Raw genomic sequence first — 288,358 nt, forward strand, 5'->3', positions numbered from 1 at the left:
AAGGACTTGCCACTTCACGTCCATGCCAGAAAGCTGGCTCCAAGGTTCGTGGGTCCATTTCCCATTTCGAAAGTCATTAACCCTGTTTCGGTCCGTCTACAACTCCCCAGGTCATTAAGGGTTCACCCTACATTCCACGTCAGCAAAATAAAACCGGTCAAGGAAAGTGCACTCGTGCCCGCCTCCAAGCCCCCTCCACCCCCCCGGCTCGTCGACGGTGGTCCGGTCTACACAGTTAAGGCACTTCTTGCAGTCCGCAAGAGAGGTCGCGGTCGCCAGTTTCTGGTCGACTGGGAAGGCTACGGTCCTGAGGAGAGGTGCTGGATTCCTGCCAGCTTCATTTTGGACAAAACATTGATCAACGACTTTGACAAGACTCATCCTGACCAGCCTGGACCGTCAGGAGTCGGTCCTAAAGGGGGGGGTACTGTAATGTCCCGTCAGATCTGTTAGTCTTGTGTCATGTTCTGTGTTTAGATTCTCATTTCAGGTCCTTTGACTTCCTGCCATTGTAATTGTTAGCCCCGCCTTGATTGTTTCCACCTGTGTGCCCTTACCTCATGTATATATAGTCCACGCCTCCCTTTGTCCTGTGCCAGTTCGTATTGTGATTCATGTGCTCTCAGTCGTAGTATAGCTAGTAAGTAATTTTTGTAACTAATGTTTTTGTAGCTGAGTAAGTTTAGAGTTTTTGGTTCGAATCGCAGTGTTCTTTAATGTGAAAATTAAAGAACGCCTTTATTTTCTCCAAATTGACTCTTATGTGTGAGTCGTGCGTTTGAGTCCAGTTCCTGTGTGCCCCAGAGCATAACAGATGTAATAAAATGACTTTTCATGCAAAGTCCATTTCCACACATTCTGACATAAATTTGAAGCTGAAAGATGGAACCTGCCGCTTTGTCACAAAATGATCACACTTTGCTAAAATTGCCTACAAGATGAAAATTATAATCACAGTTAAGCGTTTAATATTTTTATCAAACAGCTGCAAGATTTGTGACAATATTTTTGAAACTATTTTCCTTTGCTACCTCATTGTTTGTGTTTTTTAAATGGTATGTACGACAGAGGGCTTGCTGCCTTCTCTGTCTCCAAGATCATACCGCACCTCTGGCGGCCTGGGGTCACTAATGATATAGGGCTCCCCATCAGGGCATTAGATCGCACAGAAGAGGGGTGGGGGAGGGGGATTGACCACACACGTTGATGATCGTTTTGTTCTGTTTCTTTACTTTCCCGGCAGGCTTTTTTAGCAAATTGTCCACGAATGCCACGAGGATTTGTCATTTGATGTGCCCATCTCGGCAAAGACATGGTAGTACTGTAGATCGCTGAATATTCACGGCAGCTCCGAGGGAATGTGGACATCCCGTTGTGGGGCAGGTTTAACCTGCTTTTAGCCTCTCTTTGGTCATTTTTATGAATTGTGTGGGGAAACCATTAGATTTCAGCGTTAATAGCAACAACGGCGCTGCGCAACAAAAATCTAGAAACCTAACTTAAAGACATATATGTGCAGTTACACAGTGTTGTGCCGTTAAGCAGTATTGCTTTGCACCAATCCAAAGTGTTATTTCCCTCTAATGCCCTACTCTTGCCTTAAATTGTATTGGATAAACCCGTTTTCGCAATGTGTGAATGCGCTGCAAAAGATAACCTGGCAAATGTTTTCATTAAATTGTTAAAATTGCGTCAGGACAGAAAAACAAGCTATTTTATTTAATCGTGTCCGAATTTCTAGCACGGTGAAAGCAAGCTTGAGTTACACGTCAATGAAGCTTCACAGGCAGGACGTAGTGATTTGATATTCTAGCTAAGTCTTAAGAGTGTGACAACCTGTCCATTTAAGGTAGCAATTTAATGCTATAAGTTTTAGTTGTGCAATTTAACTACTAATTTTTAAAAATCTACTTTTTCAGATGGCCAGTCAGAACCGGGGCAAGCTCGAATTCCAAAGGAATGACGCAAACTCAGTTTACTGTAACTGGATTAGAAAAATAATCAACACGAAGTACTAGCTGGAATTAACAATTCACTTGTGCATGGTCACGAATACATTGTAATCAGTTGTATATTGGAAAAAAATACTTTCACTGTGCTTTTCATGCTGTTTAAAATGGTCAAATGGCATTTAAATAATTTATTTTAGACTATTTTCACATTTGAAGAATATTCACACATTAACGTTAATCGAGACTGGAATATTTAAATGATCCTCTAATTTTGAATTTCAAGTCATTTTTCAACTGTTTAAAGACCAAGTTTTAGATTTTAAGACGTTATAAGACAGGTCGAGATGATAAACCGTAGATAACTATCTTGACAGTTTTTCTGAACAATAGGACGTGTCTCTCTCTCCCATCGAGCAAACATTTCTGAACTTCAGTGTTGCAGCTAGAGGGCGATCGTGGTTTTGTTAACATTGCATGTTCTGTGCAGAAAGAGTTTTAATACGATCAAAGAACCAAACAGCCTTTAAGCTATTTTGATGCATCTTCCAAAATAAACACAAAACACTTGATAGATGAAGTTACGCAACTGGTGGAGTAACTCGTATGTTTCGTGGAGCATTACCAGCCAGGATAACTTTTTTTTAAACGACTAAAATAACTAAAACCGGGAGTTTTTGTCTCGATGTCAAACATGATGCAAATGCTGCATCAAACATCCCGCCCCAGAAAATAAACAGCGAAAAAAAAGAACTTAGAAAGCAGGAGTTAAGTCTTGCAAAGTTCAATTTGAATCGAAACTGCTTAAAGTATTAAAGAACCCCATTGGGGAAATTGCATCTGCATTAAAAAAAAAAATAAAGCCGACAAATAAAACACTACCAATGTATCGATTTCAATTGGAAAAGTTGAAATAATCAGTAACGTTCTTTCATGAGCAATGAAAGAAGCCTCCTCCTCCTCCTCCTCCTCCTCCTCCTCCTCCTCCACCGCGAGCAACTGTGAACAACTCCGGAGCCCGGCCCGGGGATGGTGACTGGTGGGAGGTGACGTCAATCACAAAGAGCAGCTGGGTTTGCAGGCTTCCTCGCGCTCACGTTCACGCTCACACGAGAGAGCACAAGGCAGCAAGCAGAGTAGGTGGAGGCAGTGTCAGCTCCCAGCACACCAAACTTCATCCTTTTAATCATTGCAATTATAGCCAAGTATCTGTAAAACATTTGCATATTTAACTTGGCAATCGCATCAATTCATGGGGCAGTCTCCTTTTTTTAAAATTAAAGCTGTGGGTTGCTTTGCGAAGTGGGTTGTACTTTGACAGCTGGAGGGAGGCAGGCAGGCATGGAAGTCTCGCCTATCAACGTTGCTGCTGGAAGACTTTGTTGAGAGTAGAACAATTACCTGCAGCAGTTTTTCCTTTCTATTTCTTATAATTTATGTACAAAATGGCGGAAGGTCGGAAGGAAAGTGGACTTTATATTCAAGAGGTGCCGGGCGAACCCGAACCAGTTGGAGATTCCAACAAAGGTTGGGGCACCAATGAAGAAGGCGACTTGGAAAGTGTTGGCGTGGTTGCAAGCGGGAAGACGAGCAGGAGAAGGGCCCTTTCTGCGGCTGGGGATCGCTTTAGTCCTGGAGGATCAGCAGCAGCAGCAGCAACAGGAGACGTTGAAGCTTCCCTTATCGAGGCTGCCAAAACTACACCTCGAAGGAGCAGCATCATTAAGGTATGTCATTTCTATTCCAAGAGCTTTGGCCCCTAACAACAATTAATATACTCTACTGCAAAGTTAACGCGGTGTGAATTGTTGAGCGAAACGCAAGATGTAAATGCATTTTTTAAATTTCTATTGCACTTTTAAGTAGTGTCTGATTAATGGAATATTTTGTTGGAAACCATCCCTAATGCAACTGAGCGGAGCGGCAAGCAGTTCCCTTGGTACTGCTGGAAATATGTCTGGGAAAAGTGAATAGATCGCAATCATCTCTCCAGCCACAATCTTTTCTCTGACTTTGCCAAGATGCCATGTCAAAGGTTTGAGATCTTGAAGCCTTATGATAAAGCACATGGAATGTTGGTGCAGTTACACTTGATTGCTCCTGCATATTTGTTATGTTGAAAGGGATGCAATGATTTAAGCTCCTTTGAACCTAGTGAGTTAATTCCTCATTCATTTTTATCAACAGAAATGTTTATTTTCCTTAACAAGAATTATACAGGTATCTATCATGATCATTCGTGGCATTTAAAACAAAATTATGTGGACAGCTTTTCTAGACTCCTTACAATATGTTCTGAAGTTCTTTAAGCTTGCATTCTAAATCAAAGACTTCATTCAGATATGCTGGAGTAAATTATTATGATGCTTGCATTCTCTCCTTTATATTTTATAACTCCGTACTCAATACATTGTTATTTTGGATCCATGAGGTATGTTAAAATAAAGTTGAAGTTTTGTGTGTTGTGTGCTAACAATACTTAAACACTGCAGTTTTATTTAAAATGCTTTTCATAGTGTGTATCGTAGCTGTGTAATTTTCCATTACTTAAAATTATTTTGGTCGTGCATTTCTTGGACCTAACATTAAGATTAGATTCATAGTGATGTCCCAACATTACTTGAAGTTATCGTTCATATTGGTATTACAGATATCTATTAAGTGAGTGACGAATGGAGTAGAATATGGAATGGGGAACAAAAAGTATAATCGTAAAAGCTATACAAAGGAATTTAGTGGTCCTCGTAGAGAGAAAAACACTGAAAGCTAAAACACAACTTTCGTAAGTAAATAGAATGTTGGGCCTTTTTTAAAAAGATTGAAATATGGAAGGCTTTCTGTTAGTGTAAAAAAATCTAATCAGACCACGTCTAGAGTGTTGCAAACCCTTTGGTCCCCCAATCAATTTATTTAATTGAAGGCAGTTCAGAGAAGTTTCATTAGCATAACCTCAAGTGTGGAAAGATTGTCCTTCCAATAAAAGTTTAACTATGCTGAGACTGCACTCAACGGAGTTTGGAACAATGGGATGTGTTCTTATTGAGACAAACAAGAGTTTTGGGGATCTTGAAAGGGTAAATGCAGAGGGGATGTTTCCCCTCATGGTAGATTCCAGAATTGGAGCGCACGGTCAGAATAAAGGGGTGCCTATTTAAGACTAGTAATATGAAGAAGAATTTCTTTTCTCAAGCTTGCCTTTGGATTTTACCACATAGAGTGGAGGCTGTGATGAGAGTTCTGATCAGCAAGAGAATCCACAATTATGAGGAAAGTAAAGAAAATAGATTTGAGGAATGCTAGATCAGTGTGATGGATGTTTCTTTTTTTGTGTTTTGTGTTGGTTGGGGTTGTGTAATTTGCTTATTTTATTGTTCTTATTGTTGGACTGTGGGTGACGAAATCTCGTCAAAAAAGCGTGTTTTTTGGATGACAAATAAAGATATCCTGAATCCTGAATCAGTCGTGAGCTTAGTGAATGACAGAGAATCCAGGGTCTGAATAGCCTGCTCATGTTCCTACATATTATTGCTAATTGTTGGTTCAATTTCTTTGTCTATTTTCCCTATCCGTCAAGAAGGTTTCATCTTTACCTGATAATGATAACATGCAATAACCCGTTGAAATGGTAATTATTTACTTGCAAATGTTGACAGTGAAACTTGGTGGGAGATGGGCACAAAAAGCTGGAGTAACTCAGTGGGACAGGCAGCATCTCTGGAGAGTAGGAATGGGTGACGTTTCAAGTCGAGTCTCGCTGAGTTACTCCAGCTTTTTGTGTCTATCTTCAGTTTAAACCAGCATCTGTAGTTCCTTCCTAAACATTGGTATGAGGTTCGACCAGAAAGATTATTATTGTGGTACACATTATATCTACTTAAGGCATCCATGGTACTTCCAATTAAGGTTTTTTTAGATATGGGGAAATTCTGACTGAGCAATTTTCTAAGATAGAGGTTTAAGACACAAAGTACTGGCCGAATGAATATCTTCAGTGATATAATTCAGAACCAGCATCTGCAGTTCCTTCCTGCACAATTCAGATTATGTTGTCCCTTGTACTGTTCATTGTTCGTATTCATTGATTGGAAAAACAAATTCAATATTTTTTTATACAGGGCATTTTGGGAATAAGATGACACAGCTTCAGTTTTCGATTACTGCTCCACATCTCCATCTATTGAGTGGAGAGGCTAGTAGGGCATTTTACTATAGAATTGCCAGATCAGGATTCTGTGCATGTTCCACATAGAGCAAATCAGCTTTTTTTTTAGAAACAAGGAACTGCAGATGCTGGTTTACAAAAAAAGGACACAAAGTGCTGGAGTAATTAAGTGGGTTGGGCAGCATCTCTCGATAACATGGAGTGGGACATTTCAGGTCGGGACTCGAAACAACACCTATCATTGTTCTCCAAAGATGCTGCCTGATCCACTGAGTTACTCCAGCATTTTGTGTCTTTTTGTTTTGCTGCTAGGTTGTTATTTACCAACACAAAAATGAAATAATAAAAGCACAAGTAGTTCTTCAGATTGGGATTAATAGTAGTTGGGAGTAGAGAAAAGTGGATAAACTATGATTTGGCAGATTACTTAATAAAGATTGTAGCTGCAGAGATTTGTTTTCAAGACCAGATTTTCATTTTTATTAATATTCTCATTTGATTGCAAGGATAATGGTACAAATCTTAACATTGCCATTCATTTAATAGTTACATTTTCCCTTTTCTTCCATCTCTTTTCAATATTTTCTATTTACAGTTTCATTTTGACTGCATTTTATCATCAATTTGTTTATTTTCCTCCAAATAACACCCCATTCTTAATTGTGCTCAATCGTTCATGGTGGGCTGGGGAAAGTTAATTAATAAAAATTGGGCAATATTTGGCTGTAGCCAGAGAGCTTTACATGGATGTGTTAACCACTGTCTCCCGGATTAAAATAATATTGAAGAGCATGAGAACTGATGTGCAGAGCTGCTGGCATTTTTGTGCAAACTTCTGAGATTGACTGATATCACTGCAGCATCGCGCCAGCTTTTTTTCTGTTCTTCGTATCGAGGAAAACACACTTGTGTGGTGCCTCTGTCATAATTTTGTTCGGAAGACAGAATCTCCCACATAATATTGAGATTTTCATCAAAAGGGTGAACAGAAACAAAATTCCCATTTAAATCTATTGATTTGCTGGCCAAGAGATTAGATTTTAGATGTTGATAACCGTGCCAACTTTGAAACCTCACTGGTTGGCTGCTTGGAATAGACTATTCTCATAAAATTTGTCCCTTGGGACCATGTTGAACTCAACGGCATGTTACTTTCACTGTCTGAGCAGTAGTAGTATTTATTATCAAATCATTGTTGTAGATAAAATGGGTGAGATAACTCCAGTTTGTTTTGGTCCCATGACCTAGTTACAGTTCTAATGTGTGTCGACTTGAACAGTTAGGAAGTCTCAAACGACCAACTGTCATAAGTGGTACAAAAATCAATTCACAAAATAATGTTTACAATGAATAATTTTATGGAATCTTTCTGAGTAACAAGTATTAATGATCATTCCTATAATCTGTCAACCATAACTACCCACATTGTACAACGGTTAAGTATTTTAATGTTTTTAACCTTTGATCTCTGCTCACTTCTCAAATTAAATTCTTTTCATTGAAGGGCACTTTAAAAATAAATACACTCAAACCATCTCAATCGTTGAAGGATGCTGCTTTGACGTTTGGTTTAGTTTAGAGATACAGTGCGGAAATAGGCCCTTCGGCCTGCCGAGACTGCACCGATTAGCGATCCACGCACATTAACACAAGCAAACGCACACTAGGGACAAATTACACTTATACCAAGTATACAAACCCAAGCTAGTTAACCTACAAACCTGTGCGTCTTTGGACTGTGGGAGGAAACCGAAGATCTCGGGGGGGAAAAAAACCCACTCGGTCACGGGGAGAACGTACAAACTCAGCACAGACAGCACCCATAGTTGGGATCGAACCCGGGTCTCCGGCACGGCATGTGCTGTGAGGCAGCAACTCTACTGCTGCGCCACCGTGCCGCAGACTAGTTAAAGAACCAGTCCATTCCTAACACTGAAAGTGTCATAAGTTCTCATTTAATTGGGGAGTATACACACAGTAAGTGAAGGAATATTTCAGGAATGAGAAAGAATGTCTAGATTTTAAAACGGAGGGGGGGAATCTCGAAATGTGATGGATTTCAAACAAGTGGAGAGGAGAGCTCAGGGCAAAAATCAGGATCAATGAAAGACTCAAGATCAAACTAATGGCACAGTAATGGAGCAGTTGGTTTGTTGCTTCAATGAATTCAATGCTGAATTCTGGTGCTGTCTATGTGGAGTTTGCATATTCTCCTTGTGACGATGTTGGTTTCCCTGCGAGGCACTGTGACAAGCAGACACTTCCTTTCTAAAATGGCCTTCAAAAAAGGACACAAAGTGTTGGAGTAATTCTGTGGGTCAGACAGCAGCTCAAGAGAACATGGACAGGCGACGTTTCTGGTCGGAACCCTTCATCAGACTTATGTGGGTGAGGGAGAAAGCTGGAAGAGGGGGTGAGACGGAAGAAAGTGTGGCAAGTGATACAGGCGGGGAGCGGTGTTTAACTGGCAGATGATTGGACAAAAATGAAGAGGTTGGCAGATAGAAGAGGCATGAATTGTGATGCCAGATGGGTTATAGGTGGAAGGAGAAAGGGAGAAATAGGCGCTCATCCTGGAGAGGCGCAGGGAAGATAAGTGGGAAAAGGGGGGGGGGGGGGGGGGGAGAAACGACGACGGAGTTGTAGGTTAGTTACTTAAAAACGGAGAATTAAATGTTCATATTGTTAGTTTATAAGCTATCCAAGTGGAATATGAGGTGCTGTTCATCCGGTTTGCACGTGGCCTCACTCATGCAATGGAGGAGGCCCAGCACAGAAAGGTCGGTATGGGTAGGAGGAAATGCAGATGCTGGTTTACACCGAAGATAGACATAAAATGCTGGAGTAAGTCAGCGGGACAGGCAGCACCTCTGGAGAGAAGGAGTGGGTGACGTGTCGGGTCAAGGCCCTTCTTCAGATTGAGAGTCAGGGGTGAGGGAGCCTAGAGTTGGGGAGGGAACGTTCGGTCCCAGGATCGAATGTGTATAGCGATTCCTCTATCAGCAATTCCTTGTGCCTTGTACATCTCTTGTTTCCCTTTCCTCTGACTCAGTCTGCAGATGGGTCTCAACCCAAAGCATCACCTATTCCTTTTCTCCAGAGATGTCGCCTGACCAGCTGAGTTACTCCAGCTTTGGGTTTGTAGGTTAATTGGCTTCTGTAAATCGCCCCTTGTATGTAGGGAGTGGATGAGAACGTGCATAACATAGAACTAATGAGAACCGGTGATATATGGTCGGCGTGGGCTGAAGGGCCTGTTTCTGTGCTGTATTTCTAAACCAAACTAAGAAGCCTATTGTTATTGATGCGCTCTATCTTAAATACACCAAATAGATGTTCACTTCGATGCAGGTAATAATGACTGCATTAGTAAAGTGAAAATGGTGTTTGACACTTGCTAGTTTTTTTGTCCCCTCGTGTCATCATTCATTACAGGAGGCAATAAAAGATTAGAATTATATTTAGATGTGCTTTTGTGAACTACCAAAACGCAAGTTTAAATTTACATATTCGGTGGGATGTTCTGGGCTATCGCTAGTCGCAGAAATCTCCATCATTGGCATCCCATGAAGGACCCTTGATGAGAAAATTAACCGGAGCTTGCACATAAAAACTGTATAACACAGCAAGATACTCATGTAAAACCTTTCCACAATCTTTAAGGTTCATCACAAATATTATGAAAAAGGTAAATGCATGAATGAATGAAGTTCCATCAACTTGAAGAAGCAGTTTGATTTAAGTGCATCTTGTTCAGCATTCTAAGCTTTTGTTAGCATTCTAATCTTTAGTCTGTTGAGTATTGTCTAAAAAGTGCAGTACAACTAATTCTTTGACAGTAACTTTTTAAAACTCGTGATTTTATCACCTCATGAAAACAGTAGTACCTGTAAGTTCCCTGAAAGGTACACGTTGTACTAACTTGGAATGTTATCAAGAGTCAAAGGAGAGTTTAATTGTCATATATACTGACAATGGAACGATGAAATTCTTACTTGCAGTGTGACCGACCTGTAAATACAAAACAGATAGATAATACAGTGCCCTCCATAATGTTTGGGACTAAGACCCACCATTATTTCTTTGCCTCTGTACTCCACAATATGGGGACTATGTATAAACACTGCTGTAATTTCTACATGGTGAAACCAAAATGTATAAAAATGCCCTTTATTAAAATCTGACAATGTGCACTTTAACCACATGTGATTTTTTCTATTACAAATCTCAAATCTCAAAGAAATAAATGATGGGTCTTTGTCCCAAACATTATGGAAGGCACTGTATATAATAAGCAAAAATCCAATATCAGTGTAAAAAAAATCCAAAGTTTGTTGTGCAACCCAAGAAAGTTCATAGTTGAGGTTAGCATTGGTTGGTTGTTGGGAAGAAACTATTCTTGAACCTGAGGATCAGACACCTATATCTTCTTCCTGATGGTAGGAGAGAAATGAGAGAATTGTCGGGGTGGTGTAGATATTTGATACAGCAAGTCCTTGCAATAACAGACCTCTTTAAAATGATTTTGGTTTTAGCAGACTGATCCTGTTGTAGTTTGTTGTTTCATGGAATGACCACGAGGTGAATGGAGCAATTCTTGCTTTAGTTTTAGAGATGCAGGCACTGTACATTGATGTTGCTCCGTTTCTTCTCCTGTCCTTGCTACTGCACTAATAAAAGCATTTTGAATACTTTGGAGAATTACACATTTAAATACAGTTTTCGAACCATTTTAGCTTGGTTTAGTTTAGTTTTGACATACAGCGTAGAAACACAGCGCCGACCAGCAGTCACCCAGACATTAGTTCTATCCTGCACACTAGGGACATTTCAGTGTAGAGGATAGAATTACTGCAGTGGTTCTATCTTTCCTCCCACATTGCAAAGCCAAAGACATTCAGATCTTTGTGTTCTTTACTGTTTATTGTGTAGTGTATGTTTATTGGCTGTTTTTCCATCAGCACTGTATTTGTTTACCCCTTGAATCGGTTATTGCTGACAATTGGTAATATTGGACACCATCCCGCCACCCCCCCCCCCCCCCCCCCCCGGTAGTCTATTATAGCGAGGGTTTACTGTATAGGCTGCCTTTTTGAGGCAGTGCCTCCTATAGATACCTTTAATGGAGGGGATGTCGGTACCCGTGATGGACTGGGCAGTGTTTACTATTCTTTGTAATCTCGTTCCTGGGGGTTTATTGTTGCCAGGTTACTGTTCTGGAACTCGCTATCTTTTAGCATATTGGGAATTATAATAACTACACACTGCACTAGAACAATTCAAGAAGATAGTCCATCACTGAACTATTCTTCCATAAGCGAGCGTACTATCCAATTCATCTTTACTCCATTGCGGACATTGGACTTTGTTTCAGAGACTGTTGCGCTAAAAATGCTGAGAACTATATTCTGCACTCTGTATCTTTTCCTTTGCTCTACCTATTGTACTTGAGCTTGACATGATTGTATTTATGTACAGTATATCTGTTCTGATTGGATAGCATGCAAAATATAAAGCTTTTCAGTGCAGGAAGGAACTGCAGATGCTGGTTTAAACTGAAGATAGACACAAAAAGCTGGAATAACTCAGCGGGTCAAACAGCATCTCTGGAGAAAAGGAATAGGTGATGTTTCGGTTTATTCACAAAATGCTGGAGTAACTCAGCAGGTCAGGCAGCATTTCGGGTCAGACTGATAGGGGAAATGGAAACGAAAGATATAGGCGGTGATATAGAGAGATATAGAACAAATGAATGAAATAAATGCCAAAAGTAATGATGATTAAGGAAAGGTGGAGCCCTCAAAGGTCCATTGTTGGCTGTGGGCTAGGTCATGATGAGTTATGCAGACAATGAAACTAAACAGGATGACAGTGAAACTAGTATAACAACCAGGCTGGGAAGGAACGGAGAGATAGAGGATGCAAAGGTTACTTGAAGTTGGAGAAATCAATATTCATACCGCTGGGTTGTAAGCTGCCAATTTCCCTGCACCAATGTCGTGGTTTTGGAGTGATTGCCTTTATTCGTTACCATTTACCACTCTGCAATGTAATCCTGAAAAATGTGAGGTGATGCATTTTGGGAGGATGGATAATGCAAGGATGTTTTGTTAGTGTTTTGTTTAGACCTTAGAAAGGACCGAGGAACATGGGACTCTTTGTGTACATGGGCAAGGATCCAAGAAGGTGGTGAAGAAAGGATATGAGACGCATACAATTGCTTATTAGATCTATTTTGGAGTACTATGTGCATTTGTGGTTGCCAGTATAGGAGAGACTGGAGAAGCTTCAGAGGAGATTTATAAGGATATTTTTTGGAAGATTGCATTTCAGCAGGATAAGTAATGTTTATATTCATTGGAATGGAGAAAGTTGAGAACATCTGACTGAAATTACAAAATTATGAGGGACATGGATAAGATGGCTAGTGAGAAACCTTTCTCTTTCACAGAGGCGTCGAAAGACCAGTCAAGTTGACTTTACTGTCATATGAACAAGTACGATGCCATGAAAATCTTGCTTGCTGCAGCATCACAGGCACATATCATCATCATATCATATATATACAGCCGGAAACAGGCCTTTTCGGCCCACCAAGTCCGTGCCGCCCAGCGATCCCCATACATTAACACTATCCTACACCCACTAGGGACAATTTTTTTACATTTTTACCCAGCCAATTAACCTACATACCTGTACGTCTTTGGAGTGTGGGAGGAAACCGAAGATCTCGGAGAAAACCCACGCAGGTCACGGGGAGAACGTACAAACTCCTTACAGTGCAGCACCCGTAGTCAGGATCGAACCTGAGTCTCCGGCGCTGCATTCGCTGTAAAGCAGCAACTCTACCGCTACGCTACCGTGCCGCCCACATAAACTCAGACAAACAACAATTAGTTTCTTGGTCTTTTAAAAAAAGATTTAGAGATACAGCGCGGAAACAGGCCCTTCGGCCCACCGAGTCCGTGCCGCCCAGCGATCCCCGCACATTAACGCCATCCTACACACACAATTTTTTACATATTACCCAGTCAATTAACCTACATACCTGTAAGTCTTTGGAGTGTGGGAGGAAACCGAAGATCTCGGCGAAAACCCACGCAGGTCACGGGGAGAACGTACAAACTCCGTACAGACGGAGACTTGTTCTGAGAGGTTGTGGTTGTAGCATCACTAAATCAGGTGTTCTATCTCCCTCCTGTGCTCTATAATTCATCATTGCCTGTGATTCGGCTGACAACAGCTCATAGGTTTAAGATAAAGGATAGAAGATTTAGACTCCATTTGACGGATATTTTTTATCCAGACTGATTTTTGAAATCTAAATTGCTCTGTGAGTGAGATGGAGGCAGATATTCTCATAATATTTAAGAAGTATTTATATTACTTGAAACACCATGGCACAGAGGCTAAGAGCTGAGTGTTGGAAACTGGGATAGTAAAAGTGAATACTTTGACCAACACGGATTCAGTGAGCTGAAGTATGAATCTCCAATCTCCAATATAGCTAAGGAGACAAAGAGGAAGATGTTAGAACAGGTGGCTAAAGCCTTCATGAAATTGGTAAATTTTAAGGAATAATTTAAAAGAGAGCAATGTATACATGGTGAGTTATGGTAATATAATTCACCAGCTTGGTGCTTAGATGACTGAAGATATGATGTGGTGATGAGATTGGGTGATGCAGATCTCGGGAAGAGGAGGAAAACTAACTTCTGTGAAGTCCTGTTCCTGAATTGTCTTGTCCTACCCAATCTCAGTTTCTTCAGAAAGGCAAACACAACTCTTCATGACAGCATTCTTGATCTGGCAACTGGTACTTATTAGGTTACATTATTTGCTGAATAAGAAACTTTTCGAATGTCCACAGTGTGCTCATGATTGCTGGACTGACCACTGCCTGGTCTGCTCTGTCAGTTCATTAAAGCCTCAACACAATAGTGGCAACAGAAACACTGCTGCAAGAGAATGTGATAACTTTCAAACAATAGGAGATGCAAAGCACTTGCAGCATATAGATTGTACTGAAGTTTACCATAGAAGACATGTTCCTTAACTTAAAGAAACCGGGCCTATTTTGATCAGAATGATCAGCACGTCTAGGTGCAAATCAACTATATATGCAGTTGTAAAAATGATCTAGCCTCAAAGGAATTTAAAAAGTAACAGCTCCACGCGCCAAATTTCAACAAAACCCCGTATTCTAATGACCAATTGGTGGGTAGTTTGCAAGAAATCTAGTAACTAGGTGATGCATAGATTCTTCACACACACACACAGTCAAAAACATTTATATCCAAAACACCCAATAGACAAAACAGCTGAGATTCAAGAATAAAGACTCAAGGACAGAAAGGCAGTTAACACCTATTGGAAACAGCATTTCGATGAAGTCTTCAACTAGGACCCTGTCCTTGATGTAAGTGTCCTTGACTCCATTCCACAGTACACTATCTGATCTATTGATGCAACTACTACAGACCGACAAGAGTCGGAAGAGGCCATTTGCCAACCAAAAATAACACCACCTCTGGAGCAGGTATTATTCCTGTTGCAGTTCTAAAACTTGCTGTACTTCTGGCACTAAATCATAACCGCAACTCCTAAACTAGGGAAAAGAGATTATCCCAGGGTACTTTAGAGATGCTGCAACAATAACGACATTCAAGAAAGGACAAATCTAATTGTGGTAATTATTTTGTTCCTCATTATTCTGATGTGTAAAACATCCAAGAATGTACTTGTAGACTGATAAATACAAGCCTTTCATGAAGAGCAGTATTGACAAGAATATTGAATTTCAGATAATCGTCAATCTTTCTGTACCATTTATTGCCTTGAAGATAACCTAGTGACACTGTGACAAAAGAAAAATAGGTTAATTTCTCCTGTCCTTTTGCTTGGTTAGCACAATAATTATTTGAAAAGTAATTACACTGTCGCATATTTGAAATGCTTTCCACAAATGAGATGGGTATCAAAATTGCCTTCAGAATAGATGCATTATTGAACGGTGTTGTCTCTTTTAGCAGCATGGTACTTTGAGGCATCTGAGCCCAGTTATATTTGAAATTTGGTGACAGGACGTGAGCACAGCATGAAAAGCAAATCCACCATTATTAAACCAAGCTGGGTTCCTGGTTAGGTGTATGCAACATGATATTTGTCTTAAACGTTTGCTGCAACTTAAATGAGTACTTGTAGTCTGCAAAGATTTAAAAGCAGGACAACAATGCAAAAGAGCAGTTGTGAGTCAGAATATTTACCAACAGGGTAGTGAAAATTTAATTGTAACTGTGGCACTAGTGGAAGAATATTATTTTTGTAGGAATGATTGATTGTCATTCTCTTGATTGCCGAGACGAGACACCAATTTAAATCATTTTTAGAATGAAGGCTTTGCGTTTCAATTCTAAAAAATATGTTGTGGGAGAATTCGTCAAATAAGTTTTTTTCAGACATTTCTGTGACAATGATAAATTTTGTAATCGTTCTGAAACCTGTTTTTTATTCTCTGCTATATGTTACACATAATATAATAGTTATGATCAGAGATTTAATTGCTCAAATTTAATTGCTCTGTTCCCTGCAACTTAAATATTTCTTTGTTTTCTCCTATAAATTGCATCCTAAGCACTATAAGAAATAAATGCTCGAGTCAGAATTGTGGTCCATTAAGTCTTTCTGCCACTATGTAAAATCACAGTGGATTTCATCTTTGATCTCAATTCCATTTTTCTTCTCAATCCACATAACCCTTGATCACTGTTTTAGTCTAAACATCTATTCATCTTTGGTATGAATATACTTACTGAATGAGAATCCTTGTTCGATTCTGACTTCAGATGCTGTCTGTGCGGAGGTTACATGTTCTTCCTGTGACCGTGAAGGTTTTCTCCGATTGCTCCGGTTTCCTCCCACATTCCAAAGATATGCAGGTTTGTAGGTTGTGTAAGAAAATAACTGCAGATGCTGGTACAAACCTGCGGTATTTATTCACAAAATGCTGGATTGACTCAGCAGGTCAGGCAGCATCTCAGGAGAGAAGGAATGGGTGATGTTTCGGGTCGAGACCCTTCTTCAGACTGATGTCAGGGGGGCGGGGACCCGCCCCCCTGACATCAGTCTGAAGAAGGGTCTCGACCCGAAACGTCACCCATTCCTTCTCTCCTGAGATGCTGCCTGACCTGCTGAGTTACTCCAGCATTTTGTGAATAAATACCGCAGGTTTGTAGGTTAATCGGCTTCTGCAAATTGTCCCTAGTGTGTCAGATGGAAGCAGTGTATGGGTCATCACTGGCCAGCGTGAAGCTGGTGGGCCGATGGGCCTGTTCCCGTGCAGTATCTCTAACCGAAACTTAACATGTATCTCTCATTGAAGCCATGGAAGAAAAGGAGATGAAATGTCCACCTCAACAACTTACTTCCAGAATTTATTTCAATAAGTAAAAGTAACTAAGTCATACTCAGTAAGTGCTTTCCAGAAATTCGGAAGTGATATGAAATGTAAAAAGTTCATTTTCAATTGAGTAAGCAGTACCAGATGACTGAGTTTCTAGTGATTAGTATTTATTTGTACTTTCAGGCTCTTTAATAAGGGCAATCAATGAAAGGAATCTCCACAAACTGGTTTGGAGGCTCCTTAATTTTAAAGTTAATTTCAATTTTAAAATAGCATTTAAATTCCAAACACATTTTAAACACTGATGTATTTAGATTTACAGTAAAGTACATTTGTAAAGCTATAAAAAAAGTCACTTACCACAGAGTTGTCTTTTACATTTATTTTAATAGTCTTACTCTTTCTGAAAGCTAAAACAGTCCCTTGTACCAACTATTTCTACTACTTAACCTACAAAAGATAAACTCTTGGAGGAACTCAGCTGGTCAAACAACATCTGTGAGGCAAAGGAATTATCAACTTTTTGGATGGACATCTTGCATTGACGGAAGATGGCCGGTACCTACAAGTGAGAGGGAGGAGTGTGTGACAGCGGTCCATAGATGATAAAAGAAACTAAGTATAATGAACAGATGAAGCCAGGTGGAGGAGGGATGGAGTTTAGAGACAGAGGCTGGAAGGTGATAAATGAAACCAGATAAGGGACCAATGGCGGGTAGATAGTGCCAAAGGGGGATGTTTAGAGATGGAGGTTGGTGGCTGATGGGTCGAAACGGATAAGAAAAAGAAAAACTAGGGAGAAGGAGGATACTGGCCATCTTCCCTCTACACTCTCACAGTTTAGTTTAGTTTGGAGATACAGCATGGAACCAGGCCCTTCGGCCCACTGAGTCCGCACTGACCAGCGATCCCCGCACATTAATATTACCTTATAAACACAAGGGACAATTTTTACATTTATGCCAAGCCAATTAAATTACAAACCTGTACGTCTGGAGTGTGGGAGGAAACCGAAGATCTCAGAGAAAACCCACTTAGGTCACGGGGAGAACGTACAAACTCAGTGCAGACAAGCACCCGTAGTCAGGAACGAACCCGGGTCCCTGGCGCTGTAAGGTACTAGCTCTACTGCTATACCACCGTGCCATTATGATGCACGATCTTGACCCGAAATGTTGACCATCCCTTTGCCTTTACAGATGCTGCTTGACATGCCTAATTTCTTCAGCAGTTTGTTTTTCGCTCCAGATTCCAGTATCTGCATTCTCTTGTGTCTCTTTAGAAGCAGCACGATGCTGCCTAATTGATGTAGTGGTCTGTGTATTGCTTTAGTCAGCACCCCACACCACATCAATACTCTCCTCCTCAGCTACTCCTGTGAAAGTTGCTCAATAAATGGAGGAGTGAATTTTTACTTTGGACAATGAGACTAGCAAAAGCTTTCGGGTGACGTTCATGTGATCATTTGACATTTGAAATCTAGCTGCCAGCTGAGAATAGGATATGCTAATATAGTACTGGATGAAATTGACTCCTTTGTCATTTAAAATGTAATTATTTTCTTTTGGAGTAGATAAAATACAGTGGTACATATCAGTGTGCTTGTGCTTGACGTAATGTTTAATTTCAGTCAATGTATTTTTTAGTGAAGAGGAAGTAAATAATTTCACTTGTTTACTTTTGGCAATAGTGCCTTGTTAGGCATTAGAATTTCATTATTATGTCTGGTTTGGGAAATCAATGATATAGTCTAAGTAAAGGGAGAACTGAAATGACTATGAATGATATGGAAACCAGTTTTTAGAGTGTAGAAGGATAATGATTAATATGTAAGTGTTAAAAGAAACGGCATCAGGAACGGAGATAACATTTTAGTCACTGGCATTCCTTTGGGTCAAATGGCAAATACTGGAATGTATAAGGATCGGCTGCCAAAATGTTTCAATGCAGAAGTGACATTTTTTTTTAAACTGCTTTGGACGGGTTGGGAAAATAAAACAACCCAAAAATAGCTGACAATTGCATAAATGTAATGTGTAGAAATTAAAGTAACAAGACATTAAGTAGTCATAGACAGGTTGTTCCCCAAATTATTCACCCTATCTCTTAAAACAAAGAATTTTATTTAAAAAATGACATGTAATACAGAATATGGGAAATAAACTCATGAAACTGGAAGCTGATATTTTACAGGAATATTTGGAATATTAATAATTATGGTTCTGATTTTCTCACACCATTCATTCCCACCCCTTCAATCTTCCCAATGCCTCTCCACTGCAGTCTGTGACAAAACAGATTGCAGTAGAGATCAGTATATATTTTAAAGAAACCATGAACTGCACATGCTGAAATCTTGAGTAAAACACAAAGTGCTTGAGTAACTCAGAAGGCAACGGATAGACGACACTTTGGCTCGGTAACTTCTTCACACAGATTGTTGTAGGGGAAAAAAGATGGATAAAGTGAGGGGTTTTAGATTGTCAAGATGGTTGAACAAAGGCTAGATATGAGAAAGCATATTGCATAAGGAGAGAAGAGGTGTCAAATGTAAAGCCAAAGGGAGATATATGTGTGGAAGGGGACAGGATGTGAGGTAGGGGGCAGGATAGTGGGAGCAATGGGTGTGCATTGGAATGGGGAGAATGGTTGTGGATGTGCCATCTCAAATTGAAATATTCAATGTTCATATTGTTGGGTCGTATGCTACGCAAGTAAAATATGAGGATGTAGGAGATAAAATAGATGTACACACTCGTAAATCAACACGAGTAATCCGTAGGTTTAGACTAATGACATGGTGACATAAGTGTTAAATCTCCCTTTGGCAGCTGTGGAATTTAAATCAGGAAATTAAAGAAATGTGTAATGAATGTCAAGTGTAAATAACGGTGATCACAACAGCAGCATATGGTTTACCACAGCCTTCTAGTGAAGATAATCTGCCTTCCTTGCCCAATCAGGCTCATTTATGCCTCTGAACCCAGATCTCTTAATCTACCTCTGAAATAGTCTAACAACCACTCAGTTGCCAATAAGCTACCTGAACAACAATATCTCGAGGACAATTCATGATCACCACTTCGTGCCAAACCTATCACAGATGGCCACCTTGTAAATGAACAAGTAAAGACAGCGTGAAAAGAAAACTGCTAACAATTTTAGGATTTTATGGATAAATAAAGGGGTTAGATACAATTGTAAATATGACAGACTATTCTGATATTGAAAAGCAAACAAAAACAAAAGGTTATGAGCAACCCAAGAGGAATTTGGTGAAATATCCAAGAAGAGTAAGCTATTTTTAAATATGTGTTGGTAATATAATAAATATAATAAGCTATCATCAAGGGGAAAGAATGATCAATTTATCAAGCAGTTTAAAAAAATGAAGATATTTAATGTATTTATTCATTATTAAAGGGGAGTTGATTCGTGAAGTGGTATTATGATGTAAAAGAAAAATGGTACTTAAATGATATAAGATGAGGGAAGATTAAATATGAGGATCTAACATCCTTAAGGCCTGAAACATTTGAATGATGTAATTGTGGAGGCCCCAGTAATTGTAATACAGAATCTTTTCTGGAGCTCAGGGAAACTCATTTAAATTTTTTAAAAAAATTTGAGTTAAGACCGTTAATAAGAACTGTTATTCTTTCAAATATTTTTATATTTAAGTAGGAGTTATCTTTTAATTATTTTATGGGATATAGGTATCACTGACAAAGCCAACATTGTCAGCATTGTACTTCGTAGAAACAAGGAACTGCAGATGCTAGTTTACAAAGGACACAAAGTGATGAAGTAACTCGGCAAGTCAGGCAGCATCCCTGGAGAACATGGATAGGTGATGTTTTGGGTCAGGACCCTTCGTCAGACTTTAGACTTCAGACTGAAGAGGAGTCCCAACCTGAAACATCACCTATCCATGTTCTCCAGGGATGTTGCCTGACCTGCTGAGGTAATCCAGCACTTTGTGTCCTTAATTGCACATCTGTGAATTCCCTATTGAAAATGAGACATCTTCTGGAATCAATGTAGAATGTTTATGAAAGTACTTATGCAATGCCATTGCTTTGGGAGTTTAACATTTTTGCTTTGAGAATTTAAACCCAGCTCTGAAGTAGGAGCTTGATGTGTTTCCAAGTCAAGATTGTATGTGACATGTGGGTGAATTTACAGGTGTTGTGTGGGTCCATCTTTGGTACTCAAGGCCCCTGATTTGAAAGGTACTGTCAAGAGACTAATTGATACAGTTTATTTTGTAGAAGATATTCTTTCAGCTAGAAGACTGGTGGTCAAGAATGTTGTGTTTAGGTTGATGTATTTATTTTATTTCACTGAGATCATCTCTCATTCTTCTAAAACCAAAAATGTTCTGCTTAATATCTCTCATTTGGAAAAATCCACTATCCCAGGAATCAGTCCAGTGATTCTTTGCTGCACTTTCTATCATAAATACAATAAAACTGATAATCTGGCATGCTCAGGTCTTTGGTGGTGCCAGACTAACAATTGTTCCAGCCTATTAGATGTTATTCCCTCTGAATGAAACACATTTTTAGTTCATTTTTTTTAGATGTTACACAGTACTCGTCATCCACCGCCTCCAAATGCCTGCCTTGCCCACATCCTGTACATACGAACGAGCATTTGGGAGACTGGCATTTCAATGTATGAACATTTTGAAAGTAATTTATTAATGTTTTAATGCTGAGAAATTAGAAATTGTCAATACAATAATCTCATCCTTAAGGTTATTTTATAATGTTCTTGTTAATCTGTTTGTGGGAATTACAAAATAAAGTGGCCTATTTGTATTAGGGATAGTTTGCTAAACATATTGGGCGTAGCGGTAGAGCTATTACCTTACCGCGCCAGATACCCGGGTTCGATCCTGACTACGGGTGCTTGTCTGTATGGAGTTTGTACGTTCTCCCCGTGACTTGTGTGGGTTTTCTCTGAGATCTTCGGTTTCCTCCCACACTCCAAAGATGCACAGGTTTGTAGATCAATTGGCTTGGTATAAATGTAATGTTGTCCCTAGTGTGTGTAGGTTAGTGTCAATGTGCGGTGATCGCTGGTCGGTGCGGACTCTGTGAGCCAAAGGGCCTGTTTCCACATTGTTTCTCTAAACTAAATTAAACAATTGGCTCACATTATTTACATTTATGGTGCCTATTTGGCAAGTCAGATTTTATTTCTTTTATGAAGACACTTTATTTTGAATTATGACATCATTAACATTATTATTATGCACGGTATTTCTATAATTAAATTATGAGATCAAAAGGTTATTTTTCTTTCTTGCCTGAAAGGGTTTTGAGCTGATACACTAAAGGAGTTTTTTTTGCCTAATGCAATTTGTATTATGTTATTTTGTTACCAAAACCTCCTCAATTTTCTCTTGCCTCACAACAGTTCAACCGACAACAGCAATTTGGTGCTACCTCACCCAGAAGCCATTCTTTATATTTTATTTCTGGTATTTAGCTTGAGGGCACTGTGATCCTGTTCGAACCTGCCATCTATGTGCGTACATTCCAGCACAAGTTACTATGCAACAACTTAGAATAATCACAGCAAGAATCTTTTTGTAAACGCGCGTGCACACACGCACACACACACACACTCTCTTCTCAGGGCCTTACCAGTTACTGTGCAAATGCTGCATGGTTTGTCCTACCAAAGTGCCAAACCTCTCATTGATCTGAATTAATGAGAATACTGCACCAATTATTGCAGTCTTCTTGCCAAAAGCATGAGAAGGGAGAGATAATTTGACCCATTTGAATTGAATTGAACAACCAGCACAACATACAACATTTTATTGTGTCATCTGTTTAATAGAAACAAATGTATGGGTTGTGAGACCATGGTACCATTGTTTAAACATTGACTGCACATATTTGATAGGAATCGTAAGGGCGGCACAGTGGTGCAGCTGATAGAGCACCAGAGATCTGGGTTCGATCTGTGTGGAGTCGCATGTCTTTTACATTCTCCCTGTGGCCACATGAGTTTTCTCCGGTTTCCTCTCTCATTCCAAACACGTGGGTTTCTGTAAATTGCCCCCAGTGTATAAGGCGTGGATGAAAAAGTGGGGTAACATAGTGTGAATGGGTGATCGATGATCAGCGTGGACTCGATGTGCTACATGGTTCCATGCTGTATTTCTAAACTAAACTAAACTGGATAGATGCCTGCTCTGATTGTTCTGATCTGTGTAATAATGGAGTGCAGTAACTGTTTAGCCTGTTTTTGTTCTTTGAACACATTTTCTAGGATTACTTCTAACTGGAGAATTAATAATCAACAATGATGTGGATTAAAATGACGAGAAAAATGCCCCTATTGTTCACGTCTTTGCTTGCAGAGAACAGACCAGGGATACAATTTGCTTCTGAAATTGACAACACCGGCCAGCACTAAACATGAACAGAAAAGCTAGTTGTCTTGTATAAATGTTCAGATATTAACTGTACTTAGCATTAAGTTTGACCATATGTAGTCATTTGTGCAAAAATGTGACCTATATGTGCTTAGCTGAAATCATGTTTGTATTAATTAATGTTTAAAATTTCTTAGTACAGTTGTAATTCCATAGAAGTTTATCAATAATTTTACACAAATTTAACAGCGAACATTTTCTGCTGAGTGAGCTATTCCAGTGCTTTAAAAACCCCAATCAGAACTTAATTTCATTTAGGCTAAGATGTTTTGTCTTCATCTTAGCAGATAAAATGTCTGCATGTTTCCAACTCCAACAGTAGAAATGTAGAAACATTTATGTTTAAATAACTCTGAATGCTAAAAAGTAAATGATGCAAGGAAACATATAGACAATAGGTGCAGGAGTAGGCCATTCAGCCCTTCGAGCCAGCACTGCCATTCAATGTGATCATGGCTGATCATCCACAATCAGTAACCCATTCCTGCCCTCTCCCCATACCCTCTCTCCGCTATCCTTAATATATATTTTTTCAAGATGGAAACTACTGAAGGAAGAAAGAAAAATTAAAGTCAAGGATCTTTGGTTTCCTGCCAGAGGAAGTATCTGACAAAAAAAAGATTTTATGTGATTGAAAAGCTAAGAGACATTCATTCTTCTCATTTAACCTGCATGAACTGAAATATATATTTTGGTGCCATCTGATGGCCATAGAGAAGAACACATGAAGTCTGAAATATAAACATAATTATATATACACAAATATATATAGATTTGTCTGAATATTTACATGCTAAAGATAACTTGGAAAAATTGTGTTGATTTGTTCATGATCTTTGAGAAAAACCATTGTAATATTATTTTGTCCTGGAATTGGATGATTTATATATAATATGGCTTACAAACCCCAGCAGGCAAGACATCTCAGATGGGGGAGTAGTTTTTTGATTATCCGTAAAGTGAGAGTTGACTTTGCAATATCATGGTAGGCAGGTGCTTTGTTCTAAAATCGTGTCTTGTTCAGTAGCTAGAAGAAGCGATACAGTTATGACATCCAAAGGACATATGGACAATTATTTGTTAGTAAAGGTTTAGAGGGGTTTGTATGGATTAAATGCAGGTAAATGGGACTAGCACAGAATATGTATAAGAAAATAACTGCAGATGCTGGGACAAATCGATTTATTCACCAAATGCTGGAGTAACTCAGCAGGTCAGGCAGCATCTCGGGAGAGAAGGAATGGGTGACGTTTCGGGTCGAGACCCTTCTTCAGACTATGCACAGAATATGCATGGACAAGGTCATCCGAAGGGCCTGTTTCTATACTGTTTGAATAAACTGAATTAATATTTCAGATTGAAACATCAGAATCATAAGAAATGGGAAAATGAGGAAACAAATTAGTCTTAGGTTGCAGAGAATTTGGGGAGGAGTGTTTAGGATAAAGGGAAAATCTGCTTGCGTGCAGTCAGGATTGTAAACATTTACAAAGCAGCCTGGTTTATACATTAATGAGGGGGTTAGAGAGAGAAACAAATTAAATGATGTATTGGAATCATCCATGTTTATTCACAAAATGCTGGAGTAACTCAGCAGGTCAGGCAGCATCTCAGGAGAGAAGGAATGGGTGACGTTTCAGGTCAAGACCCTTCTTCAGACTGAAGAAGGCTCTCGACCCGAAACGTCACCCATTCCTTCTCTCCTGAGATGCTGCCTGACCTGCCGAGTTACTCCAGCATTTTGTGAATAAACACCTTCGATTTGTACCAGCATCTGCAGTTATTTTCTTATACTATTGGAATCATCCAGTTGTATAGTACAGAAACTGGTCCTTCAATCCACCATATTCCATGTACACTAATCCTATTTTCCAGAGTCTGTTCCAGAGCCTTCAGTGTCTTGGCAATTAAAGTATTTGATTAAATAAATACTTATTAAATGATATGCAAGCATTTGCATCTACTCCTTTTTTAGACAGTGCTTTCCAAATACCAAGCACTCTCTGGATGAAAACAAATTGTCCTCGAATCCTCTCTAAAACACCTCTTACCTTGAACATATGATCACTAATGTTACACAATTCTGCTAAGTTACACTCTACCCTTTCAATGGTCCTCATAATTTTGTATACTTTAGTTAGATCCCTCTGACCACTCTAGCATTTACATGATTTCCCTGTAACAGTGTGGGTTTCATCTGGGTCATTCAGTTTTCTCCCATATCCCAACAATGTGCAGGGTGGTAGGTTAATTGGTCACTGTAAATTGCTCCCAGTTTCTAGGCGAGTGATATAATCTAAGAGGAATTGATGGGAATATGCGGGAAATAAAGTAGGATTAATATAGGGTTAGTATAAATGAGCGGTTAATAGTTGGTGTGGACATGGTGTTCCCAAAGGTCTCTGTCTTTGCTGTCTGTGTCTATCATCCTGGTAAATTTCCTCAGCACCCTCTCCAGTGCAACCATGAATTTGCTATTGTGTGGCAATCAGAGCAATATTCCAACTGCCCTAACCAATGTTTTATAAAGTTGTACCATCACTGCTTCTCTGGGTTGTATTTTATAACCCAGATAATGAGGCAAGAACCCATTTATCTATTTGTGCTGCCACGTTCAGGAATCTTTGGGCTTGTATACCAAGGTTCTTCGGTTCCTCCGTATGCTCTAGCCACCCACCATTCATTCACCATCAATTTTTGTGTAATTTGTGAACTTAATGATCATACCTCCTACATTTACATCCAGACTGTTAACATATATAATAGTGAGGGTTGCAGCAACAGTCACTGTGGTACAACACTAATCACAGTCTACCAATCAAAAAAATGACCATCATTCCCTCTCGACAATTCCCAAGTTAATTTTGGATTTAATTTGCCAACGTGTGATAGTTCCCCTGTGGGCTCTAGCCCTTTCGACCTGTATCCCATGTGGAACCTTACTAAAATTTCTTCATGGAATGCAGATGAGAAGTATTCACTTATGACTTCACCTTTGCTCTCTAGCTCCACCTGAGATTGCCCTTTGGTCCCTAATGAGCACCACTTTTTCCCTGAGATTTGCCTCAATCTTGACCTCCGATGATATTTCATGCTCACTCTTTGCCCATCTAATTTTCTACCCGACAAGGCTCTCCCATTTTTTTGTTCTCTTTACCTACCATGTGTTCTCTTTTTACTCCAACCATTAATGTCCTGTAACCCTCAGGGTTTCACACATTTCTTCTTATCTTTTTGAACACATTATCCTTAAATTCTCACCACTTCACTTTTGAATGACTCCCAGGTGTCCCAATGTTGGGGGAGTCCAGAATCAGGGGCCACAGTTTAAGAATAAGGGGTAGGCCATTTAGAACGGAGATGAGGAAAAACGTTTTCACTCAGAGAGTTGTAAATCTGTGGAATTCACTGCCTCTGAAGGCAGTGGAGGCCAATTATTTGGATGCTTTCAAGAGAGAGTTCGATAGAGCTCTTAATGATAGCAGAGTCAGGGGGCATGGGGAGAGGGCAGGAACAGGGTACTGATTGTAGATGATCAGCCACGATCACATTGAATGGCCGTGCTGGCTCGAAGGGCCGTATGGCTTACTCCTGCACCTATTGTCTATTGTGCTAGGTATAGATGTACCTACAGGTATCTGCTCCCCATCTACTTTGCCATTCCCTGCTTTGCGAAATCGATGTCAGCTGTATCCCAATTCAAGAGTTCAATTTCTATTGCATTCATATCCTTTTCAATAATGACCTTGAAATTTACAGAACTATGGCTATTATTCCCAAAATGCTTGGGAGAAGCAGTGGGCTATGAGACTGTCCAGGTAAGGGATGGAAGTGTAGAAAGATTACCATTGTTTAATGTGTCGATGAGCTGGTTGTGACCAAGGAAGTATGAAAGTAGTGGAGAATATCAGAGATGACCGAGTTCTAAGTAGGAAGGGTCTGAACTGGGGGACTAAGGATAAGGTGAAGGTCGTAATAAATAAGTTTGGTGAGACAAGAGCAGGACGAAAAAAATGGGGCTATTCAGACAGTTTTGCTTGTAAATCTCAGGGAGGTGATAGAAACAGTTTGCACATTGTTGAGGAGTGTGAGGCCAGAAGTTATGGAGGGAAGATCTCCCAAGGATGTGAGGGCATTAGAGAGACAATGGTCTCAGATTTGGCCTGTTTTGGGATCCCATTCAGTTTGCCAAGATACAACAGCACAATCCTAATTAGTAGATGATCAGTCTGAAGAAGGGTCTCGACCCGAAACGTCACCCATTCCTTCTCTCCCGAGATGCTGCCTGACCTGCTGAGTTACTCCAGCATTTTGTGAATAAAAACCTTCGATTTGTACCAGCATCTGCAGTTATCTTCTTATGATCCTAATTAGTGTGTTTGGTGAGGATGTCAGAGTTTATTCTTAGGGGTCAGAGTGCTGCAAGTTCATAAGAGGGTTACAGTGAGAAAAGGAAATGGAAAAATTGAGGTGGTCAACGTTGCATTAGCAGTTAGCTACAAAAAGATCTAGTGAGGGGAGAGATCTAGTTGGACTGGGCTTATGGATAGAAACAGAAACATAGAAACATAGAAAATAGGTGCAGGAGTAGGCCATTCGGCCCTTCGAGCCTGCACCGCCATTCAATATGATCATGGCTGATCATCCAGCTCAGTAGCCTGTACCTGCCTTCTCTCCATACCCCCTGATCCCTTTAGCAAAAAGGGCCACATCTAACTCCCTCTTAAATATAGCCAATGAACTGGCCTCAACTACCTTCTGTGGCAGAGAATTCCACAGACTCACCACTCTCTGTGTGAAGAAATGTTTTCTCATCTCGGTCCTAAAAGACTTCCCCCTTATACTTAAGCTGTGACCCCTGGTTCTGGACTCCCCCAACATCGGGAACAATCTTCCCGCATCTAGCCTCTCCAACCCCTTAAGAATTTTATATGTTTCTATAAGATCCCACCTCAGTCTTCTAAATTCCAGCGAGTACAAGCCCAGTCTATCTAGTCTTTCCTCATATGTAAGTCCCGCCATCCCAGGGATCAATCTGGTGAACCTTCTCTGTACTCCCTCTAAGGCAAGAACGTCTTTCCTCAGGTTAGGAGACCAGAACTGCACACAATACTCCAGGTGTGGTCTCACCAAGGCCCTGTACAACTGCAGCAGAACCTCCCTGCTCCTAAACTCAAATCCTCTTGCTATGAATGCCAACATACCATTCGCTTTCTTCACTGCCTGCTGCACCTGCATGCTTGCTTTCAATGACTGGTGCACCATGACACCCAGGTCACGGATATGGGAGAAACAGTCAACAATTTGTGATAAATACTCTTGCCCAAGACATGGTTGCAAAGGAGGAGCAATGAGAGACAATTTATTAAAATACACCTCTCCTCCTGTTGGTGAGGGTGTTCACCTTCATTGAATGCATGGCCATGAATATTACAAAATGTTTAAAAATAATTCTCCTCTTCAATTTGCACTTCCCTTTATCCTATAATCTCTGTTGATTACAAATTTGAGATTGTTTCAACAGGAACTCTGTCACTTGATATGATGCGTGCAGCCATCCACCCCAATATTGATATAATTTAATGTTGACATTAGTGTTGAGAATATGAGGGCCAGCAACCAAGGCAGAGGAAAGGGTTCCTTAGCTTTCAGTTCCCCCAAAGGTTGAGATTACAAACATGTTCTTATGCCTAGGGATCAAATGAGAACGTAAATGGGGCAATTGTGTTGGCTGCTAAGTACGTATAATGAGATGTTTGATACATTAAAAGACCTTCTGAAATGAAAAAAGGTAGAGTCTTGGTCCACAATTACACATGAGTTTATGAAAAACAGAGACTATTAATTGTAGTATGGAAATGGTAGTAAAACCTATTTCAACACTTGTTGAAATACAGGATCAGATGGCCATAATGCAGGGTCAGGCGGCCCCACCAGATCTTCCATTGCAGCAGTAGGCTTCTTATGTGTGGACTACTTCAGTGAAAGCTCAAATGTCTGCTAATGTGCAAGCTTAAACAGCTCTTGTGTAAAGTTCATCTTGCAGTCATGCAAGTTCAGATTGCAGTCATTGTGCAAAGGTTTAGGGTGTTGCATAATTCCAGTAATGCACCTTGTAATAAGCTTGCTGAGATGTTGTCCCTGGCAAATGAAAATAGGTCCAAGAACCATGTATCTCCTGCCATCCATCACAAATCCATCAGTGCCCAAGGTGTACATTAGCATCTTTCTGCCATTCTTGCTGCAGCAAAAGCTGCACTGTCCAAAAGCACAAAGGATTGACCACACCATGTAGAAAATAAGCGATGTGGGTATATAGAAGTGATTAATTAATATTTATGCAGTTTTTGCCAGGTTTTTAAAAAAAATGTTTGTAATTGGAAACTATCTAGAAACATTGAGGTAAATTTGAATAGATTTCTTTACAACTGTTCTGTGACTATTGAATTGATTTTGCATTTTGGGAAGAGGAATCATATCACAGGAGTGTGAGGTGTCTTGGTATAACTCGTTACTTTAATCTATAATTATTTTATCCATGAGCCATCTTTATTTTCGCAGTAGTTTACAGCATGACTAAGTGTCGTGGGCTTACACAAAATTAAGAGGTGTCTGATTGTTAATCATCTGTAATGTCTTATAATTTTAAGTTTTAAAATCAAATATAATTTATAGCCTTCACTTTTCAAATACTCATGAATTTAAGATTTTAAAATATGCAATAATTTATTGATGGCCAATAGTCTGGACTTGCGTATGAATAATTAGTGCATTTGCAGTTGAACGCTCCAGAAACACTTAGTGAAGCTCAATGTGTTCCCACTGTTTGAGGTGATGAATCTAAACGCCCTACCGGCACACCAAAATTGTGTATAAATGATGGGAATCCATAACAATGACTTCATTGCAATTTACTTCATTGCAATATTGGATACAAAGAGCATATTAGACAATAGACAATAGGTGCAGGAGTAGGCCATTCGGCCCTTTGAGCCAGCACCGCCATTCAATGTGATCATGGCTGATCATTCTCAATCAGTACCCCGTTCCTGCCTTCTCCCCATACCCCCTGACTCCGCTATCCTTAAGAGCTCTATCCAGCTCTCTCTTGAATGCATTCAGATAATTGGCCTCCATTGCCTTCTGAGGCAGAGAATTCCACAGATTCACAACTCTCTGACTGAAAAGGTTTTTCCTCATCTCAGTTCTAAATGGCCTACCCCTTATTCTTAAACTGTGGCCCCTTGTTCCGGACTCCACCAACATTGGGAACATGTTTCCTGCCTCTAACGTGTCCAACCCCTTAATAATCTGAGGGTAGCATTATCCTTACAAGTTCACATTGACTGATGCATGGAAAATTCCAATAAAACAAGTAATATTGTCATATATTACTATATGAAGTTATATAAGTAATATTTTCAGTCACTAATTGACACTAATTTAGATTTAGAGATACAAGGCAGAAACAGGCCCTTCGGCCCACCGGGTCCGTGCCGCCCAGCGATCCCCGCACACTAACACTATCCTACACACACGAGGGACAATGTTTACATTTGCCCAGCCAATTAACCTACATACCTGTACGTCTCTGGAGCGTGGGAGGAAACCGAAGATCTCGGAAAAAACCCAGGCAGATCACGGGGAGAACGTACAAACTTCGTACAGACGGCGCCCGTAGTCAGGATCGAACCTGAGTCTCCGGCGCTGCATTCACTGTAATGGCAGCAACTCTACCGCTGCGCCACCGTGTCGCCCAGACATTCTCACAAACATTCTAATCATGGCGAGGTATGTTTGGATTACACTCGGGTACTTTAACTAGTTGGCCAGTGGGGAATCAGTATCCTGGCAGGCAGGTTTGCAAGGACTACTAGGGAGGGTTTAAAGTACATTTGCAGAGGGATATGATCCAAAGAAGTAGAGAGGCAGGTGAGAGGCTGGAGGTTGATACAGAAGTCAATGACAGCATGTTCAATAGGCAGGCCAGGCAGTAGCACGGCAGGGAATGAGGAAAGATGTTTGGATTAAACTGAATTTATTTCATTGCAAGAAGCTTGACGAGTAAGGCGAAAGAGCTCGGGCCTGGTTAGTTACGTGTGACGGACTCTTTCGCCATTGCAGAAAGCTGGCTAAAGGAGGGACAGGACTGGCAGCTTAATGTTCCAAGATACAGGTTTTACAATCAAGGATTTACATGGTACGATGGTATGAGATGATAAAAGAGGAGTTGGTATATAGATCAAGTAGAACCACACGGCAGTAGTCAAGATTACATTACTGAGGGATCATCTAACGAGCCTAGATGGGTGGAACTGAGAAATAAAAAGGGGATGATCGTATTGTTGGGGTTGTAATGTGGGCTCCCAAATAGTAAATGAAAATATGCCGGGAGATTGCAGACAGCTGCAAGACTAATGAAGTTGTCACAATAGGGCTTTTACCTTTCCCAATATAAATCAGGACAGCCATATTGCCAAGGGCTTAAATGCTCAATCCAAACCTAGAGTTGCAGCACTTAAAAATTGAAAGAGGCAGTGTGTATAGGAATTATGATTTTTGAGGCTATTGATCCCTGTGGCCTTTACAGAGGTGGAGTTTTTCTTCTGTCAGATTCTTCTAATTAATGATTGCAAAGAAAGAATATCAGTGTTAATATACCTTGTACCTCACAGGTTCCTTGCATGAATGTTTTTTGATGTTTTGGAGCACTATGATCATAATATGAAAATCTTATGGGAATCCACACTTGTATGCAGCACACTTCCGCATGTTAATTGAAAAATGTGTATGCCTGCACTACACAATACAGGGCAAGTGGTGTCGTGAAAGGGAGCACATGCAAGTGGGCTGGTTGAATTAGACAGCTCTGAGAGATGTAGGAACAGCATGCAACCAACAAGGTTGTTGCTTTATGCGTAGGAAGGAACTGCAGATGCTGGTTTGCACCAAAGATAGACACAAATGCTGGAGTAACTCAGTGGGCCAGGCAGCATCTCTGGAGAGAAGGAATGGGTGACGTTTTGGGTCGGAATCCTTCTTCAGACTTTGTCTTTGAGGTGACAATACAAGGGAGCAGTGTGCAGCAGCGATAGATCGTTGCTGCTTTTTGAAGAAATATGGACCATTGATATGAATAGCACATCCAAAGTACAGAGGAAGAACATGCATGGCTGTTGTCATTGTTGCAGGAGTGAGAAAGTGTGAGGGAGCAGCTTGTGAAGGACATTCTCGGGTGCATTGTGCTACCACATGTTACCAATGAGTTTACTTTATTAGGATGTTAAACTATAAAAAGTTGGTGGTTGACCTCATCTAAAAATTGCTTTATGAATTATAGCCATTTTTCTTATGTGGAAATAGTTGGAAAGCACTTCAATAATATTTATATCCTTAATTATTTATGTATAAATTTATTAGCATTAAGCATCTATTAAATATTTTAGAAGGAGTAAAAATAAATATTAATGATACCAATTGCTGGTATTGCCATACTGATTTTGTTTAGTTGTGTTAAATGGGACTGAAAGTTTGACATGTCTCTTGAAAGAAGTACTGTTCATTTTTCATCAATAAAAGCATCCGATTATGCAGAATACTAATTGAAACCATCAAACTTTCTTTGACTGAACCAAAATAAAAACCATATATTCAGACGTAGATAACAAGATGTTTGACAGTACATCAGTACAGTGCTTATAAATTGTCATTAACTGCTCCTGTGCAGTTAGGTTGAGAGTTGAAAGATTGATATGAAAATTGGTGAGTTTAACTTTATGTTTTGTACTCTTGTTTTATTTTTTTTAATTGACTTTCCAATGAACACTCCTAAGAAAGATAATCCTAAAATGCATCTTACTCTTGCATCTTATGCATGTTACGTGGTCACTCTTGTAGCATTTGTTACATTTAGCTAGTCTCAAGAGTGGCTTGTGGAGTGGTGCTGTGGTATGTCAGGACAAATGTCTCTTGTATTCGGAATCTCATTGGTGTTTTTTGCCAAGCATCGATAGTTGCTTGATCCTGTAAAAAGAATCGCTACATCAATGTTTGCATTCATGCAAAATTGTTATGTAGGTTTATGATTGAATGTATCACACCCAAGCATGTTGGAAACTGAAAACTTAACAATTTATTGAGGATTTAGAATATAAAATTTATAAACGGAGTCTGATATGTTTTGATATTTCTGGCTTCAATTTGTTTAAACTGAGGTAAAAATTACACTGGGGTGAATCAGCATATTGGTAGATTTTATAAGCTGACACAATTATTGTGAGAATATATTGAGTAAACTGCGTTGTTTAAGCATGAAAATAAGTTATAATCATTTTTAAATTTATCTCCACCAAAAAGATCTGTTGCTTTTGTCTGGTTCTCCTGCACTGCAACAGTTTACCATTCCAAAATAATTAACTGTACTTGAACTAGATTTACATACTTAAAATGTAATAAAGAACTTTTAGATAATTTATTTATCCATTTAAGGAAAAGGGGTTGGCCATATTTTCCAATAGTAGTCTAAAGTGTGAATAATTCCCAAGGCCAATCACACCATATTTATGTAGCTAAATTGAAATAATATTTTGATCAATATGTTTATCAGTTTCTTGTAGCTATTTTACGTTCATTACAATTGAGATCAGAACAGGAATTCCCTTTTCGAAAAATCACAAAGTAGTTCAGATATCCAATGATGGAAGCTTTTCTTTATTTTGATGCCATTATCATCAAACTTTCTATGGTGCACTTCGAGCCATTGTATTTTAAATGCAGAGCACGTTGTTTTCTCAAGCACAGTATCTTAAACATTCAGTAATAACTCAGCTCACTTAAAAAATATATATTCTGTGCAAATTTATATCAATTAAAGTAATTTTGACTCATCAGCAGAGGATGAAGTGCACTCCAGGTTTATAATTAGCAACCTGGTTGATAGCAATGATATGGAGATATATTGAGATGAGGCAGCACTGGGAGAAAGGGCATCAATGATAGGAATGTGGTCACAAGTTCATAGAGTCATATGGCATGGAAGCAGGCCCATCAGCCCAACTTGCACATGACGATCAAGATGCCCCATATCTACACTAGTACCGTATCGCATATGACCCATATCCCTCTAAAACAATCCTATCCATGAACTTGTCCAAATGTCTTTTAAATGTTGGTATAGTACCTGCCTCAACTACCTCCTCTGGCAGCACGCTCCATATACCCACCTGTGTGGAAAAGTTGCACCTCAGGTTTCTATTAATCTTTCCCCGTATCACCTTAAACCTATGACCTCTGGTTCTTGGTTCCCCAACTCTGAGTAAAAGACTCTGTGCATTCACTTTGTCTATTCCCCTCATGATCTTGTACACCTCTACAAGATCACCCCTCAATATCCTGCGTACCCAGGAATAAAGTTCTAGCCTGCCTGACCTCTCCCTATATAGCTCAGGCCCTCAAGTCCTGGCAACATCCTCATAAATCTTCTCTGCACTCTTTCCAGCTTAACAACATCTTCTCTTGGAACTGAACACAACACTCCAAATGCGGCCTCTCCAAAGTCTTGTACAATTGTAACATAACATCCCAACTTCTGTTCCCAATACCCTGACTGATGAAGGCCAATGTGCCCAAAGCTGGCACTCATTTGGTCAATATTAGTATTGTACTCCCCAAGAGTCTTTAGATAAATCAGGATTGCAATGCTCATATATATCCTTGACATTACTGCTGTAGCACACATGCACATGTACATCTTTTATGACAATGGCCATTTCCTGTCAACATTGTCAAGGCAATGTAAAAGATGATAAAGGTCACATTATCCATAGCCCTGTGAAATGATGCTTCTAGCAACTAAATTTTCTTTATCAGATAGGATGGGAAGCATCCCTATTCTAAGGAATGACAAGGTTGGTTTCAGAATATGGGTTTCAATACAACAGTCCCAATAATCTATGCAAGAGCCAAAGAATGAGGGTGTGCAAGGAGCTAAACTATCTTTTGAGGTGCCCCCTCACCTCAACAACATTCTGCCCCTGACCATGTTGAACATTTGATGCACACTGTTCCTTTTCTGTTACCATTGCAGATCCATCTGCCCAGCAAAGCCCACCTCATCAAGTTGGCAGACACTAGTGGGGAAATGGAAGAAAAAGAGGAGATACTGCATAATTGTATCCTTACATATCCTAGAACCATGTCAGATCTTGGCATCACACAGATTTTAGAAGCTAGACTGGAGTTACTTATTTCTTGAGGTGGCCATGGGGATTGGATGACATCTGGAACTAGTGGTCTTGAGATAAGGCAAAAGGGGTAAGGGAAGCCAAAAGGTCAACTCCCTGAAAGGTAAAGTTGTATGTGTATGGCCTTGACTGTATGATGAAGGAGAGCTTTTTATAATCATCTGCTTTACAGCTGTAAATGTGTGTGCAAAAGAAAATGCAGCATTAGCGAGAAAGTTCCTTATCTAAGCACAAATTTGCACGTTTCAATGTGATGGAGGTCACTTTCTTACGGTAACTATCATCTATTGTGCTTCTGGTATCTCCTTACTCCCACTTTAAAATTGATAATGTAGTTGACTTTTCTTGAGCATTTGAGAACCCCATGAAGATTTGGAAAATAAATTATTGTAATTAATTTATTAGCCAAGTATGTAAAAACATCCAAGGAATTTGATTTGCCATACAGTCATACCAAAAAAGCAACAAGACACACAACTACATAAAAAGTAACACAAACATTCACCACAGCGCACTGTGATGGAAGGCAATAACGTATTATCATCTTCTCTCCTTTTCTCCCGCGGTCGGGGCAGTCGAACCATCCGCAACAATCAAAGCTCCTGCAGCCAGCGATCGAAGCTCCCGCGTAGGGGCAATCGAAGCTCCTCCCACGATCGGGGCGGTCGAAGCTCCAGCGGATTGGAGCTCCCAAAGTTGGTCCCTAACCAAGGGACCACGAGCTCCACGATGTTAAGACCGCAGGCTGCCACGGTTGGAGCTCTTGAAGTCGATTCCTGACAAAGGGATCGCAGGCTCCACGATGGTAAGTCCACAGGCTCTCGAGGTTGGAGCTCCCAAAGCCGCTCCCCAGCAAGAGGTCGCCAGCTCCTCGATGTTAGGCCACAGTGCGGACGGAGATACGACAAGGAAAAGTCGCATCTCCATCGAGGAAAGAGATAAAAAAGTTTCCCCCACCCCACACCCCCACATAACTCAAAACTAAAGATACACTAAAACATACATTTAAAAACAGACTAAAAACAACAAAAGAAGAAAAGGACGAGACAGACCGTTGCCATCGTACGGCGCCACCTAGTGATAATAATATATTACAAGCAGGGTCTATCGGTCTTATTAAATGTCTCTAATGGTCATGTCAGCATTAGTGCTACTTGAGAAACAGAGGTGCATGTTATAAGGGTAATAGAATACTCATTAGGGCTTTAAATGACAGATAAAACAAATTAGCGGCAATAGTTTGGATATATGTTTATTGTAAACTATGCATCCTCTCAATATTTGCATTAAAATACAATATTCAACAATAAAAGTGGTTCACTCATGGCCGGGGATGTTAAAAAGCATATTAGATCAAATGAAAAAAATATATAATGTTGCCAAACTGAAACAGTAAGCCTGAGGATTGAAAAAATTCAAGATTATGGAAAGGAGGACCAGGAAATGAACAAAGAAAGGAAAAGTAAAATAGAAGAAACATAAAAACAGATCATAAAAGCTTCTGTGGATAAGCACAAGGGAAATTGTTTGTAAAAGTTAATGTAAATCCACATGAGTCTAAGACAGAAGAAGTAATAAGGAAATGGCAGTGAAAATAAGCAAATTTTTAATGTCTATTTTCATACAAATTGCTTCACAGATCTAATTGTTAACAGCTATGGAGATAAAGAATGCACTGGTTGTGCTAACTAGTACATAGATATTAGAATGGTTCCCACAGATTGGAGGTTAATAAATACAAATATATAATTTAAGTAACGAAGCAGAGAGAAAATGGGAACTATGGACAAATTAGCATGACGTCAGTATTAGGAAAAATGCTAAAATGTCATTAATAAAATAGTAAAAAGGACCACTTGGACGACTAAGATTGCGGATGGGAAATTCTGTCTGACAAATCTGTTACAATTTCTTAAAATTGTAACTTGTAGTTAATGTGTATATAGAATTTTAAACGATCTGCAATATAATGCCACCCAAGGGGATTGTTGGGAATTATTCAGGGGCTGTAAAATTTTGTGGAACGAGCAGCCATTAATTTATAAAAAAGAGAATCAGTCTTCAGAATATTTGTTCTAATGTACATTGAAAACAGTAATCAGCTTGAAATTAAAAGGACACATTTGCAAAAATCTGTCTACTAAAACAATTAAACATGTTAATTGGGCATGCATCAAACCAGAAATCCTCATCTTAAGTTATTACACTCCATTGTGAGAGATGAAGGAAGCTTCCTGACCAAACTTATTTGTGCCATTTGTCATTTCAAGCATGGGCATTGATATATTTGTCCATCTGTCGATAATTTGAATATCTGTATCCTCGAGAGTTGGCCCTCACACCACTTATTTTGGGTGTTCAGGTTGTGTTCTCAGAAACGTTTAACGATCTATATGAATTACTTTGTCCCAGCAAAGGTGTTTGCTGTCAGTGGTGTTGTTCCAGCTACAATATACTCCCGTTGTAATATATAATTCTGCAAAGCTTTTTACTTATACTCAATTTTAATTGAAGCTTGGTAGATAATTATAGCCATCTAAACTGTAGTTAATCATTTTATGTGTCCCATTGACAGAGTAATTAATCATTTATTGCTCTTTGTATTTAAAACTCGATGAACTTTGAGTTTAGAGATTCTACCAGGAGGGTCTCCAAGAGAATGTCTGTTTCTCTTTAAGGATAAAGAGTTCGATATCTACCAGTTTCAGACTCCAATTGACTCAGTTTAAAGGTTACAACAGGGTTATCAGACAAAATTAGAGTCCCCAGTATTTTGGGTGACATATGGGCATGATCTGTGGATTCATTTAAGAACAGAAAACAGAGTCGGAATAAATGTGTCACTCGTTGATTGTGAGGCTGTGGTCAGTGAGTCGCCTCGGGATAGGTCCTGGGGCCACAACTCTTCACAGTCTATATAGGTGATTTGAATATAAAGTTGAGTGGCAGTATGGGATGTGAGGAAGATTCCGAGAGGCTGCAGATGGATATAGACCAGTTAAGTGAATGGGCAAGGACATGACAGATGGAATATCGAAAAAGTAAGAAGACTGAAAATATTTCAAGAAATTAGATAATGAAAGGTGTTGGTATTCCGAGGGACCTGGATGTTCTTGTGTATAAATCATGAAAGTTAACATGCAAGTTCAGCGAACAGAAAGGAAAGCAAACGAGTACTGGCTTGTATTGTAAGGCTGTGACTGGAATAGTGTCCATTTGTAATGAAGGGGGTGCAGTAGAGATTCACCATATTGATTGCAGGGGTGGTAAGTTTTTCGCACAAAGAGAAATTAGCAAGAAGAGAAATTAAGCAGACTGGGATATACTCTTTCGAGTTTAAAAGAATAAAAGATGATCTTGTTGTACAGAATTTTTTAGTGTCTTGAACAAGTAGATTTAGGGATGAGGTTTCCCCTGGCACAGGTGTCCAGAACAAGAGCTCGCGTCTAAAATTAAATGATTGGCCATTTATACACTGATGAAAAGATTTCTTCACTCGGTGGGTAGTGAACCTTTGGAGACACAAGGAACTGCAGATACTGGAATCTGGTGTGGAACACAAAGTGCTGGAGTAACTCAGCAGGTCAGGCAGCATCTGCGAAGAACATGGCAACGTGTTAAGTCGGTGACTCCAGCATTTAATGAGCCTTTAGAATTCACCATGCAAGGCGACTGGATGCTCCTTCAATGGTCCTTTATGATTACTAGGTACAGTGAAATTCCTTTTTTTGCATACAGTTCATTCAATAAAAAAATCTTATGATACATAGACTGGGGCAATCATACTCGAGTACAAGAGTGCAAGAATTGTAGATTACACTGAGACAGTTCACAAGAGTCGTCGAGTACATTCAAAGCCGATTAAAACATTTTTAGATATTAAGGGAATCAAACAATGTGAGGTTAAAGCAGTAAAGTGCCTCTGAGGTGAAAGTTAAGCAATGATCTTAATGAACGATGGGAGCAGGCATAAGGAACTGAATAGCCAGCTCCTGCAACTGTGTTCCTATCTTCCTGTTTACTGCACTGTGTTCTCGGACTGGTGCTGGCACAAAATCTCACCTTGACACCCGATATTATGCTACTGTTGGTCCATTTATTCTTATAATGGAAGATAGACACAAAAAGCTGGAGAGACTGGTGAACTCACAAGTGAGGAAGTGGCTTGGGCTACCAAGATGCCTCAGCAGCATAGTGCTCTGTGGGAATGGAGCCCTCTCACTGCCAGTCTCAAGCCTGGTGGAGGAATACAAATGCGCCAAAACAAGGCTGGACATGACATCAACAGAATCCCGGGACCCAATAGTAAGAGGTGTCGCTCCAACCCTAGTAGCAGGGAAGAAATGGACTCCAGCAGCAGTGGTACTGGACGCAAAATCCGCCCTCCGACACTGGGACATAGTGGGCCATATCCAATAAGGCCGAGGGGGCTTTGGCCTGGGAGCAATGAAACCTACCTGGCAAAAGGTTACTCCAGCTGAACGTCGGCATCTGGTGGTAAAGGAGGTGCACCGCCAAGAAGATGCAGCCAGGTGTGCCAAAGCCATATCGCAAGCCAAGCAAGGCCGCTGGATGAGGTGGGATGGCGTTGAGAGGAGGATGATCACATGGAGTGAGCTGTGGAGCATGGAGTCAAGTATGTTGAGCTTTATTATCAGAGCCACATATGACGTCCTTCTACAAACCTAAATCTTTGGCTGGGAGAGGATCCAGCCTGCCTCCTGTGTGCAGTTCCAGCAAACCTCACGCACATCCTGGTCGGTTGTAAGAACAGCCTAACACAAGGCAGATACACCTGGCGACACAACCAGGTGCTGAGGTGTTTGGCAGCTGAACTCGAGTGCAAGAGAGTTACCACCAACGCCATGCCTATCAATGCCCAGATAACATTCCCGCAAATCCCATCCTTCATCCGGGAAGCAGAGCAAAGGAGGACTAACCCCTTGCCTCTCAACTCATGCCCACTAAACGCAGCCAGGGACTGGGAAATGCGGGTTGACCTAAGCCAGAGGCTTTCCTTCCTAGTTGAAATCGCAGCTACCAACCTGCGACCAGACCTCGTCCTCTGGTCCAACTCCTGTCGGCGTGTTTTCATCATTCAGCTGACGGTGCCCTGGGAGGAGGCTGTGGATGAGGCATATGAAAGGAAAAAGCTGAGTTATTCCAACCTTGCGTAGAGGCAGAGGAGCGAGGTTGGAGTGTAAGGGTGTGTCCAGTGAAGGTGGGGTGCAAGCGCTTTATAGCCAGTTCCACCGCAAGGCTCCTGAGGGAAGTTGGAGTCAGAGGGCAGGCCCAAAGGAGGGCAATCAAAGAACGTGCCAATGCCGCCGAACGGAGCAGTCACTGGCTGTGGCTGAAAAGAAGAGATACTGTCTGGGCTGCCACGTGACCATCTAGAGGCTAACCATGTCTGATCACCCTGCGGTGGGCCTGCCTCGACTGAGGGTGTCTTGTGATAAAAGGCCGAAACACCCAGTGATGTTGAGGTACATAACTGAAGTTGTGTCTGAATGGTAGCAACATCACCTAGTGGTCATCACCAAGAACAACACCAGTCAATTGTAGTGCAAAACCTTACGGATTGGATTGTAACATCCAGTCCTACTAATCAATCGGGTCAGGCAGCATTTCTGGAGAAAAGGAATAAGTGATGTTTCGGGTCGAGACCCTTCTTCAGACTTGATCCGAAACATCACCAATTCCTTTTCTCCAGAGATGCTGTCTAACCCGCTGAGTTACTCTAGCTTTTTGTGTCTATCTTCGGTTAAAATCAGCATCTGCAGTTCCTTCCTACACTGTTCTTTGCACAAACGCTAACAGGGGCCCAGAGTGGCATTCAGGTGCCAAGGGAGATAGTTGAGTTATGGTGGACACAGTGGATTGCCTATGAATAAAGGAGTCTTACATTCATGTGGAGCTCTGGATTTTGTAAGGAGTCTAAAGCACTCGAGTGCAATCTAGCCATTTTATGAGCTAATCGCAAGTCCACAATCTAATAGACCGGGGGCCAAGGTGCCTTTTCGTTTCATGTCGTGACCCACATCCCATATCTACCTGTATTTATAACATATTGTGTAAAAATATTATAGAAATTATATCTGAAACTCGTCAAGAACAAAACCTGCACATATTTTTAAAATATGGAAAAAATCTCCCAAATCTTGTCAATTTTCCGAGCAGTAATTATCCAATCAAAGCACGTTTGTCATTGAGTCGGATGCCAATTGACCAATCAAGCGCTTTGTTTCAGGCTAGCTAGGCAGGGGGCCCACTGGGATCATGGCGGAGAGTATTTTGTCCATCTTCGGTTTAAACCAGCATCTGCAGTTCCTTCCTACACACTAGCACAAAAGGAAGATGGTTGTGGTGACTGGAGGTCATTTCAGCCACTGGACATCTCTGCAGGAGTTCCTCAGCTTCGTGTCCAGGGCTCAGCCACATTCAGCTGCTTCATCAATTACCTTCAGTCATGTCAGAAGGAGGGATGTGCGCTGATGATTGCACAATGTTCAGCACCATTTATGACTCCACAGATAATGAAGCCAGTCTATGTCCAAATGCCGAAAGACCTGAACCATGTCTAACAATAGGCTGATAGGCGGCAGGTAAGATTCACCCGCACAAGTGCCAGGCTGTGACAATAACAAACGAGAAAATCCAACTATCATCTCCTGACATTAACTGGGATTTACTTAACCGAATCCACAAAATAGATATCTGGGGATTATTATTAACCAGAAACTGAACTAGATTAGCTATTTACACAAAGTGGCTAAAAGAGCATGTGAGGGGTGAGTAATCTTGCAGCAAGCAGGGTGACATGGTGGCACAGCAGTAGAGTTGCTACCTTACAGCACTTGCACTGCCAGAGACCCAGGTTCAATCCTGACTAAGGGCACTGTCTGTACAGGGTTTGTATGTTCTCCCCGTGACCTGCGTAGGTTTTCTCCGAGATCTTTGGTTCCTTCCCACACATCCAAAGATGTACAGGTTTGTAGGTTAATTGGCTTGGTATAAATGTAAATTGTCCCCAGTGTGTGTAAGATGGTGTTGAGGAGCGGGGATCGCCGGTGCAGACTCAGTGGGCCGAAGAGCCTGTTTCCACACTGTATATCTAAACTAAAGCAAACAACTCCCATCCTAACTCCCCAAAACCCGTTCCCCATCGACAAAGCTCAAGTCAAACCTTCAACTCTGACTTAATGTATACTCAAGAGCCTTGATACCAAACAGGACACAGTGGTTCTCTTGACACCCATTCACATTCATCCACTCACCCCACCCCGACACAGAGTGGCAGCAGTTTGCACCTTCTGCAGGATGCTCGAGCAAGTCATTGAAACTCTTGAGAAGGCACCTTTCAAATCTATAAGAAGGACTAGGACACCACCTCCTGGAGGTTGCCCTGCTAGCCACACACCATCCCCACTTGGAAACGTGTCACTGTTCCTTCACTGTTGATGGGTCATATTCCTGGAACTCACTCACTCACTCACTCACGAACACAAGGATTGCAGCGATTCAAGAAGGCAGCTCACCTGCACCTTCTCAAGAGCATCCAGAGATGAGTAATTCAATGCTGGCACAGCCTGTGATGCTCACATCCCTTGAATGAATGTATTAAATAAAGAGTGCATTCACAGATACCAATTTAAGAATGCGAATTCACAGATTAAGAAGTTCTCTGTCCAATTTAGTTTTCATATCAACATAAATAGAATATCTCTGCAGCGAATCCTGGCAAAACCCTGCAGTGCGTGTTCAGAATTCTCTCTCTGAGCTCCCGGAAAACCACGGAGAGGCCGGGGCCGGAGCAGGCCAGAGCAGGGATCGACAGAGCTTGCGGCTGACTTTTTCTAATTAGCTTAATTAATTAGTGCGCAACTTTTTGCACTGACGAGTTATGAATTCCTTCTCGATGATTTTTTAATCTAAATCTGTGCCAAATTTCAAGTAGATACCAGAGATGGGTCACAAAAGTCAAAATCTAGACACATTTTCGATGTTCGTAAATCCACATACATTAGCAACTGATGGTTTCTACTCAAGGAGAATATAGTGAAGTCTGATGGTCACTACTCAAAGGCAATGAAGATCCTTTTCTTTGAATTAGGAGTATCAATGCGGTATTGAGCTGGGTTAAAGGCTCCAGTGATCTAGAAATTTAAGATAACCTTCAACTCTGCAGACAGAGCATGATGTGTGACTGAAGGTTACAGTCAGCAGAATGTTACAGATTGTTCTAATAGATCTTTGAAAACCCGAAGCTCAGGATACATTGCTTCAGAGAATGTGAGTTCACAATTTTGTGCCCTGCATGGTCTTGAGGGAATACACTCTAGGAGCATGAGCCATTCTACCTTTGATGGTTTGATATTTTTGTCATGTCAATTAACCCATCCCTTGAATGTCCACCCATTTTGTGCAACACAATTAGCAGACCGGTCAGCTCATTCACAGTGGCTTTTGCAACTTGGAGTCTACTTTTGGATCACTCAAAATCCCTGTGGAACTTGCTTTGCACCAATGTACTTGAGTAACCTTTTGTCAGAGTGAGGCTAAAGGCAAATTGGAGGAATAGCATCTCATATTTCGCTTGGGCAGCTTACAGCCCAGTGGTGTGAATCTTGTTTTCTCCCACTTCAGATAGCCCCAGCATTCCCTCTCTCTATCCCTTCCCCCACCCAAGTCGCACTAGCTTCTCATTTTCACCCTACAAACAGCTTACAATGGCCTGTTTCCTTTATCATTGTTACTTTTTTGCATATCTTTCATTCATTGTTCATTATCTCTCCACATCACCGTCTATATCTCTGATTTCCCTAATCCCTAACCAGCCTGAAGAGGGGTCTTGATCCGAAACGTCACCCATTCCTTCTCTCCAGAGATGCTGCCTGTCCCGCTGAGTTACTCCAGCTTTTTGTGTCTATCTTCCCTTTAAATAGTATAGCTGCTGTGCAAAGGACTGACTGGTTCACTGTGCTGCTTAACTGAACAAACATGATGCAGTTTCATTGGGGAAATCTTTACGGCTACTGTTGCACAGGCTTGACCACTCATTTTCTGCATACTCTAGTTTTAAAGGTGCAAAAAAACACCTTATTTTATGAGCTGGTGTGCGCTCACATCGACTGCATGAATGTGGGGTTTTTTACACTCACAGAAAAATGCATTGCATACAAAAATGTTATTCTTTCCAACTCTTATGTTTTGTTATTTTAGACAATAGACAATAGACAATAGACAATAGGTGCAGGAGGAGGCCATTCAGCCCTTCGAGCCAGCACCGCCATTCAATGCGATCATGGCTGATCACTCTCAATCAGTACCCCGTTCCTGCCTTCTCCCCATACCCCCTCACTCCGCTATCCTTAAGAGCTCTATCCAGCTCTCTCTTGAAAGCATCCAACGAACTGGCCTCCACTGCCTTCTGAGGCAGAGAATTCCACACCTTCACCACTATCCGTACAAAAATAATTTTACTCAGGAGATGGATATAGTTTTATTCACAAAATGCTGGAGTAACTCAGCAGGTCAGGCAGCATCTCGGGAGAGAAGGAATGGGTGACGTTTCGGGTCGAGACCCTTCTTCAGACTAATGTCAGGGGGGCGGGACAAAGGAAGTATATAGGTGGAGACAGGAAGATAGAGGGAGATCTGGGAAGGAGGAGGGGAAGGGAGGGACAGAGGAACTATCTAAAGTTGGAGAAGTCGATGTTCATACCACTGGGCTGCAAACTGCCCAGGCGAAATATGAGGTGCTGTTCCTCCAATTTCTGGTGGGCCTCACTATGGCACTGGAGGAGGCCCATGACAGAAAGATGGATATAGTTGTTTTCTTTCAGAAATAAAAATACAAAAGTGCTGGAAGTACTCAGCAGGCCAGGCAGCACTGATGAAAAGAGTTAACAGTTAACTCGAGGAACTGCAGATGCTGGTTTACAAAAAAAGACACAATGAGCTGGAGTTACTCAGCAGTTTAGACAGCATCTCTGGAGAACATAGAGAGGTGAAGTTTCGGGTCAGGACCCTTCTTCAGACATAAGAGTCTGAAGACTTGTCCCGATCCAAAACGTCACCTGTCTATGTTCTGCAGAGATGCTGTCTGTCCCAATGAGTTACTCTAACAAATTGTGTCTTTCATTTTTATAGTTAGCGTTTATTTTGATTGAAACAAATTTCAAATTTCCTGTACATGCAGCTTGTTTTTCAGGATCCAGCGACCTTGCTGCATATTTTCAACGGTCCTTAGTTCCATTGATTCCTGGGTTCCATTGTCTTGTTTTATGCATACTTTCAGCATTCAATATTCAAGTTGGAGAAATCATTTAAAGTTCCAAAAACACTTTTTTAAAAAAAAAAAGAGAGGACCATTATGGGTCACCTGATACATGTACATGCTAATGTGGCATTGAGCCATTCAGACAGAATATCATAGCAGAGCCTAAAGCTGGAGTGGCTCAGTGGGACAGGCAGGATCTCTGGAGAGAGGGAATGGGTGATGCTTTGGGTCGAGACCCTTCTTCAGACCCGACCAGCCTCAACCCGAAACGTCACCCATTCCTCTCCAGAGATGCTGCCTGTCCCACTGAGTTACTCCAGCTTTTTGTGTCTATCTTCGGGTTAAACCAGCAATTATAGTCCCTTCCGACACATAGCAGAGTCTAATCTCATTGGCAGCCATGCTTGCAGTGCCCTCCATAATGTTTGGGACAAAGACTCATCATTTATTTATTTGCCTCTGTACTCCACAATTTGAGATTTGTCATTTCTACATGGTGAAACTAAAATGCATAATAATGCCCTTTAATAAAATCTGACAATGTGCACCTTAACCCCATGTGATTTTTTCCATTACAAATCTCAAATTGTGGAGTACAGAGGCAAATAAATAAATTACGGGTCTTTGTCCCAAATATTATGGAGGGCACTGGAAATAGTTTTCTTCAGAAATGAATCGCTGTCACAAGGGTGACAGTGGCTTTTTTCCCCCTTTCAGAATAGGCGCAATGACAAAGACATTTTGGCTGACATAGCATGCTTATAAAGTTGAACTCAAATGCACGTATTCCACATACATTTAAAAACTAAATTATTTGGAAAAAGGAAAAGCTCTTGCCTGCAGCTGCATGATGGTTGTCATGGTGCATAATGATGTACTCTTTATGCTGTGTCTCAACGATATGCTAATGTCATGGTTACTAAAAGCATTAATGATTATGATGTAATCAATTAAAACTTTCATAATCATGTATCAATAACTTCAGAGTGCGCATAAGACCAACACCTTGTGTTCTACATGGGAACCAGAATATTCTATTGCTTAGATTACATTACACAAGAGTATTTTGATGTTAATTTCCTTTGGTTGTGTTGTCCTTCCTTCGCTGTGGTGAGTATAATATGGTATGTGCTTTGTATTCCCTACAATTGCTACCTTTTCCTTTTTACTTAAACTGGAGCCATTAAATCTCCATTGGTAATAATTCCATGGCACAGATTAAACGTCGCTTGTCATTTGAATAGGATAGTCAGTGAGCGAAATCAGGACTAGAAACAATGATTAATAATTTTTGATTCGTGCTCTTTCCCAAAACTGGAATAATTTGAGACCAAAAACAGTGTCTGCTGAAATATAGAGTATTTCAGCTGAGGCATTGACGTACCCTAAATTCGAGCAGCATGTTTATGGCCATTCACACCCTCACGATATGAACTTTTTTTCTCCACTTTTTCCCGCTGAAAATCTTGATTCCAATTACATTTTAAATTAATCGGAGCCAGCAGTTTTGATTTCTTGCCCAATGGTTGTACTGCACCACTGAATAATCAAATAGGCACTTCTGGTGTGGATAATGTGGTCTTTCAACGATGCCATGGTTTCACTTGCATCCCTTTTACCAGCTGATGAGCCCTGGATTTACAGTGTTTTAGGGAAGATAATTAATAAAGTATTTGCATGATTCTTGGCCGAATCGGTGCGGTTTGGGGATGATCTTAGAGAAAAATAATTTGGGAAGGAACTTCTAGAACACAGGAAACTGGTAGCTGAAGGCATGCGAGAGGAAAATTTGGAATCTGAGAAAGTCATGATAGGAAAAGGTTAAGATTGGTCTGATCCTTAAATCCACTTAAATCCTTAAGTGGAAATTAGCTACCAGCCAGTCACTTGGAACAGGTCTCAAGCATGGATCATTTTCTATTGGAAGGGGAATACAGAACATAATTGAAAAATCAAATCAAATACCCCAAACTATGTGTATAGAAACCAGAATTAGCAATTTCATTTGAAGATTGGGATTATTTTAAAAAAATAATAATTGTGCTGCCTGAATGTAGAGCTGTCATTTCAGTTCCATCAGCTGTTATGTGAAATAGAAAATGCTGGCAATAGTATGGCAAATAACTGGAGATAAGAAATCAGAGTAAAAAATTCAGATTATTTTGAAAGTTTAATGTTTTTATTTCAGATTTCTGAGACATCTGCAGTATTTTGCATTCATGTTGATGTTATATTGGAGAAATACTATAACAATAAAACTCCAAAGTCTGCTATTTGACTATTCAGAAATCCCAGTAGATCAGAATCTGTCACACCAGGTATGTTTGCCCCTCCCGACCAACACACTCACGCCCAATCCCATGCTCTCTTATCACTCACCACAGGGCCCCAGTTCCTATACACCCTCTAACATGTCAGGCCCTCTGTTTCTGTGCTCCCTTGTAGTCATTGCAGCCCAGTTTTCTGTACTCCTTCTGACTCACTGGGCCCCCAGTTCCTGTGCTGTGCTGCCTTCTGACTCGCTGGAGGTCCAGTTCCCTTGCATCCTTCAACTCAGGGGCCTTAGTTTCCGTGTGCTCCCATCCTCATTGGGCCTTAGTTCCCATGCTTTTTTCCGACTCATTGGAGCATTATTTCCCATGCTGTCTTCCAAATCAAGGTGCCCTGGTTCCCATGTTCCCTTTCAACCTACCTTGTTCACTGGCAAATTTGATCATAATGTATCATTGAAAATAAATTGTATTAAAAGAAATAACCTACGTGATCCGGAAAATCTGCTAGTCTTCACCAAAGTCCTGAGCAATTTTGATTATTGTTTTACTGTGATAGCGCCACCGATATAGGAAATTTACAGTCTTGTGAATTACTACTAGGAAGCTATTGTTAATGCTACAATGTCTTGGATTTATGGAAGTCTTTTAAACAGGATGTCTTAATATTGATAAACATATTCTGTTTTTTTTTTCCAGTGTAATGATTGAACTGTGCCTGCAATATGTTTTCCAAGCTTACCAATTATTTTTTCCAAACTAAACCATCAAATAATTTGGAGGTAATCTTGATATACTTCATACATAAATTTAAGATACATGTCCACCACCAATTTTCCGACAACTGGTGGTCTGGCACCTCCTGTAATCCAAACAAAATTACGAGAGCACACTTGAAATCTCCTCCGGTAGTCCCCCTGAAATTGTGGCGCCTGGGCCCGGGTGCGGAAGCAGATCCTGACCTCATTGGGACTTCCACATCCGATCAACGGGTCAAATTTTCCCCCTGCAGCCTGGCTGGAGCCAGCAGATCCATTCCCATAGCCAGGTTCTGTGGCTGATCGGCCGGGTGAATTTGCCCCCTGCGGCCAGGACTCTGGAACTCTGGTCTGGCCGGAGCTGGTAGATCCGTTCCCATTGCTAACTTCAGAGGCAGATTCTGTGGGCTGGTATCTTGGAGCCCCGGCCTAGGCAGACCATTCTGTTCCTGTTTGACTCCTCTTGGAAGCTATGACCTCTGTTGGTCCAGCAAAACGGATAATCCAGCTAGGCTCTGGAACCAAGGGTGCTGGAAAATTGGTGGTGACCTGAAAAAAGTGTAATTCTAAGGAAGATTAAAGTCAGGAAGATTAAAGTTTAGGAAAAGTAACTAGTTGTGAAGCTAATTTTGAAGTGAAAAGAAAAGACAAAGTGAGTATTAACAATGCAGCATAAATTGTTGAATTGCTGAATGATTATTGTTCAACAGGTTCACTGATGCCTTTCAAATCCAAGGGATAGAATTTGGTAATAATAGAAATGGAAATGAAACTTAGAAGTGGAATTTAAATCATTTTGTACCTACCACGTAGTGTTTTTATGCTGCTGACACATTTAACTTTAAAGTAGACATGAGAGCATACAAAATAGGAGTAGATGAAGGCAATCCTACCCTTTGAAATGATCTACTATTTCAAGTACTATCACCTTTTCTCATGATTCCCTTGATCTTGAGAAATCTAGTAATCGGTGTTTTGAATCAACGTAACACCTAGACCTTCTTGGCTTTCTAGGGACGGAAATTCCAATAGTTCACCATCCTCTAAGTGAAGAGCTTTCTCTTCACAGCCCTGACAGAAAACTCCTTATTCTGAGCCTGTGGCTCCTGGTCCTCGACATCATTCAGCAGAGATTTCCAAGCATCAAGTCAAGTCAAGTCAAATTTATTTGTCACATACACATACACGATGTGCAGTGAAATGAAAGTGGCAATGCCTGCGGGTTGTGCACAAAAAGAATTACAGTTACAGCATATAATAAAGTTAATAAGTTACTATTATTGTCGACAAAAATTTAGTCTCTGGGGTTATAAAAGTTGACAGTCCTGATGGCCTGTGGGAAGAAGCTCCGTCTCATCCTCTCCGTTTTCACAGCGTGACAGCGGAGGCGTTTGCCTGATCGTAGCATCTGGAACAGTCCGTTACTGGGGTGGCAGGGGTCCCTCATGATCTTGCTTGCTCTGGATCTGCACCTCCTGATGTATAGGTCCTGCAGGGGGACGAGTGTAGTTCCCATGGTACGTTCTGCCGAACGCACTACTCTCTGCAGGGCTATCCTGTCCTGGGCAGAGCTGTTCCCAAACCAGACTGTAATTTTGCCGGACAGGATGCTCTCTACAGCCCCAGAGTAGAAGCAATGAAGGATCCTCTGAGACACTCTGAATTTCCTCAGTTGTCTAAGGTGGTAAAGGCGCTGCTTAGCCTTACCCACCAGTGCGGCAATGTGCGTTGCCCACGTCAGATCCTCTGCGATGCGGACTCCCAAGTATTTGAAACTGCTCACCCTATCCACAATAGACCCATTTATCTCGAGTGGCGTGTACGTCCTTGGATGTTTAGCCCTTCTGAAGTCCACAATCAGCTCCTTTGTTTTAGTGACATTCAAGAGGAGGCTATTGTCCTGACACCAGAGTGCCAGATCAGCCACCTCCTCCCGGTAGGCCTTCTCATCGTTGTTGGAGATCCGGCCCATATTCATGATACTAATCTCCAGCATCTAGTCTGTCAAGACCTTTATTCATTATTTTAAGAATTCTAAAGAATGCAATTCCAGTCGATCTTTCTTACTGTGGCAAACCTGCCATCTCTAAAGTAAATCTCGATGCACTATTCCATACCCCCTCACTCCACACTATAATATCCTTCACTGTGGAGACCACACTTTACTAAATTCCAAGCATGGTCTTGCCAATTATCCTATAAAATTGTAATGAAGTTAGTACAGTTATCAAAACCTATTAATAAAGCCTAAAATAATATCTGTCCCCCCCCCAATTGTTTGTTGCAGCTGAATTTTGGCTTTCAATGGTTCATGTATAAAAGCACCTACCTCCTTTGAGTATAAACATTACCCAATACCTCGCCATTTAATAAATACTGGTATTTCTTCACATTATTTTCTATCTGCCTTGTTCTTGCCCATTCACTCAACTTGTTCATCCATATCCCTTTGAAGTCTCTTTATATTTCCACGAGCTTAGTATCATCCGCGTGCTTGGAAATATGGCATTTGATCCCCTCAAACAATAGATCGTGAATAGCTGGGACCAAAGCACTGAACTCTGTGCTAACCCACTTGTCATAGTCTTCCAACCTGTGAAGGATCTGCTTATTCCCAGGCTTTGTTATCTGATCAATAAGCAATTCTCAATCCATATCAGTATGTTACCTACATTTCCATGTTCTCCAATTTGGGTGATCAAAGTAATGTGTGGGTTCATACGAAAGCCTTCCAAAAATCCAGTTACACCTCTTCCACTGATTCCACTTATTAAGTCCTTGAGGAACTCTATGTTAATTAATGATTTGTGAATGTGACAGCAAAAGTAGTGATATTTTGCCGGTGACACTGACGTGTACAGGTTGGAAAGTTAGCCATGGTTTTGATGTGTTGGTTTTTACCAAGACACAATTTGGGGATGCATTGAATCAGGAATTCTAAGATTTGAGAAGTTTTCCCTCATTCTGAAAGCAACACCAAACCAAAGAGCTGCAGTTTGGACATTTTAAACGGGAGACTGGGGCTAATAGCGGAGAAAGGCTGCGGTCAGTTTACCAAGGGATGTCACAATCTGTGGGTCCTAAAATGGCCGCAGGACCTCGTGACCAGCCACAAGTGCAAAAACCTTACAGCCCAGTCTCTAGGTTTCTGCAAAGCCACGGCCAGAACAATGGATGGGTATTGGCCATGCAGAAACCTGCGAAACCAGGTCGAAGTCCAGACACTGGGGCGCTGACATCAGCATACTCACAATGCCCCAAGCCGACCTACACAGTTAATCTCGTTAAGGGGGCACAATAGCCCATAGAAAACTACCTGGTAGGTGATGGGAAACCAGTTAAACCCATCACCTCGCAACGAAATACCAATTAACACCGTCTGGCCATCCCCGGTACCCCCGGACATAAGCGCAGATCAGAGAGAAAACTCATACATATCTTTTAAACAAAGAGATCCCAAGATCTGGCGGGAGATAGGACGGGTCAGAATAGTATAACTGGCCACGATTTTTGGGTTTTAAACTCATGCAAGGCAGAAGTCGGAAACAAGTCAAACGGATGCAGGAGGAAGAAAAGACAGGCAAGAAGAAGCGAAGTGCAAGAGAGAGGAACCGGCACGCAACTCGAGAAGAAATACTGCAAGAAAACCTGCAAGGAACGCAAGAAACGGAAGGAAGAAACTCAGCGGACAAGCACGACCCTCACGGAAAGCAGCGGAGAAGCAGCACGAACAGCCAGTAACCCCAGTAATAGCCCCATGGTGAGCATGTACCCCGATCCTGCATATCATATCATATATCATATCATATATATACAGCGCGGAAACAGGCCTTTTCGGCCCACCAAGTCCGCGCCGCCCAGCGATCCCCGCACATTAACACTATCCTACACCCACTAGGGACAATTTTTTACATTTACCCAGTCAATTAACCTATATACCTGTACGTCTTTGGAGTGTGGGAGGAAACCGAAGATCTCGGAGAAAACCCACGCAGGTCACGGGGAGAACGTACAAACTCCTTACAGTGCAGCACCCGTAGTCAGGATCGAACCTGAGTCTCCGGCGCTGCATTCGCTGTAAAGCAGCAACTCTACCGCTGCGCTACCGTGCCGCCCTGGACATAGTTTAGTGTAGAGGGGAGGGTGGTTTGAATAAACGTGGGTGTGTAAAGGAATATGTGTTGGTCAATTTTGCGATGTGTCGTACGTTCCCCATCTTACAGTCGTGTATATGTCTTGTAGAACTGTGCGTTTTAGAATTCATAGTCAAAAGTATTCATGTAATTCGGTATGTGTCTTATAGATATGTCTTATAGAACTGTATAAGTATTCATGGACAATAGTCCCAAGCGCTCAATAAAAGCCTTTTCCATTTAAACCCTGGTCTTCAAATCTGGTCTAGTTGAATTTTCTGCACTATAAACGCTCCTGCATCTAAGTCCATTGTCTAGAACCGTAAGGGGTGAGTGGGTCGAACCACTCACTGGGAACCAGTGTGCGCGGCCTGGTCAAGGGATCAGAGCAAGGCACGGGGACCTTAGGTCGGGCGAAAGCTCGGCGCAGAAACCCCTTACACTTAGTATCATCCGCGTGCTTGGAAATATGGCATTTGATCCCCTCAAACAATAGATCGTGAATAGCTGGGACCAAAGCACTGAACTCTGTGCTAACCCACTTGTCATAGTCTTCCAACCTGTGAAGGATCTGCTTATTCCCAGGCTTTGTTATCTGATCAATAAGCAATTCTCAATCCATATCAGTATGTTACCTACATTTCCATGTTCTCCAATTTGGGTGATCAAAGTAATGTGTGGGTTCATACGAAAGCCTTCCAAAAATCCAGTTACACCTCTTCCACTGATTCCACTTATTAAGTCCTTGAGGAACTCTATGTTAATTTATGATTTGTGAATGTGACAGCAAAAGTAGTGATATTTTGCCAGTGACACTGACGTGTACAGGTTGGAAAGTTAGCCATGGTTTTGATGTGTTGGTTTTTACCAAGACACAATTTGGGGATGCATTGAATCAGGAATTCCAGAATTTGCCACTGGGTATCTCTATCACGATGACACCATTCATTTTGATTGCCAAGTCAAAAGACCAATTTAATCAATAGAAAATATGTGGTCTCCTTTGTAAATTGAGGTTCAATCTCAATGTGCACATTATACATAGCAAATAAGTTTTAGGATTCTGTGGGCAATCTTTAAACACAAGAGTGCTGTTATTTTGGTCAAACTGTGAGGTTTCTATTAGCATTGAATAACTTCCAACTCAAGTCAACTAAATTTTTCTTTGTCATATGCACAATCATCGGGAGGGACAGGTACAGTGAAAGTCTTGATTGTTGCAGCATCACACGCATGGAGACTTAGAAAAGACACAAAAGCATAAATTATACATAAATTGTGCAATACAATGAAAAGGAAATTATGGTATAAAACGCAATTAGAAAACAAGTCCATGGTGGTGCTCGAGGTGGTCCAGAATGTTTGTTGCTGAGGTAGGATCAGGGTTGTGCAGTTCGGTGTATTTTGCAAATTAGTTGAAGAACCTTCCTGAACCTGATAGAGTGGAACTTAAGGCTTCCGTATCTCCTGCCTGATGGTAGCAGTGAGGAATAGGTATAGCGGAGATGGCGGAGATGCTTGATGTAGATCTTTTTGATGTTGGGGAGGGCTGTGCTGTGATAGACAATAGACAATAGGTGCAGGAGTAGGCCGTTCGGCCCTTCAAGCCAGCACCGCCATTCACTGTGATCATGGCTGATCATCCACAATCAGTACCCCGTTCCTGCCTTCTCCCCATATCCCTTGACTCCGTTATCTTTGAGAGCTCTATTTAACTCTCTCTTGAAAGTATCCTGAGAATTGGCCTCCACTGTCTTCTGAGGCAGAGAATTCCACAGATTAAACAATTCTCTGAGTGAAAAGGTTTTTCCTCATCTCCATTCTAAATGGCCTACCCCTTATTCTTAAACTGTGGCCCCTGGTTGTGGACTCCCCAACATCAGGAATATGTTTTCTGCCTCTAGCGTGTCCAATCCCTTAATCTTATATGTTTCTATAAAATCCCCTCTCATCCTTCTAAATTCCAGTGAATACAAGCCCAGTCACTCCATTCTTTCAACATACAACAGTCCCGCCATCCCGGGAATTAACCTTGTGAACGTACGTTGCACTCCCTCAATAGCAAGAATGTCCTTCCTCAAATTTAGAGACCAAAACTGCACACAATATGGCAATTTAAACATACAGGAGCCTAGGCATAAGACCACGCTTATGCTCCCATTTGCTGGAATTGCCATGCCAGGCCATGATGCAACCAGTCAGGATACTATCTACAGTGCCTCTGTTGAATTTTGTTAGCTTATTCGGTGACATGCTGAATCTCTTTAGACTTCTCAGAAAGTATAAGTGTTGGCGTGTCTTCTTCATGATTACATCTGTGTTTTCAGTCCAGGACAGGTGATCTGAGCCGCAGGGCCTTCCATCCCCTTGCGGGGACTGTGCGTGTCGGTCGCCTCGATAGGGGTCGAGCTGCCTGTCCGTGGGCGCGGGGGGAAGAGAGTGGAAGTTTTGTTGCCTTCCATCACAGTGAGGGGGTGTTTGGACTCACTGTGATGGATGTTTGTCTTGGGGTCGTGTATCCTGTGTACTTTTTTTTGTTGTGTTTTGTGACTGCTGTAATTTTGTTCGTTACTTGTACCGAATGACAATAAAGTTCTATACTTAATACCCATGAATTTGAAGCTGCTAACTCTCTTTCCACTGTTGAACCACCAATAAAAACTGCTGTGTTGTATCCCGACTTTCCCGTTTCTGAAGTGATCGATTAGTTGGTTCTGTTCATGTTGCATGAGAGGTGGTTGTTGCGCCACAACTCAACCAGGTATGCAATTCTCCCCTATATGCTGACTCATCACCACTTGTAATTCACCAAGAACTGTTTCTTTTTCCATCGTTTTTGTGCTCTTCAATTTGCTAAGATTCAAATTGATGAAGTCCGAAATTACCACAGTGGAAGATTGCAGTTTCCCATTGCACCCAGATGGACCCGGAGAAATAATGCACAGCTGCAAATTATGAATAATTCAATATTGCTTCCAATAGAGCTGTTTGACTTCTTAAACTTATAAAAGCACATTCACAGGGCTCTTGTTACTTTAATAGAAGCCCCAACCCAGCAACAAACAAAGAAATGCCACAGGCATACTGTCGCTTGTAAGTCCATGGACATACTATGTTACCTCATGAAATTCCTCAACACAATAGTGAGAGCACAATTATTACAAAGACATTGGCTCAAGGGGAAAGCACATCACCAATTTCTTGGCAGCTGATATTGGATTAGAAAACTAGCTTTGCCTGCGTTACCTACTAAATAAAATAATCAATTGAATGGAATGTATTTGGAGCACGTTACATTGGCTGCCAGAAAAGAAAAACTTTTATGCAGCCCTTTGTATCAACAGGGCTGAGGTTTACATGGATTTCTGGTTCTATTTGCATTTTTATCCAGCTTGTATGATTATTCTTTAATCATATTTTGGAATCTGGGCATTGTTGGCAAAACCATTTATTATGCATCCTTGTTGCCTTTGAGAAGATGGTGAGAGGTATATTTTTGAACTACCGCAGTTCCTTTGGCAAAGGTACTCCCACATTGGTATTGGGCAAGGTTTTCCGGATTAGAGCAATGGTGATGAAGGAATGGCGAATTGTCAGCACTGTAGGTGGCTGCTATTTGTATACATGGTGTACGCAAGCAAAGAATCTCACTGTGCCTAGTCACATGTGACAATAAAGTATTCCTTCCTATTGTATGTAGACACAAAATGCTGGAGTACCTCAGCGGGTCAGGCAGCTTCTCTGGAGAGTAGGAATGGGTGTCGTTTTGGGTCGAGACCCTTCAGACTGATGTCAGGAGAGGGGGCAGGACAAAGATAGGATGTTGTAGGAGACAGGAAGACTAGTGGGAGAACTGGGAAGGGGGAGGGGAAAGAGAGGGACAGAGGAACTATCCGAAGTTAGAGAAGTTAATGTTCATACCGCTGGGGTGTAAACTGCCGAAGCGAAATATGAGATGCTGTTCCACCAATTTACGCTGGGCCTCGTTATGACAATGGAGGGGACCCAAGACAGAAAGGTCAGATTGGGATAGTGTATATATATGGAGATGAACTTGCAGGTGGTAGTGTTTCCATGCACCTGTTGCAAAAGTGTTTCTTGGTACAGGGAGCAAATGTGATGCATTGTAAAGATGATACACACTGTAGCCATTATTTGTTGATTGTGGAGGGGATTATTTTCTTTTTCAGACAAGTGTGCTAAAGGGTGCCAAGCTTTCTGAGTGTAACTGGAGTTTCATGCCACTGTAAATCGTAGGTTAAATAGTTATGGTATTTCTACACTTTTGGAATTAAACCTTATTAACATTAAAATTATGCTCCTTATTAATTTTGAGCATTGTGCATACTTGGGGGTAACTGATTTCCATATAGATGAAATATTTAATATATTGCAATTTACATATTGTTTAAAAAAAGCTAATGTTTCTAGAAGATTCACAATGTTAAATAGTCAAGGGATTATTAGCATGACTGTTCAACTCTATATTGGAGGGGCATAAAACTAGGGGAAGCATTTGGAGAAATCAGTAAAGATGTACATAAATAATTTAGTTTCTCAGGGCTTTGTTTTATGCTTTGGCATCTGTTACCTCCCTTGTCCTGAAGAAGACTCATTTTGATTTATAATTTCATTGATGTCAGTTCCTTGTCCTGATGATTGATATGGGTGATAATGTTTCAAGTCTGACAGAACACTTCATCTCCTGTCCAAACCTGGGGGTTGTTTAAGCCAATTTTAGCATCCCCTGGAGTTAAAACATCTAAAATTGGATTATTTGGCACAGACCAAGCATCAACGACCTCATTGATCTATTTGTTTTACTGAACAACTTTTGTCTGATTACATTTGAACAATTTTTCTTTATTAATGATTCTTGGTTCAAGAAGGCCCGCATTTATGGGTGGGCAATAAATGTCTTGCTGGCGATATCCAGATCCTGAAAAATGTATAAATGAATAAAAAATCTCAAGAAGGAATTTATCAGAATTGGCAGTTATTCTGCAGTTTGGAGCTATTGCTGTGGTTAGTGATGTACTTGCTTGTATTTGTTGGATTGCTGTAAATTGCACTTTTCTCCTTCCACATTTATCATTGGTTAGTTATTATATTAAAACAATAATTTTCTTATTATTTGCATGTTTGCATACAAAGATGCAAATATTACATGCAATTGAAGTCTAAAATTAACCTTCAAGTCTCTATGAAACTGATTGCCATTCCAATTTGGCAATCATATTTCTTTACCTCACACGCATCATGGTTGCTGCGCAATCTTATAGATGTAATTAAAATAAAGCAGGATAACTAAGGGGAAAAATTGCTTTGGAAAATTATTCCAACATTCTGACACCACTTCAGGAGATCACATTGACTCGCTGCTCACTGAAAAGGAGTGTATGCATAAAACAATGCATTTTCTGCCCTTAAAGAGATGAAGAAGCAGTATCTATCACATCTAATGCAATATATTTCAAAGTCGTATCTCTCTGAAATGAAACTTCCTACCAGCTGCTTTTACATTTAGATTTAAACTAGTGTCGTCGGGTGGTCCCAATCTTTTCTGATGGAATAATCAGCCAGCTCAGAATCCTTGTGTCTACCTTGGAGCTAAGGTTAAAACTTGGAATTGATATTGTTGTTCTCATCTGTGCTGTTTCCTAGGCCACTCTGCCAGGTCGCAAAATAGTGTCCTCTAATTTATACTGAATGGCTCCACTAATAAAATCAAATAACATTTTGTGATCTATGCACACTAATATCTAAGATTTGTCCCTGCGTGAATTTCTTTAATTACTTTTGGTGCTTTTATTGTCACATGTGTGAAGTGCTAACCCTAGAGCCACGATCTTCCGTTCAGCGCGGGGGACCGGCTTGGTGGGCTCCCCCCTGAAGCCATGATCCACCGGTCCGGGTCTTGAGTTCAGCCACACAAGGGCCGCCGCGGGCTCCTGGGAGCCTTCAGCCACGCCACATCCTCCTGGGATCCATGGCTACATATAGACAATAGACAATAGGTGGAGGAGTAGGCCATTCGGCCCTTCGAGCCAGCACCGCCATTCAATGCGATCATGGCTGATCATTCTCAATCAGTACCCCGTTCCTGCCTTCTCCCCATACCCCCTGACTCTGTCATCCTTAAGAGCTCTATCTAGCTCTCTCTTGAATGCATTCAGAGAATTAGCCTCCACTGCCTTCTGAGGCAGAGAATTCCACAGATTCGCAACTCTCTGACTGAAAAAGTTTTTCCTCATCTCAGTTCTAAATGGCCTACCCCTTATTCTTAAACTGTGGCCCCTTGTTCTGGACTCCCCCAACATTGGGAACATGTTTCCTGCCTCTAACGTGTCCAACCCCTTAATAATCTTGTACGTTTTGATAAGATCTCCTCTCATCCTTCTAAATTCCAGTGTAAACAAGCCTTGCATCTTGCATATATAAATTCTTTCGAACTTGATTACAATTCTTCTTTCCGAATCTGAGCACAGATAATCTGCTTAGAATATTCCTGACATTTTGCCGAAGATTACAAATTCTTGTGACGCATCAGTAATTTGTCTCCAAAATGTCTCCACGTCAGCCAACTACAGATTTTTAACTGGAGCCCATGCCTAAACTTGGTTTAAATTACTACTGAAAACATGGTTCCTTCTCATCAAATAACCCATTGTGACGTGACTTTCTAGAAGTCCCTCCCTTTTTTTCTCTCTAATTAGATTAAACCACTGTTTAGGAAGCTATATTGTGATTTTCTAATAGATTAGATTTATGTTGTGATTATCTTTTCTGGTGATTTTTCTTTGATCCATTCTGGCATCTGCCTAATAATATATTTCATACAGGGGCCTGTAGTTCTCGGTATCTAACCTTCATTTGAAAATAGCAACAATGTGAACTAGCTTCCAGACTAATGGAGCTATCCCTGACTCTTGATCTATTCAAGAAATGGTGAGAGACTCTCAAAGCACATGGCCCATCTATTTTGCTTATGTTATTGTTTGAAGGCAGCTAATTTTGCAGCATAATGACCTATTTTCATAGCAGAATTGCTTAAATTATTGCGACTCATGAATAGAAAGATTAATTCAAGTTGTGTTGGAAGTGACCTCTTGCTCTATTTTATGACTTTCTCATTCTCATTATCTGTTCATTGACATTTTAAAATTATTTTTGCTCAGGACATTATTTTGACTGCCCGTTGAATGATGGAACACAGGCTAGAACAATGGCAGGGTCATAGTACATCGGCTATGTTTAATTGAGAATAGTTGATCTATCCATTACATGAGGTTACAACTGTGCAGATTCAAGAAAAAGCATCATAAAGAGAATAAGCACACAAACTGGCCCTTCGACACAATGAGTCTGCACCAGCCACCAACCACCCATTTTTAATAATACTACATCAATTCCATTTTTTACTCTCCTCGCATTCAACTCCCCCAGATTTAACCACTGACCCATGCAAATAGGGGCAATTTAGAGTGGACAATTAACCTACCAACCTGCACGTTTATGGATAGTGGGAGGAAACTAGAGCACCCAGAGGAAACATGAGTTTCCTCTGGGTGAAACATGAGAAAACATGGGTCACAGGGTGAATGTGCAAACTCCACACAGACAGCACCCTAGATCAAGATTAGCCCGGGTCTCTGATGTTTTGAGGCATCAGGCTCAATCATCTGTACCACTGTACGACCATGTGGGATTTTTTACACACCTGTGGTTTGTAAACTCTCCCATAAGAATGATTTGAAGCTGGGAACACCGTATATTAAAGAAGCTGAAATAAATTATTTCGAATCGAGAAGCAATTTACTACATTGTCTGCCATGAGGATATACATCTTTATGTGATGTGAAAGATACATCTTCTGGATGCGCTGGGACGCGTCCTCAGTGATGTGACCTGGGGTCATGGGGTGTTTCGGGTCTCACAACATCAGACACCCTCGCCCAGCCGACCCAGCCGGGGTTGATCAGGCCCCGACTTGCGTCCCAGCAGCAACCGCCCACGGATCAGCCCTCTTAATAACTACTCTGCAGGGGTTGGGAGACCATGGTGCGTGGAGGGACTGGGCTCTGTGGGGTGAGTCCTGGCCAGGCTCCTCCTGCGTTTCACCAAGTTCAAGGCCTGTGCGCTGCACCTTTTTCTCCTTCTCCGAGCATTTCATTCTTGCCTGATGGCATAAGGGCCTTCCGTGGCTTATTGGGTTGCTTTCTCACGAAAGACACAGACTGGGGTGCCAACCCATCCTGTCCCGGGTGCCGTCTTTCCGTGCCGTCAACTGTCTCTCCAGTAATACAATATCCCTGTTTAATTCATCCTGCTCCCCCGACTTGCTGCAAATAGGCTAGAAGGTAGAAATGAGATGGATTGTGACTTAGGAAAACCGAATTGTGTAATTTGCTGTACCTGACCAAAGAATAGAGCATGCGAGACAAAAAGTAAAAAATATGTGATAAATTTCTTAGCATAAATTGTATTGGGCTATAAAAAAATGTTTCTCGCATTTTGTGTTGTGATTTCCTGGGTTCTTTGAGGTGCTTCCTTCAGGTTGCTTATTTGATCTTTCTGGAGCTCAGCATACTAAAATAATTGTCTAATTCTATTCAGCCTGACCTGAGCCTTGGCTGGAGCCTTGCCTTTCTCAATTAATCTGTGCTTTCTCTGTGCACCTCACAAAGCCAGTTTCCAATTGCACTTCAATCCCATATCACAAAAATGCCCATATTTAAATGGAAGAAATGGCAGAATCATAAAAAAATTATAACTTGGGAGAAGGCACATGCTGCCAATGGCCTGACAGTTCCAGATAAAATCAACATGGACGTTTCCTTTGCTCTCTTGATTTCCCTGGCTTAATCACAAACATCTAGTCTTAGTCCTAAACGGAGTGGACCCAGTCTGAGACATGGTTTGTGTTGGAGTCACCAGACAGACATAATTGACAAGACTTTGCAATCACTAGCAAGAGCTGGACAGCTAACTAAGCCTTGTCCTTAATCTAGCCAGATGTCAAGCTGTCAACTATACTGAACGGGTCTACTTGGACTGGAATGCACACAAGACTGGAAACTATATTTAAGTTTAGGTTTCTGTTATTTTATTGCAGTTTTATTTTGAAAAAAGGCGCATTTGGGCTGCATTTACCTCAATCTACTGGAACGCCATCAGAAGTAACAACAGCTACCTGGGTGTTATTCGTTGATATACATTGTTGGCAAACTAAATCCGAACACATTGAACAATTAGCTGGTCTGCCAGCCAGATGGATATCTTGCATGAAAAGAGCACTGACCTTCCTTTAAGCAAAAGCTGAAGAAAGGTGCTGGAGGATGTTCCCCCTGGCAGCGAGAATCTAGAACAAGGTTTCAGAATAAGAAATTGCCCTTATTAAGGCAGAGATGAGGAAGAATTGTTTTGTCAGAAGGCCCTGAAACTTTGGAATCTTCAGAGAATTGTGGTAGCTGAGTCCTTGAAATATATTTAAGGCCAGGGTAGATACATTTTTGACAAGATTTATAGGGAATAGCAAGGACAATGGATTCCAGGACAACAGTGGATGGCCACAGTATTACTGAATGGTTAAATGGGGATGTTTATAGTTTATTCCTGATCCTATTTCTCTGGCCTTACAAGGAGGGGAGCATAATAAAACACTTGAAAAGGAGAAGTATCGAAACAGTTGGAAATGGATTAGAATAATGGGTCCTGTGTGGAGTTACCCAAGTGATCACTTCCTGTACTGTTTAATGATTCCATATTAAGGGGTTGAACTGACTTGCATTCAAGACCAAATAAATTTGTGAATGTTTTCTTGAATTTAATATCATCAGTGGTTCATCAAGGCACAAAGGTAGGTGGGAACTTGGAGGTGACATTACATTCTGAGATTAAGGTACAAACGACTACATTTAAATCACTGTATTATTGATGCTATAATTTTATCGGATACTGTATGTAGCATTAAGAAATACATCTGAATTTTAATCTGCAAAGCATGGTGTTTATATATTCTGGATTCGGGTTCATATTGTTATTGACTTCTGGATTAACAGTGAATTATAGTTCAGCTATAGTACCCTTAGTAACTTTCTGCCATAACCTGAGTTATGAGCATGTAAAAAGTCACATGGAAGCAGCAATCAAATCTGCCCTGCCCTCCCATCATTAATATGCATTCTCTTCTTAGACAGTTCCTCAGGAATTGCTTCCACCCCAATTCTATGGATTCTGGGGTGACATAGGACAATAGATTTTCCTGCAGATGGGGGGAAAGTTGCCTAACTGAATGGGTGGGCAGTTTGAGATGGTGCACTCCTCCTTTTTACAGGGGCCTTGTGAGTGCTCGCAGTGCTCGCAATGCATACTCGCCGTGCCATTTCAAATAGACAATAGGTGCAGGAGGCAATAGACAATAGACAAATAGACAATAGGTGCAGGAGGAGGCCATTCGGCCCTTCGAGCCAGCACCACCATTCAATGTGATCATGGCTGATCATTCTCAATCAGTCCCCCTTCCTGCCTTCTCCCCATACCCCCTGACTCCGCTATCCTTAAGAGCTCTATCCAGCTCTCTCTTGAATGCATTCAGAGAATTGGCCTCCACTGCCTTCTGAGGCAGAGAATTCCACAGATTCACAACTCTCTGACTGAAAAAGTTTTTCCTCATCTCAGTTCTAAATGGTCTACCCCTTATTCTTAAACTGTGGCCCCTTGTTCTGGACTCCCCCAACAATGTTTCTTTCTTCTCTTTTGGTCACGGGCCAAGATTCAGTGGTATTCTTTCATGGAAGGATTGGAAGCATCCTTGAATCTTTTCTTCCGTCGTACTAACTGCAGGCACAAGAAACTGCAGATGCTGGAATCTTGAACAAAAGCAAATCTGCTGGAGGAGCTTGGCAGGTCAGGCAGCATCAGTGGAGTGGAATGGACAGACAATATGTTGGCCCAGGACCCTTCAGTCCCGAACTGAAACATCTGTCCATTTCTGTCCGCAGATGCTGCTGTCCCAGCAGCTTTTTTTTCCTCCTCTGCTAACATGACCATTTCCTTTAGCTCAGGAGCTAACCCTCAACGAATGCAAACATTGGTGATGAAATTCACCATAGCCTTCAATGCACCAACAAGTCTTTAGCCATCTGAGCAAAATGGTGTTTGAAGCTCATGAACTCAAAGTCAGACAAAACTCATGGTCTACGAGACAGTAATGATTCACTCCCTCCAATTTGCTTATGAGACTTATACTGCCACAACAGGCATCTCTTAGCACTGGAGAGATACCAGCACTGTCTGCCATATGTACGTACTATCATTCTCATTCCACCACAATGTTCTGCCGTTTGACAAAAGTCTAAAAAAGCAAAAGTACATCAGATATTACTACTTAAAAATATTTATATGAATATAAACATTTAAAAAACATGCTTTCTGATGCATTATTCAAGCCCATTTATGACATTTAATGTAATTCATTAAGGCATAACATCTGTGTACAAGCTGAATTAAATATTGGGCAAGGGGAAAACTGAAAGCTGATGACATTATTTGGCATCTTCTGCAGCTGTGGAGAATTGCCATTTATGGAAAAATGTAAGAGTATTTTTCCAATTGCAATGTAATTGTTTTGCTTCTGTGATATCAGAGCAAAATGTTTGCATAAATGAACACCAACGTCCAAAAACTTAAAGGACCCTATTTGGGCAGTGAGCAAGGAAGGTTGCATGATGGTGATTGGTGTACGTATTATACTGATAGGCAAGGAGATATTGGATGAGAGTATAGACAATAGACAATAGACAATAGGTGCAGGAGTAGGCCATTCAGCCCTTCGAGCCAGCACCGCCATTCAATGCGATCATGGCTGATCACTATCAATCAGTACCCCGTTCCTGCCTTCTCCCCATACCCCCTCACTCCGCTATCCTTAAGAGCTCTATCCAGCTCTCTCTTGAAAGCATCCAACGAACTGGCCTCCACTGCCTTCTGAGGCAGAGAATTCCACACCTTCACCACCCTCTGACTGAAAAAGTTCTTCCTCATCTCCGTTCTAAATGGCCTACCCCTTATTCTCAAACTGTGGCCCCTTGTTCTGGACTCCCCCAACATTGGGAACATGTTATCTGCCTCTAATGTGTCCAATCCCCTAATTATCTTATATGTTTCAATAAGATCCCCCCTCATCCTTCTAAATTCCAGTGTATACAAGCCCAATCGCTCCAGCCTTTCAACATACGACAGTCCCTCCATTCCGGGAATTAATCTAGTGAACCTACGCTGCACGCCCTCCATAGCAAGAATATCCTTCCTCAAATTTGGAGACCAAAACTGCACACAGTACTCCAGGTGCGGTCTCACCAGGGCCCGGTACAACTGTAGAAGGACCTCTTTGCTCCTATACTCAACTCCTCTTGTTACGAAGGCCAACATTCCATTGGAGTAATGAGCTTTAAGTTGCAGAACTTGCTGTCAGGGTGAGGCGAGGTTAGGGTGATGCAGGAAAGTGGAGAGTGAGTGGGGACTTGCAGGAGAACTAAGTAAGAAGCATATTACAGACACAATAGATTGCACATGCTGTAGCCATCATAAAAAAAATGAACTGATGGAGGAACTCTGTGGGTTGAGCAACATCTATGAAGACCCGGGCTGAGAACCTGCATCAGGACTGCATATAGTGACTGCATATAGTGACTGCTCAAGCAGGTTTCCTTCAATGCTAAAGCAGGCCTCATCATTATTGGAAAGACCTGCTTCTGACAGGACGATGAGTGTCCAGAACAAATTTAAGCTTTGAAAATAAAGAACCTCTTTTGTTTGGATTGTGTAACTTATTATCATCTGCAGTATTTTACCTTGTTCAGTTTGTGTCCTCCTTTCATTTTATTGATTGAGTTACTCTTTGTTGAGTTACTCTTCTGGAGAATACACATACGTTTCTATTGCTTTCCTCTGTGATTAATAAAAGAACAAATTGTGCCACTTAAAGCTACAGACTTGTTATCAAGTGTTCTATTATAAATGTAGACGGAGGAAATCAAATTAATTATGGGGAAACGAAAAGGCACTTAATGTTGCTTTTATAATGTTTTCCTATTATGTTTATCATTAAAGTATTTGTGTTTATATTTGAGAAAAAAAATTAGAATAATCATGCGCTGCAACATCGTGAAATTTCAAGCAATTCCATTAACATTTCAAAGGCCAGTTGTTTTTGTCATAAACAGTGACAGAGTACTTGTATTGACCTGTGTGCTGAACATTTTGCATTTTGCATGTGAAATCAGAGAATGCTGAAAAAAACTCGCCTGGACAGGCAGTACCTGCGCAAAAAGAAACATTCTTCGACCTGAAACATTAACTCAGCTTCTCTCCAGAGATGCTGTCTGGCCTACTAAATGTTTCCAGCAATTTCTGTTTTTGCTGTAGATTTCCAGCATCTGCAATTTTATTTTGTTGATTTTTCAACTTTTTGGAATGGTGCAGCTTAAATCTTATTTTACAAAGCTGCTTTTGAGAGTTAATTTGACAGATAATTTAGTTTACATAATATTACCACAGATTCCAAGACGTACATTTCTAACATCCACTCTGATAAACATCTAAACCGACAAAATTTGGTGTGCTGAACTATCGTTTCTCAAAGGAAGTCATACCCCTGTTTTGTGTGCAGTCTTATGGTAACAAAATTCTGTAGAACATTAAGCTCTAGGCATCATGCATTCTCACCTGTATTCATCAGAGTTTAGAAAATGAGGAGATTTCACTGAAATGACCAGGGCTAGACAGTTGGAATACAAGAAGGATGTTTGCTGTAGCTGCGATGTCTACAACATGCAGTTGTAATTGCAGGATACTGGACAAGATATTTTGGGCTGAGGTGAGAAAGATTTTCATTCAGTGGGTGGTGAATCCTTGGAATTATCTACCACAGAAGGTAGTGGAGGCCAGTTTGCTAAATGTATTTAAGAAGCACTTATTAAGCGGCGTGAGAGAGAACATGGTAATAAAACAGATAATCAGCAACAACCGTATTGAATGGCAACACAAGCTGAAAGTGCCAAATAGGCTAGTCTTGTTCTGTTTCCATGATTGAATTGGCATTGCATGTAACAGCAAAATGAAGGAAATAGGTTGGTTGTAAATCTCAGAGGAATCTGAGGGAAATAGGTTGGTTGGAAATTGTGGAAACAGGAACTGCAGATGCTGGACGACAAAAAAAACAACAGAGTGCTGGAATAACTCAGCGGATTTTACACAGCACATAAAAAGGTTGTATTATGCAAAAGTATTTCTGGACCCATATTTCTTTATGTTAATGGTATTGAACGAAATACTGTGGACGATAAAAGTACAGAAAATTGAAGCACCAATAAACTATACGGTCCTTCCAGTATGATCTGTCTTTTCACAAGATCGGGGTCCTCTTCTCCACTTTGTTTAGACCCATGTCTATGTGGCAAAGCACAGCTCTAGTGCCCTCTGTAGGTTCGGCGACAACAACACTTGTTGGCTGAATCATGGGTGGTGGTGAGTCAACGTAAAGATATAGTGGTTGAAGCAAACTCTTACTCAACAGAAACAAAACTAAGGGACTAATTGTTGACTTCAGAAAAGATAAGACAACAGACCACGTGGCAGTTTTCATTGGTGACTCAGTCAGCAGTGGAGAGAGTTAGCAATTTCAAATTCCTGGGTGTTAACATCTCAGATGACCTGTCCTGGGCCCAGCACATAAATGTAATTGCGAAGAAGACATTCTACTTGTCATTCTAGCCAGTCATTCTACTTTCTGAGAACATTAAAGAGATTTGGCATGTCACTGAATGGGCTACCAAACCTCTGCAAATGCACTATAGAAAGTATCCTGATTAATTGCTTTGTGATGTTATAGGCCAATTCCAATGCACAGGAATGCAAGAGGTTGATTCAGCTCGATCAAACCATGGACATAGCCCTCCCCACCATTGAAATCATTTGTATTGCACAAAAGCAGCAGCATCACCAATTCCCCACCATCTTGGCTATGCCCTATAGAAGCCTGAAGCCCATGCCACCAGGTTCAGAAACAATTACTTTCCTAAAACCTTCGGGTTCTTGAACTGACCTGCACAAACCTAATCCTACCCCAGCAATGGAACACTGCAGATCACCTTTTGCACTACAATGGATTTGTTTTCTAATTGTGTTTTTGCAAATTAGTATAAATTATACCTTGGATTGTTGTCTGAGTCGCTGTGCCTGTGATGTTGTCACAAACAACAGGACTTTCATTGTTCCTGTACCTTACCGTAGTTATACATTTGACAATTAACTCAATTTGATTTGAACCAGTGTCCTAAGTCTAATTTCCTGCCTGACCCCCACCCTTCTGATTCTCTTGGAATTCCCTCAAAAAGAATCATTCTTAGCCTTGAACGTACCCAACTAAACCCCCAGAAAAACTGAGGTGCAAAAATCCTAAGATGTATCACCCTCCGAGTAAAATAAATCCTTCAGTCCAAATTGACTGACTGATCCAGTGTCCTTTTCCTGTTTGCAAATGATGCAAGCTGAATTTACTTAGCCAAGATTATGTGTATTTTAAAGTATTCTTCAGGCAGTATACATTAAGCCAATGTAAGGTAATTGAACATTAAATTAATTATGAAATATCTGACAGGAGGAGACAGATCTTGCAGTCAAACCACATGAGCTATTAGTTATATTAAAAGACGCTCATTACCATTTTGCAGAACAAATATCTATCAGTTTGATGCAGAAGGACCGGACATAGTTTTCATGACATCATACAAGTGATGCAAGGGGTATTTTCAAGGGTAAGCAAGATCTTGGAGCTAAATTTTTTATCTTAAAACCCCCCAAAAAAGTGTTCAAGCTTATTAATGGATAGTTTAAAGTCTCAGCCAGATAAGATTGAATTTGTAGTGAGTGGCAATATTTATTATTTGCACTTGTATATAATCATTTTGTGGGCTTTGGCCAAGTATTCATAAAACGTGTGGTGCTATGTGCAGGACACATGGAATCTATTTCATGCATTTCCTTAGCTAAACAGATTGTAGAAGTAGCAATGAGCAACTATGTCCCTCCTTACTTTGTTGATTAAAGAGGAGGCAGAGTATTAGACTTGAAATTTGCTATAGCCCAAATACTCCCTATTATTCGTTGATTTGATGATATTACAACTATGACTGCTAATTGAACAGTATGTTAATAGTATTGAACTTGAGGGAAGAAATTTTAATTCGCTGCACTTGGAACAAGATTTTATTAAATGCTAAGCAAATACAGATTTCCTGCCAATGAAATAAAGTTAGATTGTGGCAACCAGAATGGTCTTCAAAAATCACTGTAGTTATAAATTAGTTGAAGAATAATGAATGTTGTGAAATTAGTTTCCACTCATCAGTCAGATTACCGATGAATTATAATTTGGGTAACACCAATTAGTCTAATTTAGTAAATTTGCTGATGACACAAACATTGGTGAAGTTGTACTGTAGAAAGCAAAAAAGGTTGTCTAAGGATACGGAGAGACACAGATCAGCTGGAAAGTTGAGGCGGAGAAGTGACGATTGATTTTTTTCCCGGAGAAGTGTAAGGTCATAGAACATAGAACAGTACGGTATAGCACAGGAACAGGCCCGTCGGCCCACATTGTCCACACAGGACATTATGCCAAGAAACATTAATCCCATCTGCCTGTACAGAATCCATATCCCTCCATTTCCTACAAATGCATGCGCCTAACGAAAAGTATCTTAAACGCCACTATGGTATCTGCCTCCACCACCACCCCTGGCATTGCATTCAAAGCACCCAACATCTTCTGTGTGACAAAAACAACTTGCCCTGCATATCTCCTTTAAACTGTGCCCCTCTCACCTTAAAGCTCTGCCTTCTAGTCATTGATATTTTCACCCTGGGGAAAAAAGATTCTGACTTTCTCCTATTTATGTCTCTCATAATTTTATATACTACCAGTCTCTCCTTAACCTCCGGTGTTTCAGGGAAAACAATTTAAGTTTGTCCAACCACTCCTTTATAGCTAATATCCCCCTAAGCCAGTCAGCATTCTAATAACTTCTTCTGCACCCCCTCCAAAGCTTCCCCATCCTTCCTGTAATGGGGCAACGAGAACTGCAAGCAATTCTCCAAATATGGCATATCCAGAGTCTTATTGAGCTGCATTATTACTCCCTGACTCGTATACTGAATGTCTCAACCAATGAAGACGAGCACACCATAAACCGCCTTTAGCATTATATCTACTTGTGTTGCTACTTTCAGAGTGCTAAGAACCTGACCCCGAGATTCCTCTGCACATCAATGCTCTTAAAGGTCTTGCCATTAACTGTATACCTTCCCCTTACATTTGAGTATACTTGCCCCCTGCATTCGAGTGCAATGCATTTTGAGATATCAAATACTGGCAGGAAAGCAGGAAATATACAGCAAATGGCAAGACCTTGAGAGCATTATTGTGCAGAGACACTGAGTCATAATTCCCTGAAAATGCTGTCACAAGTAGACAGAGTAGTAAAAATGAATTTGGAAGCCTGGTCTTCATAGGGCAAAGTATTAAGTATAAGTGTTGGGACATCATGTTGCAACTGTACAAAACATGAGTTAGCATCCTGGGGGTGTTGTGTACAGCTCTGCTGCCACACTACAGGAACAATTTGATGGTATTAGAAAGTGTGAAGAAGAAATTCACTGGGATGTTGCCTGTAATGGAGGGCTTTGGTACAAGGAGAGATTGGATACGTGGATTTATTTTCGTAGGATTGTAGGAGGCAACAGGGTGATCTTGTAGAGGTTCATAATATTGTGAGGGACATAGATAAAGGTAGAGAGTCTGAGTCTTTTTCCCAGTGTAGGGAAGTCTAAAACTAGAGGGGACAAGTGAGAGGAGAAATCAAAAGGAAATCATAAGAATTATTTCACGCAGAGGATGGTGATTATATTGAGTGACCTGCCAGAGGAGAAGATAGAGTTGGATACTATTACAATGTTTAAAAGGCATATGGACAGGTACTTCGATGGGAAAGGAGCAGAAGGATATAGGTTTAAAGCATGCAACTAGGATTAATATAGTTGGGCATTATGGTCAGCACAGAGGATTTTATCTAAAGGCCCTGTTTCTGTGCTCTGCAGCTCTATGATTCTCATTCAATGGTGTAACATTCAAGAATTTGAATGATATTGTTACTTTATATTACATTTTGTGTATTTTTTTAAAGTAATGGAGCTTGAAAAGAAAGTAGAAGATAGACTCAAAATGCTGGAGTAACTCAGCAGGCCAGGCAGCATCTCTGGAAAGAAGGAATGGTGACGTTTCGGGTCAAGACCCTTCTTCAGACTGATGTCAAGGGAGTGGACGGGACAGAGATAAAATGTAGTCTGAGACAGTAAGACTGGTCGGAGAACTGGGAAGGGAGAGGGGATGGAGAGAGGGAAAGCAAGGGCTACTTGAAGAATACATAGACTTGCAAAGAAGGTAAATGGTTCTTCTTGATTGAGAGCGATCTATGAAAAAAAAAAGTTTTTAAAACAATCAACTTACTACATTACATATGTCTTTTTTTAACCTGTGCGTGCATAGAATGGAATGGTAATAATATAAGAGACAAAGAGGGGAAGAAATTTTAGAAGTGTATGAAGGAAAACTTTCATGACCAGAACATTTCAGTACCCAGTGAAGGAGAAAGTGTTATTAAACCTGTTTCTGGGAATTAGGTAGGCCAAGTGGAGCATATATTGATAAAGCTGACATTTACGAAATAGCAGTTACAGTCTTATAAGATTTATAACCATGATGGAAAAGCCAATTGGAATTTGTCTAATTTAAATGGATGAGAGCAGACACAGCTGTAACTGAATTGTAATTGAATAACAAGCAGTCTTTGAGCTGATGATTCAGATACCGTCTGGGTGCATTTTCATGAGGGAAAACAAGTCAGAAGATAAAACGTAGGGGACGCTGGATGATCAAAGAATAGAGTTGAAAATAAAGCAGAAAAGATCAGTAAAGCAGGACAAAAAGGCCAAGGTTAATGACACGAGTGAGAACCATGCAGGTTATAGGAAACTCAGAGGGGAAATAAAAATTGAAGCAAGAGGATCAGGTCAAAAAGAATGAGGAAAAATTGGTGGCAAAATAAAAATGAATCCAAAAGCCTTCCAAACCTATGCAAATAATAAATGGCTATAAGATGGCTGATTGGGGCAATCAGGGATATGTACTTCTGGTTGCAGAGGGCAAAACTGATACTGAGTACTTTTGTTTTAACCAGAGAAAAATATAGTGCTAGAGTGTCAGTGACTAAGGATGTAATTGAGATAGTGCATGCGCTATAACCTAGGATAGGTACGACAAAGATAAACTAGTTAGAGTGGATAAATCACTTGAGGGTCCAGTTGAGATGCATCCTTGGTTACTGAGCAAAGTAAGGGTGAAAATAAGAGATGATGGCCATAATCTTGCAAATAGAAAGTAGTGGAGCAGTATATAAGGAGTGTGAAATTGCAGATTTACACTTTGTTATAATGTTAAACTCAGTGTGACTGTAGGCCAGTCAGTTAATGGTAGTTAGAATCAAACAGCATGAAACAGGCCCTTCGGCTCACCAAGTCCATGCCGACCAGCAATCATCCATCTACACTAATTCTACATTTTATTCTCGCAACACTCTTCAGATTCTATCACACACCCACGCATGAGATAATTTTCAGCGACCAATTAACCTACCGACTCGCATGTCTTTCAGATGTTTGAGGAAACCGGAGCACCCAGGGGAAACCACACAGTCACAGAGAGAACATGCAAGCTCCACACAGTCAGCAGCTGCGGTCAGGATAGAACCCGAGTCTCCAGCCCTGTGAGGCAGCAACTCTGCTTGCTGTGCCACTGTGGTGCTGCCCATGTTGGTGCTGGGGAAACATCTAGAAATTGCAATCTGGGTAAAAGGTTAGCCTATATTTGCACCAGTCCTAAATGATTGGGAAAAGACAGCATGAATATATATTAATTATATTTTTGACTCCATTGAAGCTTTTGAAACAACTAGAAGGGTTGACGAAGGGAGTTGTGTTCCATGTGATTTACACACACGTATAAAAGGCATTTGACAAACTAGCCTTGCCATCCTGTTTGAAGCTGATGAAATAAAAAGGGGACGGTAGTTGAACTATCAGAGGAGGTCTAAAAGCGTGACCACAATTCCAACAGCTCATCACAGCAGGGCCAACGTCTAGATCCAGGACACTAGCCAACTTCAACCAGAGTTTTGTGATCATTTAGAGGCATCATACTTTAGAAAAGGTGTGAAGGCCTCCGAGAAAGTGCAGAAGAAATCTACTAGATTAAGTCCAAGCATAAGGGACTTTAGTTAAGTGGATGGATTCAGAAAGTTAGCATTATTCACTTTAGATCAGAGGATCTGATACATATATTGAAAATCATGAAAGATCTAGACACTGAAGGTAGAGAGAAACAGTTACCACTGATTGAAGGGGTCTAGAACTAGTGGTAACAATTTGCACAGAATGAAGATCACTGGCAAAAAAAAACTAAAAATGACGTGAAGGATAAACTTCCTTGTAGCAGGCAAAATGTGTAGGAAAGAACTGCAGATGCTGGTTTAAATCAAAGGTAGACACAAAATGCTGGAGTAACCTAGCGGGAATTCCTTCTCTCCAGAGGTGCTGCCTGTCCCGGCTGAGTTACTCCAGCATTTTGTGTCTACCTTCCTTGTAGCAAGTGGTTAGGTAGTGGAAAGGGTTCGCAAATAATGAAGACTGAACCATGGATTTCAAAGAAAACTGGAAAAGTACTTGCAACTGAAAGAAAATAGTCAAAAAAGGGAGAGGATGGGGAATGGAATGAGCTTGATTGGTTCAGCAGTGTTTGTTGGCATGGATTCAATGGGTTGAATGAGTTCTTTCTAGGCTGTAAGCTTTTTTTGTGATTTTATAGTTTTGAGTGGTTAATTCTGGATGACTGCATTCAGTTGGTATTAGTTTCATACTATGTTGTGACACACTGACAAAGTCTGGAAATAGTTCTGGACCATTTGATTTATCCAAGTGATCCTGAACTATTTCCAAAGTTTGTCACTCTCATGGAGCTTATTTGTAAGACGATTTCAGGAAATTTTAGTTCAAAGGCTCACCTGAGTACTAATATGATTTTTGCTTCTTCATATTTTGAGATCCATATTACAAAATTATTGCAACTGAAAGTACCGGTACATTTGTGTATCAGTGGATTGTGTTTAAAAAAAATAAACCCTTGATCTGATATTCTGAAATGTTCTTTCAATCTTTTCCCAAAGATACGGTAATGATCCTGAAAGCTGTAATCTGGCCCATTTTCTTTGGCGAGTCTAAACATTGAATATGAGCAGAATGCTTCATAACATCCTTATCAACAAAGCTGAGACTTTTATGATCTGTTTAGCTCTTTTCTAAGCTCTGTCATGTGAAAATGATGGATTTGGGTTACCATGTTCTTCTTACGACATTGTTATTTCTTTGCCCATTTGATTACACTGACGTACAAGGAGCTCACTAGCAATTTTCTACCTAAGCCATTAATGAGATGAGAATTAGAATTTTAAAAAGGTTTTATTATAGTACTCAGTTGAGTACAATTCTGTAGTAATCTTTGTGTGCTTGAGTACTATTTGTCTGCTTATCCCAAATGCAAACATACATCATATCTAGCAGCACAATTGGTAGTCAAATATGGTAAAGTGAGAACATTAGTTAAACACTGTTGGGGATTGTTTGCTGAACTGCAGGATAAATTTGCTGGCTAAGGTTGAAACTGCCAGTTTTCAGCTGTTGACACTTCAATAGGTCTTTGTATTTCTATATTCTCAGCATACCGTGTAGATGTCTCGGGCTTCTCAATGATACATGGTGCTACCGTACATTTTTGCTGGACTCCATGTGGAATTGAATGGCTGTATCCAATTATGTTGGAATACCTCCATGGAGGAGAACTGCCACAAAGATCCAATGCTGAGTCAGTTCATTTAGTCATAGGTTTATACAGCTTAGAAACAGGCTCCTCAGTCCACCATGTCCACACTGGCCAGTGGGTACCTATCTGTATTAGTCCCATTTTCCAGCACTTGGCCCAGAACCTTCTATAGCGAGGCAATTTAAGTGCTTTTCTGGACAATTGTTAAAAGATGTTTGGGACTCTGCTTCCACTACTCTCTCAGGCAATGCAATCTAATTCTGGCAGTGGATCTAAGACTCCGTTGATTTTGGATCAGGTGCCAAAGGGACTGATAAGTAATATTTTGTCAACTATATTATTTTAGTTTTTAATTATTTCTGCATGTTGTGTATTTTGTTTAGAACTGAGTGATAAAAATGCAATATGGTTATTTTAATCATTTTATTTCCATTTTATGGATTTCAAAATATGGCAGAGCTTTTTAAAATTGATGAAATCATTTTAGCTTCAATGGAAGATCTTTGCTTTCTGTCTGAGCCTGTCAGGGGTTTTCAAGGCAGGGGTTTTCTGCACTGTACCACCTAAAACCTTCTCACCATCAAGATCTCAGAGTGAAGAGGGCCATGAGGCCATCAGTCCTAGATATATTATATACCATTCTTCAGGCCATGACATCTATGGTACAGATTCCCACCTACCAATTGCAACCTGTTGCTGCCCACTGGCATCCATTCTCCACTCCCTTTCTCCCACCCCTGACTCAGTGTCCCTCTCGCCTTCTTTGTCCCTGGGGCTAATGCCCAGCCTCAGTCATCTCCAGCGACCTTCTTTAGAGGCTGTAATCTCCGCTTTAACTTCCCTGAGCTAATCTTAATCACACAGTTAATGCCTTTGAAGTCCTGGAGCAGATTTCACTGAAAATAACCATTATTTGTCAGGTGGCTGGCAGTACTGTCCAGTGGCCGTTCCAAACTCACTGAACTGAAGGTCCAGATGCACTTTGTATCTGGCCCCTCCGCTTTACATCAACCACAGCTGGCATATCCTGTATTACCTAGATTTAGTGTAGAGATACAGCATGGAAATAGGCCCTTCAGCACAATGAGTCAATGCTGACAATCGATCACCCAGTCACAGTAGTTCTTTGTTATCCCACTTTCTCACCCACTCCCTACACACGAGGGGCAATTTACAGAGGCTAATTAACCTATAAACCCCCACTTCTTTGGGATGTGGGAGGAAGTCAGAGCACCCGGAGGATACCGATGCAGTCACAGGGAGAATGCGCCAATTCCACACAAATAGCACCCAAGATCAGGATTGAATCTGGCTATGGCTATGGCGCTGTGAGGCAGCAACTCTACCAGTTGCACCGCTGTGCCATTCCATGGTTGATACAAAATTGATGGGGTCATCAACCTTCTCTAGGAGAGAGAGGAAGGAGAGAGAGAGAGAGAGAGAGAGAGAGAGAGAGAGAGAGAGAGAGAGAGAGAGAGAGAGAGAGAGAGAGAGAGAGAGAGAGAGAGAGAGAGAGAGAGAGAGAGAGAGAGAGAGAGAGAGAGAGAGAGAGAGAGAGAGAGAGAGAGAGAGAGAGAGAGAGAGAGAGAGAGAGAGAGAGAGAGAGAGAGAGAGAGGAGAGAGAGAGAGAGAGAGAGAGAGAGAGAGAGAGAGGAGAGAGAGAGAGAGAGGAGAGAGAGAGAGAGAGAGAGAGAGAGAGGAGAGAGAGAGAGAGAGAGAGAGAGAGAGAGAGAGAGAGAGAGAGAGAGAGTGAGAGAGAGAGAGAGAGAGAGAGAGAGAGAGAGGAGAGAGAGAGAGAGAGAGAGAGAGAGAGAGAGAGAGAGAGATGATTTACTTCCTCCTTGTTTCATGTTGAATTTTTAAGTAATTTACTCAAGTTGAATGTGATTTTGAATGGATTAAAACATTATTACAAACTTATTTTCAAAAATTCTTTTAGTTCTTTAAACGCTTTTCAACTGTTTCTAAAAGTCTCTGATCATCTTTCCCATCAAAAAGCAAAAAAAACAGCAGATGCTGGAAAGATGAAATAAAAAGGGTGATACTATAAAATACTCAGGAAATCCGACACAATCTGCAAAGATTAATTGAGATTCGGCAGATAGAATTTAATCCTGATGGTGTGTGGTGCTACATTTTTGGAGGACTGTTAAAAGCTAGGATGTAGACAATGGATGGCACGGCCCTGGGGAGAATTGAGGAACATAGCGAACTTGATGTACATCCAAGAATTCTTAAATTGCTGCACAGGTGTTACTTGCTTAGAAACAGAAACATAGAAAATAGGTGCAGGAGTAGGCCATTCGGCCCTTCGAGCCTGCACCGGCCATTCAATATGATCATGGCTGATCATCCAGCTCAGTAGCCTGTACCTGCCTTCTCTCCATACCCCCTGATACCTTTAGCAAAAAGGGCCACATCTAACTCCCTCTTAAATATAGCCAATGAACTGGCCTCAAACTACCTTCTGTGGCATAGAATTCCACAGAATCACCACTCTCTGTGTGAAGAAATGTTTTCTCATCTCGGTCCTAAAAGACTTCCCCCTTATCCTTAAGCTGTGACCCCTGGTTCTGGACTCCCCCAACATCGGGAACAATCTTCCCCGCATCTAGCCTCTCCAACCCCTTAAGAATTTTATATGTTTCTATAAGATCCCCCCTCAGTCTTCTAAATTCCAGCGAGTACAAGCCCAGTCTATCCAGTCTTTCTCTCATATGAAAGTCCCGCCATCCCAGGGATCAATCTGGTGAACCTTCTCTGTACTCCCTTGTTCAAATTAATGCAATCATAGGGCTCATTTTTTTTTTTTTTTTTCATATGATGACACTCTATGTCCACCATTTCGGCATATCTGACACCATTCGGGTGTCAGAGGTTATGGGGAGAAGGCAGGAGAGTGGGGTTAGGAGGGTGAGATAGATCAGCCATGATTGAATGGCGGAGTAGACTTGATGGGCCCGAATGGCCTAATTCTACTCCTATCACTTATGATCTTATGATTTGTTCTTATATTTAAAACCGAAAATATGAAAAATAAAATTAAATAAAAAATAACAGCCGTACAGCAGCAATATTGCATCATCTGCCATCATTTTATCATCATTTGAGAAGCACTTGTTAAGCAATTCACCAAATTGATACCAAGCAATCCATAAGATGGATATCAGAGAAACATAGAAAAAAGGTGCAGGAGGAGGCCATCTGGCCCTTTGAGTCAGCACCGCCATTCATTGTAATCATGGCTGATCATCCACAATCAGTAGCCTGTGCCTGCCTTCTCCCCAAATCCCATGATTCCGCTCGCCCCAAGAGCTCTATCTAACTCTCTTTTAAATTCATCCAGTGAATTGGCCTCCACTGCCTGCTGTGGTAGAGAATTCCACAAATTCACAACTCTCTGAGTGAAAAAGTTTTTTCTCATCTCAGTTTTAAATGGCCTTCCCCCTTTATTCTTAGACTGTGGCCCCAGGTTCTGGACTCCCCGAACATTGGGAACATTTTCCCAGCATCTAGCTTGTCCAGTCCTTTTACAGACCTCCCAACCCTTCCAAATTTGGCGGAAAGTTTACGCTTTCTTATTTCATTTCCGCCATTCCGATTTCACCTCACATTTTTCCGCAAAACACATGCCTCGCCGCTAGCCCTGCCCCTCGCCCCGCCCTGCCTCTACAGCAGGCAGTGAAGAAAGCTAATGGCATGTTGGCCTTCATAACGAGAGGATTTGAGTATTGGAGTAATTTTGCCCACTAATCTCCTGTGTGGGACCTTATCAAAGGCTTTCTGAAAGTGCTGATACACGACATCCACTGGCTCTCCTTCATCCATTTTCCTTGTCACATCCTCAAAAATTCCTTCTAAGGAGGCAAACAAAGATCCTAACCTGGCATCAACATCGCTCAAAGTCCCTTTGGATGCTGTCTGTACGGAGTTTGTACGTTCTCCCTGTGACCGCGTGGGTTTTCTCCGGGTGCAGGTGTACAGGTTTGTAAGTTAATTGGTTTCTGTAAAATTGTAAATTGTCCCTGGTGTGTAGGATAGTGCGGGTGTCAGGGGTTATGGGGAGATGGCTGGAGAATGGGGTTGGAAGGGAGAGATAGATCAGCCATGATTGAATGGCGAGAATAGACTTGATGGGCCAAATGGCCTAATTCTGCTCCTATCACTTATAACCTTACGATAGTGCTAGTGATTGCTAGCCAGTGTGGACTCTGCGCAGAAGGGCCTTTTTCTCTTAAGTAAAGTAAAAATAATCTGCAACCTTACTAACCAACCCATCTATGTTTACTCTAAATATAGATATATATATATATATCTTGAATATTGTCCTTCCACAGCTCTCTGTCTTCTAGTCTTCTATCAGTAAGCCAGTTCCGAATCCATACAACCAAGTTATTGCTAATCCTGTGCATCTTAATCTTCTGGATCAGCCTATTTAATCAATTGCCAGAGCCTCATCCATCACCTTCGTCACCTCCTCAAAAAACCCGATTGACATGCCCTGCTGTTTACAAAGCCATGCTGACAGTTCCTAATTAACCCATTCTCCTCCAAATGGGAGTAAATCCAAACCCGAAGTATCCTCTGCAATAATTTCCTGATGACTGACGTAATGCTCACAAACCTTTCATTCCCTGGATTCTACCAGAAGTGGAGGAACAACTTTAGCTACTCTCCAGTCCTCCGAGACCTTTGCCTGTGGTTCGCAAGGTCACAAGGTGTTGTGGCTTTTGCACAACACAATACATTTCATCAGCACTGTTTGAAAAATATTCATTCTCATTGTAGAATTCTAATGACTTGTGAAGTAGATTAGAGTTCTAGCATGAAATTCACCCCAATAATGACACACAATGTTCTCATGCTTTTGAAAATTATTCCACATGGAAAGTCTAAATCTGTGGCACATATGCTTGAATTAGACACGAAAAGTCACAGTGCATGAATCTGGTAAAACCTGGACTGGACAACACAACCATTTGGGTATTTAATCACTGAATGAGAAATATTAAAGAATCATCCACCCATTGAATTCCAAGCTTCATCACACCTTTTGCTCTATCTAGAGAGTCAAATCTGCCTGCATCATAGCATAAGCTCATCTCATTAAGGAGCTGGATATGTAACTGGATCAGAACTGGAAGTAATCTGTTTGGTGCATAGTGATACCAGTGGAAGCTTTGGGATGAAACATTGTGGGAATTAAAGGGAAATAAAGGGAGTTTGCTGCAAGAGACCTAATAGAAAAGGTTTTATACTTGGTGACGTGGATTTAACATTGTCTCCCTAAATATAATTCATAGCATTACTTTCAAATAAATGTTCTGATTTTTTAAAATTCAACATGATTTCATATTGATTTTAAATAGTTTTCATAAACATGATACGTATTTTGTATTTTGAGTTACAGTCCTTGCATTTTGTAACAAAGTTACAACTTTTCAAGCGGTAAATAAATTCTCTTCTGTGCTCAACAAACATTTCTCACTTCTGCCAACAGGCCAAGTGGCTGTGTATTTATGATAAAAGCTTTGAACCAAATACATGGAATGTGCAGTTACTCTGGCAATTCTGGCAGTGATGAATCCTGATCAGTCAATAAAATAGATAACAGTCGAATAAAACTTATTTATGCTGAAGTTAATTAACCTTTTGCAGGTGCTGACACACAAAAACCTATCCTCTGATTATCTGTTTTAAAACTGACAAAACATTCATCAGTCATTGGAATCTTTACCATCATCTTTCATATAAATCTATGCTTAGCAACATCAATATTAATGTGATGTTAATTAAGCTGCACGTTTTGTAATTACATGCTTTCTAAAATGAATAATTATGTCCAGAACATATATCTGTTTCTATCGTATTTCAAAAGTTGGTTTTGTGTGAACTGTTGTACTGGGAACATTTTCCAAAAAGAAACAGGAAATGTTGGAGCTATTACCAGTTCACCATTTGTTAAGGGACAAAATGATCCTGTATTTTAATGGTAAATACATTTTATAACACAGCTGGAAGGGAAAAGATACGATCACCTTAGTACTCCATTCACTGAGAGGATCTTTACAGCTCAAATGGCCTGAAAATGTTCTCATAGAAATGCAGGACATTGTTAAATGAAGTAAAAGGTCATCTCAGTAAACACTCAATGGAAAATATGGTATTAATGACACAAACAATGAAAAAGAAGAAGGAAAAGAGAATCATAAAGTCATACAGCATGGAAACAGGCCCTTCGGCCCAACTAGTCCATATACCTACCACCTTCCATGAAAAAGCTGCTCCTTAGGTTCCTGGTAAATCTTTCCCCTCTCACCTTACAACCACGCAAATGCAAGAAGACGACAGAAAGTAGGATAGCACTGGTTGATTTTGAAATACGTGGGCAATTGATGGCAAATCTGTGAAAAACCATTGCCTGAGAGAGAAAACAGGGAAGCAAAGATAAATAAAACATTATTTAAAATTGTTCCACCAAATTCATGAGGTAGTAATTCTTAAAGGCTGAATATTTCTAATTCTGTTCTATCAGCCAAGTCCTCGCTTGCCTTTTTAATAATTCCACTTATTGAAAACTGCATGATATTTAAATTAAACTGATGAAGATGTATCCCAATTTCTGGGCCACTACTATTTATCCAGAAAGGTGCGTAATGAATTTAACTGAAATATCACAGGGCTAAAGGTCAGATTGTGCATGATTATTATGTGTGATGCTATAGTTTTTAAATAATTGAAAAAAGCATCAGATATTATATTGTGATTATTTGTGGATGGAGGTGCTCCACCACACACATTCATATCAGTAATATCAGTTGGTGAGCAGTGTAGGGTACAAAGGTGTTGAAGAAACTGCATGGATTTCGAATGCAAGCACAAGTCCTCTTGGATATATGAAGGTTTGTGTTTGAGTAAGTTAAAGAACCTGTCCTTTATGTCATCTGTAGTTAGGGAGATGAGATCAAAATGACTTAAGGATCCACACTGCTAGTCCCAAAGACTTTGTTTCAAGGTAAGCAAGGTGTTCTTACTTCTTTGGGGTAGGAATTGGTTGGATTACAGGTTCCAGCATCACAAATCTTTGCTCTATACCAATTTTCCATCAGAGAGATGGTCAATTTTTGTTCACATTTTCAACGTAAATTGAAGAGAAAGTTACTTGAAATTGACCGCATTGCTTTAAAAGTTGTTATACCAGATGATTGTTTGTCAAAGTCCATACCTATTGTGGGTTTTTGCAAAAAATGGTCCAGGATTTGCAATGGTTATACACGGAAAATATTACTTGTCTTGCTTCGGAAAATAATTCCAGCATTAATCTGCAGATGACGCTGCATCCAATGTTATTTAAATGTGTAGGGAAAAAACTGCAGATGGGGGTTAAAATCGAAGGTAGACAAACAATGCTGGATTAACTCAGCGGGTCATGCAGCATCTCGGGAGAGAAGGAATGGGTGACGTTTCAGGTCGAGACCCTTCTTCAGACTGAGCCTTTTTTCAAATAATTTCTCATCCACTGAACTCTGAAACTTCAACAATGTAAAGATCTGAGATTCGAAAGTGAACTATGAATGAAAAAAAATGATAATGAGGCTGCTTTAAACGTCACAGAAGATAGACTATCGACTGACGTCTATTACAAACCTTCTGACTCCCACAACTATCTTGACCACACTTCTTCCCACCCTGCTTCATGCAAAGACTCTATCCCATACTCCCAATTCCTCTGTCGATGCCGCATCTGCAGCCAAGATGAGGTGTTCCATACCAGGACATCCGAGATGTCCTCATTCTTTAGGGAACAGGGGTTCCCCTTTTCCATCATAGATGAGACCCTCACACGTGTCTCCTCAGTACCCCGCAGCTCCACCCTTATTCCCCCTTCCCCCAAGTCGCAACAGGGACAGAGTGCCCCTATCAGCCGTCGCATACACCACACAATCCTCCGACATCTTTGTCATCTCCAACGGGATCCCACCACGAGTCACATCTTCCCACTTCCACCCCTTTCCGCCTTCCGCAGAGACCGTACCCTCCGCAACTCCCTGGTTAACTCATCCTTTCAGGTTAGGCAGAGGTTCACTTGCACCTCCTCTAATCTCATCTACTGTATCCGTTGTTCAAGATGTGGACTCTTTTGCATCAGCGAGACCAAAGGAAGACTGGATGTTCGTTTCACTGTACACCTTCGCTCAGTCCACCTGGACCTACCTGATCTCCCGGTTGCCACAAACTTTAATTCCCCTTCCCCTTCCCATTCCCATACTGTTCTTTCTGTCCTCGGCCTCCTCCATTGTCAGAGTGTGGCTAAACGCAAATTGGAGGAACAGCATCTTATATTTTGCTCGGGCATCTCACAACCCAGTTCTACGAACATTGATTTTTCAAACTTCAAATAAACCCCTGCATTCCATCTCTCCATCCCTCCCCCACCTAAGTTGCACCAGCTCCTATTCTCGCCAATCGAACAGCTAACAATGACCTGTTTCCTTTATCATTGTCACTTTTTTGCATATCTCATTCATTTGTTTTATATCTCTCTACATCACTGTCTATATCTCTTGTTTCCCTTTTCCCTGACTAGTCTCAAGGAGGGTCTCGACCTGAAGCGTCACCCATTCCTTCTCTCCGGAGATGCAGCCTGTCCCGCTGAGTTACTCCAGCATTTTGTGTCTATCTTCGCTTTAAAAATACTTATCTTTGTGAACAATATGCGTTTCATTATGCTGAGTTTTCACTGAGGTATGGAGATTTTAAATAATCTCTATCTGGGCTTTAATGGAGATTGAAATAGACTCTATAGCTGCCAGATAATGGGTCACAGCTTCCTGGCACAAAGGAAATAAATGATGCAGTATCTACAATATCTTCTCTGTGAGGTAGGATTGGACTTCACAACCCTTGCTTTCATCTTGTTTATTTGCTCATCAATGCTGAATGATGCACAAAGCATTTCTGAATGCATTTCACCAACCTTATCATGAATGTCTTCCAATGTAGTCCCAATCTAAATCCACCAGTGCAGAACTAATGAGTCGACTCCACTCTGCCAAGCAGTCAGATTACATTCCCGCCATCTGATAAGAGCACATTTGTACCCTGTATCTATCACCATAACATATATCCTGCTAATTTATTGTCTTCTCACCTTACGGTTCCAATACCTGAGCTTGTGCTATTGTCAGATGCTATGATGCAGAGTATTCTACCTTTTATTTTTACTTCTATCTCCTTATCCTCTTGGCCTGCTTTCTCCACTTTGTTCTGTCTTTATGGTTGGGCAAGGGGACAAAATGTGGTTGTCGTCTTGTGTAGGGTTGAGTTTTAAAGAGTTTAAGAAAAGCATGCTGCATTGTGCATGTTCTCTTTGAAGGAAACTGGCAGTGGACATGCAGATACATTGAGATAGAACAGTTATATATGTGAGTGACGTAGAGGTATAAACTTTGTTTCCACTGCTTTGGCCATTCAAAAGGACTGGGTTGCTCCATCCACTTCCCACATAGTTGTTCTTACACGCCGTGTCTCTGACTCTGAAAGGGCTCACGCGTGTCTGGTTTTAGAAGGTTTCCTCATTTCTTCTGCCTGAAAGATACCGCGCAAACATTTTTGCTATCCACTAAATGATCCACTTACCTGAATAATGACCCACCTATCTGACTGGAGTTGGCTTTCAACCAATCACCATTACAAATCTTTGAGGTCATGGCAATTTGTTTTGCAGTGCTTCATTTTTGAGAGGAGGTCACTTAATGCTCCTTCTCCTGCCAGCAAAGTTTTCTTTTGATCTTTGAAGGCATAAGGGCTTATCCCTACCCACCATCTTCTCCCATCTCCCTCCCACCACTCCAGCACATAGTACATCCCTCCTTGGATAGAGTTCCTTGACCAGCCCCAGGCTGCCTCATTCCCAACCCTCTGGTTTCATACCACGAACTCCATGGTTGCAGTATATTATGGCGGGGAATGTCTCTTCAAGAAGCGCTGCCCTGACATGCAAGCCACCGTGCAAAGTGGCAGGACCCATACTGCCAGACAAAGTTTTATTGGAAAAATATGTGCGCAAGCTATTGCAGTAGAAGTGGTTCAAAGACAGTGATCCTTGTGCAACATCCTTGTGCATCACCGATTTGGCACAAAGATGTTTTGAAGCTTCAAAAATGGAACTAATTATTTTCTAAGCAACTATTTCTAATAGTTTAGTGTAAGAAAATAACTGCAGATGCTGGTACAAATCGAAGGTATTTCTGATAGTTGTTTCTCTCGTGCAACATTCAGGCAAGCAGCTAAGCTTTTACTCCGTAAATTTTGTGCAAAAGACAAATGTATAGAATTATATTTGATACTAAAATCTGGCAGCTCATAAGTGGTATTACCATTGAAATATTAAGTTTATTTTTTTCTTTGGCGGTCCAGGGATAGAACATTGGTTCATTGACACAAAGGATTGTCCATTGCTCCTTTCCATTTCTAAATAAGACATATAAAATTAATATTGTATGACATAATTCAACAAAGTTTTTTTTTCTTGTAAGGTCATACATATGTCGATTTTCTTAAGTCAACTATATATCCTCAATTGAGATAACGTTGAATCTATAAGAGAAGTGAAAGGTATCACGTAAACACAAGCATTCAGCAAAGATTGATGCATAGAATTGCATTGCACAAAACTGATAGCTTAATGAGTGTCAGACTGAAAAATAAGCCCAAATACATCAAGTTAATTTCTACAAATTATGCAGCATCCCATTAAGTACAATTTTTCGTGGCATTTATGTTCCTGCAGAGTGTCAAAGTTAAAAATAACCTATCATCTGAGATAATAAATATGGGTTAGAAATAAAGGATTAAGTACAATAACGTATTCTTTTAAAGGAACTTGTTGTGGATTGATTAATATGTATTGGCTTGAATAAATAAATAGCCTTCAGAGTACATTTCAAAGTGCATGCGTTCTGGCTTGATTTAGGTTAAGTCACACACGTCCTTCTGCCAAATAGTAGCTGTTTCCAGGCTGGAACAAAATCGTCAATTATGAATTCCAGTAATGTTAAGCAAAGGTTTTGGAGCAGCACTGTTCCCATCTTTGGAAAAGTGATGCAAATGTCTCTGCCAATTTTACAAACCATATAAAGCATTCTTGTTAGTTCTCAGAACAATCCATAGTTGATCAATGTTTAAATATTTAGCACCAGGACACAGAAAGCAAAATGGCTGTAAAACCAAAGTTTTTGTATTCTAATCTAGTAGTGTCAGTAGTGTGTGAGAACGATTGCTTAGAAATTGGGATTTCTGTAATTTTCTGTCAACAGACGTAGGTAGGCTGTGTATAGTACTGACACTCCATTGGTTTCTCCCTCAAAACTCTAAAACTGAGTTAGGCTAAATCTTTGTTTAAAACAGCAGCATGGTAGTTTACATCCAAATTCACGAGTTAAAAGGGACGATTGTGCAAGAGTTTCTAGAGAGGTTTCCAACTGGTATGAGCTAGCGGAGAAAGCTGCTGGACCTATGTCATTACCATATGGCAGCCAAAGAATAGCTGCCTTGGAGGCGAGTGCAGAACACGATCGATGGGACAAAGAGATCTGTATGTGTGTGCATAGTTGATGCAGTAGGAATCGGTAATGTAACAACCAACAAACATGTTTCAAATGTTGTGAGCATTGAAAACTACAGCTGGCATATTCCAATTCATGCCTCAATGGCAATCTTGGTGTGGTGTGCTCCTGGTTTTACTGCCAGTGTAGGTTGTAACCAAAAGATCCAGGATGAACCAGAGTGTATATGACTTGTGCTTGCTTTTGAATTGTCTGGGAGATAGAAATCCAGCTGACATTCACTCCTTTGATATTATAGATTGAAATTCTGACTTAGTACACAAAATAGAGCAAATGCCGACTGGCTCTTGGAGCAGCTATGCAGCAAGAAATAGATAATGTTTCAATTCATTGATGTAGGGTGATCAGCCTGACGTGTTAACCTGTTTCTGTCTTCACAGCTTCTGCCTGATATGCTGAGACTTGCAGGATTTTCTGTTTTTATTCTGGAATTAAAGCTTCTGAGAGCACACACCATTTCTGTTTCCAGATGTCAGATTTCCAGCAATCAGTGTTTTGGCTTTGCTGTTATAACTGAATTAGTTTGCCAGATGGCAATCTTTACAACTGTGTTATACCTTCCAGGGTTTACATCCACTGCAGAGCACCTATGACAGGAATAATAAAATATATAAAAATAACTGAAAATGGTATTTGCTCTTTGAGCGATGAAAACCTGTGCAACAACACAATTTGCAAAGGAAACCAGATGACCAGGTTCAAATGTTAAAAATTAAGACGTTCTTTTTAAGTGAAGTGGAGATAGCTACGTGTATACTAAAATATAATATCAACAATATTACAATTGAAAATATTTCTTTATATTTTTAGTAATATGCCAATGATCACTTAGAAGGGTCTCGACCCGAAACGTCACCCGTTCCTTCTCGCCTGAGATGCTGCCTGACCTGCTGAGTTACTCCAGCATTTTGTGAATAAATACCTTTGATTTGTACCAGCATCTGCAGTTATTTTCTTATACTTTTACTATATGAGTGAACATAAAACATAGAACAAGGCAGCACTGGAGCAGTCCTTTCAAGCCACATCTGTGCTTAACATGATGCCAAACCAACTCTTATCTGCCTGCACATAATCCAAATCCCTCCATTCCCTGCTTATCCAATGTGCCAACCTTGAAGTCTCTTAAATCCCACCATTGTTTCTGCTTCTACCACCAACTCCGGCAGTGCGTTCCAGGCAGTCACAACCTTCAATGTAAAAAAAAACTTACCCTGCATATCCTGAAAACGTTGCCCCTCCCACATTTAAAGCTGTGCCCTCTAGTATTTGATGTTTCCATCCTGGTAAAAAGGTTCTGACTGTCTACCCTATCTATGCCACTCATAATTTTATATACTTTTATCAGGTCTCCCCTCAACTCGTGTGTACCAGAGAAAGCGTTCCAAATCTGTGCAACCTCTCCCTGTAGCTAATACTCCCTAATCCAGGCATCATTCTGGTAAATGTCCTCTGCAGCGTCTCCAAAACCTCAAATCCTTCCTGTAATGGGGTGATCAGAAGTACATGCAATACTCCAAATGAAGCCTAACCACGGTCCCGATAAATCTGTATCATGACTTCATGACTCTTTTACTCAATGCCTTGATCAATGAAGGCAAGCATACCATTTGCTTTCTTTAACACTCTTATCTACTTGTGTTGGCTCTTTCAGGGAGTTTTCGATTTGGACCCCAAGATCCCTCTGTACATCAATTCTGTTAAGGGTCTTGCCATTTATTGAATATATTCCCATTATATTTGGCCTCCCAAAGTGCAACATAACATACTTGCTTGGATTAAACTCCATCTGCCATTTCTCTGCAGAATATTAATACATAATATCAACAATCGATATTAATATATAATATTATATTAATATATAATATCAGCAATCGATAGAACGGCACGGTAGATCATTTCCCCCTGTGGCTGTCATACTGTACAACTCCTCCCCCTTCTGTTGTGCTAGTGGGTAAAGGAGAGAAAATGATGTGAGATAAGGAAAGCAATGGAGGAGTGGGAAGCAATATAAAGCCTGAGGGGAAGGTATGGATGGAAGGGGACAAAGAGAGGAGAGAGGGAGGAATAGAAGGAAAATGCTGGATTTGGGGATGGGAGATGAGGATTTGTAGGAAGGGAAAGGGGCAGGATAACTGGAGTGGTGTGTGATGGTGGGAGAGATTGTGCACACTGGGGGTGGGTGTGGAGGATGGCAGGAGAAAAAGAGGCGAGGTGGGGGAAAGGGTTTATTATAATTGGAGAATTTGACATTCATACCATTAGGTTGCAAGGTACCCAAACAGAATATAAGGTGCTATTCTTCCAGTTTGCATGCGGCCCCACTCTGGCAATGGCAAAGGCGAAGGACAGAAAGGTCAGTAAGGGAATGGGAAGGGGAATTAAAATGGTTGTCGGATAGGATGCAAGTGTTCAACGAAATGGCACCTAGTCTATGCTTGGTCTTGTCGATGTAAAGGAAGCTACATTCAGAGTACCAAATGCAGTAGATGAGGCTGGAAGAGGTGCATGTGAACCTCTGTCTCCCCTGGAAAGCCCTCTGGGGTTCCTGGATGGAAATGAGAGAGGAGTTGTTGGAATAGATGTTACATATTCAACATATAACCAACATATTTCAATCATTCATTCAAAAAAAATAATCTTTATTTTCTACCAAAGTAGTCGCCCTCATTTTCCATATTATATTTCAGGCGGCACGGTAGCGCAGCGGTAGAGTTGCTGCTTTACAGCGAATGCAGCGCCGGAGACTCAGGTTTGATCCTGACTACGGGTGCTGCACTGTAAGGAGTTTGTACGTTCTCCCCGTGACCTGCGTGGGTTTTCTCCGAGATCTTCGGTTTCCTCCCACACTCCAAAGACGTACAGGTATGTAGGTTAATTGGCTGGGTAAATGTAAAAATTGTCCCTAGTGGGTGTAGGATGGTGTTAATGTACGGGGATCGCTGGGCGGCACGGACTTGGTGGGCCGAAAAGGCCTGTTTCCGGCTGTATATATATGATATGATATGATATGATCTGCCATGTCTTCTTCTATACTCCCTAACAAACTTTATGAGCATCCTTCTCACAGTCTATACTGCCATCTTTGTATCTTCAATCAATTGGAGAAATCACAATTTGATCTCTTCGTATCTGTATTGAGTATTACAACTAGTGTTCCAACACTGATCTCTGCAGCACCCACCTGAAAACAACCCATTTATTTCCACTGTTTTCTCTCCTTTAACTAATCATCCATCAATGCCAGAATATCACACCACCCCCCCATCCCCTAATACTGTTCACTATAATTAGGTCTGGCACCTTGTTGAAGGGCTGTTCATTTAACTCGTTCAACCTTATCTAAAATGTTAAATTCAAACTCAAAAATTTCCAAAGGATTTGTAAATTTCAATTGCCCTTTCATAAATCCATGTCAAATCTGCTCAATGCTCAATCTCATCAGTAACATTTTTATTTTTGTGTTTGAACCAATCTAGTTCTGCCCCAATTACATTACATACACCTGTCTTCATAAATTCTCACACAAAATTAAGTCATCAGGTTTAAAGCACATTTTTGGAAAGTGATTGGTAGGTAAACATGGGGATTTTATTATTCCCTCTGAAAGAAATATGAAAGAAATTGTGTTGACTTGCATGGAAGCATAGGTAAAACAGGAACAGGCCATTTGGCCCATCAATCCTGCTCTATCATTAAAAAAGGGCAAGACTGATCCTATGCCTTGCCCACTTTTCCTATCCAATTTCTATATCCCCTGATTCTCTCGGTATTCAAAAATTTAACAGTTTCAATTTTGAATCTAAACTAAGCAGTCGTAGTCAACTTTTGGACAGGATTACAAAGATTTTAAATTCTTCTCAAAAATGAATTTACTTTTATTTCAGTTCTAAATCATTATCCCTTGAGGTGTTGCTACCCTGACAATATCTCACAGAATCTTATGTGTAGAAAGGATCTGAAGAAGGGTCTCGAACCAAAACGTCACCCATTCCTCCTCTCCAGAGATGCTGCCTGTCTCGTTGAGTTACTCCAGCTTTTTGTATCTATCCCAGAATCTTATGTTTGGATGAAGAGACAGCTACATACATGAAGAAGGCTAGTGTGAAATACAGACCTCTGGGCATATGAGACAGTTTAAAATCATGCATTCTGTCAATGAAATATTTAGTTTTTTATTTGATGAGCTGGTAGCTGTGTATTGATGTACAGTAACATTGTCTACATTTATGGCGCATTAGGAAATGGAATCCAGATTTTTCATTTTGCTGAGAGTCATTTAGTTGCTATAATAATCTCCCGTATGGACAAATAAACTGAAACTATCTTGCATACTTATTAGCATCCGATACAAGATCTGAAGTCATATAGACCGTTTTGAAAACATTCTTCTTCTTTCATTTTCATTAAGTAACTTTTTCATAATAATGAATCAATAGAAATGTAAATAGTATTTAGTATAAATTATTGTTAAGATTGAAGCACAAAATTACATAGGAATGGAAGATCTGTCTTACAAGTTTGGATTCCCTTTATCTTTAAGGCGGTAGAAACAAAGTTAGTCAACATCTGTAGGAAGCAATCGGTTTGTTTCAGGTCTGAAGTATACAGATCAGTTCAGACGTAAACATTAACTATTTTTCTTTCTCCAAAATTTCTTCCTGACTTGCTAAATGTTTCTAGCATTTTCTATCTCTCTTTTGGAATTCCAGCATTTACATTACTTTGCTTTGACTCAGGATTTTGATCTCAGTAATACTAACTCAGTAAATTATATGCTGATGGATTAATATGACGCATATAGTATAAAACAATGTATTTATTTTACTTTATACAAATTGTGAAATTATCTCAGTACACTAATAGTGCCCGGAAGAAGCTTCCTAACTGTCAAATTTATATTCCCAGATTACCTCTTCATTTGATTCCTTGAAACAGCTAAGGGAATGTGTCTGGAAATTTGCTGCACTTATTTGTTTAAAGAATGGAGAACTTTATGGAGTCATCGAGTCGTACATCTTGTTCCTCTTTGCGAGAGCAGCAACAGGCTTTGGGATGTTCTAAGTGCACATATCATTGCACCACCCTTCCCTCTCTGCTCCTCACTGACACATTATGAGTACTGCTTGTATTGCACAGAGAACTGATTCTGAGTTGAAAGACAAATACAGTAAAAATCAGACTCCCATGATTTGGTGTATGTTGATCAATTCGACTTTGGGTGTGGAGGTTGAAATAATGATATATTCACAAAATGCTGGAGTAACTCAGCAGGTCAGGCAGCATCTCAGGAGAGAAGGAATGGGTGACGTTTCGGGTCGAGACCCTTCTTCAGACTGATGTCAGGGGGGCGGGACAAAGGAAGGATATAGGTGGAGACAGGAAGATAGAGGGAGATCTGGGAAGGAGGAGGGGAAGGGAGGGACAGAGGAACTATCTAAAGTTGAAATAATGATAGCATGTTCTAAGTGCACATATCATTGCACCATTATTTAGAGAGTTGTTGTGAGAGTTGTCAGGTGAAGTGTCAAGATATTGATGTCCCCCTCATGAGAATGCTAATTCAACTCTGACGATGATTTCTAAGACAACATGCCATCTTAGATTGTTTCTACAGATAGTGCTGGGTAATACTCTGAACCCTTCCTGTAATCCATCAAAGATACCTCAAAGGAAAAAAAACAGCTTCCAGCAGCCAGACTGTCTGGTTATCTCCTCATTTTGGACTGGCACTGTATATGTCCTGAGGTTTGTTGATCTAATTGGTTTTGTTGAGGGAAATTTAATCTCCAGTTCAGAGTGAACATGACACGAATGTTCTTTTTGCCTTCTGTAGTGACTGGATTGTAAAGATTTTTTTTTAAAAGCTTCTGGAAACATTTTGAGAATAGAACATTTATGGTTAGGTTTTCGATCATACCAAGACCAACATCCAAACCCCACCATCCACAACATCCACCAACCTCATCTGGCCACCCACTTTCCTGACGTGGAATATTCTAAGCATCAATACCAATTGGCAGGAATTATTGTCAGTCTGTGCTGACGGTGATAAATACACAATTTGTTGTGCTTTAGTGATATGATGGCTGTGGATCAGAGAGTCGAGTAGGGAATGGAGCCAATCTTTTTATTTCATGATATCTCCTTTCCCTCCTGGATGTCGACCCTGATTTTCGGAAGAAACCCTCCCACAATTGGCTGATGAGACCGAGAGGAGAATGGACGGCACGGCGTATTTTCCCTGCTCTTGCATGATGTGCATGGGACCCCCATGACCAGTGTATTCTGCGGTATCTGACAGGGCCACAGTTTAAGAATAAGGGGTGGGCCATTTAGAACTGAGATGAGGAAAAACTTTATCAGTCAGAGAGTTGTGAATCTGTGGAATTCTCTGCCTCAGAAGGCAGTGGAGGCCAGTTCTCTGAATGCATTCAAGAGAGAGCTGGATAGAGCTCTTAAGGATAGCGGAGTCAGGGGGTATGGGGAGAAGGCAGGAACGGGGTACTGATTGAGAATGATCAGCCATGATCACATTGAATGGCGGTGCTGGCTCGAAGGGCCGAATGGCCTCCTCCTGCACCTATTGTCTATTGTCTATAAATCTGATACGTGGCGCTAGGAAGTAGGAAGTAGGAAGAATAACGTTAAATGCATCCCCCACCTTCCCCCAGTCCAAGACCAAAGAGCTACCTCTTTTCCAGGAACTCGCACATGCTGAGATATCTTGTCAACCAGCAATTCCAGGCATGAACTACCAATGGTTTACAGCAGCACAAAGACTGGGTGATTTGTTGCTCCCCGCAACACAGTGAAAGATAAATGAATGGGAGACTGGAAAATTGCCAGCCCACAAGCAACAAAGCAACTCTACACTGTTATTGCCACTTTCTAAGAGGAGATAAAATATCAACATTTGAATGAGTGACAACCCAATGTTCATTGTCTATTTTGGTGTGTACTACATTTTGGTAGACACAAAATGCTGGAGTAACTCAGCGGGACAGGCAGCATCTCTGGAGGGAAGGAATGGGTGAAGTTTCAGGTTGAGTCCCTTCTTCAGACAAGTCTGGGGAAAGGGAAAAGAGAGATGTAGACTGATGTAGAGAGATATAGAACAAATGAATGAAAGATATGCAAAAAAAAGTGACTACGATAAAGGAAACAGGCCATTGGTAGCTGGTTGCGAGGCAAGAATGGGAACCTGGTGTGACTTGGGCGGGGGAGGGATGGAGAGAGAATGCAGGGGTTACTTGAAGTTAGACAAATCAATATTCATACCACTGGGTTGCGTGTTTGTGCCCATGCAAAATAAGTCCCTATACCTCCTCCCTTGACTCTGTCCAGGGACCCCGACAGTCCTTTCAGGTGAGGCAGAGGTTCACTTGCACCTCCTCCAACCTCATCTGCTGTATCCATTGTTCAAGATGAGGACTCTTTCACATCGGCAAGATCAAACGTAGACTGGGTGATCGTTTCGCTGAACACCTTCGCTCAGTCTGCCTGGATCTACCTGATCTCCCGGTTGCCAAACACTTGAATTCCCCTTCCCATTCCCACACTGACCTACGCCTCCTCCATTGTCAGAGTGAGGCTAATCGCCAATTGGAGGAACAGCATCTCATATTTTGCGTGGGGAGTTTACCAACCAGTTGTATGAAAATTGATTTCTCTAACTTCAAGTGACCCCTGCATTGCTTCTCTCCTTCCCTCCACCACCCAAGTTGCACCAGGTTCCCGTTCACACCTAGCAAATAGCTAACAATGGCCTGTTTTCTTTATCATCGTTTCTTTTTTGCTTATCATTCATTCATTTCTTTTATATCTCTCCACATCACTGTCTATTTCACTCGTTTCCCTTTCCCCTGACTTGTCTGAAGAAGGGTCTCGACTCGAAACGTCACCCATTCCTTCTCTCCAAAGATGCTGCCTGTCCCGCTGAGTTACTCCAGCATTTTGTGTCCATCTTCGGTTTAAATCAGCATCTGCAGTTCCTTCCTACAATAAATTTTGGTGTTCACTATTTATTGGTTAAAAAACAATTGGCATGTTATGCTTGAGAAACTCCAACACCTATTAATTATTTTAATGACTTTGGACAATGACTGGCACATAAAGAAATAAACTGCCGAAGGTCTGTTACATTTACATAACTTGTACAATGGTGTAATTTCTGATTCGCTCCATCTTTTAACAGGTATGGGTAATATGCTTCATTAAGAAGATGGAAAGATTCTGCAAATTATATGTACAAATTCTCTGTTACTTGATGAAAAGTTCAGATTGCAGTGAGAGCATAATGTGCCTTGAAATTCGAAGGAGATATTTAAAATCCTAATGATAGATACATTCTATATTCTGAAGTTCCTGAGTTCAATGCAATTTAAATATTCTTATAGTTCATATTTTTGCAAGTAATTTTAGAGAAATTGAGAATGGTAATGGTTTCTATGTGTCAGGAATCATTATCTGATGAGATCAATTTATTTGGATATAAATAGTAAGCCTCATTGTGATAGGAGTCATTCTAGTAACCAAGCAACTATGTAGTGCATAGAGTCCTAGCTTCAGTTTTTAGAATACATGTATTTTCTGCAACATTTTCTGCAATATATTATCCATATTTTTGTTGTCATTCAGTTTTATTTCCTTCATCCATTCAGTTAATATTAAGTAGAGTTAACTTACATTTTACTCAAAAATCACAGCAGTTATCTTTGAATAAAAGCAGGCCGACTTGGGAAAGGGATGAATTTAATTCTGCAAGCTGACCCAGTGTATTTAATGCAAAATCAGTGGATGTTGGGGAAGTTTTTGTTAGTTCATTAGTTGACAGACAACTATACTTGGAGGAATTAATTTGGCATTAGGAATGTTTACGACAGGAGTAGGTGGGTTGCCATATCCAAAGACGTACAGGGATGTGGGTTAATTGGCTTGGTGTATGTGTAAATTGTCCCTAGTGTGTGTAGGATAGTGTTAGTGTGCGGGGATCGCTGGGCGGCTCCGACCTGGTGGGCCGAAGGGCCTGTTTCCGCGCTGTATCTCCAAATTAAACAGATACAATGGAACATGATGTTCCAGCATTTTAGTCAAGAAAATGTCCATAGAATAATGCATATCATGTACAGTGATCAACATGTGTGGTGGTTGTTGTGACCTTGTAAGCTGAGTCACTTGGAGTCTTTATTTGTAACGAGAAACAAGACATTCTCTTGGAGACCTCGGTAAAATCTCTTAAGCACATCAAGCTTTTATTCTCTTAAGATCGAAGATAACTGTAGGCGATGCAATACAATTTCGATAGCTATAAGGTTATTGTTTACTTCGATATTTGAAGTCTGTTAAACGGTTCCATTGAATTATGCACTGACAATGTGAGTGCACTGTAGATGTCAAGGCATCTCTAAAGGTTCCACCACCTTTGCTGGTTCACCTCCCATTCATATGGGAGGTGAAAAGCTTCTGAGGACATGGAACGTGGGCACCCAAAATTACTGTTAATAATAATAATAATAATGCATTTTATTTATATAGCGCTTTTCATATACTCAAAGACGCTTTACAGAGATTTTGAGAACATAGGGAAATGAATAAATAGATAAATAAGTAAATAAATAAATGAACAGAGAAAGGAGACAGAAGGTGAGGTGACCTTCAGTGGTTGAAGGCAGTACTGAACAGGTGAGACTTCAGTGATGTTTTGAATGTGGTGAGTGTGGAGGAGTCTCTGACGGTTTGGGGTAGTGAGTTCCATAGGGTGGGAGCAGCGATGGAGAAAGCCCTGTCCCCCCAGGATCTGAGTTTGGTCCGGATGTGGGGGGATAGGAGATTGGCAGCGGCAGAGCGGAGGGTGCAGGTGGGAGTGTGCCTGTGGAGGAGGTCGGTCAGGTAGGATGGGGCCAGGTTATGGAGGGCTTTGTAGGTTATGAGGAGGATTTTGTACTGGATTCTCTGGGGGATGGGGAGCCAGTGGAGTTTATAAAGTACGGGGGTGATATGGTCACGGATCGAGGTGTGTGTGAGTAGACGGGCAGCGGAGTTTTGAATGTATTGAAGTTTATTGATGATTTTTGAGGGTGCGCCATAGAGGAGGCTGTTGCAGTAGTCCAGACGGGAGGTGATGAAGGCGTGGATGAGGGTTTCTGCAGCTGTGGAGGAGAGGGATGGACGGAGACGGGCAATGTTTTTGAGGTGGAAGAAGGCTGTCTTTGTGATGTGTTTGATGTGTTTGTCGAAGGAGAGGGTTTGATCAAGGATGATTCCAAGATTCCGGATGTGAGGTGAGGTGGATACTGGGAGACCATCAATGTTGAGGATGAAGTTTTGGGTGGATTTGGTGAGCGTTTTTGGACCAATGATGATGATTTCAGATTTGTTGCAATTGAGTTTGAGGAAGTTTGATTGAAGCCAAGATTTTATTTCAGTGATGTAGTTTGTCAGTGTAGAGTGTGTGGTGGGGGAGATTGACTTGGTGGAGATGAGGAGCTGGATATCATCAGCGAAGCAGTGGAAGTTGAGACCATGACGGCGGATTAATTGACCAAGGGGGAACAGGTAGAGGATGAAGAGGAGGGGGCCAAGGACTGAGCCTTGGGGGACACCTTGGGGGAGGGGAGCGGTGGGGGATTTACAGTTGTTAATGGAGATGAACTGGTGTCTGTCAGAGAGGTAAGATTTGAACCAGGATAGGGCTTTTCCGGTGATGTTAAGGGAGGTTTCAAGTCGGGTGAGGAGAATGGAGCCCTGTTGAGAGCCCTGACTCTCTTGAGGACACATATATCCCAATTATCGATAGACAAATGTGCACACAGCTTAATTATTAATAGGCAGACAAATGTGTAACAGGCAGGCTGTGCTTTATGTGCCAAGTGACAAAATAAATCTGGTCTGGAAACTTCCTTAATGTAGAAACATGGAACTGCAGATGCTGGTTTACACAAAAGGACACAAAGAATAAAAGTTCTACTGGTCCTCGCCTTTCCCCCCACCAGCTTCCACATCCACCGCATTATCTTCCGACATTTCCGTCACTTCCAACGTGATCCCACCACCAGTCACATCTTCCCATCTGCCTTCTACAGAGACCGCTCCCATTGCAACTCCTTGGTTCACCCATTCCTTCCAACCGACCACCTCCTCTCAAGGTACTTTATGCAACCGCAGGAGTTGTAACGCCTGTCCCTATACATCCTCCCTCGCCTCCATCCAGAGACCCCAGCAGGTGAGACAGAGATTCATGTCACGTCTTGTAATTTCATCTCCTGCATCCAATGTTCCCAATATGGCCTCCTGTTCATCGGCGAGACCAAGCGTAGACTCGTCGACCATTTCGTCGAACACTTGCCTTCAGTCCGCCAAGGCCTACTGGATCTTCCGGTTGCTAATCATTTTAACTCCCCTTCCCATTCCCTACTGACCTTTGTGTCCTGGGCCTCATCCACTGCCAGAGTGAGGCTGCGTGCAAACTGGAGGAAGAACACCTCATATTCCGCTTGGGTAACTTACAACTCAAAGGTATGAACACTGAATTATCCAATTTAGGTAACCTCTAAGAAGCTGCCTTCCCCTTTCTGCCGCACCCCCCCCCTCTTCTCCACCCCCTTCCCTGTGCCCACCTGGACCCGCTCCTATTTCCTCCTCCTCCTCCTACGTTCCTTCATCTAGCTTCACCTGCACCTATTTTCTATGTTCACAATTTGCAACCTTTCAATCTGTCTGTCTCACATCTGCTTTAATCCCTGGTCTTCGCTCCAACCATCTGTCTATCAACCCCCCACCCCCCTCTCCCCTTGTCATGCTACTACCTGCCATGCTTTGTCTTGCCTCTCCTCTCGTTCAGCTTTCCCCCCCCCAGCAATCCGTCTGAAGACGGGTCCAGGCCCTGCCATGCTCTTCACTCTTACAGGGACTATCATATGTTGAAAGACTGGAGCGACTAGGCTTGTATACACTGGAATTTAGAAGGATGAGAGGAGATCTTATCGAAACGTATAAGATTATTAAGGGGTTGGCAGAACATGTAAGAACATGTAAGAACGTATAAGAACATGGCTGGAAACATGTTCCCAATGTTGGGCGAGGCCAGAACAAGGGGCCACAGTTTAAGAATAAGGGGTAGGCCATTTAGAACTGAGATGAGGAAAAACCTTTTCAGTCAGAGAGTTGTAAATCTGTGGAATTCTCTGCCTCAGAAGGCAGTGGAGGCCAATTCTCTGAATGCATTCAAGAGAGAGCTAGATAGAGCTCTTAAGGATAGCGGAGTCAGGGGGTATGGGGAGAAGGCAGGAACGGGGTACTGATTGAGAATGATCAGCCATGATCACATTGAATGGCGGTGCTGGCTCGAAGGGCCGAAGGGCCGAATGGCCTCCTCCTGCACCTATTGTCTATTGTCTCTAGTCACCACACTTTGAAAAGCATCCCACGTATCGTGCTTTCCAGACGTTCCTTTACCTGCAAACAACTTACTCTGATCAACCTGAACAAGTTCCTGTCTAATACCGTCAAATGGGAAGATGCACAAGTGTCTTACATCTGACTGATGCATACGAGACAGACAGCCTGTCTGCAGTGTACATTAGAACAGATATTCTGAAGACCTGTCTTGTTTTAAATTAACGTTTAAAAACTAATGTTTTAAACTATTTCAACATAAATTACAACCCTTGAATATTCCCAAAAGTGGGTTGGGTGGCAGATTTGTCTACTATTGAAATATAGGTAGCTGACGGTGTATTTTCTGGCACAGATGTTCAATGTTTGCTTTCTCGGCAGAGCAAATGTGGGACAGATATGGCTGGGAATGTAGTGAAACATTGTGTGATGCTTAGGATCTGATGTTGGACTGTGCTGGTGAATTATTTTACAGGGAAATAATATGGTGAATGAAGTTAAGAAATGGCTTGGCTGTGGTTATAATTTGAAGAAAATGGAGCTGACAGGTGCATATCTATAGTGAAGACTAGATGTTGTTGAGGAGGAGAGTTTCGGGAGAATAAATTAAAGACATGGTTGGGAAATGAACCAATCCACAAATACATTTCAACAGTAAATTGAAGAGATGGCAGGTGTTTTGCAGATTGCTTTGCTGGCTAGGGGCTTACTGCAATTTTGCAAGATTTCTGAACAGCTGAGACAGGCAGATGCCTTCCTTTCAAGCTACAGCCATCAAAGGAGATTATTTCATCTGCATGCTATGTCCTTTAGTATTGATTTTCAAACTTTCTGAATGAGCAGCTTTTGAGTTACAATTTTGGTTACGACCTCTGTTGTGAACATTGTACAGTGCTGGACAAGCAAGTTCATCTTGGTGTGTGCAGGAAGAAACTGTAGATGCTGGATTAAACCGAAGATAGACACAAAAAAGCTGGAGTAACTCAGCAGTCTGAAGAAGGGTCTCGACTCGAAACGTCACCTATTCCTTTTCTTCAGAGATGCTGTCTGACCCGCTGAGTTACTCCAGCTTTTTGTGTCTATCTTGGATGGTGCTGGACTTGCACATTCCCCAGACGGGCACACTTTCCAAACATGTTATCCCTGTTTTCCTTTCCAGAAATGATGACCAGATGAGATATAGACGGTGATGTGGAGCGATAAAGAACAATGAATGAAAGATGCAAAAAAGTAATGATGATAAAGGAATGAAAGATATGCAAAAAAGTAACGATGATAAAGGAAACAGGCCATTGGAAGCTGTTTGTAGGGTGAAAATGAGAAGCTAGAAGCTAGCTAGCTAGATCCCTGCAAACAGCTTACAATGGCCGGTTTCCTTTATCATCGTTACTTTTTTGCATATCTTTCATTCATTGTTCTTTATCTCTCCACATCACCATCAATATCTCTCGTTTCCCTTATCCCTAACCAGTCTGAAGAAGGGTCTCGACCCGAAACGTCACCCATTCCTTCTCTCCAGAGATGCTGCGTGACCCGATGAGTTACTCCAGCTTTTTGTGTCTATCTTCGGTTTAAACCAGCATCTGCAGTTCCTTCCAACACCGTATATCTTCACTCTTTTGTTTCTGTTGCCTGTTGTTCTCGTGCTTGATCTTAGCAGGCAATGGTTGAGTTCAACAAAGGGTCAAATTATGCAATGCAGGGCTGAGAATACAAGAATGAAAAAAGGGCTGCCATTTACATAGAAACATAGAAAATAGGTGCAGGAGTAGGCTCTTCGAGCCAGCACCACCATTCAATGTGATCATGGCTGATCTTCCAAAATCAGAACCCCGTTCCTGCTTTTTCCCCATATCCCTTGATTCCGTTAGCCCCGAGCTAAATCTAAACTCTCTCCTGAAACCAGTAAATTGGCCTCCGCTGCCTTCTGTGGCAAAGAATTCCACAGATTCACAACTCTCTGGGTGAAAAAGATTTTTCCTCATCTTGGATAGGTTAGGTGAGTCGGTGAATGCATGGCAGATGCAGTATAATGTGGATAAATGTGAGGTTATCCACTTTGGTGGCAAGAACAGGAAAGCAGACTATTATCTGAATGGTGGCCGATTAGGAAAAGGGGAGATGCAACGAGGTTGCAGGGAGGTTCTGCTGCAGTTGTACAGGGCATTGGTGAGACCACACCTGGAGTATTGCGTACAGTTTTGGTCTCCTAATCTGAGGAAAGACATTCTTGCCATAGAGGGAGTACAGAGAAGGTTCACTAGATTGATTCCTGGGATGGCAGGACTTTCATTTGAAGAAAGACTGGACAGACTCGGCTTGTACTCGCTGGAATTTAGAAGATTGAGTGGGGATCTTATAGAAACTTACAAAACTCTTAAGGGGTTGGACAGGCTAGATGCAGGAAGATTGTTCCCGATGTTGGGGAAGTCCAGAACAAGGGGTCACAGTTTAAGGATAAGGGGGAAGTCTTTTAGGACCGAGATGAGAAAGTTTTTTTTCACACAGAGAGTGGTGAATCTGTGGAATTCTCTGCCACAGAAGGTAGTTGAGGCCAGTTCATTGGCTATATTTAAGAGGGAGTTAGATGTGGCCCTTGTGGCTAAAGGGATCAGGGGGTATGGAGAGAAGGCAGGTACAGGATACTGAGTTGGATGATCAGCCATGATCATATTGAATGGCGGTGCAGGCTCGAAGGGCCGAATGGCCTACTCCACCTATTTTCTATGTTTCTATGTTTCTATCTCAGTCCTAAATGGCCTTCCCCTTATTCTTAAACTGTGACCCCTAGTTCTGGACTCCCCCAACATCGGGAACATTTTTCCAGCATCTAGCCTGTTCAATCCCTTAAGAATTTTATGTTTCTGTAAGATCCCCTTCTAAATTCCAGTGAATACAAGCCCAGTCCACCCATTCTTTTATCATATGTCAGTCCCGCCATCCCGGTGGAGGCAAAGGAAATCTTATTCTCAGCAGGTCCTCATGTGATGCCCAGAGTAGCAGTCTGTTGCGTGGTTGTAAATTAAGCCTTGCTCATCCTATGGGATGAGGGTTTGAGCTATGAATGGACTAGCTATCCAGTTGCACAGGGGACAGTCCAAATCATAGGGCGTTCACGGTGGCACAGCGGTAGAGTTGCTGCCTTACAGCGAATGCAGCGCCGGAGACCCCGGTTCCATCCCGACTACGGGTGCTGTCCTTCAGCCCTGTCCTTCAGTCCTTCACTGGATCCACAGTGATCACCTGCACACTATATTATCCCAATCCTGCATCCTACACATTAGGGGCAATTAACAGAAGCCATTTAACTAGTGCATCTTCGAAATGTGGGAGAAAATCAGATTGCACCCGGAGACAACCCATGTGGTCACAGGGAGAACATACAAACTCCACACAGACAGCACCCATAGTCAGGACCAAACCTGGGTCTCTGGTGCTGTGAAGCAACAACTCTACCACTGCGCTGCGGTGCCCTCTTATTCTTGCGCATTTCAGAGGATTAAACAGAGATAGCATTCATGGTATTTTTTCAGTGCTTTGAATCGCTTGATATAGTCGGTTCAGGTCTGGTAATTATATGGCAGTATAGGAATCTTTTCTGTCTGGTAGATCATGAAGTTTGTGCCTGAGGTCTTGATCAATACATATCCTTTTGCTCAACCAACCAAAAGCTGTAATGGTGCATTAAACATGATCGTGAATTTCATCATCGATGTTTACCTTTGAGAGGTGGCTCCCAAGGTATGAGAAGGAAATTAAATCTTACATGATTCCTTCCCTCTTGTTGAGCTTTCTACATACTGGCTTAAAAATGTTCTCTAGCGTGTGCTCTCTGTGCCATCTTCACGAATTGTTTCTCTGTTACGATTTGGATTCAATTTAAATTCCACACAATTATTGGTATAGATATTGGTTTATTATGGTCTTGTGCACTAACAGACAGAAAAACGCTGTTGGGTATATTAGCCAAAGAGATCATACCATGCATAAGCACAACAGGTAGTGTGATAGAGAAAAAAATAACAGTGCAGAATGAAGTGTTATAGCCACAGAGAAAGTGCAGATTTTAAAAAAAATGCAAGAGGTGCAACAAAGTAGATTGGAAGACTGGGAATGCATCCTTACCATTTGGGAGGTGCGTTCAAGATTCTGATAACCTGGGAGAAGAAGCTGTTCTCAAATCAGCTGGTACGTGCTTTTAAGCTTTGAATCTTCAGCCCAACAGGAGAGGGGAGAAGGAAGAATGCCTGGAGAGTGAGCAGTCCTTGATAATGATGGCTGCCTCCCTGAGAGTGTAACATGTAGAAGGTGCTGATTTGGGGGTGATTAGGTGGAGACTGGTTTGTGTGATGGACTGGACTGCATCCATGACCCTCTGCAGTTTCTTGCAGTCTTGGGCAGAGCAGCTTCCATACCAAGCTGTGATACTCCCGATAGGACGCTTTCGAAGATGCATCGGTAGAAATTGGCAAGAATCATCGGGAACTTGCTAAATCTACGTAGCCTTCTGAGGAAGTAGATTACCACTCTCATGGATTTGTATTTGGCACATTTCTGATAACACATTTGTTCTTCTGTCTCCCTCAGACCATTTGAATGTCAACATTACACTGCCAAAGGTGTTATTTCCCTGCTTATTTTGTTTTTACGTTCAACTAATATAGCTTCATTTTAACATCTCCATATAACATCTTGCAGCTGTGATTATTTCTTCAAGTCAGTGACGCACAGCCTCTTGTTGGGGAGGACTGAATTCACAGTCCAAACCACTTCCAATAGTTTCTCAGGAGAAATGCAAAATCATTTAATTGCATAACCTGATACTGATATTTTTTAGTCAAATATTGGGCAGAAGACATTTTTCCTGTGGTTGATGTGATCTGTCTTACAAAATGTGGAAGCATACTCTCTGCTCTCGGGAATCACGGGAATCACTTGTGTAGTAATTTGCAAGTGAATGGCACTTTCCGGTATCTGGACGAATACTACTTAATGAGGTCTCAGATGTGTGACTAAGTACCAAGAGCTGTGAAAATGCAACAAGAACTTTCCAGTAATGCTCGCTGATTGTGAAATATACAATGTGCTGTACAATCTCAGGATTATTTTTTAAAGTTTTAAAAACAGCACTTGAGACTTTCACCCGTGGGTGCGGGGGGAGGAGAGGGGAAGTTTTGTTGCCTCCATCGCAGTGGGGGGGTGTTTGGAGTCACTGTGATGGATGTTTGTGTTGGGGTCGGGTGTCCTGTGTTCTTTTCTTTTTTTGCTGTCTTGTGACTGCTGAAATTTCGTTCGGTGTTGTGCCGAGTGACAATAAAGTGTTGTTATGTTATGTTAAATGCTGATAAAATTGTGCAGATGAATTTCCAGCCCAAGCTCCTTGTGGGGATTCAAAATACGTTTAATATTAGAAAGCACAAGGGAATGGACTTTGAAAAATGACTAACTTTTTCTCATTCTTGATTGGTCATTTTATTTTGAATAATGGTTAATTAGACTGAGCCAATATGGCACAAAAGGAGAGTACTCTGCTCATTGAGTCAACGCCAGCTTGTCTGTAGAGAAATCCCCTCAGTCTCATACTCAAAATCATTCCCTGAAGCCTTCTAAATTTATTTCCTCAATACACATCCAATTTCTATTTGAAATCGTTAAACATTTCCATTTCCACCATTCTTACAGGCAGCATTAAAATTCAATCCACAAAGTTTTTCTTTACATTATCTCTTGGCAAAACCATTAAACCTGATATACAATTGGTCCTTGGTCCTTTAGCTAACAGCCATAGCTTTCTTTGTTTACCATATCTAAACCGGTCATATTCTTACACTAAAGTATGTGGTATTGTAAATAGTGAAGATGGTTGCCAAAAATTACAGCAGGACCTTGATCGGTTGGGCAGATAGACTGGCGAATGATTAATGGAGTTTAATACAGATAAGTGCGAGGTGTTGCATTTTGGGAAGTCTAACCAGGGCAGGACCTACACAGTGAACGGCAGGGCTCTGGGGAGTTTTGGAGAGAAGAGGGATCTAGTTGGTACATAGTTCCTTGAAAGTGGTGTTACAGGTAGATAGGGTGGTCAAGAAGGCTTTCGGCACATTGGCCTTCATCACTCAGAGTATTGAGCATAGACATTGGGAGGTTATGTAACAGGTGTACAAGACATTGGTTGAATTGAATTTAGTTTATTGTCCATACCGAGGTATAGTAAAAAGCTTTTGTTGCGTGCTAACCGGTCAGCGGAAGGACAATACATGACTGCACTTGAGCCATCCACTGTGTGCAGATACTTGATGAAGGGAATAACGTGAAAAACGTTTAGTGCAAGGTAAAGTCTGATCAAAGATAGTCCAAGGGTCTCCAATGAGGTAGATAGTAGCTCAGGACTGCTCTCGGTTGTTGGTAGAGTGTTTCAGTTGCCTGATAATAGCTGGGAAGAAACTGTCCCTGAATCTGGACATGTGCGTTTTCACACCTCTATTTCTCTTACCCGATGAGAGAGGGAAGAAGAGGGAGTGGCCGGGGTGTGACTTGTCCCTGATTATGCTGGTGGACCTGCCAAGGCAGCGTGAAGTGTGAATGGAGTCAATGATTAGGAGGTTGGTTTGTGTGATGGTCTGAGCTGCCTCCACAATTCTCTGCAATTTCTCACGGTCTTGGAAGGGGCTTTTGGTGCACCCCGACTAAGTGTTTTCTCCGGCGCATCCGTAGATGTTGGTGAGAGTTGTTCAGGACATGCCGAACCTTCCAAGAAAGTGAAGGCATTGGCATGCTTTAATGGTCATTGCTTCAGTATGGGCGGACCAGGACAAGTTGCTGGTGGTATTTACTCCTAAGAATTTGAAGCTTTCAACCATCTCTACTTTGGTGCCATCAATGAAAACTGGGGTTGTGTACTACTTCGCTTTGTGAAGTCTATCACTATCTCCTTTGTCTTGCTGACATTGAGAGAAAGGTTGTGGTCTCGACACCAGGTCAAGAGGTTCTCTGTCTCCTTCCTATACTTTGTCTCATCATTATTTGATATATATCCGGCCCACAACGGTGGGGTTGCCTGCAAATTTGTAAGTTGCATTGGAGTATTCTGTTCAGTTTTGACCACCCTGTTATAGGAGAGATGTTGTTAAGCTGGCAAGGGTGCAGAGAATATTTATGAGGGTGTTGCCAGGACTCTAGGACCTGCGCTATAGGGAGAGGTTGGGCAGGCTGGGACTTTATCGGAGCACGGGAGGATGAGGGGTGATCTTATAGAAGAAGTGTATAAGATCGTGAGAAGCATAGATAGGTTAAAATCAGAGTACTTTACCCAGAGTAGGAAAATCAAGAACCAGGGGACATAGGTTTCAGGTGAGGTGGAAAAATGTATAAGGAACCTGAGGAGCAACTTTTTTACACACAAGGTGGCTGGTATAGAGAACGAGCTGTCGAGGAGGTAGTTGAAGCAGGTACCATAACAACGTTTAAAAAACATTTGGATAGGTACAGGAATAGGAGAGGTTTAGAAGGGCATGGGCCAAACACATGCAGGGAGGACTCGCGTAGATGGGCATGTTGGTGGGCATGGGTAAGTTGGGACGAAGGGCCTGTTACCATGCTGTATGATTCTTTCTCGTTTCTCCCTTTGCTACGCAGTGAACAACCCCAGCCTCTCCAATTGAGCTAAAATCTCTCATCCCTTGAAATATTTCGGTACATTTTTTTTCTGCACTTTCTCAAGAATTTGTGCATCTTTCATACTGGATGCTGAAACTTGTGGCTGTAGAAAACTAAAGCATAACATCTTTGTCTTGCTATTCAGTTCCTTTGTTTATGATACCCAAGATCCCATGTGCTATGCCAATGTTAAGTTCAAAGATTTATGCATATTAATGGTATATCTCTCTGTCCTTCACGTTCTTCAGAACTAAATCATTAAGTTTATAATACCTAACTTTCCTCATTGCTTTTGCTCAGATATGAACTTCACACTTCTCTGCATTAAATTCTATCAGCAACTTGTCATCCCCTTCTGCTGGCCAGGTGTCAAATGAATGGGGAACTGAAAGGAATTAGCATTAGTAAGAAAAAGGAGTATTGAAGAAAGTAATGGGACTGTGAGGTGAGAAATTTCCATGACCTAATGACCTGCATCGGAGGATTTTGAAAGAAGTTGCCATGGAGATGGTGGATGCACTGGTTATTATCTTTCACACGTCTATAGCTTGTAGTACAGAATTTGTTAATCAGAATATGGCACAGGGTCACTTACAAAATAACATTAGGATTGGGAAAAGTCAGCATGGGATTTATGAAAGATAATTCATTTTTAACAAATCTGTTAAAATTTTTTGAAGTTGTAAGTCGCAGAGCAGATAAAAGATGAGACAGTTTATATTATATATTTGGACTTTCAGAAGGTCTTCAATAAATTGCCATACAAGAGATTATTAAACAAGAGTGCATAGTATTGGGAGTGATATGATGGTAAAGATTGAGGATTGATTAGTGCCAGAAACGCAACCTTGCTCTCAACACCATAAGACCAAGGAGCTAGTGTTAACTTTAAAGGAAGAAGGCCATGATCACATTGAATGGCGGTGCTGGCTCGAAGGGCTGAATGGCCTACTCCTGCACCTATTGTCTATTGTCTATTGTCTAACTGTTTTCATCGACAGATTAGTGGTGCAGAGCGTTGGCAACTTCAAGTTCCTGGGCATGCATAGCTCTGAAGATCTCTTCTGGATCCAACACATTGGGGTAATCATAAAGAAAGCCCATGAATGCCTCTACTTCCTTTGAAGATGGAGGAGATTTGACAAATGTTGACAAATACTCTCATGAACCTTGACAGAAGTGTGGGAGAGACCATATTGACTGGTTGCATCACTGCCTGGTTTGGCAACTCGAATGCCCAGGAACGAAAGGGATTACAAAACATGGTAGACACTGCCTGGTCCTTCCTGGGTACTGACCTCGACACCAGCACCAGATCTTGCCAGCTCTTGCCCCACCTCTTCCCTCATCGCTTTCTACCAGCTATCTCCTCTCTAATCCATCAGTCGAAAGAAGAATTCTAAACCGAAACATTGACTGTTCATTACCCTCCACAGATGTGCCTGGCCAACTGAGTTCCTCCAGCAGTTTGTTTGTTTTGCTCAAGATTCCGGGACTTGCAGTTTCTTGTGTCTCTCAAATTTAAGGATATTGGCAACAGAGCTAGAACCGAGATGGCTTGTTTTTAATGCAGGAAGTTAACGTGAACAAAAATTACAACCAGAACGAGTGGTGGAGGGATGTGTTATAATATTCTGGCTTTATTTTCTGTTGCCCTGCAATGATATTCTAGTTTAAATCAGCTGACTTAGCTCGATCCAAGGGTTGAACCTTGTACCTTTATAGTCTGTGTATGCGCAAGCAGGACAATTACTGAGCATGGTATTAAGACATTTCCCAACAAAGTTATTTTCTAACTGTTCAGTGCAACATTTATTTTTCTGTGCATACTAGTCTGCTTTATCTTGCATCATGAGAGAGGTTTCAAAGATAAATGACGATGGTTCTGTTATTCATAGCTCTTATTTTACAAAATAGAATATTTCCATCGAAAAATGAGATGTACCCCACATCTTTAAAATCTTAAACAACATGGATTAAGTAGTTGAAAACAGGTTATGTAATGTTAACAATAATTAAGAAGCTAAGAGCCCATGTACAAACATGGCAAACCACAAATGGGATTAGCGATCAGCAAAACCTAATAGAACATAAACCGTGAAATAATTTCCCAGTGAGAATACAAAATGAAGACCAATACCTTTTGGGAACAATCTGCAGGGAATTTAGATGCATGCAGTTCGTAACTTTCTTAACTATAATTGCAGAAACATCAGGGGGTTCTGGCTTGTGCACTGTCTCATTGTCTCAAAATTAAACATATTGTGTTCATGGTAACTTTAAAAGGGTAAATTTTGATTATTACATTGGTGGTCTTATTTTCTTTCAGCAATGAACAATTGAGAAGCATGTAGACAATAGACAATAGGTGCAGGAGTAGGCCATTCAGCCCTTCGAGCCAGCACCGCCATTCAATGCGATCATGGCTGATCACTCTCAATCAGTACCCCGTTCCTGCCTTCTCCCCATACCCCCTCACTCCGCTATCCTTAAGAGCTCTATCCAGCTCTCTCTTGAAAGCATCCAACGAACTGGCCTCCACTGCCTTCTGAGGCAGAGAATTCCACACCTTCACCACTCTCTGACTGAAAAAGTTCTTCCTCATCTCCGTTCTAAATGGCCTACCCCTTATTCTTAAACTGTGGCCCCTTGTTCTGGACTCCCCCAACATTGGGAACATGTTTCCTGCCTCTAATGTGTCCAATCCCCTAATTATCTTATATGTTTCAATAAGATCCCCCCTCATCCTTCTAAATTCCAGTGTATACAAGCCTAATTGCTCCAGCCTTTCAACATACGACAGTCCCGCCATTCCGGGAATTAACCTAGTGAACCTACGCTGCACGCCCTCAATAGCAAGAATATCCTTCCTCAAATTTGGAGACCAAAACTGCACACAGTACTCCAGGTGCGGTCTCACCAGGGCCCGGTACAACTGTAGAAGGACCTCTTTGCTCCTATACTCAACTCCTCTTGTTACGAAGGTCAACATTCCATTGGCTTTCTTCACTGCCTGCTGTACCTGCATGCTTCCTTTCAGTGACTGATGCACTAGGACACCCAGATCTCGTTGAACATCCCCTCTTCCTAACTTGACACCATTCAGATAATAATCTGCCTTTCTATTCTTACTTCCAAAGTGAATAACCTCACACTTATCTACATTAAACTGCATCTGCCATGTATCCGCCCACTCACACAACCTGTCCAAGTCACCCTGCAGCCTTATTGCATCTTCCTCACAATTCACACTACCCCCCAGCTTAGTATCATCTGCAAATTTGCTAATGGTACTTTTAATCCCTTCATCTAAGTCATTAATGTATATCGTAAATAGCTGGGGTCCCAGCACCGAACCTTGCGGTACCCCACTGGTCACTGCCTGCCATTCCGAAAGGGACCCATTTATCCCCACTCTTTGCTTTCTGTCTGTCAACCAATTTTCTATCCATGTCAGTACCCTACTACCTGATGTTTTCAATCTACACTGGAGGCATATTATATGCCTATTGGAATTGCACTAGGCAAATAAATAATATTTTGACGATTGTACATGATCTGCTGGCAGGAATTGGTACTCTGGACCATTTACTGACATTCTTGGACCTATGAATGTTCAGATTTTCACACTTTCAGGTTAATGCATCACAGAAGGAAATTTTGTCTTTGTGTGTTTCTGAGTAAGGCGGTTGATGGATCAAGTGATTTCCAGGAACTTGAATATTAAATCTTGATTATAAATAAGTGCAACATCATGGAATTATTGCTCTTTTTGATCTAAAGTTATTTTTTTTACAAGATTATTGAACCGAAGCCCCATCTGGTCGTTAAAGAAGACGTTAAAAAAACTTATCACACTATTGTCGAAAAACTGTTTTCAAGTTTAGATTCTTGTGTTTGTAGCATGTTGCCAGGAACTTTTTATAAGCCTATTGGAAATAGTTTGGGTGTCCACATAAAGAATTAAGAATTGCAAGTTACTCAATTACCAAGTACTTAAAATAATTTACTTACTTCCCACTCTTTTCCAACAAAACTCAATGAATCTTTACTTTGAAGTAAAGTTGGTGGTTTTGTTATGTACAACTTTCATATGCCATCTGTTGTTAATTGCAAGAGAGTGCAAATTCAGGCACCAGATTAATTAAATAGTAATTTATTATGTGTTATGGTTAGATTGGAACCAGGAATTAGAAATTAGTAATGGTATAGCATGACTTGAGTTTTTTCTTATTTTTATTTTTAAAATTCTCACTTTTTTTTAACAACTGACTAAATAGCGAAGACTGATTGTAAACCAATGCTTTCAATTTTTTTTATCCGACTAGTTCTAATAACCAAGCCAGAGTAATTTCCCAGCTTTGCACCTCTGGTGCCTGCTTCACCCGTGAGAGAATAAATTAAAATATCTAAATTTCTCTCTCAGCTTGTTAGTATGCAAATTACAGAGATGGAAAATTACCTCACATTGTGAGCTCTAGGAAATTGAATGGTTTCTTATTTGTTCATAATGTTCTGAATTCACTGTGCACGGGAAAAGGAACCCATTTCTCTTTGGAGAGATGACAAAGCCAGAGTGTTTCTCCATGAAGCCAAAGTAATTAGTGGAAAGATTAGAGATGGTGAAACAAATGTTCGCATAAATCTTGAGCACACTAATGCTGCTCTAATTAATCTGTTTTTCAAAAAAAAAGTGATTGATGATTCATCTCCCACTATTAATCACGATTAATTGATTAAAGAGATTACATTTCTAAACTCTCTCTTCTCTAAAGCTGGTACGAGAATTCCTTGTTTTGTAAAGAAATGTTCAGTGACTTTTCAGCCCATTTATCCGGTAAAGCTAACCTAACCATAAACATAATCAATCAGTTATTATGCATGCAGAAAAATTCAAACAGTAAAATGTTGAATAACTGGATTGATTTTCCCGGATGTTTGGCACAACTTTCTTGTGAACAAAAACACTAGGAGTTTAACGAAGTGCAAGCAATTTGAATGTCAAATATCAGTCATTCTTGTTGTCATTCAAATATCATCTGGGACACAAACATGCTTTCAAATTTGACCCCATGTCTTCAAACAAGTCAGTTAGCAATAGATCCTGCACAAATCAGGGAGCAATTCATTCGCATTTCAAGAAGAACTCAACAGAAACCCCTGAGTTTGTTTATTGCATGTTTGACAGCTTTAGACAGAATTCTGTTTGCAATTTTAGCCAAAGGTGTCGATGTCAAAAATGGCTGGAAAGCACAAGGCAATTTGTTGTATGGTCACGACGTTTGGAACAAATTTCCGGGAATGAATGATGCAGGACCTGAAGTAGGTTTATGTTTGTGAAATAAAGGAAAATTTACCACGAAAGAATGAGTTTAAATTTGAAAATCATGAAAATTTGCTTTTTGAAAAGTAGCCTTTTTAATCAATAGTCAATAGTCAATAGTCGTTTATTTGTTACATACACATAAATGTGTAGTAAAATGAAACATTACCCGCAGTTGAACAATAAGACCAATAAGATTAATCAATAAAATTGCAATAACACATACAATCACAACTAACACCAAACAAAGTGATTAAATGAATGATTAATCACTTTTTCAAAATTAATCAATTAATCAGTGAATCGGAAAGCAGTTCGAGAACATACTGCCTGGACGGGCGCTAGAGAAAGGAATCCTCATTACTTTTAAACAGTACTTGGATGTGTACTTGGAAAAACTGGCTTGCAGACCAGGAATAGAAAAGTGAGATTAGCCTGAAGAGCTGTTTTACGATCGGTAGAAACATGAAGGACAGAATGACTTCCTTCTGTGTCGTAAATGTTTATGTGATTCTACATCTACAGATCCCTGAAGAGCAAGTTGATAAGATGATTAAGAAAGCATAATTTCCTTCTGTCAGCTGGAGCATTGAATGTAAGAGAAAGAACACTGTGCCCAGCTCTAGTTACTAAGTGGAATGAGGTGACTCCAGGGAGCGTGCCGTGGAGATTCACAAGAATGAAAATGCAAGAGACTTCAGATGCTGGAATCTTGAGTAAAAAAAAACAAACTTGGATCAGGCAGCTCATTTACATGGTTTACGAGAACGTTGCCTGCGCAGTTGGTTTATAGTTACGAGAGAGTGACCATGGTAAGCTTGTTTTCTTTGGAACAAAGGAGACTGAGGGAAGATTTAATTGTGATGTACAAAGTTATCAGAGGCCCAACATGAGCAAGAATGAGCAATTTGCTTTGGTGGAGAGGATAAAAGATTTAGGTTGAGTTCTTCAAACCGTTGCTTGAAAGAGTGATGGAGGTACAAACGTTCAGCACCTGTAAAATATAATTGAATAAGAACTAGGAGAACCATAATGTACAATGTTATGAACCAAAATCTGGGGTCGGTTTAGGCAGACTGAGCAGAGGTGTTCAACGAAACGATCGCCGAGCCTGAATACTTCCAATCAGCCCGCCTAAACCCACCTGATCTCCCGGTTGCTAAACACCTTAACTCCCCCTCCCATTCCCAGACTGACATTTCTGTTCTGGGCCTCCTCCGCTGTCAGTGAAGCCCAGCACAAATTGGGGGAACAGCGCCTCATATTTTGCTTGGGCAGCTTACACTCCAGCGGTATGAATATTGACTTCTCTACTTAACCCTTGCTTTTCCGCTCTCTCTCCATCCCTCCCCCTTCCTAGTTCTCCGGCCAGTCTGACTGTCCCCCTGATTAAATGTAAGAAAATAACTGCAGATGCTGGTACAAATTGAAGGTATTTATTTACAAAATGCTGGAGTAACTCAGCAGGTCAGGCAGCATCTCAGGAGAGAAGGAATGGAGGAATGAAGGAATCCTGAGATGCTGCCTGACCTGCTGAGTTACTCCAGCATTTTGTGAATAAATACCTTGATTAAATGTTATCTCTGTCTGTTTCGTTGTCACCTTCTTCTAGCTAAAAGTGATCTATTCTACATTTTCCTTGATCTACATCCCCTATCATGTCTTGTTTTCAAAGCTTACACTTCCTTGTCTCTGTGTCTCCCTCTCACCTGACTCTCAGTCTGAAGAAGGGTCTCGACCCAAAACGAAACCTATTCATCCTATCCAGAGATGCTGCCTGTCTCGCTGAGTTACTCCAGCATTTTGTGTCTATCTTTAGAATAAGGTATTGTTCTGTCCCTGGTCAGCATGCATTTCTACTGAGGAACTATAGAAATGTTTCGCCCTTTTGTTAGTATTGGATCTGATGTGCTATGACAGCTTTAATCGAGCAAATACAAAAAAGTTTTGTGGGAATAGAGAATAATCTTTACTTAGAACATAGAACAGCGCAGCACAAGAACGGGCCCTTCGACCCGCAATGTTGTGCCGAACATGATACCTAGCTGAACTGATCTCGCAGTATCTTCTGACAGCCTTCGTCACTGTCTGCAATTCCTGCTATTTTGGTGTCGCCAGCAAAATTACTCACCATCCCATCTACATTAACGTCTTGGTTTAGAGATACAGCACAGAAACATGCCCTTCGGCCCACCGAGTCTACACCGACCAGCGATCCCCGCACACTAACACGATCCTACACACACTAGGGAAAATTTTACATTCATACCAAGCTAATTAACCTACATACCTGTACTTCTTTGGAGTGTGGGAGGAAACCGAAGATCTCCTGTACAGACAGCACACGTAGTCGGGTTATTTATTTATATCACAAACAGCAGATGTCCCAGCAAAGAACTCTACAGAAAGACCTCCAGCCAGAATATTTACCTTCCACCACAACCCTCTGTTTTCTATGGATAAGCTAGTGCTGAATCCCTACAACCACCTTAATCCAGGTTCAAACCAGCATCTGCAGTTCCTTTCTATACAATAGTTATCATCTAGATGGACAGTACCCAAGTCAATCGTAATTATTGACTAAATGAGTTATTAATTTACTTTTCTTGGAGTTATAGTAGTGAGTTAAAATGTTGAGGTGGAGTGAATACTTCCTTGCAAATTCAAATGTGTAGCACTTCAGTTTTATTGAAAGAGAATTGAAAATCAGTTCTTTGCCCATGTGAAATAAAGTTGACCATTTCTGGGTTATTTTACGTCACTGGAAATTCAACCAGGCATTTCCTATTGTAATCCCCATGCGATTTCTGTATGGTTGCATGTGATAACATCATTTCCCATGCAGCACTTATTTTCGAACATTAGGGGGGAGCTTGGCCCATGTTGTCCTTAAGGCATTTCTGGGACATCAGCAGTAAACAACAGTGCCATCCTGGGGGACTTGCAATTTAAGTAAACTGCAATATTGTTCCCTGCTGCATCATTGGACCAATTCAACCCTTCTCCCCTATCCCACAGAATTACTTGTCCAACACTGATCACCAGGCTGCACCCCAAACCGCATATCTCAAACCTTGATATTTCACACCCCCTTCCACCCACCCCATGATCCTTAAAAGTTTGTTTCTGGGGGTGTCCCAGCAACTTCTAATAGCCTGACAACTTACAATCGTTCCCACTACCAGCCCCACCCCATCCACGACTTTCCAACTGCAATCCCCTTCATAATGATCTGGTTTTGATTTTGCTCACCCCACTCCCAATCTTCATCTCAACCTTTCGTCGCAGTAACCTGCTAGTTCTGAACCTGCCCCTGCATCTCCTCCCTCACTACCACCGTAATTGTCTTTTTGGTTTCAATTGCCCACAACCATAAAAATGTTGTCTTCTGGTTTCCATCACATGCCTCCACATCAATCTGCCCATTCTGATGCCGAGCTAGTGTCCTTCCTATTTTCAATGTTAATAATCCCTCACCCACCCACTCAAATGTTGGACTTCAGTGGCCCCTCTAGCTATCAGCCTGACAACTGTCTTGAATCTGTGCTGTTCTGGTGCAGTGCTTCTTCAACTATTTCAGTGTCATTCACCCTTCAGTCTTTATCACAAAATTTCATTCACCCTCGACTAAATCTTCTTATGTTTTTTGGTAATTTTCGTCTTATTCTTCCTTGTGTATAATTTTATATATAATTTATTTTGTCACATGAGCAAAAAAACATAAATCAACTCATTTCTTATGTGTTTATTTTATTCAATTTTTTGAACATCCTAAAAAATATGTTAAAAAAACTAGGAGTGGAAAAAAAGAAGTTTAATTACCACTGGAGTTGGAAAATCATTCTATTAGAATGATAAAAAACCATTCCAACGTCTAAACACTGGGCTTCAGCCCCATCCTACCCTTTCGGACTTTGATTACTTGGAAAAGTCATCTTTTCTTGGAAAACTAGCTCAAAAAACCATGGAGTATGTGATTTAATATATTAGTATCCAACTAATATAACTTACTATAACTCTCCCCAACGAAAGCTCACAATACCACCAATTATCAACTTGCCATATTTGATATACTTCTCTCCAGAAGCTGGCTCTTCCACATCCAGATAGATTTTAAAAGTTGTGCATGTGTACTGACATGTCTATGTCACATGCATGCTCAAAACATCATCACAACATTGTCTGTTGCTCAGTTCTGAATATCTGGCGCCCTCCCACCCTCCCAACTAGGAGTGACAAAAAAAATTAAGAACAGAAAAACTATTAGAATTTTTCTAGCTTACATAAAGTAAAGTTAGTAAACAACTGTCTTAGAACTTAGAATTAGGTTCTTAGAAACAATGTTTTCTTATTGTGTATGTTTACCATAAATAAATGACAAGCAGTATACCTACACTTATCATCAATGACTAGGGTGCTCCTGTAGTCCTGTGACAAGCTTCTCAAACCGAGGTTCAATTTCATTCTCCAAAGCAACCCGCATTATTCGAAACATAGATAGAAACAGAAAATAGGTGCAGGAGGAGGCAATTCGGCCCTTCGAGCCAGCACCGCCTTTCATTGTAATCATGGCTGATCGTCCACAATCAATACCCCGTGCCTGCCTTCTCTCCATATCCCTTGATTCCACTAGCCCCTCGAGCTCTATCTAACTCTCTCTTAAATCCATCCAGTGATTTGGCTTCCACTGCCCTCTGTGGCAGAGAATTCCACAAATTCACAACTCTCTGGCTTAAAAAGTTTCTTCTCACCTCAGTTTTAAATGGCCTCCCCTTTATTCTAAGACTGTGGCCCCTGGTTCTGGACTCGCCCAACATTGGGAACATTTTTCCTGCATCTAGCTTGTCCAGTCCTTTTATAATTTTATATGTTTCTATAAGATCCCCTCTCATCCTTTTAAACTCCAGTGAATACAAGCCTAACTCCAGTGAATACAAGCCTTGTATATTGAATCAACATACTGAAGTGAATTGCGTTTTTTGGATTTCAATTCTAACAAGGTCGATAATCCTTGTTCGGACAGGAAAGTCGTTGTCATCATTACTAGTGGTTGAAGGGCCTTCAAGGCAATTGATTTGTATTCTGGGAAAGCAAGTAATCAAATCCAATAGTCTCCATAGTAGGAGTACATCTCAAAAGATGATTTTTGAGTGAAGTCATAATGAAGCTCCATCAACACTTCTGACATTTCCCCAAAATCTGCTCGCTTGAAAGTGGCTGGTGATAAAAGGATTAACTATCCACATCTGATTTCCCAAGTCCTGCAGATGCTTCTGAGGAAAATATGCTTCAACATTTTTAGACAGCACCTGCAGATGATTGGAAATGTTGTCCTTCAGTGTTTTCTCTAGATCAGGTTGCTTTTCTTCCCACTCACACTCTTTGAGGAATGGTGTCAATGGTGTATTTTGTTTTAATGGTGAGATATATCTACCCACCTTGCTAAACCTTTTGTGATTAATAATTGAGGTACAAGGAGGTATCTCAGAATATTGGACTTGGATGCACATCTTAGTCGATCATGAGGACATGGGCTGATATCTATTTTGTAGATGTGACTTATCAGGGAGAAATCCCTGAAGAAACACAGAATTTCAGCTGTAATGTGTATTTCAGTTCAACTTATGCGGAGGAGGAAAATGTACTATCTGAACTGCTGCGTGGGTGTTTCTGGATAAAAGGGTGGGTACCTAAGAGACAGTTATAATTGTCCTGCTTTTATCTATACTGATTGAGCTGGGATGGCTAAATTGCTTCTCTGTAAGCCTATTTTGCAGTTTCAGGAGATTCATCTTTAGATTTTATGGAAAGAATTTGAGCTAAGTGATAATGTAGCAAGTGAAGTGTAAATATAATTAGTAACCATACTAGTTAATTTTAGGCTTTTACCTTTATTGTGAAAGAACGGAGTGTGATACATTTTAATCCAGCCTGTATGTATTGCTGTGTTAATTGTTTGCTAGTTCAGCCATTAATGCTGTTTATTGAAATGATGCATTTAAAATTTGGCCGAAAATATTAATTGTGTAATGTTATTTATTTTACCGATCAATAAATGAAATGAAATGGGTGAAATCTGAGAGGAAGCACGCGGTCACACACACTACCTAGGCTAGATTCTTTTCAATGACAGTGGTTGATCTACATTTCAAATTGCTCATTGATCTGAAGTAATAAAGTTGATGAGAAAATGGAGCTTGCATAGCTCACACAACTTCCATCTTGGCCAGTGTGCTATTCTTCATAAGTTCTAGTCAAGGGAGCAGAATTAGGGCAGTCAGCCTATCAAGTCTACATGGCTGATCTATAGTCAATAGTCAATAGTCGTTTATTTGTCACATACAACATACACATAAATGTGTAGTGAAATGAAACATTACCCGCAGTTCAACAATAAGACCAATAAGAATAATCAATAAAAATGCAATAACACATACAATCATAAACTAACACCAAACAAAAAGAAACATCCATCACAATGAGTCTCCTCCAGTCCCCTCCTCACTGTGATGGAAGGCCAGAATGTATTTTTCTCTTCCCCTGCCGTCTTCTCCCGCGGTCAGGCTGTTGAACTTGCCACGTTGGGGCGGTCGTGGCTCCCGACATTGAAGCCCTCGCCGGGCGGAGAAAAACCCGCGGCCTATTTCAGGCCGCGCCGGACGGTGAAAGGTCCACGGCGGGCCGACCCAAGCCCCGCGATTCGGGGCGGGCGAAGACGCTGCCGCTGCCGCTGCCGCTGCCAGAGCTCCCGTTGTCGGCCCCCATCCAGGGGCCTGCGGGCTTCCGACGTCCACGCGGCCCGCGCCGGAGCCTCCGGAGACGAGTCGCAGCCGCTCCCGCAGCATCCGAAGGCGGCCAGCGCCGCAGGTGATGATTCCGGGTCGCGGGCTCTGCGAACCAGAGCCCCAGGTGGTCCCAGGTGCATGGCCGGAGGTAGGCCGCAACGGGAACGGAGACACAACACAGAAACAAAGGTCGGGTCTCCGTTCGGGAGAGAGAATTTTACAGTTCCCGTTCTCTCCCACCCCCCCCCCCCCCCCACATAACATACAAACACTACACCATATTAAAACTACAATTCATACAAAAACAACAAAAAACACAAAAGACAGACGGACTGCAGGCAAGCCGCAGCCGCAGCTGCCCTCTCTATCCCATTCTCCTGCGTTCTCCCTGTAAACATTGATACACCCTTACTTATTAAGAGCCTGTCAATATCTGCTTTAAAAATGCCCAATGACTTGGCCTCAACAGCCATCTGTGGCAATGAATACCACAGATTCATCACCCTCTCACTAAAGAAATTTCACCTCATCTTCTTTCTAAATTTACCCCCTTTTATTCTGAGGCTGTGCCGTCTGGTCCTAGAATCTCCCAATAATGGAAGCATCCTCTCCACATCCACTCTCTAGGCCTTTCACTATTTGATAAGTTTCAACGAGGTTCCCCCCTCATCCTTCTTAACTCCAGCGAGTACAGGCCCAGAGCTGTCAAACACTCATTATACGTTAACCCAATCATTTATGTCTTACGGCTGTTTATGTCTGGTTTGCAAGGAGGTGTAATGAATGAATGAATGAATGAATGAATGAATAAGTTTATTGGCCAAGTATGTGCATACAAGGAATGTGCCTTGGAGCTCCGCTCACAAATGACAACACAAACATACATTTAACAATTAAGAATAAAGCATAACCACAAAAGAGTTGGATCACTGGAATCAAGGAATAATATCATTGCTGAAGACCAGATGGCTTGCCATTCATACTGATGCCATATTTCCATTTCATCAAAATATTTAGATAAGGACTGCAGATGCTGGTTTATACCGAAGATAGACACAAAATGCTGGAGTAACTCAGCGGGTCAAGCAGTATTTCTGGAGAAAGGGAATAGGTGATGTTTTGGGCCGGACGGAACCTTCTTCAAACTGAAAGACAGAGGCGAGGGGAGGAGTATCATTCCTTTTCTCTTTTCCTTTTCTGCAGAGTTGCTGCCTGACCCACTGACTTACTCCAGTATTTTGTGTTTATCTTCATCAAAATGTTTGCCTGTGTGGATCAAATGTTTTCTCAGTGTTACTGCCAAATCCAGTGGACAAAGCAAAAATAAATCAAAGCAGTTCTTTGAAATCAATTACGACGTACTGAGTGAAAACAATCTGTTACATTTTTGGCTTTATTTTGTTGGTTCATTCTGACAAACAATGGTGTTATGTTTTATAAGCAACCAATTGTTCCAAATGGTAATGTCTTTATCTGTTTGACATTTGTGTTCACCACTATGCAGAGAAATATATAAACAGTCTTCAGCTTTGATATTTGAGATCATTCAATGGAACATTTATCATTTCCAAGATCATCATATCTGTGGCAAAGCAAAGACCAAAAGACAATTAGCTGTGAATATTTTGCCATCAGAAGTGAATTGCACTCTCAAATCCCTTTGAACCACCATTTTTTGAATCCTACCCCCATTTAGAAAATAGCCGATGCCTATGTTCCTATTACCAAAATGCATGACTCCACACGTTGCTATAATCCATCTGCCACTTCTCTGCCCACTCTCCCAACCAGGCCAAATCCTTTTGCAGACTTCCCACTCCCTCCACCTATCTTTGTATCATCCGCAAACCTGGCCACAAAACCATAATTTCCATCATCCAAATCATGACGTTGTAGCGCGTCGATAAAGGCAAGGAGCCAGCTATTTCGGGAAGGTATATTTTATTGTATCGTGGTATCAGACGGGTCTAGTCTGCCGGAATGGCTTGGCGCCCAAACCTTGTCCTTATATACCTGAGTCCAGGACCGCCTCCCGGGACTGGTCCATTCCCGTGCCGAGGGGTCGGTAGAAGTATGGCCCGACCCTTGGGAGCCGCCACAACGTACAGCATAAAAAAAACAGCGGAACCAACGCCAACCCCCCCGAAACACCACTAGTCACCGGCAGTCAACCAGAAATGTCTAGTATTTATTGAGAAAATGCTAATTTTAAGCAAATATATATTTTAGGCACAATGGCAAGAAGAAAAGTGGCCCAACCACAGATTACATGAGAAATTAAAGATACAGTATTAAAGAAATTATATGGATGGATGGATAGATTTCTGGATAATAGATGAACAAAGGGACATGAGGATAAGAAGGAAAACAGTGAGGTATAAGATCAACCATGATCTTGATGAATGATGAAGGATGTTTGAGTTTTGTCTGTATGTATATGAATCTTCCAAATTCCTGCCTTTTGCTCTCCGTAGAAAATAGGCAGATGAAGATCCACGACTACTTTTTTGCAGGGTTTCTTTCTCCAAGTTTCCCCTAGCTTTTTTGAAAATAACTTTCAGACTTAAGATGGTGGGAATAGTTTCTCTATTTTTAATTTTATTCAGGAACTTTCGGATAATCAACCTTTCAAACTTCCCTACTTTTTAATCACCTTTCAAACTTCACTACTTTTTTTTATCAACTTTCAAACTTCACTACTTTTTTTCCACTGTGTTGATATTTATTGACGTTTGATTGTTATTATGCTGAAACTATGAGACTAACTTTAGATCTTCTATGTCAATTGATATCTAACCACTTGAGAATTTGTGTGAAGAGAGTCTGGTTTTTGTACACTGTTCTCTAAATACCATCACATTATTAGGTTATTCAGGGGCTTATTTTCAGTCTGAAAAATTTGCAAATGTCATAAACTTTAAAACACTGCCAATCCACTGTGCCCACTCATGACATATATTGTGGGGTCAGAATACTGGAGTTTCATTAATGCAACTTCAATGGATTATTGATATTCATCAATGGATATCTATAAGGAGGAGATTGATAAATTCTTGATTAGTACGGGTGTCAGGGGTTACGGGGAGAAGGCAGGAGAATGGGGTTGAGAGGGAAAGATAGATCAACCATGATGGAATGGTGGAGTAGACTTGATGGGCCGAATGGCCTAATTCTGTTGCTGCAATTTATGACCTTCTGAACTTGAGCTTCATATTCATGTGGCTGCAATGAAAGGGATGCAGAGAGGACAAAATTCCCAGAAATGGTGTTTGGTTAGTTTAATGAAATGGACTGGAATCAGATGTTGAGCCCCAGAGATGATAAACGGCGTACTGGGTAGGAACAGGGGAAAAGGGGAAACATTCCAAATGCTCACTGTTGTAAAAAAAAAAGAACTAACAGTATAGAACACACTGGGTGAACGTAAAATTGTCATCCCCAAGAACACCACCAGTCAATTGTAGTGCAAAACCTTCGGGATTGTAACAGCCAGTCTTACTAATCAATCTGAATATGTTTAAAAAAACCCCCAGAAGGCAGGAAAACATACTGGCAAATAAAAAACAAACAAAACACAGCGATCTTGTACAGGTATAATGGAATCATTTGGGTTTTGTGAGAAACCAAAAAGGTTAACTGGTGTGTGACAAAACAAAGATTAGTTTATGGGGGGTTAGTTTTTAATGAGTGATTTTTTTCCAGAGTGTTCATTTAGAAATGTTATGTGTAATGTATATTTAATTTATATTTTTATGTATACTGTAGTTCGAGTGTTTGCCTGTGGTGCTGCTGCGAGCAAGATTTTCTTTGTACTTGTATCCATCGTACTTGTGCATATGACAATAAGCTTGATTTAACTTGACTTGATGCAAAGAAAGAATTTGAAATATCAGATTGGATAAGCCCAGTGAGAGATAAGTATCCTGATTTTACATTTTGAAAGGAAATATATGACTCGGACCCAGGTTGATTAAAGAGGCAAGCGAGGCTCTGATCATCAATTGCCATTCCTCTCTTGCCACAAGCATAGAGTTGGACTACTTAGTGTAAGAAAATAACTGCAGATGCTGGTACAAATCGAGGTATTTATTCACAAAATGCTGGAGTAACTCAGACGGTCAGGCAGCATCTCGGGAGAGAAGGAATGGGCGACGTTTCGGGTCGAGACCCTTCTTCAGTCTGAAGAAGGGTCTCGACCCGAAACGTCGCCCATTCCTTCTCTCCCGAGATGCTGACTGATCTGCTGAGTTACTCCAGCATTTTGTGAATAAATACCTTCGATTTGGACTACTTAGTTGATGTTAATGTGGTAGCCTGATTAAGAGCGAAGGGGATGGAGGAAATAATTATAGGCCTGTCAACTTATTTCTAAGAATAAGAACATTATTGAAAAACTACTAAGGCAGAATATTAATCATGAAAGGTAAGATTAATGAAGAACTGTGAGCATGGATTTAGTAAAGGAAGTGCTGCCTGACACATGTAATCATTTCACATGACAGATTAGTCATAGGATAAGGCAATAAATGGTGATTTGGATACAACATTGACTTAGTAGTGAGAAACAGAGGGTAGTGTTAATGGACATTAATTATTGTGACTGGAGGTCTGTTTTTAGTGGGGCACCGTTGAACCCAGAACATGTTTCGTGCTTTTGCTGATGTATTTCAGTGATTTAGATTTATACACAGGAGGCATGATTAAGAAATCTGCAGATGATACAGAAAATGCCATGTGTCTGGTGATAAGGAAACATTTGAACTACAAGAGAGTAAATTGGTACATGGAGAGAATGCTAAATTGTCATTGAGGCCTTGGTTGGATAAGACTTGACATAGCAGACTTGAGTGGCGGGTTGATTCTTTTCCTGCCCTTGGCACATATGTTCTTATGGAACAAATTCTAGGTGTAGGTAGATGTAAATGAACTGATCAGATAGGTAGAAAACTGGCAAATGAAATTCAGTCTAGAGATGTTTGAGATGGAGTACTTGTCGAGGGCAAACAAAGCAAAGTAACATATATTAAACCATAGGCTATTAAGTAGTGTGGAGGAATAGTGTGATTTTGTAATGCTTGTCCACAGAATGTAGAAGCTTGTATCGTATCGTAGGCAGATAAGAAGCAATATGGGATATTTTAGTAGCTGACATATGGAATAACAACTTTTGAGTGCATTGAATTACAAATTTGCAATTGTTTATGAATAAAGTACATTTTAGTGGAAAAAAACCCTTGCTCCTGACAGCACAACAGAAACATTTATTCGTGATAATAGAATGATAGGAAGGTTGCAGCACATAAAAATCTATTTAGCTTGTTGAGTCCATATTGACTTTTCATGTAGGAGTAGTCCAGCTACTCCCAATAGCCCTGGATATATGTAATTCACACAGATTCACATACTCTTTTGGCAAATCATGTGGAAAATGTGTTGAATCAATAATGCACAGCAGCAGCTTAAGTACCCGATGTTTGCACTTGTTATCTGGAACAGCACTGGTACAGTGCCCTCCATAATATTTGGGACAAAGACCCATCATTTATTTATTTGCCTCTGTACTCCACAATTTGAGATTTGTTAAATAGGGGTTAAAGTGCACATTGTCAGATTTTATTAAAGGGTATTTTTATACATTTTGGTTTCACCATGTTGAAATTACAACTGTGTTTATACATAGTCCCCCATTTCAGGGCACCATAATGTTTGGGACACATGGCTTCACAGGCGTTTGTAATTGCTCAGGCGTGTTTAATTGCCTCCTTAATGCAGGTAAAAGAGAGCTCTCAGCACCTAGCCTTTCTTCCAGTCTTTCCATTATCTTTGGAAACTTTTATTGCTGTTTATCAACATGAGGATCAAAATTGTGCCAATAAAAGTCAAAGAAGCCATTATGAGACTGAGAAACAAGAATAAAACTGTTAGAGACATCAGCCAAACTTTAGGCTTACCAAAATCAACTGTTTAGAACATCATTCAGAAGAAAGAGAGCACTGGTAAACTTGCTAATCGCAAAGGGACTGGCAGGCCAAGGAAGACCTCCACAGCTGATGACAGAAAAATTCTCTATAATAAAGAAAAATCCCCAAACACCTGTCCGTCAGATCAGAAACACTCTTCAGGAGCCAGGTATGGATTTGTCATTGACCACTGTCCGCAGAAGACTTCATGAACAGAAATAGAGGCTACACTACAAGATGCAAACCACTGGTTAGCCACAGAAATAGGATAGCCAGGTTACAGTTTGCCAAGAAGTACTTAAAAGAGCAACCACAGTTCTGGAAAAAAGGGTCTTGTGGACAGATGAGACGAAGAGTAACTTATATCAGAGTGATGGCAAGAGCAAAGTATGGAGGAGAGAAGGAACTGCCCAAGATCCAAAGCATACCATCTCATCTGTGAAACACGGTGGTGGAGGTGTTATGGCCTGGGCATGTATGGCTGCTGAATGTACTGGCTCACTTATCTTCATTGATGATACAACTACTGATGGTAGTAGCTTAATGAATTCTGAAGTGTATAGACACATCGTATCAGCTCAAGTTCAAAAAATTCCTCAAAACTCATTGGCCGGCAGTTCATTCTACAGCAAGACAATGATCCCAAACACTGCTAAAGCAACAAAGGAGTTTTTCAAAGCTAAAAAATGGTCAATTCTTGAGTTGCCAAGTCAGTCTGAACACAATTGAGCATGCCTTTTATATGCTGAATAGAAAACTGAAGAGGATTAGCCCCCAAAACAATCATAAACTAAAGATGGCTGCAATACAGGCCTGGCAGAGCATCACCGGAGAAGACACCCAGCTGGTGATGTCCATGAATCGTAGACTTCAAGCAGTCATTGCATGCAAAGGATATGCAACAAATACTAAACACGACTACTTCCATTTAAATGACATTGCTGTGTCCCAAACATTATTGTGCCCTGAAATGGGGGGACTATGTATAAACACAGCTGTAATTTCTACATGATGAAACCAAAATGTATAAAAATGGCCTTTATTAAAATCTGACAATGTGCACCTTAACCACATGTGATTTTTTCTATTACAATCTCAAATTGTGGAGTACAGAGGCAAATAAATAAATGATGGGTCTTTGTCCCAAACATTATGGAGGGCACTGTATCTATACAACCAGTTACAGAGGGGGGTTTAATATAGTTTGGTGACCAATAAACAGAATAACTGGATCTATGGAAATGGCTTTAATCTTTAGTTTATTTGACAGATTATTTAATTTAAAGATTATTTTTACATCACTGCTTTGGAGAAGAGAAATCCTATAGATTGAAAGCATAGCCCTGAAATGTTAACTTTTATTTAAATCAGCTTTCATATTTAGATATGTGACACGCTTGCTCTGGAAAGCTGTTTTGCGGTTTCTTTTATGTGAACCCACCACTGTTATTCAGTCTTTATGAAGAAAAAACTGCTGGAGAATTAGAATGAAATTAGATAATACTGCCAGTGAAAATTGAAAGAAAAAAATCTAAGCTTTTCTAAAATCTCCCCACGGACTGAGTTTGTTTGCTTCTTGCAGAATCTGTTGGCAGTTTACAGTTAATATTGTGAACGAATGAGCTTTGGCAGTTTTGCTTGTGAACTTGCGTGCAATTCTGTTGACGTTAACTTGGCAGCCTTTCTGTATGAAGCTCGGAGTCTGTGGGAAATGAACATTTCACACCAATGAAGTATATGTCTGGTCATGGGGTGGGTCTGCTGGTTTCTTGAGCTAAAACAGATTTTCAGCGCAACATACTACTGTACTCATTTTGTACTATGTTTGACAAGGCAGTAATTAATGCCATCACTGTGTGTAAAGTGGTAATTGTTGTGTTCCTACTATAGACCACCTATGGTTCAATCCATGTGCAGGAAAGAACTGCAGATGCTGGTTTCAATTGAAGCCAGACACAAAATGCTGGAGTAACTCAGCGGGTCAGGCAGCATCTCTGGAGAGAAGGAATGGGTGATGTTTCAGGTCGAGACCCTTCCTCAGACTGAGACCGAGGAAGGGTCTCGACCCAAAACGTCATCCATTCCTTCTCTCCAGAAATGCTGCCTGACCCGCTGAGTTACTCCAGCATTTTGTATCTACCTATGGTTCAATCCATCCTTGTATAATTCAGCACCATGTGTGCTTATGCCAGATCATTCCACTATTTATTGGATTCTGTGTCTCCATTTATTTTATTCTGTTTTGTTTGGATCTGTGACTGAAATACTAAATACAGCACAGCCCCATTTTAGTTTACATCAGTTTGTAAATAGAAAGTATCAAGTACCATCCATCAACTGTCCATGGTGTGTCCAAAGTGTGACAATTACAACACTTTGTTCAAAGCAAAAAAATAAAATGCTGAAGGGTCTCAACCCAAAACATAGACTATCCCTTTGCCTCCATAGATGCTGCTTGAGCCTCCAGCAGTTTTTTTGCGTTTCAGAATTCATCTGCAGTCTCTCATGTTTCCATCTTATCAAAAGAAAAATGTATCCTTCACATCTAGTGTGTATGAACCTCAATCAAAGGAGTTTCCATACTAGAGTCATAGAGAGTCAGTCATACTGCGTGGAAACAGGCCCTTCAGCCCAACCTGCCCACACCGACCAGGATAGTCCCTGCCTCAACTGCCTCCTCCGGCCGCTGGTTCCATACACCTACCAACCTTTGTGTAAAAAAGTTACCCCTCAGATTCCTATTAAATCTTTCCTCCTTCACCTTAAACCTATGTCCACTGGTTCTAAATACTCAATCCAATTATTACAAAAATTGCATGCGACTTGGATGAGTTGGATGCAGTGGATTCCAGGAGCCCTTCAGCTTGCTATCTTGTCTAAAGGTGGCAGTTTTAATTCTCATCTGCTGACATTTTGTTTTGTTCTTAACAGTTCGGAAACATAGAAAATAGGTGCAGGAGTAGGCCATTCGGCCCTTCGAGCCAGCACCACCATTCAATATGATCATGGCTGAACATCCAAAATGAGAACCCCGTACCTGCTTTTTCCCCATATCCCTTGATTCCGTTAGCCCTAAGAGCTAAGTCTAACTCTCTCTTGAAAACATCCAGTGAATTGGCCTCCACCCCCTTCTGTGACAGAGAATTCCACAGATTCACAACTCCCTGGGTGAAAAGGTTTTTCCTCATCTCAGTCCTAAATGGCCTACCCCTTATTCTTAAACTGTGACTTAGTCTCTCCCAATATTGGGAACATCTGAGTTTTATTATTGATTGTTGCTGTTGATATTGAAACCTATATTGCACCAATAGTGGGAATTATGGTAGGTATAAAACATGTTGCATAACTCAAATGAAGAAGAGGAATTTATGAAGGGCCAGTGAAACATCTGAGGGATACCCCAAAGCTCTTGGCAACCCCCCCCCCCCCTCCCACCACCCCCCTGGATGTGAATTAGCATCCATTTGTCCCAACGTCTAAACTTGTAACAAAAGTTGTAAGTATTGAATTTTGTAGGAAGGTCATTGAGTTTGTTTGGTGAGGCACAATGGTAAGCCACAATTAACCTAATTCCCTTTCACAGACTGCATTTGGCTTTAAGCAGCGACAGTAATATATCTTGTGCATTGGAACAAATTTATTTTATTTTATTATTGTCACTTGTACCGAGGTAGAGTGAAAAGCTTTTTTGTTGCATGCTATCCATTCAAGGAAAAGATTATACATGGTTACAATCGAGCTATCCACCGTGTACAGATACAGGATAAAGGGGATATCATTTAGTGCAAGATAAAGTCCAATTAAAGATAGTTCAAAGGTCTCGAGGTCAGGACCGCACTCCAGCTGATGAGAGGTTGCCTGATTTCAAACTTTTGTTCCTCTTCCCTGATGAGCGAGAGGAGAAGAGAATATGACTGGGGCGAGACTGGTCCTTGATTATGCTGGTGGTCTTGCCAAGGTGTTAGTATGTTTTCTTGACCATTGCTTCAATGTCGCTGGTCCAAGGACAAATTGCTGGTGATATTTATTCCTAAGAATTTAAAAATTACAACCATCTCTACTTCAGCGCCATCAATGTGTACCATGGTGTGTGTACTGCTTTGTCTCAAATTAGTCTCAATTATATTAATTGTATAAGAAGATAACTGCAGATGCTGGTACAAATCGAAGGTATTTATTCACAAAATGCTGGAGTAACTCAGCAGGTCAGGCAGCATCTCGGGAGAGAAGGAATGGGTGACGTTTCGGGTCGAGACCCTTCTTCAGACTGATCACAGTGAGAATGTAATTTAGAAACTAACTAACAGGAGACTAGAAGTTCAGGCCTGCCCTTGTGGACTGACTGGAGAAGGGTCTCGACCCGAAACGTCACCCATTCCTTCTCTCCCGAGATGCTGCCTGACCTGCTGAGTTACTCCAGCATTTTGTCAATCATATTAATTGTTTGGAAAGATTGGAAAAATGTGAGTCAATCTTGGAGCAAAATAGATATAAAGCTGTCGTGCTATCTGCTATTTGGGAACTATCTGCTCCCAAATCTTTTGAGCTTTCAGAGTACAGTTGATTTGAATGTATTCTGCTGAATATAAAATAATATGTTTCAAAATACCTCCTGTGTGTTCATGGGTTATACCATGCTAAAATCAGGGCTGCCAGAATATACCAATATTCACAGTTGCAGAAAGAAAATAATATACCTCTTTATCAGCAAGAAGATCATCCAACCTAATGTTTAGTGTAGCTCATCGATAAAGCTCATACCATTAAAAACAACGTGGAGAAAAAGTGTATTAACCTCTGATTTTCTTTCATTTAGTGAGGGAATGTCAAGATGATCTGATTAGTTCCAGTGAAGAACCTAACTTAAAGTACTAGAGGCGTAAATTATGTTTGCTATTATCTGATAAGCTCAGGCTTCTGGATGCCACACAGAATCTTTCTCTACAGAGGAAAATGGATGTATTCCATTAACACTTGGTCATCTGGACATTCACCGGCACTGTGTAGCAGTGTGAGCCAATGCTTTAGTTTATGGAGAGGTTATGATCCTTGCAGTGGATCAAGCCTGGTCCAGAGAAGCTCGCACTTCAACATAGAAATACAATCAAAATAGTGTTATTCCCACACAAATAAATAATTGAGTTTTAAATGCTTAAAAATGTTCTTGGATGTTTTTATTTTCTTTTTTTCTAACACTTTTTAATAACAGAATTTAATTTCAAACAGTTTTTGAATGTTTTTAGATGTCAAAATGTCCATGTGTTCAAATCATAGATATGTCTTCCAAGACACCATTTCCCTTGGTTCCTTGGAGCAGATGCATAGTTTCTAACTAGATAGTCACATCTATGACATGAAGTTAATCTAACTCCATTGATGGGAAAATTCTGAGGGGCAGCAGCAATCATCTTTAGATTAATCAAGTACAATCAGCACAGATTTTGTTGAAGGAAGGTCTTGTTTCACAATCTTTGCTCATTTTTGAGAAATTAATGAAAACATTGGTGAAAGTAGCGCTTTTGATGGAATCAAGATGGATTTTGCAAGGTTTGCAAGGCTTCTGATAAGGTCCTACTTTGTAACCTGATCATAAGATGCAAGGGATCATCCTAATTTGGATCTAAAATTGTTCCAGTTGCTTCTGTTGCAGACCAAATGGATGTTTCTTTCTCAGGCAGCAAAAACAAAAGTAGGTATTAATGCCTACAATCCTATGTTTATTCAAATTATAGGCTAGCATATAAAAAGTCATTTTTTAAATTTTGGTGCTGCCAAACTGATAATGTCAATAAATGCATGGAAACCTGGATGCCAGCAATTTTCAGTGATTTCTGACTTGTGCCATTGCTTTGAAGAGAAAGTGAGATTTACTCACCCCACCTACGTCCAAGACACCTCACACGCTCTCCATCTCCTCGATAACTTCCGGTTCCCAGGCCCCCACTCCCTCATCTTTACCATGGATGTCCAGTCACTCTACACTTCCATCCCCCACAAGGGTGGTCTCGAAGCCCTCCGTTTCTTCCTCGACCGTAGAACCAGCCAATCCCCATCTACTAACACTCTCCTCCGCCTAGCAGAGCTGGTTCTTACCCTTAACAACTTCTCCTTTGACTCCTCCCACTTCCTCCAAACCAGAGGCGTAGCTATGGGCACTCGCATGAGCCCTAGCTATGCCTGCCTCTTTGTCGGGTACGTCGAACAATCCCTGTTCCAGGCGTACACTGGCCCCATCCCCGAACTCTACCTCCGCTACATCGACGACTGCATTGGTGCTACCTCTTGTACCCATGCAGAACTCACTGACTTCATACACTTCACCTCCAATTTCCATCCGGCCCTTAAATATACCTGGACTATCTCCGACATCTCACTCCCGTTTCTGGACCTCACCATCTCCATCACAGAAGACAGACTAGTGACTGACATCTACTATAAACCCACTGACTCGCACAGCTATCTAGACTACACTTCTTCCCACCCGGTCTCCTGCAAAAAGTCTACCCCCTACTCCCAATTCCTCCGCCTACGCCGCATCTGCGCCCGGGATGAGGTGTTTCACAATATGCAACCAGTAATTTCACACTAGCACATCAGAGATGTCCTCATTCTTCAGGAAACGGGGCTTCCCCCTTCCATTATAAATGAGGCTCTCACTAGGGTCTCTTCTACATCCCGCAGCTCCGCTCTTGCTCCCTCTCCCCCCACTCGTAACAAGGACAGAATCCCCCTCGTTCTCACCTTCCACCCCACCAGCCAGCGGATCCAACAAATCATCCGCCAACATTTCCGTCACCTACAACGGGACCCCACCACTGGCCATATCTTCCCACCCCCTCCCCTTTCTGCATTCCGCAGAGACCGTTCCCTCCGTAACTCCCTGGTCCACTCGTCCCTTCCTACCCAAACCACCCCATCCCTGGGCACTTTCCCCTGCAACCGCATGAGATGCAACACCTGTCCCTTTACCTCCCACCTCAACTCCATCCAAGGACCCAAACAGTCTTTCCAGGTGAGACAGAGGTTCACCTGCACCTCCTCCAACCTCATCTATTGTATCCGCTGCTCTAGATGTCAACTTATTTACATCGGTGAAACCAAACGTAGGCTCGGCGATCGCTTCGCTCAACACCTGCGCTCGATCCGCGTTAACAAATCTGATCTCCCGGTGGCTGAGCACTTCAACTCCTCCTCCCATTCCCAGTCTGACCTTTCTGTCATGGGCCTCCTCCAGTGCCATAGTGATTCCCACCGGAAATTGGAGGAACAGCACCTCATATTTCGCCTGGGCAGCTTGCAGCCCAGTGGTATGAACATTGACTTCTCCAACTTTAGATAGTTCCTCTGTCCCTCTCTTCCCCTCCCCCTTCCCAGATCTCCCACTGTCTTCCTGTCTCCACCTATATCCTTCCTTTGTCCCGCCCCCCTGACATCAGTCTCTGAAGAAGGGTCTCGACCCGAACCGTCACCCATTCCTTCTCTCCCGAGATGCTGCCTGACCTGCTGAGTTACTCCAGCATTTTGTGAATAAATACTTTCGATTTGTATCTGCATCTGCAGTTATTTTCTTATACAGTCTGAAGAAGGGTCTCGATCCGAAACGTCGCCCATTCCTTCTCTCCTGAGATGCTACTCCAGCATTTTGTGAATAAATACTTTCGATTTGTATCTGCATCTCCTGTTATTTTCTTATACTCACCCCCATAATCTCATGAAAATGTAATCAACGCAGATCAGTGAAGTAAACTCTTCACTTGCCTTTATATACACTGAAGACTGCGAGACTTGGTCTGCTCCAGAGGCCGTCAATGGTTCTTTTGTTACTTCCGAACTGAAAAATCAGGCTGATAAACTTGAGAGCATACTGTGCTGTTGGAGATGCCTTTTTTTAATTTTCTCCAGTGAATTGTGTTCATGATCGGTAGAGAGAGAATGAATAGAAAACCAAATAGATTGAATTTCAGTAATATGGAAATGTGATGATTGTTCTTATTGTTTGTTTTGTATTTGTACTACAGGATTCCACGAGACAGAGACATGAACAGAAGAAAACTGTATCATTCAGTAGCATGCCTTCTGAAAGGAAAATTAACAGTGCCAGTGATTGCATTAGCTTCATGCAGGCTGGTTGTGAACTGAAGAAACTGCGTTCAAATACTCGAATATACCATCGCTTCTTTACTTTAGATCTTGACCTTCTGGCTTTGCGTTGGGAACCTTCCAAAAAGGACCCTGACAAGGCTAAACTTGAGGTTTCTTCCTTTAAAGAGGTTCGAGTTGGAAAAAATACAGAGACTTTCAGAAATTGTGCAGTTGTGGATCAGATCTGTGAAGACTGCTCCTTCTCGTTAATATATGGGGATAATTATGAGTCTTTGGACCTCGTAGCCTCTTCCGCAGATATCGCTAACATTTGGGTGACAGGCCTACGTTATATTGCTTTACACGGTAAGCAGGCTCTGTATTTGATAGATGGTGACCAGCATTCGCCAAGGACTAAGTGGCTCCATTCGGTATTTTACGAAGCTGATGAAGATGGCAATGGAATTATGTTAGAAGACACAGCAGTGAAAGTGATAAAGAACCTCAATCAAGGTTTGAAGGAGTCAAAAATCAGAATTAAGTTTAGAGAGATACAGAAAGAGAAAGGAAAGCTAACCACAAGGGTAACAAAGGAGGAATTTTCTGATGTCTACATTGATCTATGTACAAGACCTGAGGTATATTTCTTACTTGTGCAAATATCCAGGAATAAAGAATATTTAGATGCCAAAGATTTCATGTTATTTTTAGAAGCCGAACAAGGAATGATACATACAACAAAAGAAATGTGCCTCGATCTTATAAAGAAATACGAACCTTCGGAACAAGGTCAGTTGCAGAGTTATCTTAGTATTGATGGCTTTACACGATATCTGTTATCAGAAGAATGCAACATATTTGATCCAGAACACAATAAAGTCTGTCAGGATATGAATCAGCCATTATCCCATTATTATATCAATGCATCTTACAACACCTACCTGAAAGAAAATGATGTTAAAGGTTCATCTGATGTGCATGGATATGTTAAGACCTTGAAATTAGGTTGCAGAGGTATTGAGATTGATGTGTATAATGGTCCAAATAATGAGCCACTTGTCAGTAAACGCAACAACGTGACCTCACCAATCCCTTTCTGTAATGTCATTGAAGTGATTAATAAATATGCCTTTGTAGCTTCAGAGTACCCTTTGATTGTGTCTTTGCGAAATCACTGTAGCATAGAACAACAAAAAGTGATGGCTCAAAAAATGAAAAAGATCTTTGGAGCTAAATTATATACACAGCAACCAGTTTTAGCAGAAGGGTACCTCCCTTCACCAGGGAAGCTGAAGGGAAAAATTATTTTGAAGGGAAAAAAACTAGCAACTGACAATGATTTATCAGAAGGTGACGTGACGGATGAAGACGAAGAAGCACAGGTTTCTAGAAGGTTGACTGATACGTTTTTTGTTGCCAAGCGAACTATTCGAATATGTCGGGAACTCTCTGATTTGGTCACTCTGTGCCAGTCTGTGCACTTCGTAGATTTTCAGTATTCAATGAAGACCCAGAAATATTGGGAAATATGCAATTTCAGTGAAGCCGAGGCAAGGATATTAGCAAACGATTTCCCAGGAGACTTTGTGAACCACAATAAAAGATTTCTGTCTCGTGTTTTCCCTGCTTTCGTGGGTATAGAATCGAGCAATTTGAATCCACAAGAATTCTGGAATTGTGGCTGCCAGTTGGTGGCCGTCAACTACCAGATCCCAGGCCCAATGTCCGACCTTAACATTGGATGGTTTCGTCAGAACGGCTGCTGTGGTTATGTTCTACGTCCTGCTATTATGCGAGAGGAGTTGTCCTATTTCAGTGCCTACACTGAGGGAGTTTTTCCCGGAATCCCACCTCAGGTTCTGCACATAAAACTAATCAGTGGTCAGAACTTTCCAAAGCCTAGAGGTTCTGGCACGAAAGGAGATGTTTTAGATCCATATGTTTTTGTGGAAATTCACGGGATTCCTGTGGACTGTGCAGAAATGAGAACCAAGACTATTCATCAAAATGGAGAGAACCCTCTATTTGATGAAAGCTTGGAATTTGAAATCAATCTGCCTGAGCTTGCAATGGTACGATTTATTGCTCTAGATGATGACTACATTGGGGATGAATTTATTGGCCAGTACTCCATCCCATTTGAGTGTCTGCAGACTGGATATCGACATGTTCCTCTGTGCACATACACCGGGGAAGAAATTGAACTAGCTACTCTTTTTGTTCATGTTGCCATAACTGACCGAAGAGGTGGCGGAAAGGCTCACAGAAGAGGCCATTCAGTCAAGAAAGGGAAGAACACAATAAAATACACAATGTTAAGGACTATTGGGATCAAAGTTGTTGATGATACATTCAAAGTTGCAGGCCATCCATTGCGAGAAGCTGCAATTCTCAGAGAAAATGTTCAGGTAATAATTTGTTTATGAAATTATTCTTAATCTTTAGAATTACTTCAGGATCATATTGCATCAAGCCTCTAATACATTTTGTTGAAATTAAATACATATTCACATTGGCTAATCCAACAGGGTGACAATTAATTTCCCACTTCGCTTCCATTTCTTTCCAACTCTAGCATCCCTGTGATACAGCTATTTCGGTTATAGAGATTTGCCTTTACAGAATTCACAAATCACCACTCAAAATGTGAGTTACAAAATAAAATTCACTCATGGAATTTATATGGGGAAGAAAAAGTATTTTTTCAACTTGACCTTTCAATTAGACCTTTTTCGAGGAGCGCAACTCCCCTTAACACTGTGTCATCTATATCTAGGTGTGTCTACTATTGTGTGAAGCAATATCCGAGATTAATACAGGCAATAATCTCACATCTGAATAAATTGGAATAAATTTATGCACTAGTCTTACTTCCCTCCAAACTCTTCCAGTTCTACACTCTGTCTGATAAGGAGTCTCTGCTCTTCCAAATATGAGATCTTGAGTCAGCTCAATTTAAATTGTTTCACTATTGGTGGCAGTACTTTCAACTGATAAGACTATAAAGTCCAGAATTATCTCCCCAAACTCTTCTGATTCATTAAGATGTTCCCAAAGCTTATCTCCCTCTGAATATTTGCTTTGTATCCCTAATATCTCTAAACATTGTTTATGCTGTGTTTAGAGATATTAGGGATATCTCTAAACATAGAGATATCTATGTTTATGCTGCTGTGATGGTGCCTGAGCTCTGCTAAGTACACAATTATGGTAGAAAAGTGTTGAGAAATTGTCTTTCTGTCTTTCATTATACAGCATTGGTGCATATAAAATATGCTATTGTGTCAGAAAAAATTGAGATTTTTGTTAGTGAATAATTCATCCTTTACTCTGGAGGTGAAATGACTGATACTTAGTTAAACACAATGTGGTTTTAATATTTGTTCGGGAAAATATCTGACTTTGAAGTCGGCGGGGGGGGAAAGAAAAGATCTAAATGTTTAATTACATATATCTGAATCTAAATTGAAACTGGTTAATAACTGGTTAATAAAATGTGCAATAATTGATACCAGTTACATATGGTAATTACTTAGAGCAGCATATTTTGTATTTGTTGATCAAGCATTTTAATATAGTATAAATGAATATGGAGGTCACTACTGTTTCAAATTTGTGTTAATAACATAAAAATGCAGCATAATTCATCTGTGTTTGATGATATAAAAATCTGGAAAAGAAAATAAACTGCTAGGAGGATGCTAAGAATATTTTAAATAGGCTTAGTGAAGTGAGTAAGCAACAGATGGGTGATAAGATTATTATGTGGAGAAATTAGATTGCTGTCGTTGGCAGGAAGGATGGAAAATAGATTATTTTTAAATGGCATTCAGAGCTAATTGGGATCCATATGTGATAGCCAAAAAATTTACATCCAGGTGCAACAAGAAATGAAGAAGGCAAATAATATGTTGGTCTTAATTATAAGGGAATTTGAGTAAAGAAATCTTGCTTTTTTGGCAGAACAGCCCCGGGAAACCATGATCCACAGAAGGTTATCATATCCAAGAAATGCAATGTTCTTGCCCTATGTGGCGATAAGAATAAAGACTGTTAGGGAGAAGTCCAGGAAACTGAAAATGGCGCCTTGAAGAAGGAACCTCCGATAATGTAAAGAGGAAATGTGGTTTGGTTGAGGGATATTCCATGTTTGGTTGGACAGATAATACATTTCATAAACTGGATCCAATGTCCCATATATTATGCTAACCACCAGGTGCCAGTGTGAGGACCCTCCTAAACTAAGAAAGGGATATATGGACATACAAGAGAAATCCTAAAAAAAAATCAAAGTGCTGGAAGTGAGTCAGGCAGCATCTATGGGGTGAGTGAACAGACTGATGAAGGGCCTGACCCGAAGCATTATCTGTCCATTTCCTCCACAGATGCTGCCTGACCCACTAAATTGCTCCAACATTTTGTTTTTTTATGGTTTGCTGGGCATTGGGGGTGGGGGTTGGGTTATTGGTGGTAATGTTATTATACATGTAGGGAGCAGTAACATGGGAAGGAAAGGACAAGGTGCCCTCTTTGGATTTGTCAAGTTAAACTAAGGATCGACCTCTCAAGGATTATAACAAGGATTGTTATTTGAGCCACTGCAAATTCATTTGGGTGGAAGGAATGGTGTGGCAGAGGATTTCTACTCTGCCAGCAGTACTAGATTGGGAAGAAACTACAGCTGAGATAGGTGTCCCATAAACTCAGAGACCATAATAACTGTGAGAAGCAGTTGGATAGGGTGGGAGAGAGTTGGGAGAGAAACTAAGGGGGGCAGGATCTTGGACAATAATCAGCCAATTATTCCCAGTGGCATGCAGGTGTGTTTGGACATAGGAGGATTGTGTGGATGAATGTGTGTCTCGGGTGATGGTGCAGGAAGGTGGGGAGTGATTTTGCCACATGGATCATTGGGATCTATGTATTTGTGATTATTCAGTTGCCTCCAGGTTCCATTAAAAAAATTCAGGTATCTAAAAAAAACCACGTTGAATGTTTTTCAGTTGAGCATGAACATTTTCAGTTGGGCAGAAAAAGCCAGTATGGATTTGTGAAAACGTAGTTTCATGACTGCCAAAGTAGTGGATAGGGGAAAGTCTGCGTATGATTCTTACATGAACTTCTGAAGATATTTGATGAAAATCTCTCATGAGAGCTTTGTAAAGTTGTATTTGGCTGATCAACAGTAGAATAATGAACAGGTTTTCAGTTTGATGGAGTATAAATTGGTGGTGTTCCTTGAGGATCAATTTGAGGTCACGCAATTTACCATATTTGTAACTGACTTAAGTAGATGGATTGAAATGTATAGATCATCAAATTATCACCAACCAGTGCAGAAAATAATCAGAAAAGCTAGTAGGTTGCTGGAATTTTTAAGGAGGGAACTGGAATACAAGGGAGTAAAGGATTGCTGCTGCAATTCTAGCGACAATACAGATTCACCAGAATAGTACCCAGATTCAAAACTTGGGTAGTTTTGAACTAAAACTCAGTTCTCATAAATTATGTAGACAGATTACACAAAATAGGATTATATTCCTTGGAATGTAATTCCTTGGAATTATAGTTTTTACCATTTTAAGAGGAGGTTGATAATGAGAACTAATGTTACTGGTTGGAGAATCAAAGTTTTAGAGATACAGCATGGAAAATTGGCCCTTCGGCCCATCGAGTCCATGCTGACCAATGATCACCTATACACTAGTTCCATCTTACACACTAGGGACAACGTACAGAAGCCAAATAACCTACAAACCGGCACATCTTTGGGATGTGGGAGGAAAGTGGAACACCCAGAGAAAACCCACATGGTCACAGGGAGAAGGTGCAAACTCCATACAGACAGCACCCGTAGTCAGGATCGAACCCAAGTCTCCGATTCTGCAAGGCAGCAACTCAACTGCTACGCTACTGTGCCACCCAATTTGTATATAGTCTAAAAATGTGTTCAGTAGGAAGCAGTTCTGCACTCAAAAGTGATAAGACTTGGTCAATCTAAATTGGTGCCCATTGCATGCAGCCATTTGCTTATAAGACTAGTTCTAGGACTTGATTATTATATTTATTGCATAAGTTAAAAGCATAAGCAACCCTTTTTGTCATAAAATTGGCCAGCCTTTTTTAGTTTGTAAGTGCAATAACTCAGAAATTATTTTAAGAATATTCTCTCGCTTTCCTACCAGTGCTTCTTGTTTTGTGAAACTATTGGCCTAGTTATTTTATAAAATTTCTCAATATGTTCTGACTGCTTGCTTGGTTATTGTTTTACTTCTATTTTTTTTTGTGCAGTTTGCAATTGGCTCCCTTAAGGAAATATGTGGATTAGCTCCCATTGCTAGTCTGACTCAGTGCATACAGACTCTGTCTTCAAGATTATTGAATGGTGACAACATTTCTGTCGTGACACTCAACATGAAGAACGGATATCCTTATTTGGAACCCTTGGGGATGTTAAATGATGTACAAAAGAAAGTTATGTCATCATATGACCTGGTAGGCATGTTATTTTTCAATATGCAAAACCAAAGAACATACTTATGTTTTAAGTCTTTTAAAATACTGAACACTGGTTTCTGTCTTTAAATATTTGCATCATGTTATATGTTCGAAAAATATGCAGTACTTTTCCAGAATACCCAAAGTTATATCAATAAAATCTTTTGGGATTACTGTAAAAGCAATTAGATTTACCGAAAAATTACAACACACAAAGTCATTTCATCCATCATGACTGTGCTGGTCAAACACGAGCCATCCAATCTAATCCCACCTTCTGAAAGGGTGGCACAATGACGGAGCGGTAGAGTTGCTGCCTTACAGAGCCAGAGATCTGGGCTTGATCCTGGCTGTATGGAGTTTGTACGTTCTCCCCGTGACCACGTGGGTTATCCCAGGGTGCTCCGGCTTCCTCCCACACTCCAAAGATGCACAGGTTTGTACTCTAATTTGCTTGGTAAAATTGTAAATTGTCCCTCGTGTGTAGGATAATGCTGATGTATAGGGTGACGCGGACTAGGTGGGCCGAAGGGCCTGTTTCCGCACTGTACCGCTAAACTAAACTAACTAAATGAGTAGCCGTGCTTGTGTAACTCTTTAAGTTCATATTAAGCTTTCTTTTTAATACTATGTCACTCCTACCGTCCTCTGAGAGAAAATACTTTTGACCAAAGATACTAGCGGAGCAAGATGAACCACTCCGTCGAAATCGCATATACTGAAGTGTAGTACGCAAAGGAGCGGAACGGCCTCCATTTTAGTAAGCAAAACCCGCCGTTCCCTATGCCTCCCGTAGTGTAATCAGTGTTTTGGGGGAACAGTATGTGTGATGATACCATAAAAATGCAGAATATATCTCATCTATCAATTCACAGATTTTTGTTATTTTTCTTTTTAAATGTTTCTGCAAGTTCCACTAAAATGGCGCCGTGACATACTACAGTTTTTAGGGTCGAGTGGTCTATCTTGCTCTCCTCTATTATCTTTGCTTTTGACCTCTCTTCCAATCTTCCCACCAGTTAATTTAAATTTTTGCCCACTGATTTTAGATCCCTCTGCTAAGGAAAATGGGGCATCCCTATCTCCTGTATGCAGGCCATTCATGATTTTATACCCTCAATTAAGTCTCCCATTAGCTTCTGTATTTCAAGATTCCCTTTTCCGGTTCAATCACGTCTTTCTAATGAAAATCAAAAACACCGCCAAAGTTGGAAATCTGAAGTTTAAACTAAAAATGATGAAAACGCAAAACAGTTCAGGCAGTGTCTATGAAGTAAGAAACAGAACTGGTGTTTAAGGTCAAATACCCTTCAACAGATCTAGGAGAGGGAGAATACAAGTAGTTTTAAGTTGCAAAGAGGGCAGGGAAAAAACAGATGGGTTAAAGAGGGTATTTCTGATAGGTTGAAGCGAGCACTGAAGTGGGACAAGCGATTGAATGAATGAATAAGATTATTGGCCAAGTATGTGCATATACAAGGAATGTGCCTTTGTGCTCTGCTCACAAATGACAACACAAACATACAGTTAACAATTAAGAATAAAGCATAAACACATCAAAATAATAAGGATATAACATTATGGTCTAAACATGAGGGTGAAAATAAACCAGGGCAAAAAAGAGACTACAGACTTTGGTTATTGAGTAGAACTACTACTCGTGGAATAAAGCTGTTTTTATGTCTGGCCGTGGCTGCTTTGACAGTCTGGAGTCACCTTCCAGAGGGAAGTGCTTCAAAGATTTTGTGGCCAGGGTGAGAGGGGTCAGAGATGATCTTGCCTGCTCGCTTCCTGGCCCTTGCAGTGTACAGTTCGTCAATGGGGGGAAGGTTGCAGCCAACAACCTTCTCAGCTGATCGAACGATCCGTTGCAGCCTCCGGATGTCGTGCTTGGTAGCTGAGCCAAACCAGACCATGATGGAGAAGGTGAGGACGGACTCAATGATAGCAGTATAGAATTGGACCATCATTGCCTGTGGCAGATTGTGTTTCCTCAGTTGCCGCAGGAAGTACATCTTCTGTTGGGCCTTTTTGACTGTGGAGTCGATGGTGGCCCCCCATTTAAGGTCCCTGGAGATGATGGTGTTGACTATGGTGTTGTTGATGGTGAGTGGGGGGAGGGGAGAGACCTTCTTCGAAAGTCTACAATTAGTTCCACTATCTTAAGAGCATTGAGCTCTTGTAGTAATAGAGCCACACAGTAAAGGAACAGGCCCTTCCAGCTACCATATTAATGGCAACCAAGTACCCAACTGACAGTTGCCATATATCAAAACTTGTTTTGCAGTCTTCTGTGCCTTAATCATTTGTGTTCTCATTCAGATAATTCTTAACAGTTGTGGGAGGACCTGCCTTCACCACCTTCTCAGTATGTGCTTTCCAGATTTCAATTATTGTCTGAGTGAAAACCTTTTAATCCTCAGCTTCCTTTTAAACCTTCACCTTAAACCTATGCTCTCTGGTTTCAGACATCTCTGTTGTGAGCAAATGTTTCTCAGTACCCAGTTTGCCACCTTCATCAGTCCAATCTGAACGAGAACAAACAATGAAAGGTGGGATGTACTCACTAGGTCAAGCCACGATTAATGGAAAGATAGAAACTGAGCCAATATCTCACAGTGGAACCTGACAACTCTCATCTACTTGCCCTCTGCTACTTTTAAAGGTTTGTTCCTCCATATTTTGTAATGTCCTCCCATTAATTCCCCAGCCCAGTTGCCCCTGCCAAGTGCATTTCTTCACATTTCCCTGGGTTTAACTGACGAGACCATTTAGATCCCCCTGAAGTCAAATGTTTTCCTTCTAGCTGTCAGCTACTCAGTCACGTTTTATATCATCTGTACACTCTTCATCAAGCGCTCCTGGTTTAGGTGCAAATTACTTAAAATTCCAAGTCCTGAGGAAATCTGCCGGTCATAAAATCATCTGTCAACCTTCACCCTTTACTTCCTGCCATTGACACAGTCATGGATCGTATTTGATACTCCCGCTTGAATTCTACAGTATTTCCCTTTTATGACCAGTTTCTCACGCACAGCCTTACTGAAATCCATGTGGATTACATTAGATATGCTGCCCTCCTTGATACCTCCTCAAAAAACTTGATCAAGTTATAGAGAGATGGCTTTCCCTTAACAACTCTCTAATGACCGTGATCAATCTGTCTTCCTAATTGAGTAATTAAAAAATAAGACATTTTATTTTTGGTGTTAATTAAGTGGATAGGAACAGTGGATGAGACATTTAATTTTATTTGTGCAAAATGTCCTTGTGGTAACACTGCATTTATTTCATAGTACTTTTAATTTAAACCAATTTAAAGAAATATATAGCAATTAAGTCACTAATCAACTTATAATTTGCTTCTATCAGCTATAGTTGATATCACTTTGGTCCAGCGGCAATCACTTTGTTTGTTTCAATTTATAAGTTGTCGTTTGCTTTGTCATTGACCTAATAAGTAGTTTATTATTATCATACTTAATGTTGTTTCATCTCAAATTGACCTATCAGCTGAAGAATGTGAGGTAAAAAATCTAGATCTTTTTTCATGAGAGCCTAACAAGTTGCTTTAGCTAATATATTTTTAATATCTCCAACATGAATTCCAGCAGATGAAGAAAAGGTAAGTGAATGAAAATAAATGAAGTGTAGCTCAGTTCTTTTTCTTGAACCATATGTCCTGTTGTTAGTTACAGTACAGCAGAACTAGTTCTAGTGTTAGGAAAAAAATATTTCCCTGAAATACAGGGAGAGACCCTGCACAATCTGGATGCTGGCTACACAATCCTGTGCTTTTCCCAAAGAGGTACAGGTTGAACACTGATTTTCTGGCACCCTTGGGTCCAGAGTCTTTCTGGATTATCTGTTTTTCTGGACCAACGCTGATTCATGTGATAATGGAACGACAATACACCCCTGGCCCACTAATGACACCCTCCTGTGTCTCTAACGCATCAGGGAATGCCAGAAACGTAAATAGAACAACGATAAAATGTAAACTGAATGTGAAAGAAATAGCCTGCCGACCCATCTCTGGCTCCCGGCCGTTTAGAGCTCCTGCTTTTGCTCCCACTCCCAACTCGCAAGGTTCACCACGAAGAAAATGGATAGGTGATGTTTCGGGTCGGGACCTTTCTTCAGACTGGTCCAAACAACTAGGCCTTGGGTAGTTAATCCCGAGGCAATGACAGAATGCTCTGATGGATTTGTGACCAGATGCTGATGCACAGGCTTCAAGTTTGACTGTCAAGAGGGGGAGGAGATAGAGGAGAAAGTGAAATGAGAGAGAGAGAAAGAAAGTCTCAGTGAAAGTGGAGGGAAAAAAAAAAGAAAGCACTTTAAGTAATAAGAGGAAACTCAATGAATGAGGAGAGGAGGAATAGAGGCAGTGACTGAAAGAGCGATAAGGGAAGAACAAAGAAGGAGCAAAAGGAAAGATAGTGTTTGTGAAAGAGGAGAGAGGGTCTCAGTGAAAAAGTAGAGGGTGGAGTGATGGTGAGAGGTGTGTATGGAGTAAAATTGGATAGAGGAAAGTGAAGAGCCTAAAGGTGAGGACAAGGAAATGGGTAAAGAAGATGAAGAAAGGGAGGTTGGAAGCACAGAGGAGAAAAATAATTAGTAAACTGAGAAAGAGAGGGGATCAAAAGGAAATGTAAAAATAATTGAAATAGGGGCAGTAAAAGGTAAGGCATAGAAGATCTTGAAGGGCTTGGGAAAGGAAGGGGTGGGGGGTTGGGGAAGAGAGTGCAGAGACAAATACAAAGCAACCAGATAGAAGTAAAGTAAAAGGGGGAAGGGGAAGGTCATGGTGAATAAAAAAGGAAGGAAAGAAGGGATGGGCAGTAAAAATCTAAAGTGAAGTGAGGGAAGGACAATTGGTAAATGGGAAGAGGGGCAGTGAAAGAAAGATGATGGTGGGATGGTGAAATTGGAGAAAATAACTGGAAAGATAGTAAAAGTCCAGGAACATAAAATGCTGGAGTAATTCATTGTGTCAAGCAGCATCTCTGGAGGCCATGGATAGGTGGATAGGTTATGTTTTGTGTTAGGACCCTTCTTTCTGACATGTCCTCCGAGGGGGGGGGGGGGGGGGGTACTGACCCACTGAGTTACTCCAGCAGTTTGCGTTCTATACAAGATTTCAGCATCTGCGGTTAAAGTCCAAAAAGACTGAAAGTCCAGGAACTATAGACCAGTCAGTTTAACTTCAGTAAGGAAGCTCTTAGAGATATTGATCTGGAACAGAGGAGATGTTGTGCAGCAGGAATCACAGAAGAGGAGTAGAGGGATAGGGCCACACTGACAGGGAGCAGTGAGAGAGTCTCACAAGAGAAGGTCTGAAGAATGATCCCGACCCAAAACATCACCTATCCATGCTCTCCAGAGATGCTGCCTGACCCGCTGAGTTACTCCAGCACTTTGTGTCTTTTTTGATCTGGAACAAGATTAATAACTACTCGGGAATGAATTGGTTAATAAAGACAAGTCAGCATGGATTTGTTCAGGACAAATCATGTTAAACAATTGAATAGGATTTTTTTTTATAATGAGGTCACAGAGATTTAACGTGGGTAATACATTCAATGCTGTGTAGTTGGACTTACAGATTTCAGATAAGGTGTCACATCAGCACAACTGAAGGATGTGGCATAAAGGGGACATTAAAAGCATGAATATGAAGTCATGGTGAGATGTTGCTATCAACCTGGAGGGAGGTGAACAGTGACATTCTCTACGCTTGGTGTTGGGATTACCATGTTTTTATTCTACATTAATGACCTAGACTTGAGGGAGAAGCTACAATTTTAAAGTTTACAGATGACACAAAAATGCCTATCATAGAGGTGCAACATCATGAGAGGAATAGATCGGCTAAATGCACAGAGTCTCTTGCCCAGAGTAGGGGAATCGAGAACCTGAGGACAGGTATAAGGTGAGGGGGGAAAGATTTAGTAGAAACCTGGGGGGTAACTATTTTGCACAAAAGATGGTGGGTGTATGGAACGAGCTGCAGGAGGAGGTTGTTGAGGTTGGTACTATTGCAAGGTTTAAGAAACATTTAAACAGGTATATGGCTAGCATTAGGTTTAGAGGGATATGGACCATACGCAGGCAGGTAGGACTAATGTAGATGGGACATGTTGATCAGTGTGGGTAAGTTGGGCCGGTAAGTGGCAAGGCAGACTGATAAAGCAATTTAATAGGGCTGATACAATTCTAGGCTTTATCAGTAGAGGCATGGAGTAGGAAAACAGATAAATCATACAGAATCTTTGTAAAATACCATTCTGGCCTCATTGTATTCAATTCCAGTCATCTTATTATGAAATCATGAGAGGATTCAGTCATCTTATTATGAAATCATGAGAGAGGATCCATAAAAGATTTAGGACAATTGTTTTAGAAAGCTTGTTACTTTTGAGACCATCATGACATTTGGTGTCCAGTTGCATGGCTCACAGAAAACATTTCTGAGCCACTGGGAAAGCTTTTGCCTCTTATTTGCTTCGGGGAACTGAAACAAACGCCTCAAAGGCTGGTGAAACAGCACATTGTTCTTGACGGGAACAGGATAGGACTGGCACGTGTGGTGAGGGTGGAGTAAACTGGAGCCCAGGGAATAGTTGATTTAGTTCAGTGATATCAGCATTTTGAGTTGGTATCAGGGACAGAAGTCACGATGGAGGTTATGGAGGTGAAATTGGAAACAGAGCTGGTATAAAGATGTGTAGGAAAAAAACCCTGCAGATGCTGGTTTAAATCGAAGGTAGACACAAAATGCTGGAATAACTCAGCGGGCCAGGCGGCATCTCAGGAGAGAAGGAATGGGTAACGTTTCGGGTCGAGACACTTCTTCAGAGTGAAGAAGGGTCTCGGCCCGAAACGTCACCCATTCCCTCTCTCCTGAGATGCTGCCTGACCCGCTGAGTTACTCCAGCATTTTGTGTCTACCTGGTATAAAGATGTTAGGGCAGAGCAACAGCGGTGACAGTCTCAGCAAAGGGAGAGGTGATCACAGAGTTTGGGAGAGTGCAGAGAAGGGATTGAAGACTCAAGCTGGACATGCAGATTTTTCACGGGGGATTTTTATTTCAGTGAGGAATAATTGACTGAAGGTAAATATATAAATTGCCTTGCAGGTCTCCTAGTTTGGTGCTGCAGTTTTAAACTTACCGTTTCAGGAACGCCAAACAATTGTTCTCCCAAGAAGACACGATCCAAGTTCCCCTGCAATGCTCCAGAGAAAGTGGTGCATGGGGGAATTATGTCACACCAAAGTCCATCTGGGTTACAAGAGTGCAGAATTCAATCTGGGTTACAAGGTTCACTTTCATAAAGAGAGCAAGGTCAAACTTCCTGATTTCCATGATTCAACCAAGAAATGGCTGCAGGTGTAATCTACTCCAGGCTAAATCTATTTTTAACCCCCTGTCATGGAAAAAAAAGTGCTATGTGATCCAATTTACGGACATTAATGTTTCAGGTTGTTTCATCAGGCTCTCAATAATGCAGATGAATAGAAAGGGATGGGGGGGGGGTTCAGAATCAATCAAGAGTAAGGTTGTAGTGTAGTGACAGGAGGGAAATGTATAATGGAAGATGGTGCAAGGCTAAATAAAACAAAGGACTGGTTAAGCGGCAAAAATGAGGCCATTAAAATAATTGCTGACCAAAAAATAGGAGCACTATCACCTGAGATTGTTGAAACATAAGTTGTAAATTGTTTTTTAAAAAGCTGCTGATCTCCAGTTTGAATAGAACTCTGTTTGGGAACTGTAATGAACCAAGGACAGAGAGGTCACAGTAGCACACGCTCAGGAACTAAAACGTAAGGTGACGAGAAACTCATCCCTCAGCTAAAATATCGTCTTGCTGGGTTTTAAACTGTGTTGCTAGTTCTGGTCGTGAATGACCTTGCACTTCATGGTTAGCTCACTTTATTAAATTCATTTAATGTGTCTGACTCCTGGTCTAGTTATTTCTGATTTGCAGACTTGTACACGGCAGCCATGGCCTTCACCTGTGAATGCACCTCACGATTCATCCATGGTTTCTGGTTGGGGAACTCTCGGATTATCTTCTGCGGCACGCACTCCTCGACATATTTGCCAATGAAGTCAGTCATGGCAGTGGCGTACTCATTCAGATTAGCTGCTGAATCCCTGAATAAGGACCAGTCTTCTGACCCGTAGCATTTTGCATAGGATGTCATTTGTATCCACTAACCAGCATTGAACAATGCTCTGTATCGGATCCTCCTGCTTCAGTTTTTGTTTGTAGGCAGGGAGTAGAAGCACTGCTGATCAGATCAGATTTCCCGAAATGTGGCCGAGAGACAGAGCATTTTTTGTTAATGTGTAGCAGTGGTCAAGGGTGTTCTGGCCCCTGTTGGGACATGCTGGTGGTACTTTGGTAGTATGCCCCTGAGGTTGGCTTGATTGAAGTTTCTGGCTACCACGAATAAGGTCTCGGGGTGTTTTGTCTCAAGCCCTTTTGATAGTGGAGTACAGTTCTTTCAGAGCAAGCTTGACGTCCGCATGGGGGGGGGGGGATGGAGACCACTGTCAGTATAGCTGAGATGAATTCCCTCGGCAGGTAGGGAATTTCACAGACCGATATTTCAGGTACAGGGAGCATGAGCTCGCCAGGTCTGCCACGTCTGAGCACCACTAGGTATTGATTAGAAAGCAGACCCCACCGTCTCTAACCTTGCCCGAGTATAGTGTTGCTAGGTAAGGATGCAGGAGGTGAAGAGTGATACAAGAGATAAACCTTAACATCATTGAGACGTATAGCACGGAAATATAACCTTCAGTCCATCAAGTGAACACTGACTATAAACCACCCATTTACACCAGCGTACATTAATTCAATTTTTAATTATTTCCACATTCACGTCAACCTTCTTGACCTCATCCTTGCCAGTCATCTTGTCGCATATATATCTGTCTGTGATGGCATTTTTCCAGAGCAACCACTGCTCTGTATTTGTCGAGCCAAAGTACCATTTTATATTGAGAACTTCTTTCTCCGTGTTCTGTGACACAACCATCATGTTCATTGGGAAAGATTTGGAACAAATATAGCAGCTCAAAACTGGGTCTCACAGTTGTAATGTCTGAACCTGGCATAATCATCACTTTACCATCAAGTCTGGAGATCAAATCTGGTTTAACAGGGAACAAAAGGCATGCCATAAATAGCATTAGGAGCTCCTAGCAATAAGGTTCCAACCTGGTGAATTTGCAAATAGGCCTATTAAATGCGCCAATTGGGAAAAAAATAGCTTGCAATGACTGAAGCTAAATAATCTGACAAATAACATATCAGATCAAAGCTCTGCCTTCATGTCTCATGCAGTTGACAAATAGTGGCAATAATTAAACAGCAAACAAGAGGTGGAGGCTGCAAGGCCATTTCTGTCCTCGATGATAGATCCCAGCAGGTAAATGCAAAGATAAGGTCGAGCAATTTGCAACCATCTTCAGCCTGAGATGTCTTGTGGTTGATTCATCTTGGATCCTCCACAGGTTCTCACAGAGGACAATTCTTAGCCAAGCTAAATCAATTGACATGAATTGAAGAACTGACTGAGACAATTGAACATGGCATATTCTACAGGGCCAATCATTTCTCAAATGTGCTCTGAAGGCTTGTGTTCAAATCTCTCCAAGCATCTACCCATATTATTTAACAATGTAGTTGGAAATATGGAAAATTGTCCATGTTTGTCGTATCTACCAAAAAGCAGGACAAATCCAATGAATCCACTCTCAATCATCAGCAAAGAAATGGAGGGTATCATTGGAATATTTAGTGGTAATTATTCAATAATAACTTGCACAATGATTCTATGTTTGGGATTTGCCAGGGGCTCGTTTCAACCTCAGTCCAAACTGAATTGGAGAGGTTGAATTCCATAAATTAGATGAGCGTACCTGTAGATGAGAGTACATCAAGGCGTCATTTAACTGACTATGACATGAGTGAACCCTAGTATTGTTGGTCAATGGGAAGTGAGGAGAAAGCTCTCCACTGGCTGATGTCATACTTTACACCTGCCTCTATTTGTTGGAGATCAAACATCCCGGCGTTGATACTATAACATCATAACCGCATGCATTCCTCAGAGAAAGATCCTTATCCCAGTTATCTTGATTCCACTACCAGCTCTGCCCAGGACAGGAAGGCCCTGCAGAGAGTAGTGCGTTCGGCAGAACGCACCATGGGAACTACACACGTCCCCCTGCAGGACCTATACATCAGGAGGTGCAGATCCAGAGCAAGCAAGATTATGAGGGACCCCTGCCACCCCAGCAACGGACTGTTCCAGCTGCTACGGTCAGGCAAACGCCTCCGCTGTCATGCTGTGAAAACGGAGAGGATGAGACGGAGTTTCATCCCACAGGCCATCAGGACTGTTAACTATTATAACTCCAGGGACTAAATTTTTCTTTTCTGTATTAATTTTAATTTATATGCTGTAATTGTAATTTTTTTTTGCACAATCCGCAGGCATTGCCACTTTCATTTCACTGCACACTGCAAGATCGAAAGTGGGAATGTTTACCGATTATTGCACAACACTCATTTCCATCTGCAACTTTTCAGGAGATGAAGTAGCCTGTGTCTGCACAGTATTCAGGCATTGGATGATAAGTGGCAAGTAATATTCGTGCCACACAAGTTGTAGGTAATGACCGCCTCCACCTCAATTAAGTCTAACCCTCTCGACATGCTCAATTACCATAATTGAGCATCTCACAGTCGACATACAGGAGGTCGTCATTAAATGGAACTTAATCATACCAGCTAGATAATACTTAACTCAAGAGCAGTTTAAGAGACTGGGGATTCAGCAGCGAGTGCCTCAATTTCTGATATCACCAGAAGTCAGAGGATGTGATGGACAGCGGATATCTTCATACGAGGAAATAATATCTTCCTGTCTGCAAACAGCAAGTGTGCAAACAGCAAGTGTTAGGTAAACTACATTACACTTGCGCTCTCCAAAGATAGAATTTTGTGCTAACAAAAATGCTTCCTAAATTTGATTTATTCAAGAAGGAATGAAATTTCCCTAGCTGGTAGCTCATTGGTAAATGCATACTTAGTTTGGCACAGATCTCTACGATCAACCATTGCCTCCTGATTTAATTATTCCATGCACTAAACTGATTGGTGTATCCAAAGTTTCTATTAATGATAACTATTAGTAATTTTGGGGAAATGATTATGTGATCATGCTTTTAGGACACTAGGATTTTGTCTGGGATGACCATGTTATTACATTTCCTAAGACATAAAGAATCCAGATTTTCTTCCCAACGTCAAAAATGCAGCAGGATGAGAACATTTGCCAACATTCCCCAATGCTGATCCTGAGAAATCTTTGCATCACTTCATTCTTGCATGTAGCTGACCAGTCCTCTCAGCACTGTGCCTATTACGACAGTACAGTTTTGAGACACATAGTGTGATTTAGAAGCATTCATCTTTCTTATTTACCAGGATAAGAGCTGGAAATGTTGAGCAACTTCAGGAATGTTGGCAATGTTATCCAACTTCACATAGAGCAATAAAAATAACAAATGCTTGAAATATTCAGCGGGTCTGACAGCTTTATAGAGAGAAACAGAAGGAGGGTTAAGATTTTGACCTCTCATTAGAATTTAGTTAAGTTAGAAAACAACGATGTTTTAAGTTGCGAAGACGGGAGAGATGACAAGAACAAAAAAGCCTTTTTGTATTTTCTCCAAGATTTCCCTTTCTCTGCACCATAAAACAGGCTTGTTTTCTAAGTTTAACTAATTCTGATGAAAGATTGTCAACCTAAAACATTAACTCTGCCTATTTTCCAACATTTTCAGTTAATATTTCAGGTGAATATTTGTTTTTTCGTAGAGCAATATTTTGGGTTAGAGATATCTACCAATTCCAATTCAGCCATCTCAAAAGTATCAGTTGGCAACACATTCATGCTAAAAGTGGAGGCAACTTTCTCTACAGATGCCTGACCCGCTGAGTTCCACTAACAGCTATCTTTTTTTGGCATAACAATAATGAACTACCTACAATGTTGCAACAAATGTGATAAAATGGTGTAAATGATATGCTTTTTTGTTCTCGTCAGTCCCAGACACCATGTGTACTGTGACTGGTTGTTCTTTATCCTCATTATTACATCATTGGCCTGTGAGATTTCAGAAAAACACATTTTGGTCTCTATTTTAGTTTGCGCCCCAAATAGAATTGTTTCCTCCTTCTTGCCTTGCTATTTGCCGTCTAAATCCTTTATGCCTCATATCCTTATGTATTCAGAAGTACTGTTATTTTACTTCAGAATTTGAAAGCTGAGAAGACCTGAAAAGTCACCGATCCATTTTTTCCAGAGATATCGCCTGAGCCACTGAACATTTTGTATCTTGTTCTGCTGCAGTTTTTTTTTCAAAGAATTATGGTAATCTCTTCTTCTGTATGAAGGTAGATAAAGCTCCCGGGCCTAATCAAATGTAGCTGTGGACACTGTGCCAAGCTACAGAAGTAGTTGCAGGAGCCATTGCTAAGATATAAATGAATCATCATTAGACACGAGTGAGGTGACGGAAGACTGGCTAATGTGTGTCTATTTAAGAAGGACTGCAAGATATAGGCTGGGAACTATAGACCAGTGAGCCTATTGTCTACATGTGTGGTAGACGTTACTGGAGAGGATTCTGAGGGGTAAGATTGGGCAGGGTCTGATTAGCGAAAGTCAGCCTGATTTTGTACATGAGAGATCACATCTTACAAATCTAATTGATTTTTTGGAGAAGTAACCAAAAAGGTTGACAGGGGTAAAGCCATAGACGCTGTCTATATGGATTTCAGCAAGGCATTTGATAAAGTTCCGAATGGAAGGTTAGATTGCATGGGATCCTGGGAGAGTTTTGATGAGAATTGGCTTCATGGAAGGAAGCAGGGGATGATTGGTGCTGGGCTCACTGTTGTTTGCAGTTTATGTCAACAATTTGGACTTTCACATGACCCTGAGGAGTGTTGTAGGGCAGAGGGATCTAGGAATGCAGGTACATAGTTCCCTGAAAGTGGTGTAACAGGAAGATAGGGTGATCAAGAAGGCTTTTGGGTACATTGGCCTTTATTTGTCAGGGTATTGAGTATAGAAGTTGGGATGTTATGTTACATTTGTACAAGACTTTGGTGAGGCTGCATTTTGGAGTATTGTGTTCAGATTTGATTGCCCTGCCAGAGGAAGAGTGTTGTTGAGCTGGAAAGAGTGCAGAGAAGATTTACAATGATGTTGCCAGGACATGAGGGCCTGAGCCATAGGAAGAGGTTGGGCAGGCCAGGACTTTATTCCTTGGAGAGCAGGAGAATACTTATAGAAGTGTATAAGATTATGAGGGGGATAGGTTGAATGCACAGTCTTTTACCCAGTGCAGGGGAATCAAGAACCAGAGTTCATAGATTTCAGGTGAGAATGAAAAAATTGAATAGGAACCTGAGGGACAACATTTTCACACAGAGGGTGGTGAGAAAATGGAACAAGCTGCAAGAAGAGGTAGTTGAGGCCTTTGTTCATAGACAACAGCTTGGCATTCAACACCATCATCCCGTCCAAACTTGTTGCCAAGCTCAGAGAACTGGTTCCTTTTGCAACTGGGTTCTTGAATTCCTCATCAATATGGATCCTCAACATTCCTCGATAATCATGAGCATAGGGGCACTTCAAGAATATGTGTTTAATCTCTGCTCTACTTGCTTTATACATAACTGTGGAGCCAACTCCATCTGTAAATTAGCTGATGGCACCGCCGTTGTTGGACGTATTATGCTTAATGATGAGTCAGAGGATAGGAGGAACGACGAACTGTCTTGGTGGCACTAGGAATTTTGGGATTTCTTTTGTTTTTGCACTCTATTAGGTTTTTTATTTGTTGTACTTTTTTGTTTTTTGTTTGAGTACTGTATTTACAAACCTGTTGTGCTGCTGCAAGTAAGAAATTAATTGTTCCGTTTCAGTGCATATGGCAATTGAACACTTACTATAACAACATCTAAAAGACATTTGGACAGATACAAGTTTAGAGGCCAAACATGGGCAGGTGGGACCAGCATAGATTGGGCATTTTGGTCGGCCTGGGCAAGTGGGCCAAAGGGTCTGTTCCCTGCTGTATGGCTCTATGACTCTTTCTACTAATGTGGCATTCTTGAGGAAAATCAAGTGAAAGATTCATGTTTCAGGAGGTACCAGATAAATGTGAAGCTTGAAGGATTATATGTGCAAGATACTTTAATCTAACTTGCAACATCCAAAAACATCAATCTGGCCAAAGATATCTCATGAATCAGGCATTAAAATATTGGAATGCGATTTAGCTTATCATTTAAAAAATCTTGTATCAACTAAATAACATCTTTAACGTAACATGTTCACTTAGTTTACAGTTGAGTTATTTGTTTTAGATACAAATGTAAAATAATATTTCATTAATTTTTCAATAGAAAGTTCAGTATGTAAAATTATTTTCTGTCATTCTTTGCTGGACTTTAATTCACCAAATGCAAGTTTTTTTGGCAGGTCAGGACAGTGTAATTATCTTGCCCAGATTAAAGCAAGGGTTTTCAAAGGATTTTCTATGTTACTGAGAGTGAAAAGAATCATGTGCTTTGTTTTAGACAGACATAAATGTTTTTATTCAAACACGTGCAGTTTTTTTCACACAGAGAGTGGTGAATCTGTGGAATTCTCTGCCACAGAAGGTAGTTGAGGCCAGTTCATTGGCTAATTTTAAGAGGGAGTTAGATGTGGCCCTTGTGGCTAAAGGGATCAGGGGGTATGGAGAGAAGGCAGGTACGGGATACTGAGCTGGATGATCAGCCATGATCATATTGAATGGCGGTGCAGGCTCGAAGGGCCGAATGGCCTACTCCTGCACCTATTTTCCATGTTTCTATGAAATTCTGAGATTTCAGCTTTATTTACCAGCTATATTAGTTGCATCCACAAGCACTTTATTTCCACTATTTAATTGGCACAAACTATTTAAAATGGGTACAAATTATATTCCAAGGTTTTAAAGTATGATTGAGGAGATTTAGTGTTCTTATAGGTTGTCATTAAATGCAATTGAAAACTAAAGCTTCTTGTAACAGTTAATCCTTAAAGCTCAACATTTGTCCGGTACTTTTTAGATTATAAATCAATGTAATTACTTTTCCACGAGAATATCACAAAATAACTAAATGTCAGTGTTCTTCGAAAAACATAATCAGAATATAATCTAAATATTGAGTAATTATTTTCATTAAATTGAATAGAGTTCACCATTGAGTAAATATTCGGTACATGTAATGGAATTCAGAGTCATGAGTGCGTACTGTAATGCTTTAATAAAACAATTTTAAACACAAATAAAAGCAAAGCAGAGAAGATCCTAAAAGTCTAAAATAACATAAAATGTTCAGCATTATAATGTAATTCGAGGTAATCAACATGAACCTCTCGCCAAAAGATTCTGAAGATAAAAGACTGCAGATCCTGGAATATGGAACAAACAGACAAATTGCTGGAAAATTCACAACAGACTGCAGATCCATGAATCTTGAGGGGAAAAAAAACAATCTGCTGGAGGAACTCAACGGGTCAAGTGGTCTCTATTAGAAGGAAATGGACATTTGATTTCTGAAGAAGGGTTCCGACCCAAAACATTGTCTGTCCATTTCCTTCCATAGATACTGCCTGATACACTGAGTTCCCCCAGCAGTTTGTACTTTACTCAAATTGCTGGAAGAACTCAGTGGATGAAGTAGCATCTGTACAGGCAAACTATTTAGGGTTGTGAGTGTAGAGGTAAGACAGCAAGTGAGAGAGACTAGTTGGTGATAGGTGGAATCAGATGAGGTTGGGGGTGTTGCATATATGGGCAGATAGATCCAGGTGGGGGCGTCATGAAGTCAAAGGGCATACATAGCTGCAGGTTGCGGAGATCAGATGGTGCATAGGGTGCTTGGGAGGATCTCAAGAGTTGCAGGCAGTTAGGAGGAATACAAGGACTTGGGGAATTGGCAGTGCCGGGGCCTGTCATGAGAGTGGGAAGGACTGGAAGTGAGATTGGTGAATTGAGGTTAGGCTGTAATAGTGAATCAATCCTGTGTGGGACCCCCAGGAGGATGAACTTACAGGGATCGAAAATCAACATTGTTCTACTATACATGCCTACCTAGAAGTTATCAACATCAATCACTCCCAGGAAAACCTCGTCCAATTTCCCCTGTCTGGAATGTAGGCAATGGTGCTATTCTGGTACCACTCTGGGTAACTGACACAGAAACTACACTGGGGTACAAGGAGAACTAATACCCATAAATACACATCTAGATTTCCAAAGTAGTGCAAAATCATCCAGGAAGGCATCTTTAAGAAAAAATATTTTGAATCTCATAATGCTGAATAAAAAGCAACTGAGTTTACAGACTAGTTGGTAACTTTGCTTTGGTCGCCACACTTGCTGCTATTTTGAGCCTTTTCTATTGGTATTTTGGTTTTAAACACACGTCTGTGTGATGTGTAGCCCTTACAATTGCCAGTTATAAAATGCCTGTGTGCGTACCAGCTGTACGATCAGCTGCACACCAACTTTCTTCCTAAAACTTGTACAACATTGTTCGAAGTATCTTGAGTGCTCATTTATGGCAGATTTTATTTATTTTTATGATTTACATGTTGGCGCAGAGGGCAGCTAATAGAGGCACTGCCTCACAGCGCCAGAGACCTGGGTTCAATCCTGATCTCGGGTGCTGTCCATGTAGAATTTACATTTTCTCCCTGTGACCACGTTAATTTCCTTCGAGTCCCCTGGCTTCCTCCCACATTCAAAGAAGTGCAGATTTGCAGGTTAATTGACCACTGTAACTTACGCCAAGTATGGATACAAAAACGTGGGGTAACATAGAACTGGTGTTAATGGGTGAATGATGGTCGGCATGGACTCGATGGGCCGAAGGGCCTGTTTCCATGTTGGCATCTTTCAATTGAATCAGTCCAATCACAGAAAGAAATAAGAAAATTAAATTCAACAAGCTATGCAATAACAAAATTAAAATTGTAAATTTAACCATGCATTGAATCAGACAAATTGAAGTAGAAAGTCAAAAGTCCGCTTCTTATACTCATTATTCGACCTTTTCTGGTCTACTCCCAGCAGACGAGTCAACAGTAACAGTTAAGGAATACACAATAAATGATGACAATTTATCCTTGTCTTTATTTTTATTTATAACTAGCACAAGTGTGCCCGTTGGGCCCGTCCTCGTAGGGTTTCCATTGTAACTTACGCCAAGTTCCCCATTGTAACCGGGAGGGGAGGGAAGGGGGGGAGGGAAGGGGGAGGGTGGGGGGGAGGTGGAGGGAGGGGGGAAGGGGGGAGGGGAGGGGGGAGGGAGAGGGGGGAGGGAGAGGGGAGGGGGTAGAGGGGAAGGGGGGAGGGAGGGGGGAGGGAGGGAGGAGGGAAGGGGGGAAGGGGGGAGGGAGGGGGACCTCCCCTTTTCACAGTACCCCTCTTTCCCCGTTGGGCCCGTCCTCGTAGGGTTTCCATTGTAACCGGGAGGAGAGGAGGGAGGGAAGGGGGAGGGAGGGAGGAGGGAGGTGTGGAGGGAGGAGGGGAGGGGGAGGGAGGGGGGGTGAGGGAGGGAAGGGGGGGAGGGAGAGGGGAGGGAGGCAGGTAGGGGGGGAGGGGGGGAGGGAGGGAGGGGGACCTCCCCTTTTCCCAGTACCCCTCTTTTCCCGTTGGGCCCGTCCTCGTAGGGTTTCCATTGTAACCGGGAGGAGGGGAGGGAGGGAAGGGGGAGGGAGGGAGGAGGGAAGTGTGGAGGGAGGAGGGGAGGGGGGGAAGGGGGGGAGGGAGGCGGGTAGGGGGGGAGGGGGGAAGGGGGGAGGGTGGGGGGGAGGGAAGGGGGAGGGAGGGAGGAGGGGAGGTGGAGGAAGGGGGGGAGGGGGGAGGGGGGGAGGGGAGGGGGGAGGGGGGGAGGGGAGGGGGAGGGGGGAGGGGAGAGGGGAGAGGGGAGGGGGGGAGGAGGGAGGTGTGGAGGGAGGAGGGGAGGGGGAGGGGAGGGGGAGGGAAGGGGGAGGGGAGGGGGAGGGAATGGGGGAGGGGGGGAAGGGGGACCTCCCCTTTTCCCAGTACCCCTCTTTCCCCGTTGGGCCCGTCCTCGTAGGGTTTCCATTGTAACCGGGAGGAGGGGAGGGAAGAGGGAGGGAAGGGGGAGGGAGGGAGGAGGGAGGTGTGGAGGGAGGAGGGGAGGGGGGAAGGGGGGAGGGAGAGGGGAGGGAGGGTGGTGGGGAGGGAGGGGGGTGGGGGCCCGTCCCCGTAGGGTTTCCATTGTAACCGGGAGGGGGGGAGGGAGGGAGGGTGGAAAGAGCATCCCTCTCCCCATCAGAACTGCCCCCTCCATCGATTCCTTTAAGTCCAGGCTCAAAACCTATTTCTACTCCCTAGCGTCTGAGGCTCATTGAGGAGGCGCTGTGAACTGTTTGCGTGCTACTGTATGTTTCATTTTTTTCCTTAGTACCTAATCAGATGTACAGCACAAATAAAATTGACTTGACTTGACAGCTTTTCGCAACAATGTAGCACAGGGGCATTGTGACGTCACACGCTGAATACCGCGGGGGGGGGGGAAGGGGGGTCAGCTCGAGTTCATCTCACAGGGGCATTGTGACATCACAATGAAGATTAATCCGCACCGCAGCGCCCCCCTTCTGTCAAAACTTCGATAAATCAGGGGGGGCAGCGCTTTAAAACCTCTGTAACTTAAAAAATATGCGACCGAATTAAATGAAAATATCATTTTCCAGCAGCGAACCGCATGGTGATTAAGGCGGTACAAAAATCGTGGCGCTACGGTTCACCGTTTTGCCGGAATTGCCGTATTTAGCCGACATCAGTGGAATATATATACAAACATACAAGATCTGAGTTTTAATAGTATGCTAGCACAAGTGTGCCCGTTGGGCCCGTCCTCGTAGGGTTTCCATTGTAACCGGGAGGGGAGTGGGGGGGAGGGAAGGGGGAGGGAGGGAGGAGGGAGGTGTGGAGGGGGGAGGGGAGGGGGGAGGGGGGAGGGGGGGAGGGGAGGGTGGAAGGGAGGGGGAGGGAGGGGGGAGGGAGAGGGGAGGGAGAGGGGTAGGAGGGAGGGGGGAGGGGAGGGGAGGGGGGGAAGGGGGGAGGGAGAGGGGAGGGAGGGGGGAAGGGGAAGGGAGAGGGGAGGGAGGGGGGTATGGGGGGAGGGAGGGGGACCTCCCATTTTCCCAGTACCCCTCTTTCCCCGTTGGGCCCGTCCTCATAGGGTTTCCATTGTAACCGGGAGGAGGGGAGGGAGGGAGGAGGGAGGTGTGGAGGGAGGAGGGGAGGAAGAGGGGAGGGGGAGGGGAGGGGGAGGGAAGGGGAGGGGAGGGGGAGGGAATGGGGGAGGGGGGAAGGGGGACCTCCCCTTTTCCCACTACCCCTCTTTCCCCGTTGGGCCCGTCCTCGTAGGGTTTCCATTGTAACCGGGAGGAGGGGAGGGAGGGAAGGGGGAGGGAAGGAGGAGGGAGGTGTGGAGGGGGAGGGGAGGGGGAAGGGGGGGAGAGGGTTAGGGGGGGAGGGAGGGGGGAAGGGGGAGGGAGGGGGGAAGGGGAGGGAGGGGGGAAGGGGGAGGGAGGGGGGAAGGGGGAGGGAGGGGGGAGGGAGGGGGACCTCCCCTTTTCCCAGTACCCCTCTTTCCCCGTTGGGCCCGTCCTCGTAAGGTTTCCATTGTAACCGGGAGGGGAGTGGGGGGGAGGGAAGGGAGGAGGGAGGAGGGAGGTGTGGAGGGGGTAGGGGAGGGGGAGTGAGGGGGGGAGGGGGGAGGGAGAGGGGAGGGAGGGGGTAGGGGGAAGGGGGGAGGGGACCACCCGTTTTCCCAGTACCCCTCTTTCCCCGTTGGGCCCGTCCTCGTAGGGTTTCCATTGTAACCGGGAGGCGGGGAGGGAGGGGGGAGGGAGGGAGGAGGGGAGGGGGATGGAGGGGGGGATGGGAGGTGGGAAGGGGTGGGAGGGAAGGTGGGGGACGGGGAAGGGGGGGAGGTGGAAGGAGGGGGGGAGGGAGGGGGGAAGGGGGGAGGGAGGGGGACCTCCCCTTTTCCCAGTACCCCTCTTTCCCCGTTGGGCCCGTCCTCGTAGGGTTTCCATTGTAACCGGGAGGCTGGGAGGGAGGGGGGAGGGAGGGAGGAGGGAAGGGGGAAGGGGGGTAGGGGGGAAGGGGGGGAGGTGGAGGGAGGGAGGGGGGAAGGGGGGAGGGAGGGGTACCTCCCCTTTTCCCAGTACCCCTCTTTCCCCGTTGGGCCTGTCCCCGAGGGGTGAGGGAGGTGGGGAGGGATGGGGAGGGTGTTGGGGTGGAGGGGGGGAGGGAGTGGGGATGGAGGTGGGAAGGAGGTGGGAGGAAGGGGTTGAGGGGGGAAGGGGGACCTCCCCTTTCTTTTTTCGAAACACTTGCCCCGGTGGCCCACGAGCATAGGGGCCCCATGCTGATCTGTGTATGTTTGTAACCGGGAGGCTGGGAGGGAGGGGGAGGGAGGGAGGAGGGGAGGGGGGAGGGGGGGTAGGGGGAAGGGGGGGAGGTGGAGGGAGGGAGGGGGGAAGGGGGGAGAGAGGGTACCTCCCCTTTTCCCAGTACCCCTCTTTCCCCGTTGGGCCTGTCCCCGAGGGGTGAGGGAGGTGGGGAGGGATGGGGAGGGTGTTGGGGAGGAGGGGGGGAGGGAGTGGGGATGGACGTGGGAAGGAGGTGGGAGGAAGGGGTTGAGGGGGGAAGGGGGACCTCCCCTTTCTTTTTTCAAAACACTTGCCCCGGTGGGGGCCCCATGCTGATCTGTGTATGTTAAGTGACTTGCAATAAAAAACACAACTTTAAAAAACAATCAGTTGCCTTTCGCAACAATGTTGCAACCATCTCACACAAGCATTGTGACATCACAAGCTGAAGACCTTGGAAAAAAAGGTTAAAAATAAAAAGATGTAAATTTGTAAAGAGCAGACACCCAATAGCAGCTGCTTGTCCATTGTGACGTCACACGCTGAAGACTAAATCCGCACCGCACCGCCCCCTATAGGACCATCAATAATTAATGAGGGGGGGGGGGCAGTGCTTTAAAACCTCTGTAACTTACAAAATATACGACCGAATTAAATAAAAACATCATTTTCCAGCAGATGTCCCCTTGGTGATTATGGCTGCGCAAAAATCTTGGCGCTACGGTTTACCGTTTTGGAGAAATCAGCGCAATCAAATATACATACATACATATATATTACCATACAAGATCTGAGTTTTAGTAGTATACTAGACAAAGTGGGCCCGTTGGGCCCATTCCCCACTCCCCCATTCTCTCGTCCCCCATCCCCACTCTTACTCTCCCCACACTCTCCCCTTTGGCCCGTCCTCTTAGGGTTTCCATTGTATCCGGGAGGGGGTGAGGGAGTGAAGGGGGGAAGGGAGGGAGAGGGAGGTTTGGGGGAGGGAGGTGTGGAGTGATCGAGGGGGAGGGAGTGGTGGAGGGAGGGAGGTGTTGAGGATGGAGGGTGGAGGGTGGAGGGAGGGGGGGAGGGTGATGAGAGATGGGGTGGTATTTGTGGAGGGAGGGAGGGGGGGGAGAGAGGGGGGAGGGAGGGATGGGGGAGCTTACTCTCCCCACACTCTCCCCTTTGGCCCGTCCTCTTAGGGTTTCCATTGTATCCGGGAGGGGGTGAGGGAGTGAAGGGGGGAGGGAGGGAGGTTTTGGGGAGGGAGGTGTGGAGTGATCGAGGGGGAGGGAGTGGTGGAGGGAGGGATGTGTTGAGGATGGAGGGTGGAGGGAGGGGGGGAGGGTGATGAGAGATGGGGTGGTATTTGTGGAGGGAGGGAGGGGGGGGGGAGAGAGGGGGGAGGGAGGGATGGGGGAGAGGGGAGGGATATGGACCTCCCCTTTTCCCAGTACCCCTCTTTCCCCCACCACCAATTCCCCTCCGCACTACCCCTGTTGTCCCATTCCCCATTCTCAGCCCCCCCCCCCCAATTTTCTCTCCCCCAGACACACTCTTAGGGGGGGGGGGTGCGGGTGATCGGATCAGTGAAAAGTCCGGTGGGGGGGGGGGGCTTCGGGAGATCGCATCATTCAAAGGCCAGGGGGGGGGGGGAATAGCGGGGAGATGTTCTCCCGGGTGTGGGAGAGAGGAGAGAAGCAAGGGGAGAGAGGAGAGGTGAGCCGGTGATCGTGTCCATTGTTTTGGTGCGAGTGAGGAGATGCCGCGCATGCGTGCTGAGTACAGAGTGAGGAGATTCCGCGCATGCGTACTGAGCACTGCCGCACCACAGCGCCCCCCTTCTGTCAAAACTTCGATAAATGAGGGGGGGCAGCGCTTTAAAACCTCTGTAACTTAAAAAATATGCGACCGAATTAAATAACAATATCATTTTCCAGCAGCGAACCGCGTGGTGATTAAGGCCGTACAAAACTCGTGGCGCTACGGTTCACCGTTTTGCCGAAATTGCCGTATTCAGCCGACATCAGTGGAATATATATATATACATACAAGATCTGAGTTTTAATAGTAGATAGATAGATAGATAGATGAATGATCTCTTGCTATCCACATTGCTGCTGTCACAATGCAAATTTCCCCGCTGTGGGACAAATAAAGGAATATATATAAAAAGGAAAATATAATAGGATGCCTCGCCTGTTCAATTTGGATACCATTATCTGCAGTGGACATTTTTAAACCAATTAATTCCTAGAGGTGAGATGAAGAGAGATATCTTCTAAACACAGTGTTGAATTTTAACATATTTTCTCATAAACAACCTATTGGTTCAAGGAGAGAATAAATTAGAAACTAAGTGATGGTAAGTTTCTGTCACATTGGAGCAGGTTGAGAGGAGCTGTTAATTTTTAAGTCGTAGCACTGAAGATGAATTAAACTACAGAATAAATAACTATTTAATGAAGTACACTACTGTAGGTCGGTGTTCACTGACTTGTATTTTTTCCCAGGTGATACAAGACTCAACGCACCTGATTGAAATGGCAGATTCTATATATGACCAGATCATTCAGTGTCAGAAGTCAGGTATGTTACAGAAGTAATTTAGATTGCTACCACTTTAAGAATTTTATGATGGGACCAACTATTCTCAGTATGTTGTTGATTGCATCTGTATATTGTTGCATGTCCGTACATTGCTTCAGTGAAAGCATCTGGAAGCTGTCTCTCTTTATCGACAAATAAAGAGCGGCACGGTAGCACAGCGGTAGAGTTGCTGCTTTACAGCGAATGCAGCGCCGGAGACTCAGGTTCGATCCTGACTACGGGTGCTGTACTGTAAGGAGTTTGTACGTTCTCCCCGTGACCTACGTGGGTTTTCTCCGAGATCTTCGGTTTCCTCCCACACTCCAAAGACGTACAGGTATGTAGGTTAATTGACTGGGTAAATGTAAAAATTGTCCCTAGTGTGTGTAGGATAGTGTTAATAGTGTTAGTGTGCGGGGATCGCTGGGCGGCGCGGACTTGGTGGGCCGAAAAGGCCTGTTTCCGCGCTGTATATATATGATATGATATGATAAAGGAAGGGTCTCAACCTGAAACATCGCCTATTCCTTTTCTCTAGAGATGCTGTTGAGTTAATCCAGCTTTTTGTGTCTAGCCACTATAAACGATATTGTTTTGCACAATTTCATGTTCTTTAAAAAGTATTTTTGCCTTGTGAACTGAAATTACAGGCAGTCCCCAGCTAACGACAGCATTTTATTCCTGAGAAAGATTTGTAACCCAAACTGTTCATAAGTCAGACATAAACAGAAACAGCATGTGACGGAGGATCATGGATAAAGATGTGATGGGAGAGCAAGCAGCTGTGGGAAGAGTGGCCACCAGCCAGCTCACAGACTCGGGGAATGAGCAAGTGAATCTGCTTAGTGCTCCCAGCTCTCCTTGGCTCGATACAGTCCCAGATTGTTGTGGCTCTGTGAGGAAGGGGTAATGGTGGGAAGACATAAAGAAATGGCCCATCCCACCGGTAGGCAATGCCTGCAGCCCCGCAGCAACCAGAAAATCCATCCACAGACTGTGAGTCTTCCAAACTCTCGCCCCTATATACAGGATGTCCATAACTCAGGCGATCGTAACCAAGGAAGCACAGCTAACTTCCAGTAGTTTAAAGACAGATATTACGAGGAAACCTATGACATAATGACACTGCGCGTGAAAATTGAGAAACCATGTGGACATGTGCCAAGGTTTGGCTAGATATATGTGTTTCAAGCAACATGCAGGCAGAAGGGATTAGTTTATTTTGGCATGTTTGGCACAGAAGTTTTGGGCCGAAGGGCCTGTTCCCATGCTCGAAGGTTCTTTATTCAATTAAAACTGCACAAGAAGGGAAAAAAATAGACCCCAGGGTCATTGGAGCTAAGTAACTTAACTAAAGAATGGAGACAGTAACGAGAAAATGTTGTGCAATGTGCAGGTTACAACAGATAAATCAGAACGGATGAAATAATTAATGTTGTGTCTCTTAATATACAACGTATGGGGAGAAATTTCAGCCATACCATAACGTCAACATACGAGATTGTAGAGAATGTAAATAGCAACCGAACGAGAAATGAAACACTAGATCTAGATCTTAACTGCTTTACTCTAAGCAACCAGCTACACTACATAAACGCTCAGCGGGGGTCAGACTGTCAGCAGATAACTGCACTTATGCGGATTTGATGACGCTGCTCATTAGAAAGCAGGTTACTGTGAAAGTTGAATCCAGTCTGAAGGAAGAACTATTATGTAAAAGTTAACTCGAGAAAAGTGCAACATGGTGGAGCTCACCTAAATCAAGCTAGAAATGTTGGACAGCCAACAGAAAGAAGGATGTGCATGCAGTGCAGGATGAGATGGAACTACCGCCTAAGTGGCTTGGATATTGCAAGTACTGCAGTTGCAAATAGAGGTGCTCTGAAAAATTGAGTTCTGTGTCGATTGCAAAGTGATGTCTGTAAACAAGACAATGAATAGGACATGGATTGGATGGGATGAGCTGTGGAGAGAAAAAGAATAATGATTTTGGTGCATCATTAGAAAGTAATATACTTGGCAACAAACAAGGTTAATTCTGTGGAAAAAACACATGCTGGATGTATGTACGGCAATATTTTGTTGCAAGGGAAAACTAAGTTAGGAGCAAGGGATATATAATGTCCTTCATCCTGACCTTACAGGTGTGGAGTGCCTGAGTGTCAATAGTCAATAGTCGTTTATTTGTCACATACACATAAATGTGTAGTGAAATGAAACATTACCCGCAGTTGAAACACTAAGACCAATAAGAATAATCAATAAAAATGCAATAATACATTCAATCATACACTAACACCAAACAAAAGAAACATCCATCACAGTGAGTCTCCTCCAGTCCCTTCTCACTGTGATGGAAGGCCAAAATGTATTTTCTCTTCCCTGCCGTCTTCTCCCGAGGTCAGGCTGTTGAACTTGCCACGTCGGGGCGGTCGGGGCTCCCGACATTGGAGCGCCGCGCCGGACGGTGAAAGGTCCACGGCCTATTCCAGGCCGCGCCGGACGGTGAAAGGTCCGCGGCGGGCCGACCCAAGCCCCGCTATTTGGGGCGGGCGAACACGCTGCCTCTGCCGCTGCCAGAGCTCCCGATGTCGGCCCCCATCCAGGGGCCTGCGGGCTTCCAACGTCCACGCGGCCCGCGCCGGAGCCTCCGGAGACGAGTCGTAGCCGCTCCCGCAGCATCCGCAGGCAGCCAGCACTGCAGGTGGTGAGTCCGGGCCGCGGGCTCTGCGAACCAGAGCCCCAGGTGGTCCCAGGTGCATGGCCGGTGGTAGGCCGCAACGGGAACGGAGACACGACACAGAAACAGGTTCGTGTCTCCGTTCGGGAGAGAGAATTTTTTACAGTTCCCGTTCCCTCCCACTCCCACCCCCTCCCCCCCACATAACATACAACACTACACCATATTAAAACTACAATTCATACAAAAACAACAAAAAACACAAAAGACAGACGGACTGCAGGCAAGCCGCAGCTGCGACGGCAGCGCTGGCTCCTCCTCGATTGATATTGGTTTATTATTGTCATGTTTACTGAAATACTGTGAACATCTTTGATTGTGTGCTATCCAGTTATACTGTACATGAGTACAATCCAGCCATACACCAGTACAACACAAAACGCAAAGAGAAAAATATCAGAGTGCAGAATATAGTTTAGAGATACAGCGTGGAAACAGGCCCTTCGGCCCACCGGGTCCACGCCGACCAGCGATCCCCGCACATTAACACTATGCTACACCCACTGGAGACAATTTTTTACATTTACCAAGCCAATTAACCTACAAACCTGTACGTCTTTGGAGTGTGGGAGGAAACCGAAGATCTCGGAGAAAACCCACGCAGGTCACGGGGAGAACGTACAAACTCCGTACAGACGGCACCCGTAGTCGGGATCGAACCCGGGTCTCTGGCGCTGTATTCGCTGTAAGGCACCGCTGTGCCACCGTGACCGTAATATAATGTTACAGTTACAGAGAAAAAGTGCAAGGTCTGCAATGAGGTAGGTTGAAAGATCAGAACTACGCCCTAGCCTCTGGGAGGACTGCAGCCTGATAACAAAAGGGGAGAAGCTGTTCCTGAATAGAGTCATAGAGCTGTGCAGCACAGAAACTGGCCCCTGTTGTCCGTGCCGACTAAGTTGACATGTTGAGGTCATCGTTTTTGCCTACATCTGCCTAGGGCAGAATTGGCAAGGAAGGAGAGGGTAGTCTATATTCAGCTGAACCCTTCTGACGAAATGTATGGAGGACAATCCTGTCATACCCAATGCTCTGTGTTGACTGAGAAACAAATACATCGCATCATGGTATCAGTCCATTACAAGACCTGGCTGGTGTTAATTTATATCATTGTCCAAGTAAGGGCCTGCGCATTTGTCTGCAACTGATATCAGTAAGTGTTGGTCTGACCACCGCCTAATTCACTCTATATTTCCCCACCGACACATCGGCATTGACCTTAATGCAAGATCATCATTGTTGAAACCCTGAAGAACCTGACAAAAGTGCCTCTTCTCTGAGGATGTTAGACACACAACCTGTCAACCCCCAGCGAACAGAACTTTCAGAGTGACCACTGCATATGGAATGTCCTGAATCCACCACGTGTGATACCTGAGAAGCCAATCTTATCTTCTCTACCTTGAGGAACCGGGACATGTTTGATGAAAATGACCAGGAGATCAAGGAGCTAATTAACTAGAAACTTAAGACTATCCGGAATGAGTAGCTCCACGATGTCTCAAAAGAAAAGGAGGCTGACCACCATGACATGTGAATTCTTCAGCACATTTATCAATCATCTCTGTGCTTATTTACTTTTAAGTAGCAATCCCCCATTCTGGTTTTCAAATCCCTGCATTACCTTGCTGCTCAATTTCAACAATATTCTCTAATTCTACAAAGCTTCAATATTTCAAAGCTCCTCCAGTCATGGATCCCTGATTATCACAGCAATCATGACTTCCCCTTTTGAGGCCTGGATTCATATTCTGGAATCCCCTTTGTAAACTTCTCCTTTTTCTACTCCTTTCAGATACTGTTTAAAATCTATTTGAACCCAAACTTTTGGTCACCTTACCATATATTATCTTATGCGGCTTGGTATCACATTTTGTATGATGGTGCTACATTGGGATAGTAAAGATATGATTAGATTTCAGATTATGCTGCCCATTTTTAATAATCCTTGTATACTATTTCCAGTCACCATACAGAGGTGGACTTGATTCATCACGGGTATCATAAAGTATGCTAGTGAACACGAGAGGTATTGTTTACCCTTTGCAAATGAGATGACCAACATTTTATTTTTCCTATTTCTCATCGACAAAGTCATCCTTTTCCCTTCAGGTCATTGGGTGATGCTCTTAATTAGCTAGTCAGGAAATGATCTGAAAATAACAGTTATAAAGTTGCTCTTGTTTGTGTCTTCAGTCTGCTCTATGTTCTTTCTATTTTATCCATAAAATATTTAAGAAAGGTTGTTGGAGTTAATAGTGGACTTACCTTACTGAAGCTGTTTGAGGACTTCATCCAGATGTATTTCGTTAAATAATTTACAATGGTTTGTCACGTTCCTCTCAATTGCCACATCCCAGGCACTGTACAGTACTTTCAGGAAATATTCAGACCCCTTCACTTTTTCCACATTTTGCTATGTTACAGCCGTAATTTAAAATGGATTAAATTCTTTTTTTTTATCATCAATCTACACATAATACCCCATAATAAAAAAGTGAAAACAGATGTTTTTATTATGGGGTATTGTGTGTAATAAGTCTGTAATGTAGCAAAATGTGGAAAAAGTGAAGGGGTCTGAATACTTTCTGAATGCACTGTAAATTATCGGACATCAGCTGCACGTTCTTTTAAGCATAGATTGAAGGTACTGCATGGAGGATAAATGCCAGAGGGATATGGAGGCTTACAAATTCCCATGGTAAATTTTGTCCACTGGATTCCAGCCCACTTTGTTCTTGATACCCATATTGGGGTTCATTGGACCTGAGCCACCAAAGCAAAATATAAAATATGAATGAGTTTAATACACAGTACACTTTAGCAGCTAGTGTACAAGACATTCCTTTGAGGGTTCCGAATGCTATTCTATAACAGACTGATGGCAATGAAAATCCATTCCCAGATAAGAGATTACTAGGTACAATGAGTTTTTGTAGTCTTAGTTATTTTTTGTGAATTCAGAGCAGAGAAATTACCCATAATTTAGCATCGGGAACTTGAGGGAAACAATTGTGTGACAAACGGGAGCTGTGACGAATAGTTATCCTTCCACTGTTAAATGTACTGTATTGTATCCTGTATATTGTATCCTTTGTCCAAAATGAGAAATTGTATTCCTTTTAAAAAATAATCATTTACTCATCCCAAGCAATTCATATTTTTATCATTTTGTTAGTTTAGTTTCCTGAAAAGTAATCACGGTGGCTTGTGTCTCACTAACATGTTATTTATGTTCTAATATGTTCAACAGCTCTTCCATTTCACGAGGACCTTCACAATTTAGGGAAAAAAGAGGGATTAAAGGAAAGTAAGATAAATAGAGCATTTGAAAGTTTTGCATGGAATATCACCGTCTTGAAGGTAAAGTAATAACGTGATAAACTTCTGCAAACATGTTAATCAATTATGTCTTAAAATGTAACAAACTGAATAGCAGCCCTTTTAATTCTGAACACTTGAAGAGTAGCTGATTGACAACATTATATTAACTCGTGTTGCAGTACAGCCGAAGAAAAGTGCAGCACAGAATGGAAGCCAGAATATATTTTCCTTTTTCCTTCCATAATGATATGTATACAAATAAATAATATTTGATACAATCCCATCAGGTTAAAATTATAATGAAGCAGAGTTTTGCTTCTTAACGTTGACAATTCCTTTTTGGAATACACTGGAATTTAGAAGGATGAGAGGAGATCTTATCGAAATGTATAAGATTATTAAGGGGTTGGACATGTTAGAGGCAGGAAACATGTTCCCAATAATGGGGGAGTTCAGAACAAGGGGCCACAGTTTAAGACTAAGGGGTAGGACATTTAGAACTGAGATGAGGAAAAACATTTTCAGTCAGAGAGTTGTGAATCTGTGGAATTCTCTGCCTCAGAAGGCAGTGGAGGCCAATTCTCTGAATGCATTCAAGAGAGAGCTAGATAGAGCTCTTACGGATAGCGGAGTCAGGGGGTATGGGGAGAAGGCAGGAACGGGGTACTGATTGAGAATGGTCAGCCATGATCACATTGAATGGCGGTGCTGGCTAGAAGGGCCGAATGGCCTCCTCCTGCACCTATTGTCTATTGTCTATTATCTGAATTTTTGCAGTATATTATTTGTTGCTTCAGATACTAGCATCTGCAGTGTTTTATGTATCCAGGTTAAAAAGTAACCCTTTTGGATCAACCCAAATCATAGCTGTTTTGAAATACTTAAATGCCTGTACTTAGCTCAGTTCACTCATTTCCCAAATCTTGCATCTTAAGTTTCCACCTTCTTGGATGGCACCCTCCCATCTATCTATCTATCTCAAAAACTGCATGCAGGTGACTAGAAGATTTGCGCTAACTCCATCCACCTCCTACTCTCCTCGAACTACCCTGTACTCTCCCTGCACTTGCACACATCCTGTAGTTGTTTGGGTCCAATTATCCTGCCACTCCATCCCAGAACCATCCAGCCAGACATAGCAATGGATCAGCAGTGACCATGCCTCTCAACCAACGTACTGTCCCTTTAGCACCCTGCCAGCCTTTGACAAGAGGCAAGGTCGTACACAACTGTGCTGGACTTTGATTTGAGGAGCACAATTGTACAAGTTCACAAGTTATAAGAGTAGAATTAGGCCATCCGGCCCATCGAGTCTACTCTGCCATTCAATCATGGCTGATCTCTGCCTCCTAATCCCATTTTCCTGCCTTCTTCCCATAATCCTTGAAACCCGTTCTAATCAAGAATTTCTACATCTCTACCTTAAAAATATCCGCTGACTTGGCCTCCACAGCCCACTGCGGCAATGAGTTCCGCAGATTAACTACCCTCTGACTAAAGAAGTTTCTCCTCACTTCCTTTCTAAAAGAGCACCCTTTAATTCTGAGGCCATGACCTCTGGTCCTGGACTCTCCCACCAGTGGAAATATCCTTTCCACATTCATTCTATGCCTTTCAATATTCTGTAAGTTTCAATGAGGTTCTCCCTCAACCTTCTGAATTCCAGCGAGGGCAGGCTCAGTGGTGTATTAACGCTCATCATATGCTAACCCATTCATTCCTGGAATCATTCTTTCAAAGGGTTAAAAGGTGATGAAGCATGTTATTGTGTCAACAAAAAAAGGACTTTGTTCATTATCAGCTTGTGGTTTAATGGACTCAGGAGTGGTTGCAAAAGCTACTAATTCAATATCACCAAATATCTTTGAACTTAATAAATGTTCAGAATATATCCAGCCAAGAATCCAGAAGTGGAAATGTACAATCCATTTAAGTTTACCTTTAGATAGAGGGGCTACATTGTGTGGTTCTAAATATGGAGACAGTCATCAGGCCAGACAGCATCTGTGGAAGGTGAAAATTTTACCATTTTAACTGGCGGAATCTTCAACAGATCTTATATTATTAAGAATTGTTACAATCTAATTATACTGTTCATAATACTAAATTTTCTAAAGTAAGAATATCACAAGATATTTTTCATAAAGGATATGTTGTGTTCAAACATTGAAGAAAAGTAATGTTGAAATGTGCATCGATGGATTCCATGTAGGCCAAGTTTCTCGGTTATAGACAGATGAAAAATTTAATTCTTAAACCTGAAGCAGCATGTGCCAACTCAATGTCACTTTTGCTCGGTGGTGAAAGTAGCCCAGTGCATGTGTGAAATAGTTATGGGGAAACTTCACCTATTGATAAGTTAGCAGTATTGCAGGTCATATAAAATAGAAACATGGTAAATAGGTGCAGGAGGAGGCCATTCGGCCCTTCGAGCCAGCACCGCCATTCATTGTGATCATGGCTGATCATGTCAACAGTGAAACGGAGACAGGAGAGAGTCACGCAGAACACCTTTCTATTCTCTTGGGGGGTAGTGTGAATTGTGAGGAAGATGCAATAAGGCTGCAGGGTGACTTGGACAGGTTGTGTGAGTGGGCGGATACATGGCAGATGCAGTTTAATGTAGATAAGTGTGAGGTTATTCACTTTGGAAGTAAGAATAGAAAGGCAGATTATTATCTGAATGGTGTCAAGTTAGGAGGAGGGGGAGTTCAACGAGATCTGGGTGTCCTAGTGCATCAGTCAATGAAAGGAAGCATGCAGGTTCAGCAGGCAGTGAAGAAAGCCAATGGAATGTTGGCCTTCGTAACAAGAGGAGTTGAGTATAGGAGCAAAGAGGTCCTTCTACAGTTGTACCGGGCCCTGGTGAGACCGCACCTGGAGTACTGTGTGCAGTTTTGGTCTCCAAATTTGAGGAAGGATATTCTTGCTATGGAGGGCGTGCAGCGTAGGTTCACTAGGTTAATTCCCGGAATGGCGGGACTGTCGTATGTTGAAAGGCTGGAGCGATTGGGCTTGTATACACTGGAATTTAGAAGGATGAGGGGGGATCTTATTGAAACATATAAGATAATTAGGGGATTGGACACATTAGAGGCAGATAACATGTTCCCAATGTTGGGGGAGTCCAGAACAAGGGGCCACAGTTTGAGAATAAGGGGTAGGCCATTTAGAACGGAGATGAGGAAGAACTTTTTCAGTCAGAGGGTGGTGAAGGTGTGGAATTCTCTGCCTCAGAAGGCAGTGGAGGCCAGTTCGTTGGATGCTTTCAAGAGAGAGCTGGATAGAGCTCTTAAGGATAGCGGAGTGAGGGGGTATGGGGAGAAGGCAGGAACGGGGTACTGATTGAGAGTGATCAGCCATGATCGCATTGAATGGCGGTGCTGGCTCGAAGGGCTGAATGGCCTACTCCTGCACCTATTGTCTATTGTCTATTGTCTATTGTCTTTCTGATCCGATTACAGAAGACTGCTAAAAGGCACGCTTGTCCCCTCAGAACCCATAAGTACATCGGTCTATTAGAACCTGTAGTTCAGATCTATGGAAGTAATCCCTTTTCAGTCAATTTTCTTTTACTGTTGGCATACAATGTTCACCTTGTACCATAATGGTAATATCTCATTTGGGGAAGTTAAGTGGACAGAATCAGAATTTTGTGGTGTAGTAGATTTTGAATCATCCGCTTTCATTCGGATATAAACATTAAACTCTTAACAGAAAAGTAGTCTGCATTGTCCCCATAACAATTTAAAAATACAGTAGAAATTGATGTAAGCAATCCATTACTTTGATAAAAATGGTGCATGTATGAAGTTGCTTTTGGCTACTGTTACAAACATTTTGACATTTTAAATAAAATGTTCACAATTAATTATTTGGGCTTTGAGGAAATAGATGTCATGCCATTATTGCTAAATGCCAGAAATGCCATCCTGAAGTATTTCCAAGTTATGTTTTGATATCAAATAAAAGCAAGAAAGTAAGTTTAACAGAAAACTGAAAGCACAGACTCGTGGCTTTTGTATTATATAATTGTTGTCAGTTATCAAGTTTTTATATTTTGTCTGGGTTCAAATATGTTATTAACTTTTTTTGAGCAGATTTGGCAGATGAATATATTTATAAACATTTAAGATACCAGTGAATGCATATAACCATCATCCTTTGACGTGTGCAGGGCCAAGGCGATTTGCTGAAACATGCAAAGAATGAGGTGCTGGAGAACATGAAGCAGATTCATACTGCTTGTATCTCATGTGGACTGAGCAAGTCAGGAAGTGAAAGTGCAGAGGTGAATTCCAAACAAAGTCTTCAGGCAATCCAGGAAAAAGAAAATGGAGAGGAAAATGTAACAGTCACTCGGTCCCTAAACTAGTCACCGTGGTTTGATTATGGAGTCAAATCTTTTGCTGTTTGGACATAACAACCAATTTATTCTCGTGGACTATACTGAACATACTAACAGAGCCTTTAAACAGCATTGGAAAGTACAGCACTAACTATTTAAAGCACCAAGTTTTATGGTATATACCACAATAAAATAGTTCAAGAAAAATCATATTCATGTGATCTTTCTAACATTCCTATAACTGCCTTTGATCTTGCATTTGAAGCCCATTTAAAGCAAAGGTAGCACATACTGCAAAATCACAATTGGCATGCACTTTTCTTCATATTTTTCTTTGATTAGTTATATAGATATGTGCTTTTAAATACATTTTAATGTGAACATGAACATTGTACTGTACATTTAGTGTTAATGCATTAATATTTTCTCCTGTGCAAAAAATTGTATGAAATTGCTTTATTTTTAAATGTTTGTTATGTAGGTTGAGGTTTGTGTCAAAATTGTACGGAAACATCTTACTCTATAAACATTTGAAAAAATAGAATAGAGTTTTCAAGCTTCAGAAAATATCGATATTAAATCTTAACAAAGGCTTTCAAAAGCAAAGCAGGAAATTGAATTTGCTAACCAAGAGGAGTAGGGACATTGCCTTGTAACAAATAAACATTGTAACAATAGAAATATTCAGATCTCCTTGAATGTTGACGAAAGGAACCATCTGCAACACTGCCTATCTTTCCATTTATTTTCAGATACGCTAGATACCCCTGGAAATTTGCATATCCCTTAACGAACTGGCTGACTGAGCAGAACAGGAATCAAGGAGAAACTTGCTTTGATTCTTGGTCGTGTCTCCCATACTGTACCTCAGCCAGTGACTCAGTGTGGGTGAAATTGGTCTTGGTTTTCACTGTTCAGTTACCCATGCTAGACATGTAGGCTGTGTGTGAGAACAAGAGAAATATCTTGTTGCTAATCTCAGCAAAGTGAATGAATTTTGACTAAGCAGAAATACATTTTAGTGCACATCCTCAAAAGAAAAAATGGAAAATAAATTGCATGACGTATTTTGCAGATGTTGTTTGCTGCGAAAACAATATTTTCAAGGTTGCAGACACTGACCTTTTAGTTGTGTGTAATATTTCCAAATAAATGATTTCTTTAAAAGGGTAGGACTTCATTATAATTATTAATGGAAAGAACAACATAAATCATAATGAAATTGAAAAATTATATATAGATAGGAAGGAACTGCTGATGCTGGTTTAAACCGAAGATAGACGTTAGAGGCAGGAAACATGTTCCCAATGTTGGGGGAGTCCAGAACAAGGGGCCACAGTTTAAGAATAAGGGGTAGGCCATTTAGAACGGAGATGAGGAAAAACTTTTTCAGTCAGAGAGTTGTGAATCTGTGGAATTCTCTGCCTCGGAAGGCAGTGGAGGCCAATTCTCTGAATGCATTCAAGAGAGAGCTGGATAGAGCTCATAAGGATAGCGGAGTCAGGGGGTATGGGGAGAAGGCAGGAACGGGGTACTGATTGAGAATGATCAGCCATGATCACATTGAATGGCGGTGCTGGCTCGAAGGGCCGAATGGCCTCCTCCTGCACCTATTGTCTATTGTCTATTGTCTAGACACAAGGTGACTCAGCAGATCGAGACCCTTCTTTAGACTGAGAGTCCAGGGGAATGGGAAACGAGAGATTACAGTGATGAGAGATGATGGAGAGAGATATAGAACAAATGATATGTTTGCGGCTACAGGTGACCCCGGTGTTATCAGTGGGGCTGGGGCAGTTGCATTCTTATAAAACAGTCCATATTGCGATTTTCCGTAACATTTCACATAAATCCCATGAGAAGGAATGTTATCCTGTATCTCTGAACATATAGTAGAAAAGCTTTTCCTTTCACAACCTCAGAGCTACTTTGCTATATTAAACAATCAGATGGCACCAAATACATGCTAGAATTTGTTGTTTTGTTTCACCTTTGGACAAGCATATTCTGGTCAGTTATCAGAACATGCTATAAACTCGTCAGATTAAGCAACATCTGTGGGAAGAGAAAATGAGATGATTGTTCAAATTAACCTTTTATTGACCTGATGCATTAATTCAGTTTCTCACTCTGTAGTTGCCACCTGCTCAATTAGGAATTTAAAGGATTAAATTCCTAATTGAACACACCTGTGGTGTGTAGGTTAATTATTGGCCTCTGTAAATTGCTCCTAGCAGGCAGTGAGTGTGTGCAAGTGCGATAATATAGAACAAGTGTGAATTGGTGATTGATGGTTGGTGTGGACTTGGTGAGCTGAAGAGCCTGTTTCCACACTGCATCTTTAAACTAAAGTAAACTAAAACCTAAAACAATTATTCCAGCTGAAACAACAATCCACCTGCACTTCTTCAAATCAAGCACATTGCATTCACAATATAGCCCCTTCTACACTGGAGAAAACCAAATGTAGATTGGGTGACTGGAGCACCACTGCTCAGTCCACGCACAGGGATGATCCTGTGTTTCTTGATGCAAGCCACTTTAATTCTCCATCCCACTCCTACCCTCAACCCGTCTGCCTACGGCCTACTCTGCTGCTGTAATGAGGCCCAACATAAACTAGAAGATCTTATCTTCCATCTGGGCACTTTACAAACTTCTGGAATGAACAAAGAATTTTCAGGTAAGTTGGTCTCACATTGTTTCGTATTATCATGCTTGTGAGCCTATCAAACTGTATCTTTAAAATGTCTATCTATGGTCAGTTGTCATGCTCCTTATCACCTGATCTATCTTAACCAACTTCTACATAGGTTTTTTGTCTTACACCTCACTCCTTCTCCCAGCTCTGCTTTGAAAACTATAAAACTCCATTCTTCCACACACAGTTCTGGGAAAGGGCCTCTGACTGAACGATTGCCTTTTTCCCCCTACAAATGCTGTTTGACTGACAGAGTTCTTTTCGTGTTTTATTTCAGTGCAAGTCTGATGTTTGGTGGAGATATGCTTGTAGTGTTACATAATATTTTTGTGCAATAATTTTGGCGACTTTTTCGGCTGAAATTAAACCTTCATAATTGTGCTGTTTAACACCCTCTTTCGCCACTTCAACAGCTTGTTGCCATGAGGTGTACAAAACTTTGAGTGAGGCGTGTTGCATTTCTGCAGTTATCATCTCAGGCAGGGATTCTCCTGCGGTGTTCTTGCTTGTTTAGTTTGCCAATTCATCAAGGACCAATGTAACAAGACACCACACATTTCCAAAGTTGTGGGCAGAGAGATCTTTATCGTTTTGTAGTCGGAACTCAAGCTCTGCGCTCGTTCCTAGACAGTTAGAGGTGAAGGTCACTGTGTTTCTAACCGTCATAGCCTCTGGATAACTCCAAGCAGTAGTGGTTAATCTATGCCGTAAATATGAATTTGCATCTGTTCCAGTGTTTCAGAGGGGTCACATATAATTCTTAGTTGAGGAAAATATTTTATTTTGAGCAGGGACCATCTGGCATCCAAGAATGAGGCTTAATGCACATTTCAGGAATCCCTTGAGATCTCAGAGCTGCACATGAACTCAAAATATTTAGCTTGCATTTGTCGTGATAAAAATCTCAAACAATGTGCCTTGTATCTGGAGAGTGCACATTAGTCTTCCGTGTCTCTGTCGCCCATTGTACGTTGACATGCCTGCTGCATAGAGCAGTAGTTGTAGGATAAGGGGTGATCGCTTGTTCCTTGGCTACTGATTTCTGTTTTAGCTAATGTGGAAGGGTGTCCAGCCAATGCAGGCTGATTCAAGGGGGAAGAAAATTGTGAAATTCATTTGATACCCCTTGGGTATCATTTTGAAACTAGTCCAGATTATCCTGGCCCTGAGAATTTGATATTGTACCTATCTCCACTCACCCAGGAACAGGTCTATCTCTTGGTTGCCAGTAGCATTGTGGGAAATGCCCCTGGTGTCCTCGGTGAAAGTCCCAGTGTCCACATTGTCCCAGATGGAAACTACACTATTTGTCAGAGAGGGATGGTTACCTAATTATCATCTGTTACATTCTCCGCAAGTTCATCATCAGACGACTCTGCATTGCCTTGCTGTCTGAGGCAGTGGAATGGGATTACGTTAGGAAGGAGTTGATCGGGCTACTGAGGTGGAGGGAGTCAGTGGACTATGGCCTCTCTGAATGTACCTGGAGATTCTTGAAATCTCTGTGGTCTTCTTTCGTGTCCGTCATCTATGTTTTAAATGTTCGGCCAGGCTCTTGCACAGTGGACAGCCTTTTCGTTTGCCACCGCTAGATCTTCCAGGCAGCATTGTTCACCAAGAAGTGGGCATCTTAGTGGGTGTGGCATGGATTGTACAGATGTTCCACATTCACCTGCTATATCTGCATAACCCCATTTGCTCATTTTGGTCTTGCATCGGCCCATCCCTGTACGAAGCCTATTGAGGGACTTCCAGTTCTTCCAGTCACGCCTGTGACCAGGTGGTAGCTGTTCCTTGGTTGGAATTGGCAGCTTTTCGTGGTGGTGGTTTTCACTGCGTTTCTTTCCCCACAAGCCTAGTCTGGTTGCTTGAGGAGCCTGTGACAGTGGCTGGACTGTGTGAAGGAAGCTCTTCCTTGACCTCAGGTGGTTTGGGGCTGGGTGATGGGACTGACAGGGATGGCGGGTGTCCCCAACTTGCCTACGTTCAGTTCCACTGGCAACTGATCTGCGGATTCCTGGTGGAGCAATACCAGCCAAGACATGCAGGCTATCCACATCCGTTGGTTTTAGGCAGCCAGTGATGCATCTGCAGCTGTCATTAAGGGCGGCATCAACTTTCTTCGCATGAGATGATCTCTCCCAGACAGGACAAGCATACTCTGCAGCAGAGTAGCACAGCACAAGAGCAGTTGACCGCAGTGTGGATGCATTGGTACCCCACGACGAGTTTGCCAGCTTGCCTAAGAGGCTGTTGCTCATCCTCACTTTGCCCTTCACCTTTTCGATGTGTTATTTGAAGGAGAGGGTTGGGTCCAGAGTGACCCCAAGATAAACTGGGTTGTCACGGTGTCTCAAAGGGACACCATTCCATGTTAAGCTCAGCTTCTTCCCAGCTTCGCCATTACAAAGGTGGAACAAGCTAACTTGGGTCTTAGCAGGGTTTGCCTTCAGTTGGTTGTCCTTGTAGTAGTTTGTCAAGTTGTCTAAGGATGATGAGAGGGTGGCTTCTACCTCATCTATGTGAGTGCTCTGGGCTGCTATTCCAAGGTCGTCAGCGTAGATGAAGCTTCTCGTCCCTGGGACCACTGGCTGACCATTAGTGTCTACATTGAACAGCACCGGAGCAAGGACGCTGCGCTGAGGTCGGCCATTCTTTTGTTTCCTCCATCTGCTGCGTTTACCATTTAGCTCAACATAGAAGCGTCTGTTTTCCAGTGACAGTTGAATCAGTTTGGTCAAGTGGAAGTCCTCTGTCATGTCACGGAGCTTGTTGAGGAGCATCCGGTGGTTCACAGTGTCGTAGGCAGCTGCCAGATCAACAAAGACCACGCCAGTTGGTTCATTCCTCTCAAAGCCGTTCTCAATGTGCTGAGTTAGATTGAGCACTTGGCTGGTATACTAATAGTATAAGAAAATAACTGCAGATGCTGGTACAAATCGAAGGTATTTATTCACAAAATGCTGGAGTAACTCAGCAGGTCAGGCAACACCTCGGGAGAGAAGGAATGGGTGACGTTTCGGGTCGAGACCCTTCTTCAGACTGCCCTCAGTCTGAAGAAGAGTCTCGACCCGAAACGTCACCCACTCCTTCTCTCCCGAGATGCTGCTTGACCTGCTGAGTTACTCCAGCATTTTGTGAATAAATACCTTCTCTTGGCTGGTACACGATCTCCCAGGCTGGAAGCCACCTTGCTCTGGAAAAGGTGTTGTTCTGTGATTGGGCCTAGCCTGTTCAAGATGAGGTGCTCAAAGAGCTTGAAGAGATGGCATAGTAGGGAGATCGGTCTGTAGCTTTTTGCTTCTTTCTGGTCTTTCCCTGGCTGAAGGATAGCAATCACACGAGCTTTCCGCCATATTTTAGGTAGCTGGGAGAGGGCGGCACAATTGTTGAACAGCACGAGGAGCCACTCTCGTGTAATCTGCCCAAAATGTTTGATCTGTTCTGTGCGGATGTCTTCAAGGCCAGCTGCCTTGCGGTTCTTGAGGGAATCGATTGCTGTCTGGAGTTCCTTGCTGTTGAAGTGCCAGGTTGACTCTTTATCACCCTGATGCCATGGACTCCTTTTGTGGGGCTTCTTGTGTGATGGTTTGCCATTCAGAAGCAGCTGGTGAGCAGCCTGACCTGCTGTAACGTTAGAGTTCAGCGCTGCCTTCTGGGGGTCATTGTTGAGCTTCTTGATGGTTGACCAAGCTCTCTTACTGTTGTGTGTCATATCAACACTCTCGATAAGTTCTTGCTAGGATGTCCTTCGTTCCTCTGATGTTGCTGCCATGAGCATCTCCCCTGTGTTCGTAGTTTCCTCTGAGAAGGGATGTCCCTCGTACAGTTTTGAGTGCCTCTCCTACAATGAGGCACTGTCAGCTGAGATTCCAGGTATATAGTACTCCCTGCATCTGCGTGGAATATAGTTTCTAGGAAATGTCTTGTACTGTTTTGACGAAGTGATCATAGTTTGCCGCGACTGGCTGGGGGTCAGATGGGGCTTCGTCCAGATTGCTGGCAAACCTCTCCCAATCAGTTTTTTGAAAGTTGAAACGCTGTCTTAGATGAACTCTGAGGTAGCACAGCAGCAGTAATGCCAATGATGAGTGGTCTGTGTTGTGAGTGTGGTATTGTCTCTAAGACTAATTTTTTTGCTTTGACGTGTTAATCGATCACTTGTAAAGGCCAAGTCTGCATTATAGCCTTTCTTCCATCGGCAGCTATTGAAGGAAGGAGGAAGGTTAGCATCATGAATCAGGTCAAGATGATGTGCTTCTGCCCAACCCTCTACAAGATTACCATTCTCGTTGGTTTCTTTATAGCCCCATGTGATGCTGTGGCTGTTGAGATCCACAATGATACCATTCATGTGTTGGTAACTGAAAGTTTGTGGTTCTTCAAAGGCAAATGTAGAGCTTGGTGGTTTGTAAACATCTCTGTGGTAAAAAGGTAGCAAAGAAGATGATGCCTTCACCAATTAGACAATAGACAATTTGGCAGGAGGAGGCCATTCGGCCCTTCAAGCCAGCACCGCCATTCAATGTGATCATGGCTAATCATTCTCAATCAGTACCCCGTTCCTGCCTTCTCCCCATACCCCCTGACTCCGCTATCCTTAAGAGCTCTATCTAGCTCTCTCTTGAATGTATTCAGAGAATTTGCCTCCACTGCCCTCTGAGGCAGAGAATTCCACAGATAGGCAGAGAATTCCACAGATTAGCTGTGGTATTCACTGATCAATGTCCCAGGGCAAGGAAATTCTGTGTGACAAATAAATGATTCGGCAAAGTGCATAGTGACACAAACACCGTGCCCAGTTTAGTTTATTATTGTCACGTGTGCCGAGCTACAGTGAAAAGCTTTTTTGTTGCGTGCTATCCAATCAGCGAGAAGACTACATGATTGCAATCAGGCCGTCCGCAATGATCAGGCCGTCCGCAATGATCAGGCCGTCCGCAATGATCAGGCCGTCCGCAATGATCAGGCCGTCCGCAATGATCAGGCCGTCCGCAATGATCAGGCCGTCCGCAATGATCAGGCCGTCCGCAATGATCAGGCCGTCCGCAATGATCAGGCCGTCCGCAATGATCAGGCCGTCCGCAATGATCAGGCCGTCCGCAATGATCAGGCCGTCCGCAATGATCATGCCGTCCGCAATGATCAGGCCGTCCGCAATGATCAGGCCGTCCGCAATGATCAGGCCGTCCGCAATGATCAGGCCGTCCGCAATGATCAGGCCGTCCGCAATGATCAGGCCGTCCGCAATGATCAGGCCGTCCGCAATGATCAGGCCGTCCGCAATGATCAGGCCGTCCGCAATGATCAGGCCGTCCGCAATGATCAGGCCGTCCGCAATGATCAGGCCGTCCGCAATGATCAGGCCGTCCGCAATGATCAGGCCGTCCGCAATGATCAGGCCGTCCGCAATGATCAGGCCGTCCGCAATGTACAGATACAGGATGAAGGCTAGAATATTTTGTGCAAGATAAAGTCCAGTGAAGTCTGATTAAAGGTAGTCCAAGCGTCTCCAATGAGGCAGATGGTAGGTCAGGACTGCTCTTTAGTTGGTGATAGGATGGTTCAGTTGCCTGACAACAGCTGGGTAGAAACTGACCCAGAATCTGGAGGTTTGTATTTTCAGACTTCTGTACCTCGCCTTATGGGAGAGTGGAGAAGAGGGAGTGAGACTGGCCCTTGGTTATGCTGGTGGCCTTGTCGAGGCAGTGTGAAATGTAGATGGAGTCAATGGAAGGAAGGCTGGTTTGCATAATGGTCTGGGCTACGCCCACAACTCTGCATCTTCCTGCAGTCTTGGATGGAGCTCTTCCCAAACCATGCTGTGATGCATCCCGACAAGATTCTCTCTACGGCGCCTCTGTCGAAGTTGGGGACATGCTGAATCTCATGTCTTCTTAGGAAGTAGAGGCCTTGGTGTGCTTCCTTGGCCGTTGCTTTGATTTGGCTGGCCCAGGCCAGGTGGCTGGTGATATTTACTCCTAGGAACTTGAAGCTTTCAAACATCTCCATTGTCGATGTATACCTGGGCACAAACTTTGCTTCCTGAAGTTGATCACAATCTCCTTTGTATTGCTGACATTGAGGGAAAGGTTGTTGTCTTGGTACCAGGTTACAAGGTTCTCAATCTCCTACCTCTACTCCATCACATCATTATTTAATTTTCAGCCCACTACGATGGTGTCATTTGAATTTGTAAATTGGGTTCTATTGGTGCTTGGCTGCAATGGTGAGTGTACAAGGAGTAAAGAAGGGGGCTGAAAACTTTTCGATTTAGATTTAGAGATACAGCGCAGAAACAGGCCCTTCGGTCCACCGGGTCCGCGCCACCCAGCGATCCCCACACACACTAACACTATCCTACACCCACTTGGGACAATTTTTACATTTGCCCAGCCAATTAACCTACAAACCTGTACGTCTATGGAGTGTGGGAGGAAACCAAAGATCTCGGAGAAAACCCACGCAGGTCACGGGGAGAACGTACAAACTCCGTACAGAGGGTGCCCGTAGTCAGGATCGAACCTGAGTCTCCAGCGCTGCATTCGCCGTAAGGCAGCAACTCTACCGCTGCGCCACCGTGCTGCAGTATAGCACCAGTGTTGAGGATTATCGTAGAGGATGATTTGTCACCTACCCTCACTGATCGGGGTCTGTTGGTTAGGAAGTTGAGGATCCATTTGCAGGGGTGAGCATTGACTCCACGTCCCATGAGTTTAGTGATAAGCTTGGGTAGGATAATGGTATCGAAAGCAGAGCTGTAGTCTACAATAGAAGTCTAATGTTAGTGTTTCTTTTATCCAGGTGTTTCAGGAACGAGTGTAGGGCCAATGAGATGCATCAGCCGTGGACCTGTTGTGGTTGCAGGTGAACAGCAGTGGACCAAGGCTGCTTGATTTGCTGCATTTAGTGTGTTCCATAAACAGCCTCTCAATGCACTTCATGATGGTGGATGTCAACGCCACAGGATGTTAAGTTGTGATGAGACCTTGCTTTTCTTAGGCACTGGGATGATAGTGGACTTCTTGAAGCAGGCGAGTACCGGAGTAGGGTGATTAAAGATGTTCATGAACACTCCCGCTGGTTGGTCCACTCAGTTCCTAAAGATGTAGCTAGGGGCACCAGTTGGGCAGTCCGGACCAGTTGGCTTCGATGGGTTCACCCTCAGGAAGGCCGATCAAACTTCTGCAACAGTGACCTTGGGAAAAGACGCACTCGCGTCTGAAGGGATGGAGTCATTGCCTTGCAGGGGCCATCCTGATGGGATGTAATTGGCCTGTTCGAGGTAAGCATAAAATGCACTGTTCATCAGGTATGGCCGCACTATCACCATGTCTGACTCTGCTTTGCAGCCAGTTACAGTATTTAGGCCTTGCCACAATCTGTGGGTAGCTGGATGATTTCCGGGGATTCGGCTCTGTCCTGGTATTGTCTCTTGGCATTCTTGATGGCTCTGCGAAGATCATAACGAGCTTTTTTGTACCGCTCGGGATTGTTTGACTTTCATGCAGTGGACCTGGCATTCAACTGGGAATGGACCTCGTGGGTTTTGGTTGGGAAGCACTTGCTTTGTGTTTTTTCAGCTGGCATTCCTCTTGCCACTTATTGATGGAGTCAGTCAGGGCACTGGCGAACTCATCCAGGTTGGTTGCAGAATTCCTGAATTACCAGTCCACTGGCTCAAAGCATTTGCTGAGGATGTCATCCGTGTTCGTTGACCAGCATTGAACAACTCTCGGTCCTGGACCTTCCTGCTTCAGTTTTTGTTTCGTAGGCAGGGAGTAGAAGCACAATTGGGGGATCAGAATTCCCAAAATGTGGCAGAGAAATGGAGCGATAGCCATTTTTTTATGGATGTGTAGCAGTGGCCGAGGGTGTTCTGGCCTCTGTTGGGGTAAGAGACATGCTGATAGTACTGTGGTAGTACATCCCTAGGTTGACTTAATTGAAGTCCCTGGCTACAATGGCCAGGGCTTTGGGGTGCTTTGTCTTGAGTACAGTTCACTCAGAGCAATCATGACGTCCCATGGGGAGGGATGTAAAATATGGAAATAATGTGGAATATGCAAATATGGAAATAAATAATGCATAGGAAGGAACTGGTTTACACTGAAGATAGACACAAAATGCTGGGGTAACTCAACGGGACAGGCAGCATCTCTAGATAGAAGGAAAGGGTGATGTTTCAGGTCGAGACCCTTCTTCAGAACACTCAACCCGAAATGTCACCCTTTCCTTCTATTCAGAGATGCTGCCTGTCCTGTTGAGTTACTCCAGCATTTTGTGTCTATCTTCGATGGAAATAATTAAGACTGCAAGCCACTTAACAATTTTGGGCATTTGTGGAATCTGCGTTCCAGGTCTAGGCTAGTCCATGGATTTGCCTCTGACTGCATTGTTAAACTTAGAAGGTCCAAAGGCAGCCAAGATGAAGGATAGCCATTAAAACATTACAACTCCACGACGTAGTGCGGCTTATTATGTTTTAACCAGGAAGAGATGTTCTACAGATGTATGCTCCATATAATGTGATAAAGTAATATTTGTACTAGTGAGGAGGTTATCATAGAGGGGGAGCTGTGAGAGACAGTCTCACAGAAATCCTGTCAAAGAGAAATTGTCACAGAGGGAGCAGTGAGTGAGAGTCGTGTAGAACACCTGTCAGAGAGAGGAGGTTATCACAGAGGGAGCGGTGAGAGAGTCGTGTAGAACACCTGTCAGAGAGAGGAGGTTATCACAGAGCGAGCAGTGAGAGAGGGGCTTGCAGAACTCTCAGCAGAGAGAGGAGATCATCATCAGGGAGAGTGGATCAAGAGGTCCATCCCAGAAGAAAACTTTCTGGCTAAATACATTGATGTCCATTGAGTGGACATTGCCTAGACTCAGTGTGTCCAGGTTGGCAGCAGTATCCTTTTTAAAGCCAACGATAGCAATTGAGGTAGACCCAAAATGTTGGAGTAACTCAACGGGTCAGGCAGAATCTCTGGAGAAAAGGAATAGATGACATTTCGGGTCAGAACCATTCGCCTCAGCTGCACTGCAACCATTCATAAAGAAGAAGGCATGGAATGAATTTATTGACATCAAACTTATTCCCAATCTCGTTGTACCCCTGTACAATGACAATAAAGATATATTGTATTGTATTGTGGACACGAGTAAACCAAGATTTAAAATGCACGGCAAATTCCTCTATGTTGATGGGACAGCGACCTTCACTGCCTCCTCCCTCCCCCCCCCCCCCCCCCCCCACCCCCCATCAATTGCCTGGCAAGTGCTTTACTATTCTTAAAGTATAGGGTTGCCGTGTGCCTATTTTTGGCCTCAGAATTAAATCAATCAATAGTCAATAGTCATTTATTTGTCACATACACATAAATGTGTAGTGAAATGAAAAATTACCCGCTGTTCAACAATAAGACCAATAAGAATAATCAATAAAAATGCAATAACACATACAATCACAAACTAACACCAAACAAAAGAAACAAAAGAAACATCCATCACAGTGTCTCCTCCAGTCCCTCCTCACTGTGATGGAAGGCCAGAATGTCTTTTTCTCTTCCCCTGCCGTCTTCTCCCGCGGTCAGGCTGTTGAAGTTGCCACGTCGGGGCGGTCGGGGCTCCTGACATTGAAGCCCCCACCGGGCGGAGAAATCCGTTGCCCTTCCTGGCCGCATGGATGCCCACGGCAGTCCGACTACCCTTCCTTTGTTATTTAAGTTAATTAAAAGCACCGCCATCTTATAAAGAATTCTTGCGGTCATAGTCTGGGCGCCAGAGGTTTTGTTCCCAAAGAGGATCTCTGCCTCACTGACTAATTGGTCAAGAGAGACCCTATCCCTATCTAAAATCTGGCAATATCTGCCCAGGAAGTATTATTGTCCTGTGGTTCCTCATCAATACTGTCTTTGCTACTGTACTTATTCTCTCACTGTCTCACCAATCCTGTGTGAGTGCAGAGCCACTCAAATACTGTTATTAAAATCACTTCAACTATCATTAATAAAACTATTCTTAAAACTTTCCCTGAAATGACCGAACTCCACCGTGTGCCTCGTGTCTGACATTTTTTAGTTTAGTGTTGTGGGTCTGGACGCAGCAGGAATCAGGCAAGACGCCAGGTAAGGATTAACATTAACTTTAATGTAGCATCAGAACATCCATTCTCTTCAGTTTCCCGCACAAGTAAACTCTAGCCCCTTCAGGCAAATCCCGTAGCTCCAGACCCCTCCCCAGCCCTGTCCACTCAGTGCTGAGGGGGATGACCCAGGGAGTGGCCTAATCCCCGGGCACCGCCACATTAGTTTAGTTTAGAGATACAGCACGTAAACAGCCCCTTTGGCAGACCGAGTCCGCGCCGACCAGCGATCCCCACACACTAGCACTATCCTACACACACTGGGGACAAGATACAATTATACCAAGCCAATTAACCGACAAATCTGTATGTCTTTGGAGTGTGGGTAGAAACCAGAGAAAACCCATTTAGGTCACGGGTAGAACATAAAAACTCCGTACGGACGAGCACCCATAGACAGGATCAAACCCGGGCCTCTGGCGCGGTAAGGCAGCAACTCCAGGATTGCCACATCACTCTTATCCTCCATAACCCAACCCCTCTGTACCCGAGCTGACCCCTGTACCTATCTCAGCCAGTGGAGGAAACCTTGCAATCCTGGGAGCTGAAGATCTAAAGGGTAAAATTAAGTTGTCCCGGGATGTGTGTGTGGCCAGGGTACGAGCCAACCCAGTTGGGCCTGGGCAGGCATGCCCTGCAAGGATTGCATTTATAGTTGCGGTCCTTGTGAAACCCCAACCGGGAACGTTTTTCCCTGGTGAATCTCCCATCCAGGAGTAGAAAATAGGTGCAGGAGGAGGCCATTTGGCCCTTCGTGCCAGCACCACCATTCAATGTCATCATGGCTGATCATCCACAATCAATAACCCGTGCCTGCCTTCTCCCCATATCCCTTGATTCCACTAGCCCCTCGAGCTCTATCTAACTCTCTTTTAAATTCATCCAGTGAATTGGCCTCCACTGCCTTCTGTGGCAGAGAAATTCCACAAATTCATAACTCTCTGGGTGAAAACGTTTTTTCTCACCTCAGATTTAAATGGCCTCCCCTTTATTCTTAAGACTGTGGCCCCTGGTTCTGGTTCCCCCAACATTGGGAAAAATTTTCCTGCATCTAGCTTGTCCAGTACTTTTATAATTTTATACGTCTCTATAAGATCCCCTCATCCTTCTAAATTCCAGTGAATACAAGCCCAGTCTTTCCAATCTTTCCTCTTATGACCTTCCTGCCATCCCGGGGATTAATCTCGTGAACCTACTACGCTGTACTGCCTCAGTGTAGTCGACTCTACACGATAACCGACTACAACCATTTTCCTTGATGGGGGCTGTTCCCTGCTGTACCCAAGTGCGCCATGGAAGGTTCCATTGGCCTACGGCAGTAGTCGCCGTGGTTTCCAGGGCGCACAACATGGAGGTGGAACTTGCACGCTTACAAAGTTTAGATCACCGTGACTTGCGAGAAAGTGAAAAAAGCAATAACTTGTCACGCGCCCAAGTAGAGAAGTCAGCTAAGTGGCTAAGATAACGGTCTCCGTATCACATGCATAATTGTTGAGGGTAGTGTAGAGGATGTTGTGTGCAGAACTTCAGTAGGGCATCTGACAAGATTCCTCATTGTGGTTTGACAAAGAAGGTTATGGGATCTACGAAGGGCGGCACAGTGGTGCAGCGGTAGAGTTGCTGCTTTGCAGCGAATGCAGCGCCGGGGACCCGGGTTCGATCCTGACTACGGATGCTGTCTGTACGGAGTTTGTACGTTCTCCCCGTGACCTGCTTGTGTTTTCTCCGAGATCTTCTGTTTCCTCCCACACTCCAAAGACGTACATGTATGTAGGTTAATTGGCTTGGTAAATGTAAAAATTGTCCCTAGTGGGCATAGGATAGTGTTAATGTGCAGGGATCACTGGTCGTGTGGACCTGGTGGGCTGAAGGGCCTGTTTCCGCACTGTATCTCTAAACTAAACTAAACTTGGTAGCTTGGATTCAGAACTGGCTTACCTATGGAAGGCAGAGAATATTTGTGGAAAGTGCTATCCTGGATGAAGCTCTGTGATCGATGGTGTTCCACAGGAATCAATACATGGACAACTGTTGTTCGTGATATAAACATAGCACAAAAAGTAAGGAAATTTGTGTTTGGTAGATTATTTCTTGGCTGTAACAATGCTTCTTGGCAATAAATCTTATACCGTTGGAAAGCCTGTTTATTTCCCTTTTAAATGGTGCCACATTTGTAAGGAACATGCATTTGTGGGATGAGCAGCAGAGCTGAGTATGTGGGTTGCGCCCATGAAAAATCTGCCAAATCTTCTCTGCCAATGCCAAACAGCTTATTCTGCCATTGACTCTTGTTCGGTGTTGTTTGGTGGATTGGATGATTGAAGTCTGAAGAAACAAGACATATTGGCAATTTAACAATTTATTCATTTAATAAACAGGAGCCTCAGTAGCGTGTGGAAAAACCATACACAGCCACAACAGCCTGGCACCTCCTCCTCATGCTGGTCACCAGCCTGGTCACACACTGTTGTGGGATGGCATCCCATTCTTCAACCAGCATTTGTCGCAAGTCGGCCAACGTGGTTGTGTTGGTCACTCTGGCACGAACAGCACGCCCAAGCTGATCCCACAAGTGTTCAATGGGGTTGAGGTCAGGACTGCTGGCAGGCCATTCCATCCTCTCCACTCCCAAATTCTGGAGGTAGTCTCTGAGAAACCCTGCTCTGTGGGGGCGAGCATTGTCATCTTGGAGGATAGAGTTCGGTCCCAGACTGTGGAGATATGGGATTGCCACTGGTTGCAGAATTTGTAGTTAACTAGCTAGCGGTTTCACAATTTAGCCTTTAGCTAGCCTTTGGGCTTAACAGGCAAGATAGTTGAAGTAACCCCCGTTTACAGTATGTTAGGATATTTTCTCTCACTTTGTTTGGGAGAGTGGGGATGGGGGGAGGGAAAGTCCGAGTTTTGTGTGTGTTTTTGTGTTGGTGGTCTTCCTGTTTTTTTGTTTGAGGCAAATTATTATGTCGCTGCTTATGTAATACAATTTACACCTTCTGATGGTACCTGGGGATGATGATGTGCGTGGGAGGGTTACCATGGTGAGCTGGAATGTCCGTGGCATGGGCCACCCAATTAAACGAGCTAAGGTGTTTTCACATCTTAGGTCTTTATCTGCCGACCTTGTGTTCCTCCAAGAAACTCACATTAGAACATTGGGGCAGAGACAGTTGCGCTGCAGATGGGCAGATCAGATATTTCAATCCACATTTTCTAGCAAAGCCCGCGGGGTGGCAATTATGGTTAAGAAAAACATAGATTTCAGACATATTTCTACAGTAAGTGACCCGAATGGTCGATTTCTCATAGTAACTGGGTACCTTTACTCTGTTCATGTAACACTGCTTAACATTTATGGTCCGAATATTGATGATGCAGCTTTCTTTCGCAAAATCTTTGATAAGCTACCTGACCTTTCTAATACGAATGTGATTGTTGCAGGGGACCATAACACAATCCTTGACTGGCACCTGGATAGGTCATCAAATAAAATGTGTAGCCCTTCGAATGCATCCACGGTTTTGAAAAATCTCATCTCCTCCACCAATTTAGTTGACATTTGGAGGATACAGCATCCCACAGACAGAGAATACTCTTTTTTTTTCTAAAATGCACAATTCATACTCTCGTATCGATTATTTTTTATTAGACTCGAAACTCATACCTAATGTAATAAATACCAAATATCATAACATTTTGATCTCAGATCACGCTCCAACCTCAATTATCTTTGACTTTAAGCTGTCTAAACGATGTGCTAAATGGCGACTACGCCTTTCCTTGCTTAATGATGGAACTTTCTGTAAATACATGTCTGAAAAAATTACAGAATATTTGGAGACCAATGACACTTCTGATGTCTCGGACTCCACCTTGTGGGAAGCTTTCAAGGCAGTTATGAGGGGTCATATTATTTCGTATGAAGCGTCTTTAAAGAAATCCAGAGAGAGACGTCTACAAGAAATTGATTCGGAGCTTTCTCCAATGGAGACGTTGTATCGGAGCACAAACAACCCCCAAACGCTGCAAAACATGCTCAGTCTTAAATATGAGTATAACACGATTCTAACAAATCAAGTCAGTGACCAGCTACTGCGACTGAAACAGCGATATTTTGAATTAGGGGACAAACCGCATACATTGTTAGCCCGTCAGCTTAGAGGGCAACAAGCAAGTAGGGCCATACATATAATAAAATCAGGCAAGGGTGTTGCTTTAACCGATCCAAAATTAATAAATGAACGCTTTGAGGAGTATTATCAAGAGCTGTATAAATCCAAAGCTAACGGTGATATCAATGCATGGTTAAAAAAGTTGGACATACCAAAATTAGATAGTGCCTCTTGTGAGGCCTTAAACTCAGAACCCTCCTCTGTAGAAATCAAGGATGCAATTAGGTCGTTGCAAAACGGCAAGAGCCCTGGGCCAGACGGTTTTGGAGTCGAATTTTATAAGAAGTTTGCTGACCAGGTAACTCCGATTCTGCACAGGATGCTCTCCCACTCAATCGAGTTGAAAAAGCTCCCACCGTCATTGTACAATGCTAATATTTCTCTCTTATTGAAACAAGACAGGGATGAAACCAATCCCTCCTCACACCGACCAATTTCTATGCTTAATTTGGATTTCAAGATTTTTACTAAAATAATGGCGACTAGACTAAATAAGTGTATAGAATCCATTATCCATACGGATCAGACCGGGTTCATCCCCAATAGGTTCTCTTTCTTTAATGTTAGAAGAGTAATGAACATTATGTATCACAAATTCGATAGTTCTTCCAAACAAGCCATTCTGTGTTTAGACGCAGAAAAAGCTTTCGATCAGGTTGAGTGGGGATATTTACTCAGAGTGCTGGAAGAGTTTGGTCTTGGAGCCTCTTTTATTTCCTGGGTACGTCTTATATATGCTCATCCCACCGCTTCCATACTCACAAACCAGGATAGGTCACCCCCTTTTGCCCTTCAGAGGGGTACGCGACAGGGCTGCCCCCTCTCGCCGCTCCTCTTTGCGTTAGCCATTGAGCCGCTGGCAATCGGCATAAGAGGGCATGCGCTTATAAAACCGATAATACTGGGTGGGGTGGAACATAAGATTTCGCTTTATGCGGATGATATTGCCATCTTTGTATCTGACCCTGAACATTCTGTTCCTTACCTATTCCAGCTTATTAATTCCTTTGGCGAGGTCTCAGGTTACACTATAAACTGGCAGAAGAGTGAACTTATATCGATAACAGCAGAATTAGACCCTGTATTCTTAGCCAACATGCAGTTTAAAACAAATCCGGATAGTATAAAATATCTGGGCATTAAAATATCTAAAAACCCCAAGACCCTTTTTAAAATTAACTTTACCGAAAGGTTGAACAAGCTAAAGGAGAACATAGAGAAATGGAGAACGTTGCCTATTTCCTTGATTGGCCGCGTGAACGCAGTAAAGATGGTCTCCCTGCCGAGATTTCTGTATTTATTTCAGAATGTTCCTGTTTTTATCCCCAAATCCTACTTTAAGTTAATCGATTCTATCATTATGCCATTTATTTGGGGATATAAAGCACACAGGATCTCAAAAGCTTATCTTCAAAAAACGAGGGAACATGGGGGACTGGGGTTACCGTGCTTTTTATATTACTATTGGACGGCCAATGTTAGAGTCATGGTATACTGGCAGTATGCATATGAACGGGGAGTTGGATATGACCTGCCACCTTGGCTGGCGATTGAAAAAAGCTTAACCCCAAAAACTTCTCTCCCTGCTCTCCTTTTTTCATTACCCAGATCTCTCACCTCTCTTAGAGAGGATCACTTCACTCTGTCCAATGCTCAGAGAATATGGCACCAAATTAGGAAAGCTTGTGAGCTTCCGAATACGTCAATGCACGCCCCAATCTGGCATAACCACACTTTCCCCCCATCATTTACAGACACAGCATTCAAAGAATGGAGCTGTAAAGGGATAGTTACAATAAAAGATCTTTACATAAATAGACACTTTGCATCATTTGATCAGCTACAATCCAAGTTCTCATTGCCCAAAACTCAATTCTTCAGGTACTTACAGCTGAGAAATTATGTTCGACAAAACAATTCGCTTTTTGAGTCCCTGCCCGAAGACGACTTGTTGTCCAAAATTTTGCTGGGTCCCCCGGAAGCAAAGAACCTAATCTCATCGTTTGTAGGTATCTTTTTAAACAAACTAGATAAATCTACTTTAAAAATAAAACAAACCTGGGAAGAAGACCTTAACATTGAAATTGATGACGATGTCTGGAAGGAAGTACTGAAAAGTATAAAATCCTGTTCTATTAATTCTAGGCTACAACTGATTCAATTCAAGGTTATACACAGATTACACTACTCTAAGGTTAAGCTGCATAAAATCTTTCCTGATCTCTCACCTTTGTGTAATAGATGCAAGACCGCTGAGGGTACACTCGCTCACCACTTTTGGACCAGTCCAAAACTTCACAACTTTTGGTGTCTTTTATTTCAATGGTACTCCACTGTTTTAAACGTCACTTTAACTCCGGACCCTGAAACTGCTCTATTCGGGTATTCCACAACGCTTGAGAAGCTAGACCATAATGCTCGCACAATCTTGGTTTATGGTATGGTAATTGCCAACAGATGTATTTTGAAACGATGGAAATCAGACTCTGCTCCTCAGTTTGAGACTTGGTTAAGAGAATTAATGGGCATATTACACGTAGAGAGGTTGAGATATGAATTGTCTGGCAACCCTCAAAAGTTCTTCAACATATGGAACCCAGTGCTGCAGCATATTAAGGACAAGTAAAACTATCCCCTCAATGCCACACGCTTTTGTACCTTCTTTGAATCCAGCAGTGAAAATACTGAAATATTTGACTTGTGAAAATGACCTTGCCTCATGTTTTTGTGCTTTTGTCTTTTTTTGTTACATTGTAGTTATGTTTTTTTAAAATGTATTTTTATTTATTTATTTGTTTGTTTTTGTTTGTTTGTTTTCATGATTATGTAGGGAAGGGGAGGGATGGGGTTTACTGTTGTTGTTATATGCATTGTAATCAATTATAAAATAAAAAAAATTAAGAAAGAATCTCATCTCGATATCTCTCTGCGTTGAGATTGCCTCCAATGATGACAAGCCTCGTTTTTCCAGTGAGGGAGATGCCGCCCCACACCGTCACACTGCCTCCACCAAAAGATGTTACTCTATCGGTGCAGCAATCAGCATAGCGTTCTCCGCGTCTTCTCCACACTTTGACCCTATGATCCAACAGCCGTAGGCAGAATCTAGACTCGTCGCTGAACATAACGTTCCTCCACATGTTCAGGTTCCAGTGCACGTGTTGCCGACACCAGCGCAAATGGGCCTGACGGTGAAGGGCAGTCATGGCAGGCCTCCTGGCAGCCCTATGAGACCGAAGATTGGCTGCGTGCAGTCTGTTCCGAATTGTCTGGGCAGAGAGCCGTCGGCCATATCGCCCTGCAAACCTTGACTGCAAATCTGTAGAAGACAGCCTACGGTTCCTAAGTGCTGACAGGGTGAGGAAACGGTCTTCTTCGGGTGTCATCTTCTTGGGACGCCCACTTCGCGGCCTGTCTCTGACATCCCCCGTTATATGGAACTTGGCCTTCACTTTGGAGATGGTACTAGGGCTCACTCCAAATAATGCTGCAATTTGGTTTTGCGGAACACCAGCTTGAAGTTGCCCTATCGCACGGGCCCTATCCAGATCAGTCAAACGTGGCATGCCGATTCTTGGAGCAGACACCTACTGACCACTGTAGCAGGGCCCATGCTCACAGATGCTGCCAATCAGGTGCCAATCAGGCACCTGATTGTCAGCACCTGGGGGACCAGAAGCTCAAAACAAGAGTCAATAGCAACGGCAGAATAAGCTGTTTGGCATTGGCAGAGAAGATTTGGCAAATTTTTCATGGGCGCAACCCTTATACTCGGCTCTGCTGCTCATCCCACAAATGCATGTTCCTTACAAATGTGGCACCATTTAAAAGGGAAATAAACAGGCTTTCCAACGGTATAAGATTTATTGCCAAGAAGCATTGTTACAACAAAGAAATAATCTACCAAACACAAATTTCCTCACTTTTTGTGCTATGTTTATATCCTTGGACCAAAATACAGATGGGTTGGTTAGTAAGTTTGCAGGCAACGCAAAAATTGGTGGCATTGTGGTCAGCAAAGAGGCTGTCAAAGGATACAGCAGGAAAACGATCAGTTGCACGTGTGAGTGGAGAAATGGAAAATTGAGTTTTATTTGGGCAAGTGTGCGTTGTTGCGAATGTAAGGGGAAAATATTCAATTAATGGCACGACCCTTGACGACATTGATATGTGGAGGGAACTTTGGGACCAGCTCCCTGAAAGAAAGCGTATGGTATGGGCATTGAGTAGAAGAGTCAGGAAGTCATGTGGTTTTTTTGGTCAAGATCGCAAGGTGTGCGGGCTTTAATACATTTAATGCATCTCTCTAATTTCTGTTGAGTAGATCATGGCAGACTGCCCCATTGATCTTTTGATGTATCTGTAAAAATACCCTGGCTCTCCTGTGATTTGGGGTTTCAGTATCAATAATTAGGAATGGCAGTACGTTTCACAGTCTCGTTCTAAGATGGCTTAGCTTGGGCATGAAGTCAAACTGTTATCATGAGTGCAGTTGTTTGAATTATTGTTACAATTATATAATGCCATTGAGGGCGTGCAGCGTAGGTTTACTAGGTTAATTCCCGGAATGGCGGGACTGTCATATGTTGAAAGACTGGAGCGACTAGGCTTGTATACACTGGAATTTAGATAGGATGAGAGGGGATCTTATCGAAACGTATAAGATTATTAAGGGGTTGGACACATTAGAGGCAGGAAACATGTTCCCAATGTTGGGGGAGTCCAGAACCAGGGGCCACAGTTTAAGAATAAGGGGTAGAACAGAGATAAGAAAAACTTTTTCAGTCAGAGAGTTGTGAATCTGTGGAATTCTCTGCCTCAGAGGGCAGTGGAGGCCAATTCTCTGAATACATTCAAGAGAGAGCTAGATAGAGCTCTTAAGGATAGCGGAGTCAGGGGGTATGGGGAGAAGGCAGGAACGGGGTACTGATTGAAAATTATCAGCCATGATCACATTGAGTGGCGGTACTGGCTCGAAGGGCCAAATGGCCTACTCCTGCACCTATTGTCTATTGTCTATTGACCTCTGACTTGTCAATTTGATTGTGTTTCTATTGCCCATTAGCCAGCTTTTAGGGCACTCTATTCCATTTCAGGAATATACCTGCACTGATAAACCATGGTATGCAGCATTGACTTGTTTCGTAGCTCCTCCAACACTTCCTGCAGTCTCAGAAAATAACACAAACATTGCCATATGGAAGGGCAGAAACAAAAACAGAACCAGTCATGCAAACATAAGCCCTTTTTTCAGCAACAAAAACATCCTTTAAATCTTATTTAATAAGATTGTGTAATAAAGCAGCGGATTGAAACTCAATCATTTTTGAGGCGTAAGTAGTTACATCTTTGGACGCTGGGAATATAGGTCTTAAAATGTTTGTATAATGTATACCATTTTAGGGCAACTTTGACTACTAATGGATATCCAATTTTAGACTCGAGTGGTAACAACTGTGAAAGTGCAGATCAAGATACCTTGTATTTTTTAATTAAAGGTGAACTCTGTTATTTTGCGGTACTGTGCCAGATCAAAATTAGCAGGACTGCTGATGTAACAGCGAGTTAGTGTTGTGCAGGATCTACAAAGATTTTCTGATGCGTCATGCAATTAGCATAAATTACCAAGTTGTTACAGACCAAATTGTTTTTTGAACGTGGCCCAATTCATCTCTCTTGTCTGCAAATATCCAGTTAAACTATGTCCTCCATTATTATAGATCTGTGCTACTGATATGTTGCTATATAAATGAGCATGACATGAACGTAAGTGATTTGTATATTGTTTGCAATGTTATTTGCGATTTCACACTGAAATTATAATATTTTTCTGTTGCTAAAATCTGCTATCGTAAAATAAATATATTTAAATTTTAAACACAAACGTGTTACTCATCTTTTCTCTTTTAGGAGTGCACAATGCTAAATTTAAAGCACTTTATTATTTAAAAATTAAAGTACTTAAATTATCGTAGATTTTGATTTTACAGTGATTTGGACAAATGCTTGGGTTATAAATGTTAGTAAATGACCATAATAAAGGAAAGACTTTTCATGCATTTAAGCCATTTGCATTGATCTCTGGGCATTCCTGGGGACATAGCATTATTTTTGCATTTGATGTAAGTCACTATTATTTTACTGGCAAACAGACCAACTATTAGTGACAGCCAATGAAGAAAAGCAAAACGACTTGTTCAGGAATGCTTTAAAGGATGTATTAACCAGCACAGTTCCTCGATCTTGTTCAAGTCGTGCAAGGGAACTTGTTTTAAAAATGCACAAATGTAGGTGGCTGGTGTTTCTGTTTATTATCTTATTCAAAAGATAGCATCACCGACAATATAATTTCATATTTGAGACCATGAGGGCACCGGTGGCAGCAGTGGTAGATTGCTGCCGCACAGCTCCAGAGACCCGGATTCGATGCCAACTACGGATGCTGTCTGTATGGAGTTTGTACGTTCGCCCCGTGACCTGCGTGGGTTTTCTGCGGAAGTTCCGGTTACCTCCTACACTCCAAAGATGTGCGGGTTTGTAGGTTAATTGGCTTTGTAAATTGTCCCCAGTGTGTGTAGGATAATATTAGTGCGCGGAGATCGCTGGTCAGCGCGGAGTCGGTGGGCCAAAGGGCCTGTTTCTACGCTGTATCTCTAAACTAAACTAGATTTGAGATCAAGAGGACTCCGAGAGCAACAACGACAGAGGAACAGGTACAACAGTACAAAGACAGGAACTGTATTCAGATTTCATTTGGGTTACTTTTCATTTGTAACTGGAAGTGGGGTGCAGAAGGTAAACGCACACTGATCGTCACTAATTGTCAGTGAGAGGGGACCATTGTGGCTCAATGGGATGCTTGCTGTGATGAAACTCAACACGCACAAAGGTGAGGAGTAATTCCAAGCCAGTATAATGTGTGACCTGGAAGTGGTACATTACCCAATAAATTACTGCCCTTGCCTATCTAAGTGGTAAAGCATCAAGCTCTTTTGACTGGAGTTGCTACCATCCGCTTCATAAATGGTGCACATTGAAACAATATTGAAATGAGTGTTCGGGGCAATGGATGGAGGGAGCAATCAAGTGAGATTGTTTTCTCCTAAATAAGAAACCTTTTCAATAAGGCAGGTAGGAAATGTTCTCATAACATGAAGCTGATTCACCAAGGCAAGCAGGGAAGGTTCTTTAATGTGTAGGAAAGAACTGCAGATGATGGTTTATTTACACTGTTGATAGACACAAAATGCTGGAGGATCTCAGGCAACATCTCTGGAGAGAAGGAATGGGTGATGTTTCGGGTCGAGACTCTTCAGTCTGAATAGAGGAATAGATTGGGGAGATGCACAGAGTCTCCTGCTCAGAGTAGGGGAATCGAGGACTAGAAGACATGGGCTTAAGGTGAAGGGGAAAAGATTTAATAGGAATCTGAGGAGCACATTTTTCACACAAAGGATGGTGGCTGTATAGAACGAGCTGCCAGAGGAGGTAGTTGAAGCTTAGACTATTGCAATGCTTCAGAAACAGTTAGACAGGTACATGGATAGGACTGGTTTGGAGGGATATGGGCCAAGTGCAGGCAGGTGGGATTAGTGTAGTTGGGACCTGTTGGTCGGTGTGGGCAAGTTGGGCCGAAGGGCCTGTCTCCATGCTGTATAACTCTGTAACTCTATGACACGAAGCGTCACCCATTCCTTCTCTCCAGAGATGCTGCTTGTCCCACGGGCTAAGTTACTCTAGCATGAAGTGAGTCAACGTTCTCCACTGAGAAACAAGTGGATAAAACATTAGTCATCAACCTTCACTTGTAATGGACTGAAACTATTAGTGTATTGTTACTTCCAGTTTAAAAGATAAGGAACATGAGTAGGCATTGGTCAGCTGAGCACACAAAACCGATTCTCCTTTCAATGGATCGTGGTTAACATGACCTTCTCGATTCCCTTGTTGACCAAAAAAACTCAATGACTTGATGATTCATCTCCCTGTGCTTAATGTCACAGTGTCAGGGGGACTCCAAAGGTTCTCAGCTCTTTGAGACAATAAACACTTTCTCTTTGCATCTTAAAGAGTTAACCCTTTATCCTGAGATCATGCCCACTAGTTCTAGGTTTTCCCACTAGGAGAAAAATTGTGACAACATATTGGAAAGAAAGTCTGGTGACACTGACTTTCAAGGCTCCAGGATACATGACGTTGTTTCGCTGTCTGTATAACTCATTATCATCTAGCCCATAACCAACAATGCACCATTGTGGGCTCCACTTTTTCTTGATCATTGTTATTTTTTGTATATCTTTCATTCATTTGCTCTATATCTCTCTATAATCACCATCTATATCTCTTGTTCCCCTGACTCTCAGTCTGAAGAAGGGTCTCGACCCGAAACGTCACCTATTCCTTTTCTTCAGAGATGCTGCCTGACAGGCTGTTACTCCAGATTTTTGTGTCTATCTCCCAGTTATTATGTTCATTGATAATTTGCCGCAATCCCGAATCAATGGTCCTCACCCTTTGGGCTTGGAGCTCTCATGGAGAGTAGAAGTCTTCAAGCCAATCTGTTGGCACTTGATATGTGTTATACACAGCCCAACTTGCCCTGCATAGTGCTGTCAAACAGCATACCCTGCACATTTGATAACACTCTAGCAAAGTGCAAGCATGTACATGAAATCTATAGGAAGACTGAACCCGGAGAGGTGAAGCCTTGCTTGATATTAGCTGTGTGAAGGCTGGGGAATTCATGTTCCATCAGCCTCCATCTAGTAACATGCTATTTCTCTTGGCTGCGGACATCATCTTGCTGGTGATGTTCTTCACCTCCTCTGATCTCCAGCCTGACTGTCCCAGTCATCTGCACCATCCCCAGGCTGTACCATGGTCCGGTTCTGGCTAATGGTTACTCAATCTGTTGATACCAAACAGCATGGTCTGATGCAGAATGTGCTCAATCCATGTTGCCATAATTCACTCCTAAAGATTGCAACTCTCAGATTCCTGGTCCTCTTCTTCCCCATCATGTCCCCACCCAAAACCTGAAGCAAATGCTGAAATACTAGTTACATTCAGGAAGAATCAATATAGGCAGAGCACTGGGCGATAATCCATCCCACAACAGCTCAGTTGCCTTTGAGACTATGATTTGAAAACGTTCCAAGCCCTGGTTTTGTGTGCTCTGTGTTGGGTACATGCTACTTACTTTGGCAGGGCACTCATGAAATCATCATTACCCATGGATTGAGATTATTCCAGCATGTGCTTCGTACATTAGGTGGGCATGCATGATTTGTACAGAATCATGCAAATCAATGCTGCATGTAAGCTTGAGGCAATTTATAATGTTGCAATTGAGATTTATAATCTAAATTGCACTCACATGGGCCCTGTGATGCCAAAAACTCAGTTTAGGCCGACAGATTTCTTGGCTAGTCACTTGTCCTGTGATACCCAACAAAAGGTCTTTAATATGGCCCAGATATATTTATGAGATTTGAAAAGTGATAAAATTCGTAAACACATTTAAAATATATAAGGGAAGAAATTACATACATTCGGAACAGTACACCATGTCCTCAACTGATTTCACAACTAATGGGTTATCTGTTTTTATGGTATTCAAGGCAGTATTGTTGATGGGATTTAACTGAAATAATAGTAACAAGATCCGAAAGGAGACTTGAAACTATATATTTTTTTAGTTGAAGCCTATAAACTAACATAAACTAAACACTGCAGAGATACTACAGTCTGAAGAAGGGTCTCGACCCGAAACGTCACCCATTCCTTCTCTCTAGAGATGCTGCCTGTCCCGCTGAGTTACTCCAGCTTTTTGTAAATCTCTTCGGTTTAAACCAGCATCTGCAGTTCCTTCCCACATAATTATATTAAACTGCAGTTCATTGACTGGTTTATTCAAGTGCTGAATTCACCGAGAGTTAGCTCGATACACCTTCCTGCCAAAATACAGTTGCAGTGAAATCCAAAATATATTGATTATTTTGTTTGTAGATTTGTTTACCCGGCTAGGATAAAACGTGCTGTTCAGACCTGTTGTAACTTGCAGTAAAGAACATTATTCAAGAACTCAATTAACTCAAACAATGTGTGAATAAAATGTAATAGAGAATCAGAGCCAAGTTAGATCTTAAGATTAAATCACACTAATGCTCCAATTACATGCTCGCTCAGCACTTCCATTAGTGTATAGCTGCTATGAGAGAATAATAATTGTATCATGAAGTAAAAACCTGTCACATACTTGATAATAAAGATAAATTTGGTCTGTGAGGGAGGTGAAAGGAAAATTTAATATTCTATGTACTTAGAAGGCGGGATCATTAAATACTTAGTCATATGTTTCAACTGTTGAGGTTGAAAAAGTCTGAAGAAGGGTCTCGACCCGAAACGTCACCCATTCCTTCTCTCCAGAGATGCTGCCTGACCCACTTAGTTACTCCAGCATTTTGCGTCCATCTAAGGTTCTGAACAAGTGTTTTGCACAGTCTCCAGGTGTGAGTAGTATTTTAATTAAAGGTCTCTCCTGCTGAATCATAAGCCAAATATTCAAACAGTAACATATTTGTAGGCTGTTTATTGCATTTTCAAAAATAATTTTATTCAAGACTATGTTCTTCTTCTACTGAATTAGGTTTTCTTTTTGTTATGGTATATTTGTTTAAAGAAGAAAGAAAGTTGAGTTGAAGGTGCATCCAAACACGAGGGTAAATTGATTGAAGGGGTAGATATCAAAGCTCTGTGTACCAAAGCCAACCGCATGGCCTCAATGATAATTAAATGAGGATATTTTTTAGTGTCGAGATACAGTGCGGAAACAGGCCCTTCACCCCAGCGAGTCCATGCCGACCAGCAATCCCTGCACACTAACACAATCTGACGCACACTAAGGACAATTTACAATTTTACCAAGCCAATTAACCTACAAACTGGTATGTCTTTGGAACGTGGAAGGACGCCAGAGCACCTGGAGAAAACCCACGCAGGTCACGGGGAGAACGTAAAAACTCTGGTCAGACGGCACCCATGGTCAGGATCGAACCCGGGTCTCTGGTGCTGTAAGGCAGCAACTCTACCACTGCACCACCGTGCCACACCATTGTGATTGCAGACCAGATTATTAAAATGTCATTTGTCTCTGCATGGCAGAATTTTCTGCTGTTGATAATATCCTTAAATTTAGTGACCAAATGCACAAAGGATATAGAACGGGCTATATCCAATTGCATTACCAGCTCGCGTTACATCAACGAGCCACAGGCAGCCCAAGAGAACTAGCCTTATAAGTTACAAAGAAGACTTTCCCATTAAGAATTTCCTTCACTCTAAGAACAATTTCAGCAGAAGATTGAGTTAAAATGTATTGCTACGAAGAGTCATGTTTCTTGGATGAGGAGAGACATTTGATTGGAAGAGTTTTATAAGGAGTGATGTCATAAATTTCAGCCTGGCAGGAGGTGATTTACAGCACAGAAAGAGGCAATCTTTCCCATACTGGATTTCCCACCTCTTTGCTATTGTTTAATGTTAATGTATGACAGTAATCAAGCTGGTAACTGGCATTGTGAACTCAAGTAGTGGCTTGCCTTGCAAGGTTCACTTCATGAGGTATGGATTCAGAGACTGACAGAGGCATGTAGCACGGCCTATGGTCCATCAAGTCCAAGTTGGCCATCAAACACGTATTTTGTTCATTTAATCTATCATACAGTCATAAAGCTTGGAAACAGGCCCTTCAGCCCAACTTGCCCACAACGACTGACATATTCCAGCTTCACCAGTCCCACCTGCCTATATTTGGCCCATATCCCTCTAAACCTGTCCTATCCATGTACCTGTAATCCCATTTTATTTCCCCCACATTCTCACCAACTCCCCCCACCCTCCAATTGTACTACTCTCTTACACGCCAGGGGACAAATTACGGTGGCCAATTTACTTACCAAAACACACATCCCTGCGAGGTGCAAGGAAACTGAGGCGTAGCCGAGGAAGCCCACATGGTCACAGGGCAAAGGTCCACACAGCCATCCTGAGAGGTGGGATTGGACTGAGTTGTTGGTGCTGTGAGGCGGCAGCTCCACTAACTAGCTGCTCCTGATTGCCTGACTGACTGCCTGCCTGACTGCCTGGTGTCCAGCTGCTGAGTCTCTGCGTTGTAGTGCAGAGAAGCCCAAGTGTAGGAAGTGTCAACTAATGGCATCAAATGAGGAAACTGCCACCAAGACTCAGTCTGAAGAAGGGCCACCCATTCCTTCTCTCCAGAGATGCTGCTTGAGTTACTCCAGCTTTTTGTGTCACGTTTCCCTGTTTTGTGGGGCTTGTTCACGCCTTTCACGGCTCAGAGACATCAATGCCACAGAAACCATCTCCACTGTATGTTTCATTTTTTTTTTTTTTCCTAATCAGATGTGCAGCACTTTGGTCAACGTGGGTTGTTTTTAAATGTGCTATACAAATAAAATTGACTTGACTTGACTTGACTCCAGGTCTGGTCATGAAGGAGCACTTGGGCCCCAATGACAGGTGAGGTCACGCTGCCTCCAATGTTCTGCAATGAAGGGGATGGATGAATGAATGAATGAGAGAGGGGGTAGGAAGGAGGGAGGGAGAGGGGGCAAGAAGGAGGGAGGGAGAGAGGGGGTAGGAAGGAGGGAGGGGAGAGAGAGGGGGTAGGAAGGAGGGAGGGAGAGAGGGGCAAGAAGGAGGGAGGGAGAGAGGGGGTAGGAAGGAGGGAGGGAGAGAGAGGGGGTAGGAAGGAATGAATGAATGAATGAATGAATGAATGAATGAATGAATGAATGAATGAATGAAATGGGAGCGCCAATTAACGTGTGGGTGGGAGGAAACAGATCTCGGAGAAAACCCACGCAGGTCACGGGGAGAGCGTACAAACTCCGTCCAGGCAGCATCTGTAGCTGGGATCGAACCCGGGTCCCCGCCGCTGCAAGTGCTGGAAGGCGGCAACTCCACCGCTGCGCTGCCCGCAGAGGGATCAATATTGGGCAGAATGAGCACGCTGCGAATTTTAAACCCGGTGAAACATACAAACATAAGGTAGGAACCGTGATTGATCGGGATTTGCTGCTCAGCGACGGTGCGGTGCATTGAGCAGTTCCTGAGGCTGGGAAAATGTTAGTATGATACTACTAGACCAAGTGGACCCGTTGGGCCCAAACCTCTCCTGCATTGGTGCACTACCCTCCCCCTCCCCCCATCCCCCCCTTCCTACCCCCTCTCTCTCCCTCCCTCTGTCCTACCCCCCTCTCTCCCTCCCTCCTTCCTACCCCCTCTCTCTCCCTCCCTCCTTCCGTCCTACCCCCTCTCTCTCCCTCCCCCTCCGTCCTACCCCCCCTCTCCCTCCCCCCCTTCCTACCCCCTCTCTCCCTCCCCCTCCTTCCTACCCCTTCTCCCTCCCTCCGTCCTATCCCCTCCCTCCCTCCTTCCTACCCCCTCTCTCTCCCCCTCCTTTACCCCCTCTCTCTCCCTCCCTCCTTCCTACCCCCCTCTCTCTCCCTCCCCCTGCATCCTACCCCTCTCTCCCTCCCCCTCCTTCCTACCCTCTCTCCCTCCCTCCTTCCTACCCCCTCTCTCCCTCCCTCCTTCCGTCCTACCCCCTCTCTCTCCCTCCCCCTCCTTCCCACCCCCTCTCTCTCCTCCCCCCCTCCTTCCTACCCTCTCTCCCTCTTCCTTCCTACCCCCTCTCTCTCCCTCCCCCTCTTTCCTACCCCCTCTCTCTCCCTCCCTCCGTCCTACCCCCTCTCTCTCCCTCCCCCTCTTTCCTACCCCCTCTCTCTCCCTCCCTCCGTCCTACCCCCTCTCTCTCCCTCCCCCTTCTTCCTACCCTCTCTCCCTCCCTCCTTCCTACCCCCTCTCCCCCTCCCCTCCTTCCTACCCCCTCTCTCTCCCTCCCCCTCCTTCCCACCCCCTCTCTCTCCCTCCTTCCTCCCCCTCTCTCTCCCTCCCTCCTGCCCCCTCTCTCTCCCTCCCTCCTACCTACCGCCTCTCTCTCCCTCCCTCCTACCCCCTATCTCTCCCTCCTTCTTGCCCCCTCTCCCTCCCTCCTTCCTACCCCCTCTCTCTCCCTCCCTCCTTCCTACCCCCTCTCTCCCTCCCTCCTTCCTACCCTCTCTCTCCCTCCCTCCTTCCTACCCCCTCTCTCTCCCTCCCTCTGTCCTACCCCCCCTCTCTCCCTCCGTCCTACCCCCCTCTCTCTCCCTCCCTCCTTCCTACCCTCTCTCTCCCTCCCTCCTTCCTACCCCCTCTCTCTCCCTCCCTCCTTCCTACCCCCTCTCTCTCCCTCCCTCCTTCCTACCCCCTCCCCCTCCCCCACCCCCCACTCCATCCCCCTCAACTCCCCTTTACCCTCCCTCCCAACCTAGGAGATAGATTTAAACTTTAAAATGTGAAACTTCTTCCATTAGCACCAAAGGGAGGACGGTAAGGTGGGCCTAAAATTGGCACCCTGTCATGTACTGTTTTGGCTGTAGTTCAGGAACAAAGAAACGAGAGTTTTAGTACATAGATGTCATTTGAAGATTCCTTCACTGACTTTGACTTTTGCATCTGAGCTCATGAAAGTCTTTGCACACGATATACATGCACGTCGTTGGTGCTTGACTCCTGCATGGAGCCAAGGTGTGTGGTTCTATGGGCCCCTTGAGTATGTGGCTGGAGAGACTCCTGGTCTTTGCAGAGGCAACACGTGGTCCTGTGCTCCACCTCCTTCCCGGGGCTCCAGTGGAGTGCCCAGTAGGTAGTGTACATGCGGCTCATGAGCTCAATGATAGCCCCTCTATACTCACCCACAGAATGACAACCAGGACCCTACTCTCGCACCTGAGTACTGTACTTCCCCATGAGAGGAATGGGCCAGCATTAACTGGATCTGGCCACTATGATATGATATTTTCCTAATGATGTGACAAGTCAAAGAACTATGTAGTTATAATATAAGAAAATAACTGCAGGTGCTGGTACAAATGGAAGGTATTTATTCACAAAATGCTGGAGTAACTCAGCAGGTCAGGCAGCATCTCAGGAGAGAAAGAATGGGTGACGTTTCGGGTCGAGACCCTTCTTCAGACTATGTAGTTAGAACTGGTTATATGCTTAAAATATGTTTAGGAACAGGCAGTGAAAAGTTGACATATTACATGGAAGATAGACACAGAGTGCTGGAGTAACTCAACGGGTCAGGCAGCATCTCTGGAGAAAAAGGATGGGTGACGGTTTGGGTCGGTCCGAAGATTGGTCCCGACCCGAAACATCACCCATCCTTTTTCTCCCTCCTCAGTTACTCCAGCACGTTGTGTCTATCTTCGGTGTAAACGAGCACCTGCAGTTCCTTTCTGCACATATTACGTGGAATGGTTGGATTAATCGTGCACGTTGTCTCCGCTCCCATTTTTCAAAGGCTGTCAAAATTTGCACCCTTCTGGTTGCAGAAAATGACAGTTCCCCTCTGAATTTTGCACAACATTCCAAATACAGGCGCCTTGAAATCTACAGACTGTTTGCCAACATCTTTGACACAGTGAGCTCCACATGAGTCATTACAGTTGAATCCAATCAAGCTTGGTTGCTGATATTAGCATCAGTATTCCGTTTTTGTCACAGCTAGGATAGTCATTTGGAAATAGATTGTTTTTCACTGGCTTTATTCAGAAGTATTCAAAGTACTAAAACCTAATTCTGATCTCAGCTGCCAAATTGCAACCATATTTCATGGGCCTATTCCATAACGTCACTGCTCAAATATTCCCTTTGGAGAAGTCATGTTCTAAAGTCCATTAGTAATTAATGACTGAGAGAGTTTCCTCTCGATCCTTAACTGTTTGTAAATTCCCAGCATCTGCCCTGCAGGAGAACGACAAATGGAAACAATTTGTCCTGAACATTTTTGTCCCATCCTTTCACAATTATAAATATTTACATCTAATGGTTATTCAGTATGCTCTTTAAGAACAAGCACAGCACTAGATTTACAACTTGTTTCCGCATTCTAGGTATCACCTAGAAATTTCATCCACTCTTTCGTGGAGTATCACCATATCATATATATACACAGCCGGAAACAGGCCTTTTCGGCCCACCAAGTCCGTGCCGCCCAGCGATCCCCGTACACTAACACTATCCTACACCCACTAGGGACAATTTTTTTACATTTACCCAGCCAATTAACCTACATACCTGTACGTCTTTGGAGTATATTGTTCCACGTCATACATTCCCAGTCACCCAATGTATCTGTCATGTAGTCATGGAGTCAGCGAGCACGAAAACAGATCTTTTGGCCCAATTCATCCATGCTGACTAGGTTTCATAGCTGAGATAGTTCCATTTGCCTGTGTTTGCCCCCATCTATATGCTAAAACTCTTGTTTGTTTGTTCCTGAACTACAGTCAAAACGGTACGCGACAGCGCGACAATTTTAGGCCCACCTTACTCACCGTCGTCTCTTTGGTGCTAAAGGAAGAAGTTTCATTGAAATCGGTGTTACATTTTTAAAGTTATTCACATTTTAAAGTTTAAATCTATCTCCTAGGGAGGGAGGGAGGGAGGGAGGGGGGTAGAGGGAGGGAGGAATGATAAGGGGGGTTGAGGGGATGAAGTGGAGGGGAGGGGGAGGGAATGGGGGGGAGGGAGGAATGAGGGAGGGGAGGGCAGAGGGGGGAGTTGAAGGTGCTGCACCAATGCAGGAGAGGAGTGGGCCCAACGGGTCCACTTGGTCTATATTATTCTAAATCTTTCTTATCCATATACCCGTCTAAATATATTTCAAATGTTGCCATTGGATCCACCTCTACAGCTTTCTCTGGTAGTTTGTTCAAAAACCACACAAACCTGCATGAAGTAATTGCCCCAACAATCAAGTTGTCCCTTGTCAATAGTCAATATCAATAGTGATTAACATCTCTTGATTAATCCAACCATTCCATGCAAAGGAACTGCAGATGCTGGTCTCTGAAATCCTTCCGCAATCACCTTAAACCTGTGTCCTCTTGTTCTGGATTCCCCTACCATGGTGAAAAGGCTTTCACCCGATCTATGCCACTCACGGTTTGTTTTCACCTCTGTAAGGTCGCCCCTCAGCCTCTTGACTTTCTGCTCCAGCTTCTCCTTACACCTCAAGTCCTTGAGTTCTGGTGAAATCCTGGTGATTCTTTTCTGCACATTTCAAGATTAATGCCATTCTTCCCATTGCAGGATGATCCGATGTGCACAGGACAATCCAAATGTAGTCTCCCAATGTCTTGTTTACCTGTAGCATGACATACTCATTGCCCATACCAATGAACACAAGCATGCCAAACTCCCCCTTCACCAGGCTTGTAAACCTTTGGCATGACGATACCATTATCAATGAAGACAAGCATGTCAAACTTCTTCACCATGCTGCCATGTAGTCATAGAAAGATAGAAAATAGGTATAGTGTCGGTCATTTGGCCCTTCGAGCCAGCACCGCCATTCAATATGATCTTGGCTGATCATCCAGAATCAGTAACCCGTTCCTGCTTTCTGTGGCAGAGAGTTCCACAGATTCACAACTCTCTGGGTAGAGTCAGAGAGCATGAAAACAAATCTTTTGGCCCAACTCATCCATGCTGACTAGGTTTTATACCTGAGATAGTTCCATTTGCCTGTATTTGCCCCATATTCTACTAAATCTTTCTTATCCATATACCTGTCTAAATGTCTTTTAAATGTTGCCATTGTATCCACCTCTATAGCCTCCTCTGGCAGTTTGTTCCATCTTCACCAAACCCTGCATGAGGTGATTGCCCCTCGGGTCTCTTTGACATACGCAATGCCCTTACCGAGGAAGACAAGCTTGCCAAACTCCCACACCATGCTGTCTACCTGTGTCACCACTTTCAGGGAACTGTGTACCTCGGTCTCTCTCCTCTACAATGCTCTCCAGGACACAACCATTCACCGCGTAAATCCTGCCCTGGTGTGACTTACCAAAATGCATCAATGCCTCGTATTGTCACTGCCGGTAATCCACTCAGTCCCTGTGTGGAATGCAATCTTCCTCCCAGAAACTTAATCACGTTGATTCTAATTGTTTCCTCTTTAGCTATATATCATTAACTAATAGAATTTTAATTAAAAATTCCACCAGTTTAAAGATAATTGCCAGGACCTAGATTTAAGTTATTAGATCACATTGCTATTCTACTATGTCCTGCACCACACTATCCTTTTTCATTGAATACACTGTTCAATAAAATCCTGTTTTAATTCCCCTCGGGCTCATTAGATGTGCTATGTGTTAACCGGTCGCATTACCTTGGTTTCTTTGGTGAACACCAACTGACTTAACCATTTGACTTAACCAATTCGACATTTTCCTCCCATTTCCAGTAATATTTTGTTTGATGTGCGTCCGATTGCCTCTCCTCTCAATGGTCTCGCGTCAAAATTGTCCATACTCCATTTAGGCATTGATATAATTTGTGGATCAGCACAAAATGCTGGAGCAACTCAGCGGGACAGGCAGCATCTCTCGAGAGAAGGAATGGGTGATGTTTCTGGTCGAGACCCTTTACCTCCCCCTAATGTCTGATGTCAGGGGAGTGGGCGGTGCATAGAAAAGTAACGGTATGGGTAAGGAAGTGTACGGTGTGAAAACAGGACAAAGGGAATGGAGATCAAGGAAAATGTAGAATAGAACATTGTTAGTTGGGAGAAGGTAACTACAAAGCAAACAGAGATAAAATGTAGTCAGACTGGTTGGAGAACTGGGAAGGGGGAGGAGATGGAGAGAGAGGATACGCAAGGCTTACTTGAAGTTAGAGAAGTCAATGTTCATACCGCTGGAGTGTAAGCTGCCCAAGCAACATATGAGGTGCTGTTCCTCCAGTTTGCGTTGGGCCTCACTCTGACAATGGAGGAGGCCCAGGACAGAAAGGTCAGTGTGGGAATGGGAGGGGGAGTTAAAGTGTTTAGCAACCGGGAGATCAGGTTGGTTTAGGTGGACTGAGCGGAGGTGTTCAGCTAAACGATCGCCGAGCCTACGCTTGGTCTCCACACCTGGAACAGCGGATACAGTAGATGAGGTTGGAGAAGGTGCAAGTGAACCTCTGCCTCACCTGAAATGACTGTCGGGGTCCATGAATGGAGTCGAGGGGGGAGGTAAAGGGACAGGCATTGCATCTCCTGCGGTTGCCGGGGAATGTTCCTGGGGAGGGGGTAGTTTTAGTGGGAAGCGGCGGGGTGACTAGCATCTACAGTTCCTCCCTACACAATATATTTGTGGAAATACTTTGATCATCCTAGTTATAGTTGTACTTCACTCCCCATATTACCTTCTTACCATTTTCCTCTCTCTACTTCTGCCTTAATTTCTTGTGTTCTCTAGTGTTTTTATCATGCCTGGAGCCCTCCATTTTATCTCAATGGTGTCAGGTTAGGAAAAGGGGAAGTACAACGAGATCTGGGTGTCCTAGTGCATCAGTCACTGAAAGTAAGCATACAGGTGCAACAGGCAGTGAACAAAGTTAATGGCATGTTGGCTTTCATAAAGAGAGGAGTTGAGTATAGGAACAAAGAGGTCCTTCGGCAGTTGTACCGGGCCCTGGTGAGAGCACACCTGGAGTACTGTGTGCAGTTTTGGTCTCCAAATTTGAGGAAGGACATTCTTGCTATTGAGGGCATGCAGCGTAGTTTCACAAGGTTAATTCTCGGGATGAAGGGACGGTTATATGATGAAAGAATGGAGCGACTGGGCTTGTATTCACTGGAATTTGGAAGGATGAGAGGGGATCTTGCAGAAACACATAAAATTATTAAGGGATGTTAGATGCAGGAAACATGTTCCCACTGTTGGGGGAGTCCTGAACCAGGGGCCACAGATTAAGAATAAGGGGTAGGCCATTTAGAACTGAGATGAGGAAAAGCTTTTTCACCCAGAGAGTTGTGAATTTGTGGAATTCTCTGCCTCAGAAGGCAGTGGAGGCCGATTCACTGGATGCATTCAAAAGAGAGTTAGATAGAGCTCTTGGGGCTTGCGGAATCAAGGGGTATGGGGAGAAGGCAGGAACGGGGTACTGATTGTCGATGATCAGCCATGATCACATTGAATGGCGGTGCTGGCATGAAGGGCCGAATGGCCTACTCCTGCACCTATTACCTATGTGTCTGTTTGCCTCTGTTATTTATGGAAAACATACTGAAATTTGAAGTATTTCCTTTTTAAATGGATTGACTTGCTTCACATGTGCACATTCTCCCTTTTTAAAACATCCCACTTGCAATCTACAGTCCTTCCTGCCAAGCTTTCTCTTAATCCTACCACAATTTCCTTACACCTCATCTATCTGAAATCTGCCTTGTGCCAATTTCTTCCACGTACAGCTATACCAATATTTTTCCATAATAATATTTCTATCTTTTACCATGGCCATCGTTCCCACGGTTGTCTCTTGCATAATATTTATTTTGTTAATGAAAATATCATTGAGATATTCCTCTCCAAGATGGATGTATATACAGCTTGAGGAAAGATTTATGTGCACATTTAAAGAATGCTTTTACATTTTCTTTGTTTACTACTCTGCTGCCAAATCAATAACTTAAATTTACTTCAGCAATAATTTTAGAATCCTTATTGACTTTGCATTGCCTGTTCTTCACCTCTGGATATGGGAGCCTATACCATAGATCTTTTTAACCACTCAGTTCAAGCTATGTTGTCCACCCGCACCTTATTGCGGCATTTCATCCCCTTGCCTCAGTCTTAACCATGGTTAACCATGATTAAGACTGATAAGAACATGAGAAATAAAAGTTGGAGTAGGCCATTCACCAAGATCAATGTCCATCTCCTATCATTTGCCAGCACCATTTTCCTGCACTTTTTCAACATTCTTCCACAATTAGACACAAAATGCTGGAGTACCTCAGCGGGTCAGGCAGCATCTCTGGAGAGAAGGAATGGGTGGCGTTTCGGGTCGACCCCCATTCTTCAGACTGAAAGTCACAGGAAAGGGAAACGAGAAATATAGATATTTATTTTGAATACAGTACTGAAGAAAGGTCTCGACCCGAAATGTCACACATTACTTCTCTCCAGAGATGCTGCCTGTCCCGCTGAGTTACTCCAGCATTTTGTGTCTATCTTCGGTTTAAACTAGCATCTGCAGTTCCTTCGTACACATTCTTCCACAATTTTTCAATTGGCCGCACTCATTAAGCATCCACTTGGCTCATGGATCATGAGTAAGGACTCCTCTTCTCATCGCTACCCTGCGCTCTTGGCAATCCTTCAAAGATCTATCCTCGATTCCTTTCTATTTTTCATCTACGCACTACCCCTTGGTAACATTATCCATCTGTATCCCGCTGATACCTGATCTCAACCTCATCACCCTCTTTCCCGACCCGAAACTTATTCTACTGGAGTCAAATGTCTGTTCATTTACAGCCCTGTGAAATGCTTTCTTCTCAGTTAATGACCTATGCAGACAGAGCTTCTTTAGCACAACAGTTCGGCCGCCCCATGTATCTCCTATGCAATAAGAATTGGGGCTCTCCCTCATTTGTGTTTCAATGTTCTTCCTCAGGGCATTAGAACTGATAGGTTTAGCTTCCCACCAGTTTTCACCCAAGTATTTGTTAATGTTGTTAAAACTATATCTTCCTGTGATAAAGTTGTTTCTAATCCTCCACTTTATTTCCCACACTATAAGCATTGTAAAGCATTTACTTTATCTCTCACTTTGTTTATATGCAAAGCTACCACTTTACATTTTATTTGCTTGCAATCTGACATTTTGTTCCCTTATCTCAGTCTTTTTCATCCTTTCAACAGAGAGGCCAATCTGTTGAGTCACAAATCCCAGCAGGGAAAGTCTGAGCTTTTTCCCAGGCTTTTTATGATTACATTCCAGCTGGAGGAAACAAACACATGGTACTGAAAATTATCTGGTAAAAGTGTAGACTTCCAGATCTTCAGACTTGAGTTGTTGGCGATTTCTAACACACCAACCTTAAAATGAACAAGTTATAACAACTTTCCTTTTTTGCCTCTGTTGTGATATTGTAGGGACTACTTTGTTGTATCCCAAGGACTACTTTGTTTGCCTGTGTAGTAATGTGTATATAAGGTAATGATGTGATTAGGTGGTCACTCTGGATCCAGGTGGCCACGGAATAAACAGCCTGGAGTTGAGCTCCAGCATTGTAACCTTTTACACACTTGTACTTGTGGTCCGTCCAGAGTCACTAAAGGTACAACAGGTACCGGACCACGAAGTACAACAGCCTCTGCATTCTCTCACTACAGTACTCCCCCTCTTTATTTCACTTTTTACACTTAACACGACATTGAATGCATCGACTCTGGTTTATGTTTCCTTTTCAATCCTCCTGTGATTATTTCTTACTTTTCAATGCGATTTGTTAAGGAGATGTTATTTCTGACAATTTCCAACAATTTCTCCCTCTACACAACCTCAAGATGCTCACTTCTCTTCTAACATTGTTATACTGTAGGCCTGTTGGATCTCCCGGTTGCTGACCATTTTAACTCCTTTTCCCATTCTCATTCCCATACCGACCTTTCTGTCCATGGCCGCCTCCATTGCCAGAGAGAGGCCGCACGCAAACTGTGGGAACAGTGCGTCATAATGCAATAATACGAACGTCAAATTCTCTAATTTTAAGTAACATCTCCCTTCTCCCTCTCTCTTTCCTGTGCTCAACCCCAGAACGCACCCATGTTTCTCTCTTCCTACCCCCTCATCGTCTTCCACCTATATTCCTCCCACCGGCTTTACATTTGTCTCCTCTTCTCTCCTTATCTGACACCCCTTTGTCTTCTTTTCATTTTGACGCTTTGTCACTTTGTCACGTGCCCACCTCAGTCTGGTTGTCTAAACACTCCCTCCACAGATGCTGCTTGACCTGCTGAGTTACTCCATATTATCAACAGTTTAGTGGTCAAAAAAATGTTTCATTTCTGAGCTGTAGTGGGCTAGTCTAACCAACGTTAGATGGCATAGAATGCTCTGCTGTGGCAATTGTAAACCATTTTACTGCTATGTAGGAAGGAACTGCAGATGCTGGTTTAAACCAAAGAGAGATAGACACAAAGCTGGAGTAACTCAGCGGGTCAGACAGCATCTCTGGAGAGAAGGAATAGGTGATGTTTCGGGTTGAGACCCTTCTTCAGACTTGGTCACCTATTCCTTTCCTCCAGAGATGCAGTCTGACCCGCTGAGTTACTCCAGCTTTTTGTGTCTATCCCCCATTTTACTGCTGCTGAGATGGAACTGAGTTTCAAGATTTCCCAGCAACACATTATGTCCCTGGGGCCTGAAGGTTGATGCTGTATTAATGCATCTATACATAGTCTTCTCCATTGAGTTATAAGGGAAGGTGCATATGAGGGCCATTGCATAATAAAGATTATGAGCTTATTATGTCGTCAACAATCTGTTGAATTTTACCTTAATTATTACAAATTTACATAGATACTCTTTCAGTCTGGATGGCAATGGGTATAGGAGGTGAAAGCTTTCTCAGCTCTGGCTTCATCTTGCATGGATTTCATTGGGGAGCAGCTGGCTGCGACATTTTGTCGAACAAACACAAACCTAAAAATTCTGAAGAAGGGTCTCGACCCAAAACGTTACCCATTCCTTCTCTCCAGGGAGTCTGAAGAAGGGTCTCGACCCAAAACGTTACCCATTCCTTCTCTCCAGGGAGTCTGAAAAAGGGTCTCGACCCGAAATGTCACGCATTCCTTCTCTCCAGAGATACTGCCTGAGTTACTCCTGAGTTACTCCAGCATTTTGTGTCTATCCACCTATCATTTGTCAGGCTTTGTCCCAGTCCACCTCTCTTTTCCAGCTTTTCCCCTATTTCCTGCTCCCCGCTATTTCATTGTCTGAAAAAGGATCACAACCCAAAACGCAGTCTGTTCATTCCTTCCTCCAGATGTGTCTGTCCTCCAGAAATTAATTTGCTGGGTACAGGTATTTTTTTACATCCTTTGAGCTTGAACGTGATGAGCCGTCGTTCACAGAAGGCAACAGTGAGTGTAGAGAGTGGGTGTCGTGCTTTGAAGGAGCTATTGATCGTGCTTTTTCATGCATGTCGGGCACCATCAGGTAGAGGGCTCACAAGAGTGGCACAGTGGCACAGTGGTAGATTTGCTTGTGGCGCTGGAGACCCGGGTTCGATCCCAACCATGGGCGCTGTCTGTACCGTGTTTGTACGTTCACCCCGTGACCACGTGGGTTTTCTCCAAGATCTTCGGTTTCTTCCCACACTCCAACGACGTGCAGGTTTGTAGGTTAATTGGCTTGGTAAAATTGTAAATTGTCCTTCTGTGTGTAGGGGTAGCATTAATGTGTGCGGGGATCGCTGGTCGGCGCGGACTCTGTGGGTCGAAGGGCCTGTTTCCTTGCTGTATCTCTAAACTAAACTAAAGTAAACCAAGTGTTGTTAGTCCCAATGATGCCTCATCTGATAAACCGATTTGTGCCATGTTAATAAGTCTTGCTGTGCACAATGAGCCCAACATCTGCAGAATTTTAAGGGACCCTCCCATTCTTTCAGGTTTGTTGGGATTGCTTTGGAAGTGAATTCAGTCCATTGAAAGAGGCTGAAGGCCACAAATGGAACCTTTGAATGACTTGGGGTGAACGAGGACAGCAAGGTTGATTCCACTTGTATTGGTCCAACTCAGCTTCCAGCACTGCCCAGGAGAAGGCAGGGAAGGCCCAGACTCAGGCCTTCTTTAGTCAGACGGTGGTGAATCTGTGGAATTCTTTGCCACAGAAGGCTGTGGAGGCAAAGTCGGTGGATATATTTAAGGGAGGGATAGATAGATTCTTGATTAGTACGGGTGTCAGGGGTTATGGGGAGAAAGCAGGAGAATGGGGTTAGGAGGGAGAGATCGATCAGCCATGATTGAATGGCAGAGTAGACTCGATGTTCTAATTCTACTCTTATCACTTATGATCTTATGATCAGGGTCCGCTTTCTCAGGAGCAGCAGAGAAAGAGCCGTCTGGAAGAGTCGTCTGAGAGAGTCATCTGATTTAGAGATACAGAGATACAGCGTGGAAACAGGCCATTCGGCCCACCGGGTCCGCGCCGCCCAGCGATCCCCACACATTAACGCTATCCTACACACACGAGGGACAATTTTTACATTTTACCCAGTCAATTAACCTACATGCCTGTACGTCTTTGGAGTCTGGAAGTCAAACACCTGCTTGCAACAGTCTGTAGAGTATTGTATCCAAAGGGGTAAGATTTTCTAATTCAATGGTGAATGGTGAAATCCAACAACTTCTGCAAGCAGCCATGCAGCCTTATCAGAATCAGAATCACCTTTATTTGTCATCCAAAAAACAAGTCTTTTGGACGAGATTTCGTCACCCACAGTCCAACAATAAGAGCAATAAAATGGGCAAATTGCACAACCCCAACCAAAACAAAACACACACAAAAAAAGAAACATCCATCACAGTGAGTCTCCTCCAGTCACTTCCTCACTGTGATGGAAGGCCAGAATGTCATTTCTCTCCCCCTGCCATCCTCTCCCCTGCTTGTGGTGGAGGTCCACTGCCACCCGTCAGTTACTTGACCCAGGTCAAGGGTTTTCTGAGCTGGGATCTGCCAGTGATGGATGGTTCCTTCTGAAACACTGGTCATGCCCAGCACAATGCAGGCCATTGAGCACTTCTGATATTCTGGACAGACCCATTTCAAAGTTTCCACATGGATTTAGTCTGATCGGACGTTATAAACATATAAATTAAAGATTTTAATAAAAATATCTAAAACCTGGGCCAATGACAATTAAATCCTTGCATTACACAATGTAACCCTCAATTTAGTTCATTCATTACCATTTTCCTTGTTCTTGCCTCCAAAATATTTCTTGTCAGCGTTCTAGCGATCATTTGATAGTGGAGCACCAAGCATGCACCAGTATACTGATTGACTATTAACTGTTAAATACTATTGAAAAATAGAAGTGAAACTCTGAGTAGAATGAATGTCATTTTGGGCCTACTTCCAACGACATATTTCGCTGGGCTTGATAACATCTCATATCTTTGTTGCATATTGCCTTAGTTCAATAGTGGGTCAACCACTGCACTAAAATCTCTTCCTGTACCAGCAGTCACACTGGGGAGGCTCTGTTATTTGTTTGCATTGGTTAGAACTTTGGTTTCTTGGTTCAACTTTTTGTTGCAAATCAGATTGAATCATGGATTTAAACCAGTGTTCATCTGTCTTTATTTGCAGAGAATGCTGATTGCATCCGGTTACATTTTGGCCAGATACCCTTCTCCTGCAAGAAATCAAACTCCATCTCTAAGTATTAATTGTGCAATGTCCCTTTCTCCCTTGCCCAGCCATTATCACTCACGCCAACATTGTTGAAATGCTCAATGAGTTATACAATACAATACAATATCCTTTATTGTCATTGTACAAGTACAACGTGATTTTGATTGTCGCTTCCATATTGATGCTATCAAATCAAATATTTAAATAAATCATGGCGAACATGCAAACATCAAGAGGGGGGGGGGAAGGAAAAAGAAAAAGGGGGAACGAGGTAAAGTGCAAAAAAGGTTCATGGGGGTGGTCAGTTGTGCCAGATGACCCTGGGGGCAGAGACAGATAATGGGCGGGCTCTCATCAGGACCGATTCAGAGCAGCTATTGCTCTAGGGATGAAGCTGTCCCTTGGTCTGGAGTTGCGGGCGTAGAAGGCTTTGTAACGTCTGCTGGATGGGAGTAGTTCAAACAGACAGTGGCATGGGTGTGTGGGGTCCTTGTAGATGCTGGTGGCTTTCCTGAGGTAGCGTACGTTGTAGATGTCCTCCAGGGCTGGCAGCTGTATCTCAATGATCCTCTGCGCTCTGCAGACGACCCGCTGTAGAGCTCTCCTGTCTGCTGGCGTGCAGCTGAGATACCACACAGAGATGCCGAATGTCAGTATGCTCTCTGTGGTGCAGCGGTAGAAGGTCATCAGAAGCTGTTGTGGCAGACCGACCTTTTTCAGCGTTCTCGGGAAGAACAGCCGTTGCTGTGCTTTTTTGATAAGCGCAGCAGTGTTGGTGGACCATGTGCGGTCCTGTGAAATGTGTGTGTGTGCCCAGAAACCTGAAGCTTGACACTCTCACCACTTTGTCCCCGTTGATGAGGACTGGAGCGTATTCCTCATTCTGTGACCTTCTGAAGTTGATAATTAGCTCCTTGGTCTTAGTAGTGTTTAGGGACAGGTTGCTCTCTGAGCGCCAGCTCATCAGGTTCTGCACCTCCGTTCTGTAGGCTGATTCATCGCCGTTGGAGATCAGCCCGATCACCGTTGTGTCATCCGCAAATTTGACGATGGTGTCGGTGGCGAATGCAGGGATACAGTCATTACAGAGGAATTTATCATTCATAGGATAATTGGTCAGGGGCATGGAAAGAGAACACATTCTTTTAATGGGATTGCAAACATCTATCTGCCCTCATGCCAATAGCACCCATAAAGTGCAGAATGAAACCTGAGCTTAGTACCATTCATTGTCAATTTGTGATGTGCCAATATGTGTTGTCAGTGTCACCAATATGTTGCCAGGACTAGAGGGTGTGAGCTCTAGGGAGAGGTTAAGTAGGCTGGGTCTCTATTCCATGGAGTGTAGGAGGATGAGGGGAGATCTTATAGAGGTGTACAAAATCATGAGAGGATTAGATCGGGTAAATGCACAGAGTCTCTTGTCCAGAGTAGGGGAATCGAGGACCAGAGGACATAGGTTCAAGGTGAAGGGGAAAAGATTTAATAGCAATCCAAGGGGTAACTTTTTCACATGGAACAAGCTGTCAGAGGAGGTAGTTGAGGCTGGGACTATCCCATCATTTAAGAAACAGTTGGACAGGTACATGGATAGGACAGGTTTGGAGGGTTATGGACCAAGCGCAGGCAAGTGAGACTAGGGTAGCTGGTACTTTGTTGGCCGGTGTGGGCGAGTTGGGCCGAAGGGCCTGTTTCCACACTGTATCACTCTATGACTCTCTGACTCTATGTGCTTCCCACTTTCAGTATCCATTGCTGGCAGGCCGCAGTACAAGGGTGGCGCAACTGGTAGAGCTGCTGCCTCACAGCGCCAGAGACACAGGTTTGATCCTGACCTTGGGTGCTGCCTGTGTGGAGTTTGCGCATTCTCCCTGCGACAGTGTGGGTTTCCTCCGGGAGTTCCGGTTTCCTCCCACTTTCCAAAGCCGTGCGGGTTTGTGGGTTAATTGGTCTCAGTAAATTGCTCCAAGTGTGTAGTGTGCGAATGAGAAAGTGGGACAACATTGAACTGGTGTGAACGGGTGACGTGGTCGGTCTGGATTGAAGGGGCTGTGTCCACGCGGTATCTTTTGATCAGTTCAATCAATCAAAAGGGACAGCTATGATTGTGCACACCTCCCTATCAGGGCATAGGCTCTGTATTGACATCATAGAGGCATATAGCACAGAAACAGGCCCTTCAGCCCACTTGCCCATGCTGACCAAAATGCCCTATCTAAGCGTGTTATTTACCCGGATTAAGCCCACATCCTTCTGAACCTTTCCTATCCATGTTTTAATTCAAATATCGTTTAGTTGTTGAGTGTAACATTAGCATAAGGCTTCCCACTCTTGCAAAGAGATCCCAGTTGGGAAGGGTACATGTGCAGACTAAATTGCCGTTTGCCAAGTGCACTCAACACATACAAATGTTTGTACTATTTTTATCGCTGGACCCGAGAATTCACCGCTCAATAGTTGATTTTCTGACTGTGTTCCTCTGATTGATGTTCTGCTTGTTTGTCCTTGGTCGCGGCTTGATCCTGAAGCTACTACTTCGTTAAATCTTCTATGTGAGACGTCAAGCCCTCTGTTGTGTCTGCAGTTGGGGATCATGGGAGCTGGCACTTTGCCACAGGAGAGCTTGTCGGAGGTTTGACTCTTGGATCCATCAGCTTGTGGGGATGCCATGGGCACTCCCGAACCAACCCCCAGCAAAATCAAGTAGCTCCTTTGCACGTAGGAATGGACTTTGGGAATGAACTCCGACAATGAAATCCGGTCTGCGGTCCAAAGGCAGACTAATGTCTAACTGAAGATAGACACAAAATACTGGAGAAACTCAGTGGGACAGGCAGTATCTCGGGAGAGAAGTAATGGGTAACGTTTCGGGTCAAGACCCTTCTTTAGACTCCTGAAGACTTCAGACCGTCAGAAGACCAGTCTCGACCCGAAACATCATCATTCCTTCTCTTCAGAGTAGCTCCCTGTCCCGCTGAGTTACTCTGGAATTTTGTGTTGGTCTTCGGTGTAAACCAGCATCTGCCGTTCCTTCCGACACACATCGTCTTGACTTGCCCAATGAAAACATATTTCATATTTCCTTACAATGTAGAAGGCCCCTTTGAGATTGAATTGAGATCACAGGACAATCCCACTTCACCAGCAGCAATCTTCTGGAGGAACTAAACGGGTCAAACAGCAACCCCCGTGAAGAGAAATGGTCAGTCGACATTTCAGGTCAGGGCCCTTCATCTGTTTCTCCAGCAGATTGTTTGTTGCTCCAGATTTCAACATCTACAGTCTCTTGTGAATCCTGCCCCACCGCTACTTTTCCAAGTAGTTTAGTTTAGTTTAGATTAATTTATTGTCACGTGTACCGAGGTACAGTGAAAAGCTTTTGTTGCGTGCTAACCAGTTACAATCAAGCCACCTACAGTGTACAGATACATGATGAAGGAAATAACGCGAATAACATTTAGTGCAAGATAAAGCCAGTAATGTCCGATCAAAGATAGTCAAGGATTTCCACTGGGGTAGATAGTAGTTCAGGACTGCTCTCTGGTTGTGGTAGGATGGTTCAGTTGCCTGATAACAGCTGGGAAAAAACTGTCCCTGAATCTGGAGGTGTGCGTTTTCACACTTCTAACCTTTTGCCTCTTGGGAGAGGAAGAGGCAGTAGCCAGGGTGCGACTCGTCCTTGATTATGTTGCGGGCCTTGCCGAGGCAGCGTGAGGTATAGATGGAGTCAATAGAAGGGAGGTTGGTTTGCGTGATGGTCTGGGCTGCGTCCACAATTCTCTGCAATTTCTTGCGGTCTTGGGTGGAGCAGTTCCCAAAACAGTAGCTTATTCTCCCATGATTCCAATGGACTGCTCGCCCCCTCTACTGCAGTGTGTACCACGTCTGGACACATGAGGGAAATATGCATTGAACTATTGTCTTTGGGTCGGGGGAAGGAAACTGGAGCAACTCAGGGGAAACTTGTCCAGTCACCTGGAAAACATGTACAATCTATGCAGAGAGGACCAGAGGTCAGGATTGGACTGCATTGATGGAGGTGTTGACCCCAAATGCAGAGTTAATTGTTTGGCTATTTTATGCTCGGAGAAAATAAATATCTTCGACATTGGCTCTACCAGCCTTTATTGAATAGTTGCATTATAGTTATAGAGTCATACAGCACAGGACTGGGCATTTGGCCCGCACATCCATTCTGACCCTCAATTACCCATGTATCCTCATGCCATGCACCAGCATTTGGTTCGTGCCTTCTATGCCTTTGCGATGTAAACACTCATCCAGATAATAAATGCTGTGAGAGTTTAAGAATAAGGGGTAGGCCATTTAGAACGGAGATGAGGAAAAACTTTTTCAGTCAGAGAGTTGTAAATCTGTGGAATTCACTGCCTCAGAAGGCAGTGGAGGCCAATTCTCTGAGTGCATTCAAGAGAGAGCTCGATAGAGCTCTTAAGGATAGCGGAGAGTCAGGGGGTATGGGGAGAAGGCAGGAATAGGGTACTGATTGAGAGTGATCAGTCATGATCACATTGAATGGTGGTGCTGGCTCGAAGGGCCGAATGGCCGAATGGCCTACTCCTGCACCTATTGTCTATTTACCTCCATCATCCATATGGATTGCAAGCACCTTCCGGGTGATTTTTTATCCCTCTTCAGATTCCTTTATACGGCTCATCTATTCTCTCTGGTTTTAGACATTTCCATTATAGGAAAAGGTGTCTCACGATTGCCCATATAATTTTGTATACCTCAGACAGATCCTCCCTTTATCCGTCACCATTCCATGGCAAACAAATCAGTCTCTTCTCATTCCATTCCAAAAAAAACATTCAATCCGACATTAAGTCCTGGTGAACCTCCTTGGAATTCTCTCCAGTGCATTCACATCTTTCCTATAGTGTGGCAACTGAAACTGCACACAATACTGCAAGTGTGGCTTCACCAAAGTTGAGTTTAGAGATATAGCACGGAAATAGGCCCTTCGGCCCACCGGATCAGCACCGACCAGCAATCCCCACACATTAACAATATCCTACACACACTAGGGACAATTTTTAAAATACATTTACCAAACCAATTTACCTACATACCTGTACGTCTTTGGAGTGTGGGAGGAAACCGAAGATCTCGGACAAAACCCATACAGGGTCACAGGGAGAACGTACAAACTCCGTACAGATGGCACCTGTAGTCGGGATCGAACCCAGGTCTTTGGCGCTGCAAGCACTGTAAAGCAGCAACTCTACCGCTGCGCCACCATGCCGCCCTTAAGTTTTATAACGTTGTATTGTAATCTCCGTGCTTATAATCTCCATCATAAAGCTCTTCCCCACCTCTTCCCTCCCTGCCCAATCTTTGCACATCTCCAATCCTGGACTTTCCACTCATCAATTTCATATTGTGTTTCATGTATCTTCTTGTGTTTTATGACTATTGGCAGACCAATTTCCGTCCTGGGACAAATAAAGTTCTATCGTATTGTATCATATCGTGTATATATATATATGCCTTCCCACCTACCTCTGCTGCCACCATCAGGGATCAATGGGCTTGTTCACGGCTCTGTTCCCACAACACTTCCTGTGGCCTGACCATTTATGGCGTCTGTTTAATGGAAATATTCCCAAAATCCATCACCTCACACTTATTGGGATTAAAATCTATCTGCCATTGCCGCCATTTTACCAGCTGCTCAACATCATTCTGTGCCCATGGCTTGTAAGGTGTAGCAAAGACTTGCAGATGCTGGTTTACACCGAAGATAGGCACAAAATGCTGGAGTAACTCAGCGGGACAGGCAGCACCTCTGGAGATAAGGAATGGGTGACATTTCTGGTCGAGATCCTTTTTTTCAAACTTCTTCAGAATAGCTTGTAAGGTGATGTGTTTAATGAATTTCTATGCCTAGTCTTCAGTGCTTCTGTACCTTTTTATATTGTGCAGATCAGAATGGTTTTGAGAGGGGGCTAAGTTTCCATGCAAATTTAATCTAATTCCTTCCCTTTGTATATATTCCTCTTGAAATGAGCTCCGTCTTTTTTTTAGTGAAGTGCATGGTCTCGTTAACTTACACACGAATCCCTAGTGAAATTACTTTCTCCTCTTGACTATTTAAACAAAAGTCAGATCCTTCGGGAACAGCATGCAAAGGAGAGGATGTGGTTTGTCCACATATGATGCTGACCTGGGGGTTCTTTTTTAAATGAGATATTCATCTCCTTTTGCCAAATTTCCAATTTATATTTCAATCTCCTGTAGAAATGGATGGGAAAGCAATGTACTGTGACACAAATGATAAATTAGCATTTAAAATGTAGCCATCTAATTAGAAAGAAAAGTTATATTTCCAATGCAATTGGAAAAATTTCAAAGTAAAAATTAGATATTATTGTTTATCTATGGTGAAGTTATAATATTACAGTACAGGGTAATGATGCCCTCTGTTGGAGTGCTGGAGCAAATCAACCCCCAATTAAATGTTGGTTGGGGACAGACACAGAATGCTGGAGTAACTCAGCGGGCCAGGCAGCATCTCTGGAGAGAAGGAATGGGTGAGGTTTTGGGTCAAGACCCTTCTTCAGACACAGGTTGGGGACAATAGTTCTAATTTTCAATTGGTCACCTCAGGGTTATAGAAACATAGAAAATAGGTGCAGGAATAGGCCATTTGGCCCTTCGAGCCTGCATCTTTAGCCACAAGGGCCACATCTAACTCCTTCTTAAATATAGCCAATGAACTGGCCTCAACTACCTTCTGTGGCAGAGAATTCCACAGATTCACCACTCTCTGTGTGAAAAAAACACTTTCTCAACTTGGTCCTAAAAGACTTCCCCCTTATCCTTAAACTGTGACCCCTTGTTCTGGACTTCCCCAACATCGGGAACAATCTTCCTGCATCTAGCCTGTCCAACCCCTTAAGAATTTTGTAAGTTTCTATAAGATCCCCCCTCAATCTTCTAAATTCCAGCGAGTACAAGCCGAGTCTATCCAGTCTTTCTTACATAGAAACATAGAAAATAGGTGCAGGAGTAGGCCATTCGGCCCTTCGAGCCTGCACTGCCATTCAATATGATCATGGCTGATCATCCAGCTCAGTAGCCTGTACCTGCCTTCTCTCCATACCCCCTGATCCCTTTAACAAAAAGGGCCACATCTAACTCCCTCTTAAATATAGCCAATGAACTGGCCTCAACTACCTTCTGTGGCAGAGAATTCCACAGACTCACCACTCTCTGTGTGAAGAAATGTTTTCTCATCTCGGTCCTAAAAGACTTCCCCCTTATCCTTAAGCTGTGACCCCTGGTTCTGGACTCCCCCAACATCGGGAACAATCTTCCCGCATCTAGCCTCTCCAACCCCTTAAGAATTTTATATGTTTCTATAAGATCCCCCCTCAGTCTTTTAAATTCCAGCGAGTACAAGCCCAATCTATCCAGTCTTTCCTCATATGCAAGTCCCGCCATCCCAGGGATTAATCTGGTGAACCTTCTCTGTACTTCCTCTAAGGCAAGAACGTCTTTCCTCAGGTTAGGAGACCAAAACTGCACACAATACTCCAGGTGCGGTCTCACCAAGGTCCTGTACAACTGCAGCAGAACCTCCCTGCTCCTAAACTCAAATCCTCTTGCTATGAATGCCAACATACCATTCGCTTTCTTCACTGCCTGCTGCACCTGCATGCTTGCTTTCAATGACTGGTGCACCATGACACCCAGGTCACGTTGCATCTCCCCTTCTCCCAATCGGTCACCATTCAGGTAATACTCTGCTTTCCTGTTCTTGCCGCCAAAGTGGATAACCTCACATTTATCCACATTATATTGCATCTGCCATGCATTTGCCCACTCGCCTAATCTATCCAAGTCACTCTGCAGCCTCCTAGCATCCTCCTCGCAGCTAACACTGCCACCCAGCTTCGTGTCATCCGCAAACTTAGAGATGTTTCATTCAATTCCCTCGTCCAAATCATTAATATACACTGTAAATAACTGGGGTCCCAGCACTGAGCCTTGCAGTACCCCACTAGTCACTGCCTGCCACTCCGAAAAGGACCCGTTTATTCCTACTCTTTGCTTCCTGTCTGCCAACCAATTTTCTATCCACCTCAAAACTGAACCCTCAATACCGTGTGCTTTAAGTTTGTACACCAATCTCCTATGTGGGACCTTGTCGAAGGCCTTCTGAAAGTCCAGATATAACACATCGACTGGTTCTCCCTTATCCACTCTACTAGTTACATCCTCGAAAAATTCTATAAGATTCGTCAGACATGATTTGCCTTTGGTAAATCCATGCTGACTTTGTCCGATGATTTCACCACTTTCCAAATGTGATGCTATCACATCTTTAATAACTGACTCTAGCATTTTCCCCACTACCGATGTTAGGCTAACTGGTCTATAATTCCCCGTTTTCTCTCTCCCTCCCTTTTTAAAAAGTGGGGTTACATTAGCTACCCTCCAGTCCTCAGGAACTACTCCAGAATCTAAAGAGTTTTGAAAAATTATCACTAATGCATCCACTATTTCTGAGGCTACTTCCTTAAGCACTCTGGGATGCAGCCTATCTGGCCCTGGGGATTTATCTGCCTTTAATCCATTTAATTTACCTAACACCACTTCCCGACTAACCTGGATTTCCCTCAGTTCCTCCATCTGATTAGACCACCGGTCCCCCGCTATTTCCGGCAGACGGTTTATGTCCTCCTTAGTGAAAACAGAACCAAAGTATTTGTTCAATTGGTCTGCCATCTCCTTGTTCATATGAAAGTCCTGCCATCCCAGGAATCAATCTGGTGAATCTTCTCTGTACTCCCTCTATGGCAAAAATGTCTTTCCTCAGATTAGGAGACCAAAACTGTACGCAATACTCCAGGTGTGGCCTCACCAATGCCCTGTACAACTGTTTATGACTGACTGAGTGACAAGCAAGAGAAACTCATTAATAAAATTATTAACTCATTAATGAAATTGTACATTGAAATTCATTAGTGAGTTAAAAAATAATTTCACTTAAAATACAATTGACTGAAATTCTTTAATTTAAAATATTAATATCAATTCAAGTTTAAGGTAAAGAAAACAATCTGCCAACCACGATGATGAACAAAGTTTGCTGCTCCAGATGCAGTAGCCATGGCTGATGTGAAGGAAGGAACTGCAGATGCTGGTTTACACCGAAGATAGACACAAAAGGCTGAAGTAACTCAGCGGGACAGGCAGCATCTCTGCCGAGAAGGAATGGGTGACGTTTCAGGTCGAGACCCTTCTTCGGGTCTGAAATAGGATCTCGACCGGAAACGTCACCCATTCCTCTCCGGAGATGCAACCTGTCCCGCTGAGTTACTCCAGGATTTTGTGTCTATCTTAGCCACGGCTGATGCAAGGCTGAGGGGTCAGATGCGAAGTGTATCCAACTCAGCTCAGGTCTTGACAGTAACTCAACTCTACAGCACCCCCAGCTGGCCATCAGTGGGATTTGCCAATTATCAACAGCATTTAAACAGTCATGGACTGAAGTGCATCGTTCCTTCTAATTCTCACCGCTGGATCATCCTTTAAAAAGGTGATGATGCTTATTATAGTAACAGTCGATAAGTACCATGTGAATTTTCCAATATATCTCATCTCCACATTTGAATTATTGATGTATTTAAGAGAGAGTTAGGATTTTGGATGATCAGCCATGATCATATTGCATGGCGGTGCTGGCTCGAAGGGCTGAATGGCCTACTCCTGCACCTACGTTCTATGTTTCTATGAATTCTCATTTTGAATTTTGAAATGACGTGCTGCAGACAGTATCATAATCAATATCACACAAGTAAGATTTGCAAGTGTTAGGACTGCTCGCTTGTGAATGGCCTTTATGTACTCTTACAGATATTTCTCACAACCCACAGCAACCCCGCACACAGGCGCTCCATGTCATGTTCCCTTCAACAGTTTATTCCACCTCGTTCAATACTCTGAGGATTGGAATGTAGCAGAAATATGAGTATGTTTATGCAGTGGATCATCTAACTGAGCTCTTATACTTTCCAAAATAAACCTCCTTTCTCTTATCGAGCTGTGGGAATAACATTTAATTCCTAAACACGGCCAGCAATAAATTTCCAGTTGATTTGTTATAAGTTGAAAAGTTGATAAGTTTATAAGTGGTAGGAGCAGAATTAGGCCATCAAATCTACTTCGCCATTCAATCATAGCTGATCTATCTCTCCCTCCTAACCCTCATTCTCCTGCCTTCTCCCCATAACCCCTGACACTCGTACTAATCAAGAATCTATCTTAAAAATATCCACTGACGTCGCATCCACTGCCTTTTGTGGCAATGAATCCCACAAATTCACCACCCTCTGACTTAAGAAATTCCTGTTCTGTCAGTTCAGTTCAGAGGTACAGCGTGGAAACAGGCCCTTCGGCCCACCGAGTCCACATCGACCAACGATCCCCGCATATTAACACGACCCTACACACACTAGGGACAATTTTACATTCATACCAAGCCAATTAACCTGTACAGCTTTGGAGTGTGGGAGGAATCTAAAGATCTCAGAGAAAACCCAGGCAGGGTTCCCCCCATCTCCACCATGTCCCCTTCATTCTCGTTGGCACTCTCTGACGACCCTCAGCGCTCTCTGATGCCCCTCCTCGCTCTCAGTGACCTTCCTCGCTCTCTGACCGTCCCCTCGCTCTCGACGGTCCTCCGCGCTCTCGCGGCACGGGTCCCATCGATGGAGGGTTTGGGCCCGCTCGCCAGGAACACTATATTGGAAGGAACTGCGGATGAAGTAGGGATGGATCTCTCCCTCCATCCCTCCCTCCCCCACCCAAGTCGCACCAGCATCTCGTTTTCACCCAACAAACAGCTAACAATGGCCTGTTTTCTTTGTCATTGTTACTTTTTTGCACATCTTTCATCTATATCTCTCATTTCCCTTATCCCTAACCAGTCTGAAGAAGGGTCTCGACCCAAAACTTCACCCATTCCTTCTCTCCAGAGATGTGAACGAAGGCTGCGGATGCCAACAGGATTAACAAACTCATCAGGAAGGCTGGCTCTGTCCTAGGGGCGAAGTTGGATTCATGGGAGGTGGTTTAGTTTAGTTTAGAGATACAGCGCAGAAACAGGCCCTTTCGGCCCACCGGGTCCGTGCCGACCAGCGATCCCTGCACATTACCAATATCCTACGCCCACTGAGGACAATTTTTTTACCAGGAGAGAGCTAGATAGAGCTCTTAAGGATAGCGGAGTCAGGGGGTATGAGGAGAAGGCAGGAACGGGTTACTGATTGAGAATGATCAGCCATGATCACATTGAATGGTGGTGCTGGCTCGAAGGACCGAATGGCCTCCTCCTGCACCTATTGTCTATTGTCTATAAGCTAATTAACCTACAAACCTGCACGTCTTTGGAGTGTGCGAGGAAACCGAAGATCTCGGAGATAACCCATGCAGGTCATGGGGAGAACGTACAAACTCTGTACAGACAGCACCCGTAGTCGGGATCGAACCCACATCTCCGGCGCTGCATTCGCTGTAAGGCAGCAACTCTACCGCTGTGCCACCGTGGTCTTGGAGGGGAGGATGCTCCTCAAACTGCGGAGCATCTTGGACAATACAGCTCACCCCCTCCATGACACACTGGTCAACCTGAGGAGCACCTTCAGCAACAGACTGGTTCCACCAAGATGCAGCACAGAACGCCACAGGAGATCCTTCTTCCCTGTGGCTATCAAACATTACAACTCATCCCCCTTCTGTCGTGGGGTAGACTGAGACTGACTTCCCTCCCCCCCACCCTCCCCAATCTTTGCACATCCCCCAAGCTTTCCCACTCATCGCTTTAAATTTCATGTTTTATGTATCTTGTGTTTTTATGACTATTGGCAGATCAATTTCCCTCCTGGGATAAATAAAGTTCTATCATATTGTATCGTATCATAGATGCTGCCTGTCCCGTTGAGTTACTCCAGCTTTTTGTGTCTTTCTTCGAACACTATATTGGAGTTGAGCTGTGTGGGTGGTGCAGGAAGGTGAGTCATAGAGTGATACAGTGTGGAAACAGGCCCTTCGGCCCAACTTGCCCACACATTAGACAATAAACAATAGGTGCAGGAGTAGGGAGGGGAGGGGGATGGAGGGTGGGAGGGGAGGGGGGAAGGGGTTTGGAGGGGAGGGGGGAAGGGGTGGGAGGGGAGGGGGGAAGGGGGGAGTTGGAGGGAGGGGGGAGGGGAGGGGGAAGGGGGGAGGAAGGGGTTGAGGGGGGAAGGGGGACCTCCCCTTTCTTTTTTCAAAACACTTGCCCCGGTGGCCCACGAGCATAGGGGCCCCATGCTGATCTGTGTATGTTAAATGACTTGCAATAAAAAACACAACTTTAAAAAACAATCAGTTGCCTTTCGCTACAATGTTGAACCCATCTCACACAAGCATTGTGACGTCACAAGGTGAAGACCTTGAAAAAAAAGGTTAAAAATAAAAAGATTCGGTCCTTTGAGCCAGCACCACCGTTCAATGTGATCATGGCTGATCATTCTCAATCAGTACCCCATTCCTGCCTTCTCCCCATACCTCCCCCCCCCCCCCCGACTGAATGCATTCAGAGAATTGGCCTCCACTGCATTCTGAGGCAGTGAATTCCACAAATTTACAACTGTCTGACTTTATTCTTAAACTGTGGCCCCTGGTTCTGGACTCCCCCAACATTGGGAACATGTTTCCTGCCTCTAATGTGTCCAACCCCTTAATCATCTTATATGTTTCGATAAGATCCCCTTTCATACTTCTAAATTCCAGTGTATACAAGCCTAGCCGCTCCAGTCTTTTAACATATGACAGTCCCGCCATTCCGGGAATTAACCTAGTAAACCTACTCAATAAACGCACTCAATAGCAAGAATATCCTTCCTCAAATTTGGAGACCAAAACTGCACACAATACTCCAGGTGCGGTCTCACTAGGGCCCTGTACAACTGCAGAAGGACCTCTTTGCTCCTATACTCAACTCCTCTTGTTATGAAGTCCAACATTCCATTGGCTTTCTTCACTGCCTGCTGTACCTGCATGCTTCCTTTCAGTGACAGATGCACTTGGACACCCAGATCTCGTTGTACGTCCCCTTTTCCTAACTTGACACCATTCAGATAATAATTTGCCGCCTTATTCTTACCACCAAAGTGGATAACCTCACACTTATCCACATTAAACTGCATCTGCCATGCATCCGCCCACTCACACAACCTGTCCAAGTCACCCTGCAACCTCATAGCATCTTCCTCACAGCTCACACTGCCACCCAGCTTTGTAGCATCTGCAAATTTGCTAATGGTACTTTTAATGCCTCCATCCAACGAAGTCCCAGCTAGCCTAGTCCCACTTGCCTGCGCTTGGTCCATAACCCTCCAAACCTGTCCTATCTGAGGCCTAATCCCCAGCATGGTTGCAGAGGGAAGGGGCTGATCGACGCTTAGCAGGTGGAAAGATGTGCTGTGTGCCTCATTGCAGTGGGGCAGCTGTGTGCTTTAGATAGTTCCTCTGTCCCTCTCTTCCCCTCCTCCTTCCCAGATCTCCCTCTATCTTCCTGTCTCCACCTATATCCTTCCTTTGTCCCGCCCCCCTGACATCAGTCTGAAGAAGGGTCTCGACCCGAAACGTCACCCATTCCTTCTCTCCTGAGATGCTGCCTGACCTGCTGAGTTACTCCAGCATTTTGTGAATAAATACCTTCGATTTGTACCAGCATCTGCAGTTATTTTCTTATATTAAACATTCAGAGATTCACATTTGACAAGTGACGGTTTTGTGTTCACCTCCTGCAGGCAATTTCCATAAAAACGATCATTAAATCTCACAAATGGAAACGACGTCCAAAATGTGATTATAAAAAATCCGCCCTTTTGAAAATAGTACATTGCAGTGGCAAACTCATACCGGAATTTGACTTATGAGCTTAAAATTTGCCCCGGAACTGGCAATAACTCTGAGTCACAGTTTCTATTTGAAAAAGAGTATAAATAATTAATACGAGTAAAATGTGAAAACTTAAACCATTTTGTCATATTTCACAAGTGTGTTAGAATATTGCAATTTGATCACAGCCTTCCATTGGCTTTGAAGGGATGCCAAAAATGGAAGGATATTGTTGAACTGGAAAGGGTATGAGAAAGGTTTATGAGGGTGTCGGCAGGTCTGGAGGATTTGTGTTACAAGGAGAGGCTGGAGTGTCTGAAGAAGGGTCTCCAGCCGAAGCGTCACCCGTTCCTTCGCTCCAGAGATGCTGCCTGTCCCGCTGAGTTACTCCAGCTTTTTGTGTCCATCTTTGGAAACGTAGGAAGCTCTAGATGTGAGCTTGTAGAGGTTTCCAGAATCTTGAGCCTGGCTAAGGTGAACACCCACACTGCTCTCCTCAGGGAAGGGGAGTTTCAAACTAGAGGGCGTAGGTTTAAGGTGAAAGGGAAAAGAATCTAAAAGGAAAAAAGAGGCGATCTTTTCACTTGAAGGGAGGTGTGTGCATGCGATGAGCTGCCAGAGGAAGTGGTAGAAGTGGGTACAATTATGACATTGAAAGGGCGCATTTCCCCCAAAATAAACTTTATTCAGAATAGAAAAATGTATACAAAGCAAAAACTGCAAAATCTCTTCCGACAATCTCGATGCCTAATCATTCAATAGTGTCATACTCACTTGTATTCATATCATATCATATCATATATATACAGCCGGAAACAGGCCTTTTCGGCCCTCCAAGTCCGTGCCGCCCAGTGATCCCCGTACATTAACACTATCCTACACCCACTAGGGACAATCTTTAAACAAAGCATCCTTGGCAGTCGTGGCCCTCCGGGGTGACATTCCTTCCTTTGAATGAGGGGTGTCCTCATCACACTCTGCTCCTCAATGTCCAGCAGCGGAAGGACTCTAGACTGTGGTCCTCCCCAACAGAGCCTTGGCGTTGGCTGCACCAAACTTCAGTGCGTTGCTCAGCACGTACTCCTGCAGTCTGGAGCGGGCCAGTCGGCAACATTCCCTGAAGGACATCTCGCTCTGCTGGGAGACCAACAAGTTTCAGGCCGACCAAAGGGCATATTTCACCGAATTGATGATTTTTTTTAGATTTAGATATTGAGATACAGCGCGGAAACAGGCCCACCGAGTCCGCGCCGCCCAGCGATCCCCGCACATTAACACTATCCTACACACACTAGGGACAATTTTTACATTTACCCAGTCAATTAACCTGCATACCTGTACGTCTTTGGAGTGTGGGAGGAAACCGAAGATCTCGGAGAAAACCCACGCAGGTCACGGGGAGAACGTACAAACTCCGTACAGACGGCACCCGAAGACAGGATCAAACCTGAGTCTCCGGCGCTGCATTTGCTGTAAGGCAGCAACTCTACCGCTGCGCCACCGTGTCACACAAGAGCACATGATGTCTGTTTCCACATATGTCCAAATGAATATTGATTTCTCTAACTTCATGTAACCCTTGCATCCCTTCTCTCTCGGTCCCTCCCCCACCCCTAGTCATCGCACTGGTTTCAGTGTCATCCTGTTGAGTTTTATTGTCTGTATAACACGTTATCACCCAGCCCACAGCCAACAATGGACCGTTTCCTTGATTATCCCTACTATTTTGTTAGAAGTGTGTTAGAATGTTATGGGCGGCACGGTAGCGCAGCGGTAGAGTTGCTGCTTTACAGCGAATGCAGCGCCGGAGACTCAGGTTCGATCCTGACTACGGGTGCTGTACTGTACGTGGTTTGTACGTTCTCCCCGTGACCTGCGGGGGTTTTCTCCGAGATCTTCGGTTTCCTCCCACACTCCAAAGACGTACAGGTATGTATGTTAATTGACTGGGTAAATGTAAAAATTGTCCCTAGAGTGTGTAGGATAGTGTTAGTGTGCGGGGATCACTGGGCGGTGCGGACTTGGTGGGCCGAAAAGGCCTGTTTCCGCGCTGTATCTGAAATATGAAATATGAAATATGAGAATATTGCAATTTGATCACAGCCGCCTTTTATCCCAATCTTTTATTCATTTATTCCAGATCCCTCTAAATCACCATCAATATCTCTCGTTTCCCTTTCCCCAGACTCTCGATCTGAAGAAGGGTCACGACCTGAAATGTCACCTATTCCTTTTCTCCAGAGACGCTTCCTGACCCACTGAGTTACTCCAACTTTTTGTATTTATGTTTGGTTTAAACCAGCAGCTTACAACCCAGCGGCGTGAATATTGACTTCTCTAACTTCAAGTAACTCTTGCTTTTCCCTCTCTCTCCATCCCTCCCCATCCTAGTTCTCCGACCAGTCTGACTGTCCTCCTGATTAAATTTTATCTCTGCATGCCTCATTGTCAGCTTCCCCTAGCGAACAATGATCTATTCTACATTTTCCTTCATCTGCATCAGTTCAGTTCAGTTAAGTTTATTGTCACGTCTACCGAGGTACGATGAAAAGCTTTTGTTGCATGCTAACCAGTCAGCAGAAAGACGATACACGATTACAATCGATCCAATTTCAATACATGATAAGGGAATAACGTTTAGTGCAAGGTAAAGCCAGCAAAGTCCGATCAAGGATAGTCCAAGGGTTGTCAAAGTGGTAGAGAGTAGTTCAGCACCACTCTCTGGTTGTGGTCGGATGATTTAGTTGCCTGATAACAGCCGGGAAGAAACTGTCCCTGAATCTGGGGGGGGGTGTGTTTTCCACTTCTATACCTTTTGCCTGATGGGAGAGGGGTGAAGAGGGAGTGGCCAGGGTGCGACTTGTCCTTGATTGTGCTGCTGGCCTTGCCGAGGCAGCGTGAGGTATAAATGGAGTCAATAGAAGGGAGATTAGTTTGTGTGATGGTCTGGGCTGTGTCTCTACATCTTCGTCTCCTTTGATCTCTTGTTTTTGTACCTTATCCTTCCATATCTCTGAGTCTCCCTCTCCCCTGACTCTCAATCTGAAAAAGGGACACCGTCCAAAACGTCACCATTCCTTTTCTCCAGAGATGCTGCCTGTCCCGCTGAGTTACTCCAGCATTTTGTGTCTATCGTCGATATAATCCAGCATCTGCAGTTCCTTCCTACACATCTGCAGTTCCTTCCCACACAAGTGTCTGATGCATCTACCCCCGGGGAGGCTTGTTGGTCTGTGCTTGATGTACTTTGGTCAAGTTGGGAGCTGCTTTATTTGAATTGGGACTCAGAGATCTAGAGATGGCCCAGCAGGCAGCAAAACAGAACAACAGGTCAACATCATGCCATTCAATAATCCCATCGTCGTTTCTTCCTCTCAGCTGCTCAGTAAGAGAGGAGACACAGGAAACTGCACACAATTTAAGCTTTTCTTAGCAAGCTTGAGCTAAACAACACAGTGCTGGAGGATCTCAGTGGCTCAGGCAGCATCTGTGTAGGGGATGAAAGGTGTAGGAAGCAACTGTAGGTGCTGGTTTACACCGAAGATAGGGACAAAATGCTGGAGTAACTCAGAACAGATAGGCAACTATTCGGGACAATAGACAATGGGTGCAGGAGGAGGCCATTCGGCCCTTCGAGCCAGCACCGCCATTCAATGTGATCATGGCTGATCATTCTCAATCAGTACCCCGTTCCTGCCTTCTCCCCATACCCCCTGACTCCGCTATCCTTAAGAGCTCTATCTAACTTTCTCTTGAATGTATTCAGAGAATTGGCCTCCACTGCCTTCTGAGGCAGAGAATTCCACAGATTCACAACTCTCTGACTGAAAAAGTTTTTCCTCATCTCTGTTCTAAATGGCCTACCCCTTATTCTTAAACTGTGGCCCCTTGTTCTGGACTCCCCCAACATTGGGAACATGTTTCCTGCCTCTAACGTGTCCAACCCCTTAATAATCTTATACGTTTCGATAAGATCTCTTCTCATCCTTCTAAATTCCAGTGTATACAAGCCTAGTCGCTCCAGTCTTTCAACATATGATAGTCCCGCCATTCCGGGAATTAACCTAGTAAACCTACGCTGCACGCCCTCAATAGTGTAGCGACCATAGAGAATGGCCCAGGTCGTCGAACCCTCAGATTGGCCAGCGAGGTCACGTGTGAACGCGACCATGGGGATTGGTCCAGGGAGCGACATCGCTGATTGGCCAGCGTGGTCATGTGCGCTTTTGGCGCCCGAAATGTTCAGTTCAGCGAAGTCTTCGAAGAAGACAGTAAGTTTTTGATGGTTGTCCTTTACCTTGTTGTTTAACTCTGTATTCGAATATTGCGGCTGCAATAAACTTCTTCTACAACCAACAAGTTTTCGGACTCGCCATATTGGTGACTCCGACGTGATCTGGACGATCACCGACTATGCAGGGACACGACGCCTCGTTGTTGATTGCCGCGCCTGGCACACCGGAGTTAAGCGCGGTAAGCGTTCACCTTCCGTTGTTTTGGACACATTCACCGCAATCTTGGTTTGTCCACACCGAAGCTCAATTTCATATAAAGAAGATATCGGATGACTCGACGATGTATTACTACCTCGTCAGCGCTCTATCACCGGAGACGACCACGCGCGTGATGCGCTTCATCGTTAATCCGCCTGCGGAAAACAAGTACGAGGCCATGAAGAAAGTGTTACTGCGAACCTTCGGGTTTAATAGGCATGATTGCGCTGCAAGACTTCTGCACCTCAGAGATCGACGGCCTTCCGTTCTCATGGCCGAAATGATGATGCTAGCCGGTGAGCATACGGATTGCCCTATGTTCGAACAGGCATTCCGAGAGAAGCTTCCTGAGGATGTCCGACTGCTGCTCACGGATTGTTCTTTTAAGGACCCCGAAGCATATGCAGCGAAAGCGGACGCGCTCATAGCGGCTAAAAACAAGGCAAGAGGTTCGATCAACAAGGTCTCGACATCAGTGACCACGCCACAGCGACATCAAGATGGCGCTGCGTCTCCCGCCAGTTCTCCGAAAGCCCGCCAAAAAGATCCGCACAAGCGCGGCTGGTGCTATTATCACCTACGATGGGGTAGCGAATCCTGCAACTGCCGCTCACCTTGTACCTTCACGGGAAATGCCTCGGCCGATCGTACATAGGGGCAGTTACGATTGGCCAGAACCGACGCCTCTACGTCCGCGATCGATTCACGGACACAGAATTTTTGGTGGACACGGGAGCCATCGTCAGTATAGTGCCGCCGACCGACCTCGAAACCAGATCGGGTAAGACAGGTCCCACCCTCATCGCGGTTAATGGCAGCCCCATTCGCACTTTCGGTATACGGAAGATGTCCCTTGTGTTAGGCCGCCGCACGTACGAATGGCCATTCATCATAGCAGACGTCAGACAAGCGATCCTGGGCGCAGATTTTCTCTGGGCTTTTTCACTGGTCCCTGATGTCCGCGGTAACGACCTCCGACCCTCCGCCGGCGAGGAGCCCGTCGCTCCGACAATCGCCTCCCCGCCCAGCCCTACTGTCCAGGCCGTCGTCGCGGCCCCTGACTCGTATGCTGAGATCCTGGCGGAGTTTCCAGAGCTGCTCATCCAACGTTTTGACACGCCTTCGGCCAAGCACGGCGTGGTCCATCACATCTGCACCGAGGGCCCTCCCGTTTTCGCTCGGGCCAGGAGACTACCGCCAGACACACTGGTGGTGGCACGGGCGGAATTTAGGAAGATGGAGGAAATGGGAATTGTCTGTCAGTCCGACAGCCCGTGGGCCTCACCGTTGCATATGGTCTCCAAGGCATCTGGGGGGTGGAGACCATGTGGCGATTATCGGCGTCTCAATGCTGTCACCACGGCTGATCGCTACCCCATACCGCACCTACAGGACTTTTCGTCTGGGCTGGAAGGAGCGGTGGTGTTCTCCAAAATCGATTTGGTGCGAGGATACCACCAGATTCCGGTGCGTCCGGAGGACATACAGAAAACTGCAACGATTACTCCGTTCGGGTTGTTTGAATGGTTGCGTATGCCTTTCGGTTTAAAGAACGCGGCACAGGCTTTCCAACGACTGATGGACCGTGTGGGTCGGGGTTTACCCTTTTTGTTTATTTATTTAGACGACATCCTGGTCGCCAGCCCCTCAGTGCAGGAACACCAGGTCCACTTGCGGACTGTGTTCCAGCGGCTCCAAGACCACGGGCTCATTATCCAACCCTCCAAGTGTCAATTCGGCCTCCCTTCTCTTGATTTTCTAGGGCACAGAATTACCCCTGCCGGCGCCTCCCCTTTACCCGAGAAGGTGGAGGCTATCCGGGCATTTCCCAGGCCCACCACAGTAAAAGGACTACAGGAGTTCGTAGGCATGGTTAACTTCTACCATAGGTTCGTTCCGGCAGCTGCTCGGGTCATGCGCCCGCTTTTCCAGTGCCTTGCGGGAAAACCGGTAGAGTTGATATGGTCCCCGGCCGCAGAGTCGGCTTTTACAGCAGCTAAGGCAGCATTAGCAGACGCCACCATGTTGGTCCACCCGAGCCCCTCCGCCCCCACGGCCCTGACGGTTGACGCCTCTGACGTGGCGGTGGGCGGGGTCTTGGAGCAGCAGGTTGGTGGCCGTCGGCAGCCCTTGGCGTTTTTCAGCCGGCAACTAAATTCGGCTGAGCTGAAGTATAGCGCATTTGACCGAGAGCTTCTGGCCCTCTATTTAGCTGTTCGTCATTTCAGGTATTTCCTTGAGGGCCGCCCATTTGTGGCCTTTACGGACCACAAACCATTAACATTTGCATTTTTCAAATTGTCTGACCCATGGTCGGCCCGCCAGCAGCGGCACCTGACTGCTATCTCCGAATTTACCACCGATGTCCGTCATGTCGCGGGTAAGCTTAATGCTGTTGCTGACGCCCTGTCTAGACCTGCTTTTTCCCCTATTGCGGCGGTGGACTGCGAGGTGGATCCCCAGGAGCTTGCGGAGGCACAGCTTCTAGCGGATACCGCTTCGGCATACCAGTCCACCACTTCGGGATTGAAGTTGGCTCAGGTAGCCTGCGGGTCGGAAGGCACGAAAGTATGGTGTGATGTTTCTCTTCCCCGTCCCAGGCCGGTAGTACCGCCCTCCCTTCAGCGCCGGGTTTTTGATGCCATTCATGGGCTGGCGCACCCGTCCATCCGCTCCACCTCTGCTTTGGTAGCAGCTCGGTTTGTCTGGCATGGCCTACGGAAACAGGTAGCGGGTTGGGCGCGTTCCTGCGTTCCCTGTCAGACCGCTAAAGTCCAGCGCCATGTCCAGCCCCCCGTACAGGAGTTCGAGGTCCCAGCAGTTCGTTTTTTCCACATCCACGTGGATTTAGTCGGGCCTTTGCCTTCCTCCCGGGGCTACACCCACCTCCTCACGGTGGTGGATCGGTTCACCCGGTGGCCAGAGGCTTTCCCATTGTCTGATATTTCGTCAGCGTCTTGTGCCAGGACTTTGGCCCTCCATTGGGTAGCTCGTTTCGGGGTCCCGGCAGTTATTACCACTGACAGGGGGCCGCAGTTCACTTCGTCCCTCTGGGCCGCGCTCGCAGAACTGTACGGTTCCAAGTTACAACCCACTACTGCATATCACCCCCAGGCAAATGGACTTGTAGAAAGGTTCCACCGTCAACTTAAGGCGTCCCTCAGTGCAAGGCTTGAAGGCCCGGACTGGGTAGACCAGCTCCCCTGGGTTCTTCTGGGCATCCGGACTGCTCCTATGCTAGATCTCGGTGCGTCTTCCGCGGAGCTAGTATATGGCTCGACACTTCGAGTACCCGGAGATTTGTTTCCGGACCCTTCAGACCAGCTGCCTACAGTTCCATCGGTGTTAGCATCTCTCCGGGCACGGGTGGGTTCCCTGGCTCCAGTTCCGACTTCACGTCAAGGGTGTCCCATGGTACATGAACCGCCTTCCCTGAAGGACTGTGAGTTTGTGTTTCTGCGAAAAGATTCCCATCGCGCCCCGTTGCAGAGGGTCTATCAAGGGCCATTCCGGGTTTTGCGTAAGGGAATGGCTACCTTCACCTTAGACATGTGCGGCAAGAGTGAGCTCGTCTCGGTGTCCCGGCTCAAACCTGCACACTTGGATCCGGATCAACCAGTCCTGGTCGGCCAAACCCCTAGGAGAGGCCGACCTCCGTTAGTTCCGCTCAGTCCAGGACCCCCCGTTCCGGCAGTTCCTCCAGGACCTCCCGTTCCGGCAGTTCCTCCAGGACCCCCCGTTCCGGCAGTTCCTCCAAGTCCGGAACCCCCGGCTCCTGTGGTTCAGGCTGCCCCTCTCCGTACTCGTTATGGTCGCGAAATCCGGCTCCCTGCTAGGTTCCGTACCTCGGGTTCTGGGGGGGGGTCATGTAGCGACCATAGAGAATGGCCCAGGTCGTCGAACCCTCAGATTGGCCAGCGAGGTCACGTGTGAACGCGACCATGGGGATTGGTCCAGGGAGCGACATCGCTGATTGGCCAGCGTGGTCATGTGCGCTTTTGGCGCCCGAAATGTTCAGTTCGGCGAAGTCTTCGAAGAAGACAGTAAGTTTTTGATGGTTGTCCTTTACCTCTGTATTCGAATATTGCGGCTGTAATAAACTTCTTCTACAACCAACAAGTTTTCGGACTCGCCATAATAGCAAGAATATCCTTCCTCAAATTGGTCGAAGGAGCGTAGGAAGAGAGCTGGATAAAAGAGGTGGGGTTACGCTAATGCCTGGTGAGTGATAGGTGGATACAAACCACCTATCTGGGGGGGGGGGGGAGATGTGACAGGTAGGTGGAGATTGTGACTAAGGCTAAAAGTGAAAAGGAGGCAGAAGTGTTCAGATATGGAAAGAAGAGGAGGAGTGAAATGTAAAGCCAGAAGGAGGGATATAGGTGGAGGGGGACAGAGGAGAATGGAAAGAGGGGGTTAGAGGAAATATGGGGGTCGGGGATGGGAGATAATTGTGCGGGGAGTGGGGGTGGAAGAGCAAGGTGACTGGGGTGGTGGAAGACGTAGTCAGAAACGTGTGTACACCTGTAATGTAAGGGTTAAACAAGCTTTTCAGCTCAGATAGTTTGTCTGCGAACTGCAGCACTTGTCAAGCTAGTAGACTCGCTTAGAAAAACAATTAGATGCTTGGGAAAATGCTTGGGCTCACTTTGAAGAACCAATTAATCAGGGGCCACTTTTTAAGTGTATCCCATGAAGGATTAGATAATCTTTTCTTTTTCAGAGGCAACATTGAGGATCAACTGCGCCTGATGTAATAAATAACACTTGTTTTCAGTACTGAGAAAAATAGCTAGTTTTTAAACAAAGTTAACTTTTGTTTGTAAATTATGACAGGTGTGGGCTTACTGATTATATAAGTACATAAGTGCCCAACTTCAGCTGAGAGGAAGGGAGGGAGAGGGGGGCGATGGTGAGAGAGAGTGGGAGAGAGAGAGTGAGAGAGAGAGAGTGAGAGAGAGAGTGAGGGTGAGAGAGAGTGAGAGGAAGGAGAAATAAAGAGAAAGAAAGGGGAGAGAGGAATAGAGAGAGGGTGAGAGGGGGGGAGGAGAGAGGGGGGGGGAGAGAGAGAGAGAGAGAAAAGGAGGGAGCGAGAGAGAGAGAGAGAAAAGGTGGGAGTGAGAGAGAGAGCGAGAGAGAAAAGGAGGGAGAGGGAGAGAGAGAAAAGGAGGGAGTGAGAGAGAGAGCGAGAGAGAAAAGGAGGGAGAGAGAGAGAGAAAAGGAGGGAGCGAGAGAGAGAAAAGGAGGGAGCGAGAGAGAGAGGGGGTGAGAGAAAGGGAGAGAGATTTCATCTAGGACGGGTGACACAGAACGCTGGCAGGAGTCATGAGTTCTCCAGGTCAGCCATCGCTGACAGAAATCTCTGATGGGCAGAAGGAAGAGCCTCATCTCGGTAAACACTTACTGAGCAGAATGGTGTGAGACCTGCAGTTTATTACTCCTTCTTCTCACATTTTACCTTCATGTGGATTGCCGTTTGTAACCCTGAAATGTCCTTTCTTCATCCAATACCTCAAAACCTTATATTTGATCACAGCACTGGGGTGCGGCAGGCAGGGGGAGAAGGGGCGGGGGGGGGGGGGGGGGGGGGAGAGAAGGGGCGGGGGGGGGGGGGAGAGAAGGGGGGGGGAGAGAAGGGGCGGGGGGTGGGGGTGGGGGTCGGGGCTATTACTTGTACTCTACATACTAAAACTCTCGTTTGTTTATTTGTTTGTGATCGAACTACAGCCAAACCGGTACATGATAGCGCGACAATTTTAGGCCCACCTTACTCACTGTCATCGCTTTAATGGTAATGCAAGTGGTTTTATTGAAATCGGGGTTAAATATTTAAAGTTATTCACATTTTAAGTTTAAATCTATCTCCTGAGGAGGGTGGAGGGGGGGAGGAAGGAGGATGGAGGATAAGAGGGTTGAGGAGGGAGTGGGGGGGAGGGGAAGGGGAGGGGGGGGGGGGGGGGGGGAGGAGAGGGTGCTGCACCAATGCAGGAGAGGTTTGGGCCCAAAGGGTCCACTTGGTCTAGTTGAGATTTAAATATTCATACCATTGGGTTGCAAGCTTCCCAGGCGGAACATGAGGTGCTCTTCTCACAGTGTGTGTGTGTGGCTGCGCTCAGGCAATGGGTGATCAACAACAGACCTGATTTGTACACCCTCCAGATAGATACAAAATGCTGGAGTAACTCAGCGGGTCAGGCAGCGTCTCTGGAGAGAAGGAATGGGTGACGTTTCTGGTCGAGACCCTTCTTGGGTCTGAAGAAGGGTCTCGACCCGAAACGCCACCCATTCCTTCTCTCCAGAGATGCTGCCTGACCCGCTGAGTTACTCCAGCATTTTGTTTCTACCTTCGGTTTAAACCAGCAACTGCAGTTCCTTCCTACACATTGTACAACCTCCAAGCGGCCTGACACTGGGCCTTCTCTGTCTAAATCCTGTCCCCTCCCTCCCCTCAGAAACACACCAACCAATGGTGGGGAACACATTGGGTAAATAACAACGGAGATGATCAACACTGCTGCATTCAAATGTGTCCTTTAATATCTGCTCAAGAGTCAAGAATGTTTTATTGTCATATGTCCCTGATAAAACCATGACATTCTTACTTGCAGCAGCACAATAGGCTGTAAAAAATAGAATAAAGTACAGTGTGTGTGTGTATATACATACATATATACACGCACACACGCACACACACACACGCACACGCCCGCACACACACACGCCCACACACACACACGCCCACACACACACCCACACATGCCCGTACACACACACACGCCCACACGCACACACGCACACACACACGCACACACACACGCCCACACACACACACACCCACACACGCCCACACACGCCCACACGCGCCCACATGTGCCCACACGTGCCCACATACGCCCACACACACACACACACACACACACACACACACACACACACACACACACACACACACACACACACACACACACACACACACATCCACATAAAATACAATAATGGTGCAAAAAAACAAAACCAATGACCCAAGTCTATGTCGTTCAGAGCTTATTTGGAGGTTGTTGTGTTTAGTAGCCTGATAGTTGTAGGGAAGAAGCTGTTCCTGAACCTGGACTGTATAGTTTATAGGCTCCTGTACCTTCTTCCCGATGGCAGGGGTGAAATGGGAGTGTGGCCAGGGGGGTGTGGGTCTCTGATGCTCCGAGCACTCATCTGTACTCTACCAAAGATATCCACATATTAAGTGTTTATTTTCTATCATATTATATTATTCACTCTGTCGATGTGCTGTACCACTCCCTCAGGGCTAACCACAACAAATACCAACAAGTGACTGGAAATAATTAACCTCGTCATGGGACATGCACGGCTATTGAGCCAGTTAATTTATTGTAACTCTGTTATTCTTCATCTACCAACGGCAGGTTTTTCAAGTTTGTGTACTCAATCCGATTCTGTATTCTTGATGCTTCCTCATAAGTGACAAGAAGTCAAAGCAGAGTCTACATTTTCCACCGAGTTTGACAAAGCATTTTAAACCACGGGTACAATCTTACCAGAAAACGCAAAAATTGAATTGGTCAATCACTGCAATAATATTCCCATGATATTCATGTCGCAGTTAAGAAATAACTAAACCAATTTAAATAACAAAAGTGTGTAGGAAGGAACTGTAGATGCCTGTTTACACCGAATATAGACACAAAATGCTGGAGTAACTCAGCGAAACAGGCAGCATCTCTGGAGAAAAGGAATGGGTGACATTTCAGGTCGAGAGCCTTCTTCAGACAGCTTGTGGTGGAGCTAAGGAATCACAATATGTGAACTTGGTCTGACACAACAAAATAAGAGAAATTAATGGAGATTGTCTCAAAATTCATCTGCACTAGCCAGAGGTTCAACTCTCAGTATTTGTTTAGCGTGAGGTTTTCACTCACGCCAGTCTGGATCAGGGCTACTGGTGCCCATTCCCTGTGGACTCCATTTTTAACACCCAACAATGTGTGGACTCCATTTTTAACACATCCCACAGCCAACAATGGGAAGCTTCCTTGACCTTTGTTACTATTTTGCATATCTTTCATTCATTTGTTCTATACCTCTCTACATCACCGTGTACATCTCTCATTTCCCTTTCCCCTGAATCTCAGTCTGAAGAAGGGTCTCGACCCGAAACGTCACCCATTCCATCTTTCCAGAGATGCTGCCTGTCTCGCTGAGTTTCTCCAGCATTTTGGGCCTATCTTAGGTTTAAACCAGCATCTGCAGTTCCTTCCTACACGTACTTATGTTTTACATATTTGAACAGAGAATGCAAAGTGTGAAAATGACAGATCAAAATGACACATGAATTGTCCACAAAGCAGAATAACTGTGTTTTGAGGAAATCCATTAACCTTGCCATTAGAACAAAAGAGAAAAAAAATCAACATTTTTCTGAAGTAGAATAATCATTACTGGATTCATGGGGAGGAGAGGAACAAGCCAGCAGATCCTCAAGATTATGGGGATTGTCAACAACTGTTCCAACTAATCCAAACTCTACTGCCATTTGAACGTAGGCACAATACAAACAACATTATGTCTCCCAAGAAAGGATAATTCAAATGCATCATTCCTTCAGCAGGGAGGGGAATGGTCTTGTTTAATGCTTTTTACAACATCAAGCAGTTTCTACATTTAGAATAGCACCTTTGAATAGCACCTTTCACATTGTAACTCATTATCAAAGAAAAGTTTACACACATAAGTACAGGATAATCACTATTTTAATATAGTACTTTACAGTTAGAAATGCTGAAAGTTAACTCTTAGGACTTCAGAAATTATATTTTTAAGTTTGAAATACTTTTCATAACCTGAGTTGTCTTTGGACAGAACAGTTGATAACTCTAATTTCCCAGTTAAGTTGCAAGTCTAACTAGAAATGGTTGTGTGTCAGGAATAAATTGATTGTGCATTTAGCTTCCAGGCGCTCCTGGGGGAAGATTAACGTGAATCAACTCTAGTTTTGGGACCATCAGGCTGCAGATGTGGGCAGCAAACTGAGCCTTGAAGAATGTAAAGTTCAGCAGGGCCTGGAAAGTCTGTACTCAAAATCATGTTTGGAGGACAATAAAGCAGGATGTGTCACTTTCTCCTCAAGAAGGGGAAGGGTTTACATTTATTTTTATGTTTTCATTCACAGGATGTCATCTCACTAACAAGATCATTATTTATTGCCTATCCATAATTGCCCTTGTGTCGGAAGGCTGCAGATGCAGGTTTAAACTGAAGATAGACACAAAAAGCTGGAGTAACTCAGTGGGACAGACAGCATCACTGGAGGAAAGGAATAGGAAATGTTTCAGGTCGAGACCCTTCTTCAGACTGAGAGTCAGAGGAAAGGGAAACGAGAGATATATACGGTCATGGTTTTCATCTGTGAGTAAGGTGCCAGGTTTTATTGTCGACACCTCCCAAAATAATTGGCAATCAATGAAGGGCTTTTGAAATGTGGTAATTGTTGTAATGTAGAAGTGACAATCAATCTGACTCAGCTGACTGAGTTTGACCCGCTGAGTTACTCCAGCGTTTTGTGATACCTTCGATTTGTACCAGCATCTGCAGTTATTTTCTTACACGAGTTCTGACATTCTATTCAGTCCGCCTAGGCCTACGCCATGCTAAACAATTTAACTCCCCTTCCCATTCCCATTCCCAAACTGACCTATCTGTGTTGGGCCTCCACCACTGTCAGGATGAGGCCAATCGCAAACAAAACACCACCTCATATTTTGCTTGGGCAGCTTACAACCCAACGGTATGAATATTGATTTCTCTAACTTCAAGTAACCCTTGCTTTCCTTCTCCCTCAGAATAAACCATTCTACATTTCCGTGATCATCGTCTGCTTTGATCTGTCATTTTCACACTTTGCATTCTCTTTGTATCCTTCCATATCTCCAGTTTCCCTCTACCCTGAGATAATCCTGACCCGCTGAGTTACTCCAGTACTTCATGTCCTTTTTTGTAAACCAGAATCTGCAATTCCATGTTTCTAATGATCATACACTGTTTGAATGAAAACTCCAGGCCACTTGATAAAGGAAAGTGCTTTCTGGTCACGCGGTGTGCCTTACCAGTATGGCGAGTCTGGAGGCTCGTTCTTTGTTAAAGAAGTTTATTGCGACAGCAACATTCGATTACAAAGTATAACGAACGAGATTACAGACAACCATTAATTCTAACTGTTCACTTCGAAGAACTCTCCTAACTGACTGGTAGTATAAGAAAATAACTGCAGATGCTGGTACAAATCGATTTATTCACAAAATGCTGGAGTAACTCAGCAGGTCAGGCAGCATCTCGGGAGAGAAGGAATGGGTGACGTTTCGGGTCGAGACCCTTCTTCAGACTGATGTCGGGGGTGGGACAAAGGAAGGATATAGGTGGAGACAGGAAGATAGAGGGAGATCTGGGAAGGAGGAGGGGAAGGGAGGGACAGAGGAGCTATCTGAAGTTGGAGAAGTCGACGTTCATACCACCGGGCCGCAAACTGCCCAGGCGAAATATGAGGTGCTGCTCCTCCAATTTCCGGCGGGCCTCACTATGGCACTGGAGGAGGCCCATGACAGAGAGGTCAGACTGGGAATGGGAGGGGGAGTTGAAGTGCTGGGCCACCGGGAGATCAGTGGCGTTAATGCGGACCGAGCGCAGGTGTTCAGCGAAGCGATCGCCGAGCCTGCGCTTGGTTTCGCCGATATAGATGAGTTGACATCTAGAGCAGCGGATGCAATAGATGAGGTTGGAGGAGGTGCAGGTGAACCTCTGTCTCACCTGGAAAGAATGTTTGGGTCCTTTGATGGAGTTGAGGGGGGAGGTAAAGGGACAGGTGTTGCATCTCGTGCGGTTGCAAGGGAAAGTGCCCGGGGTTAGGGTGGTTTGGGTAGGAAGGGACGAGTGGACCAGGGAGTTGCGGAGGGAACGGTCTCTGCGGAATGCAGAGAGGGGAGGGGATGGGAAGATATGGCCAGTGGTGGGGTCCTGTTGTAGGTGACGGACTCCTAACTGACTGGTTTTGGGCGCCAAAACCACACGTGACGTCGCTGTCCAATCAGCGGGCTCAACTCCCTGGACCAATCCCTACGGTCGCACTCACACGTGACCTTGCTGGCCAATCTGAGGGTTCGACTCCTAGGACTAATCTCTATGGTCGCTACACCAGACAACAATAAGTGTCATTTTAGCTTTTTTGATGAAAACCTAAGTAATAAAGGAAAATACCTTACTTTCAATTTACTTTCCATCAGGAAGCCATTTGAGTGTCGGAGGTTCGAAGCCAATCCAATCTCTGTCAAGATTGAACAAAGAAGAGGACTGCACGGAACAGGTAGACTTTTAGACATTTACTGGCAATTTCCAGCTTTCTGCAAATTGAAGCTGTATCACCTTTGAGACACCTGATTGCCTTGGTAACGTTCAGTGTAACAAATGGAGAAACTGTTCCTCTGCTTGGTTTCTGAGAAGTGGTAATTAATGTGGCGCATCTGCGATTTCAGAGAAATTTCAATAATAGCTGCTCCCCTGTACAGAGGATTAATCAAAGAAATCAAAGTACATTAATCAAAGAAACAATTAATTTTCTTCAACAAAAATGTCCTCCTTTGCTTTATCCGTGCTTAAAAGCCAAATGGACTGGAATTATGCTTGTAGTTTTGAGTCCAATAATGTACTTCCAAACCAGTGAAACCAGATTTCTAGTACTTAATAAGAGTTATTATAAACATCTAATAATGCTGGGGCCTCAACAACTGTTGCCTTCAATAATATCGTCTTGGAAAAATATATCCATTGGTGCCAGCTCCTCCATTGTGGAATTTAATTTTCCCAAAACGGCATGTTTCCCAATAGTGATGTTTAACTCTGTTGCTCCAGTTACTAATTGGACAATAAAATTCACACTTCTCGTTGCAATTAGTATGAAGTGTAATCCTCGATTTTACAGCAGTCAAATAATAACCACATTAAATCATTAATAAGGCCGTTCAGAGATTGTCCCCAACTAGCAATGATCTGGATAAAGGAAGCTAGAATGATTTGAAATATTTAACAAAATGCTGGGGAAATTTCCAAAGAGGGAACATTTAGAAGGTGTAATATAATACAGTTGGGTAGGGAAATGTTTCATGATAACTAGGGTCTCCCAGGAAGGGACTGAACATAGAGACATAACCTGCAGTTATAGTCAGAGTGGGAAATAGAGGTATAAAGACCAAATTGAAAGCTTTTAATCTGAATGAAGAGGATAAAGTTAGTGCAGGAAGGAGGAATGAGTTGACTACAGGCATAAAATAGCAGTAGAGACATACAGTGTGGACTAAAGAGCCTGTCCCAGTTATGTGATTTTAAAGGTGACTGTCAAAGTTGTAGCAGATCGCCGAAAAACGTAACTTTTTTACCCTACGACAATATCTATGACAATGACCACGATAATGACCACAACAATGACCACGACAATGACCGCGACAGTGACCGCGACAATGACCGCGACAATGACCACAGCAATGACCACGACAATGACCACGACAATGACCACGACAATGACCGCGACAATGACCGCGACAATGACCGCGACAATGACCACAGCAATGACCACGACAATGACCACGACAATGACCACGACAATGACCGGGACAATGACCGCGACCATGACCGCGACAATGACCGCGACAATGACCGCGACCATGACCGCGACAATGACCGCGACCATGACCGCGACAATGACCGCGACAATGACCGCGACAATGACCACGACAATGACCACGACAATGACCGCGACAATGACCGCAACAACGACCGCGACAATGACCGCGACAATGATCGCGACAATGATCGCGACAATGACCGCGACAATGACCGCGACAATGATCGCGACAATGATCGCGACAATGACCGCGACAATGACCACGACAATGACCACGACAATGACCGCGACAATGACCGCGACCATGACCGCGACAATGATCGCGACAATGACCGCGGCAATGACCGCGACAATGACCGCGACAATGACCGCGACCATGACCGCGACAATGACCGCGACCATGACCGCGACAATGACCACGACAATGACCACGACAATGACCGCGACAATGCCCACGACAATGACCGCGACAATGACCACGACAATGACCACGACAATGACCACGACAATGACCGCGACAATGACCGCGACAATGACCGCGACAATGACCGCGACAATGATCGCGACAATGACCGCGACAATGATCGCGACAATGACCACGACAATGACCACGACAATGACCGCGACAAGCTACGACAATGACCACGACAATGCCCACGACAAGCTACGACAACCTACCACCTAGGCGACGGCAAGCTGCCGACAACCGGCGACCCGGTCAATAGACAATAGACAATAGGTGCAGGAGTAGGCCATTCAGCCCTTCGAGCCAGCACCGCCATTCAATGCGATCATGGCTGATCACTCTCAATCAGTACCCCGTTCCTGCCTTCTCCCCATACCCCCTCACTCCGCTATCCTTAAGAGCTCTATCCAGCTCTCTCTTGAAAGCATCCAACGAACTGGCCTCCACTGCCTTCTGAGGCAGAGAATTCCACACCTTCACCACTCTCTGACTGAAAAAGTTCTTCCTCATCTCCGTTCCTACGACGTCCACTACGACAGGGACTACGACAAGCTACGACAACCGATGCCAACCTGCACTTTAATGTTCTCAATCCTCCGTTGCTGTTCTTTCTTCCTCCCTGGCATGTGATCGGGAATAACACTCAGGACCAGCGTCGGGATCACATTTCACAGGGGCTGTTCTCTCCTGCTCTCTCGAAGGCGTTTTGAGATGACAATCGGGATCCCTGGAAGGGTCGCAGTTCTCAGTGGTTCCTCGTTCTTGCTCGCTGGTTGCGGGATTGGGATTTACACTCATTGGGATCAGCGGAGGGGTCACACTTCTCCGCACCAGATCTCTGCTTTTCCCTGGCGTAATATAGAGAGTAATAACACTCGGGATCAGAGGACGGATCACAGATCTCAGTGGCTTCTCTTTGCTGCTCTCTGGACCGAGTTTGGGAATTACATTCGGGATCGGTGCATGAATCACAATTCTCAGAGGGGCTACTCTTTGTTGTTCCCTGGCCTGGTATCGGGAATAACACTCAGGATTAGTGTATGGGTCACAGTTGATGCGTGCTCGAGATGGTTTTCCACATTTATATGCAGCAGCATCTTGATTGTTTGAGCAGGTGTTGCTTTTTGGGAAGTCTAACATGGGCAGGAACTGTGCAGTGAATGGTAGGGTTCTGGGGAGTGCTGTAGAGCAGTGGGGCCTAGAAGTGCAGGTACATAGTTCCGTGAAGGTGTGGTCACAGGTAGATAGATTTAGATTTCGATTTTTTTTTAGATTTAGAGATACAGCGCAGAAACAGGCCCTTCGGCCCACCGGGTCCGCGCCGCCCAGCGATCCCCGCACACTAACACTCCTACACCCACTAGGGACAATTTTTACATTTGCCCTGCCAATTAACCTACATACCTGTACGTCTTTGGAGTGTGGGAGGAAACCGAAGATCTCGGAGAAAACCCACGCAGGTCACGGGGAGAACGTACAAACTCTGTACAGACGGCGCCCGTGGTCAGGATTGAACCTGAGTCTCCGGCGCTGCATTTGCGGTAAGGCAGCAACTCTACCGCTGCACCACCGTACCGCAGATAGGGTGGTCAAAAAGGCTTTTGGCGCAATTTTCCTCCCACGTTCCAAAGACGTGCAGTTTGTTAGGTTAATTGACTTCTGCAAATTGCTCCTAATGTGTACGATGCAAAACTGAGATAGGCAATAGACAATAGGTGCAGGAGTGATCATGGCTGATCATTCTCAATCAGTACCCCGTTCCTGCCTTCTCCCCATACCCCCTGACTCCGCTATCCTTAAGCATAGCATAGAACTGGTGTGTGGGGGTAATCATTGTTTCGGTGTGGACTCAGTGGGCTGAAGAGCCTGTTTCCTTGCTGTATCTCTAAACTAAGGAGAGATTGAGAAGAGTGGCCAATATTATCTAGAGTTAGAGAAAAACGAGATGTAATCTCACTGACACATGGATAACTCTTATGAGGTTGACTGTGAAGATGCTGGCATGATATTTCTTGTGGCCGAGGTGTCTGGAACAAGGGGTCATAGTCTCAAAAAACACAGGATGAGAAATTGCTTAATCCCAGGGGCGATGAAACTTTGGAATTCTCCACAGAGAAGGATAGTGGAGGATCAGTCTCTGCACATATTCAAAATATGGATCAATAGATTTTCTGATGCTAAGGGACCTGGAGTTAAGTGCTGGAAAGTAATACTGAGATTTAAAAAATCATTGACGACACAAGTGACAGGGAGTTAGTGCAAGAAAGCACCTGAGGTAGAAAATCAACCAGGATATCATTGAATGTGAGATAGAAGATATTCTTGCTTCTTTTTCTTAAGTTCTTATGTTCTGAATATGCATTATCCGTCTTTACTTGTAGTTCAATTAAATAGGACGGAGCAGGAGAAACTATCTTGCACTAAATGTGTTTTGTAATGTTACGCTATTATTCTCACTTATTAGCAGATTTTGCATCCTGAACATTCAAAGTTCAAATTACAATTAAGCTTTTAATTTATTTTTATGTGACTAGACTCAGTATTAACAGTAATTGCCAATTTGCCAATCCTGGTTACCAATTTGCAATTTTGTAAATGTGACTTTCACAAAGACTAAAGGTAAATTCAGTGTCTTTGACTTAATTCTTAATGAATCCCTTAGTTGTTTGCACTTCCCAAATGATTAGTGATTTCATCACATTTATGTGCTTCTTGATGATTCTTTCTTGTTATTTTATTCATCCCTTTGAAAAATCCCACTTTTTCTACTGATTATGCATTCCGACCACACTTCTGTCAAATTGAATTTTTCTCAGTGCATTTTCCTCCTAATGGTGAAGATTTTAACATATTAGTTTGAAGTGTTTTTTTGCAGCACTTTAGAATACTCTTTGGATAATGAGTCCCCCAGTATTAATGTTTAGGATCTGTCAGGAAAATTGAGTGCACAGACAAAATAGCATTTAATTGCTGACATCTCCAGTTGTGAGTAATACCTGGAAGAAATAATAAGTTGGTGCTTGGGCAGAACATTCGATGGTACAGAATGAAAGTGTATGTTGCCATTTGTGTGGAGAAAGGATGGGGGGGGGGGTGGTAGTGGGGGTGGGGGGGTGGGGGGGGGGGTGATGGGGGGGTGGGGTGGGGGTGGGGGGTTGGTGGTAGTAGCAATAATACAAGAGTGAAGCTTGGGAATAACATATGCTCAATGGGGCAGCAATCCCAGATTAATAATGCCCCTAACACTACTCCTTGTAACATTACTCCTCAGTTACTGTGAATTAATCAAATGGAGCACTAAATGCAGAAGAACTTCTTCAGCATAGCAGGCAGCCATTTGGGAAGGATCACTATTGTATTCAGTGCATCAAGATATCTATATTCTTTCAGCATAAACGTAACAGCAGGCAATTAAATACTGTACGAATAGTTAGAGTTACATTCTAATTGAAAAATGGTGCTGACTATCTAAATTTAAATCAGAAAATGCTGGAAATGCTCAGCAATGCTCAGCTAGGCCGTTCCTGTGAAAAGAGAACCAGAGTCCATGTTTTAGGTTGGAGACCCTTCATCAGAACAGGGAAGAAGGAAAAAAAGGGTGGGGGGGGTAAGATTGTCCTTGATAGGGTAACACTGGGCTAACCATAGGAATAGGTTGTGTTGACCCTATTGTTATCTTTAGAGAGCATCAACTGTTGCCTCAACCAAAATGATCCCCAATCAAGGTTTAGTACAATGTAATCTTTATTTGCACTGGAACGACTTAAGCTTACATGCATGCCACTGATTTCCAATAACTTCTCATTTGAGTTATTGTTCCAACTTATCACTTCTTACACTAAATGACCAAGACTTACAGCTCAAGACCCAATCACTCCCATGCCCCCGTGAAATGAATTGGCTAAGTTCACTCCAACAGAGTTTCAATCTTCATTGAGTTTCAAACTCAGGGTTCTTCTTGTAAAATAAGGAGTAAAGTGCTCGAGTAACTCAGCGGGTCAGGCAGCATCGCTGGAGAACATGGACAAGTGACGTTTCAAGTCGGGACCCTTCTTAAGAGGGTTTCTTATTTCTGCCCTTCTTCTTGGGATGGTTGTTCCCAGTTTATTACTCCCATTGTCTTCTATACAGATTTTCATTCAGTCTTCTAAAGGAATAGGTTTATTATTATTGCCTCCTATACCGAGGTAGAATGAAAAGCTTTTTTTAGCATACAATCCACAGATCAGATATACTAGACATAAATACAATCAAGTTAAACTCAAGTTAAACTAGGGTGGCGCAGCGGTAGAGTTGCTGCCTTACAGCGAATGCAGCGCCAGAGATTCAGGTTCGATCCTGACTACGGGTGCCGTCTGTACGGAGTTTGTACGTTCTCCCCGTGACCTGCGTGGGTTTTCTCCCAGATCTTCGGTTTCCTCCCACACTTCAAAGCCATACAGGTATGTAGGTTAATTGACTGGGTAAATGTAAAAGAATTGTCCCTAGTGTGTGTAGGATAGTGTTAATGTGCGGGGATCGCTGGGCAGCGCGGACTCGGTGGGCCGAAGGGCCTGTTTCCGCGCTGTATCTCTAACATCTAAAATAAATCTAAAAACTCAAGTACAAGAGATAGAGAAAAGGGGAAAATACAGAGCGCAGAATATAGATCTGAGCATTGTAGCGCATCAGTTCCATATGGGTTAGAGGTGAATCAGACAGTACTCTAGCTTATGGAAAGACTATTTAGAAGCCTGATAACAGAGGGGAAGAAGCTATTCCTGAGTCTGGTGGTGCGTGATTTCAAGCTTCTGTACCTTCTGCCAGACTGGAGCGGGGAGAAGAAGGAATGGTCTGGGTGGGACGTCTTTGATCATTTTAGCTGCTTCTCTGAGGCAGCGTGAAGTATAAATGGAGTCACGGGTTGGATGTCTGGTCTGTATGGTGGACTGGGCTACATCGTGTGGCTCCGGTCACGTGTGGCTGCGCCTAACGGCTGCTGCTCTCTGGCAGTCTGTTTGTCTTTTTTTTGTGTGTGTCGGTGTTGGGATGGTTTTTGTTTCTGTTTTTGGCTGTGTATGTGTGGGGGGTGTGGGGGGGGTGTGGGGGTGGGGTGGGGTGGGGTGGGGGAAACCTTTCTTTTATTGGGTCTCTTCCCCGGGGCGCAGCTCGGCCGCGGGGCCTTCCATCGCCCGCGGGGCCTTCCAGCTCGGCCGCTGGACTTAACATCGCCGGCGCGGCTCGGCCGCGGGACCTAACAGTGCCCGGCGCGGCTCGGCCGTGGGGCCTTCCATCACCCGGTATGGCCGCGGGACGGTTCAATGCTCGTTGCGGCTCGGCCGTGGGGCCTTCCATCGCCCGGTGCGGCTCGGCCGCTGGACTTAACATCGCCGGCGCGGCTCGGCTGCGGGACGTTTCAGTGCCCGGTGCGGCTCGGCCGCTGGACTTAACATCGCCGGCGCGGCTCGGCCGCGGGACGTTTCAGTGCCCGGTGCGGCTCGGCCGCTGGACTTAACATCGCCGGCGCGGATCGGCCGCGGGACATTTCAGTGCCCGGTGTGGCTCGGCCGCGGGGCCTTCCATCCCCTTGCGGGGGCTGATGCGTGTCGGTTGCCTCGGTAGGGGTCGAGCTGCCTGTCCGTGGGCGCGGGGGGGAAGAGAGTGGAAGTTTTGTTGCCTCCATCACAGTGAGGGGGTGTTTGGAGTCACTGTGATGGATGTTTGTGTTGGGGTCGTGTGTCCTGTGTTCTTTTCTTTTTTGCTGTTCTTGTGACTGCTGAAATTTCGTTCGGTATTTATACCGAATGACAATAAAGTTCTGTTATACTGTTATACTGTTATACTGTTATACAACTCTTTGGAATTTTATCGTGGTCTTGGGTGGAGCTGTTCCTGAACCAAGCTGTATTGCAACCCGGTAGTATGCTTTCTATGATGCATCTGTAGAAGTTTGTAAGAGTCATTGGAGGCATGCCAAATTTCCTCAAAGATAGACACAAAATGCTGGAGTCGCTCAGTGGGTCAGGTAGCATCTCTGGAGAGAAGGAATAGGTGATGAGTTAACCAGGGAGTTGCGGAGGGAACGGTCTCTGCAGAAAACGGGAAGGGATGGAGATGGAAAGATGTGACTAGTGGTGGGATCCCGTTTGGAGGTGGTGAAAATGTTGGCGGATTATGTGCTGTATGCAACGACTAATGGAGTGAAAGATGAGGACTCGGGGACTCTGCCCCTGTTGCGACTGGAGGGAGCAAGAGCGGAGCTATGGGATACCGAGGAGACACGTGTGAGGGCCTGTCCATTATTAACCTTTTGCACAGATGATGTTCAACCTCTACGTAAGGGAGGAAAACCTTGGGACTGGTGAACCTTACAACAGTGGTGGGCAAGTTATTGGAGTGAGGATCTACATGCATTTGGAAAGGCAGGGGATAGGCATAGTCAGCGTGGCTTTGTGTGAAGGGAATTCATGACTCCCCACATTGTTTGAATTGTTTGATAAGGACCCCCAGAAGGCTGATATAGGGAGTCATGTAAACATTGCCAACGTGGAGTCCAGCAAGGCCTTTGACAAGTGGCAGCGTGGTAGTTTGATCTGGAAGGTTAGATCACATCGGATCCAGGGAGAGCTAACCAATTGGATACAAAATTGCCTTAAAGGTGGGAAACAGGGTTGTATTCAGAGTGGAGGCCTCAACAGGTGGCGAACCACCGGGATCGGTGCTGGGTCCACCGTTGTCTGTTATGTATGTTAACGATTTGGATGTGAATTAAGATGGCATTAAGTTTGTGGATGATTCTAGAATCGGTAGTACAGTGGATAATATAGAAAAGTATCTATGATTACAATATGATCTCAATCAACTGGGCACATCGACTGAGAAATGGACAGTAGTGCAGCCTTGGGCACTCGCTCGCATGGGCCCCAGCTATGCCGGCCTCTCTACATGTTGGTTATGTTGAAGAGTTCGTATTCCCAACGTACACAGGCACTGTTCCCCCACTCTTTCTCTGTTTGCGACTGCATCGGGGCTGTCTCCTACACCCGTGCAGAACTCGTTGGTTCCATCAGCTTTACCACTAACGTCCACCCTGTCCTCACATATACTTGCACCCTATCTCTGACACCTCTCTCTCCTTTCTCAATCTCTCTGTCCCCATCTCAGGTAACACGCAGGCCTACTGGATCTCCTGCTGACTATTTTAGTCATTTTACCACTCCCATAATGACCTTTCTGTCCTGGGCCTCCTCCATTGCCAGAGTGAGGCCACACACAAACTGGAGGAACATATTCCACTTAAGGTGTGAACTTTGAATTCCCCAGCTTTAAAAAGCAGCCCCACTTCTACCTCTCCTATCATCATCTCCTCCCCCAATTCACTTCTCCCCTCTCCCCTCTCCCCTCTCCCCTCTCCCCTCTCCCCTCTCCCCTCTCCCCTCTCCCCTCTCCCCTCTCCCCTCTCCCCTCTCCCCTCTCCCCTCTCCCCTCTCCCCTCTCCCCTCTCCCCTCAATTTCACTCCTCTTCTCTCCCTGCCTGGCACTATTTGTTCCCTTTTCACCTCTAGCCTTTGTCACTTACACCACCCATCTGCCAATTAAATATTCCTTCACCTGTATCCACCTATCACTTGTATCTACCTATCACCTGTATCTACCTATCACCTGTATCCACCCATCACCTGTATCCACCCATCACCTGTATCCACCCATCACCTGTATCCACCCATCACCTGTATCCACCATCACCTGTATCCACCCATCACCTGTATCCACCATCACCTGTATCCACCCATCACCTGTATCCACCCATCACCTGTATCCACCTATCACTTGCATCCACCTGTATCCACCTATCACTTGCATCCACCTATCACCTGTATCCACTTATCACCTGTATCCACCTATCACCTGTATCCACCTATCACTTGCATCCACCTGTAACCACCTATCACCTGTAACCACCTATCACCTGTATCCACCTATCACCTGTATCTACTTATCACCTGTATCCACCCATCACCTGTATCCACCATCACCTGTATCCACCCATCACCTGTATCCACCCATCACCTGTATCCACCTATCACCTATATCCACCTATCACCTGTATCCACCTATCATCTGTATCCACCTATCACCTGTATCCACCTATCACCTGTATCCACCTATCATCTGTATCCAACTATCACCTGTATCCACCTATCACCTGTATCTACCTATCATCTGTATCCACCTATCACTTGCCAGGCTTTGTCCAACCCCCACCCCTTCTCTCGCTTTCTCTCCCCTTCAGCAATCAGTCTGAAGAAGGGTCCTGACCTGAAATGTCACCTGCCCATTTCCTCCACAGATGCTGCCTGACCAGCTGAGTTACTCCAACGCTCGATGTTTTTTAACAAGGGTATTGTACAGTTGGCAATGAGCTGCTGTCTACAGAGTTTGTGTACTAGGGATGTATTGAAAAACAATTAAAACTTAGCTGAGGAGTTGATCAGCTGGGGTATGTTCCCAGATCAGAGATGTAATAAAACATTCGGATACTCTTTCTGGGTCAGGTAAATGTGGAGGTTTGTTTACTCTTCTACTCAATTTCAGTTTCAGTTTAGTGTATTGTCACGTGTACTGCGGTACAGCGAAAAGCTTTTGTTGCAGTGTGCTATCCAGTCATCGGAAAGACAATACATGATTACAGTCGAGCTATTCACAGTGTATAGATACATGATAAAGGAATAACTTTTAATGCAAAGTAAAGTCCGATCAAGGATAGTCTGAGGGTCACCAATGAGATAGATAGCAGTTCAGCACTGCTCTCTGGTTGTGCTAGGATGGTCCAGCTGTCTGATAACAGCTGGGAAGAAACTGTCCCTGAATCTGGTGATGTTAGTTTTCACACTTCTATACCTTTCGCCTGATGGGAGAGGGGAGAAGAGGGGGTGGCCGGGGTGGGACTCGTCCTTGATTATGCTGCTGGCCTTGCTGAGGCAGCTTGAGGTATAAATGGAGTCAATGGAATGGAGGTTGGTTTGTGTGATGGTCTGGGCTGCGTTCACAATTGGCTGCAATTTCTTGCTGTCTTGCATGGAGCTTTTCCTAAACCAAGCTATGATGCATCCTGCACATCTGTCGAAGTTGGTGAGAGTTGTAGGTTGATGTTGCACTTCTGAGGAAGTAGAGGCTTTGGTGTGCTTTCTTGGTCGTTGCTTCAATGTGGGTGGTCCAAGAGGAGTTGTCGGTGATATTGACTCCTAGGTATTTGAGGTTTTCAACCATCTCTACTTTGGCGCTGTCAATGCAAACTGGGGTACGTGTACCGCCAGGCTTCCTGAAGTCCATCACTATCTCCTTTGTCTAGCTGACATTGAGAGAAAGGTTGTTGTCACAACATTATTATTTGACATCCGGCCCATAATGGTGGTGTCGTCTGCGAATTTGAAAATTGGATTGGACTTGTACATGGCTGCACAGTTGTGGGTGTACAAGGACAATAGACAATAGATAATAGGTGCAGGAGTAGGCCATTCGGCCCTTCGAGCCAGCACCGCCATGTAAGGAGTAAAGAAGGGGCTGAGAACGCATCTTTGCGGAGCTCCCGTGTTGAGGATTATCTTAGAGGATGATTTGTCCCCTATCCTCACTGATTGCGGTCTGTTGGCCAGGAAGTTGAGGATCCAGTTGCGGAGATGTGCTGACACCAGGTCCCGCGAGTTTGGTGATAAGCTTGGATGGTATCAAGTATCGGGAAATAGTAAGAGTACTCTTACTCTTTCAGCAGCCTTTTCACTTTATGTTGCTCATCATATCACTCCTTGCATTCTCTCAGCTTTATTGAAAATACTATTTACACTTTCTGAGACTTATGTAAACTCAAAATACTAATCTACAAAACAATCTACTTCTAAATATAAGGGGAAGGGCGGAAGGATTGGTATTGATAATTTTTTCAGTGATTCCTCTTATCTGAGTGCTCCGTGTTTGAATAGAACATTTATCTCCAATTTGGGGCATAAGTATCGTTAAAAGAAACTGATTGGGCAGAAGAACCAATGTCCACAGCAAGATAAATCCTCAGAACCCAATTTTAATTGTACTTGGAAAGAATGAATAGAATCTTTCTAAACCTCTGGTGCAGTGCTGCCACCTAATGGCACCTATCCTCGGTGCAATTATACCAAATGGGATTTTGTCATCTTTGTCATCTTGTGAAAATTGCTGAGATTATTTTCAGATTGAAGTACTGATTATCTGGGTGGACCTGACCTAACTGCCTTTGGTCTACCCCAACCACAAGGAGCAACTGAATGTTTGTGCAGGAGACCAGCCACAATTTAAACTGTGCAGGAAGGAAATGCAGATGCCGGTTTACACCGAAGATAGACACAAAATGCTGGAGTAACTCAGCGGGTCAGGCAGCAGCTTCTCTCTGGAGAGAAGGAATGAGTGACGTTTTGGATTGAGACCTGGAGTCTGAAGAAGGGTCTCGACCCAAAATGCCTTCTCTCCAGAGATGCTGCCTGTCCCGCTGAGTTACTCCAGCATTTTGTGTCTATCTGCAATTTAAACTGGTTCGATGAACATGTCCATGAGAAATAATCAAATTTAGTGAGTTACCAAAGAAAAGGCAGCCCATGATATGAAGGCAGCATTTGACTGAATAAGATATCAGGAGCCCTGGGTAAACTGGAATTGCAGATGGTGCCAATGGGCATTGGAGGGTGGTGTGGTGGACTCTCTGCTGGTTGGAATAATAACCAGTGCAAGGGAAGATGGTTGTGGGGGTCAAACATCTCAACCAGAGGATATTTCTGCAGGAGTTCATCAAAACAGTGTCCTAGGCTCAACCATCTCCAGCTGATTCATCACTGACATTCCTTCATTGCAAGGTCAGAGGTGGGGATGTTTGCTGATGACTGCATAATAGGGCCCTAGTGAGACCACACCTGGAGTACTGTGTGCAGTTTCGGTCTCCAAATTTGAGGAAGGATTTTCTTGCTATTGAGGGCGTGCAGCGTAGGTTTACTAGATTAATTCCCGGAATGGCGGGACTGTCATATGTTGAAAGACTGGAGCAGCTAGGCTTGTATACACTGGAATTTAGAAGGATGAGAGGGGATCTTATCGAAACTTATAAGATTATTAAGGGGTTGGACACGTTAGAGGCAGGAAACATGTTCCCAATGTTGGGGGTCCAGAACCAGGGGCCACAGTTTAAGAATAAGTGGTAGGCCATTTATAACGGAGATGAGGAAAAACTTTTTCAGTCAGAGAGTTGTAAATCTGTGGAATTCACTGCCTCAGAAGGCAGTGGAGGCCAATTCTCTGAATGCATTCAAGAGAGAGCTAGATAGAGCTCTTAAGGATAGCGGAGTCAGGGGGTATGGGGAGAAGGCAGGAACGGGGTACTGATTGAGAAGGATCAGCCATGATCACATTGAATGGTGGTGCTGGCTCGAAGGGCCGAATGGCCTACTCCTGCACCTATTGTCTATTGTCTATTGAATGAATAAATGAATAAATTTATTAGCCAAGATGTACACATATAAGGAATGTGCCTTGGTGCTCCGCTCGCAAGGACCAACACGAACATATAGTAAACAATGAAGAATAAAGCATAAACCATTAAAATATTAAGAATACAACATTACGGTTTAAACATGTGAGTGAAATAAACCAGAGGAAAAAGAGGCTACAGACTTTTGGTTATTGAGAAGAGCCACTACTCGCGGAAAAAAGCTGTCTTTATATCTGGCTGTGGAGTGAGTCACAAACTGTGGCTGAGCAGTCACAAATGTTTAGCTCAGACAGTGAAGCATTTCACATCCAAATGCAGCAAAGCCTGGACAAATCCAGGCCTGGGCTGATAGGTGGCAAGTTACATTCATGCCACCCAAATGTCAGGCAGTGAAGATTACACACCAGGAGAGAACCCATCTATCACCCCCTGACATTCAATGGCATTACCTTCACTGAATGCTAAAGCAGGTGAATTGAAAGCCCGTGAATTGAATTAAGGCATCATATATTTGTGAAAATGCTGAATAATGACATTTGAAAGCCAATGAGCAAACACATTTGACGGGCAAGCCATCTGGGAGAGAATTTGCTTTGGATTTACACAAATTAAGTAACGAGAAAATGAAACACGGAGGAGTGATTTAAATGAAAACCCTTGGTCGAATTGTTCGATCACGTCACGATCTGATGTACGCCACCTCAATTACCAGTGGTTGCGTGAAAGTGCAATTTTAGCACCAAAATTGACACTGCACAGGCAATGAATAAAGGCTTTCTTTTGAAGCTTCCTGAGCAACCTGTGCAGGTCCATTGACAAATCCATTAACAGTGTGACAAAGGTCGACGAGGTGAACATTTTCCTCTTAGTAATTGCCTTGATATCTCCTGGGTGCCTTTATATAATCTTGAACCAAAAGGTCCTCCAATTATGCTCTTCAGTTTAGATCCATTATATTTGGTTTAAGATTATCAGACCATTACAGGTAATTGAGATTGCAATAATGGCATGTAATGCCTCAATCTCCCAGTTCCCTGGGAGAAATTCTCTTCACCCCTCAGATACCATTATCCTATCTGATCCACCCTTACATTTCAAGCAATTTTGGTTTCCTCTTCAACTTTCCAATAAGGTGCATGGACAATCGCTAATAGTTGTTGTCCTTCCATCGCCCGGTGCGGCTCGGCCGCGGAACGGTTTTGCGGTCGGCGCGGCCGCGGGGCCTTCCATCGCTCGGTGCGGCTTGGCCGCGGGACGGTTCAGCGCTCGGTGCGGCTCAGCCGCGGGGCCTTCCATCGCCCGCGGGGCATTCCATCGCCCGCCGCGGCTCGGCCGCTGGACTTAACATCGCCGGCGCGGCTCGGCCGCGGGACGTTTCAGTGCCCAGTGCGGCTCGGCCGCGGGGCCTTCCATCCCCTTGTGGGGGCTGTGCATGTCGGTCGCCTCGGTAGGGGTCGAGCTGTCTGTCCGTGGGCGTGGGGGGGGGGAAGAGAGTGGAAGTTTTGTTGCCTTCCATCACAGTGAGGGGGTGTTTGGAGTCACTGTGATGGATGTTTGTGTTGGGGTCGTGTGTCCTGTGTTCTTTTCTTTTTTGTTGTGTTCTGTGACTGCTGTAATTTCGTTCGGTACCTCGGTACCGAATGACAATAAAGTTCTGTACTGTACTAAATCTTGAAACTTTATGCTTTCCCCACAGTCATCCAAACGCTGGTTGCTTGAAAGTTGAACATTAAAAATAATCCATACATTTTTACACTGGATTTAAAAAAAAAATCTGAAGCATTTCAATATTGAAATCAAATAAATTTAAACATTGTACATTGTCTGAAGAAGGGTCTAGACCTGAAAAGTCACCCATTCCTTCTCTCCTGAGATGCTGCCTGACCTGCTGAGCTACTCCAGCATTTTGTGAAATAAATACCTTCGATTTGTAGCAGCATCTGCAGTTATTTTCTTACACATTGTACATGCCTATTTAAAAAGTATCACCTTAAGTGTAATTTTTGTCGACATAATTATTTTCAGTGTGCATTTTATTAATGGTAACTTTAGTTAAGCTACATAATTTTAACCCCCTAATGATATCCTATACTATAATTATATTATAACATTATATATTTAAGTCAGATGCCTGGAATTTAGAAGACTGAGGGGGGATCTTATAGAAACATATAAAATTCTTAAGGGGTTGGAGAGGCTAGATGCGGGAAGATTGTTCCCGATGTTGGGGGAGTCCAGAACCAGGGGTCACAGCTTAAGGATAAGGGGGAAGTCTTTTAGGACCGAGATGAGAAAACATTTCTTCACACAGAGAGTGGTGAGTCTGTGGAATTCTCTGCCACAGAAGGTAGTTGACGCCAGTTCATTGGCTATATTTAAGAGGGAGTTAGATGTGGCCCTTTTTGCTAAAGGGATCAGGGGGTATGGAGAGAAGGCAGGTACAGGTTACTGAGCTGGATGATCAGCCATGATCATATTGAATGGCGGTGCAGGCTCGAAGGGCCGAATGGCCTACTTCTGCACCTATTTTCTATGTTTCTATGTAGGCTGTCTTCTACAGATTTGCAGTCAAGGTTTGCAGGACGATATGGCTGACGGCTCTCTGCCCAGACAATTCGGAACAGACAGCACGCAGCCGATCTCCGGTCTCATAGGGTTGCCAGGAGGCCTGCCATGACTGCCCTTCACCGTCAGGCCCGTTTGCGCTGGTGTCGGTAACACGTGCACTGGAACCTGAACATGTGGAGGAACGTTATGTTCAGCGATGAGTCCAGATTCTGCCTACGGCAGTTGGATCATAGGGTCAAAGTGTGGAGAAGACGCAAAGAACGCTATGCTGATTGCTGCACCGATAGAGTAACATCTTTATGTTGCACCCTGGACTTCCATTGCAAGTTGTTGTCTGTTCACATCTCATCAGTTCCTTTCATTGCCATTCAATTTCTCCCTTGACTTTGCCATCCTTTCCTCGACTTGTCCTTTCACCTCCGTTCATTTACCTTTGCCCTGAAGTCTGGCAAAGGATCACAACATTGGAGCCAACCCCTACATCCTCTCTCTATTACTCTACTGTATCGCGAGATTCCCCACATCACCCTAACAACCTCCTGCCACTGCCTGCAGAGGCTGCATTGCTAGCTGTTACTGCAAAAGGCAGTGGAGGCCAATTCACTGGGTGTTTTCAAGAGAGAGTTATATTTAGCTCTTGGGGCTAAGGGAATCAAGGGATATGGGGAAAAAGCAGGAACTGGGTACTGATTTTAGATGATCAGCCATGATCATATTGAATGGCGGTGCTGGCTCGAAGGGCTGAATGGCCTTCTCCTGCACCTATTTTTCTGTTTCTAAAAGCAATTCGAAAAGCAATTTGTGTCCTTTTCAGAATGGCAGGCAGTGGCGAGTGGAGTGCTGCAAGGCTCGGTGTTGGGGCCGCAACTGTTTATCATATATATTGATGATTTGGATGAAGGAATTAGAAGTAACACTAGCAAGTTTGCGGATGCCACACAGCTGGATGGCAGTGTGAACTGCGAAGAGGATGTTAGGAGGTTGCAGGGTGACCTGGACAGGTTGAGTGAGTGGGCAGATGCATGGCAGATGCAGTATAATATAGATAATTATAGTATAGGAGTAAAGAGGTTCTTCTGCAGTTGTATAGGGCCCTGGTAAGACCACATCTGGAGTATTGTGTACAGTTTTGGTCTCCTAATTTGAGGAAGGACATCCTTGTAATTGAGGCAGTGCAGCGTAGGTTCACGAGATTGATCCCTGGGATGGCAGGACTGTCATATGAGGAAAGATTGAAAAGACTAGACTTGTATTCACCGGAGTTTAGAAGGATGAGAGGGGATCTTATAGAAACATATAAAATTATAAAAGGACTGGACAAGCTAGATGCAGAAAAAATGTTCCCAATGTTGGGCGAGTCCAGAACCAGGGGCCACAGTCTTAGAATAAAGGAGAGGCCATTTAAAACTGAGGTGAGAAGGAATTTTTTCACCCAGAGAGTTGTGAATTTGTGGAACTCTCTGCCACAGAGGGCAATGGAGGCCAAATCACTGGATGGATTTAAGAGAGAGTTAGATAGTGCTCTTGGGGCTAGTGGAATCAAGGGATATGGGGAGAAGGCAGGCACGGGCTATTAATTGTGGAGGATCAGCCACGATCATATAGAATGGCGGTGTTGGCTCGAAGGGCCTAATGGCCTCCTCTTGCTCCTATTTTCTATGTTTCTATGAAAGCAGGCTGATAAGCACAAAATGCTAATGCTGGAGTAACAACAGGACAAGCCTTTGCCGCTGAGTTATTCCAGCATTTTGTATCTATCTTTGGTACAAACCAACATCGGCAGATGTTTCTCGTCTGAAAGCAGGCAGTTTGGTCCATTGGGGACCAGGTTGCGAAGGATTTCGTAGGGCAGGTAGGTCAAGGGCAGGCTGCTTTTTGACCGCACATGTTGATGTCCCGAATGCCCCCTCCCAGACATGGGCATCATTACACTAGGATTCATTTAGCTCTTTTTCAATACTGTTTATTGATGCACACTGATGGGGTTTCGTTCGGGATCTGGTCCATTAGAAGAAAATACTTAATTTTAGGTTTAAGTTTAAAAGCATAGTCTGGTTAATACTTACACCAATCAGCCAAAATATTATGACCTGATGAGCCAAAACATTATGACCACCTGCCTAACATGCTGTTGGTCCTCCGTGTGCAGCCCCATACGCAGCAGGGTGCAATGCACTGTGTATTGTGACACATTCCTCCCGTGACCACCATTAGCATTTTCTGTGACTTGTGCCACAGTAGACCTTCTGTCGTTTTGGACCAGATGGGATAGCCTTCGTTGCCCTCGCGCATCGATGAGCCTTGCGCGCCCAACACCCTGTCTGTCGCCGGTTTGTGGTTTGTCCCTCCTCGGACCACTGTCGGTAGGTACTCACCACTGCTGACCGGGAGCACCCCACAAGCCTTGCCGTTTCAGAGATGCTCTGACCCAGTCGTCTGGCCATAACAAATTGGCCCCTGTCAAAGTCACTCAGGTCTTTACTCCTGCCCACTTCTCCTGCATCCAACACATTCAAGAACTGACTGTTCACTTGCTGCCTAATATATCCCACCCCTTGACAGGTGCCATTGTAACAAGATAATCTATGTTAATCACTTCGCCTGTCAGTGGTCATAATGTTTTGGCTGATATCTGTGGAAGAGTCTGCAGTTTAGTTTAGAGATATAGCACGGAAACAGGCCCTTCGGCCCACCGAGTCCATGCTGACCTGCGATCAACTGTGCACTAGCACTATCCTACACACTAGGGAAAATTTACAGAAGCAATTAACCTCCAAACCTGCATGACTTTGTAGTGTGGGAGGAGCCGGAGCACCTGGAGAACATGCAAACTCCACACTGACAGCACCTGAGGTCAGGATCAAATCCAGGTCTCTGGCGCCGTAAGGCAGCAGCTCTACCGTTGCGCCATCGTGCCGCCCTAAGCTGTACTTACCTCAGAGTGCACAGAACTGGGGTGGAAGTAAGTCATCCTCAACCCTAAGGGACTGATGAATAATGCACTAGACTTGCACTGTGTCTAGCTATTATGGGACCTTGTGCAAAATAAGCATTGCATCCTGCTCACTTTCAATTAGCAAATTAAAAATAGGAGGTGTTGCTCACACAGTTGGATTCAACAAGAAATTCCACTCAATTTCGAAAGCACGACAAATCAGCCAGCTGGTGTCGAGGGAGTGTTCTGCTCTGTGCCCAATCTGTGAAGGCAGAGTTGGAACATGCAATCTGTTAATGGAGGGTGTTTGAATAGAAATAAACGTCATTAAGCTTGCCTTGCCTTCTACAACCCTTGTTCCACACATATTGTTTTAAACATCATCTAAACTAGCCCCGACTACAATAACGTAGTATTCATATGCAGTCCCTGTTATTAATGTTAACTATTTTAGACCTCATTTCAGTTCAGTTTAGTTTACTGCATAGTGAAAAGCTTTTTGTTGCGTGTTAGCCTGTCAGCGGAAGGACAATACATGATTACAATCGGTCCATTTAGAGTGTACAGATACATGATAAGGGAATAACGTTCAGTGCAAGGTAAAGCCAGCAAAGTCCGGTCGAGGATAGTCCGAGGGACATCCAAGAGGTAGATAGTAGTTCAGCACTGCCCTCTGGTTGTGGTAGGATGATTCAGTTGCCTGATAACAGCTGGGAAGAAACTGTCCCTGAATCTGGAGGTGTGTGTTTTCACACTTCTATACCTTTTGCCCCTTGGGAGAGGGGAGAAGAGGGAGTGGCCAGGGCTGCGTCCACAATTCGCTGCAAATTCTTATGGTCCTGGATTGAGGTGTTTGCAAACCAAGCTGTGATGCATCCTGATAAGATGCTTTCTATGGTGCATATGACATCTTTCATATTCCATGCTTTTGTGAAATAAATCTCCCCGTATCAGAGTCTTTATCATGATAAAGATTTTCATCCAGTAGCTAAATGATTAGTTATCAATGGTTTATGGCCCCCCTATTATCTATTCCTACTTATTGCTCATTCATTAATTCAATTTTATAGGCTAGCAAGTGGCCATTCGGCCCATCTGGCCCATTCTGTCAAATCTATTCAATTACTTCCATTGCCCTGCTCCTTCCCCACAGCCTTCTAAATGCTTCTCTAAAATCTAAAGTCCTTACTAAAATCCATGCAGACAACATCTGCTGCCCTCCCCTCACTAATCACCTTCGTCATCTCCTCATGACCCTGATTCTCCTAAGCCTCATTTAATGGTGTCTATTGATTGGTGTTTTAAATAAAGCCTTTGTTCATCCATTCGGTTGGATGAAGAGCATAAAAGTTCTTCCTGATAAATTACTCCATTAAAGGAGTCAAAAGAGTCAAGAGTGTTGTATTGTCATATGTCTTCATGACACGAGGAGTTGCGTTTAGGAGCAAAGAGGCCCTTCTGCAGTTGTACAGGGCCCTAGTGAGACCGCACCTGGAGTACTGTGTGCAGTTTTGGTCTCCAATTTTGAGGAAGGACATTCTTGCTATTGAGGGAGTGCAGAGTAGGTTCACTAGGTTAATTCTCGGAATGGCGGGACTGTCGTATACACTGGAATTTAGAAGAATGAGAGGGGATCTTATTGAAACATATAAAATAAATAATACATATAAAAGGGACTGGACACGCTAGAGGCTTAAAACATGTTCCCAATGTTGGGGGAGTCCAGAACAAGGGGCCACACTTTAAGAATAAGGGGTAGCCCATTTAGAACAGAGATGAGAAAAAACTTTTTCACTCAGAGAGTTGTAAATCTGTGGAATTCTCTGCCTCAGAAGGCAGTGGAGGCCAATTCTTTGGATGCTTTCAAGAGAGAGTTAGATAGAGCTCTTAATGATAGCGGAGTCAGGGGATATGGGGAGAGGGCAGGAACGGGGTACTGATTGTGGATGATCAGCCATGATCGTGGTGAGTGGTGGTGCTGGCTCGAAGGGCCGAATGGACTACTCCTGCACCTATTGTCTATTGTCCCTGATAGCACAATGAAACTCTTGCAGCAGCAAAACAGGAGTAGACAATGAAGAACTGGAGGCACTGTGGCAATGCCCCATCTAGAATTGCAGAACTTAGCACTCTCAGAAAGATATATATATAATGGTCCCTTCTGAAATTGGAGCTCAGGCACCATGTTGGTCAGAACAGAGAGAACCTCACTCCGGGTTTAGTTGTGCCTTATCGTTCCGAGGAACTCTTGAAGCAAACGCTGGGGTTTGAGATGAGAAGAACGACAACCCAGATTGCAATCTTTATCCATGTTGATTAAGAAAATAATGCAAAACATTTAAGAAAAATGTCTGTGTCCAAGGAAGTACTTTCTTTGTATGTCCTTGATGATAAAGTGGTTAGGGAGTTGGTTTAAACGCATATTGACTCCTACCTTAGCAATGCCTTAGACACACTACAATTTGCCTTTCGTCACATTAGATCAACAGAGAATGTGATCCACTTTGCTTTAGACCAATTCATATTGGCGATGGAGAGCCAACAACTTCAAGCTTCTGGCCGTCTACATCTCTGAAGATCAACACATTGATGTGATCAGAAAGAAAGCCCATCACACCTCTACTTAGAAGATTGAGGAGATTCAGTATGTTAATAGCTACTCTCTTGAACTTCTACAGGTGTATGGTAGAGAAGGCATTGACTGGTGGCATCACAGCCTGGTCCAAAATATGACATAGAACAGCACCTGTCAATGAAGGAGACAACACAGGTACTGACCTCCCCATCATCAAAGGGACCTACAGGAGGCAGTGCCTCAGAAAGGCAGCTAGTATCATCAAAGACTCGGTAAAACTCATGGTAAACAACAAAAGAAGTTAAGCATATATTAAAAAAAACATCAAATAAATAAGCAATAATCGTGCAAAGTCAAAATAATGTCCCAAGTCAGATATAGTTCAGAGCCTATTTGGAGGTTTCAAATGGTTACCTAACGGTCGTGGGGAAGATCCTGCTCCTGAACCTGAACGATACAGTTTTCAGGCTCCTTCCCGATGGCAGGAGTGAAATGACTCTGTGGCCAGGGTGGTGTGGGTCTCCAATAATGCTGGCTGCCTTTTTGAAGCAACAACTCTTGTAGATCCGTTCAAGGGTGGGGAGGTCAGTGCCTGTGATGGACTGGGCAGTGTTCACCACTTTTTGCAACCTTCTGCGTTCATGGGCATTTGAGGCTGTGATGCAGTCAGTCAATATGCTCTCTACTGTACACCTGTAGAAATTCAAGAGAGTATTTGTTGACGTACCGAATCTCCTCAACCTCAATCTTCTGAGGGCATTGATGGGTTTTCTTTATACTTGCATTAATTTGCTGGGTCCAGGACATCTTCAGAGATATGCACACCCAGGAATTTGAAGCTTTTGACTCTCCACCACCGTACTGTCGATGAAGACAGGTTTGTACAACCTTGTCCTTCCTCTTCGAAAGTTCACAATCGCTTCCTTGATCTTACTGACGTTGAGTGCCAGGTTGTTGTTCTGGCACCGTTTTAAATTCACCGTTTACACGCTTTAAACTCTAGGTTAAATGCTTTACCTTTTACCGTTTACATGCTTTAATCCCCTGTCTATATGTATTGTATTGCACTTTCTAATTGTATTGTACTGTATCCTATTGTACTGCACTGTCATCCCCTGTCTATATGTTTTGCATTTGTATTGCACTATGGGCCCCGGAAGCACTCTGTTTCAAAAGACAATAGACAATAGGTGCAGGAGTAGGCCATTCGGCCCCTCGAGCCAGCACCGCCATTCAATGTGATTATGGCTGATCATTCTCAATCAGTACCCCGTTCCTGCCTTCTCCCCATACCCCCTGACTCCGCTATCCTTAAGAGCTCTATCTAGCTCTCTCTTGAATGTATTCAGAGAATTGGCCTCCACTGCCCTCTGAGGCAGAGAATTCCACAGATTCACAACTCTCTGACTGAAAAAGTTTTCCCTCATCTCTGTTCTAAGTGGCCTACCCCTTATTCTTAAACTGTGGCCCCTGGTTCTGGACTCCCCCAACATTGGGAACATGTTTCCTGCCTCTAACGTGTCCAACCCCTTAATAATCTTATACGTTTCGATAAGATCTCCTCTCATCCTTCTAAATTCCAGTGTATACAAGCCTAGTCGCTCCAGTCTTTCAACATATGACAGTCCCGCCATTCCGGGAATTAACCTAGTAAACCTACGCTGCACGCCCTCAATAGCAAGAATATCCTTCCTCAAATTCCGTTGCATGATCTGTAAGGAGTGGAATGACAAAATTAACCAAATAAATAAAATAAATAAATTTGATCTCCCTCCTATACTCCGACTCATCGTCATCTGTAATTCGTCCAACAACGGTGGTGTTGTCGGCGAACATGAAGATGGAGTTGGGACTGTGTCTGGATACCCAGTTGTGAGTATGGAGTGAGTAGAGCAGGGGGCTGAGCGCGCAGCCTTGAGGTGCTCCTGGGCCCCTGTTCGTGTATCTAAAGGGGCAGCTCCTTGCCTTCTGGCTGCACTTCACACCCACCATCCTCATCTTTGGATACCCTGTGCGTAGGGGAGAGGGTGGGGCTGAAGTTGTCCTGGTTGGGTTGCTTCGAGGCCTGGTCAAGCTGGCCATCCACGAGTCATGGCTGCCTGCTCGAGAAGAGGGCTCTGCCCGAGCCGGCTGCCTGGGTTATGCCCACACCCGGGTGGTGTTGGAGAGGTACTACGTGCTGCCCACGGGCACCCTGGGGGATTTCGTGGACCGCTGGGCACCGCGGGGGTGGAATCCAGGATTGACAAGGACAGTTGTTTAAGAATGTATATGACATTTAAGAATGCTTGTTTAGATAATTGGGTAATTTTGTATTACAGCGGTGGGTTTGTTTGATATTGCTTTGTATTGTATATATTATTCTTGCAATAATTGATTCAATTTAATTTTGAAAAAAAACAAGAGGTGCTCCCCTACTGATGGTTATTGAGGAGGAGGTGTTGCTGCCAACTCTTACAGATCGTGTTCTGTTGATGAGGAGGTCGAGGAGGTCTGTTTACTTGTTGTGGCGGTAGGCAAATTGTAGGCAAATTGTAGGCAAATTGTAGGCAAATTGTAGGCAAACTGTAAGCGAATTGTAGGCAAATTGTAGGCAAACTGTAAGCAAATTGTAGGCAAATTGTAGGTAAATTGTAAGCAAATTGTCGGCAAATTGTAAGCAAATTGTAAGCAAATTGTAGGCAAATTGTAGGCAAATTGTAGGCAAATTGTAGGCAAATTGTAGGCAAATTGAAGGCAAATTGTAGGCAAATTGTAAGCAAATTGTAAGCAAATTGTATCGGGTCCAGGTTCTTGCTGAGGAAGGAATAAACTGAGCTTTCAACAAACTTTGTGCCGATTTCATCCTCAGACTTATATCCGTTCTTTGTGAAATGCATCACTATGTTGCAAGAAAGTTGTGAGTCACAGACATTTTAAGAAGTCTTGCTCTCTCTACTGGCGAGTCATTCCATGTGCAGGGTCTCTTGATTTTTATAAAAAGTGGAGAGACTCCCTCTGACTCTGAAGAAGGGTCTCGACCTGAAACGTCACCAATCCCTTTTCTCCAGAGATGCAATAGACAATAGACAATAGGTGCAGGAGGAGGCCATTCAGCCCTTCGAGCCAGCACCGCCATTCAATGCGATCATGGCTGATCACTCTCAATCAGTACCCCGTTCCTGCCTTCTCCCCATACCCCCTCACTCCGCTATCCTTAAGAGCTCTATCCAGCTCTCTCTTGAAAGCATCCAACGAACTGGCCTCCACTGCCTTCTGAGGCAGAGAATTCCACACCTTCACCACTCTCTGACTGAAAAAGTTCTTCCTCATCTCCGTTCTAAATGGCCTACCCCTTATTCTTAAACTGTGGCCCCTTGTTCTGGACTCCCCCAACATTGGGAACATGTTTCCTGCCTCTAATGTGTCCAATCCCCTAATTATCTTATATGTTTCAATAAGATCCCCCCTCATCCTTCTAAATTCCAGTGTATACAAGCCTAATTGCTCCAGCCTTTCAACATACGACAGTCCCGCCATTCCAGGAATTAACCTCGTCAACCAACCTGACCCGCTGAGTTACTCCAGCATTTTGTGTCTATCTTTGGTTTTAACCAGCATCCACACTTCCTTCCTACACATTCTATTTACAACTATTTTCTTCGGTGGGTAAACAGCAGGAGAACATTTCATTTTATTTTGTCATTCCTTATTGTGTTTTTTGCTTCTTGCACTTCTTAGTTTCATGGTGCTGCATTGGAAACCAATATGTCAGAACAGCAAAATTTCCAAGGCATTGCTTCAGGAAAGGAACCTGGACCAGTTAAATGTCATATTGATTGAGTTTTGTGATGTTGACTTAATTGTAGTTCAAAGACTGCAATCTTATCTATTCTAATTCCTGGGTGTAATGAATTCCTGTGCTAATGCCGTAAAATAAACTGAGAGTCCGATAGGAGTAAATAGGAAGTGGCTTGGCGTTTGATAATGCTATCATTAATGGATTTCGACCCTATCTGGGATGATAATGAAAAGGATTTACTCTTCTATTCCTGTTACCATTTGGGTGGAATGCCATGTGTGCAATTGTTCGACCCTAATGTTAAATTTGTTTTCCTTTAGATTTTTTACTTAATCGTCTATTTAGTTTTCGGCAAAGCAAATAGTGTCTCAAGTGACATTTCCATGGCCTTTGTTTGGATTCAGTTGGCACAAATGCTTCTCGTTCAAGCCTTGTGTGGTGGAGTTCATCCAAGAGGAATAAACTATCAGGGCATTTTGATTTGCATGCTGTAGACCTAGTTTAAGGACTAGAAATCTAAAAGCTATGCCCTTGTTGTTAAGAAAATTGGATGATAGGATATATGGAAAATTAAAAAAAAACCCACCGATTCTCCCAAAAGCTGCAAACTTGAAAACATCTGCAGTCATGTTTTCTGAACAGGAAGATAATTATTTTCAGAATATTTCACAACTATTATCTTGATGGATGTTACGCAAAAGATAACTGGATACTAAGAATCTCTAGATTATGTAAGTTTTGTCAAAGCAGTGATTTTCAAACTTTTTTTTCAGGCGAATATCCAAAATAATTAGATAATTGTAGTTCGTGTCTCTATCTGTTTGATCTTTGAATTTCATATGCCTCCGCATCAGTAGCAAAGCAGCAATTTAAACCTTTAAATGGTCATTTTTAGCTGAAATAATACCGAGATAACATAACTTGTTAGCTATTGCTTGAGATCGGGTTTTAGGCTCCATGCCCAAGGGAAGGTAAATATCTGGGCCAGGAGGTGGGACAATGCAGGTCTGCCAGAATGATTTGCCTTAGAGGGAGTACAGAGAAGGTTCACCAGATTGATCCCTGGGATAGCGGGACTTTCATATGAAGAAAGACTGGATAGACTCGGCTTGTACTCGCTGGAATTTAGAAGACTGAGGGGGGATCTTATAGAAACATATAAAATTCTTAAGGGGTTGGAGAGGCTAGATGCGGGAAGATTGTTACCGATGTTGGGGGAGTCCAGAACCAGGGGTCACAGCTTAAGGATAAGGGGGAAGTCCTTTAGGACCGAGATGAGAAAATATTTCTTCACACAGAGAGTGGTGAGTCTGTGGAATTCTCTGCCACAGAAGGTAGTTGAGGCCAGTTCATTGGCTATATTTAAGAGGGAGTTAGATGTGGCCCTTGTGGCTAAAGGGATCAGGGGGTATGGAGAGAAGGCAGGTACAGGTTACTGAGTTGGATGATCAGCCATGATCATATTGAATGGCGGTGCAGGCTCGAAGGGCCGAATGGCCTACTCCTGCACCTATGTTTCTATGTTTCTATGTTTCTATGAAATAACTAAACTATGCAGATGTTGCGTAAATGTGCCTGACATTGCTGTAGATTTGAAGGAGGGGAGTTCTAATCGGGGTGTTCAAAATGTTACAGCGATTGAATGGAGGAAATCCAATTTTACTGTTTTTTGAGACAAAGTTAGAATGAGGCCATTTTGGAGTAAAACCAGGAAGAACACAGGGTAATGGAAACCAAGCTCAGTCTCTGCGTCCAAAAGTGCCTGATTAATTAGAATTGTCAAGACTAAGATTTACAGATGTGTAGGAGAAAAAAGCTGCAGATGCTGGTTTAAATCGCAGCTAGACGCAAAATGCTGGAGTAACTTTGTCCCGCCCCCTGACATCAGTCTGAAGAAGGGTCTCGACCCGAAACGTCACCCATTCCTTCTCTCCTGAGATGCTGCCTGACCCGCTGAGTTACTCCAGCATTTTGTGTCTACCTCCTAATTCAGACATCATTCTGATAAATCCTTTCCAAAGCCTCCACATCCTTCTTGTATTCGGCTGACCAGAACTGCACGCAATACTCCAACTGTAGCCTAACCAGAGTCCTAGAAAGTTGCATCGTGACTTCTTGACTTATACTCAATGCCCCAACCAAAGAAAGCACAGACTATTCGACTTCTTTACCACTCTATCTGCTTGTGTTGCCACTTTGAGGGAGTTATGGAATTGGACCCAAAGGTCCCTCTCTACATCAATGCTGTGAAGGATTTTGCCCTTATTTTTTTTTTCTCCTTACATTTGAGTTCCCAAAGTGCAACACTTCATACTTGGTCGGATTGAACCTCATCTGCCATTTCTCTGCCCATTTCTGCAGCTGATCAATATCCCACAGTATACTTGACAGCTACTTAACATATGTCCTCTTGTTATTGATTCCCCTACGCTGGGTGAAAGACCTGTGCATTCACCTTATCGATTCCCCTCATGATTTTATAAACCTTTATAGGATAACCACTCAGCCTCCTGCAATCCAAGGAATAAATTCCTAGCTTGCCCAATCTTTCCCTATCGCTAGGTCCTTGAGTCCTGGCAACATCCTTGCAAATCTTCTCTGCACTCTTTCCAGATTAATGATATCCTTCCTAGAGCAAGGTGACCAAAACTAAATACAATTCTCCAAATGTGGCCTCACTAAACTGTTGTACAACTGTAACATAACATTCCAACTTCTCTACCCAATACTCTAACATGTTCCCAATGTTGGGGGAGTCCAGAACCAGGGGCCACAGTTTAAGAATAAGGGGTAGGCCATTTAGAACGGAGATGAGGAAAAACTTTTTCAGTCAGAGAGTTGTGAATCTGTAGAATTCTCTGCCTCAGAAGGCAGTGGAGGCCAATTCTCTGAATGCATTCAAGAGAGAGCTCGATAGAGCTCTTAAGGATAGCAGAGTCAGGGGGTATGGGTAGAAGGCAGGAACGGGGTACTGATGGAGAATGATCAGCCATGATCACATTGAATGGTGGTGCTGGCTCGAAGGGCCGAATGGCCTACTCCTGCACCTATTGTCTATTGTCTATTGTGAGGGCCAATGTACCGAAAGTCTTCTATCTACCTATGACACCATTTTCAGGGAACTATGTATATGTATTCTTAGATTCCTCTGCGCTACAACACTTTCCAGGCCCCTACTATTCACTGGTTTGACTTTGAAAAATGTAACACCTCGCACTTATCTGCATTAAACTGCATTAGCTATTCATCAGCTCACTTGTCCAGCTGATCAAGATCCTCCTGTAATATTTGACAAACATCTTCTCTATCTATGATCCCACCTATTTTAGTGAAATTTGCAACCTTACTAACTAACCCATCTAGATAAATGTACGTCCGAGACCCTTTTATATATCAGGAACACAGAGGTCCTAGTACAGATCCCTCTGGAACGCCACTGCCACTGGTCACAGACCTCCATCCTTCTATCACTAAATCAGTTCTGAATCCATACGGCCAAATCACTATTAATCCCAAGCATTTTAATCTTCTGGATCAGCCTACCATGGGGGACTTTATCAAATGCCTGACTAAAATCCCAGTAGACAACAGCACCCCCTCTACCCCACCCCCACTTCCCTGCCCTCATCAATCACCTTCCTCACCTCCTCTAAAAACTTGAAAAAGTTAGTAAGACATGACCTATCACAGACAAAGCCATGCTACCTAATCTGAACTAACCACTCTCTTCCAAAAAGGAGTAAATGCTACCCCAAAGAATCCTCTCCAATAGCTTCCCCACCAGCAGCATGAGACTCACTGGCCCATAATTCCCTGGATTCTCTCTGCATCCATTTTTAAACAAAGGGGCAGCATTAGTGGCTCCCCACTCCTCTGGGACCACATCTGTGACTGGAGAAGATGCAAAGATCTTTGGCATTCCCCCGCAATCTCCTCTTTTGCCTCTCCCGATGACCTGGGCTAGATTCCATCTGCTCCTGGGGATTTATCCACCTTAGTGCTTTTCATGAGATCCAACATCTCTTTAATCACTGGCCTCCATTTCCTTCTCCTTGGTGGAAACAGATGAAAAGTACTCCTTTGGTACATCCACAGACTCCAAGCACAATTTCCCTCCTTTATCCTTCTCTCTAGTTACCCACTTGTTTTTAATGTAGGTATATAAAGCCTTGGGATTTTCTTTAATCCAACTCGCCAAAGCCCTTTTTTGTTGTCCACCGAAGTTTTTTCCTCCTTGATTTGTGTTCCTCAAAAGCCCTATCTGATTTCATCTTCTTAAACCTTGCATACAATTTATTTTTATTTTTGACCAAATTCACAACCTCTTTGGTTATCTAAGGTCTTTAAGCGAGTTCCACATGTCAGATGTAGACTTACCCAATAAGAATCGCTCCTAATGTACTCTCCCGAGTTCCTGTCTACTAAAGTTGGACTTTGCATGACTCCAATTTAGCACCTTTTCACAAGCTCCAATCTTATCACTATTCAAATCAATGTTAAAACTTGTGGAGGAAGGAACTGCAGATGCTGGTTTAAACTGAAGATAGACACAAAATGCTGGAGTAACTCAGTGGGGCAGGCAGCATCTCTGGAAAGAAGGAATGGCACCCATCTTTTTTATGTTCCCTGTATGATGGTAAGAGCACATTAAGCACGTACAGCCTTCTAGTTACCCCAATTAACAATGTGGGGGACACATGGAGGCAGGTGAGCTTGTAAATAGATTATTACTGGAGCTGTTGGCTGCAGCTGGAAGAACTGGCAAAGCTTCAGCTCTTGAAACAACAAATTGCTTTCCTGGATTGTTTTGATCTGGTTTTATTGCAGTCAGACAACAAAAGGCAGCCGGGAAACTTCAAACTGTGGAAGTCAATTAATTGTAAGAGTGACTTCAGTGTGAGCCGTGGCAGCACTGGTGCCATGCGACACATTTTGAAATGTGTCTTATTAGTTAAGGCGACTATATGTTGTTTAGTTTAGAGATACAGCGCAAAAACAGGCTCTTCGGCCCACCGAGTCCACACCGACCAGCGATCCCCGCACATTAACACTATCCTACACACACACACACACACACACGGGACTATTTACCACTTTACCAAGCCATTTAACCTACAAACCTGCACGTCTTTGGAGTGTGGGGGAAAATTGAAGCACATGGAGAAAACCCTTGAGGTCACGGGGAGAACGTACAAACATGGTACAGGCAGCACCAGTGATCAGGATAGAACCTGGGTCTGTGGCGCTGTAAGGCAGCGACTTTACCGCTATGCCACTGTGCCGCCCGTGGTACTCTGAGCAATTTGGCTTGTGAAGCTAAAGCTGTTTGCGTTGACATGTGGTTCTGCGGTGAGAACTGGTCAGGGCATCATTTTGCCAGGAGATTGGGAGAACTCTGTACATTTAAAAAAACTATTTCATGGATTGTGAGACGTTCACTGGAACTCAGGAATTCAGAGAGAAACACTCAGTGCTGGAGTAACTCAACAGGTCGGCAGCATCCTTGGAGAATGGATAGGCGATGTTATCCACACTGTTAATTGGGGTAACTCGAAGGCTGTACATTCTCAACGTGCTTTTACCATAAGCAACGTTTCTCCCCCGACTACAATCAGTCTGAGGAAGGGTCCCAACTCATTCCGCCGCCTGTCCCTCCCCTCCGCAGAATGCTGCATCACTCACTGAGTTCCTCCAGCACTTTGTGGTTTTCCTCACGATTCCAGCATCTGCAATTCCTTGCAGCCCGGGAATACCGAAGCTCGGTTTCAAAGTCCTGCAAGGGTGATCGCCAGATGTGGGATTTATCCATCTCCCTGCAGCTTATGAAGGAGCCGTGACCTTTAAGGTCAGAGGTGAAAGCCCAGTGAGGCGGGCTGGAAAATGCCCAAAGGCAACCCATCATTCTCAGGGTTGTTATGTCACAGAATGAAAAAACAAAAGTCAGCACAAGATCAGGAGAAGTGCAGATGCTGGTTTACACCGAAGATTGATAGGTACAAAATGCTGGAGTAACTCAGCATCTCGGGAGAGAAGGAGTGGGTAGCGTTTTGAGTCGAGACCACTCTTCAGAGTACTAAAAGATGAACCTGTTCCACTGCATGCTGTCACAAAGAATTAAATACTTAGACCTACTTTTATCAGCTCACCCTCTCAGCCTTTGTTGTTTTGAGGGAATACATGTGCAGCCTAAACAGTCTGACCCTGTAACTACAGTTCCCCAACATCTTGGCAAGATCTCCTCTGTACGGTCTTATTTAAAAGTGGCTAATGCCATATGAGGAGACATTGCAGGATTGTTGCCACTCCCTGTTTACACTCCACGGAAGGAGATTCCAGCTGTTACTCCAGGAACCATCCCAAAAGCCTTGCACATTTTATGGCTGAGATATGGGTCAGGGCATGGTTTGTCTGCCTGTGGAACTCCAGTCTGGGGATACAGATGGAGTACAGAGCCGTGGTAGTCAGGAGCATTTCTTTGCTGCGGTTAGAGCCTAGAATGTGGAAAATTTGGAGCAGGGGTAGGCCATTCAGCCCTTCGATCCTGCTTGCCCATTCAATATGAGCTCCGGCTGCCGAGAGATATCTCAATATCATCTTCCTGATTTTACTCCATAACCTTTGAAGGTTTTTGCGTCTACAAAATATCTCTATTTCCTTCCTGCGTACGTATCTTCGGAAACTTGGCGTACACTGCCTTCGGTGGTTGAGAATTCCACCGGTCCACCATTCCCTATGTTAATATTATTCCTTAAAATAAGGCACCCATCATCACCTACTCCACAGTGAACAATGGACCATGGCTTGATATATTTTATTTACAGTGGTCAGGAAGTCCAGGACCACATGGGGGCGCTGTCCCTCTTCGTCAAGGCGCGTGAGCCAGGGCGCTGGTGATCTCAGGGTTGTCCCGGCAGCTCAGTCCTGGTCTCGGAAGAGGAGGCGTGGAAATCTCAAGCTTCTCCCTGCAGTTCTCCCTTGCCTCGAGGGGAGGTGCAGGCTTATCCTGGCTATCTGCCCTATCGACGCCTCTCCTAACTTTATAAACTCATGGGATTACTCTGTTCAGAGCCAATGTGGACATAGTGTGCTAGTGTGCTATGCACCGGGCGGCACGGTGGCGCAGCGGTAGAGTGGCTGCTTTGCAGCGTTTACAGCGCCAGAGACCCTGGTTTGATCCTGGCTACGGGTGCTTGCCTGCACGGAGTTTGTACGTTCTTCCCATGACCGTGTGGGTTTTCTCCGAGAACTTCGGTTTACTCCCACGCTCCAAAGACATGCAGGTTTGTAGTTTAATTGGCTTGGTATAAAATGTAAACAAAAATTGTCCCTATTGCAGGGCAGTGTTAATTTGCAGGGATCGATGGTCGGTGCGGACTCAGTGGGCTGTTTCCGTGCTGTATCACTAAACAAAACTAAACTTATTCCAATCAGTCCTTATCCTATTTTCATAATTTGTTCACTTCTTTAAAAACGGTATCACCCGAACATCTGCCATAAGTTTAATTCTTTCTTAATGGAAGAAAAAGGCCCCATGTGGAATTGGCTGGAATCAGTCTTCCTTTTGTAAACAATAATATGCTGATATGCACAATTAATAAACAGAATGGCCGGAAAAATAAAATAAAAAATTAACTTTTTACAGGTGATGGTACGATGTAACGGCACGAACAGTCACAAAAAAGCACTGCTGGAATTCTGTTCACAGTGGAACAGAATTTTAGATTGTGTAGGAAGGAACTGCAGATGCTGGTTTAAGCTGAAGATAAACACAAAATGCTGGAGTAACTCAGCGGGACAGGCAGCATCTCTGGATAGAAGGAATGGGTGACGTTTCGAGTCGAGACCCGACCCGAAAAGTCATCCACTCCTTCTCTCCAGAGAATTTTAGATTGGATGCATAATGGATGAGGAACTCAGGGGATCGGGCAGCATCTGTGGAGGGAATGAACATACGACGTTTTGGGTTGTGATCCTTCTTTAGACTGAATGAAATAGGGGGCGAGCAGGAAATAGGGAAAAAGCTGGAAAAGACAGATGGACTGAGACAAAGCCCGGCAGGTGATAGGTGGATAGACACAAAATGCTGGGACCCTCCCTCCCATCACCCCCTCCCTCCCTCATCCGTATCCACCTATCACTTGTCAATAGTCAATAGTCAATAGTCAATAGTCGTTTATTTGTCACATACACATAAATGTGTAGTGAAATGAAACATTACCCACAGTTGAACAATAAGACCAATAAGAATAATCAATAAAAATGCAATAACACATACAATCATAAACTAACACCAAACAAAAAGAAACATCCATCACAGTGAGTCTCCTCCAGTCCCTCCTCACTGTGATGGAAGGCCACAATGTATTTTCTCTTCCCTGCCTTCCCTTCCCTGTGTAGGATGAACTGCAGATGCTGATTTAAACCGAAGATAGACCCAAAATCCTGGAGTAACTCAGCGGGACAGATATCATCTCTGGAGAGAAGGAATGGGTGATGCTTCTTCAGAGAAGGGTCTCGGCCCGAAATGTCACCCATTCCTTCTCTCCAGAAATGCTGTCTGTCCCACTGAGTTACTCCAGCATTTTGGGTCTATCTTCGGTTTAAATCAGCATCTGCAGTTCTTCCTACACGAGCGATAGGTGGATACGGGTGAGGGAGGGAGGGGGTGATGGGCAGAGGGGTGGAGTAAGTAACGAAGGTCAATCAACTATTTTGAACTGGCAGTGAGCTCATGTTGCCAGTTAGAGCTGTGAATTTATCTAACTTTTCTCTGCTTATTCTTTTCGAGGGCCTGCAAGTCAAACTTTCTCCCAGTAGGTGGCAGTACTTTCCATCTTTTCATTAGAGCTTGAATTTTCAGTGGGCATTACCTGCTTGCAATTCAATAAAGTAATTGAAGACTGCAGAACTTCATCTTTTACAACTCTTTTTTGTTGGTTTTAAGGTATTTAAATGACCCTTTTTTGTTTTAACTACATTTACTCTGTTGTAACACATAATTGGCTTCAGTGTGGTAAACCACAATAAAAGTAAAAGCCCCAGAAAATGATTTCTTTGAGATTCAGTTCTTTGGTGCGTCTTTTCCCAGGTGCTATGTAACTGATTTCCAGTGTGATGTAGCTCTCAATTTACAAAAGTGACCTTGTAGCACGCATAGCAAATAAGCATTTGACTTTTGGGACCATTTAAGTGCTTGGAACCCACTTGCACGTGGAATAATAAATGCACAGAGATGTTAATCCATGTACAATGAACAATTGTGTAGGAAGGAACTGCAGATGCTGGTTTAAACCGAAGATAGACACAAAAAGCTGGAGTAACTCAGCGGGACAGACAGCATCTCTGGAGAGAAGGAATGGGTGACATTTGGGGTCGAGACCCTTCTTCAGGCTGAAAGACGAGATATAGACGATGATGTGGGGAGATTTAGAACAAACTAGACGAAGTGGACCCGTTGGGCCCAAACCTCTCCTGCATTGGTGTAGCACCCTCTCCTCCCCCCCTCCCCTCTCCCCCCCTGCCCCCTCCACTCCCCTCCCTCCTCCCTGCCCCCTCCCTCCCGAGGAGATAGATTTAAACTTTAAAATGTGAATAACTTAAAAAATATAACACCGATTTCAATGAAACTTCTTCCATTAGCACCAAACGGACGACGGTGAACAAGGTGGGCCTAAAATTGCAGCGCTATCGTGTACCGTTTTGGCTATAGTTCAGGAACAAACAAACAAACAAACGAGAGTTTTAGTATATAGATGAATGAAAGAATGCAAAAAAGTAACAATGATAAAGGAAGCAGCTATAACGAGGTGAGAATGAAAGACTTGGGTGGGGGAGGGGTGGAGCACCTATAAAAGTGAATCATGCAAATTGAATTCAAACTAGGTGAATCCCATGCACAGGAAAGGAGGCATGAGCAGCCGGGAACTACACCAGTCCCTGCATTGTAAGGGGTCTCCAAGTATTTGTATGTCAGGGTTGAGTAGGAGGAGATGCAGGTGCAGGTCCTGCTGCTGGTATGGGTGAGTGCACACCTCACAGCTGTCCTGTTGCACATGGATGGTGCTTCGGTCTTGGTCCCAGTGATCTCCAGCACTGGCAGGAGTAGAACAAGAGGGGCCAAAGGCATAGTTCACGTGCCAGAGGAGGACAGAGTAACAGGGGCAGGTGGGCTCTTGCTGGGAGGGCTTATCCATGGGAATCATTCTTGCACACCTGCAACTGGAGGTGCAACGCAAGGAGGATGGATTTCTGAGAATTAGTCAGCATCTGTAGTCAGAACTTCGTCGGCACTCTGTGACTGGGCTGCTCTCCCTGTGGAGATGAACCGCTCAGCTCCTCTGATCTTCCTTGCCCTTGCAATGGTGGCCAGAGCTGTTGCAGCAAAGGGAGGTCTCCTCCTTCTCCCCTTGGGAAGAGCACAACACACATCACAGAGCCATGGGTTGGTCCTGTTTGCTGGCACCGTGAGGCTTGAGGCAGTGAGAAACCACAGTCAGGGTGCTTCATATAACCTCCAGTTACCGGAGGCCCCTCTTGTTGTACTCCTGCCAGTGCTGGAGATCACTGGGACCAAGACCTAAGGTCCTCCAGCATCAAGGCCAAGGTTTCACTTCTTGATTATTCATGGGTGTTAGTGGGTTATGGGGGGAAGGCGGGAGAATGGGGTTGAGAGGGGAAGATAGATCAGCCATGATCGAATGGCGGAGTAGACTTGATGGGCCGAATGGCCTAATTCTGCTCCAATCACTTATGATTTTAGATTTGTTTTAGATTTAGAGATACAGCGCAGAAACAGGCCCTTCGGCCCACCGGGTCCGTGCCGCCCAGCGATCCCCGCACATTAACACTATCCGACACCCACTAGGGACAATTTTTAACATTTTGCCCAGCCAATTAACCTACATACCTGTACGTCTTTGGAACTTGGGAGGAAACCGAAGATCTCGGAGAAAACCCACGCAGGTCACGGGGAGAACGTACAAACTCCATACAGACGGCACCCGTAGTCAGGATCGAACCTGAGTCTCCGGCGCTGCATTCGCTGTAAGGCAGCAACTCTACTGCTGCGCCACCGTGAACGTATGAACCTCCTGGTGTTAAGCTTCCTGGGCTTCTGTTGTCTAGGTGACAACCTCTTCAGATTGAAGGGATAGGATGCAGCCATCCTGTGGAAACTGGCTCACTCTGCAGGCACTGTTATCAATGAACCGATGAGTGAGGTCAGGGGTGGCTGTACAGCTTTCTGCTGAGCCATTTTCCACGGGGCAGTGGTCATGGAGCTGAGAAGAAATCATGTCTTCTGTAGTGCACAATTCTGGCCAGTTGATGGCAGCAATGGGGAGCATTGCAGTCTCTGGCACATTCCTGTTTTGACTCTGCTGGGATCAACTTTGCACTAAACTTGGAAGCTTTTGATGATGCCGATTACAGGGATTAGAGGGATTGCATTTGCCCACAAAATGCAGCCCATAATACTGTGGTGCGGACAAAAGCTTCTCAAACTCTGTGACCTTCATGGCGAATGATCACTGTAATACTGAGCAATGTTCCAGAATATTTTGCCGAGTAAATTGTAAAGGTTGCCAAGTGAAGTAAGCGGGGCGGCACGGTGGCACAACGGTAGAGTTGCTGCCTCACAGCGCCAGAGACCTGGGTTCGATCCTGACTATGGGTGCTGTCTGTACGGAGTTTGTACGTTCTCCCTCGGACCACGTGGGTTTTCCCCGGGTGCTCCGGTTTCTTCCCACACGCCACAGACGTACAGGTTTGTACGTTAATTGGCTCCTGTAAAGTTTGTAAATGGTCCGTAGTGTGTAGCTTAATGCTGGTGCACAGGGTGATTGCCGGTCGGCGCGGACCTTGTGGCTTGAAGGCGCATTTCTGCGCTAAAATCTCTAAAATAAAATTAAACTAAATTATAATGGGCCAGTGAGCCTGTTCCTGTGCTGTACCAATCTATGTCTTGGTACAGATCTTGTTTTCCTGACTATGTTAGGAAAGGATTTGTTCACACACTGTACAATGACCTTGAACAATACCTTGGGCAAAACACAAAGTGCTGGAGGAACTCAGCGGCTCAGGCAGCATCTGCGTAGAGAATGGACAGATGGCTTTTCGGGTCAGGAGGGTGGTGAATCAGTGGAATTCTCTGCCACAGAAGGTAGTTGAGGCCAGTTCATTGGCTATATTTAAGAGGGAGTTAGATGTGGCCCTTGTGGCTAAAGGGATCAGGGGGTATGGAGAGAAGGCAGGTACGGGTTACTGAGTTGGATGATCAGCCATGATCATATTGAATGGCGGTGCAGGCTCGAAGGGCCGAATGGCCTACTCCTGCACCTATTTTCTATGTTTCTATGTTTCTATGGATCCTTCTTCAGACTCAAGTTTCCAGCATCTGCCTTCCTTGTGTTCCCAATGCTGCACAATACCCGCCCAGAACAAATAAAAGTGCAGCACCATAATGGTTATTAGAATCTGTGACAGCTCCTTCCTCGGGTATCTTCACCAATACACAGGATAATCAATGGATTACTGGGGTTTAATGGATTACTGGGGTCTGAAGAAGGGTCTCGACCCGAAACATCATTCAAGATTTCAAGATTTCAAGATCAATTTATTGTCACGTGTATCAATTAAGTTACAGTGAAATTTGAGTGAAAAGCAACAAGAACACACAGCCACATAAAATAAAATTTAACATAAACATCCATTCCTTCTCTCCAGGGATACTGCTTGTCCCGCTGAGTTACTCCAGCAGTTTGTGTCTATCTTCGGTGTAAGCCAGCATCTGCAGTTCGTTCCTACACATGAAGTCAATCCGATTATCTTCGTCCTGCTGTTACTCTATCCCCAACTCTCAATTTCTCCGCCTCCGCCGCAACTGCTCCCAAGATGAGGCTTTCCATCCTGGGACATCCGGGATGTCCTCTTTCTTCAGTGGACATGGTCCCCCCCCCTCTGTCGTAGATGGATTCCTCGCCTGCTTCTCCCCTCTGCCCTGTTGTTCTGCTCGCGCTCCCCTAAACCCCGGAAGGCCAAGCGTAGACTTCCCCAGTCCTCACATTTCACCCTGCCAGCCTCCGCATCCAACGCAATCATCCTCCGACATTCCCGCCTCCTTCCACGTGATCCCCCCACCAGTCACATCTTCCCATCCCCAGCCCTTTCTGCCGTCTGGGGAGACTGCTCCCTCCGCATTTTCTTGGTTCACTCATCCCTTCCCATAGAAATCCACCCTCACATCCATCCAGGGACCCCAGCAGTCCTTCCAGGTGGGACAGAGGTTCACATGTGCCTTCACTAACCTCATCTTGTTCCCGATGTGACCTCCTTTACCTCGGCGAGACCAACCTTTGATTTGGTGACCGTTTCTCCGAGCATTTGGGCTCGGTCCGCCAAGGTCTACTGGATCTCCCGGTTGCTAAGCAATTAAACCCCCCCCTTCCCATTCCCATACTGACCTTTCTGTGCTGGGCTACCTCCATTGCCAGAGTGAGACCACATGCAAATTGGAGAAACAGCACCTCATGTTCTGCTGGGGTGGCTTACAACCTAATGGTTTGAAGATTTAGTTCTCCAATTTTAGTTAACTAACCACAACCCTCCACCACCTACCCCCCTCCACTTCATCCCCACCCCTCTCCCCCCCCCCCTCTCTTCCCTGTGTCCCACCTGGACGCACATCCATTTCTCCCCTCCCCTTCCCCCTCCCCCTCCACCTCCCCATCCACCTCTATTCCTTCCTCTGGCTTCATAATTCACATCGTTACCTTTTGGTCTTTTCATCTCTAGCCTTTGTGCAACCAATGCTAATCAAAGCTCCCTCTCTCACCTGTATCTACCTATGATTTCCCAGGCTTTGTTCTGTCCCTCCTCTCTTCCACCTTTCCCTCCCACCCCCCCACCACAATCTGTCTGAAGAAGGGTCCCGACCCGAATCATCATCTATCCATGTTCTCCAGAGATGCTGCCTGACCTGTTAAGTTACTCCAGCATTTTTGTGTCTTTTTTTTTCAAGTTTTTTCGGAGTCGATTCCAAAAAAATGACCACTTAGATTTATTTTTGCTGTAATGGTCAAAGCATAGCTGTACTTAATAGTCTGTGAAATGGATAATTGGATCTGTATCAGGGGCCAATTTAAAATCTTAAATTCTTTAAGTATAGAGAAGCAGATGGTATTCGATAGGATTATAACATTTACAGCATTACTGACAAAATTGTATATTATTTATGAAAATGGAAAGTTATAAATGTTGCAGTTGATTACAGCTTTACTCTGTTTGAGCTATTGCCAGCAATAAACCAATTTGGAACAATGTTCTCAGCCTCGACTTGATTATGCGTTGGTGGCTGCAGCTCAACCCATTGTGAGTTGAACTTCATGGATCAACCCCCATCATTTGCCACATTTGGCTGAATGCATGGGGTATTATCATGGCAGCTACAACTGTCCAGGTGCCAGCTTGATCACTGAATCTTTCACAGCTTTAAGAGTCTGAAGATGTAAACTTTATATTCCGCGTTAATGTTCCAGCTTTCCATGAAAGGTTTCTTTCTCGCTGGCTTTTTGTGTCTATCTTCGGTTTAAACCAGCATCTGCAGTTCTTTCCAACACATCTTTTTCACCATTTCTGTTTTCAGATGCAGTTGGTCTGAAGACAACATGGGTTTAAGGTGAGGGGGGGAAAGATTTAATTGGAACTTTTTTCACACAAAGGGTGGTGGGTGTACGGAACGAGCTGCAGGAGGAGGTAGTTGAGGCAGGTGCTATCGCAACGTTTAAGAAACATTTAGACAGGTACATGGATAGGATGGGTTTAGAGGGATATGGGCCAAATGCAGGCAGGTGGGACTAGTGTTGATGGGACATGTTGGGCGGTGTGGGCCAAAGGGTCTATTTTCACGCTGTAAGACTCTGTGACTCTATGGTCTGCTTGGGAAAAAGTGATATAAATGACGTATTAGTATCTCCATATGTTGGTGCCCTTAAAAAGTGGACGCTGTGTTCGTTGCTGCAAAAGCATTGAAGCCACCTGATGTGGCAAAGTGAAGCAGTGGCCTTGATATTTAATAAAAAATCTAAATCCGAAAAATGTTAATTGATCTTTCATTTACTAAAGGCTTACTAAACACATATACCTCAAAATTGTTCTCATTCTCTTATGTTATGACATACAGACTATTATTCCTCCATGCCAAACACCAGGTGATTATTTCATGCAAATCTGTGGTGATCACAGGTTTGGGTCTTACATTTCCATGTCCTTCTTTATCTCGACCCAAAACGTCACCCATTCCTTCTCTCCAGAGATGCTGCCTGTCCCGCTGAGTTACTCCAGCATTTGTGTCTATCTGTGGTCATCCTTCTTTATCCTGGCCAATTCAATTCAAAGCAATTTCCAACACATGTTTATGACCACCCCTTTAAATTAACTAGATAACAAAAATGCAGTTCTTTTTATAAGAAACTGCACTGATAGAGTCATGCAACGTGGAAACAGGTCATTTGGCCCAACTTGCCTATGCCAAACTAACATGCCCCATCTACGCTAGTCCCACCTGCCTGCTTTTGACCAATACCCCTCTAAACCTATCCTATCCATGCAACCATGAAGGATGAGAGGGGATCTTATCGAAATGTATAAGATTATTAAGGGGTTGGACACGTTAGAGGCAGGAAACATGTTCCCAATGTTGGGGGAGTCCAGAACAAGGGGCCACAGTTTAAGAATAAGGGGTAGGCCATTTAGAACGGAGATGAGGAAAAACTTTTTCAGTCAGGGAGTTGTGAATCTGTGGAATTCTCTGCCTCAGAAAGCAGTGGAGGCCAATTCTCTGAATGCATTCAAGAGAGAGCTAGATAGAGCTCTTAAGGTTAGCAGAGTCAGGGGATATGGGAAGAAGGCAGGAACGGGGTCCTGATTGAGAATGATCAGCCAAGATCACATTGAGTGGCGGTGCTGGCTCGAGGGGCCGAATGGCCTACTCCTGCACCTATTGTCTATTGTCTATCTGTCTAAACTTTTCTTAAACATTGGAATAGTCCCTACCTCAACCACCTCCTCCGGCTGCTTGTTCCAAACACCCACTACCCTTTGTGTAAAGAAGTTACCCCTCAGGTTCCCATTAAATCTTTCTCCCCTCACCTTAAACCTATTTCACTGGATTTTCACTCCTCTGCAATGTTTTAATGATAATTCTTCGATAAATCATGGAACGTACTGTATTTGATATATGGCTTGCATGGTGATTAAGCATTTTACTGGAGTGGAAGGGATTTAAACCTTCTTCCAACATACTTTATATCTCTATGTTCCTCGCAGAAAAGAAAATGATAATTGCCATTTGTTGCTTGGGTTACAACTTACTTAAGTATCTGTAGAAAATTATGGCTCATTGGATTGTGCTAGAAATAGAATAAATATAAAAAAAATAACCATTCCCCCCTGGGCTGTAAATAGATGCAAACATAACTGTAAATGGAACAATTAAACTCACATATGTTGAGATATGATTTAGATGATCTGGTTTGTTTCGTTTGCATGAATTAATTTTATGATTTAGTTGTTCGAGCAGTTTTAATCAATTCTGTGCTTTTTTGAACTATTGTATCACACACTGTGCACATTACAACCTGTATATTCCTTGAATAAAGGTGGATTATAGAAATGGTTCATAAAAAACACAGACACATATTGCAATTCAAATCTTGTGTATTTAAAAGCGCATCTTATACAGACTCCTAAAAATCACTCCTTTTTAATTGACCGCAAAATACAAATCAAACAAGTACAGGTAAATGGCAGTCAGAGGTATGTGTGGCCAGGTTCTATTTAAGTACCAATGTTTGCAACATAATGTATTCTATGGGGTTCAGAATTTCTGTGGACTTTTATGTATCCCGACTTTAGATTTACAATCCCATCCAATTTTCGCTTAGGCAGCTTACAACCTAGTTGTATGATAATTGATTTCTCTAACCTCAAGTAACCCTCTCTCTCCATCCTTCCCCCACCCAAGTCAAACTAGCTTCAAAGTCGTCTCGTTGAGTCTCATTGCCTGTACTCATTCTCACCTAGCCCACAACTAACGATGGCCTGTTTTCTTTATCATCGTTACTTTCTTGCATATTTTTCATTCATTTGTTCTCTCTCTCTCTCTTATCTCACCGTCTATATCTCTCGTTTCCCACTCCCCTGATTCTCAGTCTGAAAAAGGGTCTCGACCCAAAACGTCACCTATTCCTTTTCTCCAGAGATGCTGCCTGAACCGTTGAGTTACTCCAGCCTTTTGTGTCTATCTTCAGTTTAAACCAGCATCTGCAGTTCCTTCCTATATATATATATATATATACTAGAACAAGTGTGCCCGTTCAAAGCGGGCCCGTCCCCACACCCCCCATTCTCTCCTCCCCCAGCCCCACTCTTACTCTCCAAGTGTGCCCGTTGGGCCCGTCAAACCCATTCCCCACACCCCCCATTCTCTCCTCCCCCAGCCCCACTCTTACTCTCCCCACACTCTCCCCTTTGGCCCGTCCTCTTAGGGTTTGTATCTGGGAGGGGGGAGGGAGTGGATGGGGGAGGGGTGAGGGAGAGGGAGGTTTG

General features: G+C 43.4%; 1 protein-coding gene across 2 annotated transcripts; it reads left to right on the plus strand.

Annotated features, from left to right (window-relative positions):
* The first annotated feature begins 3,073 nt into the window (after positions 1–3,073).
* plcl1 (phospholipase C like 1) lies at positions 3,074–173,886 on the plus strand. 2 transcript variants are annotated; one of them, XM_078404157.1, is made up of 6 exons: positions 3,074–3,676; positions 132,409–134,880; positions 138,764–138,967; positions 162,020–162,095; positions 168,089–168,198; positions 172,337–173,885. In XM_078404157.1, exons 1-6 carry the CDS (start codon positions 3,386–3,388, stop codon positions 172,532–172,534), a joined length of 3,351 nt encoding a protein of 1,116 aa, XP_078260283.1. In that variant the 5' UTR covers positions 3,074–3,385; the 3' UTR covers positions 172,535–173,885. The 2 variants fall into 2 exon arrangements, with proteins under 2 accessions (XP_078260283.1, XP_078260285.1); XM_078404159.1 differs by lacking the exon at positions 138,764–138,967 and having other exon boundaries at positions 172,337–173,886.
* The last annotated feature ends 114,472 nt before the right edge of the window (positions 173,887–288,358 follow it).

Source organism: Rhinoraja longicauda, chromosome 8, assembly GCF_053455715.1.
Source record: "Rhinoraja longicauda isolate Sanriku21f chromosome 8, sRhiLon1.1, whole genome shotgun sequence".
Lineage (NCBI taxonomy): Eukaryota > Metazoa > Chordata > Chondrichthyes > Rajiformes > Arhynchobatidae > Rhinoraja > Rhinoraja longicauda.

What these genes read in the sequence shown, in the direction of transcription:
- plcl1 (XM_078404157.1), top strand. Translation starts at nt 3,386, where the DNA reads ATGTACAAAATGGCGGAAGGTCGGAAGGAAAGTGGACTTTATATTCAA. An exon ending in GAAGGAGCAGCATCATTAAG is followed by an intron (nt 3,677 to 132,408) that starts GTATGTCATTTC and finishes TTTGTACTACAG; the next exon opens with GATTCCACGAGACAGAGACA. An exon ending in TTATGTCATCATATGACCTG is followed by an intron (nt 138,968 to 162,019) that starts GTAGGCATGTTA and finishes ATTTTTTCCCAG; the next exon opens with GTGATACAAGACTCAACGCA.